Below are 288,358 nucleotides of genomic sequence, written 5' to 3'. Positions count from 1 at the left end.
CGAGGGGAGGGAGCGGAGTCAGAGTACCGTCACAGGCCAGGACAGTGAGGGGAGGGAGCTAAGTCAGAGTACCATCAGGGGCCAGGACAGTGAGGGGAGGGAGCTAAGTCAGAGTACCGTCACGGGCCAGGACAGTGAGGGGAGGGAGCTAAGTCAGAGAACCATCACAGGCCAGGACAGCGAGGGGAGGGAGCTAAGTCAGAGAACCATCACAGGCTGAGTCCCGCGGGGTGGTGATGGCTTCAGCCCGATCCTGCAGGGGACTCTGGAGTATTTGTCCCACCTCAGAGTTGTCCCAACCAGCAGCAAGGGAGCTGGGCTTTCCTCTTCTCCAAGCATAGAGCCCCTGGGAAGTAAGACTAATAAAATTCTCTAGTGTGAATATAATTTGGGTGAAACTTGAAGCTTTAGAGAAGAATGTTTTAGTTTACTTAATGCCGGCTGCCATATAGGTGTTCAGATATGGTAAAGTGTGAGTAAGCTTGTCAGTTCCTGAAATAAATCAGTGGTTCCAAGTGCCCAAACCCATCCCTGTCGCACCTCTCTCCTTAACCTTTCAGTTGAGGAGTTCTCTACTGGACTTAACAGAGAGGTTTGAACAGGTCCTAATTATCCCAGAAAATGATGGGTTTTACATTTTCAGTTCTTGTTACCATTTTCCACTGCAACAATCCTTACCCTCAGCACAAAGAAATAAGAAAGTAAATGGATCTGATCTATATTCTACAGTGAGGTTTTCATTCACTCAGCTACCTGTTCATCAAATACCTACTGTGTGCCTTCGCTAAGGCATTGCACTAAGTTTTGGCATGCAAAGCAACAAAAGATATAGTCTGTAGATAGGTAGATATCCTTGGCACAAAAGCAGGAAGAAGTGGAGGGAAACATGAGACCGGAGAGGTAAGGAGGAGCCATTTGGGAAAACTTTTGGAAAACTAATGGTGGCATATGGTGACAATGACTTTTCATTAGTCATATTTCCTGGGACTCTATGTCTTTAAAAATATTATCCGTTCCTAATTTTCCCTTCACCCCATTTTAGGAAAGTCAGAGGCCACAAGATGCAAATATATCCAGATACCTCATCTTCCAGCTCCAAATCAAAAGTAAACCACCCCTCTAGGACAGGGATTTTATAAAGTGTAGATGATTATATTAAGTCTATTGTCTGCTTTTCTTGGCTTCTTCCTGAATTATTTTAGCTATTGGGCACATGACATTCACTAAAAATATTCAGAAAATAATTAGGTTATATATATATACATTTTTAATGAGCCAATTTTAGGGATCTTTCCTCTCCTATAATATCAGTTATTTTATGTAAGCTTTTATTATCAGCATGGGCATTCTTCACCTTCTTATTTGGTTACATCTTGGGTTTTAACTTTTGATATGCAAAAAAAGCACTTTGTAATCATAGGATGAAATCTTTACAAGGCGAGATAAAAGCTTTAAGAATGATGTACCAACCCTAGAACCTATGTAAACACAATTAATTAAATAAAAAAATAAAATCAGGGTTTGAAGAAGAAAAAAAAGAAAGAAAGAAAATTAAAAAAAAATGATGCACCAATTCAGAGTCTCTGCTTGCGCTCAGCATTTAGGAAATGCTGGTTCTTTCAAGCTGCCCTACATCTTAGAATTCTATTGCTTGATTGGTGCAAATATTAATTCCTTTTTTGGATGACTTTAAATATTCTGGTTTAGACTGACACCCGCCAGATCTCCTGGGGAAGCCTAAACTAAGGGAAAAGTCAGTGGCATAGCCCAGTCATGTTTTCTCACCATCCCAAGCCTAGGATGTGCACCCAATGTCCTGTGGGTTTCACACTAGAGCAACGGTTCCCTGGCGAGATGCCAGTACATGGGGTGCTCAGGTGTGTTTGTGGTGAGTTGTCTCTTAAGGGTCCGCATACAGAAGAGTGGATTACATTTCCTGGATGGCATTGGTACAAGAGAATGATCACAAATGTGCCACAAGCAAAAGGTGATTGTATGAATGAGTAATAATAATCCAAAGTGGTCACACTCAGCCATGAAAAGTAGTACTATTTCCACAGACTAGAAAAAACTACAGGTGATGTAACAAAACTTTATCAATAAATTATGCACTCAAAACAAATTTAAGTGGAAATATCCTCATACCGTTTAAGGATATGTACCTTAAAATCAAAATACTCCTCCACAATCTACTAACTGAATGATTCTGAGCAAGTCACTTAATCTCCACAATGTAAATTGTACATATAACATGATAAATGGGAATAATAATATTATGGATTGACTTGTGTCCCCCCTCAAAATTTGTTGATGTCTTAACCCAGGGGTCCCCAAACTTTTTACACAAGGGGCCAGTTCACTGTCCCTCAGACCATTGGAGGGCCGGACTATAAAAAAAAACTATGAACAAATCCCTATGCACACTGCACATATCTTATTTTAAAGTAAAAAAACAAAACGGGAACAAATATAACATTTAAAATAAAGAACAAGTAAATTTAAATCAACAAACTGACCAGTATTTCAATGGGAACTATGCTCCTTTCACTGACCACCAATGAAAGAGGTGCCCCTTCCGGAAGTGCGGTGAGGGCCGGATAAATGGCCTCAGGGGGCCGCATGTGGCCCACGAGCCGTAGTTTGGGGACCCCTGTCTTAACCCTTGATCCCTGTGAATGTGACCTATTTGAAAATAGGGTCTTTTCAGATGTAGTCAAGTCAAGATGAGGTAATCAGGGTGGGCCCTAATCTGACATGACTGGTATTCTTAAGGAAGAGAAGACACAGGGACAGACACACAAGGAGGCCACCACGTAAAGAAGGAAGAGGATATTAGATGCATTGACAAGTCAAACCAAGGACTATCAAGGACTGGTGATACCCGAAACAGGGAGAAAAGCAAGGAACAGATTTACCCTAGAGCCTTCAGAGGGAGGATGTCTCTGTCGGTACCTTGGTTTCAGATTTCTAGCCTCCTAAAGTGTGAGATAATAAAGGTCCTCATTTGTGGTACTTTATTATGGCAGCTGTAGGAAATGAATACAAATAATAACTGTCCTGCCTTTCTCAAAGGAAACTGTGTATGGGTGGCCTTTGTAAGCTTTGTAAGCTATTAGGACATTTGCTTTTGCAAGAAAGCAGAAAACTCAATCCAAACTGACTAGTGAAAAAAGGAAAATTTCTGACTGAAGAGGCAGATGAATCCAGGAAATGACTTTATCTCTTAGCTTTTCAGAGTATTTTATCTCAGTCTAAAGATTCTTGTGGTGGCTGCTTGCTGTACCTGACACATATCTTTCCAGGTTAAAATTCAGGTAAAAGGAGAGGGTACCTTCCCTGTAGAGTCCAAAGAAGTTCTAGGTTGTACTAATTCGTGTGCCCATCTCTTAACCAATCACAGTGGCCATGAAATATGATGCTTCAATAGGCTGAACAAGGTCACATGCTCCACTCTTGGAGTAGGAGTTGAGTCTCTCTCCAATCACATGCACTGAGCTTGGGAAAGGAGAGTTCCTTGAAAGAAATTCATGTCATTACTAAAAGGCAGGAGAGTAAATGTCTCATGTCTTCCTCCAGCTTCTGTCCTATTTCTTTGCTCCTCTGCAGCAAAATCTCTCAAAAGAATTGCTTATTGTCACAACCTCTGCCTCTTATCCACCAGACGGGCTTCTGTTCCATCACTCCACAGACAGACATCTCCAAGGTCACCAATGACCTCCAATAAACTCCAGGAGACAAAGGTAAGTGCAAGTCTGCTCTAGTTCGCAGTTCTCAGCAGGACCAGTCCATCCTTTGTACACACAGCCCCTCATCAGTCCTCCAGTCACAGTTCCCTCCCGACTTCATTGCCAACCCCTCACTATCAGTAGGACTGCTACATAGAGGGGGTCATCATCCCTTAGTGACCCTCCTTCCCTAGACTTTCAGCAGAGGGAACACCACTGCCAGGAGTAAAGCCAGGAGCTGGGCTGCTAATGGAAGCGTAGAGGAAATACAGCCCAAGCAGAAAGGAAGGAGGAAGAACATTCTGGCTTCACTGCTTGCTGCCCTCCTATATCTAACCAGCGTCTCTCATTCCTCAAACCTAGTAGGAAACAAATTGGTAAGGGAGCCTTTGGGAAATCAATCTTATGGGGATCAGCCTTCAGTGAAATGGAATGAAGTTGGGAAAGAATACAGAATGGAGCTGAAAGCACTTCCGATATGCAGATTACCAGCACAGGATCCTATGTTCTATAAATGAGATCATCCTTTCAAGAACCAGAACTCTCAGACATTATGTTAATCTAAAATACCTTGTTCGTTGTGAGGATTCAGTGAATATTGCTTCTGCTTGATGTTGTGGATACTTAAGAATCTTTTGAACTGAATGCTATAATTGGGATGGGGTGGAGCATCTATTTTCCTAGATTATGTATATTCATCCCGTGTGTACATTTATACACATGGTATATAATGTTAGAGGTGAAAAGAATATGTTCACATAGATATTACACTGGAAAATAGTAATTTTCCATCCCAGAGCAAACAGAAAAAAATTGTGACTGAGAAAAAATTAATGTTAATTATATTTATGATTAATATTAAAATTTTTAACATTGAAAATAATATTAAAAGGGACCAAACCATATAAAGAATGCATTAATTATAATAATAAATTATATTAAGAGGGATTATTCCATATAAATAGAATTAATATAAAACAAAAATATCAAATATGTTTGACTTTAATCAGACACAAATTAAGATTTTACTTTTTAAACCTAAATCTTGAATTTGTTATTCTGATTCAAAGCCAGATAGCAACCTTACATAAAAATGATCTGTTTTCCATGCCACCTAGTGTTTTATTCTACATAACCAACCACCTTCACTATTTTAATGAATTGCAAGTTAAGAATTATAATTTCAAATTGAATTATCTGGATTAAGTGAATAGATTTAACTAGATCATTGCTATAATTTCAATCCACTGAGTGAGGTAGACACAGAGAGAGCTGCTGGATTTGCTCTCCCGGCTCCACAGTTGGGCCTTGGCGGAAGGACAGGATTGCTGTCTGGTAGCCAGAATAGAAGGAAAATGCGGCCCTGGATGGTTGGCTCAGTGGTAGTGCATTGGGCTGGCATATAGATGTCTCAGGTTCGATTCTGGGTCAGGACACACAGGAGAAGTACCCATCTGCTTCTCCACCTCTCCCCCTTTCACTTCTCTCTGTTTCTCTCTCTTTCTCTTCCCCTCCTGCAGCCATGGCTTGATTGGAGTGAGTTGGCTCCAGGCACTGAGAATGACTCCATGGCTTCTGCCTCAGATGCTAAGAAGAGTTCAGTTGCTGAGCAATGGAGCAATGCCCCAGATGGGCAGAGCATTACCCCATAGGGAGCTTGCTAGGTGGATCCCAGTTGAGGCATATGCAGGAGTCTGTCTCTGCCTCTTCTCTCACTGAATAAAAATTTTTTAAAAAGAGAGAGAGAGAGAGAGAGAGAGAGAGAGAGAGAAGGAAATGCATGCTATGCTGTCCTCATGATCTGATAAAAGAAGAGTTCTAATTCATGGGGAGAGATATACTTTCCTGGAATGACATCTCAAAGTCAAACTTGTAACAAAGATCCAGACACAAAGGGTATTTGAGCAACATCACAGACATCTTTAAAAGCAATACAAAATTCAGAAGCATTTACGTAGGTTATTCTTATAAAGTATATAGTCTGCCATCCTGCTGTGAGTAATACCAAGTAAGATCAAGGAACAACACAGAACATTTCTGAGATTTGGTCTCGAAATAGTCAAGGTGGTTGCTCCATAGAGAGGAGCCGCTCAGCTTTTCCTTAATGAGAAGGTGGTTGACATATTTCTTAGTATTTATTCAGCTGATGTCATAGTAAGCCATAGGAGCATGGCGGTGCCTTTCCCCACCCCCTTCTCTCCCCAGAAAGAGGTCTCTCTATCTTTTTTCCAGAGCATGCCCATGTCTCATCCTCCCTCTTTTGTCTTTCAAGGTATTTACCTCTCTCTCTCTTCCTCTCTCTCTCTCTCTCTCCTAAACTCCAAGGACCCCTTTTTTGCCTCTGTAACTCCGAGCACGTTTCTTTTACGGCTCATTTCATCCTCTGTAACTCTCTAAATAACATTTATCTTATTAAAAATAAAAGAAAAGGTCTGTAGGAACCTTGAACTCACTCTCACTGGGGACATGGAGATGGTGATTTGTGTGCAATTTGAGAAAAATACAATAGGGTACCTGCGAGTCCATCTCGAAAGTGTAACATGTGCTCTCTCATTATAGAAAATAGCTATTAAATACTTAGATCCATGGCAAGATTAAAACAACTCTGGGGGCATAAAGATTTTTACCGAGTACTGTTTTCCAAATTATTATGAATAACCATTTGGATTTTCCTAACTTGTGTGGAGGAAATGGCTACCAAGTCCCAACTGTGAAACACTGTCACACTGGGTCCCTATCATGAGCCACGGTGTCCCCAAGTCTTCATTCTTTTTTTTTTTTTCTTTTTCTGTATTTTTCCGAAGCTAGAAACGGGGAGAGATAGACAGACTCCCGCATGCGCCCGACCAGGATCCACCCGGCACGCCCACCAGGGGGCGATGCTCTGCCCCTCCGGAGCCACTCTAGCGCCTGGGGCAGAGGCCAAGGAGCCATCCCCAGCGCCCGGGCCATCCTTGCTCCAATGGAGCCTCAGCTGCGGGAGGGGAAGAGAGAGACAGAGAGGAAGGAGAGGGGGAGGGGTGGAGAAGCAGATGGGCGCTTCTCCTGTGTGCCCTGGCCGGGAATCAAACCCGGGACTTCTGCACGCCAGGCCGACGCTCTACCACTGAGCCAACCGGCCAGGGCCAAGACTTCATTCTTTACTGGCTTACGTGGCTATATCCTGTTGAGATTTAACTTACTTCTTTTATTTTTTTAAAGACCAATTTATTTTCAGAATTAAGTGGATTTCTGTTTGTTTTTTGAGAATTTTAATTAAGATGCTGACCTTCTTAGTTAACCAAACTATTTATTCCAGCCATGTCTATTAAATCAAGGACGGGGTTGCCAGGCATGGGGTAGTCACAGCTCATTTTACTCTGCCTATTAAACTGCTCCCTAATGTAGCCAGCAATGAAACTGCTCCCACAGAACAGCTGAATCAAGGCTCGTGAATTCTTTGGTCCATCGAATAAGTTTTATGAACTGATGACACCCTCACTTTGTTTCAGATTCATTAACATTTGCATTGTTTCTACATGTATACTTAGTTATACTTAGGAACCTGAGCATTCAGAAATATTTTAAGTAGAAATTGATGATTTTTCAGCTCACTTTAGTGGTTAATTCTTAATAATCTCCAAATCTATCTCTTGCTGAGAAAGGACAGTAAATGTCTCCTTGTTCTTCTCTGCCAACGGACAGTATTACTCTGTGACTACATATGGATTTGAACAAGGGTTTGCTTCTCTGACTCCTTCCCTTCTGATTCCTAACCTAGTTTTTCGGTTTGTATTATTTATTGGTAGAACATTAGCAGAAACAGTGCCCAAGTTAGTAAGGTTTAGAAGATTGCTGTCCAGCCTGACCAGGCGGTGGCGCAGTGGATAGAGCGTCGGACTGGGATGCGGAAGGACCCAGGTTTGAAACCCCAGGATACCCAGCTTGAGCGTAGGCTCATCTGGCTTGAGCAAAAAAGCTCACTAGCATGGACCCAAGGTCACTGGCTCGAGCAAGGGGTTACTCAGTCTGCTGAAGGCCCGCGGTCATGGCACACAGGATAAAGCAATCAATGAACAACTAAGGTGTCGCAACGAAAAACTGATGATTGATGATTCTCATCTCTCTCTGTTCCTGTCTGTCTGTCCCTATCTATCCCTCTATCTGACTCTCTCTCTGTCCCTGTAAAAAAAAAAAAAAGAAGAAGATTGCTGTCCAGAATGCCTCTAACCTGACATGTTTTGGTATGATATTTCTGCAGTTTTGGTGTCTTAATTTCAAGACAGCACAACAATAAGAAATAGTCAATAATTTCAAATTGCTATTGAAAGATATGTTACTGGTGATTTTATAAAAATCATCTAGGAAACAAGCAGTTGCAATCCAGAAAAGTGGTAAGATTTAAATGTATTCTTTAAAAATACCCAATGGGACTACATCAGACTAAAAAAGTTTTGCACAGCTAAGGAAACCATTAACAAAAAAGAAAGAAAACCCACCCAATGGGAGAACATATTTGCCAATGATACATCTGACAAGGGTTTAATATCCAAAGATTATAAAGACCTTATAAAACTAATATCAAAGAACAAACAAACAACCCAATTAAAAAATGGGCAAAGGACCTGAATGGACACTTCTCCAAAAAGAACATACAGATGGCCAATAGACATATGAAAAGATGCTCAACATAACTAATCATTAGAGAAATGCAGAGTAAAACCACAATAAAATATCACCTCAAATCTGTCAGAATGGCTATCATCAATAAATCAGCAACAAGCCTGACTAGGCACTGGTGCAGTGGATAGAGCATCAGACTGTGACATAGAGGACCCAAGTTCGAAACCCCAAGGTTGCTGGCGCAGGCTCATCTGGTTTGAGCAAGGCTCACCAGCTTTAGCCCAACGTCGCTGGCTTGAGCAAGGGGTCACTCACTCTGCTGTAGCCCGCCCCCCGTCAAGGCACATATGAGAAAGCAATCAATAAACAACCAAGGTGCCGCAACGAAGAATTGATGCTTCTCATCTCTCTCCCTTCCTGTCTATCTGTCCCTCTGTGTCTCTCTCTGTCACAATAAATAAATAAATAAATAAACAACAAATGTTGGCAAGAATGTGGAGAAAAGAGAACCCTCATGTGCTGTTGGTGGGGATGCAGACTGGTGCAGCCACTGTGGAAAACAGCATGGAATTACTGCAAAATATTAAATATGAAACTGTCATATGACCCAGTGACTCCACTTCTGGGAATATATCTGAAGAATTCTGAATCACTAATTTAAAAGAATATATATATGTACCCCTATATTCATTGCAGTGTTATTTACAATAGCCAAGATTTGGAAGCAACACCAATGCCCTACAATAGGTAAATGGATAAAAAGCTCTGGTACATTTACACAATGGAATACTACTCCACCATAAAACAAAACAAACAAACAAACAAAAAAAACCCAGGAAGTCTTAGTTTTGCGACAGCACAGATGAACCTGGAGATTATTATGCCAAGTGAAATAGGCCAGTCAGAGAAAGACAAATACCATATGATTTCACTTATATGTGAAATCTAATAAACAAAATAAACTAACAAACAAAATAGAAACAGACTCACAGATACAGAGAACAGACTGACAGCTGTCAGAGGGGAGGAGGAATGGGGAACTGGGTGAAAAAAGTGAAGGGATTAAACAAAAAAATTCACCAGCAGACCAACTGGTAGACACAAACAACAGTACAGTAACTGCCAGGGCAGGCGGAGAGGGTCACGGGGATCAGCGGTGGTGGAGGTGGTGGAGGGAGACCTGACTTGCGGTGGTGAGCACACAGTGCAGGTGCAGATAGAACGGCACGCCTGAGACCTCTATGATTGTATTAACCAATGTCACCCCAATAAATTCAATCAAAAATTTATTCTTTGAAGTCTCTTATCATTTCAAATTTTAACCGTTCAGGCATATTGGAGAAGCGAGGTAAGGAAAGGGCATGTCTCCAGGGGTGATAAGAAAAAGTAAACATCTTTTTGTTGTTGGAGAAGAACCAACAGTTTTATTTTTGCAGAAAATCTAAGGCTTGAAAAGTCAGAATTGATTGGATGTGTTTAATAAAAATGACGGAAAAATAGTTGTCTAGGTAGGACATTCCAGTTGGTAGGTTAGTTTTCCTCAAAATTATAAAGTATATGGATATTTTTTTCTGACACACCCTCACCTCATCTCCCCTCTCCGAATGTGGACGATTGCGATGCTCACATTTGATCACAAAACACTTGTGCAGACCTGGGCACTATGAGTTGTTCTAACCAAGCATCCGCAGTCTAAGATGGCTAACTTGTATTCTACCAGAAAGCCACAGTCAGAGGCCAGTCTTTGACTAACACTCAAGGCTTTTATAAATAGCACAGTGAATGTCAAAAATGGGATTTTGTAGGTGAAAGTAGTGGCCTGCTGACTGTCATGCTAGATACTCTAAATGGGCTTTAAATGTTGAATTTAAAGGTATTCGAGGTTCATGGATTGGCTAAATTTCTTTTGAAACTCCCTCCTTTGAATAAGAGGGTATAAGAATCAAATGTGCCTATAGCCTGTGTGTGCCATTGCCGTAGTGCCCACACTTGATTCCTGAACAGTCCTTTGTCCAATTGTTGGTTAAGAGTTCCAATGAGTGGACTAATAAGGTTAACATCCTGCTTCATATATTATCACATTTTCCTCAAGTGAGCTTTTCATGCAATGTAGTGGTCATGGCACCCTGGTGCCCACTCACTGGAGGCGAAAGTACCAGGATAACCAGTCATCCCTGCTCCTGCAGCCTTTGCAATGGCTAATTGCACTTGGTGTATAAATAGCCTAGCTTCCCCTGCCCTCAGCAGTGTTTCACCTTTGCACCGCTGTACCTTTGCTGTGGGTCCTGTGCTATTTCCCACAGTTCCTATACTGAATCAAACTCCTGCTTAATTCCACTCCACTCTGTATTTCCTTCACCAATGTCGTGCTGGAAGACTGATGCTCAAAACAGAAACAAAACCTAACCAGCCCTGATGTGTAGTGCTTGCTGATTTCCTAGTGTAAATACTATTCCCAACTCTCACTGTGACATCACTGAACTACGAGATGTGCACAGTTAGCTCTCCCCCAACCAGAGCTGCCGACTCCAGCACACCAGTTCCTGTGCCTCCTGAGGAAACTGCTTGCACTCAGAGCTGTTTCCGGGTCTTCTAGGGGCACACCAACTGAGAGGAAATGAAATCCAGTCAGAAGTAGGTAATTTCCTTAGGTGTGTACACTTGGTCAGTGGCTGAAGGAATGCCTTACTATTACCTAACAAATTACATAGTAAGATGTGATATTATTATGTTAGTTACTTTAACTTTCACATATTTGTCAAGTGGCAATGCATTAAATACAGATACTTTGTACAGAAAAGTGAAAGGAATATAATTTCATTTATTATTATAAAAACTGTAAAGCAGATAGATAATAAACTCCTGTGTTGCACCTTTCTATCATATTCTGCTGAAAGGCCTGATTTCTCTCCATGCATTCTACTTGCTGCATCAGTTTTGCTAGCCCTGGGCTCTGGTTTGCTTAGGTACCAGTATTTAGTGAGATTAATTTTGCATAGTAAGATTAAGAACTATAACACATTTATAGTATTCTTCAGTAGAACAGAAATAAATCAATCTTGAGCTTTTCCTTAATAAAAAGAAAAAAAAGTTGCTAAAATACATTTAGAACCTCATAACTTTTGAGACCACTGCCTTGAAGTCCCTCCTTTTAAAAACATTTTTGCCACTGCCTAGAAATTCCAAAGAGGTCGACTTTTCCTTTTCCTTTTCCTTTGCACTGTGGGCTCCTGCCAAGCCTCATCTGCAGGATCACCCTCCAGTGTGCAAAATGAGAGGGTTTCAACTTTCAGAAACATTCTGTCTTGTTTTCCTGCAAAAATGGGTCAGTGTGCCAAATATGATATGTGATGTGAATTTGATGCTAAGAGAAACTTGGATGACTGATTCCTACAGGCTTTGTAGTACTGATAACAGTCTGCCCTTAAGAATTGTTTCCTGCTTCTCTGGTAGAAACACACACAATTTCACAGGTTAACAGTAAATCATCCTTTCTTTCAGCTCCACTGACCCTACATACAGGTTTTCACTTCTCCTTAACTACATTTCTATTTATAGCACTCTCAATATCCTTTTCCATTTGAACCGACTTTGATTTATTTTTATATCTTCGATTGTACCAAAGCTGAGGAGTTCAAGATTATAAACCATTCCATGATTCTTTAATTTTTATTTTTATTCTTCTTCTCCAACTGACAGGAGGAGAGATAGAGAGACAGACCCCCACATGCACTCTGACCAAGATCCACCCAGCAACCTCCATCTTGGGCCGATGCTCGCAACCAAGCTATTTTTAGCACCTGAGGCAGAGGCTCCACAGAGCCATCCTCAGTGCCTGGGCTGATGTGCTTAAACCAATCGAGCCATAGTTCTGGGATGGGAAGAGAGAGAGAGAGAAGGGGAAAAGGTGGAGAAGCAGATGGTTGCTTCTCCTGTGTGCCCTGATCAGGAATCGAACCCAAGACATCCACACGCTAGGCTGATGCTCTACCCTGAGCCAAATGGCTAGGGTCATTTCATGATTCTGTTTCTTTGTTTGTTTGTTTGTTTGTTTGTTTTATTTTTCTGAAGCTGGAAACGGGGAGAGACAGTCAGACAGACTCCCGCATGCGCCCGACCGGGATCCACCCGGCACGCCCACCAGGGGGCGACGCTCTGCCCACCAGGGGGCGATGCTCTGCCCACCAGGGGGCGATGCTCTGCCCCTCTGGGCCGTCGCTCTGTTGTGACCAGAGCCACTCCAGCGCCTGGGGCAGAGGCCAAGGAGCCATCCCCAGCGCCCGGGCCATCTTTGCTCCAATGGAGCCTCGGCTGCGGGAGGGGAAGAGAGAGACAAAGAGGAAGGAGAGGGGGAGGGGTGGAGAAGCAGATGGGCGCTTCTCCTGTGTGCCCTGGCCGGGAATCAAACCCGGGACTTCTGCATGCCAGGCCGACACTCTACCACTGAGCCAACCGGCCAGGGCCTTATTTCATGATTCTTAATGCCATAACCTATGTATGACTTGGGGGCCCAGAAGTAGATATGGGGTCTAATTATGCAAATTAAGAGTGAATTAATTAGGCCATTATCAGACTGTTTAGACCTGGGAAGAGATATGGTCATTTAGTTGATACACACACGCACACAAATCATTTTCCAAATGTCTACTTTGTATTAGAAACTGGACATGCTAAGAGTACTCTAATTCAGTGTTTTCAACCTTTTTACACTCAGGGACCTGTAAGAACAGGAGAATTATTTTGGGGACCCTGAGCTAAGAGAATTTAAGATTACTGAGTCTGTAATCTTCATGCAACATCAGGTTGATTAACTCTTTTGTAGACCAGCTTGAAATTTCTGGTGAACCAGCAGTTGAAAAACACTAGTCTACTGTAATTTATCTTAGAGAAGTTATAGCTTACTGTTTTGGTTTGGTTTTTAAACTTGGTCAGTGTTTCCCAGGTGGTGCTCATGCTGCTGGCCTAGAAACTATACTTGAAGAAAGCTCTCCTTTAAAAACTAGTTCTTCCCACCCTCATAACATCTTTAATACCATGTCTTATATTTATTGATTTATATATTTACCTCATCCCCTTTATTAGATTTTAAGCACTTTTAAGACAATGCTTGGTTTTATTCATATACCATTTATCTGAGTGTCTAGTGGATACTAGAGACCTGAACTGAGGTGAATGCCTTTATTATTTTAGGTCTGAACTTGAGCTTGCAACAAAATTTAGGACTACTGACTTCACATTCTTATCTACTTCACCCACTATTTATAACATAATTTGTGCTGTACATCCCTTTTGTGTCGGAAGAGTTTATTGCTAATGGGATGACTCTCCTACTTAATATGTCAACATGTGTGAATGCCTATTTGGCTAAGACTTTTTCTTTGTTTTTTTTTTTGTTTGTTTGTTTGTTTTTTTTTGTATTTTTCTGAAGCTGGAAACGGGAGAGACAGTCAGACAGACTCCCGCATGCGCCCGACCGGGATCCACCCGGCACGCCCACCAGGGGACTACGCTCTGCCCACCAGGAGGCGATGCTCTGCCCCTCCGGGGCGTCACTCTGTTGCGACCAGAGCCACCCCGCGCCTGGGGCAGAGGCCAAGGAGCCATCCCCAGCGCCCAGGCCATCTTTGCTCCAATGGAGCCTTGGCTGCGGGAGGGGAAGAGAGAAACAGAGAGGAAGGAGGGGGTGGGGGTGGAGGAGCAAATGGGCGCCTCTCCTGTGTGCCCTGGCCGGGAATCAAACCCGGGACTTCTGCACGCCAGGCCGATGCTCTACCACTGAGCCAACCGGCCAGGGCCTGGCTAAGACTTTTTAAAGTGCTAGATTTTATTCTGACTCAGCAGATTGATTCTTTCACCGGCCCCTGTAAATGTGGCCCAAAATTGTGGGTGGCAAAAAATGCAGCCTGTGGACCACATGTGTTCTCCAGGCCATGTTTAAAACACGGAGAATTCCTGAATTCCAGATGTAGCCCATGCTTCTGGTACAACTTGCCTAAGAGCCATGCCTAAGTAATTCTGAGCCAGTGATGAGGCTGGTCCCTAAAAAATGCATTGCCCATCCCTATCCCCCTCACAGTCTTCAGCCTTCAACCCAGTTCTCAAACTTTGGTCTGTTTTTAATTGACTACTTGGGAACCTACAAGAAATTGTGCACATGCTTTTCTATTTCCTACTCTTTTCTCCAGCTCGATGTCACCTTTTGTCCTTGTGCCTTCTTCTCCTTATTCTAATCTTCTTGTCTCCACCTCCATTTCCCCATCCCCCTCTCTCACCAAAATGTAAAACTCCACACCCCAGCTGGGCCACATAGACTTGACTTTTCCATAGCTTTGCATCACAAGATATAATTCTGTGATAGGAATTAAGCTGGAGTGTATAATGGATACCACAAGAACAAGTTTAAAACCAATCCACTTCATGGGTGACACATGTGGCGCTAGTGCTGCTGATTGCTTCTTCTGTGCCTGTGGACTGGAGACTTCCACTCTGTACCAGAACGTGCACCACGGAGCCTGGACAGGATTCAATGATCCTTCTTAACACTGAGTTTGGGGTATCTACGACCTTTGTTCAGAATTGGCCCACAACTTGAAATACATATATATATGTATATAGAAAAGGAATTGAAAAGAAGTCTTTTGAATATATATATATATATATATATATATATATATATATATATATAGTCTTCTTTTGAATTCCTTTTCTTGTTGAGCAGGAAGAACTATTCTTTAAAGGGGATTTTTCTTCGAGTATGGTTTCTAGGCCAGCAGCATGAGAACCACTTGGGAAACTGTTAGAAATGTACATTCTCTGAAAAAGAGGAAAAAAAAAGAAATATACATTCTCTGGCTCTAACCCAAACCTACAGACTCAGAAACCCAGGAGATAGGGCTCAGAAATCTGTGTTTTTGTTCTTTTATATTGTGACAAAATATTCATAATATAAATTTATATTTTTAATTATTTGTATAATAAGCAATACATTAGCATTAAGTACATTAGCATTGTTGTACAGCCATTATCACTGTCCATTTCCAGAACTTTTTCATCATCCTAAATGGAAACTCTGTTCCTATTAATTTCCCCCAGCCCACTCCCAAGTCCCTGATAAACTATGTTCTACTTTATAGCTCTATGAATTTGCCTATTCTAGGTACCTTATATAAATGGAACCATACACTATTTGTCCTTCTGTGTCTGGCTTATTTCACTTAGCACAATGTTCTCAAGGCTCATCTATGTTATAACATGTATCTAAATTTCATTTTTTTATAGCTGAATAATATCCCATTGAATGCATATACCACATTTTGTTTAGCCATTGCTCTAGTGATGAATATTTGGGGTGTTTCTATGTTTTAGCTATGGTCAACAATACTGCTGTCAACATTGTTATACAGTATATGTTTGAATCTCTGCTTTCAATTCTTGTGAGTAGTATATATTAATTGCTGGATCATGTGGTAATTCTATGTTAACTCTTTCAGGAAGTGCCAAACTATTAATATTTCCCAATGGATGCACCATTTTTCATTCTCACCAACAATGCACTAGAGTCCCATTTTCTCTACTTCCTTACCAACACTTGTTGTTTTCCTCATTTTTAAATAAAATAATAGCATCCTAGTGGATATGAATTTATACCTCACTATGGCTTTAGGAAATTAACATTTCCTTTGTGATTAATGATCTTGATCATTTTTTTCTTGTGCTTATTAACCATTTGTATTTCTTCTTTGGAAAATTGTCTATCAAGTTTTTTGTCTATTTTTGGATTGGGCTGTTAATTATTTGTTGTTGAGTTCTAGGAGTTCTCTACATATTCTGGACATCAATTCCTTATCAGATATGTGATTTGCAAAATTTTCTCATATACTGTGAGTTACTTTTTCTCTCTCCTGATAGAACTGATGCACAAAAGTTTTTAATTTTCATGAAGTCCTACCTATTTTTTTCTTTTCTTTCCTGGGCTTTTGGTGTCATGTCTAAGAAATCATTGCCAAATCCAATGTTATAAAGATTTACTCCTGTTTTCTTCTAAGAGTTTCATAGTTTTAGTTTCTATGTTCAGGTTCTTATTTCATTTTAAGTTAAATGTTGTGTATGTACAAGGTAAGGTTTCTGCTTCCCTCTTTTGCATGTGGCTACCTAGTTTTCCTAGTACTCTTTGTTTAAAAGACTTTCCTTTTCCCGTCAAATGATATCTACACCCTTACAGCAATCTGAGTCTTAACTGGGCTTCTAGAAAATTCTAATGTACATTTAAGTAATTTATCCTTTATCTTACACTTAACCAACCTAGGATTAGGACAGTCAGAACTAAACGGCCTTCCCATACATAGAAGACATTTTATCTTGAAATTATGATGAGTCTTGCTGTTATAATCTGATGGGAATCTCAGACAAAAGAGTCCTCATATCAAAAAGAAAAATGTTATCAACTTAAATTCATTCTTTTTTGTGTGTGTGTGTGACAGAGAGAGGGACAGACAGACAGGAAGGGAGAGAGATGAGAAGTATCAATTCTTCATTGCAGCTTCTTATTTGTTTATTGATTGCTTTCTCATATGTGCCTTGACCAGGGGGCTCCAGCAGAGTGAGTGACCCCTTGCTCAAGTCGGCGACCTTGGGCTCAAGCCAGTGACCTTGGGGTCATGTCTATGATCCCATGCTCAAGCCAGTGACCCTGCACTCAAGTTGGTGAGCCCATGCTCAAGTCGGTGACCTCGGGGTTTCGAACCTGGGTCCTCTGCATCCTAGTCCAATGCTCTATCCACTGCACAACCACCTGGTCAGGCAATTCCTTCTTGTTATTACAAGTAAATGACCCACTGAATGTCTCATTGCCCTTTTATTTATTTATTTATTTTTCTTTTTTTCTTTTTTCCGAAGCTGGAAACGGGGAGAGACAGTCAGACAGACTCCCGCATGCGCCTGACCGGGGTCCACCCGGCTCGTCAGGGGGCGATGCTCTGCCCCTCTGGGGCGTCGCTCTGTCGCGACCAGAGCCACTCTAGCGCTTGGGGCAGAGGCCAAGGAGCCAACCCCAGCGCCTGGGCCATCTTTGCTCCAATGGAGCCTTGGCTGCGGGAGGGGAAGAGAGAGACAGAGAGGAAGGAGGGGGGGTGGAGAAGCAAATGGGCGCTTCTTCTATGTGCCCTGGCCGGGAATCGAACCCCAGTCCCCCGCACGCCAGGCCGACGCTCTACCGCTGAGCCAACCGGCCAGGGCCCTCATTGCCCTTTTAGAATTACCCTTTAAAAAAGGCCCATGACACTTGGTGAAATTAGGCTCTAGAAATCAAGTTTTCTAACAGATACTCTTAAAAAGGTTTATATACACTGTTTAAAAGATTTTACGAAACTTGACCTTGAACTTGTTTATCATAAGCAATGTTCATATCAAGTTTAGTGTAGTGAGTTAAGAAAAATAAAAATGTAAAGCTCTGCTGAATTTTGTTTTAAAGCCTGATTTGAACCATGCTAAATTGGTACTTAGCTTTCATGTATTAATGAAAAAATAAGACTCTAACACATCATAAGAAAATCTACCTGAATAGTTAAAATCTAGATTGTATATAGAAAAACTAAATCAGCCATATTCAAGTGTGGCAATAATATGCAAGTTCAAGCTTGGTAGCAATACCTAGAAATTTATCATCACATAATCCTGGAAGAGAAAGAGTTATATCAAAGCTGTCAAACATTTCAAAATTCGGCAACACAGATTGATTTCTACTTATTATTTAGATATCCTGTTTTATTTAACCGACAAATTAGGCTTTATTTTTTAGTTAGCTATATCTTTCAATGGTTAGTCATCATCCAATCTTGAAGTAAATGTTAGTTGATTAAAGTAGTAGAGGTTAAAATGTTTAAACCACATGCTGTAGATCTCAAAAATCAAGTCAATATGTGTAAAGGGAAGAATTATTAGAGGATTTATGAAATCTGGCCTGAACAAATTAATTCATCAGTGTAGCCAAAGGTCTGTCAATGAATTCAAGAACCTTTTCAAAAAGGGAAACATCTGTTGCAATTTAAGTTTCTGTTTATAAGTGAATGTTGTGGATTACTCTTTCTGAAAAATAATACAAAAGTTTACACAAATGTATTTGAAAGTTAATTTGAAATTACTCTCTGTCTTTGAGGATGGGGGGTGGCAATCCTTAGGGAATTTCACTATTACTGTACTGTCCTCTCTTTCTTGGTAATGGAAAGAAATTTGAACCTCACTGGGACTGAAAGATGTTACAACAAACCATGATGCCAACAGTCTAGGAAGAGATCATTGTGTAGATGAGTACGCAAAGCCTCTACCCACCTGTATTAGATTTATTTAAATGATGTACTTAATGAGAGATTTAAAGGTACTTCTAAGCATATACATATATATCATATACATATACATATATATCATATACATATACCATATGCATACACATATACAAACACTTTTGCCTTACATATTTATTTAGAACCTAACCTTCAAGTAGGAAGAAATCTCACTGTATTTTGAGCTAGACAAGGTGGGTATAACATACAGACAGTAGATAAGAAAACTGAAGCTCAGAATCATTACATGAATTTGTTCAAGAATGCATAACTAGCAACTTGGCAGTACTTAAATTTGAACTAATGTCATTTGATACTGGGGCATTGTTCTTCCTGTTGCAACACATTACCTTCTGTGTCATCCCCAGCTGTATTTTCATAAATAATGAGGACTCAACGGGGGTCACAGACACTTGCTACTCGAAGAATGATCTGTGGACCAGCAGTATTGGCATTTCTTGAAAGCTTGTTAAAATGAAGAATATCAGACCCTACCCCAGACCTAATGGATCAGAATCTACATTTTAACAAGATTTCAAAATGCATATTATTGTTGAAAACCTGTTTTAAAATTCACTATGGGAAGCCAATGCTAGAATTTACATGCTATAAAAGATCTGCTGAGCCTGACCAGGCGGTAGCACAGTGGATAGAGTGTCAACCTGGGATGCTGAGGACCCAGGTTAGAAACCCCAACCCCAAGGTTGCTGGCTTGAGCACAGGCTCACCAGCTTGAACATGGGATCACTGACTTGAGTATGGAATCATAAACATAACCCTATGGTTGCTGGCTTGAGCCCAAAGGCCATTGGCTTGAAGCCCAAGGTCGCTGGCTTGAGCCCAAGGTTGCTGGCTTAAGCAAGCATTCACTGGCTCAGTGGGAGCCCCCGGTCAAGGCACATATGAGAAAGCAATCAATGAACAACTAAAGTGCCGCAACTACGAGTTTATGCTTCTCATTTCTCTCCCTTCCTGTCTGTCTCTGTCTCTCTCTCTAATAATAATAATAATGATGATGATGAAAATAAATAAAAGACCACTGAAACACTTAAGATTTCATTTCAACTTTCAAAACAATAATTTTTTATATTTTAAAGATACATAATAATTGATTTATATAGATTTTGCTCCATACTTATTAAAAGATAGAAGATTTACTAACTATTATGGGCTTGAGAGCAATTCTTTAATTTTTTATTTAAGAACTGGTTCAATATTACACAGAAGAAATTTGAGCAATTTACTGTTGAAAACAATCTTCAAATTTTTTTTTTTTTTCTTTCATTTTTCTGAAGCTGGAAACAGGGAGAGACAGTCAGACAGACTCCCGCATGCGCCCGACCGGGATCCACCTGGCACGCCCACCAGGGGCGACGCTCTGCCCACCAGGGGGCGATGCTCTGCCCATCCTGGGCGTCGCCATGTTGCGACCAGAGCCACTCTAGCGCCTGAGGCAGAGGCCACAGAGCCATCCCCAGCGCCCGGGCCATCTTGGCTCCAATGGAGCCTTGGCTGCGGGAGGGGAAGAGAGAGACAGAGAGGAAAGCGCGGCGGAGGGGTGGAGAAGCAAATGGGCGCTTCTCCTGTGTGCCCTGGCCGGGAATCGAACCCGGGTCCTCCGCACGCTAGGCCGACACTCTACCGCTGAGCCAACCGGCCAGGGCCAATCTTCAAATTAACAATAAAGCTTTTAAAAAGATTTTGCTAATTTAAGTTCAAAACTCACCGTATCCTCTATTTCTTTCAGCCTATGTTTGGTAATACTTACAGTTTTTATTATAATTAACCATGGAGAATGTATAGCTTTTGGTTTGCTCAGAGAATGGAGATCTCAATTCAATATAGTGACCAGCATTAGGAATGAGTACAGGTTCTCACTTAACATTGTCTACAGATACTTGAAAACTGCGAAGTTAAGCAAAAAGACATATTATGAAACCAATTTTATGATAGGCTAATTGATATAAACAAAAGTTAAGTTCTCATGGCATGTTTCTAGTCACAAATATCAGTATACTTCTAAATAAAGAGCCCAAAATGTCCAATATTAAACATTGAAATACATGTGAGTGTTCCATGCATTTAAGAAGTGTTAATAAAATCAAGCAAGATAATATTTTTCTAAATCACTTATTACAGTTCAGGTGGAATAGTTCTGATGGTCAGAGCTTCTCCTGGTAGCTCAACATGCATGGTGGTAACCCACGCATCCTGGATAGCTCATCCTTCTATCACACGGTACATCACACACATGCACACTCATCCCGACTGGGACAAGTTAGACACTCCATTTACATAATGTGCACACCTTTGGGATGTGGGAGGGAGTGAGTCCCCAGAGAAAACCCACACAGACATAAGGAAAATGTGCAAACTTCACACGGACAGTGACCCCAACCCAGAATCAATTTTTCCCCTCAACATTATAATGAAAGGGCATCAAAGGAAACTGTTATTCTAGAACCTGCTGTACTATAATTGGAAATAACTTCATTCCAAATTAAGCCCCTTCTCTCTATTACTAACTTCTTTTAACTTCCCAAAACTAAAATCATTCTTAAGCAAAGGTATCTATTTATTAGCACAATGGTAAAAGACAACTTCTATTATCAAAAGCTTATAACAAGCCTGTGGCTTCATAACAACCAGCACTCAATGGCAGAAGCTGAAGTATCACTCAATAGTTAAATTTTGGTTTTAGACTCTTTGTGAACTGCAAATTTGAACTAGCTTTTAGAAGAAACCCATCATCATGCCCAAGTCATATCTCTGTTATTTTCTGTTCAATAATAATCCATAGAATCAGATTTTGAAATTTTAAATTGTGCCTATGGTTTACTTCAGTGTAGCAATGTCCTTGCCTGAGATAATGCTATTCTCCCATTCTCACCAAGAGACATGACAACATCAGGAATTTCAGTAGACCTTGCTCTGAGAGGTCTAATAACATGGGAATCCAGGGAGCTTTGGTGGGAGTTTGGAGGGTGTGTGTTATTGTAGGAAAACAGTGGCATTTATATCTTTCTTAACTACCCTCACAGGTATTTGGAGCAGAAAGAGGTAAGCTTGAGTATCCTGGAAGCTGGGGCAGGGTTCAATTGGGTACAGGAGGCAAGTAGCAACAGACATAGGTACAGGGGAAATATAAGTCACTATCTCCGAGCCAACCTCCGAAAGCAAGAAACATTTCAGATAAATAAGTCCAATAAAAAGGGCTTAAATAAAAGTTAAATACAGCATGGAATGAAAGTGTGTGCGACAGCATTAGTTATTGCACAAAATGAGATACCACTACACACACAGGATGGCTAAAATGAAAAGATTAGCAGTTCCGAGAGCCAGTGGGGATGCGGAGGAACTGGAACTCTCCTGCATTTCTGAGGGTAGTGTATGTTGGTACAACCATTCTGGAAAACTCTTTAGCAAACATATAATACAAACAAACATATACTTCATGTCCCAACAATTCTATTCCTAAGTGACAGAAATAAGTGCATATCCCCCCTGCCTGTCTGGCATATAAGGAGCTTGGAAGTCATCATTCTATCCTGCCAACAAATAAAAAGCTGAATATACAGAAAAACAAACAACTGTTAGATGTGTCAGCAAAGTGAATCACAGGGCAAAGCACTACCTCCAAAACCGGAGGGACAAACAGGAGCATACAGAGGCTCACAGTTCTTACTGGAGCTGAAACTCGAGCAGAAACCTTCATGGGAACCTGTACCAAGGTTGGAAAATCTGAACTGTAACTGACAAATTGTTGAAGGCTCAATGTGGACAAGTCTGAGACTGAAAAACTCTAGAGGGACCCAGTCATGGGGAAGGAGGCACACTTGTAAGTTTTAGCTCCAGGAGGAGAGAAGAGACACCATTAAGCCAGAGTATTCTGTTTTTAATAAGACATGTGCACAAGAGAAACTATTTTACCAGAGTCTAACCTATTGGGTTTTATCAGGGCCTAACCAACTTAGGCAAAGAAAAAACCCAATTCCAGTTCATTTTAGCCATCCTGTCCCACCTCAGAAGCAGAGACAAACTGAGAAGTATTTGTGAAGTTCACTGCCCAGGGCACAGGCCTACTAAAAGTTTGAGACCTATTCATAGGACCATAGGATGCTTCCCTTCCTCTGACACCACACCACTAAAAAGCCTATTTATTGGAGCTCCTTTTTCCCGGTATGTTACATCCAGCAATAAAGAAAATATCACAGGCGCCCAAAGGCTAAACACAGTTTGAGAAAAGAGAGTAAGTATCTGAACTAGATTTGTTACAGGGGGAGTGATAAGACCTCAATTATTATCTTCTTGAGAGAAAAAATTCAATCAAGAAACAAAATGCACCAAGCAAGGAAGAATTTATTGGCTGTGCAAGAAGAAGGTTAGAGCAAAGGGGGCCTTGGAGACAGGCTCGGGAGATTAGTCCAGGACAAGTTGCTGCTGCCCACTGCTTCCCTGGTTGCAAGACTCATGAGTTCCTTAGAGCTTAGAAGGAACAGAGGGGCAAGGAAAACACACCTAGGGGGAAAGGCACAGGTGTGCTCCTGGAAGGGAGAGTGCCCTGGGACCTCTGTCCTAAGGGGTTTTAAGGGTGGGGATTTTAGAGCCGGTCCCAGGGCAGACTCTCAATAGAATATTCATCAGCTCTCCAAGTGTATCTTTTAGGGTCATAGCCTTCACTGATTGGTCAGCTCCAAGACAGAAAGTCATTAGTCTATGCAGTTTGTCCTGAGGTCTGCTATGGCTTCCCTTTGTCTGGTTTTTCTGCTTCTCTGGGCCTGGAGCTGAGGTCTAGACATGATCTCTGGAGGTGAATGCTTAAGCAGTATTCTCCAGCTTTCTAGGTTGTTTCTTCTCTAAAGGAGTCTAAAACTACATGACTAACGATATATCAGCGGAAGAAAGGTCAAGGGAGAGCCTAAACCTTATGACCACCTGACGGAGGAAAGGTCGCAGTGGGGGCTAGGTCCTTGTTTTCCCAGTTTTGCCCTTTGCTAGGCACCTGGGGCTTTCTGCCCTGGGACCTTCTGCCCTGGGGCCTTCTGTGCCTGGCTTATGGTCCTTGCTCTGCTCCTGTCTAACTGCCTGCCACAGATTCAGATATGGCAGGATATTGGAATTATCAGACCATAAATTTCAAACAACTGATTAATATGCTCAGAGCTTAAAGGAAAATTGTTTCTCTATTTATAATACTTCTGACAGCAAATGTGTGGGGTTTACACACTGAGCAATTCTCCAGTTTCTCTAGGACACCAACTGGGTGTCCTACAATGTAATTCAATTCTGATGTCAATTACCCAAGGTTAGCACAGTCCTCAAAGGCTGAGGGCTCAGTCCCACAAGACTATCTTCCACTTCAGCTCCAATTGTAAGTAGTGGGTCTCTAGGTTGCCCATTGGCTACCAATCAGGAGTTCCCACACACTCTCCTCAATTTTGATAATTTGCTGTAACAATTCATAGGACTTGGGGAAACACTTTAGTTACATTTAATGGTTTATTTGAAAGGATGCAAATTAACAGGCAGATGAAGAGGTACATAGGGTGATGTCTGGAAGGGTCCCGAGCACAGGAGCTTCTGTCCCCATAGTGTAGGGTATGCCACACTCTGGGCATATGATGCCTTTGCCAACCTGGAAACTCTTCAAACCCCACCACTTAGAGTTACTATGGAGATTCTATTAGATAGATGTGTTTGATTAAATCTTTGGCTACTGATGATTAACTCAATCTGTAGCCCCTCTCCCTTCCCTGTAGTTCAGGGTGTGGGCCTAAAAGTTGGCCTCTGGCAACCAGCTTTCATCTTCCAATTCACCTTATTAACATAAACTCCTGAATGGTTGAAAGGGACTTATTATGAATAACAAAAGACACTCCTATCACCCTTATTACTCAGGATATAAGAATATTAAAAGCCCTTTACCAGGAACCAGAGACAAAAAGGAAATACATTTTTCTTATTACATCACAAATTACAGGGTTCTAATGGAAAAAGTAAACAACAGAGACTAGGTATAACATATGCACAATGGGAAAACAAGAAAGAGGAAAAAGAGAGAAAGGAACAGAGGCTATACTGGGAGAAATAGTGACTGCGAATTTCCCCAAATTAATTTTCAGACACCAAACCACAGATACAGAAAGCTTATAGAACACCAAGAAGCATAAATTACCCCTCAAAACTATACCTAAGCATATCATATTCCAACTTCAGAAAAAGCGAAGAAAATATCCTGAAAAAAGCCAGAAGAAAAAAAATCTACCTATAAAGTGACAAAGATAAAAGTTATATCAGATTCCTATCAGAAACATGCAAGCAAGAAGAGAATGTAGTGAAACATTCTATTTGTTAAGCACAAAACCCTACCAATTCAGAATTCTGTATCCTGTGAAATTATCCTTCAGAAGTGAAGAGAAATAAAAGACTTTCTCAGACAAGCAAAAATTTAAAGTATTTGTTGCCAGTAGATGAAGTTTGCAAGAAATGTTAAAATGAGTTCTTCAGAGAGAAGGAAAATAATATAGGTCAGAAACTGGAATCTACATAATGTAAAGAAAAACAATGGAGAAGAAATAAAAAAGGTAAAATAAAAACTTTTATTATTTTATTCTTAATTGATCTAGCAGATAACAGTTTGTTCAAAATAATAACAATAGCAACAATGTATTAGATAATGTATACTAATATATAGTATGTATGTTATTATGTGCATATCTATAAGTGAAACGAATGATAGCCATGACACAAAAAAACAGGAAGGAGAAATTAAGACTACCTTGTTATAATAAGGTACATGTACTACCCTGGGAGTGTCATAGTGTTATTTGTAAATGTACTGGGATTAGTTGTAAATGTATATTGGAAACTCTAGGGCAGTGGTAGTCAACCTGGTCCCTACCGCCCACTAGTGGGCATTCCAGCTTTCATGGTGGGTGGTAGCAGAGCAACCAAAGTATAAATAAAAAGATAGATTTAACTATAGTAAGGTGTTTTATAAAGATTTATTTTGCCAAACTTAACAAAAATCTGACATAAAGTACTTGGTAAGTAATTATTATTATATGCTTTAACTTGCTGTAACTCTACTTTATAAATTTTATAAAGTAAAGTTACTTTCCAACTTTATAAATCACCATTACTGTGGAACTGGTGGGCGGTTAGAAAATTTTACTACCAACAGAGATACAAAAGTGGGCGGTAGGTATAAAAAGGTTGACTACCCCTGCTCTAGGGCAACCAATAAAAAAAGTAAAAAAATAAAAAAGTATCATCAATATGCAAAGAAAGGAGAGAAAATGTAACCATATAAAATGTTCAATGAAAACCACAAAAGGCTGAAAAGAACTGAATTTAAAAATAGGAAAAAGTAAAAGTTACTAAGAAAGTAAATCGTATAACTTCTCATCATGACAAAAAAATTTTTGTAGCTACGTATGGAATGGATGTTAACTAAACTTACTGTGGTGATCATTTTGAAGTATATATATATTTCACGTTTTAAATATATATATAAAATCACGGGTCAAAGAAGACATCTGAAGAGAAATTTAAAAAGCATTTTAAGTATATGAAAGTAAAATACAATTTGTCAAAATTTGTGGGATTCAGCATGTTGATCAAATAAGTTTGTAAATATGATATAGATGTTTGCTCGCTTATAGTTTGCATTGGGTGTGGGGACAGGCTGTAAGCAGGCAGGGTCGTTATAGACTAAGACTTAGTTTTAAGACTAAGCTTTTCCCCACACTGTTGACTGTTGCATGATAAGGGGTGGTGCACTCTCATGAGGAATCCAATTATGCTCAGATAAGTGACTTTGTATTAGAGACTTCCTTGTTTGTATATTGGATTAAAGGTTTTGATTTCTACACTATAAAATGGGTCAAACCGGAAGCTTGCTTGCTCTTGGTTCCTGAGATTAGCATTAGAGAGGAGAGCAGAGAAAGGCCACGTGGAGGAGAGGAGAAGCAGCCAAGATAGTGGAACGCTGAAGGAGAAGCCAGTTTGTGCAGAGTTTGTGCAGAGAGTAGGAAATAGGGAACAGAGGTGAATAAGGCTGGTGAGGTAGAAACTTTGATTCTAGGAAACTCGGATAAATCAGTGGCTTTGGGAGCCCTGAATGGAAAGGGTAGTGTTTTCCTACTATGTGTATTTCTTGCCCTCTGGGTGCAAGCTAGGATTAAAGCTAATGTCCCACCTGTTCTTGGCTCCGTTGTTTCATTACTATCTGTCCGAATCAAATGTGAACCTGCATGGGCCAGGCGGCTGTGATGGTGGCCGTGGCTACTGGCTTTACACAGCATAAGGGAAGTTAATAGCACAGAGTATATATATTAGAAAAGAAGAAAGTTCTAAAATCAATACTATAATTTTCACCTTAGGAAACTAGAAAAAAAGAGCAAATTATATTAAAAATAATAAAAATCAGAGTAGGAATTAATAAAATTTTAACAAGAACTCAATAGAGCAGGGGTCAGAACCTTTTAGGCTGAGAGAGCCATGAACGCCACATATTTTAAAACAAGCTAGTCCCCGCTTATTTAGTTTACAAGTTTTTATACATATAAAGGATTTCAAAAGGGATGATTATTAGAAAGCATATAAAATGTTACAGAATGCAGGTTTTTCAAGCAAGGGGAGCAGGCTCATGATCCCTTTGTCTAGATCCCTGGTCAGCAAACCACAGCTGGCGAGCCACATGCGGCTCTTTGGCCCCTTGAGTGTGGCTCTTCCACAAAATACCACGTGTAGGTGCTACCTCGATAAGGAATGTACCTACCTATATAGTTTAAGTTTAAAAAATTTGCCTCTCAAAAAAATTTTCAATTGTTGTCCTGTTGATATTTGGCTCTGCTGACTAATGAGTTTGCCGACCACTGGTCTAGAGGTATACGTCACTCTCAGGACTCCGCAAGTAATGGCCTCAGTCCTTCCAGAGAACTATAGTTAAACTATGACTAGATGACCCAGTTGTCCTTGTAAGCCAGGAAGCTCCTGCATTCTCTAAAAAAAGGAGAGGGTAAGAAGCCTGACTTTTCCTCTTTAAAATGGCGTTGCTAACAATTTTTGCAATTCCTTGGCAACTTATCACAAAACTATGGATCACTTGTAGCTCCAAACAGATGGCTGAGGGCCAGTCTCAAGCAGTGTCTTACACTGGCCTATACCAGGTTCCCCCCAAAGAAGCCCAGAACCAACATACCCAGTGGTCAGCTTCAGACAACATCATAGCAGGATCCAGTTAGCTTCACAAGCTGCATATCCAAAGGGAGCTCTCATCAGGCACCAAAACCAGTTAAGGCAAATTCTGCTTCCTGTGGTCAACACCTGTACTGCAGCTCATTTGCTTTGTTTAAGGTAAAGCCTCACAGTCATCCAGCCTGAGGGTCAATCCCACACACAATGGGCCAATAGCAATCAAGGCTCAATTACAATAGGAGGACACACATTAACCACACAAGGGACATTCCTGGAGCACTCTGCTCAGGTGATCTTGGAGACTGCACTGCTGGACCCAACAGAATACCTACTATATTAGGCCTCCCCATGAAGACGGGGAAAACATAGCAGATCTATCTAATATATAGAAACAAACACAAAGAAGCAGCCAAAATGGGGAGAAAAAGAAACAGGCCCTAAATGACAGAACAGGAGCAATCTCTAGAAAAAAGAGTTAACTGAAATAGAAATAAGGATTTATCAGATATAGAGTTCAAAGTAACAGTTTTATGGATGCCCAAGGAACAAAGTAAGAACCTCAACAAAGAGATAGCAAGTATAAAAAAAGATATAGAAACTATAAAAAGGAGCTAGTCAGAAATAAAGACTACAATATGTGGCATCAAGAATACACTGGAAGGAACGAACAGTAGATAAAGCAGAGGATCAAATCAGCATTTTGGAAGTCAAGGTGGAAAAACACACAATCAGAGCAGCAGAAAGAAAAAAAGAATTAAAAAGAATGAGGAGAATTTAATGAACCTTTGGGACAACAAAAAACAGAATAACATTGGTATCATACGGGTACCAGAAGGAGAACAGACAGAACAGGGGATCAAGAACCAATTTGAAAATAGTGACCAAAAATTTCCCTAACCTGGTGAAGGAAAATGACACTCAAGTCCAGGAAGCTCAGAAAGTCCCAAACAAGATGGACCCAAAGAAGCCCTCACCAAGACACATCATAATTAAAATGGCAAAAGTTAAAAACAAAAAGAGAATCTTAAAATCAGCAAAAGATGAGCAGTTAGTTACTTACAAGGGAGTCCCAATAGACTGTCAGCTAATTTCCCAACAGAAGCATTTCAAGCCAGAAAGGATAAGCAGAAAATGTTCAAAGTGTTGAAAAGCAAGGACCTACAACCAAGACTACTTTACCCAGCACAACTACCATTTAAAATTGAAGGAGATATAAAGAACTTCACGGACAAGAAAAAGCTAAAGTAGTTCATTACTACCAACCCAGCAATACAAGAAATGTTAAAGGGCCTTCTTTAAGAAAAAGAAGAGGGGAAAAAAAAATAGATGAACACAGTTCAAAGGAAAAAATAGTAATAAAAACACTTCTATCAATAATCACTTTAAATGTAAATTACTTAAATGCTCCAACGAAAAGACATAGGGTGACTGAATAGATAAGAAAGCAAGATTGCCTGACCAGGTGGTGGCGCAGTGGATAGAGCGTTGGACTGGGGTGCGGAAGGACCCAGGTTCGAGACTCCGAGGTCGCCAGCTTGAGCGCAGACTCATCTGGTTTGAACAAAAGCTCACCGACTTGAGCCCAAGGTTGCTGGCTCAAGCAAGGGGTTACTCAGTCTGCTGAAGGCCTGCGGTCAAGGCCTTCATATGAGCAAGCAATCAATGAACAACTAAGGTGCCACAACGAAAAACTAATGATTGATGCTTCTCATCTCTCCATTCCTATCTGGCTGTCCCTGTCTATCCCTCTCTCTGACTCTCTCTCTGTCTCTGTAAAAAAAAAAAAAAAGTAAACAGCTAAACTTTTAAAAAAAGAAAGCAAGATTCATATATATGCTGTCTACAAAAGACCCACCTCAGAATGAAAGATACACACAGACTAAAAGTAAAGGGATGAAAAAGATTTTTCATGCAAATAGAAATTTTAGATAAAACTGGGGTAGCAATACCTGTATCTGACAAAATAGACTTTAAAACAAAGGCTATATTAAGAGACAAAGAAAGATGCCATATAATGATAAAGGGAGCAATCAAATAAGAGGATATAACCTTTGTACATATTTATGCACCTAACACTGGAACACCTAAATATATAAATCAAATCTTGATAGACATGAAAAGAGAGACCAACAGCAATACAATCATATATAGCAGGGAATTTTAACACTTCATTGACATCAATGGATAGAACTTCCAGACAGAAAACCAACAAGGAAATAGCAACTTTAACGGGGCGACATCAATAAATCAGGATACATATATTCAAAGATAACTCCAGGTTATCTTTTTTTTTTTTTTTTTTATTCATTTAGAGAGGAGAGGGAAAGACAGAGAGAGAGAGAGAGAGAGAGAGAGAGGAGAGACAGAGAGAGAGAAGGGGGGAGGAGCTGGAAGCATCAACTCCCATATGTGCCTTGACCAGGCAAGCCCAGGGTTTCGAACCAGCGACCTCAGCATTTCCAGGTCGACGCTTTATCCACTGTGCCACCACAGGTCAGGCAGGAAATAGCAACTTTAAATGACACATTAGATCAGGTGAAATTAATTGATATTTTCAGAGCATTTTGCCCCAAAGCAGAAAAAAATACATCCTTTTCAAGTGCACATGGAACATTTTCTAGGATAGACCACATATTAGGGCACAAAACAAGTCTTAATAAGTTTAAGAAGACTGAAATTATATCAAGCATCTTCTCTGACCATAATGATATGAAACTAGAAATCAATCACAAACAAAAAAACACATATGGAGGCTAATCAACATGTTACTAAATGATGAAAGGGAGGACAATGAGATCAAGAAACAATTTTTAAAAAAACCTTGAAACAAATGAAAATGAGAACACAACATCCCAAAATCAATGGGACAAAGCAAAAGCAGTCTTAAGAAGAAATTCATAGCATTACAGGCCTACCTCAAGAAACAAACAAATAGAAATCTCAAATGAACAATCTAAACTTACATTTAAAGAAACTTGAAATGCCCTGTGCATTGTTTTTTGTGAATCTAGGATAACGTACTCCAAATGTCAGAGAATGATCTCTTCTCCCGAGCTCTAGAGATAAGCTCCCTTATACTGGGGCAAGGCAACCCCAGTATTATTCATTGCCACTTTTACCAGCATACTTCTATAAACTAGGTATGTTGCACGTTAATGACCTGCACCTACCAATGTGGGTTTATTTTGCTTTTTATCCAATCCTAGAGATTTCCCCACTTTGCCTTCTCTGGCCTCCTCAATCTGCCACCAATAGATTTCATGTGACTTTCCTTACTCTTCTCCTTTGATTCTAACATATAAAATGAACTGCAAAACTGCTACTCCCCAGGGCATTAGCTCAATCTTTTGAGATTTTACTTCCAGTTCTGGTTCTTAGCCTTAGCTCCAATAAACTATTTAAACCTTTCTTTAGCTTTGGAATTTTTTTGTTGACATTATACAGATATACTCATATATAAAATTCATCGAGCTGTACACTTAAGATTTGTGCATGGACAGCATGGAGTATTTCCCTCAGGTTGTCCTTCAGCTTTGTCCTCATGTTCTCACACCTTGGTCCCAAGATGAAGAATACAAGGGTCATAAGTTGAATCCCATGGGACACTGGGAGCCCAAGGTGCCAGCAGCTTTGGTGATAAGTGGAGGCAGCAGCAATGAAGAGGGCGCTTTGTGCAGACAGCACTATCCTCACCTTCAGGCTCCGACACCTTTGATTCCAACAACAACAGCAAGAGCAGTGCCTTTAGTTAAAGAGGTTGTGGCAATGGGGTATCAGAGCTGTTTTTAGTATCTGCCAGGATTAAGGACCTCATCACACAGGTGGGAGGAGAAAAACGGAGGCTACCTTGTGGGAGCCAAGAAAGCAGATCATGGAACCCACCCCTTTTGAAGACTGCTGTCACGCAGGGAGGTCATGCACTTATACCCTGTTTTACACTAGAGTTTGGAACCATTTGAGATAGAAAGTGGAAACAGACAGATGAAGAACAAAATGTCAGCCTTATTATTGATAGAGCAATGGGAGAAGAAAGTGTAGAAATGAGAAGAATGGAATTCCTGGTCCTTAACCTCAGGATTAAAAAGCTTTATTCACTTCCTAAAGGCAGTGCTGGGAAAACACAGCACCCTGCTCCCCTGTGATGACAAAGCCCTTTGCATTTACCTCATGATCAAGAACAGTCTACATGACTTCTGCAAGGAAGCAGACCCCAACAATAAAGAGGGAGGGAAGAGATAATCTAGAAGTGCTCAGTTATAATTCCAAGCTCCCCACTCAATAAGTCATACCTCCCAAAGGGGGAGAGAGAGTAAGACAGCACTGTGCCACACAGATGGATGCCCCCTACCTAGAAACCTCAGGAGTGGAAAATGAGTGCCTTCCAATAAGTCCCAGACATCTGACAGGAATATGAGAAGATGGAGTCTCTGCAGAGCAGACAGTGAGGTATCATTATCACTCTGGTCTATTTTCAGTCAGATGATGGTATGACCTTGGCATCAGGATGCAGTAGAAATGGCCACCCTGAATTTAGGACATTTTATGATAACATCTGGTGGTCATTATCTTATGTCAGGGTCCTGAGAAGGCATCAGGAGGCAACAAGAGAAAGATGTTTTGTTTTGTTTTGTCTATTTATAAGGAAAAAAAAAGGCAGCCTCAGGTTTGGCTCAGAATGTAATTGCCACAACTTCAGATGCCTCTTGCTTGGAAAAAGAATATGCCTTCTTTTTCTAAGGGGGCATGGTGGAGGAGGAGATATATCTTCATTGATGATGGTCTTTTATCTGGACAGCCAGATATGCCCCATGAAGAAGTCAGTCTCTCTCCTGCCTAAAATGGGAGCAGGTGCTGGTCACATCTTCTGGGATTGGGCTCATTACAAAGCATGGAAAAAACTCAGTATACCAGAAAGGCACACATTTTTATACATAAAATATGCTTAAAAGTTTAATGTTACTTCAAGATAGGGGATAGTAAACCAAATTACTATAAAGTTTTAATGTAAAGATTTAGAATAGCCACAACCATGTCACCATGTGTGAAAAGTACCAGACTTCAGGTATTTTACATAAATAGTGGCTGGGTTATTATTTTTCAGTTATTACTATATGGTATTTCCTTAACTTTTTAGAAATTATTAATATTTTTGAGACTCCTTCATGTTTTTTCCATAATAATTCATTTAAATATATGCTTTTAAAAACTGCTATATTAAGAGCTTTATCCAGACACTATAATTACTTTCAGAATAATGTAGCTCTAATTTTATAGTGAAAGTCAACAATATCACAAAATAGAATATCACTTGACAGATATACTTAAATGCTCTTGGTTTGTTTTAAAACCAGAATTCCAGCAGTCCATAGCAACTACACCATAAACTACAAATAGAAGGTTTCAAATTTTCTGTTAGGCAGATTATCAAGCCAATTGTTGAGTTCATCCTTGAGAGACCAGAGATGTTCTAGTGAAGGGATCAGAGAAGAGCGTGGAGGTGCACAGAGAAGACCAGGGACACCAGTGAGGAAGGGACAAGGACTACAAGAGTAACCACAAGGAAAGAAGGAGGGAAGATTATTATACTGTCTGCATTTCACAATTATGCAAATTGTGGGTCTAAACTTCTATCAAATCAAAATGGAGAATTTATTAAACCATAATTAGATACTACTTAAGGAAATTTTTCAAGTTTTGCTTTAATCCTTGGCGTAGCTTCTAGCTAGTATCTGGATTGTTGCAGTAGTGAGAATCTGCAAACAAAAGACATTCTTCATAGAAACAAGAAGAAAATAAAGTATTCTCTTTTATAGCAGCACTAATTCTGTTTCTTGCTGATTTATTTCTTCATGGGCTTCTTCAACTGTCCTGAGTCTATGGGAAAGAGTATTTACCTGTTAGTCGTTGAATGCCTATTTCTCTCCTCCCTGCACTACTAATCAAGAGAAGCAAACTTTTCAGCTTCTTGAAAGTCTATTTAAAATGTTCTTGGTATGACTCAGTTGACATGTTTAGTGGTGATAAGCAATCTCACGATGACTAACTAGCTTCTACTTTTGACATCTTCCAGTACAAGAAATGAGTTACTGTGTAGAAATTTCCCTTCAGGTGGCCTTTACCTCAGTCATAACAACGAACTAATTTTATACTGGGAAACTTTCTTTTCAAGAGATTAGAATGTTATATTAATGCAGAGTGCTTACGGCTACCAATTTCTACCTGTCAAAATAGTGGAAGACAATCACTTTTGGTTGCTGTAGGGATTTTTTTTAAGAGTTCTTTACTTGGCATCTAAGAATCAGACTTTTTTCTAGTGTTTCAGACTTTCAGAAAAACAAGATCACTCCTCCTAAGAAGTTATCAGCATGAGGTCTCTGAACACAGCTGACTGAAGGATGAATGGGCTTTGGAATGCAAAGTGGAAATCTACATTCAATTGAAGGTAACTATTGATAGAAAGCTGATATCTCCTAGTAGGTTGCCATTAAATCCAGGTCCTCTCTTACTAAATGGCCGTGAAGAACCCTGTGTATTATTCACAGTGAGTTTCAAAACAGACCTGGGTCAAGCTCTTGAGAATGGGTGGACAGTTACTGGAGCTCTAGTATAAGATGAAGCTGCAGTGATGGGCTGGGTTTGAGAATATGACAGAGTGACTGACTGAGTATTACTGATGCGCCCAGGGCTTGCTGGAAGCCACAGGGTATCAGAACAGATATTCACAACATGTACTTAAAGTGAAAAGGAAAAGAATGGTATATAAAATAGTATATATAACAAAAGAAAACTAAATAGAAAAAAATACTGAATTATAGAGTGAAAGCAAGAATAATTAAAATTATTTAATATCAATTACTTAAATTTAAACTTTTCAATGCTAATTTAGGTCAGCCTATGACATAGTTGATGCATAGACCTTATTTTAAATTATATAATTATCATTACATATTATCAAAAGCCCTTGAATTAATTAACTTATTCTTGATCACATTACTTAATATTGTATCAGTTAATGTCAATGCCAGGTATTAAAGGAGAAATTATTACTATTGAACAAAACTAATAGATATTTCTCCAGCTCATTTTTTCACTTTTATACTATTTAGCAGGTAGACCAATTTGCTACACTGTTTGTTTCTCCATCTGAATGTGAAAAAGCAGCAATCTCTGGGAAAGTATGTGACTTACCACAGTGTTACCGAGATGTCAAGACACAGTTCCAGGGAGAGCCACACTTACTTAGGTAAGTTCAACTAATGCATGTGCTGTTAGCTAAATTGTAAGATATTTATTCAGTCATTCTGCTTACAAAGATTGTTAGACTTTAATCTTAGTCAGAAATTTATCTGACTCCTCTATCTAAAACTTATATGAAGATTAGATGTCTATGATATTGAAAATGATTAAAAATAAACTAATCTCTATGAGCTTAAAGTTGTGTACTGTTCTAAGCCATTAGCATCCTTATTTATCCCAAAAGCATACATAATATGAAGAAACACAGATAGATAACTGATTTCATCAGTTAGTAAAGCCAACTACCTACATCTTAATAATGCTTACCGTTATTCTCTTACATTTTATTTAATAATAGGCTAATGGTATTCTTTGTAAAGAGTGCTTTCTAGTTCATTTTTGAGCTTAGCTCTGTATCTTCAATAAAGAAAATTCCTTTAGATCCTTCTTTTTTAAAAAAATTCTAAAAGGACCTGTTATTTATTACACATGCTTGAATAATTTTTGTTCTTTTTCAACTTTTTACTGTGAACATTTTCAGACATAGAGAAAATTTGGAGGGAAAATATAATGCACATTCATATCACTCATATACCTACTATCTAGATCCAATAACTCTCCACATTTTGTCCCTATGCTTGTGTACAATATTGTGTGTATGTAACACACATACAACATCTATGTCTGCTGAATCCATTTCAAAATAAGTTGCAGCCTTCATAAAATCTTTTCCTAAATAGTTCAGCTGCATCTTCTAAAAACAGGGCATTCCACTACATAATCAGTGTCATTGACATACCCAAGAAAATTAACAATAATAATTCTATAGTACTATCTAATACTCAAACCATTTACAAATGTCTTCATTATTCCCCAAATATATGTTCTGTAATATAGTATATAGCTGTTTCTTTGGTGTCTCTTTAGTCTCTTTCAGTTTAGAACGGTGTTTTCCCCACCACTCCCCACCCCTCAACACACACTTTTTCTTTTCTTTGGCACTGAACTTTTAAAGTATCCAGGCCAGTTGTTTTGTATAATGTTCTACATTCCAAATGCGTTTGATTATTTCTTCAGAGTGTCATTTAATTTGTTCATTTCTTCTGTGTATTTCCTGTGTAATGTAAATTTAATCCTTCAGATCCATCTCATACATTCAATCTGAGTTAAAGCTGCTTATGTGGGCTTATTTTTTTTTTTAATCTTTGCATGTACACATAAGACTTGGCTTTATCCAATAAACTAAAGTCTTTCTGATTTTGTAAAATGTAAGTGCCACTAAGTGAGACCTCTCTTCTATACTTTATGATTTCTTAGCAAAATATGTAGCACAGATTTACTAACTGTACAATTCCATTCACATTCAACTCTCTGCATTCTTGTAAGTAATCTAGACATTTTTATTTAGAGTGGGGTATACTACACTGAAAATATCACTTTCCTGTCAGTGTGCCATCTTCTTTTTCCCTTAGCATTATCTGTCTTGAGTTTTAATTAAATATACTCTTCTGTACTAATAGGCAGTTAAAGTCTTAGAACTACAGCTGCATTCTAGAATGTTATCTGTTATCTGCTTCTAGAATGTTAACATTTTATAAAAACCTAAAAATGAATAAAATTTATAAAAATAACTAATGTCTTAGTGTGCCAACTCAGTGTGTGGAAAATCTGTACACTACTTCTAAAATTTATAATGAGTAATGTGGTAAGACAGTCTGTAAAGAATTGTGGAACTGGTAATTAATCCAAGATATAAATATCTGTAAAACTGATGCCCGAGGGTTTCGGAATGACTGCAAATTAAACTAATTACAAATATATTACAATTGATAAGTTTGTTCTTTTAAAAAAAGGTGAAAGATTTATATGATCTGAAGAGAAACCAGAGCATTAAGTTCGTTCTTTAAACTCTTCTCAAGATAAGATGAAAAAACTCAATAAGTATGACTGATTTGACTATTTATTTTAGGGCAACATTTTTGCCTTTTCAAATTCACCTTTTAAGTTGATACTGGAAAAAATGAGGCTTATGTAACTAGGCTATGTGTTTCTGGCCTAGAAGATCATAAATTCAATTACAAAAAGAAAGAGTAAAATGTACAATCTGAGTTACTACACAGCATCTTGCATCTGAGAATTATTATATATAATATAGAAGAGGATTAAAGCCAGAAAAACATATTTTAAAAATTCACTTAATTATTCCTGGCCGGTTGGCTCAGTGGTAGAGCGTCGGCCTGGAGTGCGGGAGTCCCAGGTTCGATTCCCGGCCAGGGCACACAGGAGAAGCGCCCATTTGCTTCTCCACCCCTCCCCCTCTCCTTCCTCTCTGTCTCTCTCTTCCCCTCCCGCAGCCAAGGCTCCATTGGAGCAAAAAGTTGGCCCAGGCACTGAGGATGGCTCCATGGCTTCTGCCTCAGGCACTAGAATGGCTCTGGTTGCAACAGAGCAACGCCCCAGATGGGCAGAGCATTGCCCCCTGGTAGGCACGCCGGGTGGATCCCGGTCGGGCGCATCCCGGTCTGGCGCATGTGGGAGTCTGTCTGACTGCCTCCCTGTTTCCAACTTCAGAAAAAATACAAAAAAAAAAAAATCCACTTAATTAGTCATTTAAACTGAGAATAAAGAGAGAGCTGGTGAGCTCTTGAGGTATTATTATCTGGTAGAGGAGGTCAGGGTTCTAAAAATAAACTTTTTAGAAGTTAATTTACCAATTTGCCAAAAAATTAATTTAGCTGATATCCTTCCTGAATATATTTGCCCATTGGGAATACATTTTTCTTTTCTATATTCAGTTAACTCATTCAACAGCTAGCTAGTTACTGAATGCCTACTATGTCCTGAGATATTCTGTGTGTTGTATCCATAGCAGGGAGCATCAATAACAGAAAGTCCTGCTCCCTGTCATTGAGGGGATGTGAACAATGAGCATACAAAATATGGAAAACATAACTCAGGGAGTGATAAATGCTGCAAAGTCCTACCTGTACTTCCTCTTTCTTTCCAGACTAGATACCAGTGGTCTAGTTCTTGTTTCTGTCCCCTAGAGAGCAGCCAGGAAAGGGTATGACAATGGTAAAGTCATGTATGGATCCATGGTCACTACCCTAGATGAGTGATAGGGTAAATAGAAGCATTCAGTAAAACCCATAACAAAATAGCATTTGAACCAAGGCCAGGCTGATGGGACAGCGAATACAAAGAACCTAAAGATAAATTTCTTAATCAATACCCATTAAAAAGACTACAGTCAAAGAAAATGGTCATAAGAACACCAGATTGCCTATGTAATCACTTGTTACAAATTAAATACTTTAAAATGTTCCCATCAATACATGCATTTAATATTTTCAAAAGAATGTTTCTTAAATGTACGTTTGATAAACTTGGTAAATTCCAGAAAATGGCCTTCCACCTGTCCCCACTCTTCATATCTTTCTTGAGCAGTCATTGGTGACCGGGATATGGCATCCTTCAGGACTGCAATACTCCTGGTAAGGTCATAAACGATCCATGGTCCCTTCCCTGGTGATTTCAACAGTTTGCTTGATTGGTTCTGCAGAATAAGAAGATTGTCAGAATGACTCTTTATCATCTATTTGTTGTTCAGTCTGGACATATGTAGTCAGTCTTCCAACTGCAAGCAAGCAAGGAAGCTGGTAAAGTTATTGGAACCACAGGGAAACGATAATTGGATGGCTAGTAATATAGGTGGGCATGAGAAGTGAGAATTCAAGATTTCCAAAATGTAGAAGGGTTTAGGAAGAAATAGCACACCCCTGTTCTCTATCTTCTGCTGAGACATTCCCCTCATATCAATTTGAACTGAAAACAAGATCATTTTTCTGTTATAAAGATGGGCAGGGGCGGGTACCTTCTTAGATGGAATGGCAGATGTTTGAAATATGCCTTGCAGACTACTAGACTTAACTGAGGTTTTGCCCTCTGCATATATCCCTGACGGTTAAGATCACTAAACCACTCTTTCCCTCTAGCCCCAATTTTCAATGCAATCAGGGTAGAATAGGTATTGCCTTGGCCCAAACCAGCAGTTTGGCAGTTTGTAGCTTCTAAGACCTCAGCAATGGATGGCATCTTTTTAAAGGTTCCTTGGCCCTCCCCACCCTCACCTTCAGTGAAGAACATTGTGCGTTTCCTTACTAAATCTCTATGGCTCAGTCACCGTCCTGGGAATGACATGTAAGTCACCGTACTGGGAATGACATGCCCAGTGTTCCAGGGCAAGGCTTCAGTAAATGAGAGGGCAGAAGAGGAGATGGAGCAGCAAAGCAGAAGAGCAAGGCTGAGCTATTATTGCCTGGAAGAACCCTGTGACCAGGAATGTTGCCAAGTTAAGGACTTCTGTAAGTAACGAGCAAGATGAAAAACCTGTTGTGAAAACTGGGACCCAGGGTTAGAGCAGGACATCGCTGGATATCTTTGCTGCTAGAGTACCCAAGTGTTGAGTTACAGCAACTCGATTCCTCTTATTAATATCTGGTTTGGTTTTACGGATTGAGGTGAGAGTGAGCCTGTTATTGGTAGTCAAGGTTTCAGCTGCTAGGATAAGTAAACCTTCAGGAAATTCTCAAAAGTCAGACAAGAAGGGCATGGACAAAAAAAATATCTAGATATCAGAGGTCAGTTCCAGGGAATTAGGAAACTGGGATCAGGGACTTAAGGCCTATTCTTGGCAAAGGCGTCTTTGTATGTAGGAACTGGGCAAGAAGAATAGAAAAACTTAATAATATTCACATTCACACTAAGTGACAAGAGAAGGCAGAATAACTGAGCTAAACTTTTTTAATTCTGTTGCTTGCTAAATTTTAGAATTGAGTCTAAAGAAAATAAGACCAGGTCTGCAGGTCAGGATACTGGCTACTTCAAATTAGACCCCTATGATCTTGAGGGTCTGCCTTCACCAGCTATCATTGCCATGACATCCCAAGGTTGCTGGGCCAGCCTTCTTCTCCCTGGCACCTCAGGCTCTGGTTCCTCACTTTAATTATCTACCTCACTGCACTGATGTAATGCACTACCATTAGTCTCCTGGCTTGTCTAATGTCAGCTTAGCCCAAGGCTAGGAGTTTATGCCTACAGTACCCCATCCCCCAAAAATGTGTTGGACTTGCAAATTTAGAACCATAAATTAAGGATGGTAATGACTTAGAGTGGAAATAGGAACAGAAACTTATTGAAGCTGCAAGAACACCAAGAAACCAAGAATACATAGAGCTTAATTTTAGACACAAGGGGTTTTCCCAGATTCACTGTTTCTTGGAGGTAGCTCCAATTTTCTAAATTCTTTATTATTTGAGCAAATGGAAGTACAAGGAAATCTGAGAATGCTAGTTGTGTCCTAAAATCACTGCCACTAATCAAATGAACATGACAGCTTAGATCAGCAGGAACTCTGGGAGCATCAGCAATGACTCTTCTGTCTTTTGAACATCACTTTCCTGTTATAAACCTTCATTGGGTTCCTACTGTCCTTGGAATAGTTGGACTCCTCAGCTTTGCATCTAAGGTCCTCTGAGAAGTCTAACTAGTCAGTCCCACTCACGCACCAAATACTCCAGCAAAACTTAATCACTGGTTTCCACACTTGATGTCAAGCTTCTCCATTTCCTGACTTTTCTCAAAGTTTACTCTCTGTTGAATAACATTTTATTTTGCTTACATATCCAAATGTAACTATTTTTCAACACCAGCTAAAAATGCCACCTTTCCCAAGAATGTTTTTTCCCCCGATTATACTAACCTCCAATCATACCTGTATCTTTCCCATTTCACTCAGCATTTTTTAAAACTCCATAGTGAAGTATGTCTTGAAACCTTCCCATATTACACTGCACATTCATCAGGTACAGAGATATTTTATCATTATTTTCTACTGACCACAGAGATGAACTAGTCATACTCTTTAATTCATATTATTCAACCATTATGGTTGAAGCCAAACACCTAATTTAAATATTCATTGCTTTTTATCCCATTCCCCATTCCCTTTCCCATTCCCCAAACTTTTCATAGCCAATTGCTTAAATTAGTTGGACATATAACATTTCTGTGTTCTTGTAAAATGAGGAGTTCTACTATATTTTAGTAGATTTTGCTCTATTTCCTTTTTTCACAAAGCATTGGGTTTTTAAGAGCTATTCATGTAGCTCTGTGGTTTTTTATTAATTCAAGCTGCCAAAGAGTATTCCATAGCCTGTACCCTTTATTCGTTCATTCCTCGAGTGATGAACACAAAGATTTCCTTTAATGCTTGTCACCACAAACAGTGCTTCAAAGACTACTATGTGTGAAAATTTCTATAGGTTATATACGCCCAGGTAAGGGCTGGCTGGTTCAGAGGGTGAGTGTATATTCAGTATTACTAAGCACTGAATTTTATTAGATATACCAGTTCACTCTTACCAGTAGTGCACACATGGGTTCCTGTTTTCCCTTGCAAATACTTGGTCTTATCTGATTTTCTAAAGCCTGTTAATTGAATGGATGCCTAGTTGTAATTAATAAATTTGTCTAAATTACTCTCATCTGAATATTAATGAGTTTGAGTGTTCTTCATATATTCTTTAGCCATTTAGGTTTCTGTTTGTGCCATTTGCTTGTGCATAGTCTTTGTGCATTTCCCAATTAGTTTTCCTAAATTTTTGTTATTGATTGATTTGCAGAAGCTTCTTTGAGCATTCTAAATATTAGCACATAGTTTAATTTGGTTATTATGATAGTCCTCATTGAACTATTTTGATAAAATAAAATCATCAATTTTTTACTTTCTCAGTTGTGGTTTTATATCTTGTTTATGAAGAATTTCAGTCCAACACCAGGATCATAAAGTTACCCTATATTTTCCTCTTAAGCTTTATAGTTTAACCAGTCATATTTAGGTCTTTAGTCCAGCTGAGATAGATCCCTCTCCACACACAGACACACCTTATGTGTATGTGTGTATAAGATATGGATCTGTTTTGTCTTTCTCAATATGATGGACTAATTTTCCCATTACCACACAATAAATAGGTTGTACTTTTTGGGGGCTTCCATCTGAGGTGTCTGTTCTGTTACATTTTTTTCATTTTTCTGTTTTTGTATCAGTACCATACTGTTTTTGATTACTCTAGCTTTATTATACATCTTAATTTTTAGTAGGGCAAGTGTGAATCTTTATACTTCTATATACATTATTTTAAGTGAGAGGAGGGGAGATAGTGAGAGAGATTCCCACAAGCACCCCGACCAGGATCCACCTGGCAACCCCTATCTAGGGCTGACACTCGGACCAACCAAACTATTCTCAGTTCCCGGGGCCAACGCTTGAACCAATCGAACCACTTGACTGCAAGAGGGGAATAGAGAGAGAAAGGGGAGGGGAGGGAAAGAAGCAGATGGTCACTTCTCAGGTGTGCTCTGACCAGGGATAGAACCTGGGACATCCACACACCAGGTCAATACTCTATACACTGAGGATAAGTATTTGAGTACTCAGAAACACCAAGCTACCATTTTGATTGGTATACTGTAAATTTACATATAATATTGTGAGGAAATTTATATTTTTAGAATGTTGTCTTACCCATGAAGGTAAACTATTTATTTCTTCAGAACTTTAATTAGATTTTTAAAAATTCTCCAGAGGTCTTGCATATTATTTTTAAAGTTTATTACTAGGCACTTCATAGTTTTTCTACTGCTCTATATGGTAGCTTATTTCCTACTTTATTTCTAGATGGTCATTACTAGTACAGAGTTATGACTGACTTTTAAAAGTTGATCTTGTACCCAGCACCTTTGCTGAACTTCCTGATTTATCTTCTTGACCTGTTATTATTGTAGATATATTGTTCTTTGCCTTTTTGATAAATATTAACGTTAGCATGGCTTGGTACTCCAGCCCTTTTTATTGTTGCTGATTGTATTTCCTTTATATATTTTCCAACACTTTTAACTTCTACCATTATCTTTTTTTCATTTTAAAAATCTCTTATCTTTGCATTTAGTGTTTCATTTTGTAATCCAATATGAGTACCATTTACATTTACTATTGATATAATTACTGTTACATCATTTCTGCACTCCATATTTCCCTTTATTATTATTATTTTTTTATTGATTTTAGCGAGAGAGAAAGAGACAGACAGACAGACAGGAACATTGAGCTGTTCCTGTACGTGCCCTGACCGGAGGTCGAACCGGCAACCTTTGCTGCTTTGGGATGATGCTCTAACCAACTGAGCTATCCGGCAAGGGCCCTTTATTATTCTAATTCTTCTCTCTCTCTCTCTCTCTCTCTCTCTCTCTCTCTCTCTGGTCTTTTTCTAAATAGAGTAAAAAAAAATTATTCTACTGGTTTGAGATTCATATTCTATTGTTATTTTTTTCAGGAATTATCCCTAATTTATTAAGACCTCTTGTTACATTTTTCCTACTTTTCTATTTCTTAAATAATCGATATCTTATCTTCCATCAAACAATAAAAATAATTTAGTATCCTTTTACCTCTTTTCAATTCTTCTTTCATATAGAAATTCAGTTTTGGATTGTTATAAATGTGTTTTTTCTCTATTCTATCATTCCTTTTTCCCCTTTCATTCTTTACTTTTTTGTCCTTAGATTTTTAGACAAATACAAATTTTAAAAAGTTATTTGTTCACCCTTATTACTTATATCTGTATAACATCATACTGAATTTATCTCTCTTTTTATTGGAGTTCTTCTGGGTGTCTTTCTATTTTTAAAAATTGTGATAAAACATACATGACATAAAATTTACCATGTTAACCATTCTTTATTTTTCCATTGTGGTAAAATACACATCATGTAAAATAAAACTTGCAAAAATTAGTTTTCAGTGTACAATTCAGTAGTGTTAAGAACAATCACATTGCTGTGTAACTACCACCACTCTCTGTCTCAGAAACTTTCTTTCATCTTCCCAAATTGAAACTCTGTACCCATTAAACAATAAGTCTCCATCTCCTCCTGAGAAACCATCATTTTACTTTCTGTCTCTATGGATTTGACTACCCTAGGTACCTCAGGTAGATGGAATCAAATAGTATTTGTCATCTTGTGTCTAACTTATTTCACTTATCATAATGCCTTCAAAGTTCATCCATGTTATATTATGTGTCAGAATTTTCTTCCTTTTTAAGGCTGAAACATATTCTATTGCTTGTATATATTGCATATTGTATCGGTTCAGTGGCTTCTACCTGTTGGTTATTGTGAATAATGTTGTTATGAACATGAATACACAAATACCTAATTGAGTCCCTGCTTTCAATTATGTTGGTATATACACAGAAGAGAATTGCTGAATTGATCATTCTAGAATCTAGAATTTAGGATTCTAGAATCATATGATAACACTATGTTTAAGTTTTGAGGGCCAGCATACTGTTCTCCATAGTGGCTGCACCATTTTATATCTACATTCTTACAAGCAATACATATGATTCCAATTTCTCCACGTCCTCACTAACAGTGTTTCCTTTTTCTTTTTTTATACTAGCCATTTTAGTGGGTGTTAAGTAAGGTATTTCACTGTGGTTTTGACTTACGGTACATTTCCCTAACGATTAGTGATCTTTTTTTTAAGATTGAGCATCTTTTCACGTGCTTATTGATCATTTGCATATTGTCTTTGGAGAAATGTCTCTAAGTCTTTTGCCTATTTTCAAATTAGAGTATTTTCAAATTGCTCATTGCTAGAGTATGGAAATGAAATGGCTTTGGCATAGTGGCTTTGCATCCTGCTACTTTGATGATTTTATTTATTCTAAAACCATTTTTGTGGAGTCTTTAAAGATTTTGACATATGAGATAATCTCATCTGCAAAGATATTTTTACTTCTTTCTTTCCAATTTGGATGTGTTTTATTTATTTTTCTTGCCTAATTGCTCTGGCTAAGACTCCCAGTACTCTGCTACCAGTGGTGAAAGCAGGTATTTTCACCTTGATTTTGACCTTAGAGAAAACACATTTGATCATTTACCACTGAGTATAATGTTAGCTGTGTTTTTTCTATAAATTAGCTTTATTATGTTGAGATAGTTCCCTTCTATTTTAGCTTATTTAGTGTCTTTACCATACTTGTTCTGCATTAATTGAGATGATAATTTTTTTTACTTCATTCTGTTCATGTGCTGTATTATATTGATTGATTTTTGTGTATTATATATTCTTGCATTCCAGGAATAAATCCCACTTGGTCATGGTGTATAACCCTTTTAATATGCTATTGAATTTGGTTTGTTAGTATTTTTTGAGGACTTCTGCATCAATATTCATAAGGAATATGATTGGTAGTTTTCTTTTCTTTGTCTGGCTTTGGTATCAGGGTAATACTGGTCTCAAGTAAGTTATGAGCCTGACCACATGTTGGTGCAGAGGATAGAGCATCGGACTGGGTCACAGAGGACCCAGGTCTGAGACCCCAAGTTCACCAGCTTGAGTGTGGGTTCATCTAGTTTAAGCAAAAGCTCACCAGCTTGGACTGAAGGTCGCTGGCTTGAGCAAGGGTTGACTCAGTCTGCTGTAGCCCCACAGTCAAGGCACATATGAGAAAGCAATCAATAAACAACTAAGGCCCTGGCCGGGTGGCTCAGTAGTAGAGCGTCGGCCTGGCATGCAGGGGTCCCGGGTTCGATTCCCGGCCAGGGCACACAGGAGAGGCACCCATATGCTTCTCCACCCCTCCCCCTCTCCTTCCTCTCTGTCTCTCTCTTCCCCTCCCGCAGCCGAGGCTCCATTGGAGCAAAGATGGCCCAGGCGCTGGGATGGCTCCTTGGCCTCTGCGCCAGGCGCTGGAGTGGCTCTGGTCGCGACAGAGCGACGCCCTGGAGGTGCAGAGCATCGCCCCCTGGTGGGCAGAGCGTCGCCCCCTGGTAGGCATGCCGGGTGGATCCCGGTCAGGCGCATGCGGGAGTCTGTCTGTCTCTCCCCGTTTCCAGCTTCAGAAAAATACAAAAAATAAATAAATAAATAAATAAATAAATAAATAAAATAACTAAGGTGTTGCAACAACAAAAAATTGATGCTTCTCATCTCTCTCCTTTCCTGTCTATCCTTATCTATCCCTCTCTCTGACTCTCTCTCTCTGTCTCTGTAAAAAAAAAAAGTTATGAACTGTTCCTTCCTCTTCAATATATTGGAAGAGTTTGAGAAAGACTAGTATTAATTCTTCATTAAATATTTTGTAGAATTCACCAGGGAATTTTGTTTGTTGGCATTTTTGATTAATGATTCAAGCTCCTTACTAATTATAGGTCTTATTCAGGTTTTTTATTTCTTTATGATTTACTCTTGTTAGATTGTATATTCCTAGGAATTTGTCCATTTCATCAAATTTATCCAGTTTGTTGGTGTACAATTATTTTTAGCACTCTGTTATACTTCTTTTTATATATGTAAAATCATTAGTAAGATCCCTTTTTATTTCTGATTTTAGTTATTTCAGTCTTCTTTTTTTCTTGGTCAATATAGCTAAATGTTTGTCAATTTTGTTGATCTTTTTATTTTCTCTGTTTTTTTTCTCTCTCCTTTTTTTTTTTTTTTTGCAACAGACACAGAGAGGGGGGCAGATAGGGACAGACAGACAGGAAGGGAGGGAGATGAGAAGCATCAATTCTTCATTGCGGCACACATTAGTTGTTCATTGATTGCTTTCTCACATGTGCTTCGACCAGGAGGCTACAGCAGAGTGAGTAACCCCTTGCTCAAGCCAGTGACCTTGGGCACAAGCAAGCGACCTTTGGCACTGATCTCAAGCCAGCAACCATGGGGTTATGTATATGATCCCACCATGGGGTCATGTATATGATCCCACGCTCAAGCCAGTGACCCTGCTTTCAAGCTGGTGAGTCCGTTCTTAAGATGGATGAGCCCTTGCTCAAGCTGGTGTGACCACTAGGACTCAAACCTGGGTCCTCTGCACCCCAGTCTGACGCTCTATGCACTATGCTACTGTCTGGTCAGGCTGTCCTAATTCTTATTTCCTTTCTTTATGCTATCTTTGGATTGAGTTTGTTCTTCTTTGACTATTTCCTTAAATTAGATTGTTAATTTGAGACCTTTCTTCTCTCTAACCTAAGTGTTTATAACTATAAACTTACCACTTAGTACACTTGTGCTACATCCCATAAGTCTAACTATGTTATGTTCTTATTTTAATTTTCTCAAGATTATTTAGATTTTCCTTATGATTTCTTCTTTGACTTGATTATTTAAGAGTGTGTTGTTTAATGTCTACAGATTTGTGAATTTTCTAGTGTCCTTATGATGTTAATTTCATTCCACTGTAACCGAAAAGATACTTTGTATGATTTCAATCTTTAAATATTTATTAAGACTTGTTTTGTGGCCTAATATATGGTCTATTCTGAAAAATGTTCCTTGTATGCTTGAGAAAAACATGAATTATGCTGTTGCTGGAATGAGGGTTCATGTCTGTTAGGTCAAATTTGTTTATAGTGTTGGTCAAGTTCACTCTTATCTTCTTGATCTTCTAACTGTTATATGCATTATCAAAAATGCTGTGCTGAAGTCTTCTACTATTATTATAGCTAAGAGTATTTTTTTAAGAGAGTCTTTGTGTGGCAAAGTCTCTGAATCCTGAAATAGCTAAGGTTATTTTTCATTGCACTTATATGTAAGTGATAATCTGGATAAAATGATAATCTGGGTAACTAGGAAATTCTAACTTCAGAGATTTTTCTCTCTTTTTAATACTAAAAAATATATACCTTAGTTGTCTTCTTGCAGAAGTTTTTTTGTTTTTTGGGTTTTTTTTAATTTTTATTTATTTATTCATTTTAGAGAGGACAGAGAGAGAGAGAGAGAGAGAGGAGATACAGAGAGAGAGAAGGGGGGGAGGAGCTGGAAGCATCAACTCCCATATGTGCCTTGACCAGGCAAGCCCAGGGTTTCGAACCGGCGACCTTAGCATTTCCAGGTCGACGCTTTATCCACTGCGCCACCACAGGTCAGGCCTTGCAGAAGTTTTTGAAGTGTCTAAAATGAGTATGTAATTATTCATTGAGTGATCCACTATTTCTCTCTGGAAGTTTATTTTTGATATCCTTAAATTTTAGTATAATGGATCTAAGTATGACAATTATTCCAATAACAGCAATGTTATTTAACTGTGTAGCAGTCTATGCACTCTCCATGTTTTAGTAAAGAAATGTGGACATGTTACCGACTTTGAGTTTTATGGAGCTGGAACCATGTCTTTCTGTTTCATGGCTGTATCTGCAGTGGCTAGAGGAGTTCTGGCATATAGTAAGTGCACTTAATAAAGTTGAAATTTATTGATTTGAACCAACAAATGACTACATAAATAGACACTAAGGGGACTGATAATTTTTCTAAAAGTATAAAATTTATTAATATTTCTTTTGTAATTTGTCTCAATAGTTAGGGAGTTTTTTGTAGGAGACAAGAAATAGACATTTAACAGAATTTAACATTAAACTGAGTTAGTCCCATTAAATGGTCTTTGGATTATATGAAATATAAGAAAATACATTGTTAGAAAAGGAATCATGCAAATTATCATTGGTTTATATACTTATATCCGGAGCCTGAAGGATATTATTAATCTCAGTCAAAATTTCAGTAGCTCTTTGTACCTGTCACTTATCACTCTGGGTTTGGTCTATCTATAGCCCTTTCTCCCATACTAAACTGTGACCAACTTAGAAGGACCATCTTTTTTTGAAGGAATAATACAGATGACAAAATCTGTACTGTACTCTTTCAGACTAGTATACATACCATTATGTAATAATTAAAATACTAAAAAGTCACTACACAATAATTAAAATACTTAGAAGTGATAGTTTTTCTTTTTTCCCAACTCAAGAATATTCATTTAAGATGTGTTTAAGGGAAACCATAGTGACTATAGTTAATAATGACTATAGTTAATAATGAGTAGCATAGTGGCTATAGTTAATAACACTATATTGTATAATATATTTGAAAGTTGCAAAGAGAGTAGATCTTAAGTTTTCATCATAAGAAAAAGAAATTTGTAACTATGTATGGTGATGGATGTTAATTAGACTTACTGTTGCCATTTTTCAATATATACAAATATCAAATCATTGTGTTGTACACCTGAAATTAAGTGTTATATGTCAATCATATACATGAAAAAGAATACTATTTATATGGATGAATGCTAAGTTAAAAAAACAAAAATGAGAATGGAGATTTTTTTTGTTGTTTAAATCATTTTTGTTATGGTTGTAAGCTTAATTTGCTCAGTGGTATGATTTTTTTTCTAATGATAAACAACCACGTGTGAGTCCCCACCATCACAGTTTCTGTGTCTCTAAACTACCATCCAAAATAATAGCAATAATGTCATGCAAATTTACAAGTTGTCACAGACTTAGGAACTGATGTAATCTTTCTTGAACATAAGTAATAAAAACATGGGTAGAAAAAGAGAAGATAGATCCTCTCATGGTTGTGAATATAGGGAGGTTCAGGCCATAAGAGGCACTATTGTGACAACATTGGTAAATGCATTAAGAAAATGCTGTGGCTGCTGAAATTCTTGCAGGCTTTAGATATTGAGAATCTGTTTATAAAACTGAACTATATAAATAACTAACAGTAAGAAAAACAAAGTCCATGTTTTTCTACAGAAATTGAATGAATTATTGAAATTTGAGAAGGTGTTAACAGGCTTGAAAATATGAATTCGTTGGGTTTTGCATTTCTACTGTGCAAAAGTGGTGTGGGATATTTCAACCAGTCTGCCAAATAATCTATGCATAAATTGGAGAGAGCAGGTCCCCTGAAAGAGCTGCTTTATATTTAAAAAAATAGTATCCAGTTTAAAAATAAACTCATTTAAGGTTTACATACTTTTCATATTTCCCTGTCTTAATTAGTTCCTCACATTAACTTATTAACCAAACACTATCAATTCCTAGCTCATTCCATCTCCTTCAAATATATTGATGAATATAGGGCAGTGTTATAAAATGATTCTTATGAAGGAAGCATAGTATTATATTTGCTTTCAAAATAAACTCCTTTTCAAGTCTGTACATCCTATAGTAACTATGTTACTTCATGGCTCCTATGGTATTGCTCTCTTTGAGAACATATTTAAGATGTAAAACTTTGGCAACAATCTTTACAAAGTACATAGGCATACTTTAAAATTTGAACTTAAAATTTTATTCCATGTGTACATAGCTTCTTTTTTGAAACAGATACCTTGTTTGAAGAATTTAAGCAATGAAAATTCAGGTAGTCACCACAGGTGAGATGATGTGGTCTAAAACAATTTAAGGAAAAGTTATCTTTAATAGAAATCACATAGAATTTCAAACTTGAAATTGACCCTATAGATCATGTAATCTGAAGACCATTTAAGGGAACTGTTGTAAGGACTGAAAATATTTTCACCTTGTAATTTTTAATGTGATATTAATATTCCTATCCTGCTTAGTGAAGGCAAAGCTATACAATTTTTTTTCATTATAGAGATGTTATTCAAGTGTAACTCTCATCATTACTTTAATTCAGTGGTAGTCAACCTGGTCCCTACCGCCCACTAGTGGGCGTTCCAGCTTTCATGGTGGCCAGTAGCGGAGCAACCAAAGTATAAATAAAAAGATAGATTTAACTAGAGTAAGTTGTTTTATAAAGATTTATTCTGCCAAACTTAGCAAAAATCCAACATAAAGTACTTGGTAAGTAATTATTATTATATGCTTTAACTTGCTGTAACTCTGCTTTATAAATTTTATAAAGTAAAGTTACTTCCCTACTTTATAAATAAACCATTACTGTGGAACTGGTGGGCGGTTAGAAAATTTTACCACTAACAGAGATACAAAAGTGGGTGGTAGGTATAAAAAGGTTGACTAACCCTGCTTTAATTGGATCTTCTGGGGGATAAAGATTCTCTTATCAAACTGTAGCAAATTTTTGGACTTCACCTTAACCCCTTAGAAAAATACATCTTCATTAGTATTTATTTAGTTGGCAAAAAGTCTTTCTATAGTACTTTTATCAGTTAATTTTCCAGGCTACCACACTTTTGAATAAATATGATGGGAGATATGGATTTAGTTCAAATATTGTTTTTCAAGATTTTATCTAAAATTGTATTTAATTTTCAATTTAGTTTTAAAAGGATAGCTTGGGGCCCTGGCCAGCTGGCTCAGTAGATAGAATGTCGACCCAGCATACAGAAGTCTTGCATTCCATCCTCAGTCAGGGCACAAAGGAGAAGCAACCATCTGCTTCTCTTCCTCTCCCTCTTTCCCTTCTCTCTCTCTTCCTCTCTTGCAGCCAGTGGCTCTACTGGTTTTAGTGTTGGCATCAGGTGCTGAGAATAGCTTGGTTGATTTAAGCATCATCCCCAGACAGGGTTGCTGAGTGGATCCCCATTGGGGCACATGCAGGAGTCTGTCTCTCTATCTCCCTGCCTCTCTCACACACACACACAAAATATATAGTTAGGGCATTCTAAAATATCATTATAATTAAGCTTGTATTTGGCATATTTATTTAAAGCAATAGTAACCTACTGATTTACATACAACTTTTAAACCTGTTTTATTTCTATAGTGTTAAAGTTGAATAGCATGTTTTTATATAGATACTTCTTGTGTTTTATGTTGATAGATTTCATAATAAATTAATCGTATATGATATACACATTTTATAAACATCCCATGTTCATAACTTTTTTATTTCATTGCCATTAAATTAAAATCTTACATTAAGCAAAAGTATACTAAAAGAAATACTTCAAACATAACCATATATGCATCATTAACATGTCAGTTTTGACATGCAAACAGTAAACACAGTTCTAGTCATTTAAATACTCAGAATAATGACATGTAGAAAAGCAACTCTTTTGTGTATTCCTACAAATGGTATAATTATACCACTTTGTGTGTTGTGTTGAATAAAAATTCAACTTCATCTCTCTCCCCTGTGAAGAATCATTCCACCTTTGAACTTGATCATTGAATAGTTAGTTGCTCCTTTCCTTCTGTCTCTCACAATTACCTTGAATATTCTTGGCACTTTATAATTTCCCTTTACAATTCTCTTGTCAGGTCAAGGGAGAAAACTCTGCCTGTAATTTGATAGAGAATCACATTAAATCTATAGATTAATTTGGGGGGAAATTGACATTTTTATAATACTAAAATCTCACACCATGAACATAGTATATATCTCCTTTAATGTAAATTTTAAATAAAGCTTTTCTATTTCCTCTATGAATATCTTGTGTATATTTTTAAAAATAATGATTAGCTGTTATATATTTTTGGTTGTTATAGTTTCTTTTAAAAGTCATGTTTTCTAATTTGTGTTGCTATTGTATAGGAATGCAATTGACTTTTATAAACCATATTTGTACCCATAAACTTTGTTGAATTATCTTATTCTAAAGATTTATCTGCATATTTTTGTTTCTTTTTAATATGAATGCTCATATTGTCTGCAAATAATAGCAGGTTTTCTTTTCCTTTTTCTTATTGTGGCAAAATACACATAATATAAAATTTATCACCTTAACCATTTTCAAGTGTACAATTCAGTGTACAGTTCATCACTCTAGATCTTTGTAACTCTTTTCATCATATAATTCTACACTTATTAAACAATAACTCACTCTCCTCTCCCCCAGCCCCTGGCAACCACTGTTACATTTCTGTCTTTATGATTTTGACTTCTCTAAGTACCTCATATAAATGGAATCATATAGGATTTGTCTTTTTGTAACTGGCTTATTACACTTAGCATACATCATTGTCCTCAGGTTTGCCAAGGTGTACCCTGTTGCAAAACTTCCTTTTTAAGGAGGAAAAATATTCCACTGTATGTATTTAATGTATATACCATATTTTGCTTATCCGTTCATTGATCAATAGACACGTGAGTTGCTTCCACATTTTAGCTATTGTTTATAATGCTACTGTGAACACGAGTGTATAAAAATCTCTTTGAAAACCTGCTTTTAATTCTTTTGGGTATATGCCCAGAAGTGGAACTGCTAGATCATATGTTAATTCTGCTTTTAATTTTTTGAGAATCTGTTCTACTGTTTTCCAGATAAACATGAACTGTCATACTGTTTTTCCACAGCAACTATACTACTTTACATTCCCACCAACAGTGCTCAAGGGCTACATTTCAGCAATTATTATTTTTTGGTAGTAAATAATACTAATAGGAATGAGAAGGTATGTCATTTTAGTTTTGATTTGCATTTCTCTTATGATTAGTGATGCTAAGCATCTTTTCATGTGTTTATTGGGCATTTATATATCTTCTTTGTAGAAATGTCCATTCAAGTTCTTTATTCATTTTATCTGTTTTTTCCTTATCAGATATATGATTTTCAAATATTTTCTCTTATTCTGTTGGTTTCCCTTCTACTATGTCTTTTTTTTGAGTATGTGACAGAGACAGAGAGACGGACAGACAGGGACAGACAAACAGGAAGGGAGAAAGATGAGAAGCATCAACCCTTCATTGCAGCACCTTAGCTGTTCATTGATTCCTTTCTCATATGTGCCTTGACCAGGGGACTACAGCAGACCAAGTGACCCCTTGCTCAAGCCAATGACTTTGGGCTCAAGCTGGTGAGCCTTGCTCAAACCAGATGAGCCTGTGCTCAAGCTGGTAACCTAGGGGCTTCGAACCTGGGTCCTCCACATCCCAGTCTGACACTCTATCCACTGTGCCGCTGCCTGGTCAGGTTGAACTGTGTCTTTTGATGCATAAAAATTTTAAATTTTCATGAAGTCCAATTTGTTTATTTTTTTCTTTTGTTACTTATACCTTTCGTGTCATATCCAAGAAATTATTGCCAGATCCAATGTTGTGAAGCTTTTGTTCTGTTTTACTCTAATAGTTTTATTGTATTAGGTCTTACATTTAAGTCCTTGATCCATTTTGAGTGAATTTTTGTATATGGTATAAGGCGGTGGTTCCCAACCTTTTTTGGGTGGTTCCCACGGACCGGTTTAATGTCGGAAAATACTTTCACGGACCAGCCTTTAGGGTGGGATGGATAAATGTATCATGTGACCGAGACAAGCGTCAAGAGTGAGTCTTAGACGGATGTAACAGAGGGAATCTGGTCATTTTTAAAAAATAAAACATTGTTCAGACTTAAATATAAATAAAACAGAAATAATATGTTATTTATTCTTTCTCTGCGGACCAGTACCAAATGGCCCACGGACCGGTACCGGTCTGTGGCCCAGGGGTTGGGGACCACTGGTATAAGGTAAGGTTTCTCCATTCTTTCGTATGTGGATAACTAGTTTTCCTACGACCATCTGTTGAAGATTGTCTTTCCCCCATGAATGGTCTTGCCACCCTTGTTAAAAATCATTTAACCTATATGTGAGGGTTTATTCTGGTCCCCTTATTCTATTCCATTGATCTATACATTTGTCTTTATGCCAGAACCACACTGTTTTGATTACTGTAGCTTTGTAATAACTGTTGAAATCAGGACATGTGAGTCCTCCAGCTTTGTTCTTTTTCAAGACTGATTTTGGTTATTGGGGGGTACCTAGAGATTCCATGTGAATTTGAGATGCATTTTACAATTCCTGCTAAAAGAAAAGTCACTGGGATTTAGGTCAGAATTACACTGACTTTATAGAACACTTTGGTAGATATGGACATCTTAAAAATATGAAATTTTCCAATCCATGAACATAAGCTGTGTTTCCATTCATTTATATCATCTTTATTTTTTTTTCAGGAATGTTTTATAGTTTTCAGTGTAGAAGTTTTTCATTTCCTTAGTTAATTCCTAAGTATTTTATTATTTTTGATGATATTGTAGATAAAAATGTTTTGTAATTTCCTATTCAGATTGGTCATTGTTGATGTATAGAAATGCAATTATTTTGTGTGTTGATTTTGTATATTACTACTTTGCTGATTTCATTCATTAGTTCCAACTCCCTTTTTGTGGTATTTTTAGGGTTATCTACACATAAGATTGTATTATCTGCAAACAGAGATATTTTACTTCTTCTTTTCTAGTTTGGATGCCTTTTATTTCTTCTTGCCTAACTGCGAGAGCTTCCAATGTTTCCAGCACTATGCTGATATAAGTGGTGAAGCAGGCATCCTTGCCTTATATCTGATCTTAGAAAGAGCATTCATTCTTTCACCACTGAGTATAATGTTAGCTGTGGATTTCCATCAATGGGGCTTGTTATGTTAAAGTAGTTTCCGTCTATGCTCAATTTGTTGTGTTTTAACATGAAAGAGTGTTAAATTTTGTCAAATATTTTTTCTGCATTGAGATAATCATGTGTTTCTTTTCCTTCATTTTCATGTGTCATATTATATTAATCAGATTTTCTTTATTGAACCATTTTTGCATTTCTGGAATGAACTCCACTTAGTCGTGGTATATATTACTTTTAACATGATGTTGAATCCTATTTGCCAGTATTTAGTTGAGAATTTTTGCATCAATGTTCATAGGAATTTGGCCTATAGTGTTCTTTCTATTTAGTGTATTTTTTGGCTTTGGTATTAAGGTTATGCAGTCCTTATAAAAAGTGTTAAAAAGTGTTCCCTACTCTTCAATACTTTAAAGTCTTAGAAGGATTGGTATTAGTTCTTTAAATGTTTAGAACTCACCAGTGAAGCCATCAAGTCCAAGACTTTTCTGTGTTGGGAGATTTTTGATTACTGATTCAATCTCCTTACTGGTTATCAGTATATTCAGATTTTCTATTCCTTCATAATTTAATCTTGGTAATTTTTTGGTTTCTAGGAGTTTGTTCATTTTTTTTTTTTTTTGTCATAGTACTTAATCTTTTTTATTTCTGTAGGATTGGTAGTAAGTTCCCACTTTTATTTATTTTTATAATTTGAATCTCCTTTTTTCTTAGTCCATCTAGCTAATAGTTTATCAGTTTGTTGGTCTTTTTGAAGAACCCACTTTTTCATTATTTTTCTCTATCTCTTATTCTGTACTTTATTTATCTCTGCTCCATTTTTTTAAATTATTTTTTTCCTTCTGTTAACTTTGGGTTTAATTTGTTCTTCTTTTTTAGTTCCTTGAGTTGTAATATTAAAGTTGTTGATTTAAGATCTTTCCTCTTTTTTAATGTAAATATTTATAGCTATAAATTTCTCCCTTAGCACTATTTTCACTGCATTCCATAAATTATGATACATTGTACCTTCATTTTAATTAGTCTCTAAGTATTTCCTAATAATGTTTAATTTCCACAATTTTGTGTAGTTTTAAACTTTATTTTTATTATTAGTTTCTAACTTCATCCCATTGCGGTTACAGAAGACAATTTGTATCATACTTTATATGATACCTAGCTTTTAAAATCTGTTGAGACTTAACTGTGACTTACTATATGGTCAGTTTCTCTTGGGAAATATTCCATATGACCATGAGAAAAATGTGTATGCTGTTATTGCTGGGTAGTGTTCTGCATGTTTGTTAGATCTAGTACTATATTAAGTCCTTTATTTCTTCACATAATTGTTGTCTGGTTTTTCTATCCATTACTGTGTGTGGGGTATTAAACTTTCCGTCTATTATTATAGAGTTGTCTATTTTTCTCTTCAATTCTGTCAGTTTTTGCCTTATATATTTTGGTGGTTTGTAATTAAATGCATAAATATTTATAATTGTTATATCACCTTGCTGTACTGGAACTCTCATTAATAGAAATGTCCTTTTTCTTTTGTAAATTTATTTGGTTTAAAGCAGTAGGAATTATCAAAGCGGTTAACTCTTTCACAGACTGACACAAAATATCTAGAGGATAAGTGGTTGAAAACCACTGGTTTAAAGTCTGTTTTGTCTGATATTAACATAGCCACCCTCTGCTATATTTTGTTTACTATTTGCATAGAATATTTTTGTCCATCCTTTCACTTTTAACCTGTTTGTGTCTTTGGATCTCATATGAGTCTCTTTTAGATGGCATATAGTGGTTCATGTGTTTTTCTTCATTCTGTCAATCTCTGTCTTTTGATTGAAGAGTTTAATACATTTACATTTAAAGTAAATACTGACAAAGGAGGGACTTACTACTGCTGTTGTGCTATTTGTTTTATATGTGCCCTATAGATTTTCCTGTACTTCATTTCCTGCATTACTATCTTCTTTTGCATTTAAATGATGTCTTTATAGTCAAATGTTTCCATTCTATTTTCATATCTTTTTGTATGTATTCTATAGTTATTTTCTTTGTAGTTACCTTAGGTATCACATTTAACATCCTAGAATTATAAACACTTTAATTTGAATTTATAACACTATTTCAAAAACATGAAAATTCTGCTTCTTCACTGTTCTGTCGCCACCCGTTTTAATTTTTGATGTCACAAAAATTATATACATCTTTATATAGTGTGTCCACAAACAGAAAGTAATAACTTTTTCAAGTGCCTTAGTCTCCTAAATTATGTGGAAAACAAGATTCAAACTTAAAACCAAATTTATAGCAATACTAGCCTATGAACTAATGATTATTTTTTTTCTTTAAACCTCTCTTAAGTCAGGTAGAAAACAAAATATACAGTTACAAAAATACTAGCCTTTGTAATTTCCCGTGTATTTACCTTTACTGAAATCTTTATTTTTCTATACGGTTTTGGGTTACTGTCTAGTGTCCTTTCATTTCACCTTGCAAGACTCCTTCAGCATTTCCTGCAGGGAAGGTCTAGTGGTCACAAACTCATCCAGCTTTTGTTTATCCACAACTCTCTTAACTTCTCCCTCACTTTCAAAAGACAGTTTGGGCAAATATAGGATCCTCAATTGACAGGGGTTTTTTTGTTTGGTTTTTTGGTCTTAGCACTCTGAATATATCAGCCCCCTGCCTTCTAGCTTACAAAGTTTCAAATGAGAAATTTGATAATAATCTTGAGATCCCATGTATGTGATGGTTTGTTTCTCTCTTGTTGTTTTCAAGATTCTATCTTTGGCTTTTGAAAGTTTTGATTATAATGTGTCTTGGTGTGGGTCTCTTTTTGACTCTTACTAGGAGTTTGTTGAACTTAGATTTCATATTCGTGTCTTTCATCAAATTTGGGGAAATTATAGCCATTGTTTCTTCAAATATTCTTCCTGCCACTTTTTTTTCTCTCTCTTCTCTTCTGGACTCCCACAAGTGTTTGTGGGTCTGCTTGATGGTATCCCACAGGTCTCTTAGGCTCTACTTACTTTTTCTCCAATCTTTTTTTCTTTCTGTTCCTCAGCCTCACTAATTTCCATTGTCTTATCTTCAAGTCCATTAATTCTTCTGCCTGCTCACATCTGCCTTTGAATCCTTCTAGTGAGTTTTCCATTTTAGTTATTGTACTTTTCAGCTCCAGCATATATTTTAGGTTTTCTTATCTTTGTTATTTTCATTTTTCTCACATATCATTTTGTTGACTTTCTCCTTATCTTCCTATAATTCTATCATCATCTTCAAGATAGTTGTTTTAAAGTCTTTGTCTAGTATGTCTGCCATTAGGGTTTTTTTTTCCCAGTTTTTGTTTATTTATTTCTCTTTAAATGGACCATAGTTTCCTGTTTCTTTGTATGTCTTGGGATTTTTTTGTTGGACACTAGACATTCAAATCTAATATGTGTATAGTAACACTGAAAATCAGATTCTCACCCTTCCCCAGGGTTTGCTCTTTTGAGTTTTTTTGTCTTTTCTGACCCTTTCCCTGGGCATGTGTGGTCACTTTCTAATTTACCCTACATATGCAGTTGTATTTGAATATTCTAGTTTTTAATGTCTGGCTTACAAAAAAGGAGAAAAAGCCAAAAATGAAGAAGAAAAAGAGGGTTCTGGTCCTTTAAATAAATCCCTTGGCCATCACCTCAGCCAGAGCAGGAAGGGCTTACAACAATGGAGTACATGCAACCGTGGCTTCTTCCTCTTTGTCTACACCTCTGTGTTCAGAAACAGCAATCAGCAATTAGAGTACAGTTCCTCATTATTTGAAGGACAGAATCCATTTTGTCCATCCTAGCTCCCACACACTTTGTACCAGCTATTAAAGGGACATGTGCATACACCACTGGCTGAAAGTGGGGTATGGACTGGTATTACTGTGCTAAATTCTGAAATTGACTAAAACTAACTACAATTTATTGACCTAGTCTTCCCCTGGAGATTGAAAGCCTTCAACATACTCTAGAGTTAAAAAATAGTTACATCAAACAAATTCTGTCAATGCAATTGTTTAAATAAGAGAGACTTGTGGTATCTCCTACTCCACCATCGACATAGAATCTAATCCTGAATGCTAGCAGATATGATTCTTCCTTTCTAATATCTATAATTTATATGTAGCCTTCCTTTACTTTTGAAATTAGTAGGACCAATGTTGAACAAACATGGTAATAACAGATATTGTGTTCACGGTTTTAAAAGGAGTATGTGTACCACTTTATCACTAAATATAGTGCTTTCTGCAGTTTTGGAAGAGGCACCTTTATTAACTTCAGGAAATGTTCTTATATTATATTGCTAATATTTGGATGAACTTTATAAAATCGTTTTTCTATATTGAGATGATCTTATATTTTTCTCTTTTAATCTAGTAATAAATTGTGTTACTACATAATTCAATTTTGAACTATATTTACACTCCTGAGATAAACTCAACTTGGACATTATACATTATTACTGTTTTTATTGACTTAGATTCAGTTCACTAGCATTTTGTTTAGAATTTTTGTATCTATATTCATAACAGTTTTTTTTTTATTTTTTTTTTTTTGTATTTTTTCTGAAGCTGGAAACAGGGAGAGACCCAGGGGGCGATGCTCTGCCCCTCCGGGGCGTTACTCTGCCGCGACCAGAGCCACTCTAGCACCTGGGGCAGAGGCCAAGGAGCCATCCCAGCACCCGGGCCATCTTTGCTCCAATGGAGCCTTGGCTGCGGGAGGGGAAGAGAGAGACAGAGAGAAAGGAGGGGGGGTGGAGAAGCAAATGGGTGCTTCCCCTATGTGCCCTGGCCGGGAATCGAACCCGGGTCCCCCGCACGCCAGGCTGATGCTCTACCGCTGAGCCAACCGGCCAGGGCCTATATTCATAACAGTTTTTAGCAGGCTTATAATTTTTGTTTCTCAGGCTATCCTTATTAGATTTTGCTGTCAAGATTTCACCAAATAGATAAAATAAATTAGGAGTATTCTCTTTTTTTTTTCCTTTGGAAGAGTTTATATAATACTGAATTTATCTGTTCCCTTGAATATTTGGTAGAATTTGCCTGTATAGCCCTGTAGATTTGGTCTTTTTTTTTTTTTTTTTTTTTTTTTAAATAAATTTTTATTAATGGTAATGGGATGACATTAATAAATCAGGGTACATATATTCAAAGAAAACATGTCTAGGTTACCTTGTCATTAAATTATGTTGCATACCCCTCGCCCAAAGTCAGATTGTCCTTCGCCACCCTCTATCTAGTTCTCTGTGCCCCTCCCCCTCCCCCTAACTCTCCCCCTGTCCTCCCTCGCCCCACCCCTGGTAACCACCACACACTTGTCCATGTCTCTTAGTCTCATTTTTATGTTCCACCAATGTATGGAATCATGTAGTTCTTGTTTTTTTCTGATTTACTTATTTCACTCCTTATAATGTTATCAAGATCCCACCATTTTGCTGTAAATGATCTGATGTCATCATTTCTTATGGCTGAGTAGTATTCCATAGTGTATATGTGCCACATCTTCTTTATCCAGTCTTCTATTGAAGGGCTTTTTGGTTGTTTCCATGTCTTGGCCACTGTGAACAGTGCTGCAATGAACATGGGGCTACATGTGTCTTTACGTATCAATGTTTCTGAGGTTTTGGGGTATATACCCAGTAGAGGGATTGCTGGGTCATAAGGTAGTTCTATTTGCAGTTTTTTGAGGAACCACCATACTTTCCTCCATAATGGTTGTACTACTTTACAGTCCCACCAACAGTGAATGAGGGTTCCTTTTTCTCCACAGCCTCTCCAACATTTGCTATTACCCATCTTGTTGATCATAGCTAATCTAACAGGGGTGAGGTGGTATCTCATTGTAGTTTTGATTTGCATTTCCCTAATAACTAATGAAGCTGAGCATCTTTTCATATATCTGTTGGCCATTTGTATCTCTTCCTGGGAGAAGTGTCTATTCATGTCTTCTTCCCATTTTTTTATTGGATTGTTTGTTTGTTTGTTGTTGAGTTTTATGAGTTCTTTGTATATTTTGGAAATTAGGCCCTTATCTGAGCTGTTGTTTGAAAATATCATTTCCCATTTAGTTGGCTGTCTGTTTATTTTTATATCAGTTTCTCTTGCTGAGCAAAAACTTTTTATTCTGATGTAGTCCCATTCATTTATCTTTGCCTTCACTTCTCTTGCCATTGGAGTCAAGTTCATAAAATGTTCTTTAAAACCCAGGTCCATGAGTTGAGTACCTATGTCTTCTTCTATGTACTTTATTGTTTCAGGTCTTATATTTAGGTCTTTGATCCATTTTGAATTAATTTTAGTACACAGGGACAGGCTGTAGTCGAGTTTCATTCTTTTGCATGTGGCTTTCCAGTTTTCCCAACACCATTTGTTGAAGAGGCTTTCTTTTCTCCATTGTGTATTGTTGGCCCCTTTATCAAAGATTATTTGACCATATATATGTGGTTTTATTTCTGGGCTTTCTATTCTGTTCCATTGGTCTGAGTGTCTATTTTTCTGCCAATACCATGCTGTTTTGATTATTGTGGCCCTATAATATAGTTTAAAGTCAGGTATTGTAATGCCCCCAGCTTCATTCTTTTTCCTTAGGATTGTTTTGGCTATTCGGGGTTTTTTATAGTTCCATATAAATCTGATGATTTTTTGTTCCATTTCTTTAAAAAATCTCATAGGGATTTTGATGGGAATTGCATTAAATTTGTATATTGCTTTGGGTAATATGGCCATTTTGATTATATTTATTCTTCCTATCCAAGAACAAGGAATATTTTTCCATCTCATTGTATCTTTTTCGATTTCCCTTAACAATGCTTTGTAATTTTCATTATATAGGTCCTTTACATTCTTTGTTATGTTTATTCCTAGGTATTTTATTTTTTTTGTTGCAATCGTGAAGGGGATTATTTTTTTGAGTTTGTTTTCTAATATTTCATTGTTGGCATAGAGAAAGGCTATGGACTTCTGTATGTTAATTTTGTATCCTGCGACCTTACTGTATTGGTTTATTGTTTCTAATAATCTTTTTGTGGAGTCCTTCGGGTTTTCGATGTATAGGATCATATCATCAGCAAAAAGTGATACCTTTACTTCTTCTTTTCCAATATGGATGCCTTTTATTTCTTTGTCTTGTCTGATTGCTCTGGCCAGAACTTCTAGCACCACGTTAAATAAAAGTGGAGAGAGTGGACAACCCTGTCTTGTTCCTGATTTAAGGTAGAAAGTCCTCAGTTTTATGCCATTTAAAATGATGTTGGCTGATGGTTTATCATATATGGCCTTTATCATGTTGAGATATTTTCCTTCTATACCCATTTTGTTGAGAGTCTTAAACATAAAATTGTGTTGTATTTTATCAAAAGCCTTTTCTGCATCTATTGATAAGATCATGTGGTTTTTGTTCTTTGTTTTGTTGATATGGTGTATTACGTTAACCGTTTTGCGTATGTTGAACCATCCTTGAGATTCTGGGATGAATCCCACTTGATCATGATGTATTATTTTTTTAATATGTTGTTGTATTCGGTTTGCCAGTATTTTGTTTAGAATTTTAGCATCTGTATTCATTAGAGATATTGGTCTGTAGTTTTCTTTCTTTGTGCCATTCTTGCCAGGTTTTGGTATGAGGGTTATGTTGGCCTCATAAAATGTGTTTGGAAGTATTGCTTCTTCTTCAATTTTTTGGAAGACTTTGAGTAGAATAGGAACCAAGTCTTCTTTGAATGTTTGATAGAATTCACTAGTATAACTGTCTGGGCCTGGACTTTTATTTTTGGGGAGGTTTTAAATAGTTTTTTCTATTTCCTCCCTGCTGATTGGTCTGTTTAGGCTTTCTGCTTCTTCATGACTCAGTCTAGGAAGGTTGTATTGTTCTAGGAATTTATCCATTTCTTCTAGATTGTTGTATTTGGTGGCATATAATTTTTCATAGTATTCTACAATAATTCTTTGTATATCGATGATGTCTGTGGTGATCTCTCCTCTTTCATTTTGGATTTTATTTATTTGAGTCCTGTGCCTTTTTTCCTTGGTGAGTCTTGCCAAGGGTTTGTCAATTTTGTTGATTTTTTCAAAGAACCAGCTCCTTGTTTTATTGATTTTTTCTATAGTTTTTCTGTTCTCTATTTCATTTATTTCTGCTCTGATTTTTATTATCTCCTTTCTTCGGCTGGTTTTGGGTTGTCTTTGTTCTTCTTTTTCTAGTTCCTTAAGGTGTGAAGTTAAGTGGTTTACTTCGGCTCTCTCTTGTTTGTTCATATAGGCCTGAAGTGATATGAACTTTCCTCTTATTACTGCTTTTGCTGCATCCCAGAGATTCTGATATGTTGTATTTTCATTTTCATTTGTCTGTATGTATCTTTTGATCTCTGCGCTTATTTCTTCTTTGACCCATTCATTTTTTAGAAGTATGTTGTTTAGTTTCCACATTTTTGTGGGTTTTTCCCCCTCTTTTTTGCAGTTGAATTCTAGTTTCAAGGCTTTATGATCAGAAAATATGCTTGGTACAATTTCAATTTTTCTAAATTTGCTGATATTGTCTTTGTGGCCCAACATATGGTCAATTCTTGAGAATGTTCCATGTACACTAGAGAAAAATGTATACTCTGTCGCTTTGGGATGAAGTGTCCTGTAGATGTCTATCATATCCAGGTGTTCTAGTATTTTGTTTAAGGCCACTATATTTTTAGTGATTCTCTGTTTGGATGACCGATCTAGAGCCATCAGCGGAGTATTGAGGTCTCCAAGTATGATTGTATTTTTGTTAGTTTTTGTTTTAAGGTCAATAAGTAGCTGTCTTATATATTTTGGTGCTCCTTGGTTTGGTGCATATATATTAAGGATTGTTATGTCTTCTTGATTCAGTGTCCCCTTAATCATTATGAAGTGACCATTTTTGTCTCTGAGTACTTTTTCTGTCTTGTAGTCAGCATTATCAGATATGAGTATTGCTACACCTGCTTTTTTTTGGGTGTTGTTTGCTTGGAGTATTGTTTTCCAGCCTTTCACTTTGAAATTTGTTTTTATCCTTGTTGCTTAGATGTGTTTCTTGTAGGCAGCATATAGTTGGATTTTCTTTTTTAATCCATTCTGCTACTCTGTGTCTTTTTATTGGTAAGTTTAATCCATTTACATTTAGTGTAATTATTGACACTTGTGGGTTCCCTACTGCCATTTTATAAATTGCTTTCTGTTAGTTTTGTATCTAGTTTGATTCTTCTCTTTTGTTTTTCTATCATTTGTTTCTGTTTGTTTGTGTTCCATACTTCTTTCCTCTGTTGCTACCTTTTTTAAGTCATGTGTTTTTGTGGTGGTTTTTCATAGGGTGGTTACCATTAAGTAATGAAAAGGGTACCTACCATATTCATTGTAGTACCCTATCTTATAAGTATTTCTGCACTTCATCGTCCTTTGCTACTGTTAATCTCCATTCTCTCCCCCCTTTTTTTTTCCTTTGTTGTCACAGTTTAAGTTTGGTTTTATTGTGTTCTTGGTGGAGCTGTTACTTGTGGTGTTGTTTTTTTTTGTTCTTTGAATCTGGTTGGAAAACCCCCTTTAGTATTTCCTGGAGTGGGGGCTTTCTCGTGATAAATTCTCTCATCTTTTCTGTATTTGTGAATGTTTTTATATCTCCTTCATACTTGAAGGATAGCTTTGATGGGTATAGTATTCTTGGCTGAAAGTTCCTCTCTTTCAGGGCTTTAAATATTGGGGTCCACTCTCTTCTAGCTTGTAGAGTTTCTGCTGAGAAATCTGATGATAATCTAATAGGCCTTCCTTTATATGTTGTACTCTTCTTTTCCCTGGCTGCCTTGAGAATTTTTTCTTTGTCATTGGTTTGTGTCATCTTTATTATGATGTGCCTTGGAGTGGGTTTGTTGGGGTTAAGAAAACTCGGTGTTCTGTTTGCTTCTTGAATTTGAGGCTTTAGTTCTTTCCACAGGCTTGGGAAGTTCTCGTCTATTATTTGTTTGAGTATATTCTCCATTCCATTTTCTTTCTCTTCTCCCTCTGATATACCTATTATTCTTATGTTATTCTTTCTGATGGAGTCAGATAATTCCTGTAGGGCTTTCTCATTTTTTATTATTTTTGAGTCTCTTTCTTCTTCTCTCTGTTGTGCCTCAAGTTGTTTGTCTTCTATTTCACTAATCCTATCTTCAATCTGGGTTGTTCTGCTAGCTAAGCTTGTTACCTCGTTTTTCAGCTCGTGAATTGAGTTTTTCATTTCTGTTTGATTTGTTTTTATAGTTTCAATTTCCTTGGTAATATATTCTTTGTGTTCATTGAGTTGTTTTCTGATCTCCCTATATTGCCTTTCTGTGTTTTCTTGTATATCTCTGAGTATTTTTAAGATTTCTATTTTAAATTCTCTGTCATTTAGCTCCAAGGCTTCCAATATGTTAAGTCTTTTCTCCATAGATTTTTCCACATCTATTTGTGTTACCTCTCTTTCTTTTGTATCCATAATATTCGATTTCCTCTTTCTTATTGGCATCTGAGGGTGGTCTTGTTGATAGCACTAATTAGAATTAATAAAGAGTAAAAAGTAAAAAAAAAAACAAAAAAACAAACAAACAAAAAAAAAACCAAAGGGTAAAACACTCCACAAAAAAAAAGCAGTAATAATTTATTATTTCCCCCCTTTTTTTTTTCTTTGTTCTCCTTCCCTCCTCTCCCCTCCTCAGGGAAATATCGTGCCTATAATGGAGGGCCTGGTTTGCGGTGAAGAGTTCAAGGGGGCAAAAAAAAAAAAAAAAAGGGGAGTAGGGACCTACTAAATGCAAAAAAAAAAAAAAAAAAAAAAGGAAGAAAATCTTAGACAAGCATAAGTTGATCTGCCTGCGGGCGATGGTCAACTAAGAGATATAATGAGAGGGATAAGAGGGAACCAGAAAAAAGGACAAAAAAAGGAATAATAAAGAAGAAAAAATAAAAATAATAAGTAAAAATATGTTGTATTAAGTGGAGCAAAGACCAAATACAATGGAGACCTTGGGTTGGGAGGACCCAAAATGCCACAAAAATAAACTAACAAGAAAAAAACAAAAACAAAAGCGAAAAAGAAAAATAAAGCCAAAAAAAACCTTAAGTCCCAAATTAACTAATTTGTTTGTGATTGAGGATTAAATAGGAGGAAAGTAAAACGAGAAAAGAAAAAATGAATAGAAAGGAAAAAATAAGAAAAAGAGAAAAACGAAGGAAGAAATAAAAAAGGAAGAGAAAAAAACAAAATAAAGCAAAAAAAAACAAAAGAGGAGAGAGTGAGAGTTAAGTGTCCTGGAGTATAACCCCAAAGGAGGGTGAGGATGAAGAAGAGAAATAAAATGTAACACTTATGGGTAGTGTAGTTCAAGAGAAGGGAAGCATAAGATGGGCAGAGAATAGAAGGACTGAGGTGGAGGAAATAAAGGCAATAAGATAGAAGAAACAAACAACAACAACAACAACAAAAAAAAATTAGTGGAACAAGTTGTAAAGTCTGTGGATTTTTCTTGATTTTGAGATGTTAACTTCTTCCTTTTTCTTTTCTCTCCCTCTTCCTGGTCGGTGACTCTGTACCCCAGGCTCTGCCCCTGTGTCACATTTAGGTAGGGATTTGCAGTTGATGGGGTTCTATGGCAATGTCATATAATTGGCTTTAGTCTTGCTGGTAGTCAAGGCTTGTTGGCGTTTGCAGGGTCCAACGATGAGAGAGTTTGCTTTCGTGGATTCTCTCTCCTAGTCCCCCCTTCCTGAATTAGCAGCCTGGTGATCCAGCTATAAGGCTGCCACTGCTTCTGCCTGGGGAGTAAGAGGCTCAAAGAGCTGGGAAATCCCCACTCTATCCCCACTCAGTGCAAGGCTTTGGGAAGGGCTCTGACAGTCAGGGCCTCCAGTGTAATCAGGTGGGGGTGGGAGTCAATTGTTGTCAAGGTGATTGTTCAGCGCCTAGCATTCCGTTGGACCTCTCAACCCAGGCTTTCCACACTTTGTAGCCTGTTTTGGCTGGAAAGAAGAGGCACTAGTCTCTGCTTGCGACTAGTGTGGTATAGATCTTATTATCTGCCAAGTCCTTCTTGTTAGCGTTTATCCCTGAATATGGAGGCTCTATCAATCAGAAGTTGCCCCCGCCCCTTTAGCGAGAGGCACTAAAAAATATCACGCCTCTTGTCTTGGGTCGGTGAACTGAGAGAGGTCTTATCAATTAGAACCCAGGGTGCGCAGATTTCACGGGTTAAGTTAATTTTAGTAATTGGGTCGCAGCTGTGCTCCCGAAGGTATTTCAGGCTGCCTGCGCACGCCCCTCCCCCAACGCTTGATTGTTAGCTTGAATGGCTGGGTGAGGTGCCCCGCCCGCGGAGAGAATCTCCCAAGTAGGGAATACCGCCCTGAGGCCTCTCCCGCTCCCCGTGCGCGGGCCGCTGGGCACGTTAGCGGTGCTCGGTCTGCAATGCTCGGTCTGCAACCAGACCGGGCGCGCGCCAGTGGCTGCTCGCCGCTCCGGAGTGTGGGCGGTGCTCGCTCTGCAACCGACCCGGGCGCTGCTCGCGGCGGCTGGCAGCGGCGGCTGGCGGCGGCGGCTGGCGGCGGCTGCTGCTCGCGGCTCCCGAGTGCGGGATGACTTACCACAGGCGCACTTCCTCGCGGCTTGAATGAACGTCCCTGCGGTAGCTTCCTCCACACCCTCGTCTCTCAGATTCGAGTGATAACAGTCCTTTTGCTTTCAGTTTGCTCCGAAGATAAATTTTCCTGTTTCTAGTTGATAAATTTGTTGTGATTTTGGGGAGATCTGTCGGACTCGCTGCTCATGGCGCCATTTCCGTGACGTCAAACCGATTTGGTCTTTTTTTAGAGGGGTGGTTTCAACTACTGACTCAAGTATTTTTTTAAACAGTTATAGTTTTCCTCAGTGCCTCTTTTCCCTCTTGACATATTTTAAAATATATACATAAAAGTTGGCATGAGGCCCTGGCGTGCGGGGGACCCGGGTTCGATTCCCGGCCAGGGCACATAGGAGAAGCGCCCATTTGCTTCTCCATCCCCCACCCCCTCCTTCCTCTCTGTCTCTCTTTTCCCCTCCTGCAGCCAAGGCTCCATTGGAGCAAAAGATGGCCCGGGCGCTGGGGATGGCTCCTTGGCCTCTGCCCCAGGCACTAGAGTGGCTCTGGTCGCGGCAGAGCGAAGCCCCGGAGGGGCAGAGCATCGCCCCCTGGTGGGCAGAGCGTTGCCCCTGGTGGGCGTGCCGGGTGGATCCCGGTCCGGCGCATGCGGGAGTCTGTCTGACTGTCTCTCCCCGTTTCCAGCTTCAGAAAAATACAAAAAAAAAAGTTGGCATGAAATTATCATATACTGTCATATTTTCCAAACCTTTGAATTATCTTTAATTTTGCTCTATTTTTCATTCCTAATGTGTTATTGTACCTTTTCTCTTTACTTGATGCATTTTACCAGTGGTTTGCCTACTTTATCACTCTTTTCAATGAGTTGACTTTTGGCTTTAGCATCTGTATAGTATTTTTTTTTTATTACTTTTAAATTTGTTTATTATTCTCTATTTTCTTTAGAACTAGATTGTTGTTTTGCAACTTCTGTAGGAAGCATAGGTCATTAATTTTTAGCTTTTCTTCTTACTCAATATAAGCATTTCTTACTCCCTAAGTATCAATTTCCCACAAACTTTGATATGATAGCCTATTTTTATTTAGTTCTAATGGATATTGAAATGACAGGTCATGACATGAAATCAACATATAAGTTCATTTATTTGCTACACTGGACAAAGTAGGGATAATTGCTTCTTTTATATGTTTTAAGCCTCTGCCTTATCCTCCACTTGCTAGGATGCTTCTGACTTCCCCAGAATTGCTTTGGGAAAAGGAGATAAAAATACAAGAGATATCTAACGAATACTGCTATGAGATTGGATAGGCCCTCTTTGGACGTCTTTCTCTCATAAGAAACTTTACTGTGTTCTTCAGAGTCACTACATTAGCCCTGGGCACCCAGCTGCCCATGTTCCCTACTGGGGTCATCTTGAAGTCTCTGATGGATTTCTCTCACCTAAGCTCCACATCTGCTCCAGAGGAAATGTGCATCCTTTTGTCACAATAAACCTTGGGAATAAGGTGGATTCAAATGCATCAACTTTTCTTACTCAACCTTAGAACAATTAGCCAACCACAACACTTGGCCTTAGACTTATTTATTTGGTTCAAGTGAAATAGTCGGTCTAAAATAGTCAGTCTATCATGTCTTGCAAATTTCGGGGGATGCCGATTAAACTTTCCAAGTGATCCTTCTGAAGATGCTTGTGCTTCTCTTAATGTGTGGAACCTAGCATTTCAGTAGCTCCTTTAAAAACATATATTTCTCTTCATCTAATCTCCTGTCCCCATCCTCTACTCCCTCCCATTCAACCCTTTTGTATCCTCAATGTAGTCATAAAATCTGTTAATGATTTCCTTTGAAAATCTTATATGGAAGACTATCTTACATTAAAATTTGAGGTTTGTTATCTTAGGGCTTAAATTGAACGTCTAAAAACATTTTTATTTTTACAGAGACAGAAAGAGTCAGAGAGAGGGATAGACAGGGATAGACAGACAGGAATGGAGAGATGAGAAGTATCAATCATCAGTTCTTCATTGTGACATCTTAGTTGTTCATTGATTGCTTTCTCATATGTGCCTTGACCGCAGGCCTTCAGCAGACCGAGTAACCCCTTGCTCAAGCCAGCGACCTTGGGTCCAAGCTGGTGAGCTTTTGCTCAAATCAGATGAGCCTGCGCTCAAGCTGGTGACCTTGGGGTCTCGAACCTGGGTCCTTGGCATCCCAGTCCGACGTTCTATCCACTGCGCCACTGCCTGGTCAGGCTAAAAACATTTTTTTTAAAACTGTTATATATTTATTTTCTAATTTCAATTATAATTTTTTCTGACCCATAAGTTATTTAGAGGCATTTTTACATATCCAAATATATCATCTTTAAAAAATATATTAAAAATATTGATTTCTAACTGATGGGATCAGAGGAAATGATCTAGGTGAAGCAGATTGCTGGAAAGCTCTTGAGACTTGCTTTATCAAATAATTCATGGTCAATTTTTATAAATGTCCCCTAAGTGTCTGTGAAAATATTTATTTTCTAACAATAGGATAGAGTATTCTACACATGTTCATTAGATCAAGACTGTGAATTGTGTGGGTCGATTCTATTTTTCTTTTAAATCTGACAACTACTGCAATGAGTATTAAAGATTCCAACCATGTTTATGAACTTATAAGTTACCTCTTGAAGTTCTGACAACTTTCATATATGTAAGACTATTAGTAAGTGGTGATAATTTGAGAACTTTTGAACCTCCTTGGCAAACTATGCCTTTTACAATTATCCTTGATGTTTTTACATTAAACCTTGTTTTATCTGATATTAATATTCTGAGCTATTCTAAGTGAGTTTTTTCTTTATTATTTATTTTTCCATTGTATCCTTTTGATTTACTTTTAACCTTGCCTTTATTTTTTTAGGTGTATATCTTCTCAGAGACATACAGCTGTATTTAGTTTTTATCCAATCTGAGAAAACCTTTTACCAGGAAAATTAATCTGTTTAATACATTTATCACTTTTGTGCAAATATATAATTTTTACTACTTTTGCTTTCTATAATCATGCTTTTGCTTTATTTTTCTCCTTTCCTGTCTTGTAGTGAATTGATTAAATGTTCTTCACTATCCCCCTTTTTTATTAAGAACTTACACTTTTCAGGTTTCTTATATCAAATGTGAGTCTTAGTTCCACTTTGGCACCGTATGAGAGCTTAAGACCATGTCCTCTGTTCCCATAAGATTATTAATCTTAGACCTTTTGATAACTGAGATAGGCAAATGCTTCCAGGACAGCAGTGACATAAGTGCCAGGTTAGTAATTTAGTATTTATTCATCTCCCTCCTTATGTTTGGCCTCTGAGTATTTTACATACTTTTTTGCATTTTGAGTATTCTCCAGAAGTTCTTGGTGTTTTGTAAGAGGATTTCCAATTATTACCTGATGTGAAATATGATACAGTATATGAAATAGAATTACATATTTTAATTTTTCAAATCCAAAAATACCATCTGTGAAATATTTTTGTATATCTATCATATTAGAATGAGAATCAGAACTCATGCTCTAGTTCTCATTTTGTGACTTGGATAAATCACCTAATAGTTCCCAAACTATTTTATTATCTCTAAATTAGAGCACTGGGTCAATGAGTCTGAAGTATAAACAGCATTGGTAAAGGTTCAAGATGTGCCTAACCAGGCAGTGGTGCAGTGGATAGAGCACTGGATTGGGAGGCAGAGCCCCAAGGTCGCTGGCTTGAGCGTGGGATCACAGACACGAGCCCAAGGGCACTGGCTTGAGTAAGGGGTCACTCGCTCTGCTGTAGCCTCCCCCCACCCCTGTCAAGGCATATATAAGAAAACAATCAATGAACAACTAAGATGCCGCAATGAAGAATTGATGCTTCTCATCTCTCTCCCTTCCTGTCTGTCCCTATCTGTCCCTTTCTCTCTCTGTCTCTGTCAAAAAATAAAAAGGTTCAAGATGTAATAGTACTCATTATATTCCTAACCCTATCCTACTATTGACCTTGTATTTTTCACTATAGCTGGCTCAAGCCTCAAATTATCCTTTTGTTGACCCGAGTTAAAAAAAAAATAACATAAAATTTACCATTCTTAATCCATTTTTAAGTGTACCGCTCAGTAATGTGAAGTATGTTCATTGTTGTACAACCTTGACTTTTAAACTTTAAGGCTTAGATTACTTATTAGTAAAGAAGGACACTTCTATTTTGACCATTTCGACCTTGTCTGTACTCATCTCTTCTTCCTTATTCCTTTCCTTCTCTATGCTATCATCGTTTTTTTCTCTTATTTTTTTTTTTTTTTTTTTGGTATTTTTCTGAAGCTGGAAACGGGGAGAGACAGTCAGACAGACTCCCGCATGCACCCGACTGGGATCCACCCGGCACGCCCACCAGGGGCGATGCTCTGCCCACCAGGGGGCGATGCTCTGCCCCTGGGGGGGGGTCGCTCTGCCTTGACCAGAGCCACTCTAGCGCCTGGGGCAGAGGCCAAGGAGCCATCCCCAGCGCCCGGGCCATCTTTGCTCCAATGGAGCCTTGGCTGTGGGAGGGGAAGAGAGAGACAGAGAGGAAGGAGGGGGTGGGGGGTAGAGAAGCAAATGGGTGCTTCTCCTATGTGCCCTGGCTGGGAATCGAACCCGGGTCCCCCACACGCCAGGCGGATGCTCTACTGCTGAGCCAACCGGCCAGGGCCTTTTTCTCTTTTTAAAGCTTTAATAAACTTAATTTTGCTAATGGTTTTGCATGTGACTTAGTTATTCAACATTATTTATACCATAGTTATTCAACATTATTTATACCAACTTCAGGAATTCCTGAATATTTTACAAGACTTTCAATTTCATTCTGCAGTGTTTAGGATCGTAGTGTTGGATGTCAACATCAGCACCTAGACAAGGATGTCCTTGCTATGGGCTCAGGCTAGAGCTACTGTTAAGTGGTGGGAGGGGAGGAGGAATGTTTGAGAATGTCTAATTTTGAAGTATCTAATTCACTAAAACATTATTATGTCATGATTATATCTGCTTCTCTATAAATCATAACCATGGTGTTGATGTTAAATGATAAATATTCAGGAAATGAGGTCTCCTCTTCTTCTGTAAGTCAAAACAGCATTCCTTCCATTAGATGATCTCTTTCATTTAAATCAAAAGTTATTTCTAAACTTGTCTTATGTCTTCTATTTAGAGGTCACCTTTTTAAGGATTAATATAATAAATTAGTGGACCTCTGGAAGAATAAGACAATATTACACAACTAGTCATTTCAGTGGGAGGGAAAAACCAAACTTCTCTGGTAGTTGTAGGAAAAAAGTAAACTTGATTGAAATTTCCATTTGCCATTGATTTTAGAGACAACGTGAAAAGAGTTTAAGTAAAACAGATATAGTTCATCAATTCCAAGAAGCAGATTTTCCCCCACATTAAAAAATTTCCAATATTAGGGGGCATATTAAAATCAAGAGTTATAATTATAATCAGCAGGGTTTCTTTTATTCTTTAAAGCTGTACCTAAATAATTCCCCTCATAATCCATGGTGTTTCAAATTAGAATCCAGTCCAAAATTCAAAACTATGTAATAATGTAGTACCATCTATATTATTAAACTGAAGCAATGGCTATGCAGAATTAAACTTTCAAGTGGATGTATTCCATTGATAACAATAGCAATACATGTATTCCTTACTATAACCAGGTACTATTTGAGGTGTTTTACTTATTTAATTCTCACAATAACCCTTTTTTTTAATTGATTTCAATTTATTGTATTTACATAGATTCTAGTGTTGACAATAACTCTTTTTAGGTTGATTATTATTAGCCTCTTTGCTGTCATGGGTGAGGACACTGAAGCAGTAAGGCTAAATGACAATCTCTTAATGACGTGTAAAAGTCAACACCTTACATATAATTAGTGGATGAGTTAGATGTTTCTGTTAAATACAAAGTTTTTATTTGCTGAAAAATAGAATTTTATGAAAGCATACTGATAATTTTTAGTATTTATCAAAGAATGGATATCTTTTTGCAGGGCAAAGAGCCAAGTAGTTTTCCTCATTAAGGCCCTGTGGTAGGCAGAATATAACTTCCCCACCCCTCAAAAAAGATGCTCACATCCTAATACAGTGATTCTAGAAGTGTGTGCCAGGGCACACTGGTGCACCCTAGAAGATTTCCAGGTCACCCTATGGTATTCCAGAGAAATATGTGCCTGTTGGGGACCAAAAACCAATAGGGGTTTTGGAGTTTAGATTTTGGGGGGACAGAGGTCTGGGGAACTGGCTGTAAGCTGAGAGTCTGCCCAACCTTCCACCTCACTTGCCTGGTTAGGTTGCAAAAGGCTGTTAAGCTGTGGTGCTGGATTGTTTATACTACCCCCCATGTTCCCCGGAAAGACTGGAGGCAAGTTTCTTCTATCCTTTGTTTGGTGTAAAGTTAAGATGATATGTATGGTGGGGGTTTTCTTTTCTGCACTTGGTAAAATTCTTGGGTTGCTTTGGAAATATGATAAAAAATCTCCTTGATTTGCTAATGGCCCATTTTTCCCTATAAATAAAGCAAGATGCAGTTTTTGGGCACACTTTGTTCTTGCCAGCAGCAATTACAGGGCCCTCCCAACCCTGAATTTTCTTAATTCCACGTATTTTTTTAATTCCACACTGTTCCCACTCGGGACCTGGAATTATTAGCTGCACTGGTTCGCGGCATGTGCCTAGATATAAAAATAAATATAGTTACTCTATTATACCATTTTATTACAGAAATACCACTCTTTTTTTTAATACCACTTTTTATTAGCACATCATTATTATATTTATTAACACATCATTATATTATTTTTAGATAAATACACCCAAAGAAAATTGATAGATTTCTCAAAAAGAAGCATGATATTGAAGAATCCAATTCTACAAGTGAGCAAAAGTTAAGTGTAAATAAAATAGGACTTGAAGGCTGACGGGCAGAATTTAATTTATAGCATTTTCCATCACTTAACACTGAACAATACGATTGGATTAGAAACCCATTCATGGAAGCTTCAAGTGATTTTGGTTTAACATTAACAGAAAAAGAACTGGCAGCTATATCCACTGATCATGGATTGATGATTAAACACAAGGAATTGTCTCTTAAAGGCTTTTGGATTTCTATAAAAGCAGAATATGTGGCAATATCTAAAAAAGCTTTGAACATTTTACTACAATTTTTTTTTTTTTTTTTTTCATTTTTCTGAAGCTGGAAACAGGGAGAGACAGTCAGACAGACTCCCGCATGCGCCCGATCGGGATCCACCCGGCACGCCCACCAGGGGCGGTGCTCTGCCCCCCAGGGGGCGATGCTCTGCTCATCCTGGGCGTCGCCATATTGCGACCAGAGCCACTCTAGCGCCTGAGGCAGAGGCCACAGAGCCATGCCCAGCGCCCGGCCATCTTTGCTCCAATGGAGCCTTGGCTACGGGAGGGGAAGAGAGAGACAGAGAGGAAAGCGCGGCGGAGGGGTGGAGAAGCAAATGGGCGCTTCTCCTATGTGCCCTGGCCGGGAATCGAACCCGGGTCCTCCGCACGCTAGGTCGACGCTCTACCGCTGAGCCAACCGGCCAGGGCCACTACAATTTTCATCATCCTATTTATGTGAATTAGGATTTTCTACCCTCAACACAATTAAGAGAAAAAAGAGAGGAATTCTTCAATGTATTGATGACGAAATGAGAGTTTGCCTTTCAAATATATGCCCAAACATTGAAGAAAATGCTAGGACACATCAGGCTCATATTTCTCATAAACACAAGAATGAAAAAACTTAACACATTCACACTGGGACCTGCCAAAATTTACTAAATCTTACTAAGAATGTATCTATATATATAAAAAAATAATTTTGTCGTTTTTAAATTTTTTAACCCCTCTTTTTTTACAAATTCTAAAAAGCATAACAAAAAATGTAACATAAAAATGTTTTTTGTCAGAATAAATTTAATTTTGTCGTATTTATTTCATTTAATTACCATAAAAGCACGCTTGGACTTTATATATATTTTTCTTTAATATTTGACTTAATTACAATATTATAACATATTTCTCAGAAATTTGTATATAATGCACCTACAATTATTCGTAGGATTTTATATGTGCCCCAACTTCAAAAAGTTTGAGAACCACTGTCTAATCTTTGAAGCCCATGAATGTTACTTTACATGGCAAGGGACTTTGTTGGTGTGATTAAGGGTGCAGATCTTGAAATGGGAAAATGATCCTGGATTTTTTAGGTGGAGCCCTGAAAATCAAAGAATCCCAGCTGCAATCCGAAGTGAGATGCGATTACACCAGGAAGGATCATAAAGAAGCAACATCGCTGGCTTTGATGTCAGAGGAAGGGAGCCATGACCCAAATGGTCTGTACAGGTTCTAGAAGCTGGAGAAGGGCTTCATCTTTAAAGCCTCCAGAAAAGAAAGTAGTCCAGTGATACTGTGATTTTACCTTAATGAGAACTCTGTAGGACTTCTGACTTACAGAATTGTAAGGTAATAAATCTGTGGTCTCTACAAGATAATATATACTTGCCTGCTGTTTCTGCCAGCCACTAAGTTTGCAGTGACTTGTTAACAGCAGCCATGGGAAACTAATACAAGTCCATTCAGGCTAACCTAATTCAATAAAATATCGTATAGTATACAAAAACATTTGAACAAGTGAAGGAACCACTTTTGTATTAATCTATAAAGTCTGGAACTGTTAGATGTTTAATATCCATTTAACTCCTGAGTGGCATGCTGCTCTGAAGATGCTTACAAAAAACAGACTAGCAAAAGTTAAGTTCTGTTGCTTCATTTCAATATAATGTGTTATACAAACCACTGGTAACTTTAGATACCTACATGCACAATTTTTAAAAAAAATTTCATAGCTTTTTCCTTTGTCTCTATTTATGGCACGTGTTACTGCTTTTGTACTACCATTAAATATTTACGACCTACTGTGACTCGGCCCACAGGACTGCCGTAGCACTCCAGGAGGGAATTGCTCGTCTCCTAAAGGTCCTGGGTTTGCAGCTTGGAGGAAGAAACCAAACACCAAGTATAAACTAGATCGCGGCGGCGACAGCCTGTTGCCAAGCTGCCACCCTTCTCACCCACCCTTAAAGGACCACAACAGGCTCAGGGCCGCGAATTTCCTCCAGACTCCCATAGGAACCATATGGTCCAGCACCAAGTCAGCGAGCGCTCCCTACCCTCGCAACATTTCCAACTATCGCGGACTTTTTTGTTACGGTCCTCTCCCAGGGGAGAAAAGACAGTAAGCGGGTTGTTCTACCCCTGTTAAAAAAAAAAAAAAAAAAAAAAAGAGTTCTCGCGAGATCTAGGTGACAGGTCGGAAGCCCGATCTCGCGGGATTTTCCGAGTTAGGGTTGGAAGTGGTGGTGGGCGGTAGAGGAAGGCCAGCCCAAAGAGGGAGGGTGAGGGGGTAGACATGCACGTCGGCTGGCCTCCATTGGCCGTGGAGCCCGAGACGACTAGGTGAACGTCGCCCTGTCGGCCCTCCACACCTTCCTCCAGCTCTGTCGCTGCCTCGGATGCCACTCTCCTTCCTGTCTGGACCGCGCCAGGCTGCACCTGTGCTCCCTCTCGCCCCGTGGCGTCGGGACTAGGAGAGCGATGTACGCAGGGCGGCGGGAGGTGGTGCTGGCCGCGGTCCGCCCGCTGGCCTCCTCTTCGCCGCCCTCCGCCGCTGGTCGGGTGTTAAAAGCGATCAAGCTGCCAGGCCCCTCCCTCTGGCCAGATGGATCCCTCCGCCCCGAAGCCCCGCGGGAAAACCGCCGGCAAAGGTATAAGCTCTGAGCTCGCCTGTCTGCTCACACCTGTCTTTACTGCGCCGACTTGGACCGGTTCTGGCCATTTTCCTTAGGGTTGAGATTTTACCCTTTGGCTCCTCTGAGTGACAGCTGGAAGTTGTGAAGCGCTCCAGTTCTTTGCGATTCAATACTGAGAACCTGGCCTCTGGAGGCATACTGCACTTGGATCTATAATAGTAACTGGGTCTGAGTTACTTGGTGAACAACTTTGGGCAGTTTTCTCATCTGTAAAATTGAGATCCTTGCTGAGTTCTTGTGATTATTAAGTGAGGTAGTATATGCAAAGCACTTATGTGACTCAGCGTCTGGCCCATAGTAAGCGCTCAGTAAATGTTCGATATTTTTATTCTTTATCCTTGTATGCCCAGTACCTTGTGAATGATAGAGGTTTGTTGTTAAGTAGTCGAAGGAAGTTTGAGATATTTAGTTCAGTTTATAACACAAAGAGCTTAATATACGATGTATTGAGTCAGGGCCTTATATTCCACCTTTGAAGAGTCACCAAGAGGGTTTAAGAAGGATTTGGTTATCTGGCACAAGTCATCTGGGATGTCTTCTTGCCCCCTATTTAATGGCTTTTCTTATGGAGCAACAAAAGCTTGAGTATTTGTTCTGGTCCCAGCAATATGCTGATTGTTTATCTACATGCTTTTCTTTGATAATGATCGCGATCTCATTAAGTAGATAAAGAATTCAGACCTAAAGTTCAAAGAGGTTTATATAACAAGCCCAAACTCTGAAGGCCAAAAGTGATGACACTATAATCTAGATACCACAAATATCAATACCTAAAAGAAACCTGGCAGGTGAAATAAACGGACGAAACTGCAGAGTGGAGATTGCAGTGACTGGGATGCTCATGTCTCAGTTGAAAGGAGCAGGGTCTACTCAGTTCCCAGGAATTGTTCATTCATTTGTGAGCTGGTACAGCATGGTAGCTTCACATCAGGTAGCTTGGTTTATATCCAGGCTCTGTCACTTTCTAGCCATGTGACGATGGGTAAATTGGTTACGACTAATCTGTTCCACCATTTGTAAAATGGAACTGATAATGTTACTTACATGAAGTAATGAAAGGGTTGTTGTGAGGCTTAAATGAACTACTGCATCTAAAACTCATGCTGGCGCACATAAAGCCTTCAACTGTTAGCTGTATGTAAATATCTGTTAACTGTACGAGCATTTCAGCTTCAAACATTGTTCTACAATAGGTGCCCAGTGTATAGTGGTGAACTCACAGTAAGTCTTGCTCAAGGAAACTTGTGTTTAAGTTGAGAAGGTAAACAACATATTTAATATTTTCCTCTGAAAATGGAATAAAGCAAGATAAAGGAAGAGTGGCACGGAGTGCTATTTTAGATTGGGTGGTGGGAGAAGACACCTCTGAGTACATGCCGTTTAAGCAGGGACCTGAATGAAGTTAAAGAATCAGTCACTTTGGTGTATAGGGAGAGTGTTGGTAGAAGGCACAGAAAGCTCAGGGCCCTGAGGTAGGAGCGTGCTTGCCATGGTGAGGAATAGCCAGTAGACCAGTCTGGAATACAAGGGGGAGAGTGAGTAGGAAATGAAGTTAAAGAGGAAAGCAGGGACCAAATCTTAAGGATCCTTAAATTCACCCCACCCATTCCCCCCAACCCCATTCAATCCAACATGGAATACTCCCAATTTAAGGTTTGTTTGTTGTTTGTTTGTTTGTTTTCAAGTGAGAGGAGGGGAGAGAGTGAGACAGACTCCCACATGTACCCAGACCGGGATCCACCTGGCAACCCCCTTCTGGGGCTGATACTCAAATCAGTTGAGCTATCCTCAGTGCCTGAGGCTGACACTCGGACCAATTGAACCACTGCCTCCAAGAGGGGAAGAAAAAGAAGAGAGGGAGGGGAAGAGAAGCAGTTGGTTGCTTCTCATGTGTGCCCTGACTGGGGGTTGAAGGTGAGATGTCTGCTCGCCAGGCTGATGGTCTATGTGCTGAGCCAACCGACCAGGGCCAATCTAAACTATTTATTCTGGAGTTTAAATCCAGAGAGATCCTAGTCCTAGTTTAAACTTTTGTTGTTTTTTTTAAGAGAGAGAGACAGAAAGGTAGAGACATGTGAAGCATCAACTTGTAGTTGTGTCACATAGTTGTTCATTGATTGCTTCTCATACATGCCTTGATGGAAGGTGGGGGCTCAGGCTGAGCCAGTGACCCCTGGCTCAAGCCAGCGACTATGGGACAATGTCTGGGATCTCATGCTCAAGCCTGCTATCCCGTGCTGAAGCTGGTGAGCCTGCCCTCAAGCCAGCAACCTCAGGGTTTTGAACCTGGGACCTCAGCGTCTCAGGTTGATACTCTATCCATTGCGCTACCACTCGTCAGGTGCTAGCTCAGACTTAACTGAATCTATTTAGTTCTAGAAATTAGCTAAATTCAGGAATCAAATAGATTGTCATAAAGTTTGTGTGAAGCGCATAAGTCTTCTGACCATGCTATACCCTCCAGATGACATTTAGAACCTTTTCCCTTTTATTTTATTTCCTCAATACTTCTTTCTTATAGTACACTGGTCTCTTCTTCCAAAGCACTTATAACAATTTCATGTTTGTAAACTTTTTAGTATCTGTCTCTCTCAGTAAATATCAAGGATCTGTGAGATCAAGGATGTGTTTGCATTAATAAATCCAGCACACACATGTTTATTGAATGCCTACTGTGTGCTGGTCGTGAGGATAAAATTTTGAACAATACAGATTTTTTAAAGTTATTCTCTCATGGGAAAGACATAAAAACAAGTAAATATGATAAACATTGTGATATGTGCCATGGAGACAATAAAACAATGCGCTAGAGAATAATGGGATACTTTATCATAAGTACTTTAAATAAGATGATCAGAGACAAAAATCTCTGAGCAGATGATGTAAAAACAGCTGAGAAACAACCTACTTAGCCTGTCTGAATCAAGGGGAAAACTGTCAGATTGATCTGGATAAGTAAGTAGGGGCATATCATACAAGAGCTTATAGACTATAGTAAGGAGTTTGGACTTTATTCTTTGTGGAGTGGATGGTTATTGAAAGATTTGCTAATAATTTGTATTTTAAAATAATCAATATTGCTGCTATATGGAAATTTTATTTCAGGGGGTAAATAGTGGCAGCAGAGAGAATCGTTAGGAGCCTATAGCAGTAATTTAGGAGAAAGCCAAAGATGATATCCTTTGGGAAAGAAGTCAGCAAACTGTAGTCATAAGCCAAATCTGGCATACTTATTTTTGTAGATAAAGTTTTATTGGAACAGAGCCATGCCCATGTATTTATGTGTCATCTGGCTGCTTTTGTGCTGCAAGGACAAGAGACAGGATAACCTGCAAGATCTAAAACAACAAATAGTTAAAATCTGACTCTACAGAATAGTTTGCCACCAGTTTTTTCAGAGAGTTGTTTCATGAAGGAAAGTAATACATTTTTGAGGTAGAACAAGCAAGATATGGTTCTTAGATAGATTGGATGTAGGGAGTAATATAAAAAGAGGAATAGGCAAACTAAAGGTTTTCTACCTTGAAAAGTTGGTTACATGATGCCATTTTATGAGATTCAGAATGACCGGTTCTCAGCAAGATTTAATCACTATAATTTTTGACATTGGTTTTTTAAATTCTATACCCATTGTGTGGAATAGTATCTGGTTAATAATTGATGTCATCATAGATGTTGAATAATTAATTAATTATTTTTAGGTCTTTAAAAATTAGAACACATTTGCTGAGTAGGCAAACATCAACTTGTATTATTATTTATTTATTAATGTCTTTTCATATGAACAACTGTAAATCTACTTTTGCCCACTCTGTATAAAAAAACAATTTAGAAGCAGCAGTTTTGACAATAAGAAGCAGCTAGCCCTGGCCAGTTGGCTCAGCAGTAGAGTGTTGGCCCGGTGTGTGGAAATCCCAGGTTCAATTCCCTGCGAGGGCACACAGGAAAAGATCCCATCTGCTTTTCTACCCTTCCCCTTCTCCTTTCTCTCTATCTCTCTCTTCCCCTCCCGCAGCCAAGGCTCCATTGGAGCAAAGTTGGCCTGGGCACTGAGGATGGCTCCATAGCCTCTGCCTCAGGTGCTAGAAAGGCTCCAGTTGCAACGGAACAACATCCCAGATGGGCAGAGCATTGCCCCTTACTGGGCATGTGGGGTGGATCCTGGTCAGGCACATGTGGGAGTCTGTCTCGCCGCCTCCCCACTTCTCACTTCAGAAAAATACAAAAAAAAAAGGAAAGAAGCAGCAGCTGTCTCTAGCATAAGAAGATGGAATAACTATAAAAAGACAGAAGAATCATAAAAGCATTACTCTCCAGAGGATTTTAGCTTGGTCTTTACCAATTTCTATTCACAATTATTCTACCATATTATGAATAATATATATAATGTTAATGAGTCATTATGCATATTTAAATTAGTGGTTCTCAACCAATGGCTGTGCAGTACAATCAGCTTTTGAATTCAATAATAACAACCAAACAAAGTAATAAAACCTATATCCACTGAATCAGAGTCAACAGAGGTAGTATCTGAGCCTATATGGGGAGATTACGATACAACCAGGGTGAGAACCACTGGAAATGAATATTGAACCCTTTATTCTGCTTTTTGTAGGAGAACATCTGATGATATATTTTAGGAAAATTTCTGCATATGTTATATGTTTAATTCATCTTGTTTCAGTTATTTGGAAAGAGTATGTGAGGTATTTTTTTCTCAAGGCAGTGGATAAATGGGCTGGTACTTTATAAACAGTATTTGGAAACTTTATCTTCTTTTTTATTATTACAGACATATGGCACCCAGGAGAAAGATGTCTTGTCCCTTCTCTAGATAATGAAAAACTTTGTGAAGCAAGCATAAAATCTATCGTAGTGGATGAAAATGGAAAGTCATTTGCAGTCATCTTATATTCAGATTTTCAAGAAAGAAAAGTACCTCTTAAAAAACTTCAAGAAATAAAATCTATTAAAGATTGCTCCAGGAATTTCATATTTGATGATGAAGATTTAGAAAAACCTTATTTCCCAGACCGAAAATTTCCATCATGTGCTGTTGCTTTTCAGTTATCTGAAGATGGAGACTTTATTCCTTATACTATTAATAGGTATTTAAGAGACTATCAAAGGGAAGGAGCCCAGTTTCTTTATGGACACTTCATCCAAGGAAGAGGGTGTATTCTTGGCGATGATATGGGACTTGGAAAAACAGTACAGGTAACTATTTTACTTATTTTATAATTGAAATTCCATAAGGTCATTTTATTATATACATGAGTAGATACCACATGGAAATCTCTATTTTTACTCCTAATTCTTGTGATTGCGTGCGTGTGTGTGTGTGACCTGCCTGACAGTAAAGCCCTCAGAGTCAAGGACTGTGCCGTAGTTATTATTTTATCCTCACTACTTAATACTTATGAACTACATTATTCAAAATAATGTTATGGTATAATGGGGCTTGATTTTGTCTTTGGTAATACTAGTACTAAGATAGCAATTATATTTATAAAGTAGTTTAACAAGTAGTTTAACTTTCCTAGTAATGCTTTATGGAAGGAAAGCATTCTGACATTTGTTGAGCTATGTAGCATGGTTAATTGATTCTTGCAGGATTTTTGTGCATATTGTATCAGAAGTTTCTTAATCTGGGATTCCTGGGCCACTGGGAATTCTACTGGTGGACTTCAAAGAGGCTTCCTGTTTTCCTAAAATGTGTGCTGAAATTTGTACATGTACTATATACATTTCTACAGAGAGGATTTTTGTTCATTACCTAATGCCGAATAACACATTATTCCAAAATTTAGTATAAATATTTAAAAATGATACACGTTTATCATACTGTAGTTGCTGTGAGTCAGAAATGTAGGTACAGTTTATCTAGGTCCTCTGGCTCTGTCTCTGACAATGCTGCAGTCCTCCTTTGGAGTAGGGAGCATCCACTTCCTGGCTCATGTGGTGTTGGGCAGGATTTAGTTCCTTGTGGGTTGTTACACTGTTGTACCTGGCCACATGGGCCTCTGCTTGGAGCTTTTTTGACAACCTGGTAGCCGCATACCCACCAGGGAGAGCAAATGAAGGTGCAAGAGAGAGCACTAATAAGACAGAAGTCATGGGCATTTGTAACCTAATCACAGAAGAGACAGCTTCTCACTTTTGCCATATTCAGTACTTTAGAAGCAAGTTGCTAGGTTCATCCATACTCAAAAGGAGCAGATTAAGTGGGATTATGAATACCGAGAGGTGGGGATTATTGGGAGCCCTCTCAGAAATTGTCTGCCACAGAATCCTTTGCTTTCATTAGATTTTCAAGGATGTTTAATATTCAGAGAGTATAGAGTTCTGAATCTAGACTTTATACTAAATAATCACTCTGGATTTGAAGGAGTGTTTGTCTAGTCAGGCATCCCCAAACTATGGCCCGCGGGCTGCATGAGGCCCCCTGAGGCCATTTATCCGGCCCCCCGCCGCACTTCCGGAAGGGGCACCTCTTTCATTGGTGGTCAGTGAGAGGAGCACTGTATGTGGCGGCCCTCCAACGGTCTGAGGGACAGTGAACTGGCCCTCTGTGTAAAAAGTTTGGGGACCCCTGGTTGTGATTAACTTCTTTTGTGTTTCCTTCCTTATAAATGAATTTAAGCTATTTTATTCTTAGTTATACCGCTTTTGTTAGAACTCAAAGGTAAGTGAAAAACTAATTTAACATTTAAAAATAGCCAAATAATGCAATGATGTATAAAGCTCTGGTATAAAAAGTTAGGGTAAGATTAAGTCCTTCAATAATCATAGGGTAGTACCATGAGCCATATGCTCTGTTCCTTTAAATCTAGGCAATGTACATGGTTCTAGGCTTGTGTATTAAAGGTGCTAAATGTGGAATAAATGAATTCACTTTCTCAGGAGATTATGGCAAGAATATAGAAAGGAGCCTACATATCTTTGTGACCAAAATATATAGAAGAATACTAGAGGAAAATAAATAATAAAGCTCTTTTGTAACTCTTTACATATACTTTTACAGTTTTTGTCCATTCTAGAATGTTCTTTCCCACACTTCTTTGACTAGCCAATGCCTGTTCACCTCCAAAGTCAGAAACATGAGGGTGCTACAAAAAGTGACCTGCAGTTTGGGAAACACTGCCCTGAAACCACTGAATACAATTCAGATTCTTACGCATGCTTTAGGCTCAAATTTAGCTCTCATCTCTGAAACCCATGTTACAAATGAATTTTCTTTATTTAATGTTTCATAGAATTCTTTTTAAAGTGATATTAGTGCATAATTTTGTATTATCTGAAACACTGAAATAATTGGAAGGCTTTGAGTTGTGTTATGTGCTGTGAAAGTCTTTGAGGGCTCATCTCCTTAAGGTTAGGACAGTGGTTCTCAACCTGTGGGTCGCGATCCCTGCGGGGGTCGAACGACCAAAACACTTTAGGCGACCCCTGTGTTTTGGTCCTTCGACCCCCGTGGGGGTCGCGACCCACAGGTTGAGAACCGCTGGGTTAGGAAGTAGTTTTTGTACTACTTTTGAAACTTAGCTAGATTTGCTGATCCTTGGGGACCTAGTTCTCTGGCATTTGCAACTCGGAGAATAATTTCTACATGAATAGGCAGCTTGGGAGACCCATATAAGAGAACTTCTATCAATATAATGACTAAACCAGTTGAAGAACTGTGAACAACACAGTTAATGAGTTTACTAGAATTTCAAACTGCAATAGAATTATGTCTGTAAAAATAAACCATTGACATTTATTGCTTTAACTATAGTATTCTTTTATTCTTCATTTTTTTTCCTTTTTTTTTCCTGATATCATCCCTTAACTTTCTCCCTTCTAACATTCTAACTTGGCCATAATATAAAATTGAGCTCTTAAAAAACAATAAATAAATAAATAAATAAATAAAAGCTTGCTTTAAATACCAAATAAATCTTATTTCCCTCATTTCACATTTAAAAGTAGGCAAATGTAATATTTTACATTCTTCAAGGATGGGGATTTAAAAATGGCTATTTGATCTAGTGACATGGAAATCATTGGTATCTTGCACAAAAGCCATTTTGCTGGAATTTGGGAGGCACAAACTAGAATGAAGTCGGTGAAGATATGGACAAAGGAAATATCCTTGCCTCTTTAAGTAATGCGGCTTCGAAAGGGAACAAAAGTGACCTAGTAGCTGAAGGAGGATCCGATTTTGAGGGAGTTTCTTTTTGTTTATTTGTATCATTTAGATATAGGAGAAACTGGTGTGTTTTTAAATGAATTGGAAGAATCTGAGAGGGAGCATGGTACAACATGCATAAGTGTCTGCATAATAATATAATTCATATATGCATGTCCATGAACACACATACACAAAAGGTAAAAAGTGGAATTATTACTAGCTTACAAACTGATTTCTCCCCAACATTATGAAACTTTTCAAACATAATGAAGAGTGGGAAGAATTATACAATGAATACCCACCACTTAGATTCTATTAATTTCCTGTTTCATTATACATGGATTTATCATATATCTGTCCATCAAGCTATTTTTGTTGCATTTTAAAGTAACATATTAGTATATTCTATCCCCAAATATGTAGTTGAGCATGCATGTCATAAGCTAGAGTTCAATATTTATTAATACTTTTTCACTTTGAAATAAAATTTACAATGAAATGTACAAATCTTAAGTATAGTCACTATTCCATGAGTTTTGACAGATATACATCTCTGTATAAGCCAAATAAACCCTCTCAAGTTCTAGAATATTATCATCACCTCAGAAAATATCTTAATTTCATTTCTAGTCCTGGCACTAGCCCAAAGAGGTGATTATTGTTCTGCTTTCTTATGTCATAAATTAGTTTTGTCTGTTCTGTATTCTAGTGTATAGATGCTTCCTTTTGTTTATTCATCCTCCTGCTGATGGACTCTTTCCAGTTTGTAGGTATTATGAATAAAACTGTTTACAACTTTCTTGAACAATCTCTTGTGTTTTCATTTCTTTTGGTTAAATACTAAGCAATGGAATTACTTGTCATACAGTTGATGCATGTTTAGTTTGATAAGAAATTGCCAAACCTTTTTTAGATTGGTGGTACCATTTTACATTCCTGCCAACATTGTGGGGCAATTATGGTTGTTTCATATCCTCATAAAATTTGGTTTTGTCAATCTTATTAATTTTAGCAGTTTTCTTAGGTATGTGTGTGTTGTGTTGTTTATATATTTTATTCAGATGTAATTGACATAAACTGCATAATTTTAAACTATACAGTTTAATAAGTTTTACTTTTATATCCACTCAAATGATCACTATAATACCACACTTAAGATAATGAACATACTTATCACCCTAAAAGTTTCCTCATGTTGATCTGTGGCTATGATAAATTCAACACCAATGATTTATCACCTACTATTTTTGCTTTTAGTCTTTTTTTTTTTTTTAGTAGCCAATTCAAGCAGAATACTTTATAGAGATATTTGGATATATATTTCTTTTGGATAGAAATTATTTAACAGGGTAGTATCCTTTTGGTCAATTCAGGAGAGATAAGATAATGGGGCCATGGAAGGAGTTGTGAGAGGAACTCACCATTGTTCAACATTTTCTCCGTAACAAACTGTCCTCGAGGCCCCTCAGCATCTGAGGGCAAAAGGGCCGAGTGCCCAAGGGTCTCTGCTCCTTCTTCCAGGCTTTTGGTGACTTTATGTCCAGCCTTGCCAGGTCTCACCCACCTGCGGTAGTAGGCATTCTCGAGGATCTTGTACCCTCTTTGCTCACTCAGGTTCTTGTCATGGATTCTAGACAGGACCATGACACCAATTTTCGGGACTCCATATGCAGTGTTAGGTCAGACCTCCTTCTGGTACACTCCATTTCTGGGTTGAAGTTTTTAAGAACTCTGGGACTCACATTGCTAGACACAGTCACCATTCTGCCTTGGAGTTTCATGAGAGGCTGGATCTCTGTGCAGAAGTCTCAGGTGCCAAAAAAGTTTGTTTTCATTGTCACTTCTTGAAGGCGATGCCTTTGTTGTTGCCAGCACATCGGTCCAGGAGTCATGCAGGGTGCTGATACTCTGCAGGCCCTGATGTCTAGCGGGTGGAAGCGCTGGCTCAGGCCCTCGCCTGCAGCTGCTGCATGGCTGCACGGCTACCAGGCCCGCGCAGCTTCCTGTACTGTGAGCACCGGACTATTCCATATGTACAAGATCTATTTTACATATTTATTTCCCCATCTGCTATGTGAAGAACATGATATTAGTACTTTGAGGAGCAGAGATAGAAATTTGTAAAATATAAAGGTTTTCTTTGAATCTTTTTTTATATTATTAGATATTGTACAATCTAAGATACTGTCTCTGAAGGAAATTTTTTAAAAAATGTATGTATAGTAAGCCTCATTCCTGAGAGGAATGGTGGGATTGCTGATAATTATAGCTTTTTTAGGTTATTATCGTTACCATATTTTTGATAATATGATCTTAGATTGAAAAGCTATACTAAAATCTAAAAGTTCTTTAGACCATAAGTCACATTGTTCATTCGGGAATATAGTAATAAAGAAAAAGTAATGTTGACTATATTATCATTCATGACTAAATTGCCATAAAATCCAATGTGAGAGACTAACCCTCCAGAGCCACAAACCCTTTGAAGAAGAAACAAAAATGTCCTCATATTTTAAAGATAAATTGCTTTTCTTTTTTGGCATGTAGTTAGGATTTCAGGAATAGAAGCTTGTAAAGATAAGTGGGCTAGGCTCCTTTCAAAACAGTACTTTTTAAAAAATTCTTTTTAAGCAAGCAAAATCATCATATTTTTTGAAGTTTGATTCAGCATACTCTCACCTTTCTATCTCCCAAGTAAGGAATGTAGGCTTCTTTTTTTTTTTTTTTTTTTTTTATCCTATAAGAAACAGACAATTTCTGTTATACCTTCTCCTGGTCAAAGAAGCTTTGTTGCATTATTTCCCAGCATCTGACTCATGAGCAGTCTGTATGTGAGGAAAATGGCCTATACAAATGTTTGCTTGACATTTAGAAAGGAATGCCTGTGAAAAACAGAAAGCTGCTGAAATGAAGTTTTTGGACTTTTACTATTTGGTATGTGTCTGTTTTAAATGCTTATTTTTGTTCTTTTCATCTTTATCTAAACATAACTTTACAACTATTTCATATTTTAAAATGTTCCTTTTTTTCTATATTATTTTTGTAAATCTTCATTGTAACTATACTTCAGTTTGGATTGACCTCTACTATGCTAATATAGCATGGTAGAGATGGCGTTGCCTTCTCAGAGCTGGGGCTAGATGACACAGAGTATACATTTCCCAGTTTCCTTTGCATGTCTTGGGCTTGTGATAAATTTGATCAATAGACATGAGGGTGAAAGTGCTGAGTGCCAATTAGAATCCTGGTCCACATGTGTTATTCTTTCCATTTTCCCTTTCTCTATCTGCCTTTTAGATGTTGACACATTACTGCTAGCATTACCTTCATATAAAGAGCTACATTTCTCAGTGGTTTTAGTTAGCCTGTCCACTTAGTGTATATTCTCAACTAAAGTTAAGTTGATTTTTTTTTAACCTTCTTTTTTGGAGGGTGGTGGGTAGATGAGTAATCTTAGGAGGTAGTATAGGTTATTTAAATGAGATGCAGAGGTTTTTCTTTAAAATTATTAGTGGATTTAGTGAGTTAAGTTATAGCTAATCTATAATTAGAACTTAGAAATTTAGCCTCCTTCTATGAACTTCTTACAAGGATGAGTTTCTTAAATAAGCAAAATGGACATTTCACATATCTTTGTTTCATGAAATTTGACATAGAATTAAGATTGTATATCATCTTAAATGAACAGACTGAATTATGAGTTATAATTAGGAATATAATTTTCCTATAATAAAACAATCCACAGATGAGTTAAGAGCAAAGCAAAAGATCAAGTTTTATATTACCGCATTAGAATGTCATATTGAGCCCTGGCCGGTTGGCTCAGCGGTAGAGCGTCGGCCTGGCGTGCAGGAGACCCAGGTTCGATTCCCGGCCAGGGCACACAGGAGAAACACCCATCTGCTTCTCCACCCCTCCCCCTCTCCTTCCTCTCTGTCTCTCTCTTCCCCTCCTGCAGCAAGGCTCCATTGGAGCAAAGATGGCCCGGGCGCTGGGGATGGCTCTGTGGCCTCTGCCTCAGGCGCTAGAATGGTTCTGGACGCAACAGAGCGACGCCCCAGAGGGGCAAAGCATCGCCCCCTGGTGGGCATGCTGGGTGGATCCCGGTCGGGCGCATGTGGGAATCTGTCTGACTGCCTCCCTGTTTCCAGCTTCGGAAAAATGAAAAAAAATTAAAAAAAAAAATTAAAAAAAAAAAAAAGAATGTCATATTGGATCTAATAGGTATCTTCTCAGTAGCCTTTGAGGACCAGTAGCCTATAATTCAAAAGAATATATATATTAATGTGTGCATGTAGTGTTGTGTTTGTATGTCTTTAATTATAGTATGATTAAAAATGGTAAAATACATAGATCTTAAGTATATAGTTCAATGAGTTTTGACATATGTATGTATGTGTGTATATATATATATATATATATATAGAAACAGAAAGAGAAGGAGTCTATATAGAGTATAATCAAGATATATAACATTTTCCTTACCCTAGAAATTTTCCTCATTTTTTTTTTAGTCAATACCCCAGTCACCTACATTTTTAATTATAAATTTTCTTTAATTCTTTCAGTATTAAATTATATTCCTAGAAGTGGTCAGAACTTGAAATGTTATGAATATTTACATTGTCTAGGAATTTGGTAAATTTGAAACATAGATTACATATTTTTGAATACAAAGCATAAATAACATTAAACTTAACTAAAATAATTATAAAGTGGAAATTGTGAGCAGGCATCAAAGCTCTTTTATGAGGTTATATTAAAAATATTTAAATTGTCCAATGTTTAAACTCAGTTATTTGTGGAATATTTTTTCTGCCTCCTTAAATCTGGGCTCTTCTAGTGCATTATCCATTTTGCTTATATCAGTTGTTCAGTGAATTTTTTAATAACTCCGTTTTCTGTTCATTAGTTGTTTTTTCCCTCAACCATGCTTTCTCAACTCATCTCCTTTCCAATCCCCCACCCCTGGCTCCCTCTCCAAGTCAGTGAATTTCTGCTAGAAGATAAAAGTAAGCCTTTCATCTAACCCTTTTCAATACCCAGCACAGCACCTGATGTGTAGTCGGTAATAAATATATTCTTATTAAATGCACTTATAAATTTTAAGTTGAATTGGGTAATTGTGTGTCTTTATGGTTACAGCTTTTATTTAATGATCCCTATATGCCTGGCTCTATGATAGAGATTTCCCATCAAACATACATGTTAATGAGATGTTACTGTCCTCATTTTATTGATGAAAAAATAGAAATTTGTAGAGTTCATGTGAATTGCCCTAGGTCAGGTATAAAGCTGGTTAATCAAACTCTGTAACTCTTGCATTGCATGGCCTTACATAATGTGGCTTAGGAATGCAGTTTTTTTAGAAAATTTTAGGACTAAGTTCAAGTTTTACCATTCTTGTATATCATTATTTTATAATTTTAGATAACAATTTGCTGAAAATCTACTTTATTGTGATATACAAAATTATATACAGGGACTAAAGTCTTCTGACCTAAGTGGAATGATGCTCACAAAAATAGCTTTTATTTATTCAATCATTAATATGTACTAGTTTGACATTTTACATATAATTTTTACTATTTTTAAGAACTGAAATAATATTAATAATACCAAAATATAAATGTTCTCATAAAAATGCAAGCTATAATTTTTTCATTGAAGTGAAATTCACACAACATAAATTAACCATTTTAAAGTATACAGTTCAGTGATCTTTAATGCATTCATAATGTTGTTCAGCCTTATTTCTGTCTGGTTTCAAAATGTTTTCATAGCATAGAAGAACACCCAGTATCCATTAAGTAATCCTCTTCATTTCCCCCTCCCACTATCCCTGGCAACCACCAATTGGCTTTCTGCCTCCATGGATTTTCCTTTTTGTGAATATGTCATATAAAAGGAGTCATACAATTTTGGCCTTTTGTATCGGGCTTCTTTTCACTTACTGTAATGTTTTCAAGGTTCATCCAAGTTGTAGCATATTTCAGTACTTCATTCCCTTTATAAGTGAATAATGTTCCATTACATATAGTAAGTACTACAATTTGTTTAACCATGAATCCTTGGGTGGACATCTGGGTTATTCCACCTTTTCGCTGTTATGAATAATGCTGCTATGAACATTTACATACACGTTTCTGTGCGGACGTAAGCTTTCATTTCTCTTGTATATGTATTTAAGTATGGAATTATTGGGTCATATGGTAATTCTGTGTTTAACTTTTAGAGGAACTGATATTCCATTTTCCACAGTGGTTACACTGTTTACATACCCACCAGCAATGTCTGAGGTGTTTTGTTTCTCTGCATCCTTGCCATCATTTGTTATTTTCTGTTTTCTTCATTATAGCCATTCTAATGCATGTGAAGTGGTGTCTCATTATAGCTTTGATTTACATTTTCATAATAATCAATGATATTGAACAACTTTTCATGATATTGAACAACTTTTTGTGTGTTCTTTGGCCATTTGTATATCAGATGTTCATTAGGTCAAATTTGCTAACCATGTTATTTGAATAGTCTGTAACTTTACTGATTATTTTGAGTTATTTCTTTTTTTATATTTTTTTTAATTTTTTTTTTTTGTATTTTTCTGAAGCTGGAAAAGGGGAGAGACAGTCAGACAGACTCCCGCATGCGCCCCACCGGGACCCACCCGGCACGCCCACCAGGGGGCGACGCTCTGCCCACCAGGGAGCGATGCTCTGCCCCTCCGGGGCGTTGCTCTGTTGCGACCAGAGCCACTCTAGCGCCTGGGACAGAGGCCAAGGAGCCATCCACAGCGCCCCAGCCATCTTTGTTCCAATAGAGCCTCAGCTGCGGCTGCGGGAGGGGAAGAGAGAGACAGAGAGGAAGGAGAGGGGGAGGGGTGGAGAAGCAGATGGGCGCTTCTCCTGTGTGCCCCAGCCAGGAATCGTACGCGGGACTTCTGCACGCCAGGCCGACGCTCTACCACTGAGCCAACTGTCCAGGGCCTTGAGTTATTTCAAAAGCTACCATCGTGCTTGTGGATTCATCTACTTTTCTTGTATTCTTCTTCTAGTGATCACACTAGAAATTACAACAGATATTCTTGATTTGTCAAACTCTAATGTAAATTATTACTTTTATATCCTCCTGGATAGCCTAAGGACCTCTGAATATTATAACTACACTTGTGCTCTTTCTAACTCACATACATTTTTTGGCATATCTTTTAATTATTCTGTTATTTAATCCCAACCAAATATTTTATTAATTGTTTCATAATGCCAATATACATTTATATTTTGTATATATGTATTCTTTTTGTTGCTCTTGATTTTCCTTGTATCACTGAGTGTCTACATACGATCATTTTCTTTGTGCCTGAAAACATCCTTTAGTTATTTTCTTTAGTATGGCTTTTTTGGTGATAAATTGTCTGTTTTTGTTTGTCTGAAAATATCTTTAGCTTCATTCTTGAATGATAATTTCACTGGTTATAAAACTAGATTGCTTTTATTTTCTTCATATTTTGAAAGTATTCTATTGTATAAAGTCTTCCACTGTTTTTGCTTCAGTCAGTTATTTGTTGAATTGTTGCTTTTTTATAGGTCATCTGTTGTTTTTACCTCTGGCTGCTTTTAATATTTATTTTAAATCTCTTAAGTTTTGAGCAGTTATTGTATGAAGCATCTGCTTGCAGATTTTTATATTTTTTGGCTTGATGTTCTTAGTGGATCTGGACTATATGGCTTGAATTATTTTTAGTCAGTTTTTTGAGATTTTTGGCCTTTATTATTTTAAATACTCCTCCTGCACTATTCTTATCTTCTGTCAATTGGGATTCAGATTATAGATATCCACACTCATGCTAAAAATATTATTTCCCTCTAGCTTTGCTAACTTTCTAACTTTTTTAGGTATTAATATTTATATAATTTATTTTTTTAAAGTAAATATCAATTCACCCTGCCCCGTGCATATTTCATACTTTTGTCCTTGAATCTTTAAAACAACCCTGCCAATATTATTTTTGCTATTTTTACAGTTATTTAAAGAGGTTAAGTAACTGGCCCAAATTCACATAGCTTCCAAACAACTGTAGTCCAATTGATTGACTATTTCTTGCTCTTCATTACCTGAGTTGTTGTTTTTTATTTTATTTTATTTTTTTTTACAGAGATAAGAGTCAGAGAGAGAGAGAGAGGGAAGGATAGACAGGGACAGACAGACAGGAACAGAGAGATGAGAAGCATCAATCATTAGTTTTTGTTGTGCATTATGACACCTTAGTTGTTCATTGATTGCTTTCTCATATGTGTCTTGACCGCGGGCCTTCTGCAGATCGAGTAACCCTTGCTCGAGCCAGAGACCTTGGGTCCAAGCTGGTGAGCTTTTGCTCAAACCAGATGAGCCCACACTCAAGCTGGCGACCTCAAGGTCTTGAACCTGGGTCCTTGGCATCTCAGTCCAACACTCGATCCACTGTGCCACCGCCTGGTCAGGCCCTGGGATTATATATTTTTTTCTACGTCTGTCTTTCTCACTTGATTTTTGGAATGATGTATATATTGATGAATTATCTTAGTTTATCTTAAAATAACATATAATCATTCCACCTATATTTATTGGATAAATAAGTGCGCTGATTTATGAGCTAATTATTCCCCCTTAAGGAATTTATTTTTTACAAGGAAAAAAGAATATACAGTTTATTCTAATAGAGAATATGAACCATTAGTTTCCATGTATCAAAACAAAGAAACAAGATAATGTCTCAACTGATTAAATCAAGAAGTAATTCACTGAGTAGGTAGAACTTATCATGGAGGAGATGGCAATATGAGAATTTTTTACTCTATTCAAGAATAAACATGTATATTATACATTTTTAATACAAATAAATAAAACCAATACTAGTTAATGAATCATGTAAGCAGTAAAATATTGTCCAGTATGATATACACATTGATTGAAAAGTTTTTTTTTCCAGGTTATTTCATTTTTGGCTGCAGTTTTGCAAAAAAAGGGAACTCGTGAAGATATTGAAAATAACATGCCAGAGTTTTTACTAAGAAGTCTGAAAAAGGAACCCTCTTTGTCCATAGCAAAAAAGGTAAGATATCTAGGAGTATACAACTCAGGAAATTGGTATTGCAAAAATATATAAAAGAATTTAAACATCACACATTATAGTATAAATTTGAAACATAAGAATTTTGAACCATTATTAAAATATTTATTTTAGGAACCTAATTTTTGAAGGATTGCCAATTTTATCCTCAAGTTAAATATGATTGACTCTCAGAATGGAAAAATATAATTTCAGCTTGAACTTGTTTCAGGGTTTCAATCCTTTGCTTGGCTAGATTTATATGATTTAGTTTAATTAATTTGTTAAGTATTCTTGAAAGTACATATAAAGTTAGTTGAAGTTCATTATACTGTTTTTATTTATGTGAAAATGAAAAGGAGACAGTTGTAGATATAGCTAGCAAAGGTACGTCATTGATATTTAAAGTTGCTTAGAAGACCACATCCCCAAAATACAAAACAAATTCTTCTTATATAAGGAACACTGAGGTTGGAATCAGAATGTCTAAGATCTAGGCTTGTCTCTGTCTCTCTGCCCATGGGACTATGAATACTATTTATGCCCACATGCCAGCTTTCTCCTTTGTAAGTGTATGTTTCTAAATATCTTACACATGATTTAAAAAAAAAAAGATATTTCTGGCCCTGACCGGTTGAGTCAGTGGTATAGTGTCAGCCTGGTTTGTGGATGTCCCAGATTCGATTCCTGGTCCAGGCATACAGGAGAAGCAACTATTTGCTTCTCCCCCATCCCCCCTTCTCTCTCTCTTTCTCTCTCTCTCTCTCTAACCCTCCTACAGTGATGGCTCAGTTGATTCAAATGCTACAATCTGGGGGCTGCGGTTGGCTCCATGGAGCCTCTGCCTCAGGTGCTAAAAATAGCTTATTTGAAAGCATGGCCCCAGATGGACAGAGCATTGGCCCCAGACTGGAGTTGTTGAGTGCATTCCGGTCGGGGGCACATTCAGGAGTCTGTTTCTCTATCTCCCTTCCTTTCACTTTTTAAAGGAAGAAAAAAATGATTTCTAACAAAATAATGAAATGCAAAAAGAGTATACTATATCTATGTGTCAATACTTTTATATTGCTCAGCATGGAGGAAACTAGATAGAAATGAAGAAAGTGATTTTATGAAGTCTGTATTAGATTATGGTAATGAATCACTTTTCACACATTTTAAAAGAGTCTCTCATATATAAAACTGTTGAGAAGTCCCAGTTTACTCTTGTGCATCATTAGGGGATTTTCAGTGCAAAATTTTGAGAAGTATTGGCTTAAAGTATTATCATTATTATTACTTTAAATTCTCTTTATTCTATTTAACAGCATAAATGGATCCTAAGTGTCAAATTAAATTTGATCCTAAGGGACACTATGATTCTGAATATGTTTTAAATCTCCAAGAGTTCAAGTACTGCTTTTAGTCCTGGACTCAGTAGTTCTTTGCTTCTAAATGTCATTGCAGAGCTTGCATTAGCAGACAGAATGGAGAGAAAAAATGGGAAAGTAAGAATTTAAATATTTTTAAATATTTTGGAAAGAACAAAATGGGAGAAGAGAAAAGTAAAGTAAGATATTTATTTGATGGTGTGATGAAATATGCTAGTAACCACCTTAAGTGACACTGATGGTTGCCTCTCTCCCTTTTTTCCTTTCTTCCTGTCCTTCCTTCCTTCCTTCCTTCCTTCCTTCCTTCCTTCCTTCCTTCCTTCCTTCCTTCCTTCCCTCCCTCCCTCCCTCCCTCCTTCCTTCTCTCCCTCCTTTCTTACCTCCCTTCTTCCTTCTTTCCTCCCTTTCTCTCTCTCTCTCTATATATATATATATATGTAAATTTCTCACTGTAATATGCATTTCTACTTTTCTACCTCCTTCAGTTAAATTCTTAATTCATTTACTGTATTTTCAATCTTTTTTTTATATTCTAATAAATTCCATCAAGGCTATAAATGTTCCTTTGAATAGTTACTTTGACTGCATTCGTCATTTTAATGTGTAGTCTTTTCATTATTCTTTCCTAAATTATCTCTGACTTTAGTTTTTTTTTTATTACCCAAGTACTATTAAAAAGGAAGTTTTAAAAATTTCTAGTGACTACATATTATTGGGTGGGGGAGTGCTGGGAGGGCTTGGCCTATGTTGTTGATTGCTTGTTTTGTTGCATCAGATGAGGATCCAATGCTGAACTGAATATTTTCCTTTGGAAAGGACATTTTCACTTTGTCTGAAAGTGTTTAGGACTTTTTCTTTATTTGTGAAGTTCAGAACTTTCCTCAGCCCCAATGTTCACTGTAGAATTCTCCTAAGAAAGTTCTCCTGCTTTAGATAACTATTTGCAGTACTTTGTATAAAGGAAGTGGAGTACTGATGTCTAAAACTAGCTACTCTAAGGAGATGACTGGCGTAATTGTTCCATCTTTGATACATTACTCTGCATTTCCTTTCATTGTTTTCTTAGATTCTTTTTTCCAATAGTTTACTGCTAGTTTATAGAAACATGGCTGATTTTTTATATGGATTTTGTATCCTGCAACTGTACTGATTTATTAGTTCTTACAGATTTTAGTGGAGTCTCTAGAATTTTGTATATATAATATTATATCACCTATTACCAGAGACCATTTTACTTATTCCTTTTAGATTTGGATGCCTTAATTTCTTTTTCTTACTGAATTGTCCCGGATAGGAGTTCCAGTACTATGTTGAATAATAGTGGTGAAAGTGGTCATCTTTGTCTTGATACTGCTCTTAGAGGAAAAATTTACAGCTTTTCACTATTATGTGTGATGTTAGCTGTGTGTTTGTCCTTTTTTATACTGAGGAACATTTCTTCTACACCCTTTTTGTTGAGAGTTTTTTTTTATCATCAAGGGATGGTGAATTTTATCAGATGCTTTTTTTTTTAGATTTTTATTTATTCATTTTTATTAGAGAAATAGGGGGGAGGAGAGAGAGAGAGAGAGAAAGGAAAGAGATAGAACAGGGGGAGGAGCAGGAAGCATCAACTCCCATATGTGCCTTGACCAGGCAAGCCCAGGGTTTTGAACCAGTGACCTCAGCATTCCAGGTTGACGTTTTATCCACTGTGCCACCACAGGTCAGGCCCAGATGCTTTTTCTTTTCTTTTTTCTTTTCTTTCTTTTTTTTTTTTTTTTTGCATCATTATGTTCTTTTTTGCGTCTATTGAGATGATCATAAACTTTTATTCTCCATTTTGTTACTGTGATGTATTACATTTATTGATTTACATATAAAATTATCCTGTATCCCAGAAATAAATTCTATGTGTTCATGGTATGTGATCCTTTTAATATACTGTTGAAGTTCATTTGTTAATATTTTGTTGAGGAATTTTGCATCTGTGTTCAGCAGGGATGTTGGTCTGTACATTTCTTTTCTTGTAATGTCTTTATCTGTTTTTGGTATTTTGGCCTCATAAAATGAAGTTGGAACTGTTCCTTTAAGAAAAGTTTAAGGAGAATTGGTATTCTTCTATAAGTGTTTAATAGAATTCACCATTGAAGCCATCCAGTCCTAGATTTTTCTTTGCTGGGAGATTTTTAGTTCCTGATTCAATCTCTTTACTAGTAGTCAGTCTGTTATGATTTTGTATTTTTTCACAATTCACTCTTGGTGGGTTGCATGTTTCTAAATATTCATTTCTTCTGGGTTATCTAATGTGTTGGTATATAATTGTTCATAGTATATTCTAGTGATCTTTTGTATTTCTATGTTGTTAGTCGACTGTCTTCTCTTTCATTTCTAGTATTATTTATTGCAGTCTTCTCTTTTCTTAGTCTAGCTAAAGATTTGTTAGTTTTCTTTATCTTTGTAAAAAATTAGCTTTTAGCTTAATTGATCTTAATTGTTTTTCTAGTCTCTTTTATTTATTCTCCACTCTGAATTTTTTTTTTTTTTTTGTATTTTTCTGAAGTTGGAAACGGGGAGGCAGTCAGACAGATTCCCGCATGCGCCCGACCGCGATCCACCTAGCATGCCCACCAGGGGGTGATGCTCTGCCCATTTAGGGTGTTGCTCTGCTGCAATCAGAGCCATTCTAGCACTTGAGGCAGAGGCCACAAAGCCATCCTCAGCGCCCAGGCCAACTTTGCTCCAATGGAGCCCTGGCTGCGGGAGGAGAGAGAGAGACAGAGAGGAAGGAGAGGGGGAGGGGTGGAGAAGCAGATGGGCGCTTCACCTGTGTGCCCTGGCCGGGAATCGAACCCAGGACTCCTGCACGCCAGGCCGATGCTCTATCACTGAGCCAACCAGCCAGGGCCTCCACTCTGACTTTTGTTATTTCCCTACTACTAACTTTGAGTTTGTTATTCTTTTTCTAGTTTATTGACTTTTTATGTGAGTTCTAGGTTTTTGAGATCTTCTTTTTTTCTTAATGTTAGCCTTTACCTTTAAACTTCCCTCCTAGAAGTGCTTTTGCTGCACCCCATAAGTTTTGATGTGTTGTGTTTTCATTTTTGTTTCAAGATATTTTTAAGATCTCTTTTGACCTGTTGGTTATTCAGGAGCAAATTGTTTGATCACCATGTATTTGTGATTTTTCAGTTTTTGTCTTCTAATTGAATTCTAGTTTCATACCATGTTGTTAGAAAAGGTTTTTGATATGATGTCAATCTTCTTAAACTTACTGACTTGTTTTGTGACCTGACATATTATCTATCCTGGAGAATGTTCCTTGTGTACTTGAGAAGAATGTGTATTTTGCAGCTTTTGGATGAAATGTTCTGTGTATGTCTGTTAGATCTGTGTGTTGTAATGTGTAGTTTAAATCCAATGTTTCTTGACTGAATTTTCATCTGTGCAATCTGTCCATTGTTGAAAGTGGGATATTCAAGTATTTTGCTATTATTGTATTGCTGTCATTTTTTCTCTTCAGATCTATTATTATTTGTTTTATATATTTAGGTATCCTGATGTTGAGGACATAAATATTTTAAATTGCTATAGCCTTTTGGTGAAATACACTATCTAATGACCTTCTTTGTCTCTTGTTACAGTGTTTGATTTAAAGTCTATTTTGTCTGACACAAATATAACTAACCCTACATTTTTTTTTTAATTTCCATTTGCATGGAGTATCCTTATCCTTTACTTTGTTTTCAGTCTATGTGCCCTTAAAGCTGAAGTCAGTCTCAGGTAGGCAGCATATAGTTGGGTTTTGGTTTTCTTTTTTATAATCCATTTAGTCACTCTGTGTCTTTTGATTAGAGAACTTAGTCCATTTACATTTAAAATGCCATTCCTTTTTATGACCCAGTCCTTTAAACAGCTTCTGCTTTGTTGAGTATTTTGTTATTATTGTTGTTTTGTTTGTTGTTTGTTGTTATCAGTTTTAGGTTCTAATCTAGGAAAACATATTTTTGAAATATTCTGTTATATAGGTACAGGATGAATTCTTCTTCAAGTAGAACAATTCTCATCTCCTCTCACACTGCTGGAGGTGCTCTTCCAGACATTTTACTAGTATTATTGATTTATTTTTATTATTTTGTTTCATTGGCATCAATAAATACATGTGTTTAGTTAAACATTTGCTCTGCTCCATAAAGTTTTTAATAGTATTATCAGTGACATCCTACAGTAAATCCAAAACAAAAATTATAATTTTGTGTGATGAAATTCTTAAAAGAAAAATTTGTATTGGTCCATTTCAAACTCTGAGCATTTTTTAAAAGACAGTCTATGAAATAACTAGAGAAGAAAGAAATCCTTTATACTGTATTTATTACGCTAATGCATAATTGCAATGGAATCCTGTCAAATTAATGTCGTAATTCCTTGAAAACATCCTTTTAATGAATTGAATGTTACACATTAAGGAGCGGTAGGTTTAAGGTATGTGTGTGATATGATACATCTCATATACATTTTTAAACTTTTGAAGTGTGAATAAATCATCTAAGAATGAATGAAATAGATGTTTTGAGCCAAGTATAAATTCCTAAAGGTAAAGACTCAAACTATGTATTTTCGATGTTGATTTTTGCAGTGATTTTTCAGATTTAGGATAAGATTGGACTCTAGTCTTTATGAAAATGAATCTTGTATGATAAAACTTTAGAGATTATAGGTAAAATTTTAATTGATATTAATGCAAAGGAGGAAGATTTTTCTAGCCATCACAATACCAGCATCAGAAGCAATTTCAGTGGACTGAACAAAAATATTTTTCCAGGATTTTATTTATTATGCATTATTTCTTTAGTACCTGATTTTTACTGAAAGGATTATCTTGCAAATGATGCTACTGTGAATATCCTTATGCATTTATCTTTGAAACTTTTGTTATAACTGTAGGTTAAATTCTTTTTTCTTGTTTTTTAAAATACTTTGTTTATTGATTTTAGAAAAGAGAGAAAGGCAGGAACGGGGAGGAGGTGTGGGAAGCATGAACTCATTGTTGCTTCTCATATGTGCCTTGACTGGGCAAGCACAAGGTTTCAAATTGGCAACCTCACCTTTCCAGGTTGACTCTTTATCCACTGTGCAACCACAGATCAGGCAAGTTAAATTCTTGGTACCAGAATTGTATAGTATGTGATACTGAAATTAATTATATATGCATATTACATTTTGATAGTTGGAGTCAAGCTGCCCTTTTAAGAGGTCTTGTCAGTTTGTATAATTTGTATAAGAGTATCTGTCTGGTTTCCACTTTTTCATCTGCCATAGTGATGGACAAAAAGAAATTTCTATGAGTCTGAGAGATTAGGAAAAGTATATCTTGCTTTGATTTCCATTCTTTAAGTTATGAGTGAGGTTGAACATTTTTCAGATGCTTAAAGAACATTTTTAATATCTTTGTTCATTTTTAAATCAAGTTCTAGTTTTTAATCATATTTCTTGGTTCATATCCTTAGTCATATATTCTAGAATTCAATCTTTTGTCTATTATATGTTTGGAAGTACTTCTATAGATTTTAAAAAATTAGATAAATATATCTGTCTTTATAGCTTCAAGGGGTTTTATCTACCTAGAAAGAAGTCTTTTGTACTCTGAGATTGTAAATTAGTTCACCCCTGATTCTTTTATAATGTGTAGATTTTATTTTATATGTTTATATCTTTACTTGAGCTATTGATAGAATTTATTTTGTTACAGGCAGTAACAAATACTCCAGTTTTATTCCCCCCCCCCCCAATGGTTAGCCAGTTATCTTAAAGTCATTTATTGAATAAGCCCTGTTTTTCATATTGATTTTAAGGGTCATTTTTGGGTAAAACTAAAACTCATTTATATATTTAGGCCTATTTCTAGACATATTGTTCTGTCCTATTCATTTATTTGCTCGATTCTCTTCTAGTGCTAAACAGTTATAATTATTTTAGCTTTAAAATAGGTTTTAAAATTTGGTGGGACTAGTTCTTTTCAAATTTTCTCAACTTTCTTCTAAAACTCTATTGATGTTTTAGTTGGTATTACATTTTATAGGTTTATATAGGGGGAATGAATCTTTTTACCATATAGATACTATATATCAAAGTTGTTCCTTTCCCCTCAAAATTTCTGGTTTTCTTCATATGTCTTGTCTCTGATTCATTAAGTTTCAGTAGGTATTCTATTTTGGGGAGTTCCTATTACAAATGAAAATTTAAAGATTGTATTTTCTAACTGGTTGTGTTTTTATGTGTTTTAAAGCCACATATATTTATAAATTCTACTTCTTTAGTTATTTGTTTATAATAGTTAATTTTTACTGTTTATTTAGAAGGTTTACTTATGTTTTCTGCAAATAATTATAATTTTAGTTGTCATTACAATTCTCATCTCTTATTTATGTCTCCTGTCTAATTACAAGTTATGATAATTATTGATTTGCTATTCATTGGTGGGATATTGGCTTATAATTTTCTGGTTTGATAGACTGTTTCTCTAGTTGTAGTAATATTATTATGCTGCTTTGATAAAAAGGATTTGGAGGGGCTCCTGACTAGAGTGGATTCTAAACTTAAATTCCCATTCATTAAATAATGAGAGTATTCCAAAGAAAAAGTTATCAATTATGCACAATGGGGTATGAATTAGATTGGAAATTTTTGAAAGAATTAAGACTGTAAAAGTTAAAAATATTACCAAAAGCATTGCAGAGAATATTCTTTAGAACTTTGGCATTTAGTTGTACACTTGTCATACAGTTTTCCCTTCGTATTCATGATTCCAAGATCCATAGTTACTTACCGTAAGTCCCTGATATAAAATGATGTAGAACAGTGCACACAGTCATCCCTCAACATTCGCTGATTCACAACTGCAGGTCAAAAATAGTGTTTTTGATCCACAGTTGGTTAAAGCCACAGATGTGAAACCTGGGGAGACAAAAGCCCAACTGTTTAGTGAAAAGAATCTGTGTATAGGTGGATCCACACTGTTCAAACCCGTTGTTCAAGGGTCAACTATATAGCAAACATTCCAATTTTATGGCACGTAATATATCTCTAAAACGGTGCGTTTTATTTTTCACCTTGATGTCTCACTTCTGCCGTGTGAAACCTTCATTATAGTTCTGTTAGTATGTCATTGTCCTCTTAATATGCAGTGCTATTTGCACCTTGGTATTGACATGCATGGTTTCATTTATTATTATTATTTTTTTCCCCAAAGTTTGAAGCGAGGAGGCAGTCAGACAGATTCCCGCGTGCGCACAACGGCGATCCACCCGGCATGCCCACCGGGGGCAATGCTCTGCCCATCTGGGGTGTTGCTCTGTTGCAGCCAGAGCCATTCTAGTGCCTAAGATGGAGGCCATGGAGCCATCCTCAGCACCCGGGCCAACTTTGCTCCAATTGAGCCTTGGTTGCAGGAGAGGAAAAGAGAGATGGAGAGGAAGGAGAGGGGGAGGGGTGGAGGGATGGAGAAGCAGATGGGTGCTTCTCCTGTGTGCCCTGGCCGGGAATCGAACCTGGGACTTCCATACGCCAGGCCGACACTCTACTGCTGAGCCAAACGGCCAGGGCCGATCAGCAAAAGATTTAACACCCTTATGTTGTATGAAGATTATAGAGCAAATTTTAATTTTATTTATATTATATATTAGATTTAATTTTGTTTCTTAGCTTCAGAATAAGAAATAGAGTTGTTTTGTGTGTACTGACGTAGCAGTTGGACAACACTGCTTTTCATTTTATTGTTTGGCTTCTTTTCCTAAAAATAGGCTTATGAAATACAATATTATCTATGGCATAATAGTAAACATTTAAAATTTTCATCTTACATACTCTTTCTGTACCTTGCAAACTCAGTTCTCTGACCTCTTTTAGTATTACTATTTAGTATGAACCATTTGATTTTCCTTTTACAATTTTGAAGACCAATAATGACTGTAAGAAATGTCAGTTTTAAACAAGAGTCTTGGCCTGCTATTTCTAGAAATCTTTAGTCATGCATCTTTGATAAATGACCCCTCAAGTGAAAAACTGCTCAAAATATTCAGAGGGAATTTGGACCTAACATTTTCATCTTGTAATATACAAAAAAGGGGGATACAGGGAGACTCTATAATTGGACTTAGTTTTTAGAACCCTAATTTTATATTTGAAAATAGGAGAAAAATAGAAGTTACAGCATAAACTCAAAAATATTTGAAATAAACCTGGCCAGGTAGCTCAGTCAGTTAGAGCATCGACCCTATACTCCAAGGTTGCTGGGTTGATCCCCAGTCAAGTCACATACAAGAATCAACCAATAAATGCATAAGTAAGTGGAACGATAAATTGATGTTTCTCTCTCTCTCTTTCTCTCTCCAATCAATCAATAAAATAAATACATAACTAAAGTATTTGAGATGAATCAAGTATGATGAGAGAGTACTTATATTATATGCTTGATAATGGAAAAAGGAACTCTCATATTTGGTAAGTTAATCTTGTGTTCTTTTTCTTTTCTCTTTCCAAAACAATAACAGATTTAACATCTTATAGCTGAGTGGTTTTCAACCACTGGTCACAGACCACTGCTGGTCTACCAGAAATTTTGTGTAGATCAGCAAAAGATTTTTTTTTTTTTTTTGTAATTTTCTGAAGCTGGAAACTGGGAGGCAGTCAGACAGACTCCCGCATGTGCCCGACCGGGATCCACCCGGCACGCCCACCAGGGGGCGATGCTCTGCCCATCTGGGGCGTTGCTCTGTTGCGACCAGAGCCACTCTAGCACCTGAGGCAGAGGCCATGGAGCCATCCCCAGCGCCTGGGCCATCTTTGCTCCAATGGAGCCTTGCTGCAGGAGGGGAAGAGAGAGAGAAGAAGGAGAGGGGGAGGGGTGGAGAAGCAGATGGGCGCTTCTCCTGTGTGCTGTGGCCGGAAATCGAACCCAGGACTTCCGCACACCAGGCTGACGCTCTACCACTGAGCCAACCGGCCAGGGCCGATCAGCAAAAGATTTAACACCCTTATGTTGTATGAAGATTATAGACCCTGTTCGCAGACCAGCATGAACTTTCTGGCAGACCGGCACTGGCCATGGACTGGCACTAGTCTGTGGACTGGTGGTTGAAAACCACTGTGTAGCTGGCCCTGGCCTGTTGGCTCAGTGGTAGAGCATCAGCCCGGCATGTGGATATCCTCAGTTTGATTCCCGGTCAAGGCACACAGGAGAAGCACCCATCTTCTTCTCCACCCCTCCCCCTCTCACGTCTCTCTTTTTTCTCTTTTCTCTCTCTCTCTCTCTTTCTCTCTCTCTCTCTCTTTATCTCTCCCTTCTCCTCCTGCAACCATGGCTTGATTGGAGCGAGTTGGCCCTGGGTGCTTAGTATGGCTCCATGACCTCTGCCTCAGGCCCTAAGAAGAGCTCAGTTGCTGAGCAACAGAGCAATGCCCCCTAGTGGGCTTGCCAAGTGGATCCTTGTTGGGGTACATGCAGGAGTCTCTCTCTGCCTCCCCTCCTCTCACTGAATAAAAAAAGGAAAGAAAAAAAGAAAAAATCCCCACTGTGTCACTGACAAAAGGCATAGCTAAAATATTCCACAGAAGAGAGAGAAGGAGTTAGAGTAGTATCATATTATTTTATTGTGAAACTCAAAATTTTCAGTATGTTTAATGGTTCATCTAAATCAAGTTGGACAAGTATAAAACGTTAGAAAAGAAACCTATAACCCCATTAAATATAATAGCTTAGGAGTAGTGGAAACACTAGGGAAAACACTAAACATTAAAATGGTTGATGACAGCAGGATTTAGGGTTGGTATGGGAAGGGTCAGTGGAACTTTGAAACATTCACAAGAAGACTAAACAGACATATGTTGATAGTTTTGACAAGGACTGCTTTGGGTGGAGTGTTAGGTAGGACAGAAGTCCCACTTTCATGAATTCACAAGAAAATAGGAGAAATAAGTATTGATAACTCCTGAGGATCATTGTTTTAAAGGAAGTAAAGTAGGGGAGGAAAGCTAGAAAGAGATGTAAAGTAAAAAGAAAGTTTTTGATATTCTTTTGTTTTTCAACCCTGGGAAATATTAAAACATGTTTGCTTGTGGATGGATGTTGTCAATTAAAAAGGGGAAGTTAATCATGTAGGGGAAATTGCAGGCAATTTCTGCAGGATTGTCATTAGGTTGTCAATGAAATAGGAGCTATTGTACACTGCTCACAAAAATTAGGGGATCAGGAATGTGCAGATACTTCAGTACTTTCAGCCTTTTGTATAGTGCATTTTCACCATGAAATAAATGTTGGTATCTCATTTGCATAATCAAGACAACTTTCTTTGACTTGTCATTTGCTTTTCTGATGTTCTTGTTTAATAAAAAAAAATGAAATAATTTTTTTATTCGCTTCATATTCATTTTGAAATATGCTATAATTTTTGTGAGCAGTATATACGTTCAGGGTTTGTCTTTCGATAAGAACAAGGGTATTTTATACATGGAACTGTGGAAGAGCAAAAGATACTGAAATAAATATGGGTAGGTTAGTAATATACAGGCACACCTTGGAGATATTGTGGGTTCAATTCCAGACTACTGCAGTACAGGAAATATTACAATAAGTGAGCCATAATCTTTTTGTTGGTGGAGGGTCTTGCCTTCAATTTGTAAATAAGCAACATTTGGGAAGTACAACAAAGCAAAGCAAAATAAAATGAGGTATGCTTGTAATGGTAAGAGAGATAGGGTTTTCTGAGGTTTTTGAAAATATTTTTTAATTTTTTAATTACTATTGACATATATTCTTTTCAGGTGTGCAACAGTGATTAGACGTTTATGAAACTTATAGGAATTGCATTGAATTTATAAATTGCTTTGGGCAATATAGACATTTTAATGAAGTTTATTCCTCCTATCAACGAACACAGTATATGCTTCCACTTGTTTGTATCTTCCTTGAACTCCTTTATCAATGTTTTATAATTTTTCGAGAACAAGTCTTTAACCTCCTTGGTTAAATTTACTCCTAGGTACTTTATTTTTTTTTTTGTTGCAATAGTAAATGAGATTGTTTTCTTAAGTTCTCTTTCAGACAGTTCATTGTTGGTGTATAAAAATGCCTCTGATTTCTGAATATTAATTTTATATCCTGCCACCTTGCTGAATTCAATTTTTACTGTGACTTTAGGGTTTTCTATGTACAGTATCATATTATCAGCAAATAATGATAGTTTTACTTCTTCTTTTCCAATTTGGATGCCTTTTATTTCTTCTTCTTGTCTGATTGCTGTGGCTAGGACTTCCAGAATTATATTGAATAAGAGTGGTGAAAGGGGGCACATCTGCCTTGTTCCTGATCTTAAGGGGATTGCTTTTAATTTTTGCCCATTGAGTATGATGTTGGCTGTGAGACTGTCATAGATGGCCTTTATCATGTTGAGGTATGTTCCCTGTATTCCCACTTTGCTGAGAGTTTTCATCATAAATGGGTGCTGGATTTTATCGAATGCTTTTTTTGCATCTATTGAAATTATCATGTTATTTTTCTCCTTCCTTTTGTTTATATGATGAATCATATTGATTTGTGAATATTGTACCAGCCTTGCCTCTCCAGAATAAATCCCATTTGATTATGCTGTATGATTTTTTTCATGTATTGCTGAATCCGGTTTACTAATATTTTGTTGAGAATTTTAGCATCTAAATTCATCAGGGATTTTTTTTCTTTGTATTGTCTTTGCCTGGTTTTGGAATGAGGATTATGCTCGCCTCATAAAAGGAAGTTGGAAGTCTTCCCTCCTCTTGAATTTTTTGAAATAGCTTGAGAAGGATAGAAGTTAGTTCTTCTTTGAATATTTGGTAGAATTTGCCTGTGAAGCCATCTGGCCCAGGGCTTTTGTTTGTTGTTTGAATCTCCTTTGTTGTAATTGATCTGTTTAAGTTTTCTGATTCTTCCAGATTGATTTTTGAAAGATTGTATGTTTCAAGGAATTTATCCATTTCACCTAGGTTGTCTAATTTTTTGGCATACAGTTTTTCATAGTATTTTCGTACAATCCTTTCTATTTCTTTTTTTTTTTTTTTTTTTTTTTTTTTTTTCTTTTTTTTTTTCTTTTTTTTTTTTTCTTTCAAGCTGGAAACAGGGAGAGACAGTCAGACAGACTCCCGCATGCGCCCGACCGGGATCCACCCGGCACGCCCACCAGGGGCGACGCTCTGCCCACCAGGGGGCGATGCTCTGCCCATCCTGGGTGTCGCCATGTTGCGACCAGAGCCACTCTAGCGCCTGAGGCAGGGGCCACAGAGCCATCCCCAGCGCCCGGGCCATCTTTGCTCCAATGGAGCCTTGGCTGCGGGAGGGGAAGGGAGAGACAGAGAGGAAAGTGCGGCGGAGGGGTGGAGAAGCAAATGAGCGCTTCTCCTGTGTGCCCTGGCCGGGAATCGAACCCGGGTCCTCCGCACGCTAGGCCGACGCTCTACCACTGAGCCAACCGGCCAGGGCCCAATCCTTTCTATTTCTGTTGTGTCAGTTGTTACTTCTCCACTCTTATTTCTAATTTTATTTATTTGAGTCCTCCCTTTTTTTCTTGGTGAGTCTGGTTAAAGGTTCATCAATCTTTTTTACCTTTTCAAAGAACCAGCTCTTGGTTTCATTGATCTTCTGTATTGTTTTTTTAGCCTCTATGTCATTTATTTTTCTCTCTGATCTTTATTATTTCCTTCCTTCTACTACCTCTGGGCTTTATTTGCTGCTCTTTTTCTAGTTATTTTAGATGCAGGGTCAAGTTGTTTATCTGAGCTTTTTCTAGCTTCTTAAAGTGTGCCTGTAGTGCTACGAACTTCCCTCCAGGACTGCTTTTGCTGTGTCCCATAAATTTTGAGTTGTTGTATGTTCATTTTCATTTGTTTCAAGGAAATTTTTTATTTCTTCCTTGATCTCATTGTTAACCCATTTGTTATTTAATAACATGCTATTTAGTTTCCAAGTGTTTGATTTTTTTTCAGTTTTTCTATTGTAGTTGATTTCTAGTTTTATGCCATTGTGATCAAGAAAATGCTTGATATGATTTCAGTCTTCTTAAATTTATTGAAACTCGTTTTGTGCCCTAACATGTGGTCTATCCTAGAGAATGTACCATGAGCAGTTAAAAAGAATGTATATTCTGCTGCTTAAGGGTGAAAGGTTCTGAAGATATCTATTAAATCCAGTTGATCTAGTGTATCCTTTAAGGCTGCTGTTTCTTTGTTAATTTTCTTTCTTGAAGATCTATGCAGTGATGTTAGTGGGATATTGAAATCCCCTACTATTATAGTATTGCTATTGATCTTGCTCCTTAATGTCCATCAAAATCTTCTTTATATATTTAGGTGCTCCTATATTAGGTGCATAGATATTTATAATGGTTGTATCTTCCTGTTGGATTGTTCCCTTTATCATTATGTAGTGACTTTTTTTTATCCCTTACTATAGCCTTTGTTTTAAAGTCTATTTTGTCAGATAGAAGTATTGCTACCCCAGCTTTTTATTTCCATTTGCATGAAATATTTTTTCCATCCCTTCAATTTCAGTCTATCTGTATCTTTTGTTTTGAAGTGTGTCTCTTGTAGACAGCATTTGTATGCATCCTGTTTTCTTATCCATGCAGCTGCCCTATGTCTTTTGATTGGAGCATTTAATCCATTTACATTTGTTTATTATTGATATACAGTTGTTTATTGCCAATTTGTTCTTTACATCTATATTCCTCTTTTACTAGATTTACTACCCCCCCCTTGTTCTGTTTACAACAGGCCCCTTAATATTTCTTGTAGCATTGGTTTGGTTGTAATGAATTCCTTGAGCGTTTTTTGTGTTTTTTTTTTGACTGGGAAACTTTTTATTTCTCCTTCAATTTTAAACGATAGCCTTGTTGGATAAAGAAGTCTTGGTTGCAGGCTCTTGTTTTACATTACTTTGAATATTTTTACCATTCCCTTCTGGCCTCAAGTGTTTCTGTTGAAAAGTCAGATGTCGGCCTGACCTGTGGTGCCGCAGTGGATAAAGCGTCGACCTGGAAATGCTGAGGTCGCCAGTTCAAAACCCTGGGCTTGCCTGGTCAAGGCACATATGGGAGTTGATGCTTCCAGCTCCTCCCCCCTTCTCTCTCTCTGTCTTTCTCTCTCCTCTCTCTCCCTCTCTGTCTCTCTCCTCTCTAAAATGAATAAATAAAATTTAAAAAAATTAAAAAAAAAAAGAAAAGTCAGATGTCATCCTTATGGGGGCTCCTTTGTAGGTGATTAACTGCTTTTCTCTTACAGCTTTTAGTTTTATTTCTTTATCTCTTAGCTTTGCTATTTTAATTATGATGTGTCTTGGTGTAGGTCTCTTTGAGTTCCTCTTTAATGGGATTCTCAGTGCTTCTTGAACTTGTGCGACTTTTTCCTTCATCAATTTAGGGAAGTTTTCAGCTATGATTTCTTCAATCAAGTTCTCTATCTCCTGTTCTTTCTCTTCTCCTTCAGGAACTCCTTGTATGCGGATATTGTTTCTCTTCATATTGTCACAGAGCTATCTTAGAGTTTCCTCAGACTTTTTGATCCTTTTTTCTTTTTGCTGTTCTGCTTCCATGCTTTCGTTTATCTTGTCCTCTAAGTTGCTGATTTTATCCTCTTCCTCATCCAGCCTGCTTTTAATTCCTTCTAGATGCAGTCTTCATTTCTGATATTGTATTTGTCATTTGTTTGATACTTTTTTATGATATCAATGTCCTTTTTGATGCTTGCTATCTCTTTATTTAGGTGCTTATTTTGTCCGTTTATTGTTTTTCTAAGATCCCTGAGCATCCTAACAATTATTATTCTAAACTCTACATCTGGTATCTTGGTTATTTCCATCTCATTCAGTTCTTTTTCTGAGGATTTCTCTTGTTGATTCATTTGGATTGAATTTCTCTGTCTTCCCATTTTGTCTCTCTATAGATTGCGAATGTGCTGTTTGTATAGCTAGCTGTGTATAGGGTTGGTGTTGTCTGCCTCCAACTTTCAGTTGTGTTGTTGTTTCTAGATCTTCTTGGGTTGGCCTCAGCTGTTGTTTGTAATCTGCTCTGGGCTACTTGTCTGCTCTACTGCTCTTTTTGCTATTTGTGTCAGCATTTTCTATGCCTTATCTGGGTCAGGTGTGAGGAGCCCTTCCTTACAATACCACTCTAACTAGGATTGTTAGGTCCTGAACTGATGCTCTCAGTATCTGGCCACTGGATGTGCCAGCCCTGGACCTTTCTGGCTGGAACTTGACACAGACCAGTGGGGGGTAACTGCTTAAGACTGGCCCTTAGCATCCTTCTAGGAGCTACAGGCAGTCCAGAATTGTAGCTGCCTCTACTGAGCCCAGATGCTCTTGTAAATATCAGCTGCACTCCTAGGCAGGTTTTTATTTATTCTTAGCCAGTGTGTGTGGCTTCTCTGTTCCTGAGGTGTGGTCTGTCTGCTGGCCTGCCACTGCCACTTCCTCCTTGGGCACTTGGGCACTGGCACTGCCGGGTGTGCGGGCTTGTGGGCCGCAGCTCAGGCTGCTCCATGTGTATGTGGGCCACTTCGCTGGGCTCTGCCCCTCATGGGCGCACTGGCCACCTCGCCCGGCTCAGCCCCTTGCCTCCACTGCTGTGCAGGCTGCCTCGCCAGGTTCTGCCCCCCACCGCCACACCGCCGAGGGCCAAGCACCAAGGCCACTGCCATATCCAGGCCCTCCTGCCCTTTGGAGGGTACTCAGCAGTTTGGGGGGCAGGGTAGCCCAGACCTCAGCACTCAAAACCTGCATCCTTGATGTGCCTCCTGCTTCTAAGCAACTCTTTGCCCTGACTGGAGCAGGAGAGCCTCTGGTGGACAGGGTAATTGCTTCCCTTTCCTGGCATTGGTTTTTCCAGGAAAAATGGCCAGTTTAGGTTTGGGGAGTGACCTAGTTGAGGAGTCAGGGTGGCTGTCCTCCACAGTCTCTCCCTGTGTCCCCAAGACTACACTCTCTTCTCACAACTCCAGTCCTCTCAGGGCTCCCCACTTTGGAGCCCCGGGTAAGTGGCTGTGAACAAGGTTTTCTGTGCAGTTCCTTTAAGACGGAGCCTAGGTCTAAGAGTTCTGTCTCCCTCTTGCAAACAGTAACCCAGCTCTTTTTTCAGCTAAATACTATCCATATGCCTCCTCTAGTCTCTGGGGTGCCAGGCTGGGGTTCCGGTCCTGGGTCTGTGGATCCACAACTCTCTGGGCAACCCACCCCACTGTGAGAGACCCTCTGGGCCACCTTTAACTCCTGGGAGCGGGGCATCTCTGCCTTTCCTACCAGTCTCACTCTGTGTGGTTTCTTTGGTGATGCTTGGTTATAGATTCCTCTTAGTTTAGTCCAAAGTTGGTTTTTCAAGGTGGTTGTTCCTAAGTTAAGTTGTAATCCACTTTGGTTCTGGGAGGTGAGAGTTGTAACGTCTGCCTACTCCATCACCATTTTCTTTTCCCAATTTGTACTTCTTAATCCCTCCCCCTTTTTCACCTTTCCCTTCAATCTCTCTCCGGTCTAGCAACCACCAAAATGTTCTCTGTGTCTATGAGTTTGTTTCTTTTTCTGTTTTGTTTGTTTCTTTTGTTTTTCAGATGTCACATATAAATTAAATCATATGGTATTTTTCTTTGAAATACTTCACTTAGCATATCACCCTATTGATCCATTCATATTGTTGCAGATGGCAAGATTTCATTCTTTTTATGGCTAAGTAATATTCTATTGTATATTCGTACTACTTCTTCTTTATCCATTTGTCTATTGATGGTCACTTAGGTTGCTTCCATATCTTGGCTATTATAAATAATGCTGCAATGAACATATGGATGCATATGTCTTTTCAATTTAGTGTTTTGGGTTTCTTTGGATAAATACCCAGAAGTGAAATTGCTGGTTCTTCTTCTTTTATTTTTAAATGGAATTTTATTGAGGTAACACTGATTAATAATTATACAGGTTTCAGGTGCCCAATTCTTCAACACATCTCTGTACATTGTATTGTTTGTTCACTACCCACCCCCACCAAGTCAGTCAAGTCTTCATTGATTACTGTTTATCACTCCTATATCCTTGTCCACCTCCCTCCTTTCCCAGGCATTACCACACTGCATAACCTTTGTTTTAAAGTCTATTTGCCTGATATAAGTATTGCTACCCCAGATTTTCTTTTCACTTCCATTTTCATGAAATATTTTTGCCATCCTTTATTTCAGCTTGTGTCTTTTGATCTGAAGTGAATCTCTTGTAGACAGCATATATAAGGGTCTTATTTTATTTATTCAGCTTCTCTACTTCTTTTGATTGGAGCATATAATCCAGGGGTCCCCAAACTTTTTACACAGGGGGCCAGTTCACTGTCCCTCAGACCATTGGAGGGCCGGACTAAAAAAAAAACTATGAAAAAATCACTATGCACACTGCACATATCTTATTTTAAAGTAAAAAAACAAAATGGGAACAAATACAATATTTAAAATAAAGAACAAGTAAATTTAAATCAACAAACTGACCAGTATTTCAATGGGAACTATGCTCCTCTCACTGACCACCAATGAAAGAGGTGCCCTTTCCAGAAGTGTGGCGGGGGCCGGATAAATGGCCTCAGGGGGCTGCATGTGGCCCGCGGGCTGTAGTTTGGGGACCCCTGATATAATCCATTTACACTTAAAGTAATTGTTGATAGATGTGTAGTAGTTATTGCCATTTTATTATTTATATTTTTTATCCTTTTTTTCTTCTTAAAGAAATCCCTTTAACATTTTTTATAATACTGGTTTGGTGGTAATGAACTTCTTTATTTTTTTATTTTCTTCATTTCCAAGTGAGAAGAGGGGAGATAGAGAGACAGACTCCCACATGCACCCTGACTGGGATCCACCCAGCAACCCCTGTCTGGGGCCGATGCTTTGCCCATCTGGCACCATACTCACAACTGAGCTATTTTTAGTGCCTGAGGTGGAGATTCCATGGAAACATTCTCAGTGCCAGGGGCCAATGTGCTTGAATCAGTTGAGCCATGGCTGCAGGAGGGGAAGAGAGAGAGAGAGAGAGAGAGAGAAAGAGAAAGAGAAGGGAGTGGGGAGGGGTGAAGAAGCAGATGATCTCCTGTGTGCCCTGAATGGGAATTGAACCCAGGACATCCACATACTGGGCTGATGTTCTACCACTGAGCCAACTGGCCAGAGCCTTCTTGAGCTTTTTATTGTGTGGGAAGGTCTTTATCTGTCTTTCAATTCTAAATGATAGCCTTGCTGTGTAGAGTAATCTTGGTTGTATTTCCTAGCTTTTCAAATTTTTTACTTTCTTGTGCCAGTGCCCTCTGGCTTTTAGAGTCTCTTTTGAGAAGTCAGCTAATAGTCTTATGGGAGCTCCCTTGTAGGTAACTAACTACTTTTCTCTTGCTGCTTTTCAGATTCTCCCTTTGTCTTTAAACTTTGACATTTTAATTATGATGTGTCTTGGTGTGGGCCTTTTTGGGTTCATCTTGTTTGGAACTCTCTGCACTTCCAGGGCTTGTATATATATTTTCTTTGCCAGGATAGAGAAGTTTTTCATCATTATTTCTTCAAATAGGTTTTAATTCCTTCATCTCTCTCTTCTCTTTCCAGCATCCCTATGATGTGAATGTTGTTATGCTTGATGGTGTCCCAGAGGCCTCTTAAACTGTTCTCAGATTTTGTAGGTTATTTTTTTCTTTTTTCTCTCCTGATTGGGTGTTTTCTACTACTTTATTTTCCAAATTGCTGATTCGGTCCTCTGCTTCATCTAATCTCTTAATTTCAGTTATTGTATTCTTAATTTCTGATCTTATTTTTTATATTTTCTATCCCTTTTTTAATGTTTTCTCTTTGTTCTCACTGAGTTCATTGAGCATCTTTATTTATTTATTTATTTATTTATTTATTTATTTATTTATTGTATTTTTCTGAAGTTGGAAACAGGGAGGTAGTCAGACTTCCGCATGCGCCCGACCGGGATCCACCTGGCACACCCACCAGGGGGTGATGCTCTGCCCATCTGGGGCATTGTTCTGTTGCAACCAGAGCCATTCTAACACCTGAGGCAGAGGCCACAGAGCCATCCTCAGCACCCGGGCCGACTTTGCTCCAATGGAGCCTTGGCTGTGGGAGGGGAAGAGAGAGACAGAGAGGAAGGAGAGGGGGAGGGGTGGAGAAGCAGATGGGTACTTCTCCTGTGTGCCCTGGCCGGGAATTGAACCCTGGACTCCTGCACGCCAGGCCGACGCTCTACCACTGAGCCAACCAGCCAGGGCCTCATTGAGCATCTTTATAACTAGTGTTTTGAACTCTGCAGCTGATAGAAAGCTTGTCTCTATTTTGTTCAGTTCTCTATTTCTAGAGTTTTGTTCTCTTCTTTCATTTGAGATATATCTTTGACTCCTTATTTTGGCTGCTTTCTTGTGTTTGTTTCTATGTATTAGGAATAGACCTGCTATGTCTTTCAGTCTTGGTTGAGTGGCATTATATATAGTAGGTGTCCTGCAGGGCCAAATGGTGCATTCTCCCTGGTCATCTGAGCTGGGTGCTCCAAGGCTGTGCTTTGTGTGGGTTGTGTGTACCCTTGTGTCTTATTTGAAACTTGATTGCTGTTGTCATGTCAAGGGGAGGGATTGATCCTCAGGCTGACTGGTTGTAAGAACTGGCCATGACTGCTACTGTGCAAACGACCTTATGGAACAGGATTCACTTTAGCGGGGCTCTGGTGCTTGCCAAGTCAGCCCTTTGGGTGTGTCATTTGTGGAGGTAGTTGGGTGGTGCTCTGGTGTGGTCTGAAGCTGGCCATTGGGTGTGTTGGTTTTGGAGTGACTTGGGAGAGGCTCTGGTACAGGCCAACATCATCCATTGCCTGTGTGCCCTGCCAGAGACACATGGTATGAGCTGTGAATCAAGGCCAACTTGCTACTTGTGTGGGGCTAAGCTGTGAATCAAGGCCAACTGATGCTTGGGGCTGCTTAGCAAGAAGTACTCAGCACACTGAGGTGAGATGCTGCTTGTTTGAGGTTTGCAAACCTGCAAGTGATTTTAGGAATGTATGCAAAATCCATAGCATGAGTCATGAAAGGTTGTTTGTATGGAAAAACCACTGGAATCAGTTTGGGTAGGCCCAAAATTTGGTGGAGTGGAGTTTTAGGGAATTACTAGTATGAGGTGAATGGTGTTAGCTAGGTTGATGGAGACTCATATATGGCTGGGTGGGTGGAGTGCTCAACAAAGGAACAAAGTGCCTCTTCCAGCACTTCTGTCAGGGAGAAAGCTGCTTCTCCAATCCACAACCTGAAGCCAGACAATTCAGTTTCTCCTGTATGTCCCTGACACCTTTTAAGATGCTGCCCCAGTACTGGAACTTGGAATGAGTGGATCTATCAGCAATAACTTCACATGCTGGCCCTTTAAGAAGAACACTTGAGACTCTAGCCTCACTCAGCCATAATTGCCACTGCTCTTCACATAAGAGAAGTTATGGGGAATTCTCTTCCTGGCACTAAAACTCTGGACTTGGAAGCCTACTGTGGGGCTGAAACCCCTTGCTCCTCAGGGAGTCCTCCTCAACCCAGAAACTCCTTCTGGTTTTTAGCTCATACTCTTTGGTTCAGATTAGTTCAGTCTGTTCAGCATCTCTCCCCTTTCTATCAGTCCCAGTATATCCTTAGTCATAGGGCTTTCGTTCAGCTAGAATTTAGGCAATTATCAGTGATGGTTGTTCTATAGCCGGGGTAGGGAACCTATGGCTCATGAGCCAGATGTGGCTCTTTTGATGGCTGCATCTGGCTTGCAGACAAATCTTTAATAAAAAAATAATAACGTTAAAAATATAAAACATTCTCATGTATTACAATCCATTCATTTCCTACCGCTCATGCTCATGGTTGCGGGTGGCTGGAGCCAATCACAGTTGTCCTCCGGGACAACACCAAATTTTTATTGGATAATGCGTAATGTACACAGGTCGTTGTGAGGTTAGAAAGTAAATTTCCCTCCTTTTAATCAAGTAGTCAGCTAGCTAATTGCAGAAACCCTTTTGACAAAGAAGGCTAAAAGAATAAAAGATGAGGAGTATCGAACTTTTCAGCAGGTATGGACAGAGGAATTCACCTTTGTGGAGAGAGCAGGTTCTGCAGTGTATCTAATATGCAATGATAAAATTGCATCAATGAAACGGTCAAATATAAAGCAGCACTTCAACACATGCCATACTACATTTGCATCGAAATATCCAGCGGCGGACAGCAGGAAGAAAGCATGTCAAGAGCTACTGTGCAGAGTGCAAGCTAGTCAGCAGCAACTCCGTGTTTGGACCCAACAAGGTGACTGGAATTTGGCTAGCTTTGCTGGTGCTTTAGCAATTGTGAGAAACGGAAAACCATTCACAGATGGGGAGTATGCCAAAACATTCATGCTTGATGTTGCCAATGAACTTTTTGACAACTTTTCGGGTAAAGACAAGATAATCAAACAAATAAAAGACACGCCTCTGTCGGCAAGAACTGTTCGCAATCGTACCATCATGATGGCAAATCAGATTGAGGCAACACAAGTGAAGAACATAAATGCAGCACCATTCTTTTCTCTCGCTTTGGATGAGTCAACAGATGTAAGCCCTTTATCCCAGTTCAGCGTGATTGCAAGGTATGTTGTCGGTGACACACCATGTGAGGAAAGTCTTGCTGTTTTGCCTATGAAAGAGACAACAAGAGGGGAGGATTTATTCAAGTCTTTCACTGAGTTCACTAAAGAAAAAAAATCTACTGATGGATAAACTTATTTCGGTTTGTACTGATTGTGCTCCATGCATAGTGGGGAAAAACAGGATTCGTAGAGCTTCTTCCTGAACATGAAAAGAGACCCATCCTGAGTTTTCACTGCATCCTACATCAGGAGGCGCTTTGTGCTCAGATGTGTGGCGAGCAGTTTGATGAGTTGATGTCGCTGGTCATTCGGGTGGTTAACTTTATTGTTGCTCAAGCTTTAAATGATTGCCAGTTTAAAACACTGCTGGATGAAGTTAAGAATAATTATCCTGGTCTGCTTCTGCACAGTAATGTGCGTTGATTGTCAAGAGGGAAGGTGCTCAGCCATTTCATGGCTTGTCTGAGCGAAATCCTGACTTTTCTTGAAATGAAAAACATCAAGCATCCTGAGTTAGCTAACACTGAGTGGCTCCTGAAGTTCTACTATCTCATGGACATGACTGAACATCTGAACCAGCTCAATGTGAAAATGCAAGGCATTGAAAATACAATCTTATCCCTTCAACAAGCAGTGTTTGCATTTGAAAACAAGCTGGAACTCTTCATCGCCAACATTGAAACAGGTCGTTTACTACACTTTGAAACTCTGGGAGAGTTTAAAGATGCATGCACAGCAAGTGACCCTGCTCAACATCTTGATCTCCAGCAGCTAGTGGGCTTCACATCTAATCTCCTGCAGTCATTCAAAGCGCACTTTGGAGAATTTCGTGAGCACATTCGTCTTTTTAAGTTCATCACCCATCCACACGAGTGTGCAGTGGACAGCGCCGACCTGAGTTACATCCCTGGTGTCTCCGTCAGAGATTTTGAGCTACAAGCTGCTGACCTGAAGGCCTCAGACATGTGGGTGAATAAGTTCAAGTCACTGAATGAAGATTTGGAAAGACTTGCACGACAGCAAGCAGAGTTGGCGAGCAAACACTAGTGGGAAGAAATGAAAAAACTTCAACCCGTGGACCAGCTGATTGCCAAAACTTGGAACGCACTTTCCGTCACATACCACACACTGCAGCGTGTGAGTATTGCTGTACTGACAATGTTTGCCTCTACATATGCATGTGAGCAGTCTTTCTCACATCTAAAAAACATTAAGACCAACCTACGATAACATTTAATGGATGGAAGTCTCAACGCCTGCATGAAGCTTAACCTCACCACGTATCAACCAGACTACAAAGCCATCAGCAAAACCATGCAGCACCAGAAGTCGCATTAATGATAAGAAGTACTTTATTCATCATTGGTTAGCAACAGCATAACAACGTTATTAAAAAGAATTCAAAGACTTATTGTACTTTAAAAGTGTTGGTCTTACGTAAAATGCACGTTTACTTGTATTTAGTGTTAAACATATTGTATGGCTCTCACGGAATTACATTTTAAAATATGTGGCGTTCATGGCTCTCTCAGCCAAAAAGGTTCTGTAGTTTAGTTGTAATTTGATGTGGCCATGGGAGGAGGCAAGCACAACGTTTACCTACTTTGCCATCTTGACTGGAAACTCCAGGGTTTTCTTCTAAATGCTTTGATTTTCCAGTGAATTTTCCAGGTCTTCAACTGACAGTATCTGAGGTAGGGAGGAGGAAATGGACTAGGGAAATAAAAAGGAAAGAGAGCTCCAGAAGACTATATATGTATTTTAAGAAAAATATCTAGATGCTTTGCATATTTATATTACCTCTTTTGCCCTTGAAGTCGTTGTTGGGATCGTGACCAGACCTTTTCTCTGTTTTGTAAAATTACTTCTCTCTTATCTCTCAACTCCTTTGGGGAGTGGGGGTAAAAATAGCTATTCCTTTGGATAAGGTTAAGCTTCTATTTTGTCCTAATAAAAAGTTAACAGTGATGTATTTTTTATTGTCTCCTACCTCCAGATATATCAGATTTCTTTGTTGTATTTAATATTATTAACTGCAGTGTCAAAAAATAAAAAATAAGGCTATTGATATTCTGGATTTTACTTTGGGGTTCTTTTTCATTTTCAGAAAATATATCAGAAATTTTTTTCTTCTTTTAGATGTTCTTAATAGTTGCTCCTCTTTCTGTCCTTTACAACTGGAAAGATGAGTTGGATACCTGGGGATATTTCAGAGTCACTGTTTTACATGGTAACAAAAAAGACAATGAACTGATTCGTGTGAAGCAAGGGAAATGTGAAATTGCTCTAATAACTTATGAAACACTGCGCCTATGTCTGGATGAACTTAACAGGTAATTTCAATAATGGGAATGGTTATATTATTATTCTGCTTACATCAATTGTATTTATCCCTTTATATTGTAATTTTTTTGAAAAGCTCAAATTCTATAGCATGATTTAATTTCATCTCAGTATTATTGAGACTGACAGTCTATGATAATTAACTTCTTTTCTAAGAAGGAAAAAGGTGCATCAGATTTTCCAGTTTCTTATTTTATTTCCTCTATTACTTCTCCAAATAGTGCCTGTTAAAAAATACTGAGATTTGTTCTAAATCTCATATACAACCTTGTTTGTATATGGTGACTCAATACTAAGATAGTCATTTTCATGAATGATTTTAATTAGGAGAGTCTGTTGTGAATGTAGAGTAGCTAAAAATACATATATAAATATATTGAGAACTGCTGTTCCATTTTTCCTGTATCTTTGCTAACACTTGATATTGTCAATCTTTTTTATTATAGCCATTCAAATGGGTTTGAAGTGGTATCTTATGGTTTTTATTTGCAGTTCTGTAATGACCAATGATGTTGAGAGACTTCCCGTTTGCTTATTTGCCATTTGTATATCTTTGTTGGTGAAGTACTATTAAAATCTTTACCCAGCTTTTAAATTGGATGGTTTTGGCTTGTGTTGAGTTGTAATAGTTTTTTATACTTTTTGTTATGATTTGCAACTGTTTTCTCCCAGTTTGCATAATGTCTTGTCATTTTTAAGAAAAGATATTTATTTTATTGATTTTAGAGAGGAAGGGAAGAGCGAGGAAGAGACAGGAAAATATCGATCTGTTCCTGTATGTGCCCCGACCGGGGATCAAATCAGCAACCTTTGCGCTTCAGGAGAGTGCTCCAACCAACCAAGTTATCTGGCTGGGGCTTGTCATTTTCTTAATGATATCTTTAACCCTTTGAGTAGTGAGTTTTTTTCATGCTTGCTGACTCCTCCCTCCCCCAGGAGTGAGGTTTTGTGTTTTTTTTTCAAAAAAAGAAATTAGTTCCAGATCCAGCTTTATTAACTTAAAATTGTGTTTGTTTGATAACCAATTTATAGAAACAAGAAGAATATACATTTGCTTTTTTTAAATGTTGCCTTACACATTTTTAAAATAAATTGATCCTACTCTGGATGGTCAGGAGGCTCAAGGATGTACATTAATGTTCTTATTACTCAAAGAGTTAAGACAAAGAGCAAAAATTTTTAACTTTGATGAAGTCCAACTTACTAAGTTTTTTTGGTGTGATATCTAAGAAATGTATGCCTAACTCAGTCACAAAATTTTTTTCTTATGTTTTATAAATATTACAGTTTTGGCTCTTATATTTAGTTCTGTGATCTATTTTGAGTTAAATTTTGTGTATGGTATGAAAAGTGGAGCTGCAAAAAATACCTTTTCTTCCACCTTCTAATTTCTAATAGCCGGGCTAATAATCAAATTGACATGAGACAGATTAACAAGAGAAAATGTCCAAAATTTATTATGGATGTACATTTGGGGGTGCCACAAGATACAGAACCTGAAGACGCACTGGGCAGTTGAGCTGTGTAAGCTGTTTTGCACAAAGTAGTGGGAGGGTGGGCGTCTGAGATTTCAAAGGAAAAAGAAGCAACTTCCAGGTAGACAAGAAAGAGCAAACATGGCAAATAAATTCTTGCTGGGCCACCAGAAATAATGGGACACAAAGGGGAATTTGGTGGGCAGATTTTGTTGGGTCCTCCCTGTTTGTCACATGTGATTCATTTGTGCTAAGGTGGTTATGCAAGGTGCATGTGATCAGGTTCCCTTCCTGAAGTAGGTTTTTCTATCTGAATTCCTTTAGGTAGGAAAGGGGAGGGTCCAAGGTTCTTTTTGAGTCTCGTTTCTTAATACTCAGTTTAAAATCAGTATCCCAAAGGCATACTTTGGGACGGCAAAAATTTGGTTCCCCTCATAAATAAGGGTCTAACTTATTTTTTTTTCATAGAACTTTTTGGGTTTTTACTTATTCAATGTTTTATACTCAGTCATAGTCATTCTTAATGATGATCAAATTTTGCGGTTAACCTGGATCTTATCCTTTACACATGCCCCCAATTTGTCTTTGGACAACTGTGCTTTCTGTTCTTCAGTATTTCCCCTACTGCGTACTTGAAATCAACCATTTCTCCATGGGGCTCCAGTTTCTTTTAGTGGATTGACTGCTATGGGTACTCATTGCTACTGAGGTAACATGGATTCTAATATAATACAACTTTTAAAATCATGAGTTTATATTGATTTTTTTATTCAGAGTTAACATTACAAGTATTGCATCCTATATTTTATATTTATTTCTCTTGTTTATTACTTTAAATTTTTTATTATTTTAGTGGTTTAAATGAATTGTTTTATTTCACCATCATTCCACAGAATCTCTCTACTCTTTTGTCTCCATATACTTTTTATTTTCATGGGTTGTCTAAACCAGCGACCATATAACTAGGTGAGAATGCTGTGGAATCATCAGAGTCATGAGGGGGAAAAATCTAATATTTTGGTAGAGGAATCTGCTTTCTAAAAACCATATAGGCTAAGAAAGGGACATTTTCTGAGCCCTTTGCCCTTTTTTTTTCTCGCTTAATAGTTTGGAATGGTCAGCTGTCATTGTGGATGAAGCTCATAGAATCAAGAATCCAAAGGCTAGAATAACAGAAGTTATGAAAGCTTTAAAATGTGACGTTCGCATTGGCCTCACTGGAACCATTCTTCAGAACAACATGAAGGAACTGTGGTGTGTTATGGACTGGTGGGTAAAAGCACTTTCCTTGTTTGGAAAATTATTTAATACATCTTTAACTTCATGTTACCTTGTTTGCTAATTAGTTTCTGTGGGGAAAAAACACGATTATTTGTTTACAGAAGTGTTTGATCCCAAACATTGTATGCTGAGTAGAGTCCCATGAAAACCTGTCTTAATGTATTAATCTTGGTTCCTGAAGTAAATATCTGAAATAATTTATCAATTTTATCATCATTTTAGTTAATTACTGAAAAACTGTCACAGAAAAAGGATGTTATATTTACTTGCCTTTTGTTATTGCCGTCATTAACAAACAAGTGACTTAGTCTAATTCTTGAAGCCAATGTTTTTCCTTTTAGATAATTTAATAAAGCCCTAACACTTTTCTTATTGCCTTTATGAAGGGCTGTGCCAGGACTTTTAGGTAGCATTGTCAACTTCAAGAAGCAGTTCAATGACCCAGTAGAACATGGTCAGAGGCACACAGCAACAAAAAGAGAACTAGCGACTGGCCGCAAGGCCATGCGAAAGCTTGCTGAGAGGCTGTCTGGGTGGTTTCTCAGGCGGACCAAGGTTCTAATCAAGGATCAGTTGCCTAAGAAGGAAGACCGGGTAAGAACTGCATTTGTATACATTATTAATTTCAAATGATATTTTATTATTTTCTGAAAAATTTTTAAGAGGAAATGTATCTCCTGGGATATTTTTAAATATAGTTTTTTCCTTTTTACTTAGTGTGAAAAAAATACTTTATGAAGAATTTCAGAAAACATTAATTGAGGCCAAGCATTTTCCTTACTAACCTGTCAGCTAATAGGTGTATTGTTAGTTTACATTAAACCCATTTCTCTTATTTTAGAACAAAAATATTTTTATGTATTTCTTCCTCAATGAAGAAAGAAGAGCTTCTTTCCCTAATGTTTATATTTTGTAATTCCTACGTTGTCTTCTATCTCCAATTCAGCATATTCTTTAGTACCTTAACTGTAGCTACCTGACCAGAGTGGTTAAAAACTTTTTATTACAGACTTGTTTCTTTAAAAAAAATTTTTTTAATTTATTTATTGATTTTAATGAGAGAGGTGAGGAGAGAGAGAGAGAGAGAGAGACAGGAACACACATCTGTTCCTCTATGTGCCCTAAGCAGAGATCAAACCAGCAACCTCTTCATATCAGAACAATGCTCTAACCAACCAAGCTATATGGCCAGTACAAGATTTGTTTCTTTTAGAATACTATTTGCAGTGACACAACTAATTTAATTTTATAACTTTGTAGGATAATTACAATTAAATTATATTAATTGTTTAAGAAAATTTGAAGAGTTGACCTTAGGAGGATTTTTTTTTTAAATATAGTAGTTCTCTTTTATAGTTTTTAATTGTGTGGCTCTTCTAACTCAGGCAATGGAATAAAGGTTCCATTAATTATTATGAACTAAATCTAACTAATATTGTCCCAGGTTATGGAAATCCAATTAAATTCTTTCTAGTTTTAGGGCATCCTGTTGATTATTACTTTAAAGAGAGAGATTTGAAAGGAAAATATGATACTGAATTGCAAGTTGGGGAAATTGATATAAAATTTGAATTTTTATGTAAAGCAAATGTTATTTAACTGGAAAACTTCATGAACCTCCATTTTTTCAAAGTGTTTTGTGCAATTTAATGTGTGTTATTTAGTCGTCTATCTAGAAGAACAACAAACTATAAAAATTATGAAAAGAAAGTTGCACATAAAAGTTTAGAGATTGTGCTCTGAAATCAAATCATAGGTTTGAATCCTCACTCCCCTACTTAAATGAGTTTTACAACATTTAATGCTTGGCTAAGTCTCTCACTTTGTTTTCTTTAACTGTTACATGGGAATGATGATAACAGTTCCTGCCTTATATGGTTGCTCTAAAATGTGTGACATGTAAGAAGTGCTCAGTTATGTTATTACATGTTTTAATAATACCAACCCAACAATCAAATACTTAGGAATAAATTTAACCAAGATGGTGAAAGACCTGTACACCAAAAACTGTAAGACATTGATAAAAAAAAATTGGAGAAGATGCAAATAAATAGGAAGATATCTTGTGCTTGTGGATTGGAAGAATCAATATTGTCAAAATGATTTAAACTATACTACAAAGCTACAGTAATCAGCTTTGTAGTCTAGCTGATGTATGGTACTGTCATAAAAATAGACACATAGACCAATGACATAGAGTAGAAAGCCCAGAAGGCATATACAGTCAACTAATGTTTGACAAGGGAGCCAAGAATACTCAAAAGAGAAAAGATAGTCTTTTTAATAAATGATATTGGGCAACTTGGGTATTCACATGTGATAGAATGAAGTTGGACTCCTATTTTATACCGCTCATAGAAAATTAACTTGAAATGGATTAAACACTTAAATAATAAGGCCATGAAACTATAAAACTCATAGAAGAAAACATAGGGAAAGATCTCCTTGACATTGGTCTTGAAGGTGTTTTTTTGGATATAACACCAAAAGCACAAGCAACAAATACAAAAATAAAACAAGTGGGACTGCATCAAACTAAAAACTTCTGTACAGCAGAAAAAACAACAGAATGAAGAGGCAACCTACAGAATGGGAGACAATATTTACAAACTATCTGATAAATGGCTAATATCCAAAATATATAACGAACTTATTCAACTCAATATCATTAATAATAACAATCTGATTAAACAGTAATTTGACCTGAATTGACATTTTTCCAAAGAATACATACAAATGGCCAAGAGGTACATGAAAAGATGCTCAACATCACTAATCATCAGGGAAATGCAAACCAAAACTACTATTTGGCATTGCCTCATACCTGTTAGAATGGAAATTATCAAAAAGACAAGCAATAACAAATGTTGGTGATGATGTGAAGAAAAGGAAACCCTTGTGCACTGTTTGTGGGAATGCAAATTGGTGAGTTCCTATGTAAAACAGTATGGCAGTTTCCCCCCAAATTAAAACTAGTACTACCATATGGTCTAGAAGTCCTACTTATGGGCATAGAGCCAAAGAAAATGAAATTACTCACATAGAGATATTTGAACTCTCATGTTCATTGCTGCATTATTCACCGTATTGAAGATATGGAAAAAACCTAAAATGTCTGTTGACAAATGAATGGATAAGGAATTTGTGATATATAGATATAAATATGTAATGGAATATTATTCAGCCATAAAAAAGAAGGAAATCTGTCATTTGTGAAAACATGAATGGAGACCTTGAAGTCATTATGCTAAATGAAATGTCAGACAGAGAAAGAAAATAAATGTATGATTTTACTTATATGTAGAATATTTATTTTAAAAAGATACTCAGAAACAAAGAGTAGAACGGTGGTTGCCAGAGGCTAAGGGGCAGGGGAAATGAAGAGATTAAGCAAAGGGTACAGATTTCTAGTTTTAAGATAAATTCTGGCCCTGGCCGGTTGGCTCAGCGTAGAGCGTCGGCCTGGCATGCGGGGGACCCGGGTTCGATTTCTGGCCAGGGCACATAGGAGAAGCGCCCATTTGCTTCTCCACCCCCCACCCCTTCCTTCCTCTCTGTCTCTCTCTTCCCCTCCCGCAGCCAAGGCTCCATTGGAGCAAAGATGGCCCGGGCACTGGGGATGGCTCCTTGGCCTCTGCCCCAGGCGCTAGAGTGGCTCCGGTCGCGGCAGAGCGATGCCCCGGAGGGGCAGAGTATCACCCCCTGGTGGGCAGAGTGTCCGCCCCTGGTGGGCGTGCCGGGTGGATCCCGGTCGGGCGCATGCGGGAGTCTGTCTGACTGTCTCTCCCCGTTTCCAGCTTCCGAAAAATTAAAAAAATAAATAAATAAATAAAAGATAAGTTCTGCAGATCAAATTAATAGCGAAGTGACTCCAGTTAACAGTACTATTGTGTATACTTGAAAGTTGCTAAGAGAATAGATTTTAAATGTTCTCATCACAAAAAAATTAAAATGTCATTATATAAAGTAATAGATATGTTAATTAACCTTGTTGTAATAACTTTGTAATATGTTTATGTATGAACTTATGTTGTATACCTTAAACTTACACAATGTTATATGTCAATTATATCTCTATAAACCTGGGAAAAAATAATAATAACAAAATTTCCTCCATACTTTAATCATCGACCCCCATCTTCTATATTTATTTTATTTTTGTATTCAAGTAGAGTCAAAATATAGCTTAATATTTTATGTATAGTTTTTTTTAACCTACATTGTTTTATATAGACATCTCTGTATTTGCATGGAGACACAGTTTTGTCTTTTCTTGACAGTAATTTTCTATTATAGTGATATATACATATAAATATTTATAAATTGATGGCTTTTTCCTATTATTCAGATTGCTCAAAGACCTACAATGGGTATATTTAGTTTTATGACCCTAGTTACATACAGCTATACCTAGAAGAATTTTACCAATTTCCAGTGCTACTGGAAATACAAGGTAAATTGTATCCCCCATAACTTGCGGCATTATTTTATCATATTTTTTTCTCTTTTTAAATTCAGGCACAAAATAGCAACTTATAGTTGCTTTATGTGTATTTACTTAACTCTTATAATTACTAGTTTTGCAATTTTATAGGAAAATATTAAATATAAATATTTTAGCTTATCTATTTTTTTTCTTATCTATTTTATAATATGAAGTTTTTTATATTTTTCTAAGTTTTGCAATATGGTAATTATAATTTGTACAGTTGTTCCAAAAATTTCCATTGTATCCTATCCAGTTTTTTATTTGACCTAAATTTTAATCATTTTTTTGCATGATAGACCAATTATGTGGAACCCTGAAAATACCCACAATTTTGAGAAGTATGCAGGGTGAGGCAAAAGTAGGTTTATAGTTCATGTGAAAAATAATACAGTAATTTATAAATAATAACATAAGAATAAACTCTTTGCCTGCTTACAATTGTAAGCCTACTTTTGCCTCACCATAAGTTTTTTTCATATTTTTATTTTTTTAATTAAATAAACTCAGATTTTTTAAAAATAAAGTTATAATTTGTATATTTAGTGGTAGGATGGTGGCAAAAAATATAGAATTGGGAGAAATGATCATAATTCTATATCTAGAAGAAGACAACTCAGCTTATGAGCAGGTTTCACTGTTTCAGTCTATGAAATCCGATTTACGTTGTGATTATTACTGTTGTAGAAAAAATACTAATGGTTACCTCGTGCTTTTCTTGGCAGATTGTATACTGTTCTCTGACAGATTTTCAGAAAGCTGTCTATCAAACAGTATTAGAAACGGAAGATGTGACTTTGATACTTCAGTCTTCTGAGCCATGTACCTGCAACAGTGGCCGAAAAAGGAGAAATTGTTGTTACAAGGCGAGCATTTCAGTTTGATATTTTTACTCTCTTGTTTTGATTACATAGTACTCTATTGTAAGTAGCAGGGTTTTTCCCAGACAGGTCTTTACTTTAGAAGCCATAAATTAATAAAAAGGGATTGTTTTAAAAATATTTTCCAATATCAAATAGTAATCAAAGCAAAATAAAAGATTCAAATATATTTTCAAAAAACTAGTTTTTGTTGTTTTTTTTGGGTTTTTTTAGTGGGGTGGTGGAGGCAGGAAGGGAGAGAATGCATCACTTGAAGCTGGGGCACTTTAGTTGTTCACTGATTGCTTCTCATATGTACCTTGATCGGGGGGCTCCATCTGAGCCAGTGACCCCTTGCTCAAACCAACAACCTTGGGCTCAAGCCAGCGACATTGGGGTCATGTCAGTGATCCCACACTTAACCTGGCTACCTCAGGATTTCGAATCTGGGACCTCAGCGTCCCAAGTTGATGTTCTATCCATGTACCACCAATGATCAGGCTCAGAAAACTAGTTTTTCAAAGTAGCTTCAATTTGATATTGTCCATTTCAGCTCTTATTGAGAAGTATCCCATCTTCATCTTGAAGTTTCATTTTACTTTCAGGAAGTCTTATTATCCACTAACAGTAAACTTATTCTTTAATTGCAGGCTTAAGATATTATTCTGATGTGAGAGATAGTTTTATTTGAAACTGTATACCATAGAAAGTAGTTTGTTTTTATTTAGAAACAAATATTTTTTACCTTTTATATATATTTCCTGCCCCCTTTTCACCTCTTATTATCAAGTTACCTGTCACATAATTTCATACATAGAGGAACCCTACATACATATTTATCTAGATTGATATGTGTTCTGTTTCTCATTATTTGTTCTTTTTAGCCACTTCAATTTTTTGTAATAGCACAGATTCCTAGGAAACACTGCAGTATAAAGAGAGGCGAGGGGAAAGGGGCCTGTGCAGCCCCGCCACCTTACCATATGGTATTATTGCCAGGAACCTGCTATGGCAGCATCGCTATAACTACATCAGGAGGATGAATACTTTCTGGAGTGAGGAGATTCTCCCTTCCTTCAAAATATCACTTTATTATGGTTCACCAAAAGTATGCCTCCACATTAGTGATTCACAGATATCTTGTATAAACAGTTTACCATTCGTTTCTCAGAATGTATTGTGCCAGTAGTAACCCAATAATAAATATTATTGTAAGTGATATATTTTGTGATGTAAGTAGTTACATAGTCATGTTAGCCCTTTGCTCGTTTTTATTTTCCATATTTTCTCTGGTTGCAGACCAATTCGCGTGGCGAAACAGTGAAAAGCCTGTATTTCAGTTACCTTGCAGTCCTTCGGAAGGTAGCTAACCATGTCTCGCTCCTGCAGGCGGCCAGCGCCTCCGGACAGCAGGTCTGGGTTGCCTTTTAAAATGTCTTTGTGAGGCCATCTGGGATAAATATTTGATATTTGATATGAAATTTCCTAACCAAAATCTTTAAGTTATTCTTGAATGAAATTTAAGAGAAAACTGACTTGCTCATTTTTAAATTTACATGTCAAAGAAGTATATGCACTTAAGTTTTTAATCAAAGTGAGAAAATTTAAAGTTAAAATTACTTTAAAATTTTTTATATTCAATTTATACAGGTTTAAATGGTTAAGTTGACATTCCTTTTCGTCTGCCTCTTCCTCTTAAGGAAACACTCATCAAAAGAATATGTAATCAGGTATTTTCCAGATTCCCAGATTTCATGCGGAAAAGCAAACATGCAGCCTTTCAAACACTTTCTGACCCAAAATACTGTGGAAAGATGAAGGTGAGTGCTCTTCAGTTTGCATACACATAAGGATGATAGACAAAATATTTATCAGTGACATGACAGGGACACCAGCTAATTCAGAAGAGACGGTGGCCAAAGATAAATGGTCCAGTTGTATCTGCATTTACTAGCTTACTCTGAACGTCCATCGGCGAGTTCTCAATTAGAACAGTTATGTCAAATACACTTCAAACCTTCCTGCATATTGGATTCATATCCTCTTATAAAATATACACTGTTGCCACATGTATAATAATTTGTCTTCAAATTTTAAGGAGCTAATCTACCAGATATGTAAATGCTAATGCAAAATACGAGGATGAGGATAGGTAGGAGCTCAGAATTAGAGAAAGAAACTTTTTGAAGAGTTCTCTATGAAAACTCTTAAGAGTTTTCAAGGCCTCTATGTTGAGACTGAATTTTTTGCCTCTTTTTTACTTGCCAACATAGATTGCAAGGTTGCAGATCTTATTTGTGCAAGTGAACGTCTGTCATACACCAGGATACTGCCCTCTGGGTGTGGTCTTGATGATGGGTTATTGAGGGAGGGGTCTGAAAAGTTGAAAGTAGAATTAGGTCCACCAACCATGACCCAGGCCTCTGGGCATTGCCTGTCATAGCAGCATAAAATAGTTTCCAGCCTCCTTGTAGCAGAACTCAGTTGTTTAACCCTTAATAACTATCAGGAATCTTTATTTATGGATATTTATGGATTTAGAGATTTTTTTACAAAACAATTTCCAACTTTATGTTTTAATTAACAAAAAGTAAGTTATTTCTTTTGGCAAAAAAATAAAAAGGAAGTAATTTAAAATAGGTGTGTTTGTTTTTAATCCTGGAAATACTAGCAGGAAACATAGCAGTTAATCTGCATAAGCTCCCCATTAAAATTAATAAAAATTTTAAAAAAATCTGCATAAGCTCACCATAGTTTAGTTTGCCTGGACCTCTAAATTTTATGATATAAAATGTAAACTAGGGAGATTACCTTAAAACGTTTTAAATGTATTTTTTTACTGAGATAAAATTGACATATTACATATAACATATTAGTTTAGATATACAAGATAATGATTTGATATGTGTAAATATTTTGAAATGATTACTATAGAAAGTTTAATTAACATCCATCTCCTCTCATAGTTAAAATTTTATTTTATTTTTTGTGATGAGAACTTATAAGATCTATTCCCTTTCAAAATACACAATATGGTATTGTTAACTGCAGCCACCATGCTGTACAACACAGCCCCGGGACTTACCTATCTTATGGGAGCTTGTACCTTTTGACTGCTTTCACCCATTTCACCTGACCCCCACCACCACCCCCTGCCTCTAGCAACCACTAATCTGTTCTCTGTACCTATGAGTTTGATGTTTTGTTTTGTTTTAAGATTCCACACATAGTGAGATCATATAGCGTTTGTCTTTGTTAGACTTATTTCAACTTCACATAATTCCCTTAAGCCTAAGGTCTATCCATGTTGTCTCAAATGGCAAGATTTGACTTCTTTTTCTGTGGCTGAATAATATTACATTGAAGATATTACATATATGTGTGGTTTTATTTCTAGGCTCTCTATTCTGTTCCGTTGACCTGTGTCTGTTTTTATGCCAATGCCATACTTTTTTTGATTATTATCTCTTTGTAATAAAGTTTGAAATCAGAAAATGTGATGACATTAGTTTTGTTCTTAAGGTTGATGTGGCTATTCAGGGTCCTTTATGGTTCCATTCAGATCTTAGGATTGTTTATTCTGTTTCTGTAAAACAATGCCATTGGAATTTTGATAGGGATTGCATTGAATCTGTGGATAGCTTTGGGGTAGTATGAACATTTTAGCAATATTAATTTAATCCATGAGCACAGAATATCTTTCTATTTATTTGTATCCTCAGTTTCTTGCATCTGTGTCTTAAAATCTTCATACAGGTCTTTCATCTTCCTTGCTTATATCTGTTCCTAGGTATTTTGTTATTTTTGGTATAGGATTGTTTTTCTTAATTCCTCTTTCTGATAGTTCCTAATTAGTATATAGAAATGCAACTGATTTTTGTATATTGATGTTGTATCCTGCAACTACAGGGTGGGGCAAAAGTAGGTTTACTGTTATGAGGATGCAAAACACAGAGTTTATTTTTATATTATTACTTATTGTATTATTTTCCATATGAACAACTGTACACCTACTTTTGACCCACCCTGTATACTTAATTTGTTTATTAGTTCTAACAGGTTTTTTGGGGTTTTTAGGGGGTGGAGTCTTCAGGGTTTTTCTATATATAATATGTAATCTACAAATAGAGGCAGTTTTACTTTTTTTCTGATTTGGGTGACTTCTCTTTCTTTTCTTTCCTTTTTCTTTTTCTTTCTCTTTTCTTTTCTTTCCTTTTCCTTCCTTTTCTCTTCTTTTTTTTTTTCCTTTCCCTAATAGCTCTCTGGCCAGGAGTTCCAGTACTATGTTGAATAAAAGTGGCAAGAGTGGGCGTTCTTATCTTGTTCCTGGTCTTAGAGGACATGCTTTCAGTTTTCACCACTGACTGAGCAAGTTAGCTTTGGAATTGTCATATATGAACTTTATTATGTTGAAGTATGTTCTCTCTATCCCCCTTTGTTGGGTGTTAGGTATTTTTAAAATAAATAGGTTTGTTCTGGTGAGAATACTCTATGGCAGGGGTAGTCAACCTTTTTATACCTACCACCCACTTTTGTATCTCTGTTAGTAGTAAAATTTTCTAACCACCCACCAGTTCCACAGTAATGGTAATTTATAAAGTAGGGAAGTAACTTTACTTTATAAAATTTATAAAGCAGAGTTACAGCAAGTTAAAGCATATAATAATAATTACTTACCAAGAACTTTATGTTGGATTTTCGCTAAGTTTGGCAGAATAAATCTTTATAAAACAACTTACTATAGTTAAATCTATCTTTTCATTTATACTTTGGTTGCTCCGCTACCACCTACCATGAAAGCTGGAACGCCCGCTAGTGGGCAGTAGGGACCAGGTTGACTACCACTGCTCTATGGTTTATTATCACAACATATATTTTTTAAAATTTTTATTTATTGATTTTGTTTTCTTAGAGAGATGGGGAGAAATATATATTTCAAATCAAATCATTTACTAACAACAGTAAATTTATTTTTGTCATCCATTTATTGACTTATTTATTTTAAATTAAAAATATAAAAATTTCCATTAATTTAGAACTGAGCACTAATTATCCCATAATTTAAGCCGATAGAATATCTCCAAAAATCATGGCTTCTTTTGAAAACTGCATTATCTATTGTTATTTATTTAAATTTCATTCAATGTGACTTCACTTAAAGTTAAAACTCGTAAAATTAAATGAAAATTTATAACCCTGCAAGTTATATTTTTTATATTCATTAAATATATGATTTAAAGCACACTGTTTATTAGAGTTATATATTTAGGGTAATAGTTATATATTTAGGAACTAAGATAATTATTGCATTTGTATTTTGTTAAGATTTTTAGAAGGGTAAAAACAAGCGTAAATTGTTGCTGGAGGCTAGGTGTCTTTGTATGTGAAAGAAGCATGTAATTTGCTTGTTTTGTCAGAGAGCACCAACAAATCAGAGACTGACAGTAATAAGCTATCAGTAATTAAAATAAAAAATAAGTAATATTTTTAAGACTCTGTTTCATCATTTTATTAGCAACATCATGGGTGATTTAGTGATTGAAAACCAATAGACTTATTATGGATTTATTGCCTAGAGGGTTAAAAACTCCAAGTTGCGTATACTTTAATACAGGTGATTAAAGGTCCTAGTTCTGTTTCTCTTATTATAGGTTAGCCTGCAGGTGCAATTTATTTGTGGACATCATACCCACTGTATCCTTTGTAAGCTTTAAAGCTACACTCATGACTCCAACTCTTTTAAGTGTCAAGGTATTTGTTGACCTCAACTACTATGCAAGGGTCTAGTCACAAATTGCACTCATTTCCGTATAAGAATCCTCATTTTTTCTTTCCCTTGGGGAGTGCCACAAATCCACTTACTATTGAGGGGGGAGGACTAGGAAGCACATTTTAATGCTATTAGAATCACACAAGGGTCATGTTAATCTGTATGCCTAATTTGAGTAAAATTAGATCCAACATTACTAGCTGTGAGCATTCACAAATTTTTAAGATTCCTTTTTAGGTGGATTGCCTAGGTCTGTGAAGTCTAAGTGAGTGATAAAACATTGGGTCTGTCCCAAGACTAACCTATAATGAATATACTATCATTTCTGAAATTTCTAATAATGGATGTTAGTTTATAGTTATTCATTTAGTTAATGAGTCTGTTTTTTAAATTTTTTGAACTAGCCTAATAAACACCTCTAGTCCCAAAACATTCACTTTTCTTATTCTTTTGTTTTTACTGTAAGATATTCAAGAATACCTAAGAATGCAATAGGTATGATACTATTCCAAACAGTAAGAGTGGATTTCTGTGCAATATGTCTATGATTTAAAATATTAATATCTTTAAGAGAATGAAAATACAAGCCACAGGCTGGAAGAAAATATTTGCAGAACAATAAGAGACTATTATCTAAAATATACAAAGAACTCTTAAAACTTAGCAAAAAGAAAACAAGCAATTCAATTTAAAAATGGGTGAAAAATATGAACAGATACCTCACCAAAGAAGATATACAGATGGCAAATAAGTAGATGAAAAGATGCTTAATATCATATGTCATTAAGGAATTACAAATTAAAATAACGAGATACCAGTAATACCTATTTGAATGGCTAAACCCAAAATACTGACAACACCAAATGCTAGCAAGAATATGGAGCAATAGGAACTCATTTTCTGCTGATGAGAATGCAAAATGCTCTAGCCACTTTGGAAGACAGTTTGCAGTTTCTTATGAAGCTATTATACTCTTACTTAAGTCCAGCAGTCACACTCATTGGCATTTATTCAAATGAGTTAAAAATTTATGTTCATGCAAGAGCCTACATACAGATGTTTATAACAACTTTCTTCATAATTGCCAAAACTTGAAAGCAATAAAGATGTCCTTCAGCAGGTAAATAGATAAAATAGATAATTGGTCTGATCAAACAATGGAATATTATTTAACAATAGAAATAAATGATCATTCAAGCCACAAAATGACATGGGGGCACCTTAAATGCATGTTGCTAAGTGAAAGAAGCCAGTCTGAGAAAGCTATATATATACTGTATGATTTCAACTGTGTGATATTCTGGAAATTGCAAAACAATAGAGAAAGTGAGATGATCAGTGGTTGACAGAGGTTTGCAGGGATGGAGGAATAGCTGTAGCACAGGGAAATTTTAGGGTAGTGAAGCAATTCTATATCATGCTGTTACACTGGATGCATGTTATTATACCTTTGTCCAAACCCACAGAACTATACAATATAATGAATGAGCTCTAATGTGAACTATAGACTTAAGCTGATGATAATTTATGAATACTCATTCATCAGTTGGTATAAATGTACCACCCTGATGTAAGGTGTTAATAGGGGAAGCTGTGCAGGAGAGGGCTGGGAGTGGGTGGAAGACGGAGTCTATGGGAGTTCTCTGTATGTTCTATGTAATTCTTTGCTCTGAAAAAATAAAGTATTAATTTAAAAAGTTAATGTATGAAATTAAATGCATATCACTTTATATAGAATCATTTATTTTATATAAAATAATAAAACTAAATGCCAGTAAAACTACTTTATATGTTTTCCAAGTATTAAAATATTGTTTACCTGGTCTGTGACATTTTTACTCAACACTTGATTGGTTACTTGAGTAGACTATTTCACTTTATAATTATTTTGAGGGGTTCAGGGCAGAGGTCAGAATTAGGACAGTGTCTTCTCTTGCTCAGATATGAAAAGTGTTAAATTGAGTATAAATTTTTTATTTTAAAGGTTAAATGTTTATCATTGAATAAATAAAATTACTTAAGTGTTTATTGAAAAGTTTCAAAAAACCTTAGACTTTATTCAGAAAATTTCTTTTCTTTCCTTCGTGGGTTGCTTTTCCATAGTGTTCTAGAGCTGTCATTGCCAGATGTGGAAATGTCTGTTTTCAAAGTAATAGTATTACTGTATACACAGGCTTTGAATTATTTGCTTCCTCCCTAAAAGCACTGTGTGTAGGGGCAGATTTTTGGCATTTAGAGGTCAAAATCAAACTGGAAGTCAGGGTTTACTGTAAATAGAGACACAGTAGAAAATGAGGAGAGGAATATGTCTGACTGATTATTTTAAGAAAATAAATATCATGACATCTATCTAGAGAGAATTTAAATACTTCATAAAAGGATTGCTGCTCTGTAATTTAGTTTCTGAACATATTATAGATATAAAGAAAGTATATTTTGAAAATTAAATTAATACATTTTAATGTGTCCCATAATGTGAAATGATTTCTTTTTATTAAAACAAGATGAGATGAAAGAGAAGTCTCTGGGAACTTTACCTATTATTCACAATATGATGAATAAAATTTCATGTAATATCTAATACTTCATTTCTCTAACTTGCCAGAAATGAAGGGAATTAGGAAAGCTGACTGACATCATGTTATATTAAAATAGTTTTAAAAAATTCTCAGGTGATGTCTATATGTACAAAAAACACACCCATAATTGGAACTGGATCACTGATATTCTGTGTTTCATTTCCAGGTCCTTCAGCAGCTTTTAAATCATTGCAGGAAAAACAACGATAAAGTTCTTCTCTTCTCCTTCTCCACCAAGGTGAGTGTGGTCTGAAGCAAATTCTTGATTGGTGCAGACTGAGCTCCTAAAGCAGAAAGCCTCAGGTGCATAATGTCATCCAGCCAGATGTTCTGCCCTATACATACTGTAGGAAATGGCAGTGAGATAAGCAAGCGACTTAAGTCTCAACTATGTCAGGGTTACTGTCAAAAACAAACTCAAAGATAGATTTTAAAGTTTCTGTTGATATTTTTGTTTATAATTAAAATGTTCTTTAAGACATTTAAGAGATTTTAAAATGTAGAAAATAGCATAAATAAATGAAATTTATTTACATAAATAATTTGACCAATACTTTTTGTTTTCTTTTCTTCTCTGAGTGAGAAGAGGGGAGATAGAAAGAGAGACGCCCACATGTGCCCTGACTGGGATCCGCCTGGTAACCCCGTCTAGGGCTGATGCTCTGCTCATCTGGGGCTATGCTTACAACCAAGCTATTTTTAGTGTCTGAGGCAGAGAGCTCCTGGGCCAGTGTGCTCGAACCAGTTGAGCCATGGCTGCAAGAGAAGAAAAGAGGGGAGGGGAGCAAATGGGTTGCTTCTCCTGTGTGCCCTGACTGGGAATTGAATCTCGGACTTCCACACACCAGACCAATGCTCTACCACTGAGCCAACCAGCCAGGGCCTTATTTGTTTATAGTTTTAAAAACTAAAGTTTTTTTTTTCTTGAAAAATTTATTATTTTTTTTTAAAAAAAGATTGCTGAAGGTTAAAGTTAGTTTCACTGTAATGGAATATATGTGTCAAAAGAAAAATGTTTGTTGCTCTTGTAATTATAAGAAATTGTGAGCAGCAATAATGCATACTTAGAACTGTCATCTCCAAAGTGGCATGAAGCCTGTTAAGCCGTGCCCTCACCCTTGCCCATCTCCATGCCTTGCCTCCAGTTGCTCGACGTGCTGCAGCAGTACTGTATGGCATCTGGGCTTGATTACCGGCGACTGGATGGGAGTACGAGATCAGAGGAGAGAATCAAGATCGTGAAAGAGTTCAACAGCACACAAGATGTTAACATTTGCCTTGTCTCCACCATGTAAGAAAATAAAATTTAATAACTATCTAATTGCTTTTAAGATTAGGGTAATTTTAAAACGATGACTGAATTTTCAATGGTTAGGCTTATATTGCTTTGTTTTATTTGGCTTTAAGGAGAAGCAGCAAAAATACTATTAATTATAGTTGAAATAAAAATCTCGAGTTTTACCTAACCTTTTCTTTTTATTCCCTTATCACCATTGAGTTCCCCTTTACATGTGTGCATTTATAAAGATAATAATTTAAAAAAAACTGATTTTTTAAAAGGAATTTTCTGTGGTAGCATTTTGACTCATGTCTGTGGTCAGAACGAAACTGAATTAAGTAACTGAGTTATTAATCAAATAATAGAGAATCATTTGTAGCATTGGTTTTCAAATTACGCTCAAGGAGCCTAGAGAGGTCCCAGGCCAGCTGGGCCAGGCACTTCCTACCTCATCTTTGCCGAATCCCAACCAGAGCAGTTCCACATTTACAGGTTTTATTCAAATTAAATCAGTTTTAATACCTGTCTACAAATCTCTAATTAAAACCTTTTAAAGAATATATATACTTTAGAGGAAGACTTAAGTTAGCATAAACACCTAAGTAAAATTAATCTTTTATGGGGGTAACAAATTTATAACTATTGGCATTTATCTAGTGTTTTACAGATTTGCTCCCACTGCCTTTCAAAAGGGATTTCAAGGACTTAAAAAATAAATGTATGTGCCTGACCTGTGGTGGCGCAGTGGATAAAGCGTCGACCTGGAATGCTGAGGTTGCCAGTTCAAAACCCTGGGCCTGCCCGGTCAAGGCACATATGGGAGTTGATGCTTCCTGCTCCTCCCCCCCCCCTTTCTTCTCTAAAATGAATAAATAAAAATTAAAAAATAATAAAAAATAAACGTATGTAAAATTCAATAAGGTAGAAATAAGTCAAATTAATTAAAATGAGGAAGAAAATGATATATATGATGAGTGAGTGACTTGCTGTTGAGCACTAGAATTATTCTTGAATTCTTGCAACTAAGGCAAAAGGAGAGGAGCTCTGGGTTCCCAATTTCCTGTGAATGAAGTTGTCATCTCTCACGAGCTCTTACATATGGGGCATTAAGAGACATAGAATACTGTCTTCATTTAATTTCTATAAAATAAATATCCTTAACTTTTAAATAATGTTTTTCAAAGTAATAAATGCCTTCAACAACAGTACAAATAGTACAGAACTTAGGATATGCTATCATCTCTATCAATTCACCCCGTCTGATTTGATGAGATCTGCCTTAAAGCTCCTAATTATCTCAACTGCATTAGAAATTGCTATTTAATCCATCCATTGAATTTTTTATTTTTAATGACTGTATTTTTCATGTTTAAAAGTCCCGTTTGCTATTTTTCAAATTTACCTGTAAATTATGTATGTTTTGTTCTTTATGATTTCCAGCCTGCCTTTTATTGCTTTAGTAATCTCAATCTTTTTTTTTTTTTCAGTCTCCTTTTGAATGGCATTTTTGCTCTATTAACTCTTGTACCTGGAAGTCCTAATCCTTCTATTTGATGCTTCCTCTGGTTCTTGCTAATGTAGATGGTATCAACACATTATTAATCTGTTTTTACTTTGAGCTTATCTTCAGTGGGTCTTTTTCCTTTGTGGAAATCTTTTGATTGTAGGAGTTTTCCACTAGTGTGGTGTTGCTTTAACTTCTGCTAGGCATCCCAACTAAGGGAGAGGAAGAGGTATAGTTTCCTATATTTCTGTGACTGAATTCAAACAGTAATTTGTTGCATGTCATTACACAGTAAAAATTCTGACATAACATAATAAATACATACTTCAGCAAAAGACACAAGCTTAGTTTTTGTTTTGTTTTTCTCATTTTTCAATAGTTTATATTTAATTTCTATGTGAGGTTGCTGAATTATCACATTAGCTTAGTACATCACTTTGCCAGAATCCTAAGTGTTGTCTTTTTATTTGTCAACATTGTACAAGCATGGTTTTTGCTATGAAAGAAGAGCACTTAGTCTATTTACACTACTCTCTCCCCACTTTTCACACAATCATTATTTTTATTTTTCTTAGATGTATATAAATTACCTATGTAACTTTAAATCATGTACTTTAATTTTTGATGTTCTAGTCCATCTACTTCCTACAGTGTCTTCTCAGTACTCATAATGGATTGTGTTAGCTTAGCACACAGCCACCCTTTCTTCTACTTTCATCACTGTTCATATTATCTGTCAGCTGTTTTAACTTTTACCTTATCAGGGGTATCACGAGTTTTCATAGAGTCCTGCAATAGAACCATGTCTTCCATGTTCTACCCACAGGGTGATTGTAAAATATAGGGATTGAAAAACAGCATTCACATTATTGTGATTTTGTAAACATTGTTTAATGCCTGGACATATAATACTAAGTTAACCTCTGAATGTTCGTGACCTCTTGGCCAATTCAAAGAGAATAGTCTTAATAGAAACTTCAAGTGAACTCTGTTTTCTAGCTCTTCATTCATTATCTTAGGTTTACACAGTTCAGTTTACTTTATATTTCAATCATAACTTTCTTATTGCTTTTCCCTCGGTGTATTTTTGCCTTTTATGATTATGATAAATCTTTAATATATTACTAATACACATTCCTACTTTCTGTTGACTCCTCTATATCCTGAAGAACTTTCTTATGCCTTTTGTGGTCTGGTTTTAACCTAGACTGGCTACTCTCTGAGCCTCATTAAGAGCTGTTATCTTGAAGTTTTCTTCACTTCTCTTCTGCACTGGATCCACTTTTTCTGGATTACATGCCAACTTCGTTCTTGGTTTGCCTCCTTGTTTCACTGAAGAATATCTTCAAGTAACTTTGTAAGTAAAAATTATAGAAAGTAAATTTTCTGCATCTTTGAATATCAGAAAAATGTCCATTAGTGCCCTCTCACTTAATTGCTACTTTGACCAACTAAAGAATTCTAGATGGAAAATAGTTTCCTCCCAGGTCATTGAAGGTTATCAAAGCATTATTTTCTGGTATTTTATGTTGCTGCATAGATGTCTAAGGCCAATCTGATTCTCCTTCCTCTTTGGGAACTCACAAGAGTTTCCCTTCATGTGTACTATTCTGAAATTTCATAGTGATATTTGAGTCTTGGTGTAGGTCTTTGTTCATTTCATGTGTTAGGCACAATCTGAAGGCTTATATTCATTTTCAGCTCTGCAAAATTCTCTGATTATTTGTCAATGGCTTCTCTTCTATTTTTTCTGTATCTTTCTCTCACATGCCAGTTTGTCAGATTTTAGAGCTCCTTTTTATTGATTCTTTAAATCTCTGAACTTTTATGTTTTATGTTTTTATCATTTTTGCTCTATATTCTGAGAAAATTTGTTTTCCAATCTTATTTTTTTATTTAAAATTATTAATTTTTTGTTTAAAATTTTTCTTGCTTCCTAAGCTCTTTTTTTCTCTGACTTATCTTTATTCTGGAATATCAATATCTTAAAGACTAGCTTTTCATAATCATCTTATTCAGTTAATTAAAGAAGGCTAATCTCACATTTTTCATTGGGTTGGGATTTTTATTGTAATCACTGAATTTATAAATGACTTTGAGAAAATTGGTATTTTTATGATACTGAGCCTTTCTATCCATGAACATAGTATCTCTGCATTTATTTAGATTTTCACAGAAATGTTATTTAAGTGAATATTTCATTTGACCCTTTAAAATAGTTAACACCTGACAGTAAAACTTAATTTATTGAAGGTATTTCTATGGAATATTAAGATCTGGTTAAAGTATAATTTTTGATATACTTATTTAATATAAGAATAGAAGGACCTAAGGAATGGATAGCCTCCATGCTCATTATGAGTCTGTCTTAATACCAATCTTCAGCTTAAAGAGGTCTATATTTTATTTTATTTCTTAAGGAGTAGGCCTTTGCTGTTAGTCATATAACAACAGAACTATAGACAGAATTATCTCATCTCTAGAAATAGAGTTTAGAGACTTTGTTTTTTTTAATTAATTTTAATGGGGTGACATTGATAAATCAGTGTACATATGTTCAGAGAAAACATCTCTAGGTTATTTTGACATTTGATTATGCTGCATTCCCATCACCCAAAGTCCAATTGTCTTCCGTCACCTTCTAACTGGTTTTCTTTGTGCCCCTTTCCTCCCCCCCACCCCGTAACCCCCACACTCTTGTCAATGCCTCTGAGTCTCATTTTTATGTCCCACATATGTATGGAATCATATAGTTCTTAGATTTTTCTGATTTACTTATTTCGCTCAGTATAATGTTATCAAGGTCATTCCATGTTGTTGTAAATGATCCAATGTCATCATTTCTTATGGCTGAGTAGTATTCCATAGTATATATGTACCAAAGCTTTTTAATCCATTTGTCCACTTACGGACACTGGGCTGTTTCCAGATCTTTGCTATTATGAACAATGCTGCCATAATCATGGGGGTGCATTTCTTCTTTTCAAACAGTGCTATGGTGTTCTTGGGGTATATTCCTAAAAGTGGTATAGCTGGGTCAAAAGGCAGTTCGATTTTTAATTTCTTGAGGAATCTCCATACTGTTTTCCACAGTGGCTGCACCAGTCTGCATTCCCACCAGCAGTGTAGGAGGGTTCCCTTTTCTCCACATCCTCACCAGCCCTTATTCTGTGTTGTTTTATTGATGAGTGCCATTCTGACTGGTGTGAGATGATATCTCATTGTGGTTTAATTTGCATTTCTCTAATGATTAGTGATGTTGAGCATTTTTTCATATGCCTATTGGCCATCTGTATGTCCTCTTTGGAGAAGTGTCTATTCATTTCTTTTGCCCATTTTTTGATTGGATTGTTTATCTTCCTGGTATTAAGTTTTACAAGTTCTTTATAAATTTTGGTTATTAACCCCTTATCAGACGTATTGTCAAATATATTCTCCCATTGTGTAGTTTGTCTTTTTATTCTGTTCTTATTGTCTTTAGCTGTGCAGAAGCTTTTTAGTTTGATATAGTCCCATTTGTTTATCCTGTCTTTATTTCACTTGCCCGTGGAGATAAATCGGCAAATATATTGCTGCAAGAGATGTCAGAGAGCTTATTGCCTATGTTTTCTTCTAAGATACTTATGGTTTTATAGCTTACATTTAAGTCTTTTATCCATAAACCCTAAAGTCTCAGTCAAAAAACTACTAGACCTGATAAATGAATTCAGCAAGGTGGCAGGATATAAAATGAATACTCAGAAATCAGAGGCATTTTTATACACTAACAATGAACTCTCAGAAAGAGAAATTAAGGAATCAATCCCCTTTACCATTGCAACCAAAAAAATAAAGTACCTAGGAATAAATTTAAGCAGGGAGATTAAAGGCTTGTACTCGTAAAATTATAAAACATTGATAAAAGAAATCAGGGAAGATACAAACAAGTGGAAGCATAAACTGTGCTCATGGTTAGGAAGAATAAACATCATTAAAATGTCTATATTACCCAAAGCAATTTATAAATTCAATGCAATACCGATTAAAATACCAATGACTTACTTCAAAGATATAGAACACATATTCCAAAAATTTATATGGAACCAAAAGAGAACACGAATAGCCTCAGCAATCTTGAAAAGGAAGAATAAAGTGGGAGGTATCATACTTCCGGATATCAAGTTATACTACAAGGCCATTGTACTCAAAACAGCCTGGTACTGGCATAAGAACAGGCATATAGATCAATGAAACAGAACTGAGAACCCAGAAATAAACCCACACTTTTATGGACAACTGATATTTGACAAAGGAGGTAAGAGCATACATTGGAGTAAAGACAGCCTCTTCAACAAATGGTGTTGGGAAAATTGGACAGCTACCCGCAAAAAAATGAAACTACACCACCAACTTACACCACTCACAAAAATAGAGACTTTATTTTTTTGAAAGGAACTTTGTTTCTATTGTAACTCAGCCAGCCCTCAGTTATAATTTCAGAATCTCTCAGGAGATTACCACCTCAAAGAGTAGAGGCCTTCCTGTGGCTTAAAAAGGCCATCTGAGATATATTCATGTCAAATCTTACTGACAAGAAGCTAAATGAAACAGCTGGCTAGATTTATTATTGGGGGGGGGGGCGTATTAGTCATTTAACTATTAGAAAATATTTCTTAATTTTTCATTTTATTTTAGTTATATCTTGTTGATTTTTTATATAACTATCAAATTATTTATCCTTATGAACCTTGTTTCAATTTTTTTCCATCACAATATTAAACTTTTAACTTCTCTTCTACTTGCTTCGCATCTAAGCTCCACTTACTCCCCTAATTTACCCATTTCTTTTATCCTTTCCAAAACTTTCTTTTCTCCCTATCTCAACTCACTCTTTTCTTTGAGTTCAAGTCTCTGTGAGATCTTTATGCTATTACCTCTATAAGCAATTTTCCAAAAGATAAAATTCATTTCCTGTTGGATACTTAACTTTGTCAGAATATTTTGTCAGGCAATATTTAGTTGCCTCTAATTATTCCAATCCCATGAATCACAGTTTGAAAGGCTCTTGAGAAAAATATTTTGTATTTCTCTTAACTGTATTCTAAAAAACTATATCTCAACCTCTTCAGAAAGATGAGGGCATTTCTTTTGGTATATATCCCAAAATAAAAAGATTCTAAACCACTCTTCAAATAAGCCACTAGAATCATACTATATACCTGTTGTTACCTGCCTGCAATTCTTTATTTTGTTATGTTGTCTAACCAGTCTTCCTTTGTTCAATTCAGTTGTCTTCATTGACCCTTGCTTAATGTAGGATAAGAAAAGTAACAAATTTCTTTTCTCTCTTTTTATTTTTTTTTCCTGAGGAGCACTGTGAGCAATAAATGCTTTATTGGAGTTATGTGTAAAGTCCCCTGAGCATTTGAAGAATAGGAATTTCAAGAAAGACCTTAAAAGGATGGTGATGTTTAAACTGGCTCTTTATAGATTAGATTGCATTAGAAGGAAAAGCAGGTTTACATAAAGGGCATTTTAGGCAGCGATAACAGCATATGTACAAAAATGACCAGGGAATTTAAGTGGTTAGAGCTTAGGATACATGGAGGGAAAGCTGGGTATACTAAATAGGAGGAATTATTTAAGTTAACAAGCCATATTGAGTATTCTGTGACAAGTCCTGGAGAAGAAAAGATGTAAATGGTTCAGACCCAGCTCTTTTAAAGTTTATAACTAAAAAAATATAAGGATGGGAAGGATATTTATTATAAAATATGTAAAAGGGTGGTTTCGGTAGTATGGTAAATGCCAGGAGAAGCCACAAAGGAGGAATATTTAGTTCATCCTTTATTAGCAATGCTGAAGGACAAGTAGAAGTTAGCCGGGCAAAGGAGAGACAAAGAAAATTGCAAGTATTATATGAAGGCAAGTTTAAATATATTGGTAGTTTTATGAGATAAACCAAGAATACAAAAGTTAATCTCTGATGGATAAGAATTTGAGGGGTTTGAAACAGAGAAGTGGCATACTTAGCTTTTTATATTCTGGGCTTAAAATAATTTTGTGTAATACAAGAATGGATTTAAGGTCTGAGGTAAGGGAGAATAGTTAAGAAATCAATGAAATAACACTTGCAAGCCTAACCTTTGGTGGCACAGTGGATAAAGTGTCAACCTGGAACTCTGAGGCTGCTGGTTCGAAACCCTGCACTTGCCTGGTCAAGGCACCTATGGGAGTTGATATTTCCTACTCCCCCCCCCTTCTCTCTCTCTGTCTCTCTCTCTCTCTCCCCTCTCTAAAATGAATAAATTAAAAATAAAATAACATAGGTGCAATTTAATAAAGGACTTGAAATAGGATAGGGGAAGTAGGAATGGAGAAGGGAGTAGAGAAAAACATTTTTGAGCTAAATTTGACAGGATTTGATATTGGATGGCTTTTTAGTTTTTGTGTAGTTTTTTAATTTATTTTTATCTTTAAGTCTGTCGGTGACATTTTCTCTTTTTTTTTTAAAATTTAAGAATGTCATAATTTCTCTTCCATTCCTAAAGTATATTTTTGCTGGATATAGAATTCTGGATTAACAGTTCTTTCATTTTCAGCACTTGAAAAATGTTATACTGCTTCCTTCTTCCATGGTTTCTGATGAGAAATACATTGTCATTTGAATTGTTTTTCCCTAAAAGTAGTGTGTATTTCTCTCTTGCTGCTTTCAAAAATTTTTCTTTGTCTTTAGTTTTCAGAAGTTTAATTGTGATGTGTCTTGGCATGGATTTCTTTGGGTTTATTTATTTTGGAGTTCATACAACTCCTTGGATCTGTAGCTTTATGGCTTTTCCCAAATTTGGGAAATTTTTAGCCATATGTCTTTGAATACTTTTTTAATCTTTCTTTTCTCCTTTTGGGTATTAGCTCTTCTGTTATTGTCACTTAGGTCTCTAAGATTATGTTCATTTTATTTCAGTTTATTTTCTTTCTGTTTTTAAGATTGGGTAAATTATATTTATCTATTCTCATGTTTATTGATTCTATTCTATCATCAAGTCCATTACAGCAAGTCTTGTTATTCACTTATTTTTCAGTTCTAAAATTTCCATTTGGTTTTTCTTTAGATTCTCACTTTCTTTGCTGAGACTTTCTATTTTTAGTTTGTTTCAAGCATATTTGTAATTTCTTAATCAAAGCATTTTTTATTATGACTGTATTAACATTTTTATCAGATAATTCCAATACCTGATTCATTGTTGTCATCTGTTGATTGTATTTTATTATTCAAGTTGAGACTTTCCTGGATCTTGGTATAACTAGTAATTTTTTATTGTATGCTGGACATTTTTAGTATTATGTTCGGAGACTTTATATCTTATTTAAATCTGTGTTAGCCAGACACCATGGTAGCCACATTAGGATGGAAATCCATGTTTTCTACTTGGTCTCTGTTGACATCCTTAGAGAGAGGTTGTTCATTACTATTTTTGGATGGCCTCCACTGACACTACAGAGGGGGACCTTGTTATCACTGGGAAGAAAAGAAAGTCGCAGCTTCTCAATCAGTCTTCTCTGACATGAGCAGGAGTTAAAGATATTTCACTACATTCAAGCAAGTGTTTAAGTTTAGACTGCTGACTTAGCCTTTACTAACCAGGTTGAAGGTAAGGTCACAGATTTTTTTCTGTTGTGTTTTCAGGAATAGGCTAGTTATTGTGTAACATTTTTCTTTCTTAAAAGGCTACATCTTTTCTGTTTCTTTGGCTAAAGGAAGAGGATTTACTTGGGGCTTTTCCTGTCTGTGATTGTTGGCCAGTTCACTAGCTTCTCCAGAACCCAGTCTGGAATGTATTAGGCAGAAGAAAAAAAAGCGAGAAAACTCATTGCCATATCATTACTCATGTTTTGTACTTCCCAGCCAATCTATGTGCTCTCTACCTTTTAGTGTCTTATGTTTATTTTATGTATAATATCTAGGGTTTACATTTAGCTGCACTTAGTGGAAGGAATAAGGAGAAGTATATCTACTCTTGGCTTGATTCTTTAAAATGCATATATTATTTTATTTAGCTTCAATACACTAACAGTTCTTAAATATTATGTTAGGGAAATCTTACATAAATAGCATTTGAGTATAACCAGCATAGTCTTTTTATATGAAGTCTAAGGGTCAAATTTTTAGGGATATTCTAGAGTGGTAGAAAAAGAATATTTAATAGCTATTTCATTTGCAGCATATTTGTGTTTTAATCACCTTACTTTATAATGTGAATGCAATATTGTGTTGATGTGGATATAGAAATCTGGAAAAATTCAGTTATAGAACAATAATTTTCTTTTTCTGTTTTAATGTGCTCTTTCTGTTTCCTCCAGGGCTGGTGGACTAGGCCTTAATTTTGTTGGTGCCAATGTTGTTGTACTATTTGATCCTACTTGGAATCCAGCCAATGATCTTCAAGCCATTGACAGGTATTATACAGACAAAATGTAAAGTGACCTGCAAATACTTTTAATCTAAATATTTTTCTGAATTGTTTAGGTTGCTTATCATATGCCTGTGATTCAAAGATAGAGAAAACCTTGTTTTAAAAAACCCTTCTATTTAAGATAACCATTGATTTCTGAATCCAGAAAATAATAGCTATTTATTTTCCAGTCATCGCAAAATCCCACTATTATGTCATAATTGATTTGAGAAGAAAGAATAAGCCAGTAATACTTCAGGAAAATAGGAGAAGTTACTACTAATAGATTAGAAGTTTTGAGAAACTACTGCAATGCAGAAGGAAAACAGAATGTGTATGATCAAGAAACCAGCAGAGTAAAACCACAATCCAAAATTGATAGGAGAGCACAGAGAAAGAAATGAATATTTTAGAACATAAGTAAAGACTTGGGCAGGAGAGAAAACATACATAGATATATCTTGGTATTTCTAAGTTCCAAAGATAAAGAGGAGAGCAAAAAGATGCCAGAATGAGAAAGAGAGAGAGAGAGAGAACATTATTTATAAAAACAAAGATAAAAATATAAAACAGTTTATCAACAAAGAAATTTGTGTAATGGATATATGATACATAAAACAATAATTTGTGACATCAATAACATAATAGTGGAGGATAAAGCCATAAGATTTTTTTAATACAACCTAAGTTAGGTTAGTATCAATTTAAAATAGACTGTTAGCCCTGGCCGGTTGGCTCAGCGGTAGAGCGTCGGCCTAGCGTGCGGAGGACCCGGGTTCGATTCTCGGCCAGGGCACATAGGAGAAGCGCCCATTTGCTTCTCCACCCCTCTGCCGCGCTTTCCTCTCTGCCTCTCTCTTCCCCTCCCGCAGCCAAGGCTCCATTGGAGCAAAGATGGCCCGGGCGCTGGGCATGGCTCTGTGGCCTCTGCCTCAGGCGCTAGAGTGGCTCTGGTCGCAATATGGCGACGCCCAGGATGGGCAGAGCATCGCCGCCTGGGGGGCAGAGCACTGCCCCTGGTGGGCGTGCCGGGTGGATCCCGGTCGGGCGCATGCGGGAGTCTGTCTGACTGTCTATCCCCGTTTCCAGCTTCAGAAAAATGAAAAAAAAAAAAAAAAAAAATAGACTGTTATAACTTTTGGATGTACAAATGTGTGCAATATAACTAAAGGAAATTAGAAAGAAATCAAAATGTGTCCCCCCAAAAATCAAGTAAACACAAAGGAACGCAGTAATGGATGAAATCAAGGAAAAAGTAGCTATAAGGTATACAGAAAACAAATAAAATGGCAAAAGTTAAGTCCTTGCATGTCATTAATTACTTTAAATGTAAATGAATTAAACTCCCCAGTCAAGCCTGACCAGTGGTAGCACAGTGGATAGAGCATCAATCAGCCTGGGACACTGAGGTCCCAGTTTTGAAACCCCTAGGTCACCAGCTTGAACACAGGCTCAACGGCTTGAGTGCAGGCTTGCCAGCTTGAGCATGGGGTCACCAGCTTGAGAATGGGATCATATATATGATCCCATGGCCGCTGGTTTGAGACCAAAGGTTGCTAGCTTGAAACCCAAGGTAGCTGGTTTGATCAAGGGGGTCACTGGCTCAGCTGGAGCCTCCTGGTCAAGGCACATATAAGAGGCAATCAATGAACAACTAAAGTGATGCAACTATGAGTTGATGCTTTTCATCTCTCTCCCTTCCTGTCTTTCTCTTTCTCTCTATGTATCTCTCTCACTAAAAATAAAAAATAAAAATAAAAAAAACTCCCCAATCAAGAAACATAGTTTGGCAAAATGTATTAAAAATAATATCCAACTATATTTTATTTATAGGATACTCATAGGTCTAATGACATGTATGGGTTGAAAGTCAAAGGATAAAAAAGGTATTTCATGTAAAGGGTAAGCAAAAGAGAGGTGGTACACTAACAACAGACAGAATAGACTTTAAGTTGAAACCCGTTATAATAGACAAATAAGGATATTATACAAGAAAAAGAGGTTCAATTCACCAAGAAGGTACAATTATAAACATAAATGCAGCAAACATCTGAGCTACAAAATATATAAAGCAAACATTGACAGTATTAAAAGAAGAAATAGCTAGCTCTACAATAATAGTAGGAGACTTCAGTACTCCACTTTCAATAATGCATAAAACTTCTTGTCAGAAGATGAGTTAGTAAAGAGAGGACCTTAGCAACACAGACAAATTGGACCTAAGAGACATGTCTAGAACTGTCCTTGCAGTAAGAATGTAATATACACTTTCTCAAGTACTGGTGGAACACTTTCCACAATAGACCATATGTTAGGCCACAAAACAAGTCTTAATAAATTTAAAATGACTGAAATCATACAGTTTTTTTTCAATCACAATAGAAAATGAATCAGTGGCAGAAGAAACACAAGAAAATTCACAGATATGTTGAAATTAAACAACATACTCTTAAGCAACCAGTCAGTCAAAAAGAAATCATTAAGGAAATTAAAAAATACATTGAAAAACAAAAACACAACATATTGAAACTTATGGGATACAGCAGAAGCAGTGCTGAGGGAAATTTATAGCTGTGAATGTTTACATTAAAAAAGAAACAGTGGCCCTGGCTGGCTAGCTTAGTTGGTTAGAGAATTGTTCTGAAACTCCAAGGTTGCAGGTTTGATCCTCAGTCCTCAGTTAGGGTACATACAAGAATCAGTCAAAGAATATATATAAAGAAGGAAGGTCTTAAATCAGCGATCTAACCTAACACTTAAACAACTAGAAAAAGGAAAACAAATTAAACTCAAAAGTAGCAACAGAAAGGAAATAATAAAGATTAACATAGAGATTAACAAAATAGAACTAAGAAACAACAATAGAAACAGATCAACAAAACCAAGAGTCATTGTTTCAAAAAGTTCAACAAACTTGATAAACCTTTAGCTAATTAGGAAAAAAAATAAGACAAATAACTAAAATCTGAAACAAAAGGAGGGACATTACTACTGACTTTATGGAAATAAAAATATTATGTGATAGTACTATAAATAATTATACACCAAAAAATTGTATAACCTAGGGAAATGGGAAAATTCATAGAAACATACAACCTATGAAGACTGAATCATAAAAAAATAAAAACTGTGAATAGATCTACAACTAGTAAAAAGATTCAATCAGTAATCAAAATTGCCAACAAACAAAAGCCTGGAACAAGATTGCTTCACTGCTGAATGTTACCAAACTTTTAAAAAAGAATACCAGTCTTTTTCAATCTCCTCCAAAAATTGAAAGAAGAAATACTTCCTAATATATTCTATGAGGCCAACATGGCATTGATACCTAAGCTAGACAAAAACCCTTTTTGCAAAGGCAACTACTAGCCAATATTTCTTATAAATATTGATACAAAAATTCTCAACAGAATACTAGTAAACCATATTCAACAGCAATTAAAAGAATGATCACCATGACCAAGTGGAATTTATTCCTGGTTTGACATGTAAACATCAATTCGTGTAATATACTAAATTAACAGAATTATGGGAAAAAGACACATGATAATTTAATTGGTGCAGGAAAAGCATTTACAAAATTCAACATGTTCTTGTGATAAAAACACTCAACAAACTAGGGATAGGAGAAAACTATCTCAACAAAATAAAGCCCTTTTATGAAAAACTCACAGCTGGCTTCATAATCATTGGTGAAAGGGTAAGTGCTTTAAGATTAGAAATAAGGTAAAGATGCCTGCTTTCATCACTTCTATTCAGCATAATACTGGAAGTTCTTGCCAGAGCAATTAGCTAAGAAAAAGAAATAAAAGGTGTCTAAGGTAGATAGAAAGAAAAACAATGATCTCTATTCACAGATGACATGATCTTATATGTAGGAAACCCTGAAGATTACATACCAAAAAAAAAAAAAAGATCTTAGAGCTAATAAATTTTTTTTAGAGCTAATAAATTTGATTCAGGAAAATTGTAGGATACAAAGTCAGTGTGCATAAATCAGTTTTATTTTCATACACTAGCAGTAAGCAATCTGGAAAGAAAACTAAGGAAACAATTTTATTTAATAGTAGCATCCAGGCCCTGGCCGGTTGGCTCAGTGGTAGAGCGTCGGCCTGGCGTGTAGGAGTCCCGGGTTCGATTCCCGGCCAGGGCACACAGGAGAAGCGCCCATCTGCTTCTCCACCCCTCCCCCTCTCTTTCCTCTCTATCTCTCTCTTCCCCTACCGCAGCCGAGGCTCCATTGGAGCAAAATTTGCCGGTGCGCTGAGAATGGCTCTGTGGCCTCTGCCTCAGGCGCTAGAGTGGCTCTGGTTGCGGCAGAGCAACGCCCCAGATGGGCAGAGCATCGCCCCCTGGTGGGCGTGCCGGGTGGATCCCGGTCGGGCGCATGTGGGAGTCTGTCTGACTGCCTCCCCATTTCCGGCTTCAGAAAAATACAAAAAAAAAAAAAAAGAAAAATAGTAGCATCCAAAAATAAAAAACACTTGGGAATAAATTTAACCAAGAAAGGGAAAGACTTGTACACTGAAAACTAAAAAAAAACATTGCTGAAAGAGATTAAAGATACAAATAAATGGAAAAAAATTCTGTGTTCATGAATTGGAAGATTTAATATTATTAAAGTGTCAATATTATTCAAAACTATTTACAAATTCAATGCAATCATCAAAATTCCAAAGATATTTTTGCAGAAATAGAAGTAAAAGGTTTCAAGAAGCCATTCTAAACAATTATATGCCAACAAATTGGATAGCCTAGATAAAATGGACAAATTCCTAGAAACATACAACCTACCAAGACTGAATCATGAATAGAAAAATCTTAATAGACTTATAATGATCATGGAGTTAACACAGTTATCAAAAACCTCCTAATAAACAAAAGATCAGGACCAGATGGCTTCACTGGTGAATTCTACCAAACATTCAAAAAGAATTAACACCAGTTCTTCTCAAACTTTTCCAAAGTATTAAAAAGGATGAAACACTTAACTTATGCTGTAAAGTCAACATTATTCTGTTACCAAAGCCAAGCAAAGATACTATGTATATATAAGAAAATAAAACTACCAATCAGTGTTTTTTATGAATATTTATGCAAAAATACTTAAAAAGATACCAGCAAACTGAATTAAGCAGCATATTAAAACAATTATACATCATAACCAAGTGAGATTTATTCCTGGAATGCTAGATGGTTAAACATTCTATAAAATCAATCAGTGAAGTATGTCACATTAACTGGATCATCTCAATTAATGCAGAGAAAGCTTTTGACAAAATTCAACACTCTTTCATGATAAAAATATTCAACAAACTATGAATAGAAGGGAACTATCTCAATATAATAAAGGCCATTTATTTAAAAAAAAAAAAAACAACCCACAGCTATCATCAGACACAGTGAACAACTAAAAGTTTTCCCTTTAAGAACAGTAATAAGGAGCCTGACCAGGCAGTGGTGCAGTAGATAGAGCATCAGACTGGGATGCAGAGGACCTAGGTTTGAAGCCTCGAGGTCATCGGCTTCAGCATGGGCTCATCCCCAGCTTGAGCACAGTGTCACCAGCTTGAGTGCAGGGTTGCCAGCTTGAGTGTGATCATGGACATGACCCTGTGGTCGCTGGCTTGAGCCCAAAGGTCACTAGCTTCATGCCTAAGATTTCTGGCTAGAGGCCAAGGTTGCTGGCTTGAGCAAGGGGTCACTCACTCTACTGTAGCCCCTCCAGTCAAGCAATCAATGAACAACTAAGATGATACAATGAAGAATTGATGCTTCTCATCTCTCTCCCTTCCTGTCACTCTGTCCCTATCTGTTCTTCTCTCTGACTCTTTCACTGTCTCTGTCAAAAAAGAAAAAACAGTAATAAGGAAAAGATTTCTGTTTTTACCACAAAAGAACAAATGTGATTGCACTAATATGAGGTAGCTAGGCTTATCAGATTAATAGAGACAGAACGTAGAATGATGGTTCCTAAGGGTTTGGGGTAGAAATAGGGAGTTACTGTTTAATGGGTACTGAGTTTCAGTTGAGGAAGATGACAAAGTTCTGTGAATAGTTATGATGGTTACACAGCAGTGTCATTGTACTTAATGCCACTGAAATGTGCATTTGAAAATGGTTAAAGTAATTAAATTTTGTTATGGGTATTTTACAACAATAAAAAATGAGGAAATCAAGAGAGAAAAACTGATTATTTAAAAATAAATAACAATGAAATTACTGTGAATCAACATTTAAGTTCTGATGCTAATTTAGAGTTTTAAATTTATGTCTTAGAAAAGAAAGACTGAAAGTAAGTGAAAGAAGGATATCATTTAGAAAACTAGAAAAATAAAGTAAACCTAAGGAAAATAGAGGAAATTGTATAAACTATTAAAATAAAAGCAAAACATAAATCAGTATTTTACATAATTCATGGAAAAATGTAAAATAGACAAACTTGAAAAGTCTAATCTGAGGTGAAAAGGCAAATATACAGAAAAGCTTAGGAAGCAGAAGGGACAAATGAACATCAAAGTATTTCTTTATACCATCTAACATTCTAGAACAGTGGTCCCCAACCCCCGGGCCATGGACCGGTACCAGTCTGTGGGCCATTTGGTACCAGTCTGCAGAGAAAGAATAAATAACTTACATTATTTCTGTTTTATTTATATTTAAGTCTAAATGATGTTTTATTTTTTAAAAAATGACCAGATTCCCTCTGTTACATCCGTCTAAGACTCACTCTTGACGTTTGTCTTGTAAGTTCGACAATTATATTTAAAAATACCACAGTTTTTACGCTTGTCGCATAATTTTATTTTGTGCATTTATCCGTCCCACCCTAAAGGCCAGTCCGTGAAAATATTTTCTGACATTAAACCAGTCCATGGCCCAAAAAAGGTTGGGAACCACTGTTCTAGAATATAAATGATCAAAATTGACTAAGCATAAAGTGAAAAACTAATTTAAGGCCCTGGCCAGTAAGCTCAGTGGGAGAGTGCCAGCCCAGCATGTGGAAGTCCTGGGTTCAATTCCCAGTCAGAGCACACAGGAGAAGCAACCATCTGCTTCTCCCTCCCCTCCCCCCTGCTTTTTCCCTCCCCTTGTCTCTTTCTCTCCCTCTCTCTCTCTCTCTGTCTGTCTCTCATTCTTGCTCTCTTCTCCTTCTACAACCATGGCTCGATTGGTTCTAGCAAGTTGGCCTCAGGCACTGAGCATGTCTCCATGACCTCTGCCTCAGGAGCTAAAAAAATGGCTCTGTTGTTGAGCAATGGAACAATGGCCCCAGATGGGCAGAACATCGCCCCCTAGTGGGCTTGCTGGGTGGATACCGGTTGGGGCGTATGCAGAAGTCTGTCTCTCTGCCTCCACTCCTCTTACTAAAATAAGAAAATAAATTTAAAATAAAATAATAAAAGTAATCTTAGAAGCTGAAAGGGTAGTCAAAAATGTACAACTTTATAAAGGACTTATGTCCAGTTGTTTCTTGTGTTGTTTTTTTAATGGAGATATTTCACTTATTTTTCAATGCTATACAGATATATATCAAAAATATTTATTGATCACTTAGTATTTATAAGATGTCAAATTAGAGCTATGGCAGTCAAGGCAAATCAGATATTTATTTTATCCTTATAGAAATTTAAATTATCCACTACTATTTGCTTGACAGATATATTTCAGTTTATAATATACTGTGCTATTAAGATCACCCCAGTAATAATACAGATTTTTCTGGGTATAAAGCAAAGCAAATTAGCTTCAGTTTTTTAATTGGCAGTGAGAATAAGGACAAAGAAGTAACAAAATTTATTGCATGTTTACTGTGAGCCAGGAATTGTTCTGAGTACTTTCCATTGATTATCTCATTTAATACTCAGAACATCCTTTTGAGATAGGCACTATTATCACAACCATTTCACAGGTGAGGAAGTTATAAATTATTAAAATAAAAGCAAAAAAAATTAACAAGTAATTTGCTCAAGTTCACAGCCAGTCCTTGGCAGGGTCAGGATCTGCATCCATGCAGTTTTACTAGAGCCTGCATGTTTAATCGCACTCTTGCCACTGACAGCTGTCACAGAAAACCACAGAAAAATCTTCATTTTTATTTTTAACTTATGATATTCATTGTAATTTTGTTCTTCTTTTATCTAGGCCATCAGGACCTAGTACCTTAGTTATCCCAGTATTCCATTAAAGCACGGTGCTGTGGACTCAGAGAAAGTTCACATACAATATAGCTAAAGCAGCAGCATTTGTCCTCTCTTTCCTCCCCTTCACTGACTCTGTTATGAGAAACCAGGAAAAGAAATGAAGATACTATGTAACACTTGTCTCTACATAGTAAAAAACCCATCATGTAATATATCCCTGCTTTATGTACCAAGAAATTATAGGTACAAATGAAACATAGGTCCAAAGTAACATGTATATAAGGTTTTTGTCTGTAAAGATTAAAGAATATGTATTCTAACAGATCTATCCCATAAACCCAAAGGATTCTCCTTAAATCCATTTTTAATTTTTTTAGACCCCAAATCTACTGTGGGAGAGAAAAGAATTCTGAACCCCTCTGTATCTAGTCTGCAGGCTGGAAGTAACAATGCAGTAACTCACCACTCTGTGCAGCGTCTCAGAGCCCCATGTCTTGTGGAGGTATGCGGTTTTTGGAACCCCATCATGCCCTCTTATAAAGCCATTCTCTTTGAGAAGGAATGGGTAAAGGAGGCAAAAGAAGCACCAACTACAACAACAGAGAGTAACTCTAAAAGGTCAAAATTAAATGTCCCCCAGATTGTAACATTTTCAAGCATGAGGTCTTATGGACTTGCCCTCTATTCCCCTGGAGACTGTAACAGGTATTTAGAAGCAGGTGACCTCATTCAGAGCATCCAATAAAACCTCCACCTGGGAGAAGCTGCAGGGACTAGAACCCCAGTTAATCAGTGTTGTGAGTCAGGTTAGAGGTTTAATTAGCACTGTGGTGTCTATCGAAACATCTGAGGTACGAGTCAGCCGAGTAATTCAGTCCAAACTTATGGAAATCTCTGTGGACGAGGACTTTAAATCTGCACTTCCAGCCTGACCAGGCGGTGGCGCAGTGGATAGAGCATCAGACTGGGATATGGAAGACCCAGGTTCAAGACCCCAAGGTCGCCAGCTTGAGTGTGGGCTCATCTGGTTTGAGCAAAAAATTCACCAGCTTGGACCCAAGGTCGCTGGCTCAAGCAAGGGGTTACTCGGTCTGCTGAAGGCCTGCGGTGAAGGCACATATGAGAAAGCAATCAATGAACAACTAAGGTGTCGCAGTGTGCAACGAAAAACTAATGATTGATGCTTCTCATCTCTCCGTTCCTGTCTGTCTGTCCCTGTCTATCCCTCACTCTGACTCTCTCTCTCTGTCTCTGTAAAAAAATAAAATAAAATAAATAAAAACATAATTTTAAAAAAAATCTGCACTTCCATAGGCTTACCAGATGATTCACTACTCTTCCCCAGGTTTTTACAAAACATCTCCATTGAGGTATAATTAATACACAATAAACTTCTCATGTTTAAAGTGTATAATTAAGTTTTGATAGATGTACACAACTATGAAACCATCACCACAATAAAAGTAGTGAATGTATCCATCACCCTGCAAATTCTCCTGTGCTTCTTTGTAATCCATCGCTCCTACTTCTGCCACTGACCTGCTTTCTATCACTCTGGATTAGTTTGCTTTTTTGAGAGTTTTATATAAATGGAATCATTTGGGAACATTCATAAGCTTAGGCTTAAGACCACCATAAAAGAAAAATCTACATTTAAGAAAAGTTTTTGGACAGTGGAAAGTGATGTTTGTAAGTGAAATGAATTGATATGTACATTTTTTTTATATTACTTTTATCCTCCATGACTGGTCTTTTTATATGAATTTCTATTTTGAATTATTATTCAATAGTATAGCATATATAAACATGAAATGTTTCTTTTTAAATTAAAATTTTACTAATGTTCCATTTTTATGTCCAAAAGATATTGCCTGAACCCAGAGTTGTTTCACTTGACTTTGTTTGCTTTTGTTTTGATCATTTTACAGAGCATATAGGATTGGACAATGCAGGGATGTCAAAGTGTTTAGGCTGATATCCTTGGGAACTGTAGAGGAGATCATGTACTTACGACAGGTATACAAGCAGGTAAATATATTTCCCTTCTTCTAATTAAAAAAGTCAATTTTTGCCTGCCTTTAGAAATTAGGAACAAATTGTGTAAAAATATGTTTTTTTAATTTTATCCTAACTATAAAATGGCATTTAATAAGATTATGAAATATGCTCTAGAATATACTTCTTAGGTTCCTTATATTTTAGAGATGAAAGTTTCTTAGAACAGTACTTCTTAAACTTTAATGTGCACATGAATCAACTAGGGATCTTTAAAATACAGATTCTGTGGAGCCCAAGATTCTGCATTTTTAACAAGCTCCGAGGAGTGCCAACACTACTAGTCTGTAGACCAGCAAGTCACAATTTCCAAACTGTGGGCCAAGACATAATGGTGTGCCACAAATGGCATACAGGTGCCCTGAGACATTGATCCCACAACTCGGAGCAGCAGGAGCATCTAAGCCAGCTTCCAGCCTTGAGTAACAGCCTCTGCTTACTCCAGATAGATGTCCACGTGTTACCGTTTTCTACATATGCCATGACATGAAGAAGAGTGAGGAGCAATGCTATAGAGATAGCTGATGCAGCCATTTCATGTTGTACAAAATGAAACTGGGACCCAGAGCCCCCCAGTAAGTAGACTTGTAGGAGTCAAGAAGCACAAGTGTCCTCGTGCACTGGTGCTTGTAAGATTCATCTAAAATTGCATTAACTTTTCAATATCCTTAGGGTATCAGTTACTATCCCACTTATGTTTCTAAATAAACAAAGATTATTTAGTTTCTAACTGCTGACTTGAGAAGATCTGGAATGAGGTTCAAGTTTAATTATATGTAAATGTTAAATTTGAATTACTCCCTATACATTGAGTTGGCATCCCTTTAAGAGCAAACATCTGTCACATGTGGTGGTAGTTAACCTAAGAACAATACAATCTTAAATTAATGCTGTTTTCTTAATTCTAAAAATAGAATTGTACACAGCAGTTTTTGTTTTTTCTTAAAGTATTTAGCTCCATAGGAAGCCTTTCATCTTTTTGTTCCTTGGTATAACACAACTACTTAAAAAACTATTTTTAGACATACTTAAACAATCTTGGAACAAAGTAGGATATTATTTTTCAACTTAGGAGCAGCTCTTTAGAATAATGTCTTAGCCTATCACAAGTAAGAGTCTTTCCTCAATCATGTCATTACAACATATATACAGAGTGGGCAAAATCAGGTTTACAGTTGTTTGTATGGAAAATAATACAATAATAACTAAGCAATAATACAAGAATAAGCTGTTTTGTGTACTCACAGCTGTAAACCTACCTTTGTCCCACCCTGTATATTCTTTTTAACTATCCATCTGACTCAATAATGAAATAAAACGGCCTGTTAGATAATGTATATTATATAATATATAATTTTAAAAAGCTTCAGAAGATGAGGTTTATATAAGTTTTTAGAACTTTATAGGGTCTAGTTACTTATTAAAATATTTTTAAAATGTGGCACTTAGGGAAGATTCATGTAAGTCAGTAGGCACACATAAAAATAGGACGGCAATCTTGTGAAGACAAGGCACTAAATGTGATTTAAAGATTGATTAGAGTTTGAATCAAGGGTGCACACTCTAGTCTCCCAAATGTTCCTCAGACCTTTTGGGGAAAATATCCAAAAATGACATTTATGGAAAATACTGTAAAAATGTTGGAAAGCAAGGAGTTTTCTCTGTGGTCCAGAAGTTATAAAGAACCCTGAAAGACAAAAGGCAGTTGGGATCAGATTAGAGGAAGAAACCAAGCTAAACTCAGGAAAAGGCTACTGAGAAAAGTAGGTGTAACTTCTGGATATTGCAAGCTTAGAGTTATCAGATACTAAAAAATAAGGGAGTTTGTGGGTAACTGTGGTACCTGCTCTTTGGGGTATCATTGGACCTCACAACGTGGTCTAACGCTTACAGTATTACCCATTGGACCAAATTGCAGCCAACAGAGGTGTCTTCTCTATAGGAACAGTAATTAGAAATACTGGAAGCAGAGAAGCAAGACAGAACTCCAAATCTTTGCTGAAATCAAGAGGAAAGTTCCACTTACTACCCAGAAGATTAAATACTTGCAACTCTCCCACTAGGAATAATCACCACTGTAGGCTAACATAAGCATGTAAAATACTTGAAGACAGATGAATAGCCAACAAAAATAATTATTGGACAGTTTAGTAAAGTAAACACTGATAATGACTCTCAAAGATATAAGGTTCTAATCCCTGGAACCTGTAAGTGTTACTTTATATGAGGAAAAAGTATCTTTGCAGATATGATTGAATAAACTGTTTTTGAGATGGAGAGCTTAGCCTGAATTATCCAGATGGGGCCTAGATCACAATTGGCCTTATAAGAAGCAGAGACCCCGAGAGGAGAAGATAAGGCATTGCAAGCACAGGGGCAGACTGGAGTGGTGTCATCACAAACTGAGCAGTGCTGGTAGCCACCAGCAACTGGAAGAGGCAAAGAAGAACTTCTCCCCTAGCGCGTATGGAGAGAGCACGATCCTGCCAAAGCCTTGATGTCAGACTTCTGGCTTCCAAGCTGTAAGAGAATAAATTTCTGTTTTTCTTTTTGTATTTAAACTACCAAGTTTATGATGATATTAATATTCAAACTATCTCATTTTTAACCAGTGAGAACCCTTCCTTTTTTTTCTTTTTTCCTTTTTTTTTTTAAGTGAGAGGGAGATAGTGAGACAAACTCCCACATGCACCCCAACCGGGACCACCTAGCAACCCAGTCTGGGCCCAATGCTCAAATCAACCAAGCTATCCTCAGCACCTGAGGCCAACACTTGGGCCAACCAGGCCACTGGCTGCAGGAGGGGAAGAGGGAGAGAAGGGGAAGAGTGAAGGGGAGAGAAGCAGATGGTCACTTCCCTGGTGCACCCTGACTGGGAATCGAACCCAGGACATCCTTATGCCAGGCCGATGCTCTATCCACTAAGCCAACCAGCAAGGGCCAGTGCGAATCCTTTCAAGGTGGCTTCTGTGTCATTTTGAGAAGCCTCTATAATTCTTTTTATACTGTTTTACTGTAGTGAACTGAATAATGGTCGCCCAAAAAGGTTCATATCCTAATCCCCAATGTAATCACAAAGATGCTTGAGGGGAGGGGATTAGGAAGGTCAAACAAAGAGGAAGACATGTGAGGGCAAAAGCAGAGGGTCAGAAAGAGTGATATGAAGATGACACGCTGCTGACCTTGAAAGTAGAGGAAGAGGTCATGAAATTCTTAACATGATGGATATTCCTTCTTTTTACTTCTTGCGTATCTTGTATATTGTGAAGAAATCCAAGCATATTTTAGCCTTATGTGTTTTTTTTTAAGCTAGAAACTAAGCTATATTTTCCAATTACTGATTTTCCCCCTACCCTCTTGAATTCTAATATGATTTTTTAAAATATATATTGTTAGCCTACAGACGGATGCATCGGGCCTTCACTTTTACTGGGACTACTCTGGAAAATTTAAATAAAAAATAATGTGCCTTTTATAAATTTTGTGATAAAACTTTGATATAAAACTTATAAAGATTCAGATTTAATGCTTATGAATAACTTTGGTAATTAAATTTAGTAGTTCTGCAGTTTGACAATACAGTGTTTAAGGTAATGTCAAGTAGCAAGGGTAAAATCATCAGGCAACTAGGCCATCAGATGCATCAATTGCTATAGTGATTCTATAGTCCCAGGACTATAGCCCACATTTCTGGGACATTGATATTGAACTGATTAAGCTGATTTGTTGATCCATAACTTCTTCAAACTGAGATCCCAAAAGTCATGTTTTAAGAAGACCATCCTGGGTCCTGGCCGGGTAGCTCAGTTGTTTAGAGCATCTTCCCAAACGCCAAGGTTATGAGTTCATTTCCTGGTCAGGGCCCACAAAGAGGCAACCAATGAATGCATAAATAAGTGGAACAACATATCAATGTTTCTCTCTCTTTCTCTCTCCCCCTCTCTAAAAAATAATAAAAATAAAATTTTTAAAAAGAAATATCTTGGAGGTGAAAAATTATTACAATCATAAATTTTGGATTCAACCCAACCCAGGTATAAATTCTAGAAATGACAGTTCCTAAGTGAGTTGCTGTAGACAGGCACTTAATTTCTCTAAAACTTGTTTGTTTATTTCTAAGACCAACTCGTTTCTTTATTTCTGAAAGGGAAACAATAATATCTTATAAGGCTGTAAGGGATTAAATGAGAGAATGTAAAAATGCTACCCATGTGGTAAGTATTCAATAAATAGCAACTATTATTAAGAATAATTTTAGTTGCCTAGAGTAATTTATTCCAGTGCAAATCAACTTGGATGATAATCACAATAATGTATGATTTCTCACTAATCCTTCTATCAACAGTAGACTGAGGCTGTTTTTTATTCTGTGCATTCTTTGTTTCTTCTAATAAAAAAAGTGTACATGAGGTTAATCAGATTGTATTTACATTACACTAGTGAAGTAGCCAGTAAATAAAGAGACAAATTAATGGAGAATATGTCCTTAAAAGTCACATGTCAGTATTCTTTCTATAATCAAAATTGTTTCAAAGATGCAGTGTTTCTAAATAGTAATTTGGTTCTTGCTGGTACTTGACAGTGTAACCTGGCTACAGTTATCATATAATTACCTCAGATTATAATTTAACTTTGGTAAATTATAATTTACCTCAGATTATAATGTAATGATTATTTCTGTTAGTTTTAGTAGTTCCTAATGTAATGAGTCTAGAAAGGAGAACAGTGTATCCAACTGTATGCCTATATTAAACATTTCATGTCAGGTGCATAGTCCTTAGAGATGTGATCTTGACTAAGTTGATAGAAACAGATAACATAGGAAGTGTAAGATCCCTTCTTCAATAAGACTGGTCAGATTATTATTATTTTACTATAATGGCAACATCTGCTAGGGAATTAAAATAAAATTTCCTCTCTAAGGAGAATCTGCCTCTCCAGCTAAAGCTTGTATATACATGGAATGCCAGGAAATTCTGACATATTGTTAGAGCAAACACTTCAAAAATATCTTGTGTTTTTCTGTTTTAGCAACTTCATTGTGTGGTGGTTGGAAGTGAAAATGCCAAGCGATATTTTGAAGCAGTTCAAGGATCAAAGGAGCATCGAGGAGAGCTTTTTGGGGTCTATAATCTCTTCAAACTAAGGGCCCAAGGGTCTTGTCTTACAAAGGACATCCTGGAGGTGTGAAATTGTCCTCTGACCTTTGTAGTAATACTGTAAACATGGTTTTGTCCCTCAGGAAACTTGAAATATAATTGCTGGTGCCTTTTTAGAGAAATTTTTGGTTTTCTTCATAAAAATTTCCTTATGTTTAGAATTTTTGCTTTTCCAAAAATAAAATATGAATTATTGTTCCTCTAAACTAAGATTTCCCCATGCATAGTTATAATGTGCACACACAAATATAGATACATATACTAGATAGTGTACCCTCCAGCACCATTTTCAGACTAGAAAAGAGAAGTTTATTGTTTTGAAACAGCTATTGAAGTCAGGAACTAAATAAAAGAAACTTTACTAAATAAAAATATAAAATGTATTTTTATTAAAAGTTACCAAATATTCCCTGACATGCACTCTCATATCTCTTGGAGATTTTTGTGTTTTGTCCCCAATAAAAATTCCATACCAGCATTTCATACCCTCCCAGTTGTGTTCATCGTCAGCATGCAGATGTTCTTATTCTTCAAACAGGATATTTATTTCCTTTTTAAAAACCTTTTAAAATTCTTTAATATAAAAGACTCCAAAGGATATATTTTCTGGTTGATATTGATATGAGTATCATAAATGCTTGGACTATCATCTTTTTCAACCCTCCTTTACCCCATCATATAAGTGATGAAAGTAAGTCTTAGACTTCAGGATATTTTCTTTAACTTCCAGGACTTTGTAATAAAACCTTTATATACTTTGTTTATTCATTAGGTATCATAAAATAGTTCAAGGAACAATTGGTCCCTGTCAAAGAACTTAGACCATCTTGATGGGAGGTGGGAGAGAATATTTACATAATGAACATGTAACATCAGAAAGCAAGTAGCAATATGAATCTAAACTAATACTAATAAGTGTTTAGATGGATGGTTAACAGAAAGGTGTATATTATCTGTATCCTGTGAATGTTACAACTGTTATATCTGGTGTCTGCTGCTGAGTTTTTATTTTATAGTAACTGTTTTATTCTGAGTTTTTATTTTATAGTAACCATTTGATTTTTTTCTTGTTCTTCAATATGCTATTTCTTGTTATGGGCTTGTTTTTCCCATTTCTTTTCTCTAAATCTATTAATTAGCCTTGTTTGCATGTCTCTAATATTATATCATTATCTATAAAAATATATTAGCATTATATTACTTACTCTTTTTTCTGACATAATTTACTTCTCTGTCTTATTAGAATAGCCACCTATTCCTTTGTTATAAAGTATTAAGTAAGACTTATCAGTATGACAAGTTATTAAGTGGAAATGCCTCTTGTCCTCTGGTTGTCCTAAGTATAAGTCTGTCTTGTTTCTTCTGCAGGAGTGTTCAATTTATTAATGACAGGACTCTCCTTGTCCTATTTCTTTGTGGTCCTTGCTAGGCAACATCTTTGGCACTTAGTTATTAAAATTGAGTTATAATTGCTAGTTTATTGTCAGTCAGAATTTAAAATTATTCACGCTTGGTTAAATTTATGCTGCTTTTGACCAAATGATGTTTTAAAATATTAATCCACGCCCTGTATAATGAAAGTATATATATATATATATATCATAATGTAAAAGAAGAATTTCACTTCTTGTGATATATTTTAATATTTAAAAGCTGTAGAAATCCCTTTATAATGTTTTAAGATGTAGAAATCTGAACTTCTTATTTTTTTAGGAAGAGAGATGGGAGGAGGGGAGGAGAGAGATGAGAAGCATCAACTCTAGTTGCTTCACTTTAGTTGCTTATTGATTGTTACTCAAGAAATGTGAATTTTTAGAACATTTTAAATCTGATGATTTCTAAGCAATTTAGTTTTATTATTGACTTTTTAAATCTATATCATAGTTTCTCTTTAGATTTAGATATTGAGAGTTTATTTCACAAATATTTATTAAGTATATATGAAGTGTCAGGCACTGTTCATAGAACTAGGCATACAGAAATGGATAAAATACACACAAATAAAATCCTGCCTACAAAAATATTTACATTCTATTTAGGGAAGAGAAATAATAGGCAGAGAATAATAAGTGAAACACAGAGTAGATTATGATGATAGGTTTTAAGGCTAAAAAATACAGCAGGTAGAAGATGACTGAATTTGGGGGATTTAACACACAGCAGTGTTTATACTCAACAGTACTGTGTTGTATACTTCAAAATTGCTATGGGACTAGATCATAGATGTTCTCACCACACACACACACAAAAAATAATAATTATGTGACATGATAGAGATATTAGCTAAAGCTACAGTGGTAATTATATTGAAATATATTAATGTATCAAATCAACATATTGTACACCTTAAATGTGCACAGCGTTATATGTACATTGTACCTCAATGATTAAAAAATGAGAGCAAAAGCCCTAGCTGGATAGCTTGGTTGGTTAGATTATTGTCCAACCACAGAGGTTGCCGGTTCAATCCCCAGTCAGGACACATACAGGTATAGATCAATGTTCCTTTCTGTCATTCTCTCTCTAAAATTAATAAATAAAAATTTAAAATAGGCCCTGGCCGGTTGGCTCAGTGGTAGAGCGTCGGCCTGGCGTGCAGGAGTCCCGGGTTCGATTCCCTGCCAGGGCACACAGGAGAAGCACCCATCTGCTTCTCCACCCCTCCCCCTCTCCTTCTTCTCTGTCTCTCTCTTCTCCTCCCGCGGCCAAGGCTCCATTGGAGCAAAGTTGGCCCGGGCGCTGAAGATGGCTCTGTGGTCTCTGCCTCAGGCGCTAGAATGGCTCTGGTTGCAGCAGAACGATGCCCCAGATGGGCAGAGCATCGCCCCCTGGTGGGCATGCCGGGTGGATCCCGGTCGGGCGCATGCGGGAGTCTGTCTGACTGCCTCCCCATTTCCAGCTTCAGAAAAATTAAAAAAAATTTAAAAATTTTTAAAATAATATAAGAGAACCCATTTTTTAAAAATGAGAGCAGGAAGAGAAATAGGGAAACTGTTTAGGAAAAACATTTACATTTTAAGTGGAGCAGCCAAGGAGAAGCTCACTGCCAGGTTGCATTTGACCCTTTGAAGAGACTAGGGAGGAATGTGATGTAGACAGAGGAACAAATGCCAAAGCCCTGAGAGCAGGGAATGGGCAGCATGACTTCCGAATGGAAGGGGCAGAGTGGCTGGCGTGAAGTAAGAGATGGTGCCAGAAAGATGATAGGAAGCGGGTCATACAGGAACTTTGACTTTGAGGGGGAAAAAAGCAATTAGAGGGTTCTGAACAGAAGAATTATATAGGCTTGTTCATGTTATCTAGATTAACTATTAAGAATTAGACTGTAGAAGCATAAGGGTAGAAGCAAGAAGTGAGGTAGGAGTAGGTAATGCAGTAATCCAGCCCAGAAATGATGGTCATTTGCGCCAGGATGATAGCGGTGATGGATCAGATAGAGGGCATGAGAAAAAGAAAGGAGTTGATGATGACTCCAAGGTGCTGGGCTGCACTATGACAGAAGACTGTAGTGGCCATTTATGTATCACAAAGGGGTGCTGATTGCCTGAGAGCTTTCCTCTGCCCATTGGATCTGTTCCAGTCGTGTAGCTTCTATTGAAAAGATGAAAGGCGGTCCTCGGAAAGAGGCTCCCTACTCCTTTGCAGTAATAGCCTCTAGGTAGTGGAAGAAAAATGGCAGTTTAGGAACTGTTTATCATTCTCTAAAGGGAAGTTCTCACTTGTTGCCCTGGATACCAGGTGACTGGAACCATGCCATTGGTGTGTCTGTGGATTCATAAGTTGGACATGTAACTCAGGGTAGTATTATTTCCCCTTGTTCTATCAACAAAGCTTTAAAAGAGAAATATATTAAATTCCTTTTGAAGGAAAATTTAATATTCTAGAGTTTAGGTAAGTAAATACTTCTGCTAAATGATATACCAAAAGCTTTAAATGCATAAATACTCTCCCAAAAGATGCAGCAAACCTATTATAAGATTAAGACCTTTTTAGTTTCATATTAGAATGGACCTTTTCATTATTTATGTCTGCTATATCTAAGGAATCAATAATCATTTTAATAAAAATGAACAGTAAGTACACTAACAATGTAGGCTAGAATGTCATATTCCTAGTACTCAACATAATCTGTGCTATTTGAAATGTAGACAGCATGTCCTCACTATAATTATTGTATAAACATGGTTATTGTTGCATCATTACTTTGTATAAAATCATTTTTCCACCCTGCCTCACCTACTAGAGCTTTTAATGGAGTTGTCTGAAAAACAGTTTTCTATCTGATAAAGAAAGCTTTAAAACAAGAAGAGTACTTTATGGGCCCAGCCTGCTTTTGCTATGCTATTCAACTACCTAAGAATTAAGGGTATTTTAAAAGATTATATAAAGACTATGTGAGTTCCTTAATTAGCAAATTGAAAAATAACATTAAGGGAACTGAAGCAAGCTGCACTCAGTTTTTCTTTGTTAACTCAAAGTTTTAGCATACCATTGCTATTTTTTTTTCCTGTTTTTTTCTGAAGCCGGAAACGGGGAGAGACAGACAGACTCCCCGCATGCGCCTGACCGGGATCCACCCGGCACGCCCACCAGGGGGCGATGCTCTGCCCCTCCGGGGGTCACTCTGTTGTGACCAGAGCCACTCTAGCGCCTGGGGCAGAGGCCAAGGAGCCATCCCCAGCGCCCGGGCCATCTTTGCTCCAATGGAGCCTCGGCTGCGGGAGGGGAAGAGAGAGACAGAGAGGAAGGGGGAGGGGTGGAGAAGCAGATGGGCGCTTCTCCTGTGTGCCCTGGCCGGGAATCGAACCTGGGATTCCTGCATGCCAGGCCGACACTCTACCACTGAGCCAACCGGCCAGGGCCACCATTGCTATTTTTTATGTGGGTTTTTTTTACCCCATATTTTACACAGTATTTGCATTCTTTATAGAGAGAAGGCCAAGTGGAAGCAGGGGTCATGACAGCTACAACGTGGCTGAAAGAGGAACCTCAAGTACGCAAAGCAGAAACAGTAAGCACAGTTTGAATCTATAGCCCAGAACCCTAGAAATCATGTACTGTGACAGTTTCAAGTTTACTTTCCTTTTTCCTAAATTTTTCAGTGTGTAAAGAAAAAGTCTTTTAAAAATAAAGTCACGGACACAAAGTCAGAGGACTGTCAATAAAATTAATAATTACGGCTAATTTAACATTTTCTATCATAATAACACATTCAGGAGCATACACCAGGCATTTTTATCTAGACTGGAATTTTAACTAAACCAAACAGTAAGTCCAAAATGGAATTTACTGTATAGCTGACCAATCCAAACGAAACAAATAGTTTTTACTATACAACAAATTAAATGGGAAAATAGGAATGTAGATATATTTTAAAATATTAAATCCAAACATCAAAATTATTCTCTTTAAGTAGATATATTATTTTGAGTCCTTGATCTTATAATCATTTTAATAGTTTGTCATCTCATATACTACAAAATCAGTTTTTGTTATCAAAGGACCTTTTTAAAAGTAAAAAGCATATATAGAATACTTTTTTTGTTATTGCTGGGTTTTTTCCTTTTTCTTTTATATAAATTTATAGTAGGCCAATGATTTGGAGTATGGGGTATTTTTCTAAATTTATAGCAATACATGAATAACAAGTGTTGGCAGAAGTATTACTAGATAATACTTCTCCCAAAGTTTTTCTAATAAAGCCTCAGTTTTAGATAACTGAAGCTTATATTTCGCTCTGACTGATATAAAAAAATTAAATACTGGATTTAAGTTTGTAGCTAATTTTGTTTTAAAGTATCTTCAATATTTTCTTTATATCTGGTTGTCAAAACCCTATTTGACATTTTTATTTTTAATCGATTAGAACCATTTTCTAGTGGCGGATTCTTTTCTTTGTTAACTCCCATTTGCTTCCTTCTTAAGGAGGCATCTGCTGGGCTGGGGAAAGAATGAGTTGTGTGCCTTCACTCTGTGGCCAGAATGGATCCCTGTCTCTTATCAGCTGACTACTCAGCTCTGTCCTTTTCTTACAAATAATTTGGTCATGTGGTATTTTAGTTGAAATTTTATTTTTTTTGAAAATTTATTCAACTTGAAAAGAGAAAAGAGTGTACCAGACTATTATAGTAAATCCTTTACATTTGTTTATTAAATGTCCTTTTACAAAATACCATGTAATACAGAAATTATCTGCCCAAATAGATTTGATGTCATTATCTTGACATTTTCTAACGTGTGTCATTGCTTCTATAGCCTAGAGGGCCAGACTGTCAAGAACAAGAGCACAGAGGCCCAGAGCAACCCTCAGAACCACTGGCGAAAGAAGCATGTGGTTTTTGCAGTGATTTCAGTGATGATGAAGTGGTGGACAACTCAAGGCTGAAGTCTGTTAAAAACAAAGCATCTGACTCCAGTAAAGCTGCAAGTACCCCCGGACAGCTTACCTTACTCCAGTGTGGTTTCTCTAAATTGCTTGAGATAAAGCATAAAGCAGTTGGAGAAAGTGATGAAAATATTGCATCTGATGATGAAAGTTCTGTTGAGCAGCCTGCATGCCTTTCGGCGGAAACCAAAGATGTTGGTTATCAGCAAAGTCAAATCTCTCCTGTTACTTCAAAACATCAGAAATTAGCTAACATCCTAACTCCATATGAAAAATGTATTTTTGGTAAAAGTGAAAATATTTTAGAACAGACTATTTCTTCTGAGTCTGAAGATGAGAAAAAATCTAAAATGACAACTGATCACCATTGTATTTTACAGAATGTCGCAGAGTCAGAAGATAGTGATGTCATCTTTCCCACACAATATACAGCCCAGAAATTCCCTAAAAATAGCGTAAGATTTAAGCCACCTAGGGATAGATCTGAAGATTCTGAAACAGAAAATCCTGGAAAAATAACAAATAATGGTGATGATAGCAAGACCGATGTCAGAGGAAGTGGACTAATTTCAAAACAATTAAGTCATAAGAGCATGACTCTGAAGTCGATCATGAAAAGAAAAGGTAGTAGTGATATTAGTGATGAGTCTGATGACATTGAAATTCCCTCCAATTCAAAAACAAGGAAACAAAGAGCTACTAGTTCTTCCAGCTTTAAGAGAAAAAAGGAAAATAAAAAGAAACGTGACACTTTTCCTAAAACAATGGAGAGAGCAAATCAACAGTATGCAACAGATAAAGATTGTCATTCTTGGCCTCCTGATTTCTCATCCTCAGATGACGATTTTTCTGTGAGCCATGTCAGTTACTCTAAACAGAGGCATGGACCAAACACTGTAAAAGGTAGAATTAGTTTCTCTTCAAAGCTGTCTCACCATAATAGCACTTTTGTACCAAGAAAACCAATGAAATTTTCAAATGAGAGCGTTGTTAGTCAAGAGAAGATGTACGAATCAATGGATAAATTTCTAGGTAACTGCCAATGTTTTCTGAAAACTTTTTCTTATGTATTTGTTTTGTGAAATCAATTAGTTCTGTAAGAGATTCTTAAATTAGCTTGTCAAGTAGCTCTCTACAATCAAGATGCTACATGGAAGCACAGATGAGGAACTGGGTGGGTGGCAGGACAAGAGAAGACCACCGGGATCAAGATAGAGAACCACGTCATTCCTCCAAGGACCCTTATGTGTGCTCCATCTGAATCACACCTCCTCCACTCCCATAAAAACTAATTATTCTAACTTTTATAGAATTACTTTTTTGCATTTTTATGATTTTATCGTACAGATGTCTATCCCTAGATATAGTTTGGTCTCATTTTTTAAAAAAAATTTTATATAGTCTCTTTTATTCTATAGTATTCTTCCTTCACCCCTTCCATTTCCTTATGATTTATCTGTTGATTCACCTGGGCCATCTATAGAGTTTTCCCCAATTTGAATTTTGCTCATTGTGTTCTCTTGGTGCCTCTATTTCCTGCAAATGAGAGGTATCTAAGACTGTACCAGACTCAGGCTCAGTCCCTTTGATAAGACAAAATCAGTGTTTGGCAGGACTGGGAAGCACAAGATGTTTGCTGATCTCTACTATCTTGGCCATTGATGCTTAATGCCTATAACTATTTATTCATTCAGAGTAGCAAAATATTTTCTACTTCTTTTATTTCCGTTTTACTTGTTAGTTATAATGCTTCTGTAAGGATATACTTTCATATGTTGTTACTTACCCAATGGTATATATAGTTCACATAGAGAAGACAGGGAAAATATTTAATTCTTTCCTTACTAGTTTTTAGTATAATAAACTGATCCCCTGTCATCCTGGAGGGAATGAACTTTCTAAAAATTATTATGAATTAATTGGTTTAAACACATTTAATGGGGTCAGTCCATTTTGCAACTGGTATCATTATTGAAGCTCAACTCTGTGATCTTGGGACAGTGGTAGTCTTTGGACATGAGCATTTTGGTTCCTGAGACCCTTTAACATGATGCTTGTCATTTTAGATTGCTATCTGATATTACAAAATGTTCCAATATCATCTCATACGTTTTTCTACCCCTAATAAGAAGTATTGGTTTCTTTTAGTGAGAAAAGATCACAGTCTATCAGTAGGAATGATCATTGCTACCAATAGCTTGGTTATTATTTCTGGGCCTTTTCAGCAGACAGATTATATATATATACACACACACACACACACACACACACGCATTTATATACATATGTATATATTTATATGTGCATATATATGTATATATTTACTTTTATATCTACTCACAAAAATTAGGGGATATTTCAAAATGAATATGAAGCTGTAAAATATCCCCTAATTTTTATATTTTATATATGATGATTAAATACTTCATGAGATTATTTTGATACTTCTATATTTATATTGATAATTGGAGACTATAGAGCTTTTACTAAACCTCTTCTAAATTGCATTTATATACCATTTCCTCTATAATGTTAATTCTGGTTCTTAAGCATATAAGGAATGATTTAATTGTCATGTCCCATAATTACTCATTTGTTTTATCTCATATTATATAAAAGTCATAAAAGTAAAAATACCAATATTACAACTGTGATTCCTGGAAACATGCTCTTCCATTTCTTCCTATATTTTAAATGGACATACTATGTTTACAGTATCAGGATATACAGACATTGCATTATATAATCTCTCCTCTTAGACTTAATTTATTCTTGGTTTGCTAGTAACTATAAATTTAATGCTCCCCATTCCTCCTTATATCAATGTTTCTCAAGTCATTTTGGTTTTCTGAAGCTTATTTTTAGCAGATTCTCAGGAAGTGCTCATGAGAATAACATTCCCTGAGATTTTTGTTGATGACAGTTTGTACCCATTATACTAAAGGTCATTTTTGCTAGATATAAAATCCTTGGCTCACATGTTAAGTATTTTAAATATGTAGCTTTATTTTCTTCTGGCAGGAAGTATCGTGTTATGTGTCTGTTTATTTGTTTTCCTAGGTGCTCAAAGAAAAACACCTTTCTATTTTTGTCTTAGCTTTACTATGTTCTGTTTTGGTATTTGTCTTAATCAACTCAGGCTGCTGTAACAAATTTATCATAGACTGAGTGGCTTAACATTTACTTCTCACAATTCTAGAGGCCAAGAGTCTCAGTCAGGGTCCTTTTCCTAGTTTACAGATGGCCCCCTTCTTGCTGTGCACTCATATGGTGGAGAGAAAAATCATCTCTCCTGTCTCTTCTTATAAAAGCACTAATCCCATTCATTTTGGCCCCACCCTCATGACCTAATGATTTCCCAAAGGTCCAACTGCAAGTACCATCACCCCAGGGATTAGGACTTTGAGATGGATTTGGGGGCTGGGGAGACAAACGTTTAATCCATAGCAGTTTTGGTTATTCTGGGTCAGTATTCTCATAGTGTAGTTTCAACTTGGTTTTTATTTTAGGGAAATTTTGTTGTACTAGTGTTTTTAGTTACTTGTTCTATTTCTTTGCTTTGACTTTCTTCTTCAGGGACTCCTGTTTTTCAAATGTTCAATCTTCTTTACCTGTCCCCAGAATTTGTCACATTCTCTCAAATTCTTTTTTATATCTTTTTCATTTCTTTTTGCTTTTAAAAAATTTTCTTCTGTTTCTCTTAAGCATTATCTATTGTGTTCATTCCATCTTATCCTTCTTTTTTTTTTTTTTTTTTTTTTTGTATTTTTCTGAAGTTGGAAACGAGGAGGCAGTCAGACAGACTCCTGCATGTGCCCGACCAGGATCCACCCAGCATGCCCACCAGGGGGCGATGCTCTGCCCATCTGGAGCGTTGCTCTGTTGCAACCAGGGCCATTCTAGTGCCTGAGGCAGAGGCCATGGAGCCATCCTCAGCGCCCGGGCCAACTTTGCTCCAATGGAGCCTTGGCTGTGGGAAGGGAAGAGAGAGACAGAGAGGAAGGAGAGGGGGAGGGGTGGAGAAGCAGATGGGCACTTCTCCTGTGTGCCCTGGCAGGGAATCGAACCTGGGACTCCTGCACACCAGGCTGACGCTCTACCACTGAGCCAACTGGCCAGGGCCCATCTTATCTTTCTTATAGTTTAGTCTTCATTTCTGAAATAATTTTTTAAAATATCTAAGTTTTTTCTGTGTTGTGCCACTCATTTTTAAGTTATTTTAGTTCTGATTTATGTTGTTGTTTTCTGTGTTTTATCATTTTCTTAAAGGCTTTTACCTCATTTTGAGATCAGTTATGATTTTAATCTGTGTTGAGAGCACATATATCTGGCATGTTTTATTGTAGAGATAAGTTCTGCTACTGCTTATTCTCTTTTATAATTTTATGAGATTTGACCTTCTGCTTATTTTTATAGTAATATTTTCCCTGAATTTTTTAAATGAGGCGGAGTTTAAGAAATTTCTTCTGTAAATTTACAAAGATTCATATCTGTGGTTTTTGTATAGTGTTTAAAACTGGTGTGATTTCCTGTCCCTATCTCTCTCCCCTGCTTTGCTCTAGACTGTCTTTTTCCTCATTTCTGTTCTTCCTGTCCTGTGCATTTTTACTCCCTCTCAACAGTTTTTCCTGTTCTGTGGCCCTGACCTGGGAGCCCTGGTTGGCCAGTTTGGGAAGTTCCTAAGTGCTACCCTGCTCCAGCCCCTCGGGCTTTCTTCCTCAGTCCCATGCACCTACCTGCTCAGCTCAGCCCCAGAGGGTGGCGCACCCTCCCAGACTCATCTGCTACCTCCAGCCGGCTCATTGTGCTTCCCAGTGAAGACCTGTGGGCTGTTTTGGGGTCTCCTGTTCTCAGATCTATCAGATGCCATTCTGCTGCTTCCTTCTTCCTTTGCTCAGGCCCCGATGCCGTGCAGAGTGTGTAGCTATTGCTGGGTTTGCCCCACTTGCTGCCACTTTAGGGCTCATGGGTCTATCATATCATCTGTTTTTGCTGTACGTGCTGTCCATGGCTTTGGTTTTGCTCTCTAGTTGCTGTCTATTCCCAGTAGGGATTCAGAGAGATGAAGAACTGCTTTCCCTGCCACCACCATCTGCTAAGACTCTATTTAGTGATTTTAAGAGTTAGTTCAAAAGTGTCTGACTCATTCCCAAAAAACTGTATGAAAGAAGCTGGTATATAAGCAAGAGTACAAGGATATAGAAACCTTAATCACTGTGATTAACTTATTTGCAAGCCAAGCTTTCTCCTGCAGTTGTTAGCAGTCTCATTTAAAAGTCCATGATTATATATATTTTGATACCCTTGAAACAAAGTGCTGGAGTAGCCTTTGGTTTGTGTGCTACGACTACATATTAGGTTTGAGGAATTATTGCATAAACTATTTTTTTTAATCGGCTGAGTGTTTGTTTTTTACTGTCCAAAAGTATCAGTAGTGTGGAACTAATGCTATTTTACATAAGGCATAAAATGTATGATCAAAAGTGAAAAGTCCAAGTAAATTTTCTTCCAGAAGACTCCTTTGAAGGTTTTAAACTGCTGCCATACATACTCACTGTTGCCTTGAAATCTAAGGAGGATATTGTCTTAGTTGCTCTTAAGTCGTCTTATTTAACATCTTATTTTCGCGTGACTGGCCATTCTGCTTGAGCGAGGTTCAGGTCTGAAACGGCGCAAGTGCGGAAGGTCGTAATCGAGGTTCATTGCCAGAGCTGTTTGAGAGAGCTTTTGCAGACCTTAGTTCTAGCCTTCTCTTTTATGACCAAGTTTAAAAATAAATTATAGGTGCCTAGAAGCAAAGCAATAAAAAATGTAGCCATTTTCTAAATTTCTTTCAGATAAAAGCTGTAAGTTAATTTTTTCATTCCTAAAAAGCTTCTAATCTTGACATTCTCTGGGCATATGTACAAAAAATACGGAAGACAAACAGTAAAACGGAACAAAGCCAACCAAACAAAACTCCCTGGCCGTAAACCCCCGGCTCCCACTTCATCACCGTGATCAAGTGTGTGTTTAAAGAAGTAGGTGAGCTTAGCACTGCTCTTCACATTAGTAAACAATTTTTTAAATCAACTGGAACAACAAATTTATAGAAATGACCCTCCATCATGACTGTTCTGTTAGCCAAAATTCAGTTCAGGTTTAAGTCTAAAAATTGTTACCTAATTTTAGACATTCTAATACTGATAAGAGAGAAAAGTCCTTTCTAAGTTAACCTAGACCAACATGTTCGAACTCTTTCTCTTTTTAATTTTTTTAAAAAATATATGTTAAAAGACAAAGTGAATGTTCTTCTTGAAGATTAAAAACAAAACAAGCATGACTTTTTTAGTGTATTGCTGTTAATTTTTAAAGTACACATGGAACCCTATTTCTTCCTAATGAACCATCACTTAACAAGCATCAATTACCTCCTAGATGGTGTTCAGGAAGTGGCTTACATTCACTCAAACCAGAATGTGATTGGATCAAGCAAAGCTGAAAACCGTTTGAGCCGGTGGGCAGCACGTGATGTGTTTGAATTGAAGCAGTTTTCCCAGCTTCCTGCTAACATAGCTGTTTGCACTTCTAAGGTAAGAAGAATACAGGGCAATATCATCTTTAGTTTTATCTCATTTACACAGAAGTTACTTACTATGATTTTCTTTAAGGACCCCTTTAAAAGTTTCTGCTAAGATTATAAGTGGCATACAAGTAAGTGTAAAAAAACATTATTTGGGGCACTGTAGTCACTGAAGATGTTTTATAGTAAAAGAAAAATCAATATCTAAATGTCTAATAATATTGAGTTGCTTAATAGTTTTTCTCAATAAAAGTTTGCCAAACATAAAGAATCTAAAGGAATCATGCAATTAAATTAAAACCAAAATGACATGTCCTTTAAATTTTTCATCTAAAATGAAGACATGCAAAAACTAGCTTAATATAGAATTAATGTTTTTAGCAAAAAATATTTTATAATGTTAAAAGTAATAAAGCCCTGGCCAGATAGGTTAGTGGAGTGTTGTCCCGAAGCACAGAGATTGCCATTTGGATCTTCAGTCAGGGCACATAAGTAGCAGCTCGATGTTCCTGTCTCTCTGTCTCTCTCTCCCTTCCTCTCTCTGCAAAAAATAAAAAAAGTGATAAATACTTCCTATGGGCTCTTCTCATTTAAATTTCCTGTATATAGAAATAAGGCTTTATATAAATGTGATTTTTTTTTTACACACAGTCACTTTCATCAAAGGTTTTTTAAAAATATTTTCTTTTCTTTGTCTTATTATCCTTTATTAATTCCTAAGAACTAAGTGTCTGAGAAGTAGTTCTACCACTTTATGTATAGGAGTTAAAAATACATACTATTCTACATAAAACTGTACTTTGTTTCAAGTTAACATTACTTTTAAGAAAGAAGGGAAGAAGATGTCTGTCAAACTAGCTATATTTATTTGCACCTCATCTGGTTTGACAAAGGGTTTGGATTGTTTTAACAAAATCAGAATAGAAAATGAAATTCAGGACCAAGGGAAATATAAATTAAACTGGGAGTTCAAGAGTGGGAGAAAGTTAGAGTGCAAATATATAGGACATAATGTTCTTACCCAGACTTTTTTTTTTTAAGTAAAAATTTGTTTGAGTTGCCTGGTAGACAAAACAAAGGAAGTAAACAATTTATTTAGTGAGTTCCCAACTGGTGCATTTGGAAATGTGTGTGGGCAGTTTGGGTGGTCACAATGACTGAGTGCCCGACTGGCATTACTGTCTGGAGGCCAGGGATACTAAATGGCTGTTGTGGGCGCAGGGGGTGGGGAGAGGAGGACATCCCACTTGCCAAGAACTGTTTTGCCCAAAATGCCATAACACCCTGCTGAGAAACACTGGGCTAAATGGTTGTCCTGGAGCGGGGGAATATACCAGCTCTTCTGAAGAGGAGAAAAGTTTTTCCTAGCATTTCACATGAAGGAAATTTGTCACTTGGGTTTTAAATGAGCACCACTGAATAATCATTCTAGTGAGCAGAAAGTTGCCTTATAATGAATGTCCTTAGAGTAAATGTAGCAACGGACTTTGAAAGGCCGTGCTTTTAGTATTCTTTAATGTAATCCAAAGGCCCAGTGCCAAAATACAACTCATGAAAACATTCTTTCATGACCCAAGTATGCTGCTTTTTTATTCTCACTCGATCTAGAAGTGTACTGTCTCAACCAACACTATGGGCAGCATTTCTATAGTTCAACTACCTTTTAGGAGCTATCTGTAAAAGATAGGCAGAAATATGCTGGGTTTGCCAGAAATGTGCTTTATTAGAATGAAGAGCATATCAGTATATTTTAAAAAGACAGCCAATTCTATTAGCTTTTCTTTTTTAATGCCCTTTTCTAAACACATTTTAATTGGGAAAAAAAGTAAGATAGCCTGTTAAACCTCTGTAGTAGATGTTAATGAAATAATTTAGATATTAGTCACTAGTTTATTTAAATATTTTTCAGAGAAGAAATTTATAGGCATATGATTTCTCCCCAAACAGACCTGAGAAACCACCCCTTGACATGAAAGCAATAAAAAGTCCCTTTGGAACCTTCTCAAGGAAAGTTGTAAAAATGAAAATGCTGCAAATACACTTTGCCTTTAATTGGTGGGGGGGGGGGCAGATGGGGAGGGTGTTTCTGTATTTTTATATTGGCAATACCAATAGTTTTCAGCCTTCTTCTGCCACAACATTCTTCAAGTAGAAAGCACAGTCTCATCAGAAACCTTGGTTCTTCACAGTGATATTTCTAAAGAGGGATATTTCTTACCAGGAAACAAACAGGAGTATACGTCCGCTGGGGTTTCTCATAAGCCCTTTGAGGCTGTGTATCTCCCCCATCACATGTAGACCAACTTAGTAGACCTTTTTCAGGGAATGGGAAGAAATTTGTTGTTTCATGACTAAATTGTGATTGGTGTAAAATATTCACCAAGCAGGAGGTCCAACTCCTGCCACCAATGTTTGCAGGCCAGGTACTGTCTGTGGAAACATGTTCATTTCAGTGCCAACTTCTTTAAATCAATTCTTGATGCAGTGACATTCCAACAGAAAAAGACTCAATCTATCAGGTTTGACCTATACCATTTAATACATCAGGTTAATAATATAGCTGAACTTTAACATTTTGGAAGTTGTAACATATTAACTATATACAAAAATCGCTCAAAGACAGTATTATAAACTTACCATTAAAAAAAGATCTTAGTTGTTATATGAAAATCAGAGTTTTCAAAATAGATAGTGATCATACGTATTTGTGATGTTTTTAGTATTTCGCCAATGCCAAAGACTAAAGTTATTTTGTTTTTGACATAAAAATATAACCCCTGAGATATATCTCATGCTTTTCTCCTTTTAGTTTCATTGGAAGTAACTAAATAAAAGAAATATTAGTCTCATCTTCAATTTATTGAACTCTATAATCATCCAGAGGCAGAAGGAATTTTGATGGTTATAAGTAGCCCACAGCATGGACTTGACTCAGAATGTCAGAGTTTGAATTCTAGCTCTACCTCATACTCCTGTGTGACCATGAGAAAGTTACTTACCTTCTCTGTGCCTGGTGTTTAAAATACAAATAATTATACTTCTTGCCTCAGAAGGTATTTACAAAGCCTAAATCAAATAGTACCTGTAAAATGCTCTGAACAGTTGGCTGACACAAAGAAGCACTCAGTAAATAACCAAGTGTTGTTACTGCTACCACTTGAAGAGGCTGATGTTCCCTCTGGAATTGTTGATCCCCTGGGCAGTCACCAAGGAATAATCTATAAAGTCATACGCAACCAAACTTAACTACAAATAAAAGAATGGGTGGTACTAGGGAATCTGGGGCTTTGGACTCTCTTAAAACAAACAAACAAAATCAAGAATGTTCATGCTAGAATATTTTTCAAAATATTTTTTTTCCAAGTGAGAGGACAGGAGATAGAGAGACAGACTCCCACATGCACCCCAACTGTGATCCATCTGCTGATGCTCTGCCCATCTGGGGCCATCCTCCTAACTGAGCTATTTTTAGTGCCTGAGGCAGAGGCTCCAGGGAGCCATCCTTAGTGCCAGGGCCAATACATTTGAACCAGTCAAGCTATGGCTGTGGGAGGAGAAGAGAGAGAGAAGGGAAAAAAGGAGGGGTGGAGATGGTTGCCTCTTCTGTGTGCCCTGACTGAGAATCAAACCTGGGGCATCCACATGCCAGGCTGATGCTCTACCACTGAGCCAACTGGCCAGGGCCCCAAATTTTTATATGTGACTGTTAAGTTTTTGCTCATGAAAATAGAAAGCTACTCAGTACTTTATAATTTTTATTTATTTATGATAGTCTATATTAGAATTAAAGTTATTAGTAATTTTTTCTTTAAAGCTTATAGATTTATTTTTTCTCTAGATTCATCTGTTGACATAACTGCTTCTCATTTAAGATATCTCCATAGCTGCTGACAGACATTCACATGAGTGAGACATCACTGTGTCATCAGACTAGTCCTTTTGCATTATCTTTCTGCATAATATTCATGGTTCTCCTCATTATAATTCTTCTGGAAACTAAATACTACTTCAAAAATGTCAGGGAGATAGAATGATGGTAATGTTAGTTTTCTCTTTACTAAAACTTAGTAGAGATGGTTAAATTAAGGATTATGAAAAGACTTTTAAAAATATTTCACATAGATGATATATTGATATTTCACAAAATTTCTAAGAAAAAAATGTTTATAGTCTTTGATTTCATCATATTTGGTCAATATTACTTCAACACTTTTAATGAATAAATCATTGAAACATTGGTTAAAGATATGCATCTCACTCACTGAGAAGTTTTGCAACTTGTATGGTGGTGGACGGCAATAATGAACTTGCAGTTTTGAAAAAAACTAAAAACAGTTATGGCAAGAAAAGAGAATAAACTAAGGTGAAGGGAAATGAAGCAAGGTGAAGACAAAAGAGACTCAGCCACAGTGTTAGAAAAAATTGTAAACCTCTTCCTCTGAAGACTCCAAAAATCCCCGGACCTCCCAGTTCCAGTGCAGTGTCTTTCATCGGGGGCTCACATCAAGAATCTTGACTACTGAGAATTCTGAGTGCTTCATATCTGTCACCAAAGATATTTTTTAATCATTCAATTTTTCTTTTTAAGATTTTATTTATTGATTTTAGAGGAGAGAGAGAGAGATGAGGGATGGGTGGGAGGAGTGGGAAGCATCAATTCATAGTTGCTTCTCATATGTGCCGAGACCTGGCAAGCCCAGGGTTTTGAACTGGCGACCTCAGCATTCCAGATCAAATGCTTTATCCACTGATCCACCACAGGTCAGGCACCAAAGTTTTCTTCGAGACCTTTACTTATGTTTGAAAAGATTGTGTGTGTGTGTGTGTGTGTGTGTGTGTGTGTGTGTGTATGTGTGTGTGTGTGTGGTCGTGTGTGGTCTGTGCACATGTATGTACATGTGCATCTTTTAACTTCCTAGGAAAACAAATCCTATTTATCTGTATGACAGCAATACACAATTGGCACTGATCATAATCCGCAAGTATTTCACTTTCCAAGGAATACTATAATCAAGTCTAAGTTAAAGCCTTTAACTAAATCGCACAGGACTATGCTAAACGGGAAACTTATAAAAGAGAGGTAATATATATCACAGTTCTGGATCAAATTCTGTGGTCTTACAGAGTTTTTTGGCCCTTTTAATATAATTGTTGATAACCAAAAATGACAAAAGCTATGAACCTACTTTTCAAATTCAACAATATATCATATTAAGAAAAAGGCCTAATAATATACTTGTCTTTTCCATCTTTGGTTTCTTATAGTTCATACTTTTATAAATAATTTCTACAGCTGTCTTGAATGAAAATTTATCTTTTCTAAAATAAATTTCTAATTTTACCTTTGTTATATAGTTATTCACACAATATAAAATAAGAACTCATTTTGCCTTAAATTGTACTTCAATATTTTAGAACCATTTCTGAAGATAGATTATTTTAACCAATGAGATGTCTGATAAGGGAAAACCTGTGTGATTTAGGGGTAAGCTCAGATCAAAAAATATATTGCAAGTATTTGAAGGAACTGATGATAATACCTTTACTAGAGTTCATTTGTTCTTTTACCATATGTAAGTATGTCACAAAATTTAGCTATACCTGTTTGTGATGTGGTGCCTCATTTTTTCAATCAACTGCATGTTTTCAACTTAAGTTTACTTAAAGTTTTCTGAAAAGAAATGTACAAAGACAGCATTCAATTAAGGATTAATCACTATGGCAACTGAGATGTGGTGACTGAAAGGGGGAGGTTGTATTCTCCCCTTAGTTTCCTGCCAGCTGTCATAGTCAACCTCTGCTGCCTGAATCCAAGCCAAAATATAGACTGTGACCAACTCTAAGAAACTATATCTGTATTTTTATAAATTGGTACAAGTATCAGACTATAAAAGAAGACTTAATCCCCTGAATTGGATGACAGACACTTGGCACTCTCACCAGTATTTGACAGAGAAATAACGGGTCGCTTTGTAGTAAAACCTGGATTAATAGTAAACCCTTCTTTATGTTATTGCAGTGTGGTGTAAATGGGAAAACTAAGCACGCTGTCAGCCTGGGGGTGGTGGGCGGTGTGGGGGGAGCGCCTTTATATTACCAGTGCAGGTTTAAGCACTGTTCAGAATACTGTAAATACAAAATATTGTGTTAGTAAGAACTTCTCTTTCTTGTATTCGTGTTAAAGTGGCATTTTCTAGATGACTTACAGAAAGGATTTCTGTGAGCTATGGGGGCTTTGATTGCAGTGTGTTTATACAGCTTTCCTAGTCAGCAAGGAGGGATGGACTGTTTACAATGAGCAGACTTTGGGGAGATATAGCATTCCATTATCCTATTTTTCAGGATAGTGAATGGCATGATGGTTTAAAGTAATTGTTCATAAATGACCGGTTTATGAAGTAAGTCCAGTAAGTAAGGTTTATGGTTTCAGCATGTAATGGAATTAACTCTTGCTGGGTGGGATTTTTCATGGTCTTATCATTTTCCTTTCTGAAACTAGATGTTGATTTTATGGTGTTTGTATCAGGAAGTTAGCTTTTCAAGTAATTCTAGTAAAGATCAAGGTTTTTTAAGTTGTGTATATATACAGGGTGGAGTGAGAATAGATTTACAATTTATATGGAAAATAATACAATAATTAATAATAATACAAGAATAAACTCTATATTTTCATACTCACAACTGTGAACTCTTGCCCATTCTGTATGTATGAAATTATGTGACTAGTGTTGGCCTAAAGAAAGGCTTTTGTGTTTCTATCTATAGAACTAGAATCAATTCAGAAAGATAGTTTGTCATTTGTGAAGAATACCCTTTACCTTGTCAGAGGAAGGAGAATCTAGTGTTAACCATAAACATATATGCTTGTTCCCCTCCTAGCATGTGACTGTGAGAAGCGGTGGCATCCTTCCTCACAGTGATGTTACCAGGGTTACTGGAGTAATATGACTGATGTGTACATAACACATTTAACTTCTTGAAAGAAAAGCATAAGAAAAACTCATAATGTCAATTTCTATTATTGTAATTATCATTATTGATTATCAGCAGAGGTGATTAGTGAAACTCCCTCTGTTAATCTCTACAATGGCCTGTTATTATTTCTGTTGTTAATAGTATCCATAATAAGATATGCTAGAATACCATAAATATATCTAGCCCAGTCCTCTAATTTTATGGATGAGGACGACCTGCCTTGAATTATGGCTGATTTGTCATGAAGAATACAATAGAAAAAGAATTTAATTTTAGGAAATTATAAACTAATTTGGAAATGGACCGGAATGACAAAAATAATCTTTGCTTATTATAGGTTATAGTTTGATTCTAACTCTTCTAACTACTCATTGTTCCAATTGCATACAAGATAGAAATGGCTTCTTTGAACAAGTTCTCTGTTTAGAATAGCTGGGAGATTCTAAATAGTTAAAAGAAAATACTGGGGGTTTTTTTCAAATAATGCCTTCTAAGTAACAATAAAGAAGCTTAAAGATATAAGGCCTCATTGAACTCTAATCGACTCCATCTACTTAAAGATGACTTAAAGAATGTCAAGCATTTAGCCCTTTTCCAATTATATTTTATCCCACCATGAAAACCATTGTATCAATTGGGCATGGCCACTTAATGGAGACACCTATGGCCCTGTCATCTGAGAATTCTGCTCCACACATATGAATTCTGAATTTTTATGGGATTAATAAGCAAAGTTATAAGGCTAGGGAATCATAATATTTTAGAATTTGAAGGACTTTTGGAGACTACTTAATGCAAACAACTTATTTTACTGGTTTTTAAAAATAAGAGGGCAAATGGCTCCTGTTAGGCTGTACAGAGGCAGTTCATTTAAATTCCTATATTCTCAATCTCTGTCTTCTCTTAGGCATTTCCTGATTTCCTTTGGTTTCTATTTTGTTTGGAAGGTTTTACTTTTTTAAAAACTCCCTTTTACTTTTCCAATATGACAAGTCAGTCTAATTTTTCAAGAATTACCTTCACTTTAGCAATTAAAAAAAAAAATCTGGTGGACTGAGTGCATTCTTTTCTTTTAAAACTATGTTGTTAGGTAGTGAAAACTCTATCTGGACTCAGCAAGACTGTTGGCAATATCTACTCTGCCAAAGGTATTCAAGCAAAGGCATGAAGATTTTACCTTTTTCTCTTTCCTTACATGTTTTCTCTGTAGGAATAGCCTTACTTTTCTAATCCTCCAAATCTCCAGACCCCGTCTGCCTTTCGGACCCTGCTTCCAATGCAGCATCTCTTCCACAAAGCCTGCCTCCGTTCCTTCCTAAGCGGGAGTGAGCTCTCCTCACTCCTACACTCCTTCTGCTTCACCTGATGTACCTTATATGACCTGCTAGTCTACAGTACGGTTTCCACATTTTATTACAGTTATTTAAGTATACATTTTCTTTTCTAATAAAGTCTGGACTTTGAAAGAGCAAGATATACCTTGAATTCACTTTTGATAACCCCAGAGACCTAAAATAGTATCTTGTATATAATTGATACTTTTATAATACACTTATAAGTTTTCAGTTTGTTTTAGGGTAAAATGAACCCTATAACTAAGTTCTGAGAATTTTTAAGTGGTTTAAATTATCTTTTTGTTTTTGTAGTTTTTTTTAATGATTTTATTTATTAGTGATTTTTAGAGAGAGGAGAAAGAGAAGGGAGGTAGAGAGGAGCAAGGAACATCAACTCATAGTAGTTGCTTCCCATAGATGCCCTGACTGGGCAAGCCCAGGGTTTCAAACCAGTGACCTCAACATTCCAGCTTGTATGCTTTACCCACTATGCTACCACAGGTCAGGTTAAATTATTTTTTCCATGAATAACTTTCATAGTTTTCCTGGGAATCCTCTTTAGATAACTTGACATTATTCAAAACTACCACTGAATGTATTTAATCAGTCAGGGGAAACAGTCCCCTCTTATCTGAATGAGACGTGTTCTCACGTTTGCTTGGCATTCCTGTCTTCGATAAATTTACTCATTCTGCACCTCCAGCCATATCATCTGCTGTCTGATCCTCCATTCCAGGTGAACCCAATTCAAGTTCTCTTCCTCCATAAAGCCTCCATCTTTGGTGATCTCTCCATGTCCAGTTCCCTTCCCAGCAGTCACCATTGTAGACATGGGCGGCACTATGTTACTGTTACTTACCTCTTATGTATTTGCTCTCTCTCCGTTCGTGTTACAAGCTGCTGAAGGATCAGGACCATGCATACACTTCTATAAACACTACCACTTAGCAACAGGAAGCACAGGAGTTCAGAAAATGTTTATTATGGGTAATTCCTGCACAGAAGTACTATCCACAGCCATTTTCACAAGTAAGCTCCTCAACTCTTGGGTCTACCAGTTAATATTAAAGTGAGTAAAGACATTAGTCATTTTAGAGCAACATAAGTGCTATCATAGGAAGCCCAGTCAAGAAAGGAGAACATGGAGAATGGAGTTGGAATGATCTGTATAGATCATTAGAATAACCACCTAAAAGCAGCCTACAATAGGTCATAAATGACATTGTGAGCCTTCCTCATTGGGCACGGATAAATCTAGCAGTCACTGTGAAGCTTAATTTTCTGTTCTCCACAGTTCTGTGAAGTGTCTTATGTTTCCTTCCCATGGCACACAGACCTATTGCAGTTTGGTCCAGCCTGCTTCTCAGTCTCATTATTCAGGGTTCTTACATTGTGTGCCAGGCACTGTGCGGGACACCAGGGAGAGTCCCACCCAGTCTTCAACTCATGAACCAGTCTCAGGCATGCATGGGCTTCTTTTCTCCTCCCATACCTTTGCTTCTATGGTTCCCTTATTTAAAATTTTGTTTCACCTGTGTCTGCCTTGAACTCCTATCCCTTGTGTCATCTGTGACAGCTTTCCCTTAAGGCTTCTCCAGAGCAGTGTAAATGCCATCTTCATCTTCATTTTTATTTATATGTGTATGTGTATCTGTATAGCACTTATCACATTGTATTAAATGATAGTGTATATATGTATACAGGATGTCTTTAGCAATAGGGAATAGAATAACCACCTAAAAGCAGCCTACAATAGGTCATTAACTAAAATATCAGCAAGTCTGGAGGAAGGTATTTCCAGTGTTGGTGCTATATTCCAATAACATCATAGGGGTTCGGGCTCTTTCATTTTCTTCCCCCTCTGTTCTTAGTAAGATAACTTTTAGTCAGTCACAAAGTTCTTTGCCTTGGGCTGGAAGGTGACAATTTGTATCTTAAGAACTTATTTCCTGATGCAAATAGATCCAAAGCCAGGAAGGTGTAGTTCACTTCATATATTTATTTCTCTTTTTATTGGAAGGAAAATCTTTCTGGCAGAACATTATTGGCTTGACTAATCTCAATTTATCCCATAGAAACAGAGAGCAATCCACCTTCCCTGAGCACTTTTCTAAGAGAACCCCGGTTTTGTTCAGACAACAAACAGGAAGGCAGAATCTGTTGATAGGTCATCAACAATACCAGAGAGCATTTCCCTGATGAGACTGAAACTCTTCCACATTAGGAACTACATTTTATTCTATCTTTTATTCCCAGGACCTATTGATTTTAATTGAATTTTCAGTAAATACTGAATAAAGCCTCCCAAAGAGATTTGTTAAGTAAAAATGTGAAAAATTACTCTAATTTATTGGTATAAGCATGAATTCTTCTGTGGTGGATTGGCTTTTGGCAGGTAAATATATCTGAACTGTGGTTGGTCCTTGATCTAATATGGAGTTTGTAACATTTTTGCAAATTTCCTGATGGAGATAATACTCATTTTAACATAACCAGAGTCAGTTCTCACAACTTTTACTGCAAGATTGTTGGTAAATTGATGTTTTATTTTAAAAGTTTCAGTCATCTTTTAGTCAAGTGACTATCAGAATTAAATTTCAGTTCATTTGTAAGAGGTGTTGTTGGGCAAATGAGTTTGTAAAATCTGTATTTTCTGGTTTTGCTCACTTTTATTGTTAAAAATGGCACTGCCACCTGACCAGGCGGTGGCGCAGTGGATAGAGCATCAGACTGGGATGCTGAGGACCCAGGTTCAAGACCCCGAGGTCACCAGCTTGAGCGTGGGCTCATCTGGTTTGAGCAAAAGTTCACCAGCTTGGACCCAAGGTCACTGGCTCGAGCAAGGGGTTACTCGGTCTGCTGAAGGCCTGTGGTCAAGGCACATATGAGAAAGCAATCAATGAACAACTAAGGTGTCGCAATGCGCAACGAAAAACTAATGATTGATGCTTCTCATCTCTCCATTCCTGTCTGTCTGTCCCTGTCTATCCGTCTTTCTGACTCTCTCTGTCTCTGTTAAAAAAAAAAAAAAATTTTTTAAATGGTGCTGCCCACATGAATGGCCCAGAAGCAGTTATACAGTTGAACTGCAAACTGACCTAGCCACTTTTTGAGGAGCATCATTTGTACTTAAAAGAAAAACTGATTAGCTATGGTTATTTAAACTTGTGTATTTGGTAGATATGTTCTTTAAAATGAACTTAGTATGTCACTTCAGGAAAAACAACAGACAGTACTTGTTGCCAATGATAAACTTCATGCTTTCAAGTGAAAATTAAAATATTGAAAACTTGTATCTGCCACCATCACTGTGACACCTTCCCCATAAAGGTTCTTCTGATGCCAAAAAGAACTTAAAATTTTTTTTCCTCAGCACCACCCTTTTGTGAGCTTTTTATATAACAAGTGTTATCTAGTATAGGACAGTCTTTTTCAACCGCTGGTCCTGGTGATGGTCCGCCGGAAATTTCTTGTGATCCAGGAAAGTTAACCACCTGCTGTTGTGTGAAGATTATAGATCCAATGAGTGTAGACTTTATAATCTTCATTCAACAGCAGGGGGGTTAACTCTTTCGCGGACCAGCACAAAATTTCTGGCAGATTGGCAATGGTCTGCAGACTAGTGGTTGAAAACACTGGTATAAAACCTTCAAGTAGTCTTTAGAGAAATTTTTACAGTAATATAAATAAAACTCAATACAACGGTTGAAGTTGAGATCAGGGCTATAAGATGCTGAGGACCTATTCATTACTATGTACTGGAGACTCTTTAAAGACTGGTAGAATTGTGAATTTTAAATATGGGAGAGACAGATGGGAGTCCCAGATTCAAATTTCCTATCTTCCAGATCCTGATGGAGCTAAAAATGATATAAAAGCTCCCCAAAGTTTATACAATAAGTATCTGGGTAAGGCCTGGACCAGACCCCAGGGCCTGTTGTCCTGGATCTGGTCCTCAGCTACTCCAAAAGGCCCAATCCTGCTCTAGCCTTTGTCTGTAGGAATTGTAAAGGGCCTTTTCTCCCTGACCCCCTGCCTGTGGAGGACTGGTGGTGGTAGTGAGCACACCAGGTTGCTCATCTGCAGGCTTTGCTGAAGGGAACTGCCACTGCCTCTCTCCTTGGCCCTCTCCCACAGGTCACTGCTGTGGTCATGAAGACAGTGCCTTCCAGGCAACAGATCCCGAGGAGATGGGGCTTACATGTTCTGTTTATAGTGTGTGCTCTCCCAAGACTGTCACTTTGTTCTGTCTTTTAAATAGGTAAATCTCTTTGATGAGAGTACGGATAAAATGTTTGTTTTCAGACCTGAATTTAATTTTTAACCTATACAGAAACTTGACTTCAGCATATATCAGTATATTAGTGGTAGGTCCTCTAACCAACTGGCTTGTCTCTAGAGGGAGAATGAGGACAGTTCAGGGGTTGCCTTAGGTTTTAGTTGAGTATTGGAAAACATTTCCTACCTGTGGCCAGATATCTTGAATGATTAGCTTTCTTTCTTTCTTTCTTTCTTTCTTTCTTTCTTTCTTTCTTTCTTTCTTTCTTTCTTTCTTTCTTTTTTTTAATGATTACTTTGAGGAAGGGCTTTTCACACTTGTGTGAAGATCCTTAAAAGTTTTTGACATTTTAGACTCTCAGATGCCATTTGAATAAATTTATTTTCATGAGCTATATGTTTTTGTAGTACTTCTGATTCCCTTCTTTGCAAAGACAAGCAAGCTTACGACTTTTTAATGTGTTAGCAACAGTGTTGGCCCTTACCCAAAAAGAGATTGCTTTTTCAGTCTTTTGTTTGGACAGATACGTAAACAAAATTATTACTGCCTCTTAGGCTTTATGGCAAATTTGGGGCAACCAGGTCAACATGACAGCCTGTGGCCACATAGTATACCCATGGCAGTGACCACAGGGTAGTTCAGGAAGCTGTGCTATTCTCAGAAACAAGGTGTAGATTAAGGCACTTTCCTGTGATGGGAAGACCCTCTGGTGATCTTAGAATCCTAACCATAGTTATTCCTTCCAGTCAGGTTTCTCAATGTATCAGAGCCCTCTGGACCTTCCAGTGCCTTTGAAAATGACCTTCCCATCTCCAGTTTTCTCAGTAACTAAACAAGCCTAATCATATGGTTAAGGGGAAAGCAGTACATATGACTATTAAATATATACTACTTTGTTCTGGTGTGTGCTGTCTGTAATGTGTTTTTTAGAGAAACCAGTTCAGCAGATAGGTTCATTCCAAAATTGCTAATAAAATAGTGATTTGTGGTAGCCGGCTATGGACAGCTGACCCACCCTACTAAGCTGTTCTGCTTCACTGTGCACTGTTCCCTCCAGACTCCTCTTCCATAGAATATAGATGAGCAGAGAAGAAGGCAATATGATCTGTGCCAGCTATTGATGGGTCTCCAGAAATTAGAATTAGAAATATGGCCGAGATTATGATAATATTTATATTTCACCTGCGCAAATGGAAGCAGAGACTGTTCATGATTGCTTTTAAAACTCACTGTTCTGGACTGTAATATTTTTTACAGGGGAGGCAGGTGTGGGAAAAATCGATCCCTATCAACTTTTCTCACTTCCTTGCTATTCTTACATAGTGCCCTCTACAGTTTTTTAGTGATGTACCTCCAAAATAATTTTTTCTTCAAAGACTATGAATAGAAAGTGTTCTTTTCTTTAAATATTCTCTACACTGCCTGACCAGGCGGTGGCGCAGTGGATAGAGCGTCGAACTGGGATGCCGAAGACCCAGGTTTGAGACCCTGAGGTTGCCAGCTTGAGTGCAGGTTCATCTGGTTTGAGCAAAAGCTCACCAGCTTGAGCCCAAGGTCTCTGGCTCAAGCAAGGGGTTACTCAGTCTGCTTAAGGCCCACGGTCAAGGCACATATGAGAAAGCAATCAATGAACAACTGAGGTGTAAATATTCTCTACACTATTCCAGTGAAGTTTCCCAGTGTGTAAAGATAGATTTCATATGTGGCCAAGTAAATAGAAAAATGCTAGAGTAATCATATGGCTGTGAGGTAGGGGGAATGTTCCTTTTTATCTTTCCTCATTACACTGACATCAAAGATGGCTATCTGCAGACTTTTAAGAGTCAGTTTTATTTTTTCTCTCTTTCATGTTGAAAATTTATATATACTTTATTTTTTTTCAGTTGTGCCTTTCAAAAAATAACTATTAGTTCAATAAAAATAATGTAAGGCTTAAGCCTAATGCCTTGAAATACAGATAGTACACTGATGAATCAAAGGAAAAAAGAATGTATATTATCAAAGATCATCTGACATTTTTATACTATCGGTCCAAAGATAAGACACTTTCCTGGTAAAACCAATATAAACCTAAACCTTGACAGTAAGAAATAGGTTGTACACAGACACATAGATACAAAAAAACAGACTGATGGTTGCCGAGGCGGAGGGTGGGGTGATTAGGGAACTGGGTGAAAAAGGTGAGGGGGTTAAGAAGTGCAAATTGGTAATCACAACATAGTCACTGGGATGTAAAGTACAGCATAGGGAATATGGTCAGTAATATTGTAATAGCTATGTACAAGTGGGTGCCTGCAGTATTGGGGGACCACTTTGTAAACTATATGATTGTCTAACCACTACAGTATACACCTGAAACTAATACATTATTGACTGTAAACTGTAATTTAAAAATTGTGTATATTAAGAAAATAAATTATACGGAAGCGTGCATAGTTGGTTAGGCCTAGTATGGATACATTTTGGCTACTGTAGAAGGAATTTTTTCCTATAAAAGTGCCCTCTCATTTCTTATATTCATAATATATATCTTTTATAACTTAAAATAATGATAGCTTTTCTTTTGCAGAATATATGCATTACACATTTTTAAATAGTAATTTTATGATATATTTTCAAATACTTTTTATAGATACATCATAAAAATCAATAACAATTTTATAACTTTATCAAAATTTAATTAAAGCACATATTTATGAAGTCTTTGAAGTGAGCCATTTCCAAGTTAAACATTTAATTGCGGGTAGGTGAGGAGACTGTTTTGCCCAAAATATATTGGAACAATGACCATTTATAGTATGTTTTAATTTAATTAATTTTTATATTCTAAATTTAATAGCAAACAGTTTTGTAAAGATAACATATTGTGTATTTCCGTTTTTAAAATTTTATAAGTCAAATTAGGACTCACATAAGCAGCCATGGCCCACCCTTTATCCTTTTAGACCTGTCGGACTGTGGCCTGAAGACATGGGGTTTCCCCTTTTTCAGTTCTCAATGACTGCTTTGTATAGCATGTATATGTCCAAAGAAGAATATATATTACTCATAAACTGGAATTATTACTTCATTGTTCTCTGATAAATTCAGCTTCTTAAGTAAACCCCATTTCCATGCAGCCAGTTTCATCACCACACAAATTTTTAACTGTAGAAATGATTACTGCATTTTTTACACTTCCTGAGCTTTCTTTTAATAAAGAATCCATAAGTTGAATTTGATTTTTTATATAAATACTGTACTAGAAATACCTAATAATATCCAATAACTTATCAAAATAATCATGAACATGTCAATTACTAAAGTATAAATTATACTCTAACAGTGTCAAGCTTTCTAAAATACTTATTTGCAGAAATACTTAAGCTGTACAAACACTATACAAAGTTCTTGTGTTCATAATTTATTATTATTAAAACCATAAATCTTAAGATGAAGGAAACCTTCATCAGAATCATGGAATATAGAGGTACTTCCTCAAGGCAAATCTTAATGGATAATCTTGAAGAAACTTTTTAAGAAAAAGGAACAATTAAGAGATTTTGCAAAGACTGTGTTTTTGCTTTCTTCATATTATAATCACAAAATTCCCTGTTAAATACAGACATAATGTTCCAGTTGTTGGCCACTTTACTCTTTGGGGGGAAAAAGAGTAGATTTATTTTGCTTTGTTGAGCAAGCAACCTCATCTTCTATTCTAAATTCCTAATCCAGCTCATTTTACTGAAATTTTCATTACTTGAGCCTTCATTACTAATGCTATTGTATAGTGTTGCCTCAGTATCGTATACCTACACAGCTTTGGCCTTCATGTTAATGAATGGGTTTGAGGCCAGTTCACATAATCTGGAATCTTTTCATCTTGGCCACAGGCCTTGTACTTTGCTTTATAATAAATTGTAAGTGTCACTACAATTGCATCTGCACTATGGCACTATTCTTCTTGTATCTGTTGTAAAGGATTGTAAAACAATCTATTGTGAAGTATTTTATCCCTATTGTATTGAATACCATTATGAAGGATACTCTTACTATAAAATACTGAAAACCAGCTTTTATAACAAGAGCACCAAATGTTTATTAATTAACAAAATATTGTTTCACAGCCTTCTTTCAGTAAAGTGTTAAAGTACCCTACTAAAATGGAAATCTGAATCCAGATAGATTTATTTAAAATAAAAGATAGACTCTTGAGCCCATATGAGAGATGAATGCCTTTCCTTTTTTATGATTATATAAAATAATCAGATTTTTAAATGTATAATATGTGGAAAAAAAACAAAAAGTTCCACATATCTGATCCCTGTGGTTGGAAAGGCTGAATTTTCCTAAAGAGTTTATGAAAAATGTGTTTATACAAAATGTGATTTTTGTAATGTTTCCAGGGTCAGAAAGACCCATAGTAATCTTGTAAATAACTAAAAATTGCCATTTCCTGGCAGGATTTCTCCATGGCTTCAGAAATTACAGTATACGAGGAGGGAGTGTTCCTGGTTGGCATGGTTCATTGTCTTTCTGTTTACTCCCTTTAGTCTCATGCAAACATTCCCATCTCTCCTTACAGTAATGAATAATTCTTTCTTGGAGGTCATCTAAGATAATGAGACTTTTTATTAGGAACTTTTAACAATTATCTTGTTTTCTGGTGATGTAAAATAAGTGTATCAAATCTCTTTCAAACTTGTTTTTAGAGTTCAACATTTTTCTCTTTCTATTAATACTGTTTTAAGATTTAAGAAATTGTCTTTAAGAAAAGTACTTTCAACATTGTGTTTGTCCATCTGAGTCACAGTAGATTCTGAGACACAGTAATTTTGAAAGAAGTCAATTTATTTTCATTTGAAATGGCTAGTTACTAAAGAACAGTAGTGATATTATGTTTTTTCTAATTTCAGTTTCTTTCAGTAAAATGAATCTCAAATTAAAGAGATAAATGATTTATTTTTTAAAAGAAAAATCTAAATGTGTCATCGTTTTTTTAGAAATAAGCTTGTCAATTTTAAGTCTTTTATGGGTATTTTGTATCTTTTTATTTGTAAATATCTCTGTTCTCAACTGCAGAGTGTGGTGACAGGAACATATTAGGTGCTTAGTAAATATTTGTAAAAGTGAAAAGCAATTCCTTGCCCACATTCTTTGACATACACCACTTCAGTTTCATAGAACTCCTATAAAAGAAGAATAATAATGTCATCAGCAAGAATCTTTATCTAGTAAACTCTTATAGCCTTTGTATATCTGAAAATTTCTCAAGTGGTAGTTTAAATGGGTATAGAATTCTAGGTTTACAATGTTTTCTCTCTACATGTTGATAACATTATCTCATTTTCTTCCCTTGGTGATGGTGGTGTTAATGGGAAGTCTGCCTTTACTTTGTCATTTCTTTGTGGGATATCTTGTCTTTACTTTCTGGTATTTTTATTATTATTATTTTAAAGAGACACACAGAAAGAGAGGAAAGAGTGAGACATTCATTTGTTTTCCACTTAGTTACACACTCATTGGCACATATGCTTCCCATATGTGCCCTGACCCAGGATCAAACCATCAATCTCAGTGTTTCAGGACAATGCTCTAACTCAGTGGTCCCCAACCCCCTGGGCCGCAGACCGGTACCAGTCCATGGGCCATTTGGTACTGGTCCGCAGAGAAAGAATAAACAACTTACATTATTTCTGTTTTATTTATATTTAAGTCTGAACGATGTTTTATTTTTTTAAAATGACCAGATTCCCTTTGTTACATCCGTCTAAGACTCACTCTTGACGCTTGTCTCGGTCACGTGATACATTTACCCGTCCCACCCTAAAGGCCGGTTTGTGAAAATATTTTCTGACATTAAACCGGTCCGTGGCCCAAAAAAGGTTTGGGACCACTGCTCTAACTGACTGAGCTAACTGGCCAGGGCCTCTTTCTGATATTTTTAAAGATAATCCCATAATCTATTACAAAACAAGGCAGATTTATTTTTATTTTTTTCACTAGAGATTCTCCATTTTTAGTTTGAGGATTTATGCCTTCTTAAATTCTCTGCAATTATCTTTTTGGCATTATCTCTTCTATTTTTCTCTATTCTCTCTTTCCGGTATTTTACAAGTTTTGGTATGTCTTGTGTCTCTTAGGGTTTTTTTTCTTTCTGTCTTCCTTCTGTCTTTCTTGTTTAATCTCTGTACTGCATTCTGAGTAATTTTTTTCTATCAGTTTATCAACTGACATTGTAGGTAGGACTGTTTTTTGGCTTTTTTAACCTATATTTTGAGTTTGTTTCTATCCGTTTTTTATTTCATAACTATTATTTTCTTTTTCAAGTTTGTATTAGGTTCTTTCTCAAATCTGCCTATATGATATATAGTTCTGGTAGATGGATTTTATCCATTCCTTGTCTTTCTGAACATGCTCATTATTTAAAGTCTTTCATATTGCTTTATTTATAGTTCCTCATATGTGAATTTTCACATTTGTTGCATCTGTCCACTTTCATGATGGTGGATTTTATATTATCCTAATAATTTTTGCCTGAACTTCTCTTCCCTGTCCCCAATTAGTATCACAAGCATTCTCTAGATTATGGAAATCTTCCTGTGGTATGTTTTTTGCATTCACTCCTCATTGAGCTCTATGATTTTCACTGGTTCTAGGCTTGTTGTTTTTGGTTTGTTTGTTTGCTTGTTTATTTGTTTGTTTGTTTGTTTTATGAGAGGAAGGGAGAGAAAGAGAGACAGGAACATCGAGCTGCTCCTGTCTGTGCCCTGACCAGGGAATTGAACCGGCAACCTCTACTCTCCAGAACAACACTCCAATCAGCCGAGCCCAATAAGCCAGGGCTTGATTTTTTATTGTTTTTTAGAGGAAGAGATGCATTCATTTGTCACTCGTGCATTCTTTGGTTGTTCCCGCGTGTGCCTTAAACAGGGATCAAACCCACAACCTTGTTGTTTTGGGATAATACTCTTAACTGACTGAGCTAACCACCCAGGGCTAGCCTAGTTCTTTTTGTTAGTTCTTTGCTTAGATTTTTCCATACCATTCAGTTGCTGCAAAATCAGATTCCACAAATGGCAGAGGCTGGGCATTTCAGTTTTCATCAGTGATTCTTTCTATCTAGAGTAAGAAGTAGCCTGCTTCTATCCTGGTTTCCAGTTTGGGATTTTCTAGCTTTAAATTGCAAATTGGATATCCTTCTTAACTCCTGCAGTGTTTTCGTTTGTTAACTTTTATAGACTATTTTAGAGAGAGAGAAAGAGGGGGGAGAGAGAAACATTGATTTGTTGTTCCATTTATTTATGCATTCATTGGTTGATTCTTGTATGTGCCCTGACTGGGGTTCAAACCCACAACATTTCCATATCAGGATGATGCTCTAATTAACTGAGCTATCTTGCCAGGACTGTTTGTTTGTTTGTTTGTTTGTTTGTTTGTTTAATTCCAGGAGTTAAATCATTTTTTTCATCTCCCCTCCACACAAGAGGTTCTGCAGACTATAACTTAAGACCCTATCCCTGGGGGCCACTGAGCTTCAGCACTATGTTACTTCTTTGTTTTGGGCATGTAGAGAGTTTCCTTACTTTTAAAGCTCAAATATAAATTTTTTGTTGTCAAATTGTATCCAGTGTTTCTCTTTGGGGAATAGGATGGTAACTTTGCACATAGTCACTGTACCATCTTGTCAGGGAAATACCAACTAATCACCACTGTTTTCAATAATTTATGTTAAGTAAATAACTTATAGTCTGTAAAATAAATATGATTCTATCTATAGTTTCAATCAACTGTAGTTAGCATCTTTAAGTTACTAAATATTCTTCTTTTTTTTTTTTTTCTTTCATTTTTCTGAAGCTGGAAACAGGGAGAGACAGTCAGACAGACTCCCGCATGCGCCCGACCAGGATCCACCTGGCACGCCCACCAGGGGTGACGCTCTGCCCACCAGGGGGCGATGCTCTGCCCATCCTGGGCGTCGCCATGTTACTAAATATTCTTATTACCCAGTAGAGATGAAGAGTAAGACTTGTGGAAATGGTTTCTTATTTAATTATCACATAAAGATTATTATTTTTTAAGTTTCACTAGCATAAAATTAAATAACTCAAAGTCTGCTTAATAATTTTTTTAAAAAATCACTGAATTTAACAAGTTTAAATATCCCATTTTTGTCCCATTATTTGTATAATAATTAATTTTTATCCTTATTTAGTATAGCAGATGTCAGCATGTGTATCATTCTGCCCACATTCTTGCCAGAGGAAATCATATTATTGCCATTACTTTTATTATATCTTTAAGAAAGATGTATCTTTAGCATGTATCTTAAGCCAGAGATACAATGCAAACATCATAGTATTGTCATTACTTTCATATATTTCACAAAGATCTAAAAGATATTGTTTAAATATCTACATTAACATCAGTTGAAAAAGATGATATACTTGATTATAAAGAGTATTGGGAAGGGCCCTGGCTGGATAGGTCAGTCGGTTAGAGCATTGCCCCAGGACAACCCCATCAAGGCACATATGGGAAGAAATCAATCAATGCACAATTAAGTTGAACAAAAAAATGAATACTTAGCTCTCAATTCAATCAATTAAAATATCTTTTAAAAAATGTATTGGGAAAACATAACATAGTCTCCTCATTTGACCAAAATGACTTTTTTTTTGAGACTTAATTTTGTTTCCTTTTTTCAGACATATAAAACCAAAACGAAGACAGATACATCAACACATACAAAGAAAGGCCAACAACCAAGTGAAGGAGGTATTTCATTTCCCCTTTACATCTCACAGCCTGTTAGCCAGAGGAAGAAAAGAGTCCACCGTACAGACCAGGCCACCTTCATAATTGGAGAAACACCAAAGGGGATTCGCAGGTATGTCATCTGTAACAACACTGGACTTTAAGAATAAGTCTCGAAAGAAATACAGCTCCATAGTACAATAAACGGATTATTTTAATTTTAACCGTATCTGGCATCTGAGTGTTTCAGAAAAATCTGAATCTACACATTTTAAAAAATAAATTCCAAATAAATGTTCTAGATCTTTATAGAAAGTTAATCACTGAATGTATTTTTAAAAAGTCACTCTCTATAGGTAAATGAAATACGTGCATTATATTCATTCATTGATTAAATATTTTAAATACTTACTCAGTGCCTAATGTGCACCCAAGCATTGCACTGGGTGCAGAATATACAGTGTAAAAAAAGACAGGTTACAGTGCAGAGGCTGGGGATTGGCACTGACCCATAAGATTTCAAAAGTAAAATAACATAAAGAAATAATTGTATAATGGTGTTATAAGAAAGGAAGGCAACAGGCCTCCCTGATGGGAAAGGACGGGACCCAGAAAGTGCTACTACCTTTCTGCTGGGGAGTCAGAGAAGACCTCACTACACAGGTGACATCTAACTTGGGCCCGAGGGATAACTTGGCAAAAAACCAGAGTAAGAAAATCCCTAAGGATCAGGAGAGGGATGATGTGTTTGAGGACCTGAGAGAAGACTAGTGCACTGAGTTCACAATAAACCTAGCAGAGAGTGGCATGGGATGAAGGTAGAGATATAAATGGGGCTGCAGTATGTGAAGCCATGGAGATCGTGGGGAAAGTTTGGATTGTGTTCCCAATGCAGTGGGAAGCTGTTGAAGCATGATGTGATCTAACGTATGTTTCTAAAATGTTGTTCCAGCTTCTGTGTGGAAAGAGGGGAGAATGGACTGGGGATCCCCTAAGAAAGTAGGTGATGGTGGTTTGCTGTAGAGTGGTTGCTATGGAGACACAGCCACATGAAAGTGTTTGGTGTTAGACTAGCTGTTGGGAAAGAGAGAAGACAGAATTACACCCAACTTTCTGTCTTGAGCAACAGGTTGGATTTACTGAATGGGGGAAACCAGGAGAGAAACAAGTTTAGAGTTTTAAAAAAACTGAAAGTTATCTTTGCTCATATGAAACTTCTGTGAAAATGTAGAATAGGCAATGGATATGTTCCTCTGGGATCTGGGGACTAGAATCTAAATTTGGAAGACATCTGCATAGAGATTATAAATGGTGTTCAGGGCCATAGGACTGTGTAAATGGCCGAGAAACAGAGCACAGAGAAAGAGAAGAGAAGACTCAGGCTGAGCCTGGGGCAGCAATGTCATGCTGAGGCTGAGGCATAGTGTAAGATCCTTAAATACAAGAGAAGTGAGTTCAAATAGGAGGGATCTCTTAACTTTATCAAACATTGTGGGAACGTGCCCCTGGAGAGGGCAGCAGGGAACTCTGGCTGTTTCAACCGGGGGGGGGGGGGTCTGGGCAGACTAAGGTTGGGTGGGAGGAGGTGGGCAGCAGCGCGTGGGCAGACCTTGCAGCAGCTCTCTAAGTCTAGGTATGAAAAGTAGCCGTAGCTGGAGAGCATTGTGGGAGCAAGGGTGGGTTTTTAGGTTGGTAAGATAATAGAACCTGTTTATGTGTTGAGGGAACAGATCAATAGGGAAAAAAGATCATGGCAGAGTGGGTGAAGAGAGTACAGTGCTAGGGCAGCAGCGGTGGGATGCAATAGCTGGGGAAGCTCCAGCCCGGGAGAGGCTCGAAAGGGAAGACAGGAAGACGGGGACAGACACAGTGATATTTCCTCAGTTAACTGAGAAGTAAAGTCATCAGTTCAGAGGGACAGAGAGTTAGGGAGAGAGAAGTTGTGAAAGAAATCATTTATAAAGTAGGAAAGCCGGCTTTGTGGGACTAGACTTTCTGAGTAACATTATGTCCCTGTTTGAGAGCATTCGAATAAAACTCTGCAGTCATGCAGACTTATTCAGCGAGCTTCAGTTGTGTAGGTGCAGACACAGAATAGGGAGCTGGCTGCATTTGCCCAGGGTTACAATGGCAGGAGAGAGAAGCGAGAGAGTTGAGGGATGTTTGCAAGGAGCAATTATAAAATTGAACCCAAGCTGTACAGGGGGATAATGAGGAAGCAGAAAGCCAGTGACTTGGAGGACTTGGCTCCAGCATTGTGTCATGAGGGTCATTGAGCAGTTGAGCTGGAGCATGAGATGATTGAATTCAAGGATTTGGAGGCATTACCGTTAATGGTAATGCCTGGCAGTATATGATCCTGGGAACTGGGGCCTGACATGGAATTGAATCTTTGGAAGTGAGGTAAAGAAATTGGTGGGCCAAGAGTTGGGTGGGCCAGCCACATGGATAGTGATGATAATTATCAAGAATGATGGCAGGAGATGGACAGAAGCAACATTAACTCAAGATCTTGAGTTTTCAGTCACTAGCAGGAAGCAACTAAGGGCTCAGTTAACAAAATAGGGGAGAGAATGGGTTTGTCCGTATAGCATGAACATTATAGAGGGAAAGGAGTTTTTACAAAAATAATGGTCTGGAAAAAGCAATGTGAAGCATGAACCCTGAGGTGCAGGGTGTGAAGAATGAGCATTGATTTGCAAATACTGCATGGGAGGAAGGCAGTTTCATGAGGCAGCAGAGGAACCAGTTGGCATAGAAGTGACAGGGGAATTGGTGGATCATAGCCTGGCTCCACAGGTACCAAAGAATGGTCTGGAAGGATGAGGGGTTGGATTAGATCATGCATATAAAGAGTAGGAGGCAATGAGAGACCAGTGGCTATGGTGCCAAGTAGTAGTGACTGAGGCAAACAGGAATGGAGGTGTGGTTGAATTGGTCCTCATTGTGTCTGGGGACTGTGGGAAAATAGTGGCGACTGTGGGTTCCAGATGTTTCTCTGGGGGGTTTGGCAACTTCCAGACCACTAGTCTTAGCTGTCCCAGGAAGGCTGGTCCCTCAGCTCCTTAGCTGCTAGTGTGGCCAGCTGGCACTCAGCTGCCCACCCCTGCAGGGACAGCAGTGCATCTCCTCACAGATTCAGTGATTTTTGCAGAGTGTGCCTTTTCTTCCACTTTGGGCAGTGACTGCTAGGAGGCTAGAGACTGTCTGTGTTTTACCAGTCTTTGTGGAGCACGTGTGTCTTCATCCCCTTTAACCCTGTATATAGAAACCAGTTAACAATAAGTAGTTTTTGCCTCTCTTCCTTTTTTTACCTACCCAGCCTAGGGAATAAATGCCTCGTGCTAAGTAAAAGGACAGAGGGTGGCTAAGGAACCTCTTTCCTACTAACCATCCTACTTTATGAGAAACAAGACTGTCCCATGCTACAGCCCGATGGGTCATCTGAATGAAGTGTTTACCCCGACCTTTCCTTCAGAAAGTTTAGGTAGAGAGATGATGATTTTAGCTGTCTAGCCCCTGCTCCCCCAATTCTTCAAGAAAAGGGGAGAGATATATAATTACTCTGGAGACACTTGCTGAAAGATACCTATTTTTGTTTTCCTCCTTTTTTTTTTCCTCTAAGTGGCTTAGTTTACTGAAATTTCCTCACAGAGCGGCTAGCTTATTCCCCCTAGTTGTACCTTGCAGTTCCTTAAATTTTTAGAGAAAATTCTTTGAAGACCAAGAATTATGAAAGCGAGTTAGAAGGCAAAATAAAATGAATTACAGCACTAGCTGGTTAGATCGTTGTCCTGAAGCACAGAGGTTGCCAGTTCAATCCTCGGTCAGGGCATGTACAGGAATAGATTAATGTTCCCAGCTCGCTCTCTCTCTATCTCTCTCTCTCTCTCACCCGCTCCCTCCCTCCTTCCCTCCCCTCCCCTTCCTCCCCCTTACTCTCTTGCTAAAAATCAATAAATAAACATTTAAAAAAAGAATTGAAATCATAACTCATTCTGTAACAGGCAACCACACAACGTAATTGACTTGCATAACACTTGGATAACATGGGGTCAGAAGCAGCTCTCCTGCCAGAGGTGACAGAGTCCCGGGGTCAGGGGCAAGGTCATTACAACAAAGGCAAAAGTCCTTTGGCAGCTGCTGAGACACCACGAGTCTTAGGTAAATAAAAGACATCAGCCCCTACGTAACCTTGCCAATAACCAAGTCTTTGCAGCATAAATATTTATTGGAAAGACTGTGACAATGGATTCGGAGATGATTAATAAACAAAATAACACTACATCCATTGCTTCATGTGAAGTGAAAATTGGAACCTTTTAAGAACATATTGCTTTCCAACAAGAACTTGGCAATTTTCAGGACAAAAATTTGGAAGCTTGTATTTGTGTTACTAAATATTTTCTTGGCGATGAGTGTGGCTGTTGATAAGGCAGAGGTGTACCTGGCTTTGGAACAGCTCACAGGACCGCTGCGCTAAGGGCTGGAAGCCATGGTGCTCACCTGAAGCTACGAAAGGACGCCATGAGTGTGCAGAGTAGATTGTAGAGGCAAAGGAAACACAAACTTTACAGAACCCGGACTGGGTTGCAAAAATAATAGTGACTTTAAACCTCCTACTTACACACATTTTTTAAAATTTGACCCTCAGGATTCTCTGTTGTGTGCAGGGTAAAATTTAAACTGCATTGGCATACGGACCCCTCATCATTTTCAGCCTCGTCCTTGGTGTTTCTCCCTCCCCTCTGTGCACCAGGTCCTCTCAGAACTGGGCCTGTGCCCGTACCCTGTCTCTCTGGAAGGCGTCATCCCTCTTCTTTGCCAGTCTGGCTTGAGGTGACAGCAGAGGTGCCTTCCCTGCCACCTTGCCCACTGCCAGTCACTGGTTTAGGCACCCCTTCTGTGGGCACCCCACATTGACCCCTGTCATGGGATTCGCCACTCTGTTCTGCTTTGATTTTCATTAAGCCCTTGAAGATAGGGAACTGGGGCTTGTTCTGTTACCATTATGTACTACAGTGCCTAGCACATAAGAAGGTTCTATAAATATTTGTTGAATGAATAAATGAATGCTTTAAGGAAATAGAATATAGAGTATAGATGGAATTTTAAAACTTTGGGACTTTTAATCATGTGCTGCAACACCATCAATGGCTTTTGTCTAAAGGAATGTTTAAAAACACTGGGCTCCCTTGACTCATGGCCCAAACTCAGGATCAGCTAAGCAATACCTTCTGTCTCACTGGGTCTGCTCAGGGCACCAAAGCAAAGTACCACAGACTGGAGTTTAAATGGCAGAATTTCTCACAGTTTTGGAGCCTGGAAGTCCAAGATCAAGGTGCCCGTTGATTTGGATCTTGGTGAGGGCCCTTTTCCTGGCTTCCAGACAGCCGCCTCCTCACTGTGTCTTCTCATGAGAGAGAACTTTCTGGAGAATTCTTATGGCCTCATTTAACCTTAATTACCTCCTAAAGGCTACATCTCCAAATAGTCGCACTGGGGATTGATTAGGGCTTCAACACATGACTTTTGGGGGGACAGCGCCCTCACCTGGGAAAAGGAGCAGAGTTTGGTGCCAGGATCACATAACAGCCTCCATCTTCCTAGAGGTCCACGAGGCCCTTTCTCATACATGCATGTAACAGCTTCATTTAGCATCTTATTCAGGAATGAAACTCTTCTTCAAATAGCATCTCCTTTTTTCCCTAATATTAGAAATGAAATATGTATTTTTATTTGTGAGTGTGTTTTATTTTAATTATAGATGACATTCAATATTATATTAGTTTAAGGTGTAAAGCATAGTGTTAGACACTTATATAACTTAGGAAGTGATACCCCCAATAAGTCTAGTTACCCACCTGACACCATACATAGTTACTACATTATTATTGACTATATTCCCCATGCTGTGCTTTACATTCCTGTGACTATTTTGTAGCTACCAATCTGTGCCTCTCAATCCCTTCACCTTTTTCACCTGCCCCCTAATCCCCTTCCCATCTGGCAACCATCGGTTTGCTCTCTGCATCTATGAGTCTGTTTCTGTTTTGTTTGGTAGTTTTTTATTTTTAGATTTCACATATGAGTGAAGTCATCTGGCACTTGTCTCTGTCTGATTTAGTTCACTTAGCAAACTACCCTTTGGGAACATCAGTGTTGTTACAAATGGTAAGATTTCATTCTGTTTTATGGCTGAGTACTATTCTGTTGTATGTATGTACCACCTCCTCTTTACCTATTTTGGCTATTGTACATAATGCTGTAACACACATAGGGATGCATATATTTTTTAAACTAGTGTTTGGGATTTCTTTAGATAAATACTCAGAAGTAGAATTGCTGGTTCATAATGTAGTTCTATTTTTTAATTTTTTTGAGGAATCTTCATACAGTTTTTCATAGTGGCTGCACCAGTTGCATTCCCATCAACAGTGCACATGGGTTCTCTTTTCTCCACATCCTTACCAGTACTTGTTTGTTGATTTATCAGTAACTATTCTGACAGGTGTAAGATGATATCTCATTGTGGCTTTAATTTGCATTTATTTGATGATTAGTGGCGTTGAGCATCTTTTCATATGTCTATTGGCCATTTATATGTCCTCTTTGGAGAAATGTCTATTCGGGTCCTCTGCCCATTTCTTTAATTTGATTGTTTGTTTTTCTGGTGTTAAGTTGTGTAAGTTCTTTATAAATTTTGGATATTAACCCCTATTGGATATATCATTAGTGAATATGTTCTTCCATTCAGCAGGTTGTCTTTCCATTTTGTTAATAGTTTCCTTTGTTATGCAGAAGCCTTTTAGTTTGATGTAGTCCCATTTGTTTATTTTTATTTTTATTTTGTTTCTCTTGCCCAAGAAGATATGTCCAAAAAAATATTACTAAGAGCAATGTCAGAAAGTATAATACCTGTGTTTTCTCCTGGGAATTTCATGGGTTCAAGTCTCACATTTAAGTCTTTAATCCATTCTGAGTTTATTCTTATATATATGATATAACAAAGTGGTCTAATTTAATTTTTTTTTTTTTGCATATATCAGTCCAGTTTTTTCCCAACACCATTTATTGAAGAGACTGTATATATTGTGTAGTCGTCTCCTTTTAATTTAACATACACAGTGTGTCCGTAAAGTCATGATGCATTTTTGACCGATCACAGGAAAGCAACAAAAGACGAAAGAAATGTGAAATCTGCACCAAATAAAAGGAAAACCCTCCCAGTTTCTGTAGGATGGTGTGGCAGCATGTGTGCATGCGCAGATGATAACGTAACACTGTATACAGCAGAGCAGCCCACGGCCATGCCAGTCGAGATGTGAACGGTACAGAGGAAAGTTCAGTGTGTTCTGTGGCTTGCTAAATTCAAATCTGTGACCAAAGTGCAATGTGAATATCGGCGCGTTTATAACAAAGCGCCACCACATAGGAATAACATTACTCGGTGGGATAAGCAGTTGAAGGAAACCAGCAGTTTGGTGGAGAAACCCTGTTCTGGTAGGCCATCAGTCAGTGACGAGTCTGTAGAGGCTATATGGATAACTACCTAAGGAGCCCTAAAAAATCTGTGCGTGAGCCCACATCTAACTGCACTGAATAGGTATGAAACTAGGAGAGTTTTCCTTTTATTTGGCGCAGATTTTACATTTCTGTCATCTTTTGTTGTTTTCCTGTGACTGGTCAAAAGTGCACATGACTTTATGGACATACTGTAGGTGTGAGTTTATTTCTGGGATCTCTATGCTGTTCCATTTATCCATGTATCTGTTTTTATACTAGTACTGTGCTGTTTTTGATTACCATGGCCTTGTAGTAGAGTTTGATATCAGGTTATGCAATACCTCAAACTTCTTTCTCATAACTGCTGTGACTATTCATGGTTTTTTGTGATTACCATATACATTTCAGGATTATTTGTTCTAGTTCTGTGGGGAAAAGATAGCATCTCATTTAGTTTAGTTGTCTATACTGAAGTCAGACCAATTGGGGAAAGAAAAAAATCTAGATTTATCAGTTTATAACTTTCCTTTAGGTTTATCAGAAAGTCTTGTGAAAGTCCCTCGCCGGGTTGCTCAGTGGATAGAGTAGCATTCTGGCACACCAAGGTCGAGTGCGATCTCAGGGCATTACAAGAAGCAACCGATGAGTGCACTACTAAGTGGAACGAGTTGATGCCTCCCTCTCTCTTGCCCACTTCCTCTCCCTCTTCCCCTTCCTTTCTTATTTTTCAGAATTTTCTGTTTTCTATTTATTAAGACCCTTTTTTGACTATTTTATTTTATGGAACTTGAATGCAACATAGCTTTTTAAATACAGATTATATGAATTACAATTCTCACGTCAGTCATAAATTGGCTGACTGGAGGAGTAACATGCTGGGATCCCATAATTCCCAGGAAATAACTAATAGTATAAATCAGAATAATTCTAAAAGCTGGTGATTTCATGAACTAAAATATTTTTTTCAGTAATATAAAGAAAGAGGTCACATTCTGCTACATTAATATGAATGCTTATTATGGAATTAAGGTAATGTATGTGAACAGAATGAGATTGCTTTGTTTCTACATTTCATATTATTATGACAAGTTCTTTAAAAATGAAATGTAATAAAAATAACCACTGGTTTTGTTCATTAAATCTTCAGAAAACAATTTGAAGAAATGGCTTCTTATTTTAATTTGTCTTCTATAAAGGAATTTGCTCAGCGTATAACTAATGCCACATCAGAAGAACGACAGAATATGCTAAGGGACTTTTATGCTTCTCAGTATCCAGAAGTAAAAGATTTTTTTGTGGCTTCTGCCACAGAATTCATCAAACCTGCCTCTGAGGAAGGGCAGAGAGTCAGGAATAAGTCTGAAAAGAGAGGATCTTTTATAAAAGAAAGGTTGCCAGATTCCGAAACTTTGTCATTTAAAGATTTTACCAAAAAAAATTCTCAAGTTTGCAGCCCAAAGATATATAAAGAAAAGTCAATTAAGTCTCAGAGTCATAGTTTCTGTGGAGAAGAGATGCTTTCAAAGGATGTAGAAACTCAGAAATTGCCTATCAGCTCTCCCCAAGAGACTGACGAGGAAGAAGAGACCCAAGTATCTGAAGATACTATAGTATCTGATTCCCTGCACAGTGAGTCTGGAGCATGTGAGAGAAAGTTACAGAATACCGTGAAAGACGAGCGAGACCTCACAAGAACAGGCATTTCAAGAAGTGAACCCCTTTTCAAAGGGGAAAACAAAAAGATAAAAAATCCAGTGTTGGAAAAGAGTTCTGCAGTAGGCTTGCTTGGTGACACCTCTATTCTTGATGACCTCTTTAGAAGTCACGGGAACAGTCCCACACGACTGCCAAAGAAAAGTCTTTCAGGACCCATGGAAAAAGCAAAACAGAGACCAAAAGATTTCTGGGACATCTTGAATGAGCAGAATGACGCCAGTCTCAGCAAACTCACCGACCTGGCAGCAGTAGAGACTCTGTGTGGAAAAGCGCCCCGTGCTGCAGCCTCCGCAAGGAAAGATGGGCTAGAAACTTCTCTCTGGAAATCAAATGAGAACTTTTTGTGGAAAAAATTTAGCTCAAGTGATACAGACGAAGACATGACCAATACACAAGAATAATATATAAATACCTAAATGAAGCTCTACGATGAACTTCTGCCATCAATGTTGACAGCACTAGCTCACACCCTAATTATGTTAACTTGAACGTGCTTGTCAACATATATTTTTATTAAACTCTTGCCCTAGGGTTGTTTTTTAAGTCGGAAATGTTATTTATTTACTCTCCTGATAATCTTATTTGACCTATTTAGAAATATGATTTTATTATAGTATAAACCTGTTATGAAATAGAAGAGACTCTGTATCTATCAGGAGACCTGGGGCATCTCTCTTGCTGAGTAATCATGTGACCTCAGATAAGTCACTTACCTGGTATACAGCTGTTTCCTAATATGAAAGATGAAGGGTTTGAACTTGATCAACATGAGCATCCTTCTAGTTTACAAAGCTTTGGTTTTATTCTCCCAGATTCCGTTATCATAGGCCGAATTATGTTCACACCTCCCCCTAGTCAGGTGTACATTGATGGGTTTCTTTCTTACTAACATTTGGAAAATAATAAGTTAACTGTTTTACTTTACACTCAGTATCATGTACTACTATTGTTAATTACTTTAGATGACACAAATTACTAGAACTGAATTATGATATTATGTTAAAATAGTAAGTTTATAACTGCTGAGAATCCAAGGGTTAGTGTAGAAGTTTACCGTATGAGATATGATGTTGAATATAATTATTACCTTAGCCACAGAATGGCAGTGTCTCAACTTTTTATATAATTATTATGATTTAAGCAATATAAAGCTTTCTATAGTACTTTTGTATTTAAATGTAAAGAGATGAGTAAATATTTTATTTTATTTGAAACTTATATTTTGTTGGATTTTATTTGTATGGTTTATACCCAATGGAATGTGCTCATTGCTGAATTCCTTTATTTGGAAACATTCTCAGCCTGAGTGTACTGTGCCAAGAGCTCGAGAAGTACAGGTGTGTCACTACTCCAGGTAAGAACAAGGGGACCCTATCTATGAAGAGTCATGTCTGGGAAGCCTCTGGCCTCGTGCCTGGCACATAGCAGCTGGGACCTGCAGCTTCTTCTGACCCACATTCAGATGCACTATCGCAGCTTCCCTCAGCTGAGCTTGCAGGCTGATGGGGGAGAGTCCAGAAAATAGCCACAAATCAGAAATGGCGGCGCTCAGGATCATTGTTACTGTGTTGAGGGGGGAGGTCCTCAGAGGACCCAGGATGAAAAGCCATTGCTCAGAAATGGGGGGAAAGGACAGAAATAAATCTCTTCTCAAGGACTGAATGGTCAAATACATGTTTTCCTGTTTTCAGCGTTGAGGGCTGTGAAATGTATTTTGTATCATACCAGTATATATGTGTTAATGCATATATGATATATAACTGAAATTAAAGGGTTATGAAATAATATTTACCCTTACAGCATGCAGTATACTTTGATGTTTTCTCTGCTATTGCACTTTTGATTCTTGGGCTGCTTAAATCTCCTTTTAGTGTGCTTATAATTGACTAAATTGATTTCATGACCCACTAATGATAGGGAACCACAGTTTGAAAACCACTGTTTTAGATTATATAAGTTTTGAGTTTGGGGTTTTTGTTTTTGTTTGTCTATTTGCAGCTGAGTTGTGTCCAGATTTGTCATCTTGTATGCTACATTTCACCGTTGAGGTGCTTGCTGCAGAATGAGTGTGCTTGCAGTCTGTGGGGGACAGGACATGTAAATGTTGTCAGCTCCATGCAGTCAGCTGTACAGGAGGTCGGAGAAGCTAATAAACAGCTCTTCATCGCAGTTTATATACCAGACAGTAGAGTTCAGACATTTTAATAAAAGTGTATCTTTCATAAAATAAAATACCTATTAATTTTTTACATAGACATGACCTTAGAATCATAAAATTTTCATACAAATATTAGCTCTCTACACCTAAAATATAATAAAGTACTATTAAAGAGATTTTCATCAGTAATAGTCAAAACAGGAGCAGAAATACAGACATGAAGTTTAATTTACTTTCTAACAGTTGCCAGTGAAAGGTTTGTCATTATTCATGCAGAAACTGTGCCAAGCAGAGCACAGGGTCCAGTATGAAAAGAAGCCACTTAGAATGTTCCAAAAAAAGAAAGTGTAGTGTAGTGGAAGATTTGGTTCAACCATTGATGAGTCTGGGAACAGACACTATGAAGGGTAGACAGTAAGAATCCTTCCTACCCACCCCACTGGTGTGCCACCAGGTTCTGCCAATTAAACAGATGGTCCCAGACAAATCCTGCAGCTTCTTCCAGCCCCAGTTCCCACTTTATTTTTGAGATGGACTGAATCAGGGGTGTTTGGGCATTTTTTTAAACAATTGAATATTTTAATTGGAAGCTCAACTATTTAAAGCAATTAAAATGGAGGTGTTTTGGTTCAAGTAGTAGCACTGTGGCTCCATAAAGCCCTAGTTTGCAAACCACAGGGATAAGGTCGTTACTAAAAAACCTTCCAAATTCAAGTTTTTATGCATTTATTTGCCACAATCTGTCTTTTTCACTTTTATTTAAAGCAATGAAACAGTTTCTGGCTGCTAGCACTCAACATATAGGCATTAACACTGGAAACTGAGGCAAAATACTGAGAGACTACTGCACTTGAATTCCTCAGGGTTCCCTTAAAGCCCTGAAAACATTTTTTGAGTAAATTAACATCTGCAAGGGCTGTGGCTGCCCTTAGTGTTCAAGGCGAAGAAGGCTTAGTTTGCAAAGATGAGTAGGTGATAAACTTATCAGTCCACAGAAAATGAGAAAGCTAAGGGCAGTGTAGGAATGTTTGTAAAGTTCAATGTGTGCAGTTTTTAAATTCTGAAGTTATCCTTCCTGCATATGGAAATAGCCCTGTTTTAATGAAATGCTAGTAGGTCATAGTTTTTAGTCTTTTTCACTGTCCTTGACATAAAAGTTGATAACCACATGTCAATTCCTAAAAGTTTATTTGACTTTACTAGTCTATAAAACCCCAAAGAACGGGATCACTGCCTGCCTCAATGTTCATGTTTTAACCTACAAGGGAGGGAATAGAGCTCATGGTCACTGTCATAAATACAGTTAACAACCCAGGTAGTCGGTGAACCTGTAAGATCCTGTAAGATGCGTCACTTTCCCAGAGCTCAGAGTGCAGAGTGCTTTTTAGGCTCCTCGCCTAATTCTCATTGAATCATCACTGATGTTGTCTTGTTCCCCAGGGCTTCTAGGCAGCCTTAAAGGGAAGGCTCGTAAGCTCAGAACACATCTTGGCACTGGTGACACTGGCCCCTCCTCGCCTTTTACTCTGTGGGATGGTGTCCGCCACCCGGAGCCAGGTTACTGTTCTGCCCTGCACGCGGGTGTTCAGGAGCGCCGCCCTTGGGTACTCTGTCTTGCTTACTGGCCCCGCCTGCCCCTCCAGTATGGGGGGGGTGGGGGGGGGGTTCGCAAATACCAGAGAACGTGCATAGATAGAAATTGCTTCCAATAAAGTAAACCTCATTTCAACATTCTTCTTTGAGTTTCCAAAAGGCAGCCACCGCTGCTGACGATCTTGACTGGAAACCCCCTCTGCGGTGCCACTAAACCTGGGCTGGAGATTCGCCATCCTCCCTCCCCAACCCTCTGACAGGAGAGACAGTCTGCTCCTCCCAAACTGGATCATTTTTCCCCTTTGGGGAAACGAGTAAGAAAGCTGATGAAAGTACGATCCCGCTGTATTGATGGAAAACATAAAAGCAAACTCTAGGGGCTTGCACCTCGAGGGCGCTTATCTGCCAACAGCAGCAAGCCTCAGAAAAGTCCCCAAGCCTTGTCCACGGCGAAAAGGGAGGCAAGGAAGGTGGGGCCTTTTGCGGGTTTTGCCTCCCCTCAAATTAGGGGTGCGTGGAGTGTATGATAATCCCAAATCTGGGCCTGGGGGACCACGCAGGAGTTTGCAGGGTGTGGCTGGGGCAGGCAAGGGTGAGTGTGCTCGCATGCGCGATGAGCGGGCTGGGAAATCCCGGGCTGGGGAATCCCAGGCTGGGCGCGCGAGCTCCTCTGGTGGCACGTACCCTCGATGGCGGCGCGCAGCCCGCCTCGGACCCCCACTCCGGCCCTTCGGGGTCAGAACTGGGGCTGTGAAAGGCGAGCCTCTGCTTCGGCCGCGGCCTACGCTGGTTTGCTCGGCCCGGGAGGGTCCCCTCCTGGCCGCGGACGGCGCGGGCTCCGCGTGTGAACGTCGGTCCCGGCGGTTTGGCGGGCGGCCCGCGGGGGAACTAGCCTCAACTTGATCCCGAGCGCGTCTAACCAGGGTCCCGGAAAACAAGAGGGCGGTGCGGGGACGGGGCGGAATGGGAGCTCTGGGACCGTACGGAAGGGAGGGAGGGAGGAAAGAAGGAAGCTCGGCGAGATGGCCCTCCTGGCCTGTCCGAAGCGTGGTGTCGGCCAGTGGCCCTGGCCGCCCCGTGGCACGCCCGACGGCCGCCGGGCTCCGGGTTCCTGGAGGACATCGGGCTCGATGCCTCACCACGCCGCACCTAGATTAGGGCCAGCCGCGCCGGGAAGCAGGCCACCACGTGCGTGAAATACTCCCCGCAGTGTGCACTCCCCGCTGCTTCTGGGCCTGCTGCTTTTCTGCTGCACGGCTCCTGCCCACACCCCACAAGATACCTCTGCAGCTGCCTACCTTACCTTGCATCTTCCTCCCGCCATCAAAGCCGGCGCCCTCGGCCAAGTGCCGGGTCCGAGCCTGTTATAGAGAGAATGTCTCCAAAACGTTTCCCAAATCCCACTGCCAAGGGCCCGAGTTCCCGCCCTTTTACCTCCCATCTGGATGCCTGCAGACTTCTCCCGGGATCCCTGGGCTTAAGCCTCCTCCCTCCCTAATCCATTTTCCACACTGCTTCCCCCAGAGCGTGTTAAGACACACAGGGACCTAGGCGGTTGTCGACCTCGTATTTCCTCTGGTGAACAGCCCAGGGAGCTTGGGCTCCAAGGGCATGGTTGCGTTTATTGAGGACTTACTATGTATCATTTGTTAAACACTTAAAGTGGATTTTCTCATTTCACTGCCCAACTAACTTTCTGGGCATTATTATCATCTGTTTTATAGAGGAAGAAACTGAGGCACAGGGGTTCCCCAGCTGGTGAACGGCAGAGGCAGCCCCCAGCCCGGCTGCCCCTGAGTCTGTTTCTGCATGACAGCAGTGCCCTTCTGCTGAAATCCCTGACCTTCCTAACAAGCGTGGAATAATGACCCACAGCACCAGCTGTGTCTGGGGTCAGGTGGCAAAGACCATCTGTTAGTAAGTGGACGGGTCAGGTAGATGTCAGGTCAGGTTGATCTGGAATCCTTCAGAGGCCCCATGGCTCCTCCACCTGCCTTGAATGGGTTAGTCGTCTGAGTTTCTGGGTGTGGACAAGCTAGAACAGTTTATGCGTTTGGCCCCTTCTAGTGCTCACCTGACAGCCTCCTCTACCCTCCTGCTGCTGGTCAGCATTCTGGAGACACCACAGGTGTCCTAACCCCAAGGCAGACTTGTGACAGTCTCCTCCCTTCCCCACAAACACAGGCTCCTTAGAGCCATTCACACATACACCCCACCCACCCCAACCCTCCACCAGCCTGGCCAAGCATCAGTCTCTGGCCACTTTCTCTGCATGTGAATGAGGCCCTGTCTGGCTGCCTTTGTCCTGAGAGGGGTGGGATTTATATTAATTAGTGGCTGGGAAATCAGGAGTCAGCAGTGGCCCCCTTCCAAGACCCACAAGTCACACCACAAGGGCCCCTGGCCCCCACTTCCTGTGTAAGAATTAGGGTGATTCCTCCCCGCCTGCCCTACCATGACCTGGATAAAATAGGCAGAGACTTGGAGACAACAGTAAATAAGGACCACTTGACTAGTGTTTGCTCTAGTGAATCCATTTTTTATTTCTGTGAACTTACCTATTATGTAATACTTATGCTTTTTTTTTTTTTTTTCTTCCTGTAATACATAGCCTACTAAAGGCACTCTGTAAAGCCAGTATCCGCAGCCACCATCACAGCCACCTGGCCAACGCAGGTTCACGTTTGATTTGGGCAGACGGTAAGGAATCAACAGAGTCAAAAACTGGTGGTCCATTTTCCTTTAATCCTTGCACCTAGCAGGCAAGAAAATACACACAGCAGGAAACACTTCCCTTTCCATTCAGGGATCCCAAAGCCCCTGACTCACCCGAGTTTTCCTAGAATCAAAGGCTTCCACCTTCCCAGTCTTATTCACCTCGGTTCCCCATCTCCGTCTCCTGCGCAAACTGGTTTTTCCTTCACAGTTCCACCATTTTGACTGCCTCATCCACGTGGCTTCCCTGCCCTGCTACATACACCAAGGGCTCTTCCTCTCTACAAGAATGTGATCACTCTTCATAAAATGGCCTTGTAGTTCCTCCTTTTAAAACCTTTTTGGCATAAAAGCCCTCCCCAACACATATTAGCATAACCATGCCCCTTCCCAAGCAAGAAGACAATCAGCCGCCCCACATGGGCAGTGGCCATCTTTAACAGGGTGAGCAAAATATATCTTATCTGCTGACACACTCTTACTTTTCTATATAATTTTAATTAATTTTTCTGTATCAATCCATAACATGGAATTCAAAGGGTACAGTGACTGCAAAGAGAAAGTATCAGCATCTGCCAGGCATGTGGAAGTGCCAGGTTAGATTCCCAGTCAGGCACACAGGAGAAGCAACCGTCTGCTTCTCCATCCTCTCCTCCCCCTTCTCTCCCTCTTCTCCCATAGCCATGGCTCGACTGGTTCGAGCACATCGGCCGGAGTGCTGAGGATAGCTCTGTGGAGCATCTGCCTCAGGCACTAAAAATAGTTCAGTTACAGGCATAGCCACAGATAGGCAGAGCATCAGCCTCAGACGGGGGTAGCCAGGTGGATGCTGATCTGGGTGTATACAGGAATCTGTCTCTATTTCTCCCCTCCTCTCAGAACAGAAAGAAAGAGAAAGAAAGAAAGAGAGAGAGAGAGAGAGAGAGAGAGAAAGAGGGAGGGAGGGAGGGAGGGAGGAAGAAAGAAAGAAAGAAAGAAAGAAAGAAAGAAAGAAAGAAAGAAAGAAAGAAAGAAAGAGAAAGAAAGAAAGAAAGAAAGAAAGAAAGAAAGAAAGAAAGAAAGAAAGAAAGAGAAAGAGAGAGAAAGAAAGAGAGAGAAAGAAAGAAAAGAAAGAAGAAAGAAAAGAAAGAAAGAGAGAGAGAAAGAAAGAAAGAAAGAAAAAAAGAAAGAAAGAAAGAAAGAAAGAAAGAAAGAAAGAAAGAAAGAAAGAAAGAAAGAAAGAAAGAAAGAGAAAGAAAGAAAGAAAGAAAGAAAGAAAAGATGAAGGGAAGTCAGGGACATAGATTATTTAAAATCTGCCCTATCAGTCTGAGTGTATTCAGAAAAAAATTCATTTTGCTTTCCTAGGTGGGATGAGGTGGCCTATTGCATCACACAGCAAATCACTTCTGGACTGTTTTTACTCCCTTACGTAGAGGCTGTGCTCCTGGCTGTCCTTGTACTTCTGTGCCAGCGCTTTCTTGGTCTCTTTGGTGGGCTCCCACTTCTCAGCCTGTCACTTATGTTTCCTAGGATGCTGCCTTCAACCTAAGGATAGTACCACATCCCACATTCTCCATCTGCTTTCATGCTTTAATGAATCTGGATGTGTGTGATCACGGATCTTCAGCAGCCCCGTGACCCCTCTTTTGAATTTCAGACTCAGACCCTGTTACTTTGCTGTGACCATGCCCACTGGGATGACCTAGGGGCATGCTTGTGTCCAAAACAGAATTTTTTTATCTTCAGCTCTACACTCACACTTCTCCTGTATTTAACTTCTAAATCAATTATTTTACTGTCAGTAGTTGACCATCCTTTTTATTAGATGATCCTATTTCTCTTCCTTCCTTTTTTCCTTCCTTCCTTCTTTTTTCCCTCCCATTCTTCTTTCTTTCCTCCTTCCCACTTCCTCTCCTAACACCTGTAGGATCCTGGCTGAGATTACAAATGGAGGCCCCAGCCCTGGCTGAATGGCTTAGTTGGTTACAGCATTGTTCATCCCAAAGCACAAAAGTTGCTGGTTTGATCCCTGGTCAAGGCACCCACAGGAACAGATCAATGTTCCTGTCTCTCTTTCTCTAGCCACTCCTCTCTTGCTAAAATTAGTAAATAAATAATTTGTGTAAAATTGTTTTTAAATGGAGGCCTCAGCCTATAGCCTACCCCCCTTCTCTCCCTGCCCATGGCTCCATTGCTCACTGAGGGGCCTCCCTCAGCTCCATCACTCACTGAGGGAAATCACTCTCAATGGCAGAGACAGCCCAGCTCTGTCCTCACAGCTCCACAAAGCGCCTGCCCCTTGGCCACCTGGCCCAGGAGTCCACGCGACAGTTACACACTCCAGGAAAGAGGCCTGCCCAAGCCTTGGAAACAGCAGAGTATTTCCATTGTTTCTCTTTTTCTCTTCCTTAGGTAAAAGCTGGACTCTCTATTTTCCTTATTTTGTTTTCCTAACCATGTTAGTATGCATACTAAAAACATCAAACCTTTGGGTAATCAGTGTATTTATCCTCCTCCAAACAATCCAAGGACCTTGAACACTTTAACTCAGTTTTCCCACACAACTTAAGTGCTCCTTTTACTATGTTCTATCTCTTTTTTAAAAAACCCACAAGGCATTGGTTTTATAGAGATAGTTCTGTTTACATTTCTGCCTCTATTTTTACTTTCATTGTCGGTCAATCCTATTGCTTCTCAGACTGTCCATCTGGGACCTTCTTCCTACTAGCTGAAGTGCTTCCCAGAACTTCCTATACTTAGTGTTTGTTGGGGGATAAAACACTCTAACTTTATCTTTTCTTGAATAGTGCTGGTTTCAGCACTTTTTAAAAACTCATACACTAAAGAACTTTTTAAACAGCTTTTGAATTATCTGGTGACAGTGGCAGAGAATGGGAGATGTTGAAGACTGCAACAACTGCAAAGGTGAAGGCGGTGCTAATCTCCCCTGCTTTGCTTGGGGTTCTTACATGCAAGCCCTTGAAAAAGAAATATAGTTGTGCCCACAAAAGAGGAAACGATTCGTCGTTATTATTCTGATTTCCCTTTACATGGTGCTCACCTCTTTCTGAGGGACCAGAGGATACTTGCAAGACATGCTGTTCTCTAATGGCCGAAAGCATGTGGTCCATCCAAGCCTCCTCACAGGGACTGTTCATGTTCTTGGGCTCTATCTCCTCACTGTCCACTATTAAGTCACCCTAGCCTGGCTTCCAGCCTCATAACTCTACCTAAACATCCCCCACTGAAGTCATCAATGCCACCATATCAATTCAGGTCCTCCCGGAAGGCGACTAAGAGGCAGAGTTGGAAGTACAAGAGATTCATCTGGGGGCGCCTTTGGTGGATACAGTGCAAGGAGGAGGCGCCCTGTGACTGAGCTGCAGGTCTGACAGCTGTGAAGGAGAGGCAGGGAAGGGATGGGGCAGCATGTGCGCTGGGCTAAGGGCAGCTCTGAGGACGCCTGGGCGTCCTGTGTGGATCTGTGACACACAGTGTGCCCCTGTCGTCAGAAAAGCAAACCCTTGAGTGAGCACTGCTCCGCCGCGGGCCAAGGGCCTCCCTGGGGGAACACAGCCCTTTTCAACGCTGGGCAGACCCTGGCTCCCACAGCCAGAGGCTGTCTGTAATACACTCCCTGGGGCAAGTTTTTTTCAAAAGGGAGATCTGAGTGGTGTGCCTCCTCACCTCCACGGCTGAGATCTGAGTGGTGTGCCTCCTCACCTCCACGGCCACCAAAATAGTAAGTTCAGTGAATGTCTTCCAGCCCTATCTTCACCCACCCTCTCTGAAACTCCAAGATTGGACCTGTTCCTTTTTCATTTTTATTTTTTAATCAAGTGAGAGGCAGGGAGGCGGAGAGACAGAATCCCACATGCCCCCCCCACACACACACACGCACACTAGGATTTACCCGGCAACCCCATCTGAGGCTGATGTTCTGCCCATCTGGGGCTGCTGCTCCATTCCTCTTCAGCTGAGCTATTTTAGGGCCTGAGATAGGCCATGGAGCCATTCTCAGCACCTGAGGCCAACTTACTCATTCCAGCCATGGCTATGGGAGGGGCAGAGTGGGGTGGGGGGAGGGGTGGAGAAGCAGATGGTCATTTCTCCTGTGTGCCCTGACGCAGAATCGGACCTGGGACTTCCACACGATGGATGCAGTTTTTCAAAGCACCTACTGTATTTCAGGCACTGTCTTAGATGCCAGCCATAGAGCAGTGAGCATGCAAGCAAGGTCCCTGCTCTCACAGAGCTTACATCTCGTGGGACAAAGATACTAAACCAACAAAGAAAGAAATATTGCCGGGTAGACCTATGGTAACTGATGTTAACAAAATACACCAACATAGACCCTGGCCGGTTGGCTCAGCGGTAGAGCGTCGGCCTGGCATGCAGCAGTCCCAGGTTTGATTCCCGGCCAGGGCACACAGGAGAAGTGCCCATCTGCTTCTCCACCCCTCCCCCTCTCCTTCCTCTCTGTCTCTCTCTTCCCCTCCCGCAGTTAAGGCTCCATTGGAGCAAAGATGGCCTGGGCGCTGAGGATGGCTCCATGGCCTCTGCCTCAGGTACTAGAATGGCTCTGGTTGCAACAGAGCAGCGCCCTAGATGGGCAGAGCATCACCCCCTGATGGGCAGGCCAGGTGGATCCTGGTCGGGCGCAGGTGGATCCTGGTTGGGCCCATTTCCAGCTTCGGAAAAATGAAAAAAAATATATACCAACATGGGTCATTTATCTTGTTTTACCTGTTTTTTCAGGGGGTACTGTATTTCTTTCTTGGTTGATCCCTTTTTAAGAAGACTAATCAGGGAAGGTCTCCCTGAGGACATGACACCTGAGCCAAAGCCTGTATTGTTGAGGTCTGTGCTGGGTACCTGGAGGCACCCGAACTACAGAAGTGATGTACTGTACCTCCTGCCCACGCTCAGCCAGAACACTCCCTCCTCTGCCTTCTTCAGCAAGCACAAGAGGGCTCGAATCCAAGAGAAAATAAGTTTCCAGCATCAGCAAGGTCTACGGCCTGCTCCAATCAAATTGACTTCCAAATGCTATAAAGTGGAGACGCCCAGCACTGGGACCCAGGGGATGTGCTGACTACACGCCAGAACCCTCCAGGGCAGCAACCAGCTTGAATATATGTTTACATAACTATTTGCAAATAAAAGTTAAGTGTACAGATCCCTGAGCACTTTTCACTCCCCATCCCTGGGGACCCACTGCCTAGCTCAGCGCAGAGGTAACACAAGCCTTCCCTGGTCGCTGCAAACCTGACCCCCACCCTCACCCCACAGCTCTGCCCCAGGTCCAGTCAGGCTGGCTGTCCTCTGTCCACAGGAACAGCACACAGACATTCCCACCTTTCTGAAAAAAAAATGAGCTCCAACTTACTTTGGATGATATTGGCATCAAATAAGAGTAGAAAAATTAAATCACAGGCCCGCTCCTCCTTAGTGACACGCCATTGAGCAGGCTCGGGCCCTCTGGAGACCTGCCGCTGACCAGCAGGGTGCCGGGGCGCAGGGAGGGTGGTGGCGGCTTCCATCCCCTTCCTCACAGCCCCCAGGCCGCGCCTGCGTGTCCTGCACTAGGAACTCCCCACACACACCCTGAGGCCAGTGCCCCACATCCCTGCCTTCATCAAAGAAAGAGGGAGGACCCTGCAGCTGGAAGGTCTCTCCCATGTCTCCCACCAGAACCTCAGGAAACAGCCCTCTTTCACTCGGGGCAACGGGAACTGGGCCAAGCAAGACCTGCTTGGCTAAAGTGGAAGCTACATTTAGCACCTCGCTCAGCCTCCTTTTTAAAAAATACTTTTTTTTTTTAATTTATTGATTGATTTTAAAGAGAGGAAAGAAGAAAGCGAGAGACAGACAGAAACCAAACTATCAAGCACAGGTCTCCCAGCCTCCTCTCTCCTCACAGGGTTTGTGTCAGCGACAGCTTCTTGAGAGAACCGTTTCCTGTGAATGTCGCCATAACTGGCTTGTTTATCTTTGCCTCAGAGTCCAAGTTTGTCTCTCACCGTATATAGCACCCTGGCGAGTTTGTTTGGGTATTTACACAAATGCAGCCCATCAGCTTTGATAGTTATCCTGTGGGAGTCTTTATCTGTCAGTAAAGTCATGCTCCAGAGCTATGAAAACCCCAAAGTAAAGACCGCTCCTACATTCCTACCTTGGAGCAACTTAACATCAGCAGAGATCTCACCGAGCGCAGGGGCTGGCACAGCCACAGAGAGTTTTGTGCGGCCAAGATACGAGGCTGGCCAACTCCAACATGCCATTGTCCCACACGGTCCCTACCAGGCATTTGAGAGCCTATGAGGCGGTGCTGTTCTCTTGTATGGAGGAAGAACCTCACATTCTCAAGATTCCCAGCTGGCTTGAGAATGTCAACGAGGAATCTTTCTATTTATCATGCATTTCATATTTTCCCATTTAAGCAGGAAGTCGGCCTCCTGTTTAATCTAAGAACCAGGCCTCAAGAGTTGCAGGTTGGCAATTCAGTAACTTGTATGCATAAGCACTTGTTTGAATAAACCAAAGCTTCATGGAAAGTGCCTAAATCCTATGAAAAGGTAATTTATTTGCCAATCCACAAAATTGTAATATTCATTTTGTTTGTGTAAACCCACCAGTCATCAGTCATTAATATATGAACCACAAGGAACTGTTTCAAGTAGGATTTTGTCCCAGACATAGTTTCCAGTTTGAATCTGACATATTATACCTGGGAGGATTGCAGGAAACCATAAATAATTCCTAATTCCTATGTTGGGTCTATGAATAATAAAGATTTTTTTGCCGTTTTTATACACACACGTGCGCACACATGTGCACACACACAGATACAACAGGAGGCTGAGAACTATTATCCCGGAAGGAGGGTCAGCCTTAGGATAACATTGCCCCTACTTGTGGCTATCATGAAATAAAATAAGCGATGCCCCTTTCTGTCTTTAGTTACAATGCGGGCCAATTATAAAAAGTTATTTGGTGGTGTGGGCACACAGTTTGAATCCAGGTGCCCAGAACAGGATCTCGAACAGGATACACGAGGGTTTGCCCTGCAAGGTGGAGCAGAGAGATCAAGGCCACGGAGAGACCAGCCTTGGGGAGCAGCCAACCTGCACAGGGTGGTGATGCCAAGCTCCGCTGGGCCTGCTCTCTGCTTGGTGGGAAGCACATTAGAAACCAGGCCCAAAGCCTCTATCCTCCTGCGCTGAAAGCTCATTGAGTTTGCACAGGTTGGGGACAGAGGTGGGCATCCTGGCTGTGGGTCCTCAGAGGGTTTATGCCCTTGGGCCCTGTTATGTAACAGAACCCAGCTGTCTGGCTCTCATCCCCCTTGGCTTGGAAGGACCTCTGGATTGCTCTGATTTGCTAATGAATCTGGAGAAGGAAAACATTCATGCAAGTGGCAAAAACACCTTCCAGGAATCATTTGAGGAGTAGACCATTTGCCGAAAACTTACTTTTAAAGTTTGCCTCTAAGAGAAGGAGGCTCATTTTCCCCTGGCTAATCATCCAGTGTGGAAAAAGCGAAACATAGACCCTCAGACGAGGCGCCCTGGAAAAAAGGTGGCCTTTCACAGACAAGCAAGAATGAGGTGGATGTGACACAAGAAAAGGCATTGCGAGCCAAGCCAGTGCCCCGGAGAGGGATGCAGAGGACCATCCACTGGGTGAGGGACAGCGGTGCGGAACAGAGGCCCCAGCAGAAGCCCGGAGAACCCAGTGTCCCCGGCTGAGGACTTGGAGTTCTTCTGGAAGCAAGCAAAGAACAACTGAAAAACTGCACAGGACAGGCACAAAGTCGGGCTTGCTGTTTGGAAAGATCCCAGTGGCCAGCAGGTGCGAAGTGGGCCCGGGAGGGCGGGGGTGCAGGAGGAGCGTGCTGAGGAGTGCAGGGAGCCTGTGGTGCTCTGGGGGCACCTGTGGTGTGCAGCAAGGGGGAGGAGCGTGCTGAGGAGTGCAGGGAGCATGGGGGTGCTCTGGGGCACCTGTGGTGTGCAGCCAGGGACTTGCTTTGCTTTGTGTCTGGTCCTTCCTGGACAGATAGAATGGATTACTAGAAAAAAAAATTGAAAAAGACATATAAACTACAAGACCTAATTCTTTAATCAAAATTTTTAATTCAGGTAAAATACACATAACATAAAATGAACCATCCCAGCCATTTTTCAGTGTACAGTCAGCAGGGTTAAGCACATTCACTCTGTGGTACAACCAATCTCCAGAACTCTTTCATCTCGCACACTGAGCCTACCTACGCATCATGAACCAGCAGCTCCCACTTCCTCTGCCTGCCAGCTCCTGCCCCATGCTACTTCCTGTCTCTGTGAATTTGACTATTCTAGGTACTTCATAAAAGTGGAATCATATAGTATTTGCCCCTTTGTGACTGGCTTGTTTCGCTTAGTTTCCTGTCCTCAGGATTAATCCATGTTGTAGTATGTGTAGGAATGTTCATTCTTTGTTTATCGTTATATCCGTCCATGGACACTTGGGGTGCTCCCATCTTTTTGCTATGAGGAACAACAATGCTATGAATGTGGATATACAAATATATTTCCAAATCATTTTTTTCAATTCTTTTGGGTATATACCCAAAAGTAAAATTGGTATATTGTATATTAATTTATTTTTTAGAGAGAGGGAGTGAGAAAGAAAGAGAGAGAGAGAGAAACATCAACTGGTTGTTCCATTAGTTCATGCATTCATTGGCTGATTCCTGTACATGCCCTGACTGGAAATCCAACCCACAACCTTGGTGTATTGTGACAATGCTCTAACCAACTGAGCTACCTGGCCAAGGCCTAGTAATTTTATTGTTAATTTTTTGAGGAACCACAATACTGTTCCACAGTGGTTAACCCATTTTGCATTCCCATCAATAGTGTATAAAGATTCCAATGTCTCCACATTTTCAACCATACTTACTGTTTTCTGGTCTTTTAATAGTAACTATTCTAATGGAGGTGAAACCCCAATTTTATATTATTAGGTTCAACAGGTATAAAATAATCCTGTAAGATTGCTGTGTCAGTTTTAAATGCTTTTAAATGCTTACTCTCACTTCACTTATGTCATTGCAGACCAGTATCACATATTTCCTAAGCTGGTCCCAGCCTGTGGACCAGACTTAGAGTAGCACTGCCTGGGTAATGTCTGTCCCTGGAGGTGAAGGGGACCAGGTAGTGAGGGCCAACCTTCACTGAGCTCCCACTCTCTGGCACAACATGTATTTATCACTTACTCAGCACAACACTGCTCTGAAGTAGATGCTGTTATTATGCCCAGTTTATACAAGAGAAAACAGAGGCAGGGCAGTGGCCTTGCCCAGTGTCCACAGGCCAAGAGGTGGCAGAGGCAGGGGTGAACCCCTGGAGTACGGTCTCAGCCATTCTTGTTGTTGTTTTCTTTTCCAAGACTACCTAACTGATTAGTTATATGGGGAGAAAGAGGGAAGTCTTCCCAGGTTCCAGCTTGAGAGACTGAGTAGACAGGGATGCCAAGTTTGGAAGGAAATGTGATCAGTCTCCTCTGGGGCATGTTGAGGTTAGGGCTCGTGTGTGACAGCCAGGAGGGACCAGTGCAGAGAGCAGCTCAATTATAGACTCTGAGCTCCAGCAAGAACTGGACTCCAAGTGCAGCTGGGGAATACCAGGGCAAAGATGACACGGGCTTAGTGTGACCCCTCAAAGAGACCAAGAGCATCCTAAAAAGAAGAGCCAGAGAGGAGTGAGGGACCAGAGGAGAATGTGGTAGGGAGGTCTATCTAGAAGTAAAGGAGGGATCACCAGAGAGTTAGGGTTATGCAGAGGCCCCTAAGACAGGAGAGTCCAGTGCCTGTGTGGTTGTCGGTGTGGTGGCCCCTGACAGTGTCATGGAGCCTTGGAGGTGGAGGTTGCTGTAGGTTGAGAGGTGGGTGGTGGTAGGAAGGGTGAAAAAAGCGACCAAGAGCGCAGACCACACTTTCTAGGAGTTCAACGGTGAAGTGGAGGAGATACAGGACAGTCTTTGAAGGGCAGTAGACATGTCTGCTGGGGGCAGGGGGAAGGAGAGATTGGGCCGAGAATGGATTATTTTGTTTTGTCTTTAAAAAAAAATAGGCTGGGCCCTGGCCAGTTGGCTCAGTGGTAGAGCGTCAGCCTGGCGTGCAGGAGTCCCGGTTCAATTCCCGGCCAGGGCACACAGGAGAAGCGCCCATCTGCTTCTCCACCCTTCCCCCTCTCCTTCCTCTCTGTCTCTCTCTTCCCTTCCTGCAGCCAAGGCTCCATTGGAGCAAAGTTGGCCCAGGTGCTGAAGATGGCTCCATGGCCTCTGCCTCAGGCGCTAGAATGGCTCTGGTCGCAACAGAGCAACGCCCCAGATGGGCAGAGCATCGCCCCCTGGTGGGCGTGCCGGGTGGATCCTGGTCGGGCGCATGCGGGAGTCTGTCTGACTGCCTCCCCGTTTCCAACTTCAGAAAAAAATGGAAAAAAAAAAAAAAAAGGAATGGTTATTCTTGAATAAAAGAAGAGAAACCCCCTAAGATGTGAGGGACAGTTGTTTGCGATACAGACTCATTTGTGAAAGAGGAGAGGAAGCAGGTGTCATCAGTGGAGTCAGAGGCAAACTGCCCCCTGAGAGGGAGAGAAAGGCAGGGAGGCAGGGGTCTGAGGAGAGAGATGGATGTTGGATGTGCCACCATGATACAGTAGTGAGAGTCACCAGGGGTCTTGGAGAGGGCACACTAGGAGCAGAAAGAGCCTGGCTCAGCTGGAGACAGCACGTCAGCATGGCCCCCATGTGGGGATGGGTTTCCAGCTAGGCTCAGCTGCACCAATATGGAAGTAGAGAAGGTGAATGACAAGATTCACCAGGGCTAAAGCTTCACAGGTTGTCTCTGGCTGCAGCCCAGGGGGCAGGATAGAAGAGTGATTGCTATCATGGGAGGGGAAGGATGAAGGCCACTGTCAAGCTTTTAAAAATATGTCCAGAGGTCACTTGACACTTCTCTCTTCAAACAGTGGTCTAATTTCCCTACTTTTGAGTGTGGGCTAGACTCAGTGCCTCGCTTCTAAGGGATAGATTGTAGCAAAAGTGTCAGCGGGTGACTTCAGATTCTAGGCCACAAAAGACCTTGTGGCTTCCTCTTGGATCACATGTTCTGTTCTGGCGGAAGTGAGCCGCCATGTCACAGGATGCTCAAGAATACCTGTGGAGGGGCCCTTGTTGCAAGGAACTGAAGCCTCCTGTCAACAGCCACTGAGAGCCATCTGGGAAGCAGACCTTCTGCCCCCAGTCAGGCTTTCAGGTGACCGCAGCCCTGGCCGACATCTTCACAGCAACCTCATGAGAGACCCTGACCCACAGCCACCAGCTAAGCCGCAGAAGCAGTATGAGATAACAGCGTTTGTTGTTGTAAGCTGTTGAACCTCATGGTCACTTGTTATTAGCAGCAGATAACTGTATACTACCGAAGGGCGAGGGTAGGGAAGGACTGTGGCACTGACCCAGAGTCAGGGTTGGCCAGTGGGGCCTGGCAGAGGTCCAAGGGGCAGGAGGGTGGAGGGAATGGAGGCGCGAGAGAAGGAGAGTGAAGCAGGACCAGAGGTGCCGCACGGATGACAGGGAAATGGAAAAGTCCAGACCCGGAGTTCTCCGAAATCAGGGCGCGCACGAGTGACAGTGAGGGTGAGTGGGCCAGACAGACAGGGGTCGGAGTGCGACTTCCTGTTGGCAGGGACCATGTTTGGGTGGACGAGGTAAAGCGAAAGTGAGGGTCCGTGGTGTTCAGACTTGCTGACAGTGAAGCCAGAGAGGACAGATGTGCGGCTTAGGTTGGGGAGAAAAACCTACCTTCACAGGTCAAAGGCCTCATCAGACATGGGGGAGTGGTTCAGGCCAGTAGATGACGGGATAAAGGTGACTTTTCTGGGTGGCATAACAGCCTGTAAACAGCCAAGAAGAGTGCTCAGAATGCCACTGCCCTGGAAGGCTGCAAGAAGGGGACAGCCGGGGACTCGGAGGGGCAGGCCACAGGCGGGCCAGCAAACGGAGTTACTCCCAGTGCCGAACCCTCCCGTCTGCAGAGTACCAGGGACACTGAGACATACACTCCCCATGCAGTCAGACACAAGGGGGGAGACCCTTGAGAGAGACATGAGTTCCAGAGAAAGCAAGGCTCCCCAGCCCAGTTGTCCTGCCCGTTCTGGTGTCACCTGTGCTGTGTGCCGGAGCGAGGGGACTCCAGACATCTGCGGCAGGAGCCTCGTCGCCTTCTTGTCCTGTCCCCCACACCCCCTACACATACAAACACAGTGTTTCTTTTCCCTGGGGTAGCTCCCCTGTGACCTCCCCACTGCTCTCCTTTCTTTTCCTGTCACCGCCCGCTTCCAGGGCTCACCAGGTTCCGCTGAGGGCCTTAGCTCCTGAGTCACAGGCCGGACCCAGAGGCACGCTCTCCAGAGGGGCTGGTCTGCTCGCTGCTCCCTTCATTTGCGTACAGGAGTTCTCCTGGGGCCTGCCGTCTCCCAGGCAAGTCTGGACCCTGCCAGAGGACAATGGTCATCGCCCAGCTTGGCCTACACTAGAGCTCTGTACCTGTACCCTGAAATCCCACTATCTGCTTCTATACTGTGCATCTCACAAGATTCCCAAGCCTGGATTTCTCCACCAGGACAAATGCCTTCAACGGGCCAGGGCAAGGGCAAACCTTCAGGTGGTCCCTTGGCCCCTTCCTGAATGCACAGTCCACAGCCACACCGTCCTGTGAAGTGACATGAGTGACAAGCATTTGCAGAGAAATGAGCATCGCAACATAACAAAGCCAGAAGTACCTTGTGTAAAAACCGTTAGCAGTCCAACGACAGGCTCTCAGTGCCCTTGAACGTCATCCCTCCCCCTCCGCATTCGCAGTTGTTTTATGTTGAAACATGTCAACTCAGAGCTGGATAACAAATGAATTCCAGCTTGAGTCTTGGCAGGGTTTGTTTTGCTTGAGGGAAGTTGTTTATGCTAACGGGTGCCCCCCCCCCCATAGTTCTATTTATATTATACAGAGTCTTGTCCATCATCTGGGTGCTGCTGTAAACAAGATAATCTCTGTCTCTCAGGAATGGGCCCGATGCCAATGACTTTAAATAAACACAAGCACCAGTTTTGTATTTACATTGTCTGAGGTAACCGCTGGCGAGAATTTTGAATGGCGCCACCAGCCCCTCCCCAGCTAAGGTGGTATCGGCTTTCGGGACTAACCTTGAGTGTGGAGCCCTCACTCGGAGAGCAGGTCTCATACTTAGCAGATGAGCACTATACCCAGGCCTGCGTTCTTTTGTGTGGTTTTGGCTTTTTAAAATTCCATCCTGTTAGCACTGCCTCTTTCTGTGTTGGATGGAGGAGGACAGGGCTGGCAGGAAGACCTTAGACATGTACATTGAAACCATGAACTCAAGCTACTGATACTGTCAATGGTAAGGCTCTGGGTATGCACAGGCTCTGATGATTGTGTAATTTACAGGGCTGGGATTTTGCACTGTGGGAGACATTGGTGTGTGGCATTGCATTCCGTGCAGATCATAACTAGAATTTTGCAGAAGTCTGAGTGTCTGTGGTTAATTCTGAAGTAACCACAGAAACATACAACTCTTTAAATAGTGATAAATTACCTCTGTGGAGGAGTGAAGAGAAACGTAATTTTCTTGCTAAGCTTCCCTACAAAGAAAGCAAGAACTATGCAGGGTGTGTGGTTCACACTCCCAGGCCTCTTCAGGAATAAACTGAAAATGTCTTTTGCAGGAATAACTATTTGGTTAATATTCCCATCTGCAAATGCAGGGCATAAGAAATCAGTTTCTAAGAGCTAAACAGGCTTCCTGTGGAGTATCATTCTGAAGGAAGATGGTGTGTGTGTGTGGGGGGGGGGGGGGGGGTCTGAGTCCTCCACGTAGGAAAACATGAGTTCTTTATGGTTCCCGGTTGGACTTCAAGTTCAAAAATCTCTCATGTCTCATTTATAAACCCTCAGATAAATATGAACAAAATCAAAGAGTCAAAAACAATGCAGTTCATAACTGTGCACAGACATGCCTCGTGCGACTGCCATTCACTTTATTGTGTTCCATCGCCATTGAAGATTTCTGGCCCCCTTGCATCAAAGCAAGTCTATCCGTACTCTTTTCCCTACAGCATTTGCTCACTTTGTGTTTCTGTGTCACATTTTGGTAATTCTCACACTATTTCAAATGTTTTCATCATTATTATATTTGCTATGGTGATCTGTGATCAGTAATCTTTGATGTTACTACTCTAATTGTTTTTAAGGTGCTAGGAACCGTGCCCATATAAGATGGTGAACTTAATCTATAAATGTTGTGTGTTCTGACTGCTCCGGTGACAGGTGGTTTCCCCATCTCTCTCCATCTCCTTGGGCCTCCCTATTTCCTGAGATACAACACTATTGAAATTAGGCCAACTACAACTTTATAATGGCCTCTAAGTGTTCAAGTGGAAGGAAAAGTCAATTGGTGCGGCCAAGTTCATTGTTGCTTCCCTTGAAGAAATTGCTGCAGACACCTCACCTTCAGCTGCCAGCCTGATCAGTCTGCAGCCAACCACATCGAGGCAGCACCTCCACCAGCTAAAAGATTATGACTCGCTGAACGCCCAGATGATGGCTAGCATTGTTTATCAATGAAATAATTTTAATTAAGGTATGTGTGTTACTTTGTAGACATCATGCTGTTGCACACTTAATAGACGATAGTGTAGTGTAAACCTAACTTTAATATATATTTGAAAACCAAAAAGCCACAGGACTTGCTTTATTACAATATTCAGTTTATTGCAGTGGTCTGGAACTGAACCTGCAATATCTCTAAGGCATGCCTATATTTTATGGTGTTTGATTTCATTCTGTTCAAAAGAAATGACATCAGACTAACTATCAGGCTCTGCCTAGACTGTAGGCACGACGGATAAGGTGGCACAGGGCGGGGATGTAAACTCTTGGCCCAGGAGTTGGAGGGTGAAGGGATAAAGCCTGGCTTTTCCTCTTTCCTTATGAGTGACTGCAGGCAAGTTACTTAACCCATCCATGATTCAGTTTCTTCTTCAGTATCATAGACTTGATACTAGTACTTAGCTCACCTGGCTGTTGGGAAGGAAGTTAATCAACTTTCAGTGTGGCGTGATGTGAGCTCTTACGGTACTTCTACGGCAGATGTCTTCTTGCCAAATACAGTGTGGTTGCATAGCAGATGCTCTAAATATGTGCAAGAGGATAGCAGGGTCAGCAAGGGCTCAGTTACAAGGACCAGGATCCACTCTAGCTGGTGTGAAGCCCAGTTCACTGATAGGCTCAGTGGGAGGGTTGAAACACCATCTATAAGTCGAGCTTACGGAGATGATTCCCAAAGCCACCAAGAAGCTGTTCCCTCTTCTGTGACTGAGAAGCAGCCACACTGCTACTGGTTCCAGAAATCACACCTGCTTAGGACCACCTATCCTGGCTAAACGGGAGGCCCCTAAGCATCCTGACATCCACGAGCTGGCCGGAAATAACAGAGGCCGACCTCTCCCACTTCGCTCTCATCTCCCAAGCCGGTCACACACTTGAACTCATGTGTAAAAACCCAAGTGCAACAGGGTGTGGTAAAAAACACAAAACTCCTTAGTGTTCCAAGCCCAGCAGATCAGGAAGGTGAGCCGGAAGAAGAAAGGTGGGACAGGGCTGAACCCCGGGCACCATGCTACTATGCTGGCCATGAGATAATATATAAGGCCCAGAATGTAGCACAGGACTCACGTGCCCCCTGTCTGCTTACCTTCACTGTCCTTGGGCTCCCTAGCGTCTGTGCCCAGGGATGAAACTCAGTGCGGTGCTAAGAGCTGTGTTCTTCCACCAGTGCCGTAGAAAGCACTAAGAAGTTCCAGGAATTTCTAGGATAGAAATAAAATGGGAAATCCTAGTGGAGTCAAATCAGATATCATTGAGCATCCAAAAATATTGTAGGGTAAAATGATTTTAAAAAATCAAAATGGAATCTGAGTCCACTGAATCGGATGGAATCTGATGGAATCACTGGCCAGTGGCTCAATGGAAAGAGCATTGGCCTAGTGTATGGACATCCCAGGCTTAATTCCTCGTCAGGGCACACAAGAGAAGTGACCATCTGCTTCTCACCCTGTCCCATTCCCCTTGCTCTCCCTCTTCCCTTCCCACAGCCAGTGGTTTCATTGGTTTGAGCAGCCCCCGGGGAAGTGAAAATGGCTCAGTGCTTGAGCATCGGCCCCAGGCGGGATTCCCAGGGGGAGTCTGCCTCATTGTCTCACCTCCTCTCGTCTAAAAAATAAAAATAAAAATAAATCAAAATGTCTTATGTTCAACTAAAGTCAGTTGTCTACATTGGTAGGATTCTGTGGGATATCATTATGGTATGAAAATTGTTTAATTCTTTTATTTTTTTATTTTATTTTATTTTATTTTTCATTTTTCCGAAGCTGGAAACGGGGAGGCAGTCAGACTCCCGCATGCACCCAACCAGGATCCACCCGGCATGCCCACCAGGGGGCGATGCTCTGCCCCTCTGGGGGGTTGCTCTGTTGCATCCAGAGCCATTCTAGCACCTGAGGCAGAGGCCACAGAGCCGTCCTCAGCGCCCAGGCCATCTTTGCTCCAATGGAGCCTTGGCTGCGGGAGGGGAAGAGAGAGACAGAGAGGAAGGAGAGGGGGAGGGGTGGAGAAGCAGATGGGCGCTTCTCCTGTGTGCCCTGGCCGGGAATCAAACTCGGGACTCCTGCACGCCAGGCCGACGCTCTACCGCTGAGCCAACCGGCCAGGGCGGAAAATTGTTTAATTCTTGCTGGTTAAAAATGAAACAACAGAAGTGGATGCCACAAAATTACCAGTGTTTATTTCTGTTAGTGGGAGTAAGACTGATTGTTATAGTCTCCTTTATATGTTTCTTTATATATCCATATATTGATTTTACTATCTATAGAAAAGTTCATATAATTTTTAAACCAAAGTTTGATCTCTCTCTCTTTTTTTCCTTCTATCTTTTAAATCATTTACTGATATTTGAAAAGGTCTCACCAGTAGCTAGGTATCTATGAAACTAATAGAGCACTAGACATTTTTTAAAGTATTGTAAACACACAATTTTTAAACTAAATTAATTTGCTTGTCGAAGGCTGGTTTCCCCTCTCATCTCTTGAGTGAATTTTCTATCATCATCTTGAAACAGAAATGCAGACTTAGAGACTATTTTAAAGTTGCTTTTTGTTTAACTTGTTTTTCTAAAAACAATGAAACAGCCCCTGGCCAACTGGCTCAGCAATAGTGTGTCTGCCCTGTGTATGGAAGTCCCGGGCTTGATTCCCAATCAGAGCACGTAGAGAAAGCAACCATCTGCTTCACCCCACAACCTCCCCCCCACCTCTCTCTCTCTCTCCTCCTCCTCCTCCTCCTCCTCCTGTAGCCATGGCTCGAATAGTTTGAGCAAGTTGGCCCCAGGCACTTAGGATGGCTCTATGGTCTCACCTCAGGTACTGAAATAGCTCAGTAGCCAAGCAACAGAGCAATGGCCTCAGGTGGGCAGAAGAGGGGGTTTCCTGAGTCAGGATCCTGGTCAGGGCACATGCAAGAGTCTGTTTCTTGGCCTCTCTGCCTCCCTGCCTCCCCATAGATGATAGATAGATAGATAGATAGATAGATAGATAGATAGATAGATAGATAGATAGATGATAGATAGATGATATATAGATAGATAGATAGATAGATAGGTAGATAGATAGATAGATAGATAGATAGATAGATAGATAGATAGATAGATAGATAAATGATAGATAGATGGAATGACAACAGGCAAAACACAAGAAGCAGGTTGTGTTAAAGATTATAGTGATTTGGCCCTGGGAGGTTTGCTCAGTGAGTAGAGCACCAACCCGGCATGCAGACATCCCAGGTTGGATCCCCAGTCAGGGCACACAGAAGAGACCATCTGCTTCTCTCCTCCTCCCTCTCCCCCTTCTCCTCTCTTCCCTTCTTGCAACCAATGGCTTGATTAGTTTGACATCAGCCCCTGGCGCTGAGGATAGCTCGGTTGATTTGAGCATCGGCCCCAGACAGGGGTTGCTGGGTGGATCCCAGTGGGGACGCATGCAGAAGTCTGTCTATCTTCCTTCTTCTCACTTAAAAAAAAAAAAAGATTACTGTGATTTTAAACCCTCAAAAAATGTGAACATTCTCCACAAGGTAAGGTGAAAGCTGGTGTTTGTTTATTTAAAATAGAGCACATGCATGTGGAGCACAAGTTCTCTTATAGGTGTTTGGTGAGCCTCCTAGGGACCTGAGGATGGTGTCATGACATTTTTTGTTCTACTGACAGTGGGGGAAACGACTTGGGAGAAGTTGAGTGATTTGCCAAAGACCACACAACCTTCTGATCCATGGAACTACATTGGCCTAAGACAAGCATGTGTTAATGAATGTCTCCTTGCCCCCTTGTCAGCTAAGGATGGTGACACATGGTAGGGCAGCTTGCCCCCAGCAGCTAGCCTGTGGTTGCTCATAGGCTGGCCTTCCACTCCTCAGCCCCACAGGGTGTGACCAGGGGGCTGAGAAGCACCACTCACAGGCGCCCCTCACCTCTGCATGACTCCCAGCCAGGCTGCAGATTTTCAGGACTCCCCCCCCCCCCCCCCCGTCAGCTGCCCCCTGAGGTGTCCAGCCTCTGGCTACTGTGTGGGTGATGCTTGGACCAGGGTAGGAAGGAAAGGGTTGTCCATGGGACCAAAGCATTGTTTCCCAGAAGTTGGAACTTTATAAACCAGGAAAATTTCAGTTTGCCAATTTTTCTCTTTCTTTTTTTTTTCTCAGAAAGACATTTCATGCATTCAGAATTATAATTTTAAAAATGAATTAGCTTCATGGGAAAGTCAGCCCCCGGCCATTGTTCTCATTTTGCTATGGACCTGTGCAGCTGGTGTGATGCCCGCTTCTGAGCCCCGGAAGCTGTGTCACTAGTCCAGTGAGATCTAAAGTGGGGGGAGACAGAAGAGGAAGCTGGAGTGATCCACGTGAAGCTGGAGCCCACAGCTGTGAAGACGAGGAAGGGGCGGCGAGCCTGGGAACGGGGGAGACCTCTACAAGCCGGGAAAGGCACGGGAGGACTCTCCCTCGGGCTCTCTGGAGAGGCACGCAGCCCTGCCGACACCTGGATTTTAAGCAGTGACATTTCAAACCTAAAGAACTGTAAAATGACACATTTATGTTGTTTCCCGACACTAAGTTTGTGCTCATTTCTGTTACAGCAGCAACAGAAAACTGGTGCAGCCAGTGGGACTTCGTGGTGGCTCCACCGAGGCCTGGGGCCTGAGCTTTAGGAGCTCATCCTAAGAAGAACCTATCGGAATTCCCCATTGTACCGTATACTTTGTTTAACCGGTAAGACACTGTACAAAAACACTCTGCTCAGTACCTGGCATGTAAAGCCATTCAAGAGCTGGGAAAGTCCAGGCCTACCTGCCTACATCTTGTTTCTGAAGGCACAGCCTCCAAGGATGGATGCACTTCCCCAAGAGGGAGTCCTGGTGGGCCACAGTGAACAGCAGCTTGACCCACAGTGGGGAGGAGCGGTGGGGGGGGGGCTCTCCAGGGGGCGCTGGGCTTGGAAATGCCAGCACAGCCCAGGAGTGGACACTGAGGTTGCTTACAGATGTTGCTAGGCGCATAGCAGGTGCTGGATAATTGACAGCTATGATGTCAATAGTAGCATTACTGCTGTTTTTCATTGTCATTCTTATCTTTTAACCAAGGCAACTGGTCAGGTTTGTTTTTAAGAAAGGTCATTCTGGGCTAAAGACAGAGAGTAACTTGAATGCCAGAAGAGTCTCATTGCAAAGAGAACCACGAGGAAGCTGCTGGACACACAGGTTCTCAGGACTTCCCTGTAGGTGCGCCTCTCTCCCAAGCGTGACAGCCGAGAATGAAGCTTAGGCACCCGAGGACTTACTTGACCTTGAAAAGCCAGTAGATGCTGAACATGGGAGCTGATCCCAGGTGTGCATACTGATAGGAAACAGGGTCATTTCTTTCCTCTAGAAACCAAAATAGCTTCATGCAAAAATCAGCATATTTTGTTGATTCCCTGTGAAACCTAAATTTGGGTTAAAACCCCAGATCGTCCAATGTTTCATTAGTCAGGGTAAGTAGAAGTGACTGCAGTAACAAACAGGCCCCGGACATCAGTGGTTTAACACATGAAAAGTTTTTTCTTGATTGCATCTGGGCAAGTGTGCCAGAGTCATTCAGGGACCCCAGTCTCCTTCTCTCTGTGGCTTGCCCTCCTCTGGGTCCTAAGACCGTCTTCATTCATCCAGTAGATGAGGGAAAAGGGCAAAGATCATGCATCAGAAGAGAAGTAATACAGAAAGACCTCCTGTACCTTTCTCCTAGTGTCTCCCCATGGTTACATCTACATCACAGCCAATGCTGACACTGATGCAATCAAAGCAGAAAACAGTTCCAGCACCACAAGCATCTCTCATATTGCCTTTAATGGCCACACACTTCCCTCCCACCTCCACCTCTCTTTATTCCCTGGAACCGTGACTCTGATGTCCATCTCAGTAACTGTGTCACTTTAACAATATTATATATCTATGGAATCATCTATGGAATCTTACAGTATGTAGTCTTTTGAGATTAGCTTTTTTCTTTCTTTCTTTTTTTTAGGTGAGAGGAGGGGAGATAGAGAGACAAACGCCCACATGTGCCCCGATCAGAATTCACCTGGCATGGCTATAGGAGGGGAAGAGGGAGAAAGGGAGGGAGAAGCAGATGGTTACTATGTCTCCATGCCCTGAACAGGAATTGAACAGAGCTGACACTCTATCCACTGAGCCACTGGCCAGGGCCCGAGATTACCGTTATTTCCCCATGTATAAGATGCACATTAATTTTGAGACCCGATATTTGAAAAAAAAATGTATTACATGAAGTTATTGAACTCAAGTTTTATGCATCATAAAATTCATATAACTCCTCATCACTGTCAAAACTCCCATCCATTAGCTTGTCCTCATCTGTGTCTGATGATGAATCACTGTCTTCATATACTGCCTCGTCCTCAATTCCATCTATGGCATTTGAAATGCCACAACCACTGTATAAGATGCACCCAGATTTTACACTCCAAATTTTTCAGAAAAGGGTGTGTCTTATACATGGGGGGGTACAGTAGCTTTTTTCATACAACGTACTTCCCTGGAGGTTCTTTTAGGTTGTTACATGTAACAATCGTTTGTTCTTTCTTTATTGCTGAATGGTGTTCCATAGTATGGATGTATTATGATTTGTCTAACCATTCACCCACTGAAGGAGATTTCCAGTGTTTGGCCACTATGAATAAAGCTTCTGTAAACATGTTGATTGAGGTTTTTGTGTGAACATAGTCTTCATTTCTCTTGGACAAACCCCGAGGTGTGTAAATGCCGGAGTGGAAGACGGTTACCTGTTTAGCTTTCTGTCTCGCCTGAAATGGACAAGGGGTACGGGTCCTCCAGCGCTGCCTAGCCTCAGTGATGCCACAGCCATCTGTGTTAGCCAGTTTGACAAGTGTGTGGTGCATTGTCATTTTCAATTGCATTTCCCTGATGGTTAATGATATTGAGCACCTTTTCATGTGCTTACTTGCTTCTGTACACCCTCTTCTGTGAGAGGTCTCTTCATGGGTTTTTTTGCCCATTTTCTAATTAGATTGTTTCTTTTTGCCTCTGGCATTCTGAGAAATCTTTATGTAGTCTAGACATATGGATATGTGGTTTGCAAATATTTTCTCCCAGCCTGTAGCTTGTCTTTTCATCCTAGTAACAGAGTTGTACTCAAAGCAAAGGTTTTTTTTGTTTATTTTTGTTTTGTTTTTTGTATTTTTCCAAAGTTAGAAGCAGGGAGGCAGTCAGACAGAGACTCCTGCATGTGCCCAACCGGGGTCCACCCAGCATGCCCACCAGGGAGCGATACTTTGCCCATCTGGGGCATTGCTCCCTTGCAGCGAGAGCCATTCTAGCGCCTGAGGCAGAGGCCATGGAGCCATTCTCAGCACCCAGGCCAACTTTGCTCCAATGGAGCCTTGGCTGTAGGAGGGGAAGAGAGAGACAGAGAGAAAGGAGAGGGGGAAAGATAGAGAAGCAGATGGGCGCTTCTCCTGTGTGTTCTGGCCAGAATTAAACCTGAAACTTCTACACGCCAGGCCAACGCTCTTCCGCTGAGCCAACTGGCCAGGGCTGTTTTGTTTTTTTTCTTCTTAATTTTGATGAAGTTGAATTTATCATTTATTCTTTTACAGATTGTGATTTTAGGTCAAGCCTAAGAACTCTATGCCCAGCACTGCAGCCCAAAAATTTTACCCTATTTTTTTCTAAAAGTTTTATGTTTTATGTTTAAGTTCATGATCCATTTTGAGTTAATTGTTACATTATGTAGAGGTTTTGGTGGGCCAGGCCTGGGCGTGGCACACATCACTGTGCATGCATTTCATTGGCCAGAACTTAGGCACATGGTTCCACCTGACTGCAAAGGATGCTGGGATGCATTCTAGTGCTGTGCACAGGGGGATAGAGAAGCACAAGTGTTGGGGACAAGTGAGCACAAGTGAGCGTCTCTGCCATGCCGACTTATAATGTCCACAAAAGCTACTTCCTTCTCTGGTAATGTGTTCCAGAGTATTTACCAAACACCTGGGAACTGGCAGTGTTTCTGGGCCTAGAACATAGTACATGTTTGATAAACATTTGTTGAAAGAAAGAGGGGATTTTACTTTATCTTCCCACTGTCTTGCAAGATCAGAATTATGCTCTCTTCTGTTTCACTGTTTATGGAAGCTCTGTTTTATTGCCCTTTCTGGAAGGCCTGTCAACCTAGTCACTAGGCCACAAATGAAAGGCTGGGTCTCCCAGAGGACATGTGGGGGCCCTTTGGCCCAACCCATGGTTTACCGAGTGCCCTGCGGGGGTTAGAGGGACAGAAGTGCAGGAGCACTGACACCAGGAAGCCAGAAGGCAGGGCACTGTTTTGCAGGGAACAGGGGTAGAGAGCAAAGGGATTAAAGAACAGCCTTTGGTTACAACGTGAGTGAGTTTACTGTGGGAGGTGACACCATTGTCAGAGGAGGTAGCAGCTGGCTCCATCCACCCAGGAAGGGAATGAAGGGCAGGAACTTCCTGGATGTGTAGTGGCCGCTCAGCCAGGAACCTGTGAGTTTGGCCCTTGTTCCATCTTTGTGGTTCCTGCTTTGGCCTGGGGAGGCCAAGCCAACAATGTACCCAGCATGGTCACAGATGATGAGGAGGCCCCAGGGAAACCCTGTGAAAGCTCAAGAAAGAGAACTCATCCTCATGACCGGCTGCACTGCCTGAGCTTAAGAATTTGACCTGTCAAGACATCCTGGAACTGTGGTGCTTCTTTGTTCCAAACCAAACCAGAACCTCTGGGCTTCCAACTCTGTGTTTCTTCTTGGCAAAATTATCTTATTTCAAAAAGTGGGAATGTATGTAAGGCCAGTGGCTGCTGTCCTCGTGGCCATGCAGGTTCACATTAGATTTGGACAGACGGTAAAAAGCCAAAAAATGGTGGGCCATCCCTTTATTAAAGTGTCATACTGGCCAAAGAGCAAACAAGCAGGGAAAACACTTTCCTTTCATTCAGTACTTGCAAAGCCACTGACGCATTCTCCGGATCCACAACCAGGAGAATCTTCTCCGGTTCCTCCTAGAATCAAAGGCTCCACCAGTCTCAGTGGAGCTCGTAAAGCCCCTCCGCTCTGATTCTACATCTGCACACCTTCTTCTCTCTGCAAAAACTCGCTGCTTCTTCAGCACTCTGCATTCTCTCTGCTCTCTTGGCAAAACTGCTGGGGCCCACAAAGACCCCTCCTCCAGCAAACATTAGCAAAATAATGGCCCCTCCCAAACAGGAATACAATCCACAATTTGCAATCAACTTCCCTGCTCTGAGGGCAAGCATACATGTGGTTGCCCAGCGCCATTTTTTAACAATAAAAGTGAGCAAACTCAAAAAATACAAATTTTACAAACTCAATTGCTCAACAGTTTACCAAGTAAGAAGGCACACAAGTCTTCTCTTCAGGTCCCTCTCTTTGAAGCACACTCGTGAGAAGCCCATGGAGGCGGCCATCCCATCCCTCCCCTGCTCTCAGGACCATCACTCTGCTGTTGGGGGCAGGAAGCAGGAAAAATCATTGCATGCTCTGCCAAGCCAGACACAACAGCGATGTCTCCCGGGGCCGAGTCTTTGGGGAGCACATCCTCAAAGAAGGAGCTGCCCTGCAGCACCTGACCAGGATGAAGGCCTGGCAGAAATGCTCCTTCCCCTTCGCCGGGCTCTCAGCCCACACACTCAGCCCAGTCAGTATACCTGGAGAGCTCCAGGAATACTTCTAGAATGAACTGCCTCGTTCTCTCTGGAAACATTGGAGCCTACATTTAAAAGTTCAAAAAAGAAAAAAGAAAGATTAAGACCTTTCAAACTTCCAACAGGGCTCCAGTCAGGTTCAAGTTGATTTCATGGGTAGTTTGCTGTCCAAGAGCAGGGACGCAGTCTTGTCCCTGTGTGTCCCAGTAGAGCCCAAGCTCTACGTTGATCAGGCATTCCGGATTCGACTTCCCCGCACAGTGGGACACTCCTGCTTACCAGCAGGGCTGGCAGCGTCTTTGAGACTACTCTTGAGGCGGCTGTGAGGATTCTACTTATCAGTGCTGATACCAACTGCCACCGGAGGGAAAAACACAACCAACACACGTTAGTTGCAAGAATCACACAGGCAGTTTATTACTCACAAATCCTTTTGGCGTGCCTGGGTACAGACAGCTTAAGGGGTCCTGTCAGCATGCTCCTTTAGGCTGTCCTTGGTCAGAGTGGCATGGGGACAGTCCACTTTCAACATTGGAGTCTGGGTGACTACCGCAGCAGGGGGGCCTTTAGCTTTAATACCTTTTTTGGCCTACGCCTTCTAACAGGTGTCAATCTATAGGATTATCACCTCAAACCAACTTTTTGGAAGTTCCTGGCAGGAAGCCCTTTTTATGTTAATCTACTGAAATGTTACATAAGCCACTTTTAATGTGTTCCTAGGGAAGCCTCTTGTTTATGTTAACCTACAGAGTTATGACAGCAAGCCACTTCTTATCTATGTATAAATTCACACACACACTAACTGGGCCTCGAGAAAGGCAGTCTGCCTATCATAACTGTACACACTAGATTAGTTTCTATCCAGACAGCATAACTTTATTTAATTTCCTTAATTGCTTCTAATATTATATCCTAATTATTTCTATATATCTTTCATATTTTTCTATATTTCTATATACTGTATTTAATTACTATAACATTATATTACTGCAGCACCGTGTCACCTAGAGTAAGTGTCCTTCTAATACTCTCAGCATACAGCCCCACAGAAGGAAACACTCTGGTCATTGGGCCGCCTGACGCCGGGACTGCACTCTGACCCACAGACTCAGAAGTCGCCACAAACCTGGCCTTATTTGGGGAGAAATGTGTGTTTCTTGCCTCACCACACAAACGTGAGTCTAACAGGTGCATTTGTTTGGTTCCGGTGGTTCCTTCTCCGACAGCTGACTTGAGGTGACCCTGGCTTCTCTGCAAGGTCCCCTTAGGATGGGTGGGGGGTGGGGGCTGTAGATCGGAGTCACCCATCTTTTCATCAACTTGCTTCTAACAAAGGGCTACATAAGCCATGGGCCGCCCCCCTATCCCTGGCCTTGGGCTGTGGACACTGATAACAGGTTTGCCTGCTGCTGGTGACCCGCTGTTTTGTCAGTAAAGGGGACCAAACTTGAGCCACCCTAAAATGTACCTTTTGGGGCTACTGATTTTAAGCTGGTTATTAAGAAACAGAAGTCTTAGAAAAAACTTTCAACCTTCCCCTGCCCCAGGGAAGTCACAGGGAAAGGGCTGCTGCAGGAAGGGGACCAGCATTCTCACCTCTGCCTGCCTGAACCGAGTGTGCAGACAGCACGGATCTGAGCAGAAACCTGTTCTGCTGGATTCCCCTCCGGTCCCGTTCCTTCTGGGTGGCCCAGCAGGAATTTGTTTGCCACATGTTCGCCTTTTCTCCTCTACCTGTGAATTGCTTACTTCCCCTTTGAAATCCCAGACCCCAGCCCCCCTTGCTCCTTTGTCCACAACGGCATATAAACAAACCTTCACTGCCCAGTGCGCCTTTGGGTCACATTCTGATGGGCCCCGCCTGTCCATATGAATAATAAACTTTGGAATTTTCTCCTGTTGATCTGTGTCACGTTAATTTGATTATTAGTCCTGCTAGAAGAACTTAGAGGCAGGGAAGGAAAATTATTTTCTTACATTCCGCCCCCCCTCCCCCATCAGGGCAAGGAGGAGGAGTGAGGGTGGGACATGTGAGGGAGCAGAAGCCGGGAGAGGGGGAGAAGGGGCGGGCAGAGCCCGGTCAGAAACATCTCTGTGTGTGGTCTGAGCCTAGTCCTCATTTCATGAAATCCACGCTTCATTCCTGGCTCGGTCAAACTTAGCGTGTCGCTGAATGAGTCCCTTATCCACTTTCCAAAACACTGGAGTTTTGAAAGGGCTCTGAGGGTAGACTGTGACTATCAGCAAAAAGCAAATAAGCCAACATATTTAGCTAAGCGCTTTTTAATATTTAAACATAATCATCTTCAGCTCGTCGTGCGCAGTTGTGGCCAGCAAGGAAAGAGGGCGGAGACGGAAACGCTGCGAACGATCCTTGGTCCTTTCGGGGGTTCTGCTTTCCCTTTGAGGGGCTGCTCCTGGCTAAGAAGGGAAGCTCCTCCCCCTCTCAGGCTGGGCTGCCCGGCAGGAGCTGGAAACGAGGGCCTGTCTGACCTCCGGGGATGGCAGCCTCCTGGGGCAGCTGCCCTGGAAGTCGTGGAAGTCACCCGCAGCCTTTACCAAGCCTGATGTGGTTTGAGCCTGAGGGAAGGTAGTGAGTGTTTTGCACCCTTGGAAAAATAAAAAAAAAAAGTCTGGACAGCCCCTCCTTGTATAAAAGGAAAGCTCTCTGACGGCAGCGTAATTAAAATGCTGAGCTGGGAAGCTGTGGGTGTCCAGAGGGGGAGCAGGTACGGCCAACATGCCTGCAGTGTGCACAGCCTGGCACCCACTTCCGCTGCTGACCGCCGCAGCATCGCCTTCCCTGCGGTGAGCAGACACCACAGCCCGCCAGCCACCACCCTCCTGGGGCAGGATGGCACCAGACGCCCGCCTGCGAGGCCTCATTCTACCAGCTGGAAGTGGCTTTCTGGTTTATGGGGCGAGGCAGCACTGTAAGGGCAGTCATTCTCACCGGCCGGGATAGTCAGCCCTCCACCGCGACCAGCCGGAGGAGGCTTCCCGCGCCCGCCCCCGGGCCCACCCTCCCTGGCCAGGCTCCCGGGCCAGACTCAGCCTGTGCCACCCAGGGCTCTGAATGGGCTCCCTGTCTGCCAGAGCAAACAAGATCCCAGTGGGTTGGGCCGGAGGTTACCAGGGACCCGGAGGACAGGGGACTTTTTCTCTCTGGATGTTCCATTAGGGAAAACCCGCCAAGAGGTCTGCCAAGGGATTTGCCAAGGAGTCCAATCTGCTCCAACATTATGGATTCACCGATAAATAGCCCCATTCAGGGACGACAAGGCCCAAAGGGCTTTTATAATGCAACGGCTTCCCTGTGCCCCAGCCAGAGCCTCCTCCCATCCACCCCAGGCTGCCACCCAGGTTTCCTCCCTGTGTCGGGCTCACGTGGTTTGTCTGCCTGCTTTCTCAGTGTGCGGAGCCACAGTTCTCTAGCTCGAGCTTCCGTTTTCCTCTCTGTGAAACGTGGGCTTTGATATCTCACTGTTGATGCCTCACTGGCTAGCAGGTTGCTGTGGGCTTGGATAGCTTGGCCTTGATGACTCCTCTGTGAAGGGCTGTTATTATTCACACCTGGAAGCACTTTGGGGCGGTCCCACAGCCTTGCTGACAGCCAGGGCCTGGATGGCAGCAGGAGGCCTGAGGCACTGCTACTTGCTGTCAGTCTACCTCAGAAGCCCCGGGGATTATGGGTGGGCAGTGGGGTCAGAATGTGGGTGCCTGACATTTTCCAACTGCACCCACCTCCTTTTTCTGTGTCCAGCCTGGGAGAAGCATGCTGTCCGTCCTCAGCCTGCCCCTGGGCCCTGGCTTTAGGAGCCGCTAGGGTCTCTCCTCACCAAGCCCCACATGGCCCTGAGCCCTGGTGTGGCCTCTGGCATCCTAACTTCCAACAAACACCCTCAGAGCTGGAGCTCCAAGCGCAACATCGAGGAGCCCTGAACCCACCTGTTGGCAGGCGATAGGGGGGAGCAGGGAGGACCCGCTTCACTACCAGCCCCTCCCGTCAAACCAGCTGTTTCACAGGTCAGGAGGCTGTCCTGTGATTACCTTCCAAGGAGGCCAAAAGAAGGTGGACTGCCTGCATCTGTGGCCCAAGGCGGTGATCAGATACCATGGAATCCTTTAGATAACTGTGCCTGCCATTTGGAAACCCAGGGGGTAAGGAGAACAAGATGTTCTCCACAGAGTAGGTATTCGATAAGTAACCTATTGACCTCATTTAGTTTACCCTGAGAAAGGAGGGCAGAAAATATTATGAAAAAGGGGGCTGCCAGGAGGGCAAAGCAGGGCTGGGAGGGAAAGGGCTTCAAAACTGGGACTTCTCAGAAGCAGGTCTGTTGCACACACAGGGGCCAGGACAGTGCTGGCCTGGGCAGCCACCGAGAGCTGCTGCTGCAGTCCCTGTGAGGAGAAAGGAAGGCCATGTGTGCTCAGAGTCAGAGCACAATAAATGCTTTTGTGTGTCTTGTTCACTACTCTGCAGAGGCAGGACTAGCACCCATGTCACAGGCTTCCTGAGCGTGTTCACGCCGCCCTCGCCTGGACCATGGCGTCTCAATTTGGGAACCAGAGGCCCAAGTCCCTTTATTTGTGCCTCTTTAACATTCGGTGCCTGGGCCCTGTCCTGTCCTGTGGTGGCAGCTCCCTGCTGGGTGGAGCATCTCTGAGAGCCTGTCAGCTGGTGGACTCCCTAAACGGGACAGACACACCACTAACGGCCAGGCCCCGCATTTTAGCCGGAGACGTCTGCCTGAAGCCTCCAGGTGGAAAACTGCAAATCACCAAAGCAACCATTCCTGGAAACTGAGAAAATAAATTAAATATACCATACCATGGAGTACAATACAGCCAGGAGCAATAATAACCTAGAGTGCTCAAACGCCAATTGAATGATTTGTCACATGCAGGAAGCAAAATCAGTGAAGGCCAGTTATGAGTATGGGAAGATTCCTTGTCTGTAAAGAGAAAGCACATAATCTTTCCTGGTTTAGGAGTTAACATTTTTCTGTAAGTTTTCAACAGTTTCAAGCTTCACTGGGACAGAGGCAACTGGGGTTTCACTGTACATTTCTCTGCACTTTTTATTTTTTACTCTGTGTTCGATGTGTGCTTTTAGTTTAAATGACAAGCACTGCATATGCTGGTTACCTGAGGTTAAGGACACGTGGACAGAGTTTTGTTTGCAACGAAGCAGGTGCTGATGAGTGAGAAGGAAGCAAGGACCCCAAAAGCTGTCAGTGCCATAACAGGTAAAACAGCTGTTTGGATCCGTGCCCCCTAGAAACACTCCGCTGGAAGAACAGGGTTCTCTTGTTCGAAACCAACTCTAACCTCTTCTGGTTTACCTGTCCTCTACTTTGAAAGAAACGAGGGATTCAGGTCACCCCATGTTTCCTGAGTGCCTCCCACGTCCAGCCTTCTGCAGTGAATGTAAATAAGAGGTAGCCGCTAATCTTCTGGGGTTGCCAGTTCACTAGGACCTTGTCCTACGGGACAGGACGGAAAGTTACCATGACTGTGGATTGGACTCAGTCAACACACCAGTCCTGTTGTCTAACAGAAGCTATGCTGTGGCGGCACAGTGGATAATGTGTCGACCTGGAGTGCTGAGGTCATCGGTTCGAAACCCCAGGGTTGCTCAGTCAAAGCACACACAGGAAGCAACTACTACAAGCTGATGCTTCCCGCTTCTACTCCACCCTCCTTTCTCTCTTAGTCTTCTTTCTCTAAAATCAATAAATAAAATCTTAAAAAAGTAAAAAAAAAAAAAAAAAGAAGCTATGCTGGGTCAGCACACCTGGACTTTACTCCTGGGGTGCCAACCAGCTGGAGGCTAATTTAGAGTCAGCTTCCTCACCCACAGCATGGGGCAGGGAGAGGCAGTCAGCTTACTCTTGGAGAAAATATTGTGCATATAAGTGAACCAATCGATAAACCTCTATCAGGCATACGTGCTCAGGTAAACATATGTGTGTTTATTTGAGGATGGGGTGATTTGGGGACAAGAGGAAAAATCCATGTCCGCCAAATCAAGGTAGGTAGGAACAGGAGGTAAATTGATTGGGAGAGGGCTTGCCGAACAGGAAGGAAGGGGTCTTTCTGCTTGTGAGGTGCTGTGAAGAAAAAGGAACGTAGGCGGATAGAGAAAAAGGAAGGGGCTCAGAGGCCTCAACTTACTCTGATAAAAAAGGTGGATTTGACAGTTTGCAGTTTATGTGGGAGAGGGTACAGGGAAAGAGGGTTAACTGGAAAAGCTTTTTAACTCTAAGATCGATCAGACCCCAGGAAAGGAGAAGGGCCCAGGATCTCGGCTGAACAGTGAAGTGGCTAGGAGCGGAACCCTGAGTTCTGAGAGGCCCAGGGCTGGCGGAACTCCTCTCTGGCTTTCTTTGCCACGGTTCTCTGATGCTCTGCTGGCCCCTAGAGGGGTGCGTTATAATAAGTGTCACTGGACAGACATTCAGATCCATGCTCAGCTCCTGGGCTCGCAGAGAGTTGGCTGGGCTGGGTTTCCTGCTGTGTTTCTAAGGAATTCAGAGATCACAGTGGGAAAGAGCCCACAGAGAGAAGGATAGAGAGAGGGACCAAGTCACAGAAAAGACTCAGGGTGACGTCTTGGGGCGCTAGGGCTCAGCAAGGTGCTTTCTGGTCTGTGAAAAACCTGTTTTTGAATGCCAGACTTACAAAGAGACAAAGTAGGGGTGAAAGTTGGGCTGCCCGGGGGGCAGGAGCAGAGGAAGAAAGGCAACCAAATCTTATGATCAGTAAAGGTGATGTCACTCTAAAAATACTAGCCAACATTTAGGTGTGACAAGCCACCTCTATGACAAGAGCTGCTCAAACATATTACGGTTACCTCATTTGTCCTCATCTCAGCACGGCAAAGCAGCAGTGTCTGGTGATTATTCTAATTCCGGTTTTATAAATGAGGAAAGCTAAGACATAAACTGGTTTAGAGACTTGCTTGCGGTCACACAGACAGTCATTCTATTAGTTATCTTTTGTTGTCTAATAAATTACCACAAACTCAGCCGCTTAAAACAAAACCTATTTATTATCTCACAGCTTCTGTGGGTCAAGAACTCGGGCACAGCTCCGCTGATGACCAGGGTCTCTAAGAGGCCACAATCAAGGTGTCAGCCAGGGCTGTGGTTTAATCTGGAGCTCCACTGGGGAAGGACCTGCTTCCAAGTCCACACAGTTGCTGGCAGGTGGCTGCTCCTTGAGTTTTGGGGTGTGGCCCTCAGTTTCCAGCTGACTGCTGGCCAAAGGCCACCTCACTTTCTCATTTCACAGTCTTCTCTTTATGATTACTCACAGAATGGTGGTGGCTCCTGTCACCAAGGATAGTGGGGAGGGGAACTGCTAGCAAGGAAGTTATAATCTTATGCCATAAAATCAGAGAAACAACATGTCATCACCTTTGTCATATTCTATTGGTCAGGAACAGCACAAGTTCCCACCCATGCTCAGAGGGAGAGATTACACAAGGGCAAATTTAGAGGAGGCGGTATCACTGAGGGCATCTAAGGTCTGACCGCTGGAGTAATCTGTATTTGAACCCAGGCAGCATGGCTCCACAGTGTAGACGCCTCACCGCTGGGCTCTTCTCCGGGCGATGGTTCTGCCATGTCTGTGGAGCACCCAGGTCCTCAACACCTGACCCTGAGCCCGCTCCTTTTCTGTGTGCCCTTATCTTTAACTCACAGAGCCATTACCACACGTAGCAAAGCCTCCCCTGGCTTCTAGCCATCAAATTAAGGAAGGGCACAAGGATTCCTAAACTCTTTGTATTTATCTGGAAGGGTCCCAACAGGAAACCAGAAAGGAGAGAGTTGTGAGGAAGAAGACTCTTTGAGAGGTGACTTTGCAGGGAGGAAGTCAGGGCAATGAATGACCCGGTCACCTTCTCCTCCCCCCCTCTGCTCTCCTTCTGGGGCCCCCATTGTGCAAACCCACCCAGCAGTCGAGGGCCCCGCCGATGAAGCTTGCAGGCACACAGGCCAGACTCCCAGGCTGGAGCTGAGTTGGGTGGGGAGGGTGCCCACAGGATACAGGGTGCCCACAGGATACAGGGTGCCCTCGTTGAAGTGTTTGCCCAACGTTCACTTCTTGGAAGGGGGAAGATTTAATTAATTTATTTTTTAATTTATTGATTTTAGCAAGAAAGGAAAATAGAGAGAGAAAGAAAAATAGGAACATAGGTCTGTTCCTGTATGTGCCCTGACCAGGATCCAACCAGCAAGCTCTGCACGTACGGACAATGCTCTAACCAACTGAGCTTTCCAGCCAGGGCTGGGAGGGGGTAGATTTAAAACTAAAGTTTTAAGAACAGGGAAAATTGAATGTCAACCAGAAAGGAAAATAGAGCCATTTCTAACTTTACGTAGGAATGTACAATTTGATTCACCAACTGTTTAACTTATCCCAAACTTTCAGGAGGCCGTTCATGGCTAACGTGAGGCAAAGCTGTTATTGCTCTGTGTCATTCTAAAGCTTCTATAGATTACCACTGTAGACCTAAGGTCTAGAACTTACTTTATAATAACAATATTGTTGTTTTGTTGTAAGACCTATATGGCAATTTTATACCTGACAGATCACCCTAAGTGTATCATCTTACTTAGGCACTGCCTATTTCAGGGGAGCCATCGATTTTATTGGAGCTTAAGGGTATCTTCAGAAATAAGGAATTCTTAAAGAAGATTTAGTATTTGCCTGGTGTGGGGTCACTAGTTTCCCTGGTCCTGCATTTTGTAGACCCCTGTTTCATTAAACAAAGTTAGAAGATGCAGGGGTTTTGTCTAACAGAGAGCCCTGTTCTGACTGTGCTCAGAAGAGGCAAAAATGTGTTGCTCTGCATACCATTATTGCTCTAATACACTGTCCAGGAAGCTGTGAGACACCCATGGGCTGGAATACTGAGCAACTACTAAAAATCTATGTTGTGAAAGACTTCAGCTGCCCTGGGAAGATATTCATCATATACAGCTGAGTGGGGAAAAAAAACCCAAAAAACCCTACAGGAGACTATTATACAGTGAGGCTCAATTTTAGAAATCAGATATGTGTATCTGTATATGTCTCTGTGTGCATGTGTGTGTATTTTTAAGCTGTGAAGAGTGGGTATGAAAATATTATCAATTAGTTATCAGGGGAGTACAAGGTAATTATTATTGTCCTTTTGCTTAGCTGCATTTTAGACATCAACATGCACTTATCATGTAAAAATGTGTTAAGTTATGAAAAAAAAAAGACCCCACTTATAACACCCCAGAAATAGACCAAAGCAGCAGGGCTCTGGGGGAGCAGAGATCTAAGGTCCTTCATAATATCGTGTTTTCTTCATGGTGTTCAGAGGGGTAGAGTCCTCGGTCCACCCCATGCCTATCCTGGTGGTATTATTAATATTTAAAATATGCCCTTTTCTAGGCAAGGAATAAAGACCAGCCCCTGTGTCACAGCATAGAAGGCCAAGGGGCTCAGGGTGAGCCCACTGGACTCAACTGGCCAGTCTAAGCCAGGCTTTTTTTCTACACATTTCCTATTTTTCCTTCCCAAGATTTCTGGGGTCAGGAGCTGGTGGCTATAATGCTAGTATAAATTCTGGAATTCTGATTGTACAACTGAAATCTGGCATAGGCCTCTGCCTTCTTTATGTTTCACTTCCTATCCACAGATGGGGATGCCTTTTTTGTGTCCAGGAAACAAAGAGGCTTTTCTAGGTGTCCCTGAACCCATTCCTGCACCCTGTCCCATTCTAGCTGGACTCCAGATGAGAGCTCTTAGTCCATGCTTCCTCCATCTAAAATCATCATCCATGATCCTTTCATTAAGGACATTCCCAGATTATATACAGAAGGTCTTCTCACCACTTCCCCGGGAAGCACCTTCAGTGGCCTCATCCTGGAGACATGCCCCCCGAGCTCCCTGCGTGTCCCTCCTCCACATGATAAACATTCTTGAGGGAGGTTTCCTCCCCGTACTTCCCTCCTGAAGGCAGTGACCTATGCTGCCTCTTGGTTGCCTTTCCAGTTCCAGATTCCTTTATGTTCCCGAGGGGAACAGGGGCTCCTTAAAATACCCCTTTTTAGAAATGTTTCAGGTTGAGGAGCATTTTCAAAGCCATAGTACTCTTGATGACAAAGGGATTCACTCCTCAGCATCTTTTCTGACCTGCCTTGAAGGGTTGGAAAGCTAGAGAACATTTGATAGCGATAGGCCCAAATATTGAGGAATTGGGCCCATGGTCTTTTTCTCTTGCAAGGATTATTTCCCTACTTCTGGAATGTCTTTTCCATGCCTCATCAGGCTGTTTCATACCTTGGGTTTAACTTTGGTATTCTCAAACCAGATCTGGAAGAGTGAAGTACATAGAGCCAATCTCCAGAGACTGGTGTCGGAGGGAGTCGGGGAGTGCAGAGGGGCCGCCCATCTCCGGTTGATTGAGCTTAATCACTATTCTCCTCCAGGTCTCTTGTTGCCTCCACATTTGATGAGCCGCTGCCCTTGCTCTGAGGGGAACACTCCTGCATGGTAGAATGGCCAAAAAAGATCACAGGAAGGCTGAAAAAAAGAGGAGGGAAACAAAGGGTGTGCGCAGGGATGCAGCCAGGACAACATACCTAAGGCAGCAGCTCCTTTAAAGGGACCGTACCCTTAGTGCCTGACCTGAGTGATTCATTATTTGGGGAAATGAGTCACAGAAAAGGCACCATTCTAAGCATCAAGACACTGTGGTCCTGGCACAGGGATAAACTTACACATCAATGGACTATAATTGAGAATCCCAAAACAAACCCATGTATCCATGCTCAATTGATTTTAGACAAGGATGCCAAGGTAATTCAATGCAGAAGGAACTGTTTGGCTGGGGTTATTTTCCTCAATATATGGTGCTAATATAAGTGGTTAGCCACATGCAAAGGATCTTACACTATAAAGAAAAATTAACTCAAAATGGATCAAAGACCTAAATGTAAGAGCTAAAACTATAACACTCTTAAGAAGAAAACGTAGAGCTAAATCTTCATGGTCTTGGATTTGGCAATGAATTCTTGAGTATAACACCAAAAGTATAAACAACAAAAGAAAAATAATTTATAAATGATAAACTTTTGTGATTCAAAGGACAGCAAGAAAGTGAGAAGACAACTCACAGAATGGGAGAAAATACTTGAAAATTATATATATGATAAGGGACTTGTATCTAAAATATATAGATTTCTTACAAGTTAGTAGTAGAAGGCCAAATAACCCAACCTAAAGAAGATATACAAATAGCACATGAAAAGATGTTTCACATGGGTAGCCATCAGGAAAATAGAAACGAAAACCACAATAAAAACCAGGCTAAAAAGTAGAGCATCAGAGTAACTTAGAAGCTTCTTCCATTCCCCTCCCTGGTGCATCCTCCTTCCTTGTCTCTGAGATATAAGTGAAGTAACTGCACCCTGATTTTTGTAAGAAATATTTCTTTTCCTTTCTTATAGTTTTACCTCATTTTAGGGCATCCCTATGCAATAAATTTTGCCTTACAATAGTCTCATTTCATCTTTATCTGTACTTTATATGAAAGGAGGCAAACTATGTGCATTATTCTGAGATAAATTTCTCTTGCTTAATATTGGTTGTGAGATTAATTCTGTTCATGGAAGTAGTGGTACTTCACTTATTTCTCCTGCTGTACAGAATTCCATCTTATGAGTATGTCACAATTTGGGGGTTTTGTGAACATTCTTGAATTTGGCTCCTGGTATTCCTATAGAACAGTTTCTCATAGGTACATATGGGGTTGGCAATACTTTAAAATGCTTCCCGAGATTTCCTACCCTAATCCCTGGGACTGTGTCTATGAAGAGACAGCACACCCATGATGATAGTGTTAAATTATATGGTAACAGAGATTATGCATATATAATTAAGGTTACCGATCAGTTGGTTTTGAGTTATTCAAAAGACAGATTATCTCATAGGGCCTAATATAATCACCTGAGCCTTCTAAAAGCACAGGGTTTTTTCTAGCTGAAGGAGAAGTCACTGAAGGAGAAGTCAGATTCAAAGCAGAAGAAAGATTTGATATGCTGATGCTGGCCAGAGGGCTCCAGGACCTTAGAGTGGCCTGCTTCTTTCACCAAAAGTACACAGGGAAATGGAGACCTCAGTCCTACAACCACAAAAAACTAAATACTGCCAACAACCTGAATGAGCTTGGAAGTGGATTCTTCCCCAAGACTCCAGATATGAGCTCAGCCCAGCTGAGGCCATGTGAGGGCTTAAGCAGAAAACCCAGTCATCCCTATTTGACATCTGACCTATAGATCTGTGAGCTAACAAATGTGTTATATTTTAAGCTGAAAGAAAGAAAGAAAGAAAGAAAGAAAGAAAGAAAGAAAGAAAGAAAGAAAGAAAGAGAAAGAAGGAAGGAGGGAGGGAGGGAAGAAGGAGGGAAGGAAGGAAGGAAGGAAGGAAGGAAGGAAGGAAGGAAGGAAGGAAGGAAGGAAGGAAGGAAGGAAGGAAGGAAGGAAGGGGGAAAGGAAGAGACCTTAAAATACGTTACCATTTAACATGGGTGGCTATAATAAAAAAAAGTCAGATAATAATAAGGGTTGGAAGAAATAATTAGAACCCTCGTACACAGTTGGAGGGAATGTGAAATAATTCAATCACTTTGGAAAACAGTTTGGCAGTTCCCCTAAGCATAGCATTACCATATGACCCAGAAATTCTATACCTAGCTCTATACCCAGGAGATATGAAAACAAGTATTCAAACAAAAACTTGTACATGAATGTTCATAGTAGCAAAAATAATAGTCAACTTGTGGAAACAACTTATATGTCCATCTGGGAATGAATGGATAAACAAAATGTGGTCTATCCATACAGTGAAATGTTATTCAGCAAAAAAAAAAAAATGAATTGTAGGAGTCATGAAAGATTTAGGAGTGATCAAGGAAAAAGAGATGACCATCAGAGGCTGTAATGCCCACTAAACTGTCTTGGTTGGCACTTGGATGGGATCACATGCAAGGGGAAATTTCTCACATCATGAGACTGTACATAGGTTTATGGAAAAGAAACTACCATCCTGAAGGGGAGTAGGGCAGAGGGCAGTCCAGGGGGCAGAGGGGCAGAAAGGGAGCTTAGGTGTCTAGATAATATTGCTCATTGGCAAGGCCAGGAGTCTTTAGGTAAAAGAGCTCTGAAGGCCATAGCACCTTGGGACTTTAAAACCATGAGTCTCTATCTTATCAATGGATAGCAGGCCCTGGCAGGTTGGCTCAGTGGTAGAGTGTCAGCCCGGCATGCAAATGTCCCAGGTTCGATTCCTGATCAGGGCACACAGGAGAAGAGCCCATCTGCTTCTCCACCCCTCCCCCTCTCACCTCTCTCTCTCTCTCTCTCTCTCTCTCTTCTCCTCCCCTCCTGCAGCCATGGCTCTATTAAAGCAAGTTGGCCCCAGGCACTGATGATGGCTCTATGGTCTCACTGCAGATGCTAAAAAAATGGCTTTGGTTACAATGGATCAAGGGCCCCAGATGGGCAGAGCATCGCTCCCTAATGGGCTTGCCAGGTGTTCCCCAGTTGGGGTGCATGCGGGAGTCTGTTTCTGCCTCCGCTGCTCTCACAAAATTAAAAAAAAAATGGACAGGAGACACTAAGTGTAGTTTCCCAGGGTCTGCAAACCAGGAAGACCATAAATGGCTAAAAATCTGCTTGTGTGGCTTTTCTTAAAACAACTGGAGATGTAAAATTTTGAGTGTAGCACAAGAGAGCTTTCAAACTAAGGGTTCTCAGTCTGCCTGGAAGAACTGAATGACTCAGGGCCATGTTTGGTTCATTTGCACTACAGTAAGGAAGCACTGTTAACTGCTACAACATGTTTTCAACAAACCTTGAAAACACACTGAGTGAAAGAATCCAGTCACGTCACAAAGGCCACATATTGTGTGAGTCCATAGAAAACGTACAGAATGTGCAATCTACGGAGACAGAAAGTAGTTTAGCAGTTGCCTGCGGTGGAGGGCGAGGAGATGGGGGTGATAGATACGAGGTCTGGGGTATTTGGGGAGGGGCATAAAAGTGTTCCCAATGTGACAGCAGTGATGGTTAGACAAATCTGGGGATATAGTAAAAAACCATTGAATTATACACAATGTGAATATTGTATGTATGTAAATTATATGTCAATAAAGTGTTCCAAAAAGGAAAAAACTTAAAATTAAAAAAGCCCCATTCCAGCAGGCTGCCTGTTCTGCCACAATGTTTTCATACTACATGAGCAGAGTGGCCCTTTCACGGACAAGCACCATATGCAGTTATACAGGTCCCGGGGACCAATGAAGATGCACTCCTGCTCCCAGCTCAAGGAAGTCACTAGGTCTGAATTGTCCCGTGATGTGAACATTGTACGTACATTGATGAGTAATAATAGATAGAGCACACGTGTTCTTTTGTAATTCAAACTTACATAAAACTTAGAGAAAGTTTGCAGGGATACTACAAAGAACTCCCATATAACCTTTACCAGATTCACTAATTGTTAGCATTTTGCCACATGTGATTTATATCTTAGATAGATAGATAGATAGATAGATAGATAGATAGATAGAAGTTTGAGATACTCTTTTAAACTTAAACGGTGCCTCTGTACCCTTAAATGCTATAGCATGAATTCAGAGCAAGAAAATTTTCTTTTCTTTTTTTTAACAGAGACGGAGAGAGGGACAGATAGGGACAGACAGACAGGAAGGGAGAAAGATGAGAAGCATCAATTCTTCATTGCAGCTTCTTAGTTGTTGATTGATTGCTTTCTCATATGTGCCTTGACAGAGGAGGGGGGCTACAGCAGAGTGAGTGACCCCTTGCTCAAGCCAGCAACTGTGAGCTCAGGCTGGTGAGCCTTGCTCAAACCAATGAGCCCACGCTCAAGCTGGCGACCTTGGGGTTTCAAACCTGGGTCCTCCGCATCCCAGTCTGATGCTCTATCCACTGCACCACCACCTGGTCAGGCTAGAACATTTTCTTATATATCAAAAACTCAGAAGATTTAGCACCAATAAATTACTATTATTACAAATGGGACCAATGGTTCTGATAGTGTCCTTTGTGGCATCCCCCACCCCACCCCCAACCCACAATCCAGTCTAGGATTACACACTGCATTTGCGTGTCATGTCACATTAGGCTCCTTGGTCTCCAACTGGTGCCCACTCTTTTTTTTTTTTTTTTTTTTTGTATTTTTCTGAAGCTGGAAACGGGGAGAGACAGTCAGACAGACTCCCGCATGCGCCTGACCGGGATCCACCCGGCACGCCCACCAGGGGGCGATGCTCTGCCCATCAGGGGGCGATGCTCTGCCCACCAGGGGGCGATGCTCTGCCCCTCCGGGGCGTCGCTCTGTTGCGACCAGAGCCACTCTAGCGCCTGTGGCAGAGGCCAAGGAGCCATCCCCAGCACCCGGGCCATCCTTGCTCCAATGGAGCCTCGCTGCGAGAGGGGGAGAGACAGAGAGGAAGGAGAGGGGGAGGGGTGGAGAAGCAGATGGGCGCTTTTCCTGTGTGCCCTGGCCGGGAATCGAACCCGGGACTTCTGCACGCCAGGCCGATGCTCTACCACTGAGCCAACTGGCCAGGGCCTAGTGCCCACTCTTTTTGCTTTTATAACACCAGTTTTCTGGAAGAGCACAGGCCCATTGTTCTGTAGAATGCCCTCGGTTTTGGTCTGTCTGACGTGTCCTCATGAAGAGATTTTGTGTTGCATTTTTAGCAGGTATTGAATAATGTTGAATATCAGCATTATTCAATAGACCAAAAATCACAGGTCTTCATCACTGAAACCTGTAAATGTTATCTTATATGGAAAAGGGGTCTTTGTAGATGTTGTGAAGTCAAGAATCTTGAGATTGGAAAATTCACCTGGATTATCCAGGTGGGCCCTAAGTGTGCCTATGTGAATCCTTGTACGAAGGAGTCAGAGGGAGATATCACACTGACAGAAGAAGAGGAGGTGATGTGACCACAGAAGTGGAAACTGGAGGGGTGTGGACACAAGCCAAGGAATGCTGGCAGTCACCAGCAGCTGGAAGAGATAAAGAACAAGTTCTCCCTGAGAGCTCTGGTAAGAGCAAGGCCTGTTGACACTCTAATTTTGGGCCAGCGACACTGATTCATAGACTTCTGGCCTCCAGAACTGTGAGGAAACTAATAGAGCAGATATAGCACAAAAATGCTATTGTGTCCTCCTGCAGGGAGATGTTCGTTTGTCCCAATTGTCATGACATTGGTCACTTAGTTAAAAAGATGTCTTCCAGATTTCTCCACTGAACGTTACCATATCCCCTTTTAAATCAATAAGTCATTTTGGGGGAGATCTTTTGATAAAATGTAAATATCCTGTTTGCCTTCATACTTTCTGCATCTAATTTTAGTATCTAAGGATGATTCTTGCCTTATTAATTAATCTTACTGTGATGGTTGCAAACTTTGATTTTCCAAATCCAACTAATTAAAATGTACTGTTGGCATTAGATGATAAGAAAGTATATTCCTTCTCCACATTTATTTATTCATGTTTAACAATATAGACTGACAGATTAACTGTTTTATTCAAAAGGTTTAATCCATTATAATCACTGTTTATTTTGATGTTCAGAGTTCCCTACTTTGGTCAGTGGGGGCCCTTTTAAGTGGACTTCTGTGTCCTTTATTCTTCTCTTTTGTTCTTTTCTCTCTCTTTGCTCCCTACTCTTGTGCTCTTTGCTCCTCACCCTGTGCTCCCCACCTCCTCCCCTGTGCTCCCCACCTCCTCCCCTGTGCTCCCCACCTCCTCCCCTTGTGCTCCCCACCTCCTCCCCTGTGCTCCCCACCTCTTCACCCTGTGCTCCCCACCTCCTCCCTTGTGCTCCCCACCTCCTCCCCTTGTGCTCCCCACCTCCTCCCCTGTGCTCCCCACCTCCTCCCCTATGCTACAGCCTTTTGACACATTCCTTCCCATCATCATTTCCGAGCACAAAAATCTATTTCAGACTTTTCAGACTTGTCTTATAACTTTCCCTACCCCAGTTCTGGAAGCTGCCATTTCTTCAAGGAACCTTTGCTTTACTCAGTGGGGAAAGGTGCTTAGAAACCAAAATCTGGACCTCAGGTGAACACATATAATCTCAAAAGGTTTCCAGGCCTTTGCTGATGTAGCAGCTGTCAGAGCTGAGGAGAGCTGCAAGGTGTCCCGTCAGCTGTTCAGGGTGTGTCTGGAACTCTGTGTTTCCATGGTGTTGCCCAGGAGTCTTCACAAGAGGGGGAAAGGGTCAGAGCTGGAAAGGCTCTGTCAGGGGTTGAATTGTGCCCCCCTCCCAATTCTTGTAGGTCTTACTCCCACCCCAGTACTTCAGAATGTGAACATCTATGGAGATAAGGCCTTTACAGAAGTAATAAAGTTAAGGTGAAGGGTTGGGGTGGACCCTAATCTAATATAACTGTGTCTTTATAAAAAGGGAAATATAAACACAGATATGCCTAGAGGAAAGACAATATGAGTGGAGAAGATGCCATCTATAAGCCAAAAAAAGAAGGGCCTAGAACAGATCCTTCCCTGACAGTTCAGTAGAAACCACTCTGCCGACACTTGACTAAGCATGTCTGGCCTCCAGAGCCACGAGACAATACATTTCTGTTGTTTAGGGAACTTTGACAGGGGAGCCCTAGCAGGCTTCTTGTTCTCCTCCCCATCCCTCAAGTGAAATGCTTCCCCTTTGTGTTGATGATTATTTTGTTTGGAAAACAGCATTTATTGTTTTAAAATAAAAGCTTGGGAATTCATTATTCCCAGCCACATGTCTCCCGTTTCACAGATGAGAATGCTGATGCCCATGGAAATAATTTCTTTGCAATCTCAATGTCCCTTCTTGTGATTCACATTTTGCTTTATTGGAGGTTGAAGAAGAAAGTGAAGGAATAAAAAAAAAGGATTGCTGGACCAGTATCCCCATGAGGCTGCCTCACAGCCCTGAGAGAGAACCGCTGCTGCTTTGGCTCTGAGAACGGGTGAGGCCAGTGGAGTCCCACTCTGCGCAGCCGAGAGGACCAGGATGCTCTGTGTCAGATGCAGTCCCCTTCACCCCTTCCTGTGGACAGCCTAGTGCTGACTGCATTGCAGCGTCCCTTTTTTCAGGGGCCACCCATGTAATCTAGGATATGTCTAAGAGGACGGCTGATTGCTGGGTTCCTGGGGACTGTCAACCTCCAGATGTCCGAAAGCAGCTAGTTGAAGATCACAAATTCATTGTTTCACCCTTTCTCTGCTTCCCCTTTCCTGCCTTTAGATCTTTCTTGCCCCGTGCTCTGGCATGTCTGTGATGCATACAGGTAAAGACACTTATGGTGCTTTGGGTCTTACAAAGCTTTGAGTCTACCCAGTGTTGCCAAAGATGGGATCAAGTCTTTTTTAGTAGCTTCTCACATGTTGCTTATGTCTTTTCTCCTTCCTAGGCAAGAAAAGAGTACATCAATTGAAGTTTAAGCTATCACAGGTTATTAGTGGGAATAAGCCAACTTAAAGGATGCTTGTCTGGGGAACCCACAGTGGCCCTGCTTTTTATATTGACCCCATCCCAAGCCATGGCTTCAGCATGGGTGCTGAGGCTGCTCTCAGCCCTCAAGGTCATAAGGTACAAGGGACCCAAAACGTTTTACTCCAAGACATCCCTGTTTTGATGACATTTATTCAGAATCATCATTGGGTTTCACCCTTGTTCTTATTCTGTGTTCATGACAGAAAGAGTAGGGATGCCCCCACCACTGGAATAAAGATTCGACCACAGACCACCCTTTTCCTCCTATAAATACTGTGACAGCCAGTGGTTATGGCTGGGTCCCATACAGCTTTATCTATAAAACAGACCTGATCCAGACTTGGCCCAGGAGCCCAACAGTGTTGTCCCTTATTGACAAGTCACTTCTTCTTTCTGAGCTTTAATGTCTTCACCTAGAAATTACCCAAACATCCCTGCGAACTTCCAGCTTGTAGGTGTCTAGTAGAATCATTGAAACAATTTGTCTGAAATCCTCACTTGCATTGTATGGCTTATCTCAGCTCTTACTGTCTCCTGGAATCTAAGTGTGTGTGTGTGTGTGTGTGTGTGTGTGTGTGTACATATAAATATTCATATCATACATACATATATATCCCCTTAGAAACCAATAATCCCATAATCCCTCTATTCTATGTGGCCCCTCATCTACCTGCTGAGCAGCCTGCACTGCCCCTGCCAGCCTACACTAAGTTTATGACCCTACTGCCAAAGCTCTATCCAAGCAGCTGTTGATGCCATGGCTGAATTTCTCCACACAAGTTCCAACCACAGTGCCGTCCACACCCCAGGCCTCCTGCCCTTAACCTGTGACTGCCAGGCGAGTCCACCCCATGTCTGCCAATCTCCACAGTGGACATGTGAATGTCCCTCCTGCAGCACTGCTGCTTGGTCTTAAAGCTGAGATTTTTTCAGTTTTGTCCCCAGCCCCCACGGGGTAGGGATCCCTAAAAAAAGGCCTTGGTGCCATCAGGGACAATGAGCACTATTCCTGCTCAGACCCCCACTCCTTCTTCACACCACACCCACTGTTCAGTCCGCTGCATGCTAAATGCGCCCCCACATGGGCGAAGCTCTCCACTCCGGGATTTCCCGCTCTCTCCTTCCGCAGAGATTCCCCTGCACTCTTTCTTCCAAGCCCTTCAGACTCTTGGATCTCACTTGTGGCTTGATTTTTTTTTTAAGTGGAATTCCAGGAAGACCAAGAGATTTGGCGGAATATCAGCTTACGTGCCCCTGAGAATTTGTTTACAATTAAGGTAGTTGAGCTGTCCTGAGCACCCAGAAGCCCCCTGGATGCCAATACCCAAGTCCACAGCTCACCAAATCTGTCTCAAGTTATCCAAGACACCCCCAATCTAACAGGCAATGAGGAGCTTTCCTGGATTACCTCCCAAGACCCTGTAGCTTTCCACGCCCATGCCTTTCTAGCAATCATGAGCAGAAGAGACAGCACAGAACTGGGAAGGATCTTGGCTGCACTAACTTGTTCAATCAGAAAAGAGGTACAAAACTCATGCAATTTCTAAACATTCTGCTGATTCAAGAACTAGAGATTTGGAAGCTTACCATACCCCAGTTTGGGCTGCTCCTGATAATTAGACTTGGATCAGTTTCACCTGAAGCAAGAGAACTGCAGGGCCTGGAAGAGCAAGTACAGAGCCATGCAATCCCAGAACATTCCTTTCCAGCAAGACAGCTTCTTCAGAACAGCACTCAGATGACACCCAGGATTTTGTCCACATAGGCAGACGTCACACAGCTGACGTGCCCAGTCTCCTAGGCAGGAGCCATCATGCGCTGTTCCCCCTTATGCACATTTAGGTATTCAGATTTAATGCAGCCTGCCGGGTAACAAGAACACTATTTTTTACCTTTATATGCACCAAAGCATTCCATAGACCACAAAATACAGTTGACCCTTGAACAACACAAGCTTGAATGGCGTAGATCCTGTTGTTTGTGGGTTTTCCATTGACCCGCACAGCTCAACCCTGTGTTGTTCAAGGGTCAACTCTGCAGTTGGAAATCCACAAATACCAAAGGTTGACTGTAGTTACACAGATTTTCGACTTGCTGGGAAGTCAGCACCCCTAATCTCCACGTAATAAAAGAGTCAACTGTCAATGTGGTGAAATTATCATCTCTCTGCCTTTTAAGGTATTATTGTTTTTCTGTTATAACTGCTGCCCCCATAACTTTGCACCAAACAACAAAACCCAGGCACCTGGACAGATGCTGTTCAGAGGTCTCTTGCCGGCTGTCAGCTGTGTTTGTTTTCATTAAGAAAACTAACTAGAAAACTTGGACAATTAGGCCCTGGCCAGTTGGCTCATTGGTAGAGCATCAGCCCAGTGTGTGGATGTCCCAGGGTCGATTCCTGGTCAAGGGACACAGAAGTGACCATCTGCTTCTCTCCCCCTTCTCATCCCCTTTCTCTCTCTTGCTCTCTTCCCCTCCTGCAGCTATAGCTCAAATGATTTGAGCACGTTGGCCCTGGGGGCTGAGGATGGATCCATGGAGCCTCTGCCTCAGGAACTAAAAATAGCTTGGTTGTGGGCATGACCCCAGATGAGCAGAGCATTGGCCCGAGATGGGGATTTTCAGGTGGATCCCAGTAGAAACACATGCAGGAAAGTCTGTCTCTCTCTATCTCCCCTCCTCTCATTTGGAAAAAGAAGAAAAATAAAAAAGAAAGAAAAGTTGAACAATTAGAACATGGAATTGGCTGTATCGCTTACCCATTGCTGTGAAAGAAACCATCCCAAGACTTAATGGAGTAAACTGACAATGGTTTGCTATTTCCCTTGATTTGGAAGGTTGGTTTTCCTGCTGGCTCACCTGGACTCGCTCATGTGGCCGCACTCGGCCGGAGGGTCAGCTGGGCAGGAAGTCCAGGAGCAACCCATACGCGAGTCTGGCAGACACCCTGTCTCTCAGCCAGGAGGCCTCAGTTCTGTTCCATGAGAACCCATCCTCCAGGAGGCTGACTGGCTTCCTTCCATGGCAGCTGCAGGAGAGTGTCCACGATGGCGAAAGCAGCAGCTGCGAAGCCTTCGAAGGCCCAGCCTTGGAGTTTGCGTATTCCCCCCCCCCCCCCATGCAGTCTATTGATCAGAACATGTCATTTGTCTCACCAAAATTTAAGGTGAAGGGAAAGAGACTCTCTCACTTGATGGAAAAGTAGCAAAGTCCCTTCACAAGAGATCATGGGACAAATTGCTGCAGCATCTTTGAAAACATCTGAAGTAACAACAAAGATGTAAAGTCCCCCTGAACAGTTTCCGTCTTGTGGGGAAGGCCATGCAAAAGAGGCTTGCATCCCTCTCTAGACAAAGGCTTCCTTTGTTGATAAAAGGCTTCTACTAGTTAGGACTATCTAGGTCAGTGGTTCTCAAACTTTTTGAAGTCAAGGTGCATTTAAAATCCTACAAATAATTGTAGGCACACTATATACAGATTTCTGAGACATATGTTATAATAATTAAGTCAAATATTAAAGAAAAAATATAAAATCCAAGCGTGCTTTTATGGTAATTAAATGAAATAAATTTATTCTGACATTAATTTTATTCTGAAATTAAATTTATTCTGACATTAAAAAACATTTTTATGTTACATTTTTTGAGTTATGCTTTTTAGAATTCTTAAAAAAAGAGGAGTTAAAAATTTTAAAAATGACAAAAAGTTATCTTTATATATATATATAGATCTTAGTAAGATTTAGTAAATTCGGCAGGTCCTGGCACAAATGTGTTAAGTTTTTTCATTCTTGTGTTTATGAGAAACATGAGACTGATGTGTCCTAGCGATTTCTTCAATGTTTGGGCATATATTTGAAAGGCAAACTCTCATTTCCTTGTCAATACATTGAAGAATTTCTCCCTTTTTACTCTTAATTGTGTTGAGTGCAGAAAATCCCCACCATACATATCATCTTAACTTTACACCAAACAAAGGATAGAAGAAACTTGCCTCCAGTCTTTCCCAGGAATATGGGGGGTAGTGTAAACAATCCAGCACCACAGCTTAACAGCCTTTTGCAACCTAATCAGGCAAGTGAGGTGGGGGATTGGGCAGACTGTCAGCTTATAGCCAATTCCCCACACCTCTGTCCCCCAAAAATCTAAACTCTGAAAACCCTGTTGGTGTTTTGGTCCCCACAGGCACATATTTCTCTGGAATATTATAGGGCGCACCTGGAAAATTTCTAGGGTGCATCAGTGCACCCTGGCGCACACTTTGAGAACCACTGATCTAGGTTGTCAGTGACAACTAGCTTCAGCCAAAAGGGGAAATGTTACAGAGATCACGATTCCATGGCAGTAGCTGGGAAGGCCTTGGGAATGTTGGGAAACAGAAGCTCGATGTTCTAGGATGTTTGGTCTCTCCTTCCCATTTCTCTGAGCCCCTGGCTTCCTTCCGCTCTCTGGTTGCAGAGGCTTATCTCTTTGTGGTGGAAAATATGGCTGCCAACCAACTCCTGGCTTTTACAGTTACTGGAGACAAAGAGACCTTGACTCCTTGCTGGTTTCAAGTTTAAAAACGCTGGGAAAGAACTCATAAACCAATGAGTCAAAGGCACATCCATAGACCAATGAATCATGGTCAGGGACAGAGTCCTATGAGAACATAAACCATGCTGTTGGAGTGGGCCATGAGCATCCCAGACAGAAGGAGTAAGGTGCTGGGAGGCAAAGCCGTGACCCTACAGTGCAGGGCAGTCATCAGGGGAGCAAGGTGCAGAGTCAGATTGCCTGGGATGGGCTTCCACTTCCTTGTCTCATTAGCTGGGTGCTCCTGAGTAAGTCACTGAATCTTCTGTGCCTCTGTTTCCTGATCTGTGGCATGGAAATAGCCGATCCTATACAGTTATGGGGCTAAAAATGGGTTAATGCACACCAAACTCCTGAACAATGCCGAGTCCATAAGACGTGCTCACAAAATGTTGCTACAAATAAAAAAAACCAATTTTTTTTTAAATGAATTTTTATTAATGGTAATGGGATGACATTAATAAATCAGGGTACATATATTCAAAGAAAACATGTCTAGGTTATTTTGTCATTAGATTATGTTGCATACCCCTCGCCCAAAGTCAGATTGTCCTTCCCCATCCTCTATCTAGTTCTCTGTGCCCCTCCCCCTCCCCCTAACTCTCCCCCTGTCCTCCCTCCCCCCACCCCTGGTAACCACCACACTCTTGTCCATGTCTCTTAGTCTCATTTTTATGTTCCACCAATGTATGGAATCATGTAGTTCTTGTTTTTTTCTGATTTACTTATTTCACTCCTTATAATAAAAAAACCAATTTTTTAATATTAATTACATTAATATGCTATAAGGCAATATATAGACGGTCAGAGAAATTTTTGTTTCCTGGGAACTAAAATGATTGATTTGGGGGAAAATGTGTGTTAAGGCTCTTTTGTTTACAGAAGTACCCCCTTATTCATGGTCTCACTTTCCGTGGTTTTAGTTACCCTAGGTCCACCAAGGTCCAAAAATAATAAATGGAAAATTCCAGAAATAAACAATCTATGAGTTTTAAATTGTGGGCTGTTCTGGGTAGCATGTTGAAACCTTGAGACGTCCCACTCCGTCCAGCCTGGGACATGAATAATTCCTTTGTCCCACATCTCCACACTATATACACTCCCCACCCATTTGTCACTCAGTAGCCTCTTCAGTTGTCAGTCAGATCAACTATAGCTCCTGTTCAAGTAAGCCTTACAGTGGTCTAACGCTATACCACAATCTCCATGTCATTTACTTCACTTCTGTTAGTTATCACGGGGTGTTGTACCATCTCACCTCATCAGAAGGGTGTGTGTAGCACAATAAGATGTTTTGAGAGATACCACATTGGCATTACTTTTATTCCAGTATATTGGTATAATCATTCTACTTTATCAGTTACTGTTGTTAATACTGTGCCTAACATATAAGTTAAACTTTACCATAGGTCTATACATGTGGGGAAAAGCATAGCATAATGTAGGGTACTATACTACGTGCAGCTTCAGGCATCCACGTTAGGTCTTGAAACATATCCCCCACAGATAAATGGGAACTCTGCATTCCAGATATTCTTTCTCAGAATTCATAGGGGAGACAGTTACCCTTTTATTTCCCGAACAAATCTATTTAGAGTGCCAGCCCCGGTGTCTGCCCCATGGTGCTGGCATCTAATGCTGGACCAGACACCTCATTTAATGTACAAATGGCTTTTTCTAGAAAAGCCAAGTTCTATCGGGCCAAAGAAGGTTGTGTCAAACCATGGCAATTTCCAAAAAATGCCACAGCAAGTGGCCTCCGCTAGATTTTGGGCTATACACCACACCAAGCGTCCACTTCTGGTCTATTCAGAACATCGTTTTCTCCAGTTCCCAAATCACTTCAACCTCCATCCCAAAACAATCAGCCAGGAACACCCAATATTCCACTTCACTCTAGGTCACAGAAAGCAAGAGAAAAGTCCTGAGTTATTCCCAAAGCAAATACCAGAGACCTGAAGCTGCACTCAGATACCAGTTTTACAGGGAATTTGTCCGCTTGACTGTATCCCTCACTCTCGCATAGTCAACGTCCACTTCTACACTCCACTACTGAACTGGATTGTTCTTGAATCGTCGTGGGAGTGGGGGGTACTTTCTCTCTAAAATAGATAGCTCTTTTACCAGCTACCATATTTTATCATCCAGGATGGGTCACAGAGGCCTCAGAAAGGACTGAGGGGGTGAAGTCCAAATGCAGGCAGGGCCCTCACCGCCACCTCGGGCCCTTGGGAGAGACATCTGAACGAGGTCGGATGTTCACCCCTTCAGAAAAATATTTGAACACAGCTGTTCCCCTCCTTCCTGCCACCCATGTGGTTGTGTTTTTAAATATGGCTTGAACTTGAAGCAGTTTCCATTTATAAAAATTCTTTAGGAAAATGCTCTTTCCAATAATAATATTCCCATGTGTGCCTTTTGCTTCTGATATTTTCCTTATAAATGAATCTGCTGAAACAGAGTCCTCTTGTCCTTGGGTTCCGTGCATGCCTCGCCGTTCGTTTCTGGGACAGCCTGCTCCAGCACAGGAGCCCGGAAGGTGCAGGCTGCCCTCTTTGCACTCCCAGGGGCAGATCCTCCATGAGTCCCATACTCCGTGCTGGCCCTGGGCTGGGTGTGCAGTGGTGTCCACACAGCCAGCCCCAGGGTCACTGGCTCCCTGCAGGAGGGCCCGGGCCTTCAGTCTCCAGACACATCACACGTTCCCTGCCCTGTTTCCCTCCACAACCTTACACTCTGGGACAAGAGAGAGAGAAAAGGCCACTTTGGTAGTTTCTGCCTCCCCAAAACAAGTACTTCTGGGCCAGTGACTTCATTGCAGTGGTTCCAAATAGGCAGGACCGCAGAATCCCAGCCAGCACTCAGGGCTGGGCCTCATCCATGCCATGTAGGAAGACTCTGAAGGTAGTACCCCAAGAGGAGTATTTGTTGGAAGTTCCTTGGGTGATTTTAATGTGTCAATTAGGTTGAGAACCACAGACCTAGGAGATGTCCCATTGTGCCCCACCCCAAGATGCAGGGTATCAGATTGTGGTTCAACTGTGTCCATAAAACTGATAAGCTCCATAGGAACTTGGCTGTCAAGACAGACTTCTTTCTTGTGTAGATGTTTTCTGTCTGTCACATGAGGATTTGGGTCAAGTTAATTTCAAATGGTCTTAGCACTAGAATTGTGTAATATTGTTTACTTCCCAAAGGGTGACTCCCTCGCAAGCTTACGTATGAAGACATCACAGGGACACTTCTCTTTCAGTCTTACCAAAATTCTTTGTATTCACTGAGTTGTGAATCTAGACTCATAAACCAATTAATATTTTAATTTCTATGTCAATATTGCATTTTTTCCTAGTATGAAGAAAAAAGAGGCACAAACAAATGTAAATATATATAAACAAATGTAAATATATATACAAATATATGTGCATATGTGTACAATGTATATTGCACATCTACACTATACATATGCATTTATATATAAACATATACTGTGCACACATATGTATGTATGTAATATACAGACACACCTAGAAAGGATTTCAGAATGACCCTGGATTAGGTTAAAATTTTGGAATGGGAGCCTGGGGCAGCTGACACTTCTTTCCAGAAGCAAGAAGAGCCCGTGGTGTCAATGCTGGGATTTTTAATCCAAGGAAAGCCGCAGTGAGGTTGGTTGGACCCAAACAAAATTATCTTGAGCGGTGGTCAAAAAACTTTTTCAAAAAATCTAAGACATTTTATAATAGTAGAATTTGTTGAATTGGACTGAAAATTTCATTTTGGGGGCACATATTAAATCTGAAAACGTGAGCATGAGAGTGGGGATGCACGGCTCGAACCCCACCAGCCTCCTGAGCACTGGCGGCCAGGTTCGGCAGGAAGGGCCCCTGGTCTCCCAGCCAGTACAGACCAGTAAGGTCCTGAGGGCAGGGCCTCCTAGTTTATCATGCTCTCATTGTCCCTTAAGTGCCCAGCATCAAACAGATGCATATTCACTATTAGTTGGAAAAATAAATGAGTGAATTCAGCACATTCAAATGCTCATACCAAAATGTACAAATCAAGTTTTAGATTTAGGAGTAGATTTCAAAATATTATTCAGTGTTACCTGCCTTCTTACACAAACACGCCTTTCCATAAGTCCACCAACCAATTTAAAAGAGTAATTTCCTCTCTGATTTTTCCTAAAAAGCTATTACCTGTATTACAAACTAACTGAAACATCTTGATCTATAAGGCAAAAATAATTTGAGGAGAGTAACCATGAAGTACGTCATTCCGGGTTCTACCATGAAGGGTTAGGAAGGTATTTTTCCTCCAGGTATGAGCCTCTCCAAAAAATAAAATAAAATCGTGTTGTCCACTCATCTACTTCCTACCTATAATGTGGGTATTGCAAGAAAACGGGGAAACTATATACTCATGCATTTATAGAGGAAAGACATTTTAAATGTTTTTCAACCAATAATATTGTAAAAATACCCAGGAGACTTGTGATGTGGAGCCAGGAGTCTAGGAAGTGAGGTTATGTCTGCTCTAGTCCCCTTTGAAGCACTTAAAAACGTTGCAAATAGAGAATAAACCCAATAATATGGAAAGGTGAAAAGGGGGAGGTTCTTTACCCTCTGCAACTCGGGCTAGCTTTGTCTCCTGAAAGGAAAACAAAGTATGCACCCAAGTATGAAACATTTTAGATTTTATTTGTTTATTTGCTTATCTAAAAACCATTTCTTGTGTTGATTTGAGAGAGAGGGAGAGAGAAGGAAGAAGGAAGAGAAGGAAAAAGAGACCAGAACAGTGTCCAGGGATCAAACCAGCAACCTCTGTGCTTCCAGACAATGCTCTAAGCAACTGAGCTATGTGGCCAGACCACATTTTAGATTTTAAAGCACAAAAGATTTTGAGTATAAGAGAGATCATAATTTCTTTTCCTTTTTATGAAACTAATTGGGGTGACAATGGTTAACAAAGTTATATAGGTTTCAGGTGCATAATTCTACAACACATCATCTGTACACTGTATTGTGTGTTCGCTGCCCCAAGTCAAGTCTCAGTCCATCACTACTTATTTCTTCTTTACCCTCCTTCATAGGGGTGGGATTCAGCTAGTTTGCACTGGTTCAAACCAGTTCAGCAGAATTGATACCTAATTTTTTGTTGAGCTCAGTGAACTGGTTGTTAAAATGGCACTTGTAATCAAGGTTCTCTCTGAGGTGGGCGCCACATTTTTACATTCCTTACTCTTTTTTATAGTTCATCAGTGCAATAGCGTATTCTAAGCACCCATAATGATGTTCATTCCATCCATAGAGGAAAAAAATTGCAAGTGAGGATGCCAATTAAGAAGCAATATGGAAATATTGATATCTTCAATAATAGTTTTATTGTTTTTTGTCAGGTACTGTATTATAAATATTTTTTCATTAATATTTTAAAATTATTTTTTATAACTTAATCTAGTTTTGTGTGCTTCTTTTATTGTTCTTATTTAAGTATTAAAGGCATGAAATAATAAACTACCTTTTGGAATATCGTTTTCTTATACTTAAAATGGTCATTAGGGCAGAGAACCGGTTGTTAAATTATTTGAATTTCACAACTGCTCCTTCACCTCCTCCTATCCCTCCTCCCTCCAGCAGTCACCACACTGTTGTTTGTGTCCATGAGTTTTTCTTCTCCTTTTTTTTTTTTGCTCAATCCCTCCAGCCCCACCCCACACAACAGCTGTCAGCCTGCTCTCTATTGTGTGTGTCTCTATTTTGCTTGTTAGTTTGTTCATTAGCTACCATGTATGAGTGAAATCATATGGTACTTGTCTTTTTTTACTTACAAGCTTATTTTACTTAGCATAATGCTCTACAGGTCCAACCATGCTGTCACAAAGGGTAAGGTTTCCTTTTTTATGGTCTAGTAGTATTCCATGCTGTAAATATACCACTGCTTTTTTATCCACTCATTTACTGATGGAAATTAGACTGCTTCCAAATCTTAACCATTCTAAATAATGCTGCAATGAACTAGAAGTGTATATTGTCTTTCAAATTAGTATTTCAGGTTTCTTCAAATAAATCCCCAGAAGTGGAATCGTTGGGTTATAAGGCAGTCCCATTTTTAATTTTTTGAGGTAAATTCATACTGCTTTCACAGGTGTTGCACCAATCTGCATCCCATCAGCAGTGCACGAGGGTTCTCCTTTCTCCACATCCTCACCGACACTTGTTGATTTATTATTGATGATAGCCATTCTGACAGATGTGAGATCATGTTTCATTGTGGTTTTAATTTGCACTTCTCTGATGAATAGTGACATTGAACAACTTTCATATGTCTATTGGCCATCTGTATGTCCTGTTTGGAGAAGTGTCTATTCAGGTCCTTGGCCTTTTTTTAATTAAATTGTTTTCTTTGGTGTTGAGTTTTAAAAGTTTTTATTTATAAATTTTAGTTATTAACTCCTTATCAGATGTATTGGTGAATATGTTCTACCATTCAGTGGGTTGTCTTTTCATTGTCTTGATGGTTTCCTTTGCTGTGCAAAAAGCCTTTTAGTTTGATGTAGTTCCATTTGTTTATTTTTTCCCCTTGCCTGAGGAAATATATTAGAAAAAAATATTGCTATGAGAAATGCCTGAGACTTTACTGTCTATGTTTTCTTCTAGGTTTTTATAGTTTTAAGTTAACATTTCAAGTCTTTAATCCATTTTTCCCATTTAGTATGATGCTGGCTGTGGGTTTGTTGTATATGGCCTTTATTACATTGAGGTATATTCCCACTTTGCTGAGACGTTTTATCATAAATAGGTGCTGGATTTTCCTCCATCTATTGATATAAGAGGGAGTCTAGAAGGTGGGACTATTGCTTTCACTCAGGTTGACATTACACAGAGGGTAGTGTCCACCCAAGAAAGATGGTGACTGTGGTGTAGGAGAGTGACTCAGCACTGGGATTCTGATGGCTGTCCCTTCAGCTCAGACTTCAGAGCCACACACCCCAGACTCTCCTCACATGACTATAATCCACTCTGTCCTCTCTTCACTAGAATGCAGGGTGAGTGGCTATGAACAAACTTTGTGCACTGGTCCTTTAAGAGGATGCCTGTTTCTCTAGTGGACTTCGTTTCTCCCTGATGAACTGAAACCCTACTGCTTTTCACAGCCAAATATTTTGTGGTTGCCTCTTCCTGGTTCTCATGCTCTTGCCTCTGGAGTGGGACTTGGGGTTTAAACCCTCACTTCTCAGGAAGAACCATCCACAGCTGAGAGATCTCTCCAGAACCTCAGCAGCCACCTGTGGCCAGCACTTTTTATGTCTCCATTCTTCCCACCAGTCTCGATGTGGCTGCTTCTGTAAATCCTTGGTTATAAGACTTCTCTTCATCTGGTCTCCAGTTGGTTATTCAGGATGATTATTCTATACCTTAGTTCTAATTCCAGTGTGGTCTTGGGAGGAGGTAAGTGTAGTTTCTACGTACTCCACTGCCATCTTGGATCCCATATTAAATGTTCTCAATCCTAACATTGCATAGTGCCATAGGAACACCAAAGATTTTGCATTCTAGATTATTAAACCAATTATTTTTTTTAATTCTAATAAAAATCTATCTCTTGAGAAATCTCAATCTGTTGGTGAAAGAGGCATAGGCCTGATAGAAGCACTTCAGCCTTCTCTGTCTGAACTGGGACTGAAAAACCAACAACCAGAACAGAAGAGACTTCATTTCTTGTACAAAAATGTTTTTGTTTTTTAATGACCTATTTACATTTGTAGACCTGTTTAGGCCACTCATGAGTTGGAAATAAGACATGCTCAGAAGTTTATAAAAGGGTTGTTTGAAACTTGGAAAACATACGAGGTCCTGTAGCTCTGGTTCTAACCTACTTTAACCTAATAGACTCCACCTTATGTGGTATAGGCTTCTATGTATCATTGAATTTGCTTGTCCTCTTACTGGTTTTGTCTTTCATGCCAACACTAAGTTACCCATGCTGTTACCTCTGCCTAGAAATCTCTTCCTCCACTTCTCCAATAAGCAAATGCTTAGTCTTCTTTCAAAACCAGGTGTCACCTTTACTATGAAGCCTTCCTTGATTCCACAAATAGATTTCTTTGCTCCTTCTCATGCGCTGCCTTACACTGTAGCTGCTAGAGTACATATGTACACTTAAGGGTTATTACTTATCTTTCTACATGTCTGTCTTCATCACTAAGCTAAGAAACCCTTCAGGACAGGGATTATATTTCATTTATTTCTGTCTGTTTGGTGCCTAGTTTAGCACCTCTTTGGTTGCTGATCTAGGAGTAATTGAGCAGCAAGTTCTAGCAACATGTGGAAGTAAATCAAGAAAGAATATACAAAACCAAGGACACAATGCCTCCAACCCAGAAGAGCAGTAACGGCAAGTCCAAGGATGATAGTTGTGCAGCAGATTTGAGGATAAACCAGTAGAGGATTAGACTAAAGAACAGAAGATCCTGGGTCTTGGTGAGGAAGAAAAGGCAGAGAACACCCGCTGGATGAAGAGTCTGGGACAGTGGCGAGAGGAGCTAAAGCTATAATGATGGCAAGTAGCAAACACCGAACAACACTAGTCAAGACGGAAGGAAAAACAGAAAACTCTCTAAGAAGGGTTCTTTATAGGAAAAGAAATGGTTCATTTCTTGGAACTAGGGCAAGCTATATTTACGTAGTCATAAACATAGGAATTTTGATTATTAATTTAACTGAAAAGAGTGATACATCTGCCTCAAAACAGAGGTGGGAGAGGAAATGTATCTAGGTTAGGGCCAATGAAATCTGAGCCTAAGTTGGTAGAATTTATGGAAAATCTCCTTAGAAGATCAAAAAAACATGTGGGGCATTCCCCTTTTTCTTTCTCATGTCTTCTTTCTTGCCAGATGTAGACAGCTCAGGGTTTCTATGGTAGCTCTGTAATCATTTGCGATCCAAGTTCCTTCCATCTTGCTCCCTGTGTCTGGATTCTCTTATGTAAGAGATAAACAAATTTTTACTTTATTTAAGCAGCGTATGCTGGCTCTCTGTACTGGCAGCTGAACACAATTCCTATCTAATATAAGAGATGTAGCATTTTATTCAGAGATAGGGAACTAGCCATCCAAGGAAACACAGCCTTCTTCAGCTGTATAAAACAACTTGGGACGTCCAGGTGGAAGGGGGCAGGTGTAGGAGGTGTATGCACACTATTGATTGCATGTGCACCCCTACTTCAAGGGATGATGAGTTAGCATGTGGGGAGAGCCAGGCTGAGTCAAGGGATACATCCTCACAGCAGCAACTTTGCCTAATTCCTAATAGGATGCATATGTCTGACCATTGATTTAAAATGCAGTTTGGATTATGAAGCCACTGTTTGGATAAACCTATGCTGGGTGCTGCTGATTGAACTCCAGAGCTGATATTCTTCCTATCTCCCCCTCCGCTCTCCTCTCCTCGCCCCCTGACAGGTCTCAGCTGCCACGGTCAGCCTTCTGCTTTCCTGCTTTCCCCAGCGGGAATGCTGGGGAGAGTTGTTCAAATCACGCACTGGACTAATCATTAACTTTTCTTTTTCTTGAGAGAACAGTGCCTTTTTCTAAATCACTGAATGCCCCTGTTTGAAGGAGTGGCTTCTATCTTCCATCATCCTTAAAATAAAATCTGAAGTGTTAGGTGGCAGATAGCGGCCTCTATGGTTTGTCTCTGCCTGTGTCACTGACCTCATGGTGACTTCCCCCATGCGACTCCAGCCGTAGTGCATTTCGCTCTGCTCCTCTCCTTCCTGACACCTGTTTCCACCTCAGAACTCTTACAGCTGCTCTTCTCTCTGCCTGGGATGTTGACTGTCACTGGTCAGTCACTGGTTATGACTGCTCTTTAGAGGGATGTGGTCTTGAGGGACACAGCTCTCTGTACAGCAAACAGTCCGCAAGGGACTGACTGCTGAGGGCCACCCATCAGCAGTACTCCCAGCCGCTTCATTGCTGAAGGGGGACCTGGGTGGCCCCTCACGTTATCCACCACATCTATCTTGTTGATCAGTGCATCTCAAGTGCCTACAATGGCACATGATCCCTAGGAGATAATAAGTTTTTGACAGATAGATGAGTGAGTTACACACAGGTCTTTGTGGTGTGAGATTCAGCCCCTCCCCTTCAAGGAACCGTAGCAAGTTTCCACCCCAAACCATTATGCTTAATCTTAAACTTCACTCCTTAAAAGACATGTTATTTCACTAATCTTGGGACAGATAATTGGACAAGAGATGGATCTTCACTGTCCCAAGTGCCTTACCTCCAGAGACAGAGAGAGATTAACAAACACTCCACGGCCGCATTCATGCAGGGTGCACGGTTTGCCCTTGCTGGCTGCTCCGCCGGGCAGAAGGTTCTGCACTCTGTCCGGAGCTCTGCTGCCCATTGGCTTTGTACCTGCTCTTGCATAATACAAAGCAAGGTGCTTCTATTCAAGGAATTCCCCTTGGCAAGTCTATTTAACCATGCCAGCCTCGCAATCTGCTACCTCTGTCTCCCAAAGTTACTTCTTATTGTAACAACGCTCTTCCTTCAGCATAGAAGATGACTCATCACAGAGCACAATCCAGACATTCTTTTTTTATTCATCATAGGTTTTTTTATTCACAGATATGAAAATAAATTCAGATGAAAATTCAGTTTAAAAAATATAATATTAAGCTTGAAAATTTGAAATGTATGTATTAAGAAACCAAACTAGCCTGACCAGGTGGTGGCGCAGTGGATAAAGCATCGACTTGGGATGCTGAGGACCCAGGTTCGAAACGTGAGGTCACTGGCTTCAGTGTGGACTCACAGACACCCTGATCTCTCTCACCACCTACCGCAGTTATGATCTCTGCTGCTCTAAGACATCCAGGTTTCTGCAGTCTGCCAGCTCCCTCCAAGCACACAGATTCCAGCGACGCTGGCCCTGGCTACTCCTGCCCGCTCCTGCCTTCCTTTCTGTGCCAAACTCTCTCAGCAATCCTGCTTCTGGACACAGCCCAGAAAGAGGAAGGGGCTCCCTGGAGTAACTTCTCACCAGTTTTCCTATCTGATCTCTCGCACCCCACCTCCTACACCCTCCCTAATCTCAGAAGTCATATACCCTCTTCAGGACTGAGAGAAAGAGAGCCTTAAAATTCATGTTTGTGATTAGATCATTCACTTTTGCAGTCCCCACTCCTGGCTTGAGTGCATGGTTCTAACTTTTTTTTTTTATAAAATATGGCTCTAAGCTCACCTCGTTTCGGAAACATTTCAGGACTGACCGCACATGAACATACGCGCTCCTTTGTTCCCCCACCCCCAACCCAGAACTGAGCCATTCAAGGTGCTGTGTTGTTTCCTGGTTGATGAGCTCTTTTGTAACGTGTTCTTTCCACTTCCACGCTGCCTCTTCAGACTAGATTTTACTTGTAGGGTTAGCAAAAAGAGCTCAGAGCTGAACTACAAGGGTATAAATTAATCTTTCACTGAGAAAAATTAAAATAGCTTACTTTAGAAACAATAAAGAGGTCATTTAATGGGAACCTTCGTGGAGGCCAAGTCTTCCATTTCTTCAGGAAGTGCGCCAAACACAGAGCTGCACATCTTAAGCATCCAATAAACAGGTTTAACTAGCTTAGGAGACATTTTCTGAGGCAAAATTTTCAACTAGTTTCAGTGAGTTGCTTTCACAGACAAGTTTTGCAAACATGTTCCATTTTGCAACATGGTTGATGCTTCATGATGTTACTCATCAAGTTGCTCGTTCACTAGATGATTAAAAAGCACTCAATAAACACTGGGGACATAGCACTTTGTGGTTAAGGCAAGGTACGCAAAAGAAAATAGAAGGCACAGTGCCTGCTTTTGTAGAACTTGACATTTATTTACTCAAACAAGAGGAGAAGGAGAAAGGGAGGCAGCTCCAAGGTCAGTCGCCTTGAGTGTGGCTGGCAGATAAGTCAGACTTGAACACTGAATTTTACCAAGTGCCATGTGTGGCTTCCAATTCCTTATGCTATCAGATCCAGAGTAGGGATCGAGGCTCAAGGCCCAGGGGCAGGTGCCATGTTACTAAAGTAATAATGGAAAAGTTAAACTAAAAGTTGGTGTTTCCTCTTCTTCAATTCCTTCACCACATTGATTATTACTGCTACTACTATCAGTAGCTTCCATTAACTAACCGTCACAGACACAGATTGGGATGACTGTCTGGCCTGCTACAATTTCCTCCTTGCCCTCTTTTGAAAGGTGATCCTTGACCCAAAGTAGGGCAGTCATAGCACATCAGATCCCCGAGTAAGAAGAGGAGCAGAGGAGGTGAGGACATGATCTGAATGGAACTCATCAGAAACTTTTTTGAGACTTTTTTTATAAAATTGGGCCTGAGAGAGAGGAGCCCGTTTTTCTCTCTCATGTTGACACTTGAGTCTAGAGGTGCTGGTGGCCATGGTAGCAGGTTTGTGGGGACAGCCAGAATTGGAGAGGATGAATTCAACAAACCAAAGAAATCAGGGGGTCCTCATAGCACTCACACTCCCCTGTCTCTCCCCACCCTCCTCTAGGCTTAGTTACATAAACTAGTAAAACAACCACCATTTTTTAATTAATTTAATTTAATTAATTTATGTATTTATTTATTTTAGAGAGACAGAGATAGACAGGAAGGGAAAGAGAAAGGGAGGAGAGAGATGAGAACTCCCAACTAATAGTTGCTTCACTAGTTGTTCATTTAAAGTTGCCTAAACATCTTCTCATGCCCTTAGTCCATACACAGAGCTGATGCTCTATCCACTGAGCAACCAGCCAGAGCCCCTCAGTCACTTTTAAAACAAATTTCCCCTATTTTTCATGAGACTCTTTAACTTTTGTTTCATTTTCTTATTCAAAATAATACGTATATTATTAAATTTTATTTATGTTTATTATTAAATTTATTGGGGTGACATTAATTAATAACATATCATTTCAGGTGTACACTTTATGATATTGTAGGCTCACCACCTGAAGTCTAGTTTCCTGTCAGTGTACATTTGACCCCTTTACCTTCTTTATCCTCCCCCATCCAGCTTCCCCGCTGGCAACCATCATTTTGTTGTCTGTATCTATGAGTTTGGTTTTTTATTTGATTGTTTATTTCATTTATTGCTTTTTGTTCTATATTCCACATCAATGAAACCATATGGCTCTTGTCCTTTTCTGTCTGATAGCATAATACTCTCAAGATCCTTCCATGTTGTCACAAATGGCAATATTTTATTTTTTATGGATGAGTAGTACTCCATACATACCACGTATCATATTTATCCAACCATCCATTGAAGGACGTTGGACTGTTTCCCTGTCTTGGCTATTATATATAATGTTGCAATGAACATAGAGATACAGGTATCTTTATAATGTTTTCAAATTTGGGGGGGTGGATACTCAGAAGAGGAATTGCTAGGTCATATGATATCTCGATTCTTAAATATTTTAGAACCCTTCATATTGTCCATATTGTTTTTCATAGTGGCTGGACCAGTTTAAATTCTCACTGGCAGTGTACAAGGGTTCCCTTTTCTCTACATACTCTCTAACACTTATTTCTTATCTTATTGATAAGAGCCATTCTAACTAGTACAATGAGGTGGTATCTCACTGTGCTTTTGATAGGCATTTCCCCTATAGCTAGTGATGTTGAGCGCTTTTTCATATATCTGTTGGCCATTTGTATATCTTTCTTGGAAAAGTATCTGTTCAAGTCTTCTGCTTATTTTTTTAATTGATTGTTTATTTTGTTGTTGTTGAGTTAAATGAGTTTTTTATCTATGTATTTTAGATATTAGTCCATTACATGAGGTATCATTTGCAAATATGTTCTCCCATTCAATTGGTTACCTCAAAATATTTATAATATATATTGAGCCACTATGATAAACCAAGCACTGTGCTAGATTCTGTGAGTACCATAGTGAGCCAGATGGACACACTCGCCACTGTGCTCAAAGCTTAAGGTCCAGTAGGAAAACGACAACCAGGCAGTCACTGTTCAGATCACCATAAACTGTGGTGAAGGAAGTGCATAGTGCAATAGAAGCCTAGAGTAGGGCCCTTTGTTCTAGAAGGGTCAGGAAGGGATTTCCAGAGAAGAAAGATCCAAACCAACACCTGAAAAACATTTTTCTTCTTTTTGTCCCTTACTACTTGTCTCTTACTATTATTTCTAATGCTATCTATCTTATACAACTTATGCTTTACCTTGTACTTATTCTTCCATTCATAGCTTCTAGACCTGAGTCCAACAAACATTTATAAAACATCTCCTATGGGTTAAAAACTGCCTTGGAGAGAAATTTATAGATGAATGAGGGAAATAGATTCTTTTTTTTTTTTCAGGTGAAAGATGGGGAGATAGTGGGGCAGACCCCCATATGGGCCCTGACAGGGATACACCCCCATCTGGGGCCGATACTCCAGTACCTGACTGCCTGTAGCCTATGTGCTCTAATGGAGCTATCCTAAATGCCCGGGGCCATGCTCAAACCAATGGAGTACTGGCTGCTGGTGGGAAAGAGGGAGAGAAGGGGGAGATGAAGGGGAAGAGAAGCTGATGGTTGCTGCTTCTCCTGTGTACCCTGACCAGGAATCAATCCTGGGACATCCATACACCATGCCAATGCTCTATCCATTGTGCCACCGCCAGGGCCGAGATAGATTCTAAAGAGACAATTCAGTAGAACATGGAACATTCTGATAAAAGTTTCTCGGAACGGTAGAGGAGTGCAGACAGAGACTCCTCCCTCTGCATGATGCTGTCCTCTGTACAGCCATTTATCTGTGGCTTCTCCTCCTACTTTTCCTGCATCCCTGGTCCATCTTCTGCTGTATTTCCCAGCTGACTCCCACCCCTTGTTAATTCGCCTTATTTTCACAACTACAGAGCTCACCACTCTCTTCATTTCCCATTCCCACCATTATTTCCACTGAAGTGAAGAATATGAAAATAAAATGAATTATTTTATCTTATATGTTTTAGCATGCACCAAAGACACATGTAGGCCAAGATCCAAAAGACGTGAAATATGCTACCCTGGGGTCTGATTGTTTTGAACTGGAAAAAAACAGTGTTCCTTTGTCTGACTCCCCTGTCAGCATCATGCCTTAGTTTGTCTCCTGTATGCTTCCCTCATTTATTTCACTCATACTGTTGCTTTTATTTTTGATATTCCATTATCTCAGTCTATCCTGAAAGTGATAATAGCATGAGGGGGCCTGAATGAATGAATAGTATGCTAAATAAAATATTTTGACTGTGCAAAAAGGGCTTACGAGAGGGTACAATCAACTTCCCTCGATTTGCTCTACTGTTCATTTCTTTTTCTCTGTCCTTGGTTTCTCTTCATTTGGCTGCTCTCAGTTCTCCATTGTTTAATTGTCTAATTGGGTTGTTCCCTCTGCCTGCAGGTCCCTGCTTGCACAGAGTTGCTCTGTCTACTTGTGTCTGAGACAAGAGTTGCTGACTCTCCACATCTGCAGCCTAGCTGATGAGGGAGGGAGGACGGCTTGTTTTCATGCAGTTCATGTTGTCCACATAACCTTGGCTTCTGCATTAAACTCTTCCTGGTATTTAAAACATGTGAGAGCTGAGATAAGATTCTGAAAATATTAACAAAACCCAGGCCTCAATACAGCATTATCCAATGGAAATAGAATTCAAAGCACCAGCACCCACCAGGGTCCACAAGCCACGGCGGCAAAGTTTTTGTTGTATAATTTGAAGCCTCCTTACTACAGAATCAAAGCATGTGCTTTAACTAAACCACACTTTGTTTTTCTTAAACCCAAGGACAACCTAATTACACTGTAATACCTAAGAAACTCACTTTAATCTTTTTGTGTTTTGATTTTTATTTTTTTTTACAGTGACAGAGAGAGAGTCAGAGAGAGGGATAGACAGGGACAGACAGACAGGAATGGAGAGAGATGAGAAGCATCAATCATTAGTTTTTTATTGTGACACCTTAGTTGTTCATTGATTGCTTTCTCATATGTGCCTTGACCATGAGGCTACAGCAGACCGAGTAACCCCTTGCTCGAGCCAGTGACCTTGGGTCCAAGCTGATGAGCTTTGCTCAAACCAGATGAGTCCACACTCAAGCTGGCGACCTCAGGGTCTTGAACCTGGGTCCTCCACATCCCAGTCCGACTCTATCCACTGCCTCACCGCCCGGTCAGGCTTTGTGTTTTAATTTATGAAAATAAAACTGGTAGCTCTAAACTCAAAGTATGACACTAAAAAATGTTGTGTCTTTTTTTTGTTGTTGTTATTTTCACCTCCTTCCACAAAAGATCCTTGTCTTTCCTGTATTTCTCTGTGCACCTCCAACCATAGAGTGTGAAAGTGCTATTAAATCTTACTCGCGGCATCTAACCCATGCCACTGTCCTTGTATCCTCTTGGAATTAAATTGTCCCCATAGCCAGATATCTGACCTGAGAATGTGAAGGAAAAGGAACAATAGAAGATGCGGAAGGTGGTGAATCATTCACCAGCTGTCATGGGGATTACCTCAACCATGGTGCTGGAGAGATGCCTGAAAGACTCTACCTCAAGCTCACCTGGCTAAACCCTCATTTACCCTCCTCCACATCTCCTCCCATATTTCACTAGGAAGCCAAGACTTTAATTGGCTAACATCTTCAAGATATTAATCAGTGTCATTTAATCTTAAGAGAAATGCCTGGGGCTCCACACTGATCATACTGGATATCAGGAAATTGGAAGTGGAGATGAATCTGCTGGCCCTTCTGTGAGCATACAGATAATGGTCCAAGCTTTGGGAGGGTCTCCCTTAATAGGCAGCATCGGCTCAAGTTCAGATTGCCTGGGTTCAAATCCAAGTTCTGCAGCCAACTAGCAGGGTGACCCAGGCAAGATACCCAAACTCCCTGAGCTGGGAGTTCATAGGAAAAGGGCTTCAAAGGGTGTCTGGCACATAGCAGGTGATTAAATAAACGCATTCTAGTTTTATCATTGCCACTTTCAACACCTTTGGGTCAGATTTTGAGTTTGGTTAAATAAATAATTAATTAAACATCACTCTACCAAGTACGTTTTAATTTTTTTTTATTCATTTTATAGGGGAGAGAGAGAGAGAGAGAGAGAGAGAGAAGGGGGAGGAGCAGGAAGCATCAACTCCCATATGTGCCTTGACCAGGCAAGCCCAGGGTTTTGAACCGGCGACCTCAGCATTCCAGGTCGACACTTTATCTACTGCGCCACCACAGGTCAGGCCCCAAGTACATTTTAAAATAATGACTTATTCACATTTGCAGCATACCTGTTAAGTGCTCATGGGCTAAACACTGTGATAAGGTCCCAATGGGCATTAATGTCATCTAATGTTTTCGATGATGCTATGAAGGTAGGGACTAGGATTAGCTCCCTTCTACTGGCAAGAATGGAGATTAATGGACAATAATAAACTACCCGTAATCATTCACTGGTGTGAACAGGGGCTGTTTATTCATACTGAGTTCCCTAACTCCAGAGCCCATGCTCCATGATTAGATTCTGCTTTCTTATGCATTGGCCTGTATACAATGCCAAGCTCAAAACATCATGTGGGATAAAATTTAACATGGACCAAATTGTGTATGGATTTGTGTGTGCTTGTGTGTGTTGTTTGCTTACATCAGATTTTTCAAGCAGAAAAGAAAAATGTTAAGCATTTCTTTCTCAGACACTGGACCAGGCTCAAAAGACTGAGATGCCCAGAGAACCCTTTACAAACCAGTCCTTTGTAACAGCAGAATTTCCCTGAAATAAAAGTGGGTGCCGACCTGGATCCTCTGCCCCTTTGTCCTTGCTAGTTTCCGACCACAGCTCTCATACAGAAGATTTATTTGTTCTGATTGTTAAGAGTAGTGACTGAATCTGTTTTCTTTTTTTATATATATAATTTTATTTTTTTAATGGGGCGACATCAATAAATCAGGATACATATATTCAAAGATAACAAGTCCAGGTTATCTTGTTGTTCAATTATGTTGCATACCCATCACCCAAAGTCAGATTGTCCTCTGTCACCTTCTATCTAGTTTTCTTTGTGCCCCTCCCCTTCCCTGAATCTGTTTTCAAACAACTAATTTCACCTCAACTCTTCACTTTTCTCCTGAGTTGTTCAGAATGCCATTGATTGGTGTTCGATCGTGGCGGAGCTGGGAGTTTGTGTGAGGAGACACGATGCTTTTTAAACAGTGAGGTTACCACATGGACAAACCATTTCATGAATGATGAAGTGTATTTGTTCACTGTTGCTGCTGCCACAAGTTACCAGACACTTAGAGGCTCAAAACAGAACAAGTCTATCATCTTAAAGTTTTAGACATCAGAAGTCCAAAATGAGTCTTACTGGGTTGAATTAAGGTGTCAGCAGGGCTGCGTCCCTCCCTTGTTTTTCCAGCTTCTGGAGGTTACCCACATTCCTTTGCTCTTGGTCTCCTCCTGCTGGCAATTGCATCACTCCAAACTCTGCTTTCATGATCCTGTCCCTGCCTCTCTTGTATCTTTCCCTTATAAGGACCCTTATGATTTATGAAACCCACCAGCCTAATCTCTGCATCTCAAGATCCTTAACTTCATCACACCTGCGAAGGAGAGGACAAAGGCGGGGCCTTGCCACCACTTTTACAGAGCAAGTCAATAATCAGCCTCACAGGTGAGTCAGGAGGCCAAAAACCTGGACCCTACACAAAGAATACTGTGAACACCCCGTGCACCTGTCTCTCCGTTGACTGTATTAGTTTGGGAGATCTAGCCTGTGCCCTGAACCCCTTGACACCTGGGGCCCTACCTGGAAATTGGTCTTGAGAAAGGCAGAGCACCTGCCCTTTCTGGAAACATCTGAACACCTTTTTTTTTTCTTTTTCTTTTTTCAGCCTTGTACTGGTCAACTGACTTTGAGGATGTTTCGCTCATTTTCTTTTTTGAATGAGACCTCAGTGGATTATAAAAGTTGTAGCCATCAGAGCACTGGCCTCCAGAGGATCCTAAGCAGGAATGAAACTGTCATCTACTTACACTTCTGTCAATGGACCCGAACTTGAGAAGTGAATGTTGGCTATGGGCAAAATCCCACTGCAGCAAATAGAATTATAGCAAAAGTCTCAGTGGACCCCAAATGTCTCTAAGAACTTGGATGTCCACTAGAACTTTCTGCATGTGATTTCTTGGGTGCTCCTGCTTTATCTGTAAGCTGAGTGTCCTTACAGTCTGAGGCTAGCTTCAAGCCCTACATAAATAAATAAGTCAGTTTGCTCTCCTGCCTGGAAACCACTTGGCTGCATCTGGGATTCTATTACTGTCTCCTCTGGGCTTCTGCAGGCTCTGTTTGGTGTTGGCCACACAACCGTGCCCTGTGGCCGGCTCTGTTCTTGCTGGGAGGTTGAGTCTGTTGGAGGCAGGCTGCTGGACCACACAAGGACTGTTAATAAACTGTTTACTCCACGCTGGTGTTCAGGCCACTGCACCCACTGTGGTCCAACTCCACCTTAATGACCGGATATCTGCTGCTAATACCCCCTAATCAGGTACCTCAGAACTGGCTAGAGTTCCTCCTCTCTTTTGTCTGGCAAGCTCTGCTTTTCATCCTTTACCTCCTCATCCTTCCTGAATTTTCTGTCCATCCACTCTACAAAAACAAAACTATCAAAATGTTGGACCCACCAAGTAGCTTCAAGTTACTGCTTGTCTTTCCACATCAAAGGCATTTGGGAAAACAAACCTGTGTTCTAAGAGGACCCCTGAGTTTTAGACGCTACTCCAATGGAAAGGGCCGGCTGTCATCTTCCAGGTGGGGCGACACGAAGGATCTGTGCACCAAGGGCAAACAGAAGCTGACCACCATTTTCCTTTCTAGAAGGTTTTAGTTATGTTTAGCTTTGCCCTGCGCACACTCTAGGAAACTTCTTCAGAAACAGAGCATGAGGCCAAGCCTCTGCCCAGTGAGGAAGAAAGAAAAACCTTTGTGGCTTGCCCCCTTGGGAGAAAAAAGCGGAGATCTAGAGCCATCGCCCCCCACCCCCTGCCTCCCTCTGCGCCTCCCTCAGCCATTCCAAGGATGCTGACAGCCATAAAAAATCAGGCCTGTTAGCAACAGGAAAGATCACAGGCCTTGATTCCTGTTGAGCTCCTCCAACAACAGCTGCCATCTGTCTCTCCGTCACAGGCGAATGCAGGCCCTGATTTATGGGGCGGCCTGGGTCAGGGAGTGGGCCACGCGCATTGCCCTTTCCCCCACAAACACCCCAGCGGCCAGGGCCTGGGAAAGGGCTAGTGCGGGTCATCAATAAATCCTGGGGATAAAACAATGCAGAGGTTAGGGAAGGGAGCCAAGCGGGACCGGGGCGGCTATGCCAGTTGCAGGCATGCTTGTCTTCTTCTGTGCAGTTCAAAGTGTATGCTCTCTAATGCATTTCAGCAGCTAATAAAAGTACTGGAGGGTTCTTCTTTTTTCTTCTTTTTCTTTTTTTTTCTTTCTCTCTCTCTCTCTCTCTCTCGTTGAAACCCATAGCACTTTTAAATTACAGGGTAGAGGTATGTGCAAGATACACGGTGACTTTGAAGCAACGCTGACAGCCTCTAACTAATTGATCATAAAAGGAAGTCAACTGCAATAGATGATGAACCATCTATCTAACCAAAAATAGACGGTCCCCTAAGGAGATAGAAAGAAAAAAGAACCCTAAAATTCGGGGCGTGCGATGGGGAACACATGCCACATGTTTAGTGCCGCAGTCCTGGCTCTGAAACCAGAGGCCCCGCAGCTGTGGCCGCGTCTCTGTGCCAGAGAGCCGGACAGGAGGGCCGCCCATAAACGCAGAGCAAGTCCAGACCACCCCGCCAGCCTGCAGGCAAGGTCGCTCTCAGAGCTGATCAAAAGCTTCATCTTCTACATCTTTTTCCCAGACGAATATTTTGCCAGGGCTCTGATCGCTGGCCATTAAGTCCCTACAGGTTTTATTGTGCTAAAATGAAATTGTCTGGAGATGATAATTAAATTGCATTGTTATAGACTAATGAGGGTGTGTGTGTGTGTGTGTGTGTGTGTGTGTGAACACAGACAAAGGTTTCGGGAAATGACTCTTGTAGAATATGTGTTAAAAGATGTAGCCACATGGTCTTTACAGTTTCCAAACCACGCCATACACGCGCATGGATAACAGGGTGTTGCTGCAGACACAGCGCAAACCCGCTTTAATAACCAGGAAAGGTCATTTTATACTCCACATGCTGCTGTCAGCCACGAAATCGGTAAGATGCTTGAAAACCAGTTGCTCTTTTAAATATATTAAACACTCCCAAGCCATCCTGAATGTTTGCTTAAAAACAATCGCTTAAAAAAAAAAAGAACTATAAAAAGGAAGTAATGTAGTACATAGTTGAAATCCATTCCATAATTACACATTATTTAAATTTCACTAGATGTGTGTTTAGATGAGGGCAGGTTGGAAAAGAACTCGGAGAGGCACCTGCCTCGGCCCTCCCACCCTTCCCACATCCCCTACCCCCTCGCCAGCTCTCCCACCTCCTCCAGTATTCATGTGCTGTCCCCAGAGGTGACTGTCACTACAGATTGGATTGTGTCACTCCTCCAGTAGGATTCCATGTCCAGCTGTCACCTCAGTGACAGTTCCTTTGGCCAAGGCCACAGCCCTAGACACAGCATTGAAGGCCCCTCTCACTGTGCCCCTGGTCTCTAGCCTCGCTGCTGTGAGTGCCCACATTCCCACTGCCCTGTGACCCCACAACGTGACTGTGGGTGTCCACTCCCTGCCATGTCTTCCTGTCTCCCAAGCCCAATTGCACCTGCCTGGAGGCCCTTGGCTTCCCCCCTAGAGAGCTCTCCCACATCCATACTTCTACCCACAGCTCTGTGGTCGCCAGCTCACCACTCTGGTTTTGTCACACTCTGCTGTCACACGGTACTGTGGTTCTTTGCTCACAGCTTCATACCCCTCCTCTTCAAGTGCTACTCTTGGCATAACCCTGATGCCCTCGTCTTTGTGTCCCCCCAAACCAGGCATGGCACCTGCTTGTGGGCCACCTTGGCTGGCACACAATGATTGTCTTTCTTTACCACCAGAGAAAGAGGAAGAGCGAATGAATGAAGAAGGACTTGGCCGCAGGGAAGGGAATTGACTTGGCCCATGTCACCCAGCTAACAAGCAGTGACATGGAGACTCAGAGAAGTTTTTCTGACTCTGAGCCCAGCCTTTTCACTACAATGTGCTGTCAATGACCTTCTCTAGACCTGGCAGGTGGCCTGTTCCCATAAATTAAAGCAGGGAGAGCCTAAGCTCCCCTAAGAGGTAGGCTTTCTGAGTTTGATTTCAGGACCTGCCACTTATGAACCAGGAAACCCAGGGGAGGGCCTGACCTCAGAGAGTAATCAGATGATCCATCTCAGATGGTCCTTGCAAGAATTAATTGAGATCATATATATGAAATCATTAAGATAATTTCTGGCACACAATCAGAGCTCAATAAATGTTAGTTGTTATTAGGCGTTCATTCCTTCTAATAATGCTCATTTGCAAAATAAACTCAGTCTTCCCATTCAGCAACAAATATGCTATAGAAATCTTACAAATAAGAATTACAATTATTATTTGTTTACAGAATTACAACTCTCATTCTTTTGGGTTCCATGTTCCTAATGCTCTTCCCACATGTACTTTACCCACAGAGTAAGGAATTTGCTACAGGATGGTAATTCCAAATACCCTGACCAACAATCCTCATAAACCACCAAAACACTTGGAAAACAACACATTTTCATTACCCAACTGCACCTCCCAGACTGCCTCTTTCACTCAGAAGTAGAGCCAAAAAAATTATTTTTTAGTTTATACTCTAACTTTTTTTTACATTTGGAAAATATGATTGCTGCACCTTGATAGCTCACTGATGTCATAGATAGTGGCCCCATCCCTAGTCCCTCTGACAGTCAGGGAGGAGCGGGGTGACCTCTGACCTACAACGCCCTCCTCCTGGGCTGTGAGGCCTAAGTGCTCCAAGGACTGCTTGTGCATGCCTCGAGGGCAGAGATTGTGTTCCCACAGCTTGGAAAAGCACCTGCTCATTCATCTGGGCAATTAAAAATGAATGAGCATATGAATGAACAAATACCTCCCCTGCCCTTGGACATGAACACATAGATGTCCTGTGGGAGGGACGGTGGTGCCAGAGGAAGAGCCCTGGCTCCTGCTCCAGTCCACCCTCAAGCAGATCCTTGGGGGTAAGTGTTGTCCCCAGGGCAGCTTCCATCCCCTCAAGTCTGCCCTGGGATCTGAAAAGCTGGGGATTGTTGGGTGTGCGTGGTGCTGCAAGATCCAGACTTCAAAACACTCTTCTCCATCACCCATCACAGCCAAGGACCTGTTCAGCACGGGGCATCCCTTCATTACGTGCTGGAAGGATGCTTTTTCATTGCTGAACTCAAGGTGGTTTGGTTTTCATGGTGAAAAGAGGTCCTGGCCTTGGAAGTGGGGCTGCCTAGATCAGGGGTCCCCAAACTTTTTACACAGGGGGCCAGTTCACTGTCCCTCAGACCATTGAAGGGCCGGACTATAAAAAAAACTATGAACAAATCCCTATGCACACTGCACATATCTTATTTTAAAGTAAAAAAACAAAACGGGAACAAATACAATATTTAAAATAAAGAACAAGTAAATTTAAATCAACAAACTGACCAATATTTCAATGGGAACTATGGGCCTGCTTTTGGCTAATGTGATGGTCACTGTCCGGTTCCATATTTGTCACTGCTAGCCGTAACAAGTGATGTGACATGCTTCCGGAGCTGTGACATGTGCGTCCTGCGTCACTGGAAGTAGTACTGTATGTGAGTGATGCTGCGCTTTGCGGCGCCACCACATACAGTACTCCACATACAGTACTCACTGACCACCAATGAAAGAGGTGCCCTTTCCGGAAGTGCAGCAGGGGCCGGATAAATGGCCTCAGGGGGCCGCATGCGGCCCGCGGGCCGTAGTTTGGGGACCTCTGGCCTAGATGGTGGGACCAGTCCTCAGGTGCACACGGTCTGGAGTCTTCTGAGGCTGGGGCTTTCCTCCTCTGTCTGTTTCTCCCCCCCCCCCACCCCCCGTGAGGACAGCAGTGTGCCTCTCTAAGAGCTGAGGCCTCTCTCCTCACCCTCCCCTCCCCTTGCCTCCCCCAGACTCTGATAAGAGCTACAGGAAATACCTGGAAACCACCCCTCCCCAAGTGCTCATCAAATAAAAAAGATTGTTCTATCTGGCACAGCTGTTGCCACTGCCGAGTTTCCCAGCCGATGTGAGACTTTGATTTACTGTCCTATAAGTAAATACTAGTAAATAAGTGACAGGCATGCCTTTTCGCCTGGCGAGTACCCAGCCTCACAGTAATTAACTTGGCCTTTCTCCTCCCTCTCTCACCAACCACAAAGCAGTGACATCCTCTGATAAATGAGTTGCCCAGGACTCTCTTGCTGACAGGTGTTTCACATAAAAGACGTGCTATCCCACAGAGATGTAAGGCAGATGTTGAAAGCTGGAAGCTCACAAGTCAATTTGCCCCATGCAATATGATTTTAAAGGTTGAGCTCACATTGGAAAAGCAGAGGCCTCCCATGAAAATTCATATGTCAGCCTTCTCTCGGAAATTGAAAGGCCTTCCAGAGATGGTGGGCCTACTTTCCCTGGGCATGCTGAATGCCATGGTCTCACACTTTCTTGTATCTGAGACCAAAGCTGAATGGTAGTTGCCACCTATTAATGTGTTTGTTCTCTTGTTTTCTCTAGTGCAGCACATATTTCTCTGAACGCATATGTTGTGGATTGAAGATGGCTTCAAATTCATTGTCATTCCTCCCATGGAAAACTGATGGTCCTGGCCGGTTGGCTCAGTGGTAGAGTGTCGGCCTGGCGTGCGGAAGTCCTGGGTTCGATTCCCGGCCAGGGCACATAGGAGAGGCATCCATCTGCTTCTCCACCCCTCCCCCTTTCCTTCCTCTCTGTCTCTTTCTTCCCCTCCCGCAGCTGAGGCTCCATTGGAGCAAAAGATGGCCTGGGTGCTGGGGATGGCTCCTTGGCCTCTGCCCCAGGCGCTAGAGTGGCTCTGGTCATGACAGAGCGAAGCCCCGGATGGGCAGAGCATCGCCCCCTGGTGGGTGTGCCGGGTGGATCCTGGTCGGGCGCACGCGGGAGTCTGTCTGACTGCCTCCCCATTTCCAGCTTCAGAAAAATACAAAAAAAAAAAAAACCTGAGTCAGCCCTGGCCGGTTGGCTCAGGAGTAGAATGTCAGCCTGGTGCATGGTAGTCTCAAGTTCAATTCCTGATCAGGGTACACAGGAAAAGCAACCACCTGCTTCTCCTCCCCTGCCCCTTCTCTCTCTCTCTCTCTCTCTCTTCTTCTCCTGCAGCCATGGCTCAAATGCTTTGAGCAAATTGGTCCTGAGCACTGAGGATAGCTCCGTGGCCTCACTTCAGGCACTAAAATAGGTCAATTGCTGAGCAACAAAGCAGCAGCCCCAGATAGGCAGAGCATTGCCAGGTAGGGGGCTTGCTGGATGGATCCCAGTTGGGGCACATGTGAGAGTCTGTCCATCTGACTCCTTACTTTTCACCTGATAATAAATAAATAAATAAATAAATAAATAAATAAATAAATAAATAAATTTTTAAAAAGAGAAAAACAACTAAATCAGCAGCCTTAGAATCATTTTCAAAACAGTTCTCCAGGTAGTAAACACGATTGGACTTGGCATATGAGCTGACACCTCTTTGTCGTCCCTCTTCCAAAGACATGGACTTCAAGGCCAATTGGATGGACAAACTCCAATATAAGGCTGTGGTGCATCGGTGTTGGGCTTGCTCGCTGGTTTACTGGCCTGATTGGTGCATGAGTGCGTAGCAGCGCCACGTGTGTATGGCCTATATAAAGCTATGGGTGCTTGTGTTCAGGGGTAATTGTGGATGGTGGATTGCCTGCCCGCCACTGTGAGGGGTCGTTCTTGCTTTTCTTTACCTGAGAAGCAGTTTTCCCCTGCCTGTGTGCTTGTCTGCCATTGTGAGACTTTATTAAACAGAATGTTCCAACACTTTCCGGCTCCGCAATTTTTCCACCATCTGCCCAAATCCAATGTGAACATGCCTGGCCTCGGCCACCGGCATTACACAGTCACTCTGCATATCAAATAAAAATATATTATACTTTTGGGGTCCCTCAACTGTTGTAGAGATTTCAAATTTTCTTGGGTACATTACTTTGTAATGCTTTGCATTTACAAAGTTTTTTGCAATTTATAAGACATCCATATAAAGGTTAACAGAGATGATACTATTAAAGTATCCATTTACATAGATAGTATAAGGCCAGTGGCCAAGGCCAGGCAGGTTCACATTGAATTTGGGCAGATGGTAGAGGAACTGCGGAGCCAGAAAACATTGGGCCGTTCCCACTTAATAGATTCTCCCAACAGTTGACAAGCAAACAGGCAGGGAAAAGCCACTTCTCCTAGCAGTGAGTGAATGAACAGCAAAATGGCCCCTCACGGTGGCAGGCCAGCAATCCACGCCAAAGGACAGCAACCGTAGCCTTACATAAGCTATATACATGTGGCTCACACCCTAATCATGCAAAGTGCAAGCAAGGAAGCTTAACACAGCTGTTTTCCCAACAGATGAGAAAATTGAAGGTCAGAGAATTGAAGATTGCTCAACCTTAGAAAGCTAGAGAGGGGCAGAACTTCAGCTCTGGTCTCCAGGTCCAGTGTTCTGTATTATGGCCACTTTTCCTTAGACCAGAATCCTCAACTGAAAGGCTTTGGAGGCTCACCAGAGTGATTTTGTGAAACGAGCTGAATATTTGTGTACAATTTCGGTAAGAAGAGTCTTCAGTTCCAAAAGGTTTACTTATTTCATTTTTTCTTGAGACAGGTCACCTTCTGACCTACGTTTTTTGCTCCCAGGGGTTGATAATGACAAGGTGTTTTGGCTAGTTGTTGCCGTGGAAAAAACCACCCCAAAACTTGGATACATTAACTATCCCTCACAAGTTTGTGGGTGCCTTAGGCTCTGCTGGGCATTTCTTTTGTTCCATGTAGTTTTGGCCAGAGCGGTGCTCATCTGGAAGCTTGACCAGGTAGGGAGTGTCCAGGATTGCTCAATTGCTCACTTACAGTCTTTGAAATACAGCATTTATTTTATACGTAAAACCCATCACAACTCAAATCACATAGCTAGCTGGTGACTACATAGAGAACCTCCAAGTCTAAAACCCAGCCTGTCTATCTACCTCAAAGGCCTCAGCGGGCCCATGGAGCTGTGCATAGGAGCATGGAA

At 39.6% G+C, this 288,358-nt stretch overlaps 1 protein-coding gene and 1 long non-coding RNA gene across 5 annotated transcripts; one reads left to right on the top strand and one right to left on the bottom strand.

Moving 5' to 3' along the window:
* Positions 1-77,367: 77,367 nt before the first annotated feature.
* ERCC6L2 (ERCC excision repair 6 like 2) lies at positions 77,368-208,190 on the top strand. 4 transcript variants are annotated; one of them, XM_066368332.1, is made up of 19 exons: positions 77,368-77,779; positions 82,617-83,041; positions 94,966-95,088; positions 120,252-120,445; positions 123,038-123,199; positions 123,598-123,805; positions 128,423-128,563; positions 129,857-129,970; positions 130,258-130,377; positions 137,073-137,144; positions 138,052-138,197; positions 148,030-148,125; positions 158,194-158,293; positions 163,352-163,504; positions 168,410-168,472; positions 169,735-170,896; positions 176,282-176,436; positions 197,702-197,883; positions 206,404-208,190. In XM_066368332.1, the coding sequence occupies exons 1-19, from the start codon at positions 77,734-77,736 to the stop codon at positions 207,371-207,373; spliced, it is 4,632 nt and encodes a 1,543-aa protein (XP_066224429.1). In that variant the 5' UTR covers positions 77,368-77,733; the 3' UTR covers positions 207,374-208,190. The 4 variants fall into 4 exon arrangements, with proteins under 4 accessions (XP_066224429.1, XP_066224428.1, XP_066224431.1 ...); XM_066368331.1 differs by having other exon boundaries at positions 168,410-168,490; XM_066368334.1 differs by lacking the exon at positions 197,702-197,883 and having other exon boundaries at positions 168,410-168,490; positions 206,404-206,536.
* Positions 208,191-222,143: 13,953 nt separating this feature from the next.
* On the bottom strand, positions 222,144-225,954 carry LOC136393054 (uncharacterized). The gene is made up of 3 exons (XR_010749021.1): positions 225,815-225,954; positions 225,268-225,359; positions 222,144-223,141 (listed from the first exon to the last, which is right to left on the bottom strand). It is a non-coding gene; the product is annotated as an uncharacterized lncRNA (long non-coding RNA).
* Positions 225,955-288,358: the final 62,404 nt, after the last annotated feature.

This window comes from Saccopteryx leptura, chromosome 2, assembly GCF_036850995.1.
Source record: "Saccopteryx leptura isolate mSacLep1 chromosome 2, mSacLep1_pri_phased_curated, whole genome shotgun sequence".
In the NCBI taxonomy this organism is placed as follows: Eukaryota; Metazoa; Chordata; class Mammalia; order Chiroptera; family Emballonuridae; genus Saccopteryx; species Saccopteryx leptura.
This window is presented reverse-complemented; position numbering and strand designations above follow the sequence as displayed.

Excerpts from the sequence above, each read along its gene's own strand:
- ERCC6L2 (XM_066368331.1), top strand. The coding sequence starts at position 77,734 with ATGGATCCCTCCGCCCCGAAGCCCCGCGGGAAAACCGCCGGCAAAG. Across the intron at positions 170,897-176,281 it reads ATCAATGGATAAATTTCTAG|ATGGTGTTCAGGAAGTGGCT; the intron begins GTAACTGCCAAT and ends ATTACCTCCTAG. Across the intron at positions 176,437-197,701 it reads TAGCTGTTTGCACTTCTAAG|ACATATAAAACCAAAACGAA; the intron begins GTAAGAAGAATA and ends TCCTTTTTTCAG.